At 36.4% G+C, this 285234-nt stretch overlaps 11 protein-coding genes, 2 long non-coding RNA genes and 1 pseudogene across 18 annotated transcripts; 7 read left to right on the top strand and 7 right to left on the bottom strand.

Moving 5' to 3' along the window:
• Positions 1-6512: 6512 nt before the first annotated feature.
• LOC138332042 (myb-binding protein 1A-like) lies at positions 6513-39833 on the top strand. Its single transcript, XM_069279981.1, has 21 exons — positions 6513-6586; positions 7150-7206; positions 7750-7863; positions 8597-8666; positions 9550-9692; positions 9827-9965; positions 10331-10467; positions 11246-11379; positions 17673-17730; positions 19249-19362; positions 19689-19764; positions 20426-20478; positions 21835-21936; positions 25451-25536; positions 26519-26570; positions 26980-27051; positions 27405-27449; positions 28587-28652; positions 31528-31626; positions 35437-35564; positions 36126-39833. The coding sequence occupies exons 3-21, from the start codon at positions 7774-7776 to the stop codon at positions 36385-36387; spliced, it is 1926 nt and encodes a 641-aa protein (XP_069136082.1). The 5' UTR covers positions 6513-6586; positions 7150-7206; positions 7750-7773; the 3' UTR covers positions 36388-39833.
• A 2306-nt stretch (positions 39834-42139) lies between these two features.
• On the bottom strand, positions 42140-113158 carry LOC138330691 (putative neural-cadherin 2). Its single transcript, XM_069278232.1, has 32 exons — positions 111618-113158; positions 104499-104681; positions 101950-102190; positions 100990-101230; positions 100258-100366; positions 99171-99276; positions 95301-95578; positions 94536-94813; positions 93705-94166; positions 92874-93233; positions 92168-92381; positions 82736-82857; positions 82372-82539; positions 81890-82211; positions 81037-81488; positions 74887-75125; positions 74455-74600; positions 72829-73080; positions 66523-66726; positions 65741-65855; positions 64728-65160; positions 63989-64251; positions 63446-63794; positions 59427-59642; positions 58551-58728; positions 57040-57218; positions 55388-55688; positions 53588-53777; positions 52830-53062; positions 46215-46352; positions 44719-44826; positions 42140-44240 (listed from the first exon to the last, which is right to left on the bottom strand). The coding sequence occupies exons 1-32, from the start codon at positions 112705-112707 to the stop codon at positions 43984-43986; spliced, it is 8427 nt and encodes a 2808-aa protein (XP_069134333.1). The 5' UTR covers positions 112708-113158; the 3' UTR covers positions 42140-43983.
• A 7924-nt stretch (positions 113159-121082) lies between these two features.
• Positions 121083-125266, top strand: LOC138332040 (uncharacterized). Its single transcript, XM_069279979.1, has 2 exons — positions 121083-121324; positions 123100-125266. Exons 1-2 carry the CDS (start codon positions 121291-121293, stop codon positions 124743-124745), a joined length of 1680 nt encoding a protein of 559 aa, XP_069136080.1. The 5' UTR covers positions 121083-121290; the 3' UTR covers positions 124746-125266.
• Positions 125267-125477: 211 nt separating this feature from the next.
• Positions 125478-131264, top strand: LOC138332041 (uncharacterized). The gene is made up of 2 exons (XM_069279980.1): positions 125478-125593; positions 126363-131264. The coding sequence occupies exon 2, from the start codon at positions 126398-126400 to the stop codon at positions 127997-127999; it is 1602 nt and encodes a 533-aa protein (XP_069136081.1). The 5' UTR covers positions 125478-125593; positions 126363-126397; the 3' UTR covers positions 128000-131264.
• Positions 131265-132342: 1078 nt separating this feature from the next.
• LOC138332039 (serine-rich adhesin for platelets-like) lies at positions 132343-156860 on the bottom strand. 2 transcript variants are annotated; one of them, XM_069279977.1, is made up of 13 exons: positions 156520-156860; positions 151025-151062; positions 147938-147990; positions 146845-147712; positions 144604-144701; positions 143683-143767; positions 142773-143521; positions 140891-141412; positions 140239-140355; positions 135948-136085; positions 133922-133982; positions 133632-133668; positions 132343-133430 (listed from the first exon to the last, which is right to left on the bottom strand). In XM_069279977.1, the coding sequence occupies exons 1-13, from the start codon at positions 156801-156803 to the stop codon at positions 133217-133219; spliced, it is 3264 nt and encodes a 1087-aa protein (XP_069136078.1). In that variant the 5' UTR covers positions 156804-156860; the 3' UTR covers positions 132343-133216. The 2 variants fall into 2 exon arrangements, 1 of the variants encoding a protein (XP_069136078.1); XR_011209761.1 differs by having other exon boundaries at positions 133407-133430; positions 135901-136085.
• Positions 156861-159204: 2344 nt separating this feature from the next.
• LOC138332038 (uncharacterized) lies at positions 159205-161321 on the bottom strand. Its single transcript, XR_011209760.1, has 2 exons — positions 161168-161321; positions 159205-159944 (listed from the first exon to the last, which is right to left on the bottom strand). It is a non-coding gene; the product is annotated as an uncharacterized lncRNA (long non-coding RNA).
• Positions 161322-162645: 1324 nt separating this feature from the next.
• LOC138332037 (calcium-binding protein P-like) lies at positions 162646-173187 on the bottom strand. Its single transcript, XM_069279976.1, has 4 exons — positions 172935-173187; positions 165692-165857; positions 164750-164898; positions 162646-164432 (listed from the first exon to the last, which is right to left on the bottom strand). The coding sequence occupies exons 1-4, from the start codon at positions 173020-173022 to the stop codon at positions 163333-163335; spliced, it is 1503 nt and encodes a 500-aa protein (XP_069136077.1). The 5' UTR covers positions 173023-173187; the 3' UTR covers positions 162646-163332.
• A 12167-nt stretch (positions 173188-185354) lies between these two features.
• LOC138330690 (uncharacterized) lies at positions 185355-190907 on the top strand. The gene is made up of 5 exons (XM_069278231.1): positions 185355-185480; positions 187334-187480; positions 189661-189954; positions 190107-190377; positions 190765-190907. Exons 1-5 carry the CDS (start codon positions 185355-185357, stop codon positions 190905-190907), a joined length of 981 nt encoding a protein of 326 aa, XP_069134332.1.
• A 793-nt stretch (positions 190908-191700) lies between these two features.
• LOC138332036 (uncharacterized) lies at positions 191701-200794 on the bottom strand. 2 transcript variants are annotated; one of them, XR_011209759.1, is made up of 5 exons: positions 200406-200794; positions 198599-198853; positions 197747-197854; positions 194471-197276; positions 191701-192135 (listed from the first exon to the last, which is right to left on the bottom strand). XR_011209759.1 is itself a non-coding variant. In XM_069279975.1 (4 exons), the coding sequence occupies exons 1-4, from the start codon at positions 200416-200418 to the stop codon at positions 194524-194526; spliced, it is 3129 nt and encodes a 1042-aa protein (XP_069136076.1). In that variant the 5' UTR covers positions 200419-200793; the 3' UTR covers positions 193497-194523. The 2 variants fall into 2 exon arrangements, 1 of the variants encoding a protein (XP_069136076.1); XM_069279975.1 differs by lacking the exon at positions 191701-192135 and having other exon boundaries at positions 193497-197276; positions 200406-200793.
• Positions 200795-202118: 1324 nt separating this feature from the next.
• On the top strand, positions 202119-214293 carry LOC138332035 (uncharacterized; annotated as a pseudogene).
• On the top strand, positions 212043-222309 carry LOC138332034 (uncharacterized). 4 transcript variants are annotated; one of them, XM_069279973.1, is made up of 7 exons: positions 212043-212616; positions 215647-215800; positions 216451-216669; positions 217271-217555; positions 217831-218460; positions 218663-218827; positions 219777-222309. In XM_069279973.1, the coding sequence occupies exons 2-7, from the start codon at positions 215662-215664 to the stop codon at positions 220043-220045; spliced, it is 1707 nt and encodes a 568-aa protein (XP_069136074.1). In that variant the 5' UTR covers positions 212043-212616; positions 215647-215661; the 3' UTR covers positions 220046-222309. The 4 variants fall into 4 exon arrangements, with proteins under 4 accessions (XP_069136074.1, XP_069136075.1, XP_069136071.1 ...); XM_069279974.1 differs by having other exon boundaries at positions 212046-212616; positions 215647-215806; positions 217831-218445; XM_069279970.1 differs by having other exon boundaries at positions 212057-212616; positions 215647-215806.
• Positions 222310-226882: 4573 nt separating this feature from the next.
• Positions 226883-238512, bottom strand: LOC138332032 (uncharacterized). The gene is made up of 6 exons (XM_069279969.1): positions 238069-238512; positions 234862-235008; positions 234181-234307; positions 231734-231892; positions 230208-230401; positions 226883-227086 (listed from the first exon to the last, which is right to left on the bottom strand). Exons 1-6 carry the CDS (start codon positions 238479-238481, stop codon positions 227083-227085), a joined length of 1044 nt encoding a protein of 347 aa, XP_069136070.1. The 5' UTR covers positions 238482-238512; the 3' UTR covers positions 226883-227082.
• Positions 238513-250009: 11497 nt separating this feature from the next.
• Positions 250010-271407, bottom strand: LOC138332033 (uncharacterized). Its single transcript, XR_011209758.1, has 3 exons — positions 271074-271407; positions 254536-254568; positions 250010-253944 (listed from the first exon to the last, which is right to left on the bottom strand). It is a non-coding gene; the product is annotated as an uncharacterized lncRNA (long non-coding RNA).
• Positions 257448-283150, top strand: LOC138332031 (organic cation transporter protein-like). Its single transcript, XM_069279968.1, has 11 exons — positions 257448-257576; positions 266461-266608; positions 267155-267380; positions 269880-269983; positions 270122-270276; positions 271661-271829; positions 276326-276535; positions 276922-277148; positions 278281-278462; positions 279452-279603; positions 279889-283150. Exons 2-11 carry the CDS (start codon positions 266463-266465, stop codon positions 279974-279976), a joined length of 1659 nt encoding a protein of 552 aa, XP_069136069.1. The 5' UTR covers positions 257448-257576; positions 266461-266462; the 3' UTR covers positions 279977-283150.
• Positions 283151-285234: the final 2084 nt, after the last annotated feature.

Raw genomic sequence — 285234 nt, 5'->3', positions numbered from 1 at the left:
GTATTATCTTAACAGTCTCCTCGTCTACAGAACAGGTAATGTATTATCTTAACAATCTCCTTGTGTACAGGTAATGTATTATCTTAACATTCTGCTTGTGTACAGGTAATGTATTATCTTAACAGTCTCCTCGTCTACAGAACAGGTAATGTATTATCTTAACAGTCTCCTCGTCTACAGAACAGGTAATGTATTATCTTAACAGTCTCCTCGTCTACAGAACAGGTAATGTATTATCTTAACAGTCTCCTCGTCTACAGAACAGGTAATGTATTATCTTAACAGTCTCCTCGTCTACAGAACAGGTAATGTATTATCTTAACAGTCTCCTCGTCTACAGAACAGGTAATGTATTATCTTAACAGTCTCCTCGTCTACAGAACAGGTAATGTATTATCTTAACATTCTGCTTGTGTACAGGTAATGTATTATCTTAACAGTTTGCTTGTCTACAGGTAATGTATTATCTTAACAGTCTCCTCGTGTTACAGAACAGGTAATGTATTATCTTAACAGTCTCCTCATCTACACAGGAACAGGTAATGTATTATCTTAACAGTCTCCTCGTCTACAGAACAGATAATGTATTATCTTAGCAATCTCCTCATATACAGAACAGGTAATGTATTATCTTAACATCTGCTTGTGTACAGGTATGTATTATCTTAACAGTCTCCTCGTCTACAGAACAGGTAATGTATTATCTTAACAGTCTCCTCGTCTACAGAACAGGTAATGTATTATCTTAACAGTCTCCTCGTCTACAGAACAGGTAATGTATTATCTTAACAGTCTCCTCGTCTACAGAACAGGTAATGTATTATCTTAACAGTCTGCTTTTGTGTACAGAACAGGTAATGTATTATCTTAACAGTCTCCTCGTCTACAGAACAGGTAATGTATTATCTTAACAGTCTCCTTGTACAGTAACAGGTAATGTATTATCTTAACAGTCTCCTCGTCTACAGAACAGGTAATGTATTATCTTAACAGTCTGCTTGTGTACAGGTAATGTATTATCTTAACAGTCTCTTTGTCTACAGAACAGGTTATGTATTATCTTAACAGTCTCCTTATGTACAGGTAATGTATGTTATTATTAAACAGTCTGCTTGTGTACAGGTAATGTATTATCTTAACAGTCTGCTTGTGTACAGGTAATGTATTATCTTAACAGTCTGCTTGTCTACAGAACAGTAATGTATTATCTTAACAGTCTCACAGTGTACAGTAACAAAGTAATGTATTATCTAACATTCGTGTACAGTAATGTAATTACAGTGCTGTACAGTACATGTATACACTAAACAGTGTACATGCAGTGTACAGTAACAGGTATTTAAACAGTGTACAGTAACAGTGTACAGTACACATGTATCTAAGTGTATACATAGCAACATGTACATAGCAACAGTGTACAGTACAACATGTACAGTAGCAACAGTGTACAGTACAGTAACAGTGTACAGTAGCAACAGTGTACAGTAGCAACAACGTGTACAGTAGCAACAGTGTACAGTAGCAACAGTGTACAGTAGCAACAGTGTACAGTAGCAACAGTGTACAGTAGCAACAACAGTGTACAGTAGCAACAGTGTACAGTAGAACAGTGTACAGTAAACGTGTACAGTAGCAACAGTGTACATAGTAACAGTGACATTACAGTGTACAGTAGCAACAGTGTACAGTAGCAACAGTGTACAGTAGCAACAGTGTACAGTAGCAACAGTGTACAGTAGCAACAGTGTACAGTAGCAACAGTGTACAGTAGCAACAGTGTACAGTAGCAACAGTGTACAGTAGCAACAGTGTACAGTACAACAGTGTACAGTAGCAACAGTGTACACAGTAGCAACAGTGTACAGTAGCAACAGTGTACAGTAGCAGTGTACAGTAGTCAACAGTGTACAGTAGCAACAGTGTACAGTACAACAGTGTACATACAAGTGTACAGTAGCAACAGTGTACAGTAGCAACAGTGTACAGTAGCAACAGTGTACAGTAGCAACAGTGTACAGTAGCAACAGTGTACAGTAGCAACAGTGTACAGTAGCAACAGTGTACAGTAGCAACAGTGTACAGTAGCAACAGTGTACAGTAGCAACAGTGTACACTTACAACAGTGTACAGTAGCAACAGTGTACAGTAGCAACAGTGTACAGTAGCAACAGTGTACAGTAGCAACAGTGTACAGTAGCAACAGTGTACAGTAGCAACAGTGTACAGTAGCAACAGTGTACAGTAGCAACAGTGTACACTTACAACAGTGTACAGTAGCAACAGTGTCAGTGTACAGTAACAGTGTACAGTAGCAACAGTGTACAGTAGCAACAGTGTACAGTAGCAATAGTGAACAGTAGCAACAGTGTACAGTAGCAACAGTGTACACTTACAACAGTGTACAGTAGCAACAGTGTACACTAGTAACAGTGTACAGTAGCAACAGTGTACAGTAGCAACAGTGTACAGTAGCAACAGTGTACAGTAACAACAGTGTACAGTAGCAACAGTGTACAGTAGCAACAGTGTACAGTAGCAACAGTGTACAGTAGTAACAAACAGTGTACAGTAGCAACAGTGACATACAACAGTGTACAGTAGCAACAGTGTACAACAGTGTACAGTAGCAACAGTGTACAGTAAACAGTGTACAGTAGCAACAGTGTACAGTAGCAACAGTGTACAGTAGCAACACAGTGTACAGTAGTAAACAGTGTACAGTAGCAACATGTACAGTAGCAACAGTGTACAGTAGCAACAGTGTACAGTAGCAACAGTGTACAGTAGCAACAGTGTACAGTAGCAACAGTGTACAGTAGCAACAGTGTACACTTACAACAGTGTACAGTAGCAACAGTGTACAGTAGCAACAGTGTACAGTAGCAACAGTGTACAGTAGCAACAGTGTACAGTAGCAACAGTGTACAGTAGCAACAGTGTACAGTAGCAACAGTGTACAGTAGCAACAGTGTACAGTAGCAACAGTGTACAGTAGCAACAGTGTATACAGTAACAGTGTACAGTAAACAGTGTACAGTAAACAGTGTACAGTAGCAACAGTGTACAGTAGCAACAGTGTAGCAAAACAGTGTACAGTAGCAACAGTGTATAGTAGCAACAGTGTACAGTAGCAACAGTGTACAGTAGCAACAGTGTACACTTACAACAGTGTACAGTAGCAACAGTGTACAGTAGCAACAGTGTACAGTAGCAACAGTGAACATTACACAACAGTGTACAGTAGCAACAGTGTACAGTAGCAACAGTGTACAGTAGCAACAGTGTACAGTAGCAACAGTGTACAGTAGCAACAGTGTACAGTAGCAACAGTGTAACAGTAAAACAGTGTACAGTAGCAACAGTGTACAGTAGCAACAGTGTACAGTAGCAACAGTGTACAGTAGCAACAGTGTACAGTTACAACAGTGTACAGTAGCAACAGTGTACAGTAGCAACAGTGTACAGTAGCAACAGTGTACAGTAGCAACAGTGTACAGTAGCAACAGTGTACAGTAGCAACAGTGTACAGTAGCAACAGTGTACAGTAGCAACAGTGTACAGTAACAGTGTACAGTAGCAACAGTGTACAGTAGCAACAGTGTACAGTAGCAACAGTGTACAGTAGCAACAGTGTACAGTAGCAACAGTGTACAGTAGCAACAGTGTACAGTAGTAACAGTGTACAGTAACAGTGTACAGTAGCAACAGTGTACAGTAGCAACAGTGTACAGTAGCAACAGTGTACAGTAGCAACAGTGTACAGTAACAGTGTACAGTAGCAACAGTGTACAGTAGCAACAGTGAACAGTTACAACAGTGAACAGTAGCAACAGTGTACAGTAGCAACAGTGTACAGTAGTAACAGTGTACAGTAATAGTGTACAGTAGCAACAGTGTACAGTAGCAACAGTGTATAGTAACAGTGTACAGTAGCAACAGTGTACAGTAGCAACAGTGTACAGTAGCAACAGTGTACAGTAGCAACAGTGTACAGTAGCAACAGTGTACAGTAGCAACAGTGTACAGTAGCAACAGTGTACAGTAGCAACAGTGTACAGTAGCAACAGTGTACAGTAGCAACAGTGTACAGTAGTAACAGTGTACAGTAGCAACAGTGTACAGTAGCAACAGTGTACAGTAGTAACAGTGTACAGTAACAGTGTACAGTAGCAACAGTGTACAGTAGCAACAGTGTACAGTAGCAACAGTGTACAGTAGCAACAGTGTACAGTAACAGTGTACAGTAGCAACAGTGTACAGTAGCAACAGTGTACAGTAGCAACAGTGTACAGTAGCAACAGTGTACAGTAGCAACAGTGTACAGTAGCAACAGTGTACAGTAGCAACAGTGTACAGTAGCAACAGTGTACAGTAGCAACAGTGTACAGTAGCAACAGTGTACAGTAGCAACAGTGTACAGTAACAGTGTACAGTAGCAACAGTGTACAGTAGCAACAGTGTACAGTAGCAACAGTGTACAGTAGCAACAGTGTACAGTAGCAACAGTGTACAGTAGCAATAGTGTACAGTAGCAACAGTGTACAGTAGCAATAGTGTACAGTAGCAACAGTGTACAGTAGCAACAGTGTACACTTACCAACAGTGTACAGTAGCAACAGTGTAGACAGTAGCAACAGTGTACAGTAACAACAGTGTACAGTAAGCAGACAGTGTACAGTAGCAACAGTGTACAGTGTACAGTAACTGTGTACAGTAGCAAAGTGTACAGAGTCAATACAGTGACAATGCAACAGTATATTGGTTTTACTGTGTTACAGTAGCAAGTCCAAGTGTTCAGCCCTCGGTGGTGATAGCCTACAGCAACAGTGCTACAGTAGAAAATCTGTACAGTGCAGTTGTACAGCAGCAACAGTGTACAGTAAACCAATAGTCTATCAATCTTGTTATTATACTATGCAGTTCAGGAACAGAACAAACCTTTGAAAAAAGATGTTTTACTTTGGAAACTGTTCATCTGTGGGAAGAAACTGTACAGAGATTATTAGAATTCAATTACTGTAGCTGGTGCCCCAACAGACGATCAGAAGGTATTAACGGCCTCGGTCAGATTAGCTTATCATTTCTCTATTTTCTTTACATGATAGTCTTCTTCAGTTTATGCTGTATGTAAGTTGACAGTCACAAGGGATAGGTGGTCAGATATTATTGAAAAAAGTTACAAGTGGTCACTACAGATATGCATAGTTTTTTCTTCTGTAGGGTGCCCAACACACGATCAGAAAAGTTAACAATATTTCATTTTCTACATGGTTGTTTTACCATGGTCAATATCATTTGGCGCTGGTCAATTACATGGTAGTTTTACTATGGTCAATTACATGGTAGCTCAATTACAAAGTCAATAAATGGTCAATAACAATGTAGTTTTACCATAGTCAATTACATGGTAGTTTTACCATGGTCAATTACATGGTAGCTTTACAAAAGTCAATAACATTGTAGTTTTACCATAGTCAATTACATGGTAGTTTTACCATGGTCAATAACATTGTAGTTTTACCATAGTCAATTACATGGTAGTTTTACCATGGTCAATAACATTGTAGTTTTACCATAGTCAATAACATGGTAGGTTTACCATGGTCAATTACATGGTAGTTTTACCATGGTCAATAACATTGTAGTTTTACCATAGTCAATTACATGGTAGTTTTACCATGGTCAATAACATTGTAGTTTTACCATAGTCAATAACATGGTAGTTTTACCATAGTCAATAACATGGTAGTTTTACCATAGTCAATTACATGGTAGTTTTACCATGGTCAATAACATTGTAGTTTTACCATAGTCAATTACATGGTAGTTTTACCATGGTCAATAACATTGTAGTTTTACCATAGTCAATAACATGGTAGTTTTACCATGGTCAATAACATGGTAGTTTTACCATAGTCAATAACATTGTAGTTTTACAATAGTCAATAACATGTAGTATCATGGTAATAACACCATAGTCAATAACATGGTAGTTTTATAGTCAATAACATGGAAGTTTTACCATAGTCAATAACATTGTAGTTTTACAATAGTCAATTACATGGTAGTTTTACAATAGTCAATAACATGGTAGTTTTACCATAGTCACTCAATATCATGGTAGTTTTACCATAGTCAATAACATGGTAGTTTTATAACATGGTAGTTTTTACCATAGTCAATAACATGGAAGTTTTACCATAGTCAATAACATTGTAGTTTTACAATAGTCAATTACATGGTAGTTTTACAATAGTCAATAACATGGTAGTTTTTACCATAGTCACTCAATATCATGGTAGTTTTACCATAGTCAATAACATGGTAGTTTTATAACATGGTAGTTTTTACCATAGTCAATAACATTGTAGTTTTACAATAGTCAATAACATGGTAGTTTTACCATATAGTCAATAACATGGTAGTTTTACCATATAGTCAACGACTTGTAGTTTTTACCATAGTCTATTGAGGAAAAAATGCATGGCATGATGTATTCAATTTCATGATATTAAGTTTAACTTTACAGACTCTAATACAATGTGATAAAGCTTCTATCAGCCTGGTTACAGAGCAAAAGGGTAATGTAAGTATTTAAACCTGGAAATTGAGTATTCAATGTACTTTGAGAGTTACTCTTAGCAGTTTTGCAGTAATAACTGATATAGAAGTCAGATACATACTCTATGACAAAATAATCTGTATACAGTAAAAAGGTCATCTCCAAGTTGATTTGAGCCTGTCAAGACTTGAGTTGAAGAAAAGTCAGTGTCAATGATATCAAATGTTTTAGTGTACAGTTTGACTGGAATTAGCAAAAAATTTCAATTTCATTGGTGTCTCCAAGCAATATGAGATCCAGAAAAAGAGGTACAACACCAGAGGTACAACACCAGGGTTTTGAGACACCAAACGACTTGGATAAAGCACAATTAACCATCAATCACTTTTACCTTCTGGTGTTTGTAATGTCACAAAATCACATCAAAATATGACGTCACAATCATCAGAAGATGTAACTAATCAACGGTAAATATTACTTACTGGTACGTCATTTTGGTACCTTGCAACAGATCTATTTCTCTTGTATTGAGTAAAGACGAAGTGATTTTCTGAACCTGTAAGATTAACTGATAAATGTTGTTACAGGGGTGGAGTGACAAATGGAACAAGGTGTTGGAGACAGTGGAATCAGTTAAAACCAAGGTAAGAGTCATATAGTCAACACAAAACTCTGCGGTAGGGGAGGTAACTGTTGTCAGATTTACATCATTAGGTCATCTTACTACTTGAAGGTCATTATCACTGTGTGCTGTCGGTAAACTTTTCACATTTTTAACTTCTTCCCAAGTTCCACCTGAGAGAATGAACTGGAACTTATCTGAAATGATCCTGATATGATTTCAGACCAAATGTTGTTATTTTTGGAGTTGATCCACTATCCATGATGACCACCACAGTCGCCATTTTGAAAACACATTTTTAACTTTTTCTCAAGTTCTGCCTTTGCGATTTAGCTGAAACTTACCATTAATGATCCTGATTTGTCCCTACCAAGTGTTGTTTTTTTTGGGGTTGTTCTCAAATTTAAGATGGATACCATGACACCATGATATCTTCAATGTACATCTTAAAGCCCTGGGGCCTGTTGAAATTGAAATTTGAATATTGAAGTTTTATATGTTGTAATACCACTGAAATGAACGTCTTCATGATCATATCAGAATTGTTTTTATTATTTTTATACAGCACCTGTCCACTGACTCAGATAAGATGTCGACCAGTCATGCCTTCCTCTTAATTCTATTCTATAACTTCACCCAGTTACTGGTCGACCCAGCCACAGCCATCAACCATTTAGAGGTAAGTTTACTGACCTGACCACCAATCATTTAGAGGTAAGTTTACTGACCCGGCCACCAATCATTTAGAGGTAAGTTTACTGACCCGACCACCAATCATTTAGAGGTAAGTTTACTGACCCGACCACCAATCATTTAGAGGTAAGTTTACTGACCCGGCCACCAACCATTTAGAGGTAAGTTTACTGACCCGACCACCAAACCATTTAGAGGTAAGTTTACTGACCCAACCACCAACCATTTAGAGGTAAGTTTACTGACCCGACCACCAACCATTTAGAGGTAAGTTTACTGACCCGGCCACAGCCACCAACCATTTAGAGGTAAGTTTACTAACCCGGCCACAGCCACCAACCATTTAGAGGTAAGTTTACTGACCCGACCACCAATCTTTTAGAGGTAAGTTTACTGACCCAGTTATTGGTTGACCAGGTCACTGATGTAAGTAATTTCCAATTGCAGAACATTAATCCCACTATATTGTTAATGAATACCTTCAGTAGATCCTCAAACTTAGACATATTCATAATGTCCTCCCTCTATAACTACCACATACTTAGGTCAGAGAAGTATTCAGTTTATTGGTTAATAATAGGTAGTGGTATTGATCTCATTGTTTATCATGTGATTGGAAACCTTTTCTCTTCATTACGAAATTTTTCATTTAAAGCAATTAAGTTTAGATGTAATAGCTTATGTTATCAAACATTATAATACAATTTTGATATATGCAGGATGTATACGGATGTCTGAATAATGCCTTCAAGTCAAAAAGAAAATCAGTTTCTAAGAAATCTGCTGATGGTAAGATGATGTCTATTACTATTGTATGTTCTGATTATTTGATTGTCATGACTCTATTGGGATATTGTAGCTATACTAAATCTGACCCAGCCACAGAAGGGAAGGTAACTTCGCGATTGGAAACATTTCCCAGTATATAGAAAGGAGGGGTATCACTTTGGGCTGTTTTACGGCCACTCAGTAATAAGCAAAATATTTTGCATGAAGATACATAAGGGTCAGCTGCTTATTATATGCTTTTCAGAATATCTTAATTTTTCTGCGCTCATAGTAATTTCAGAGGTCAATTATTAAAGGGTAAAAAATTCACATTTTCATTGCTTAAGTCCTAGTTAAATATTAGAAAAGAGATAACAGTTTTTGCAGGTCTTGCATGTTAATATTGAGTTTGTGAAGTTCAGTTCAGAAAAATGATGGAAAATTCAAAAAGTTAAGGGGAGGTAACTCTTTGATGGAATCTATTATAAGTAAAGGGGGATAACTCATTGATGGAATCTATTATAAGTAAGGGTAGGTAACTCATTGATGAAATCTATTATAAGTAAGGGTAGATAACTCATTGATGGAATCTGTTATAAGTAAGGGGAGGTAACTCGTTGATGGAATCTATTATAAGTAAAGGTAGGTAACTCATTGATGGAATGTATTATAATTAAGGGGAGGTAACTCATTGATGGAATCTATAATAATTAAGGGGAGGTAATTCATTGATGGAATTTATTATAATTAAGGGGAGGTAACTCGTTGATGGAATCAATCATATGTAAGAGTAAGTAACCTTTCATTTGGAGTATTACAATCTGAAAGGGAGATAATTCAGTAATAACATTAACAATATAACCCGAGTGTACACAGTGATGTACTACCAGCTTTGTTTATTTAGAGCCTGATTGGATAGACGTCATGACAGAGATACTGATCAGTATGATGTCACAGGGGTCAGTGATGGCCAGGACGATAGCCACAGACGCTTACATGGCCTTAGCTGACCACATAACACCAGCCTCGATCCAGCTCATCATAGATGTAAGTCTACCGCTGGGAATCGTGTTTATAAATGTAATTAGGATAAGTACATAAATGATACAAGCTAAATAGGAACCAGTTATAATATGTTCAAAAGGAATAAGTGAATAACACTTCCATTGCCATTTGACTAGGTTCTGATGGGAGATAACAAAGACAATGATAACCCTGTCAGCTTTGAGGATCAGGAGGACGAGGACATGGACGGTGTGGAGGACGGAGTGGAGGACGGTGTGGAGGACGATGTGAAGGATGGTGTGGAGGACGGGGAGGGTACGGCCTTATTATAACATCAAGTTCAGCATGAAATATTTTAATTCAATTATAAGAAAAGATTTCTAGCATACTGCTATGAGATTTATTTGTGTCATAGCTTCATGATCAAATATGCTGTTTTCAGTATTGAATTTGATAATTTTGATCTCCTTGCAAAAATTGATCTGTTTCTCAATGAAAAAACCAGAGCTTGTTCTAAAAATCAAAAAGATATGAATGTAAATCTTGCTGTCTCAATGAACGTTTTTTTACCAGTTTGATGGAGACTATCATTAGTTCTATAAGACAGTGACATAATAACATTACCTGGAAGTGCTATAATTGTAGTGTTTACTGTATATATAAATACTTGACCTTTGTAGGAGAGCCAGAGTCTGGGGAGGAATCTGAGCCTAGTGAGTCAGAGTCAGAGGAGGAGGGGGATGTTGACGAAGGATTCCGTCAGAAATTGAGGTCTGCTCTGGGACCTGCTGCTGATGTAGAGGGAAGCAACTCTGAGGTTTGTTACAAGGAGACACTGTGGACGGGTGAATTGTGCCTATTTGATAAGTGTGCTAAGCTGTGTGATCATATGTATTCTACAGATACATGGTTTAAAGTTAATTTAAGCATTGAACTGCATTCAGATGGTAATTATGGGAGGATAATACATTGTACATGGTTTAAAGTTCATTAAAGCATTGAACTGCATTATGGTAATTATGGGAGGATAATACATTTTGCATGGTTTAAAGTTCATTGAAATATTGAACTTCATTCAGATGGTAATTATGGGAGGATAATACATTGTACATGGTTTAAAGTTCATTAAAGTATTGAACTTCATTCAGTTGGTAATTATGGGAGGATAATACATTGTACATGGTTTAAAGTTCATTTAACCATTTTGAACTGCATTCAGATGGTTATTAAGGGAGGATAATACATTTTACATGGTTTAAAGTTCATTAAAGTATTGAACTTCATTCAGATGGTAATTATGGGAGGATAATACATTTTACATGGTTTAAAGTTCATTAAACTATTGAACTTCATTCAGATGGTAATTATGGGAGCATAATACATTGTACATGGTTTAAAGTTCATTTAAGCATTTTGAACTGCATTCAGATGGTAATTAAGGGAGGATAATACATTTTACATGGTATAAAGTTCATTAAAGTATTGAACTTCATTCAGATGGTAATTGTCGGAGGATGAATGCCAATTGGACAACAGCAAATTCAATGAATTCTGGAGCATCTTATTAATGTTGACGTTATTTACTGATTGAACAGGAAGATGAAGACTTGAGTGACAGTGAAATGTTTAAACTAGACAGTCTGATCGCAGCAGTCTTTAAAAGTATGAGACAAGGAAAAGCTAAGGAGTCATCAGAAAACAAGAAACAGATGTTGACTTTCAAAATACGGTAATCCTTTCTTATTTTCTTATTTATTCTCATTTGTTTCGATCAAGTATTACACAGATTTACAGGATATATCACTAGCCCTATGTGACCTATTCTAATCGCCTTTTGTCCGTAAACAATTTCCATCGTTCGTCTTTTGTCCGTAAACAATTTACACTTTCGACTTCTTCTCCAAAACTGCTGAATCAATTTCAATGAAATTTTGCACAAACCTTCTAAGGCATAAGGCCAATCAAAATTGTGAATTACATGGTCCCCACCCCCCAGGGGGCTGTGGGAGGGGCCAAAAGGGGAAAACTGAGTAAAATTTCAAAAATCTTCCTCTCTACTTACAGATGTGGTAGAATCAAATACTCTTAATAGATAGAAAGGTCAAAAGGTCCTTTACAAGAATTGTGAATTATATGACCCTGGGGTCTCACGTTTCCCCTTGGGGAAGGGGTCAAGTTTACTATAGTTTATATAGGGAAAACACATTTATTAGCATTTTTTGCTCAATTTTCATTGGAAACGAGTCAAACTTGGTTAGAATTATTAGCCTGAGATAGCATTTTAATATCATATCCACATTGGTCCAGGCCGACCCCCTGGGGGCAGAAGGACGGGGCTAAAAAAGGGTCAAATAGGCTAAAACTTTAAAAGTCTTCTTCTGAAATTCTGGAAATGGTAGAATCAAATACTTTTTATAAATAGAAAGGTCTTAAGGTCCTTTACAAAAATTGTGAATTATATGACCCTGGGGTCTCATGTTTCCCCCTCAGGAGGGGGTCAAGTTTACTTTAGTTTATATAGGAAAAACATATTTGTGAACATTATTTGCCCAATTTTCGTAGGAAATTAGTCAAACTTGATTAAAATTATTAGCCTAAGATATAGCATTTTAACATCCATATCCGTCCTCGAAGACCCCCTGGGGGACCAGAGGGGCAGGACCAAACAAGGTCAAAATGATTAAAATTTCAAAAAATACCTCTAAGTTCACAGGTTTGATGGAAGCAAATACTCTTCATAGTCTAAAAAGTCAAATTTATAAATCACTGACAAACTTCAAGGCCCAGCATTTAGTGTTTATATGTCTTTAATTTGTTTCATTATTTGTTTCATTATATATTCTAACTCAGGTGACCGTTAAGGCCCATGGGCCTCTTGTTACACTCTAGGGGGTCGTTGGTATTCTCATTTCTCCACCTCTTGTTTTTAGCCCACCATCTGATGATGGTGGGCTATTCAAATTGCCCTGCGTCCGTGGTCCGTCGTCCGTCGTCCACCGTCCGTCGTCTGTCCGTAAACAATGCTTGTTATCACTATTTCTTAAAAACTACTGCAAGGATTTTGTTCAAACTTCACATGGAGGTTACCCTTGGTCTCTAGTTGTGCCATACAGATTTTGAGGCTGATCGGAAAAACAAGATGGCCGCCAGGCAGCCATCTTTGATTTTGGCAGTTGAAGTTTGTTATCGATATTTCTTGAGAACTACTGAAGGGATTTTGTTCAAACTTCACATGAAGGTTACCCTTGGTCCCTAGTTGTGCCATACAGATTTTGAGGCTGATCGGAAAAACAAGATGGCCGCCAGGCAGCCATCTTTGATTTTGGCAGTTGAAATTTGTTATCAATATTTCTTGAGAACTACTGAAGGGATTTTGTTCAAACTTCACATGGAGGTTACCCTTGGTCCCTAGTTGTGTCATACAGATTTTGAGGCTGATCGGAAAAAACAAGATGGCCGCCAGGCAGCCATCTTTGATTTTGGCAGTTGAAATTTGTTATCGATATTTCTTGAGAACTACTGAAGGGATTTTGTTCAAACTTCACATGGAGGTTACCCTTGGTCTCTAGTTGTGCCATACAGATTTTGAGGCTGATAGGAAAATCAAGATGGCCGCCAGACGGCCATCTTGGATTTTGAAAGTTAAGGTTTGTTATCGCTATTTCTCAGATAGTACTGAAGGGATCTGTCTCAAATTTCATATGTAGGTTACCCTAGGGACCAAGTTGTGCATATTGCATTTTGGGACCGATTGGTCAACAAGATGGCCGCCAGGCAGCCATCTTGGATTTCGTTATTCAAAGTTTGTTATCGCTATTTCTCAGAAAGTACTGAAGGGATCTGTCTCAAAATTCATATGTAGGTTCCCCTAGGGCCCTTGTTGTGCATATTGCAATTTCGGACCGATCGGTCAACAAGATGGCCGCCATGCAGCCATCATGGATTTTGATATCTAAAGTTTGTTATCGCTATTTCTCAGAAAGTACTGAATGGATCTTTCTCAAATTTCACATGTAGGTTACCCTAGGGTCCTAGTTGTGCATATTGTGATTTAGGACCGATTGATCAACAAGATGGCCACCAAGGAGTCATCTTGGATTTTGATAGTTGAAGTTTGTTACCGCTATATCTCAAAAGGTACTGAAGCGACCTGTCTCAAATTTTACATGTAGTATGTTTGAAAAAGTTTAAAAAGTAGAGAAAATCTTTCATCTTTCCTTTGTCAGATATAGATCATTCTTTGGTGGGCGCCAAGATTCCTCTGGGATCTCTTGTTCACTCTAGGGGGTTGTTGGTATTCTCATTTCTCCACCTCGTGTTTTACACTCTAGGGGGTTGTTGGTATTCTCATTTCTGCACTTCTGGTTTTTACACTCTAGTGGGTTGTTGGTATTCTCATTTCTGCACCTCTGGTTTTTACACTCTAGGGGGTTGTTGGTATTCTCATTTCTCCACCTCTGGTTTTTACACTCTAGGGAGTTGTTGGTATTCTCATTTCTCCACCTCTGGTTTTTACACTCTAGGGGGTTGTTGGTATTCTCATTTCTCCACCTCAGGTTTTACACTCTAGGGGGTTGTTGGTATTCTCATTTCTCCACCTCTGATTTTACACTCTAGGAGCTAGGTTGTTGGTATTCTCATTTCTCCACCTCTGGTTTTACACTCTAGGGGGTTGTTGGTATTCTCATTTCTCCAACTGAAGTACTGAAGGGATCTAGATGTAGTATATGTTTGAAAAAGTTTAAAAAGTAGAGAAAAGATCCATCTTTCCATTGTCAGACATAGATCATTCTTTGGTGGGCGCCAAGATTCCTCTGGGATCTCTTGTTACACTTTAGGGGGTTGTTGGTATTCTCATTTCTCCATCTCTGGTTACCGGTATACACTCTAGTGGGTTGTTGGTATTCTCATTTCTCCAACTTGTGTTTTACACTCTAGGGGGTTGTTGGTATTCTCATTTCTCCACCTCGTGTTTTACACTCTAGGGGGTTGTTGGTATTCTCATTTCTCCACCTCTGGTTTTACACTCTAGGGGGTTGTTGGTATTCTCATTTCTCCACCTCTGGTTTTACACTCTAGGGGGTTGTTGGTATTCTCATTTCTCCACCTCTGGTTTTACACTCTAGGGGGTTGTTGGTATTCTCATTTCTCCACCTCTGGTTTTTACACTCTAGGGGGTTGTTGGTATCCCATTTCTCCACCTCAGGTTTTAAAACTCTCGGGGGTTGTTGGTATTCTCATTTCTCCACCTCTGGTTTTACACTCTAGGGGTGTTGGTATTCTCATTTCTCCATTGGTTTTTACTCTTAGGGGTTGTTTCATTTCTCCACCTCTGGTTTTAACACTCTAGGGGGTTGTTGGTATTCTCATTTCTCCACCTCTGGTTTTACACTCTAGGGGGTTGTTGGTATTCTCATTTCTCCAACTCGTGTTTTACACTCTAGGGGGTTGTTGGTTTTCTCATTTCTCCACCATTGTTTTTTACACTCTAGGGGGTTGTTGGTATTCTCATTTCTCCACCTCTGGTTTTTACACTCTAGGGGGTTGTTGGTATTCTCATTTCTCCACCTCTGGTTTTTACACTCTAGGGGGTTGTTGGTTTTCTCATTTCTCCACCATTGGTTTTTACACTCTAAGGGGTTGTTGGTATTCTCATTTCTCCAACTCGTGTTTTACACTCTAAGGGGTTGTTGGTATTCTCATTTCTCCAACTCGTGTTTTACACTCTAGGGGGTTGTTGGTATTCTCATTTCTCCACCTCTGGTTTTTACACTCTAGGGGGTTGTTGGTATTCTCATTTCTCCACCTCTGGTTTTACACTCTAGGGGGTTGTTGGTATTCTCATTTCTCCACCTCTGGTTTTACACTCTAGGGGGTTGTTGGTATTCTCATTTCTCCACCTCTGGTTTTTACACTCTAAGGGGTTGTTGGTATTCCCATTTCTCCAACTCGTGTTTTACACTCTAGGGGGTTGTTGGTTTTCTCATTTCTCCACCTCGTGTTTTACACTCTAGGGGGTTGTTGGTATTCTCATTTCTCCACCTTGTGTTTTACACTCAAGGGGGTTGTTGGTATTCTCATTTCTCCACCTCTGGTTTTCACACTCCAGAGGGTTGTTTTTTTGGCCGAGTGGCCATGATGTTCTGATACTTGGGGTGTCTTTGGGCAACAACTTTTTTCCTATCCGAAGGTAGAACGTAAACATGTTCTCATGAATTCTCGTCTACACAACATAAACATAACCTTAAAACAAATATGGTGATGGCCGGAGTAGGGAGCTTGGAAATATTAGCACTTTATCAATTTATAAATGATCTTCTTAACATTGGAGATGAAACCAAAACGGAGACATCACTTTATATATATATTACAATCCTGAAAAAAGCCTCACACCTTTTAATATTAAACATTTATTGTTTAAAATAAAATTTAGATTCAATAAAATAGATTTCACTCAATCATTTAATGTAATTAGGGCCCCGCATCGAGATGCGGGTGCCCTATAGTAATCAGGTTGTCCGTCTGTCTGTCCGTCCGTCCGTCTGTCCGTTTTTTTTCTTTTGCACATTAATGATGGAAGGGAGTGGAGTATTTTCCCCATATTTTACATGATGATTCCCCATCCATCCTAGATCTGCTTGGTAATTTTTCAGGCTGAAATTAAATTAAAAAATCGGCCATCTTGGATTTTAACATTTAAAAAAATCACAATGTTGTTGCTCTTAACTGATAAACATTTTGTTATAACATTATGATGCAAAGTTGTTCAGAATTAAACAAGGAGTTGACTGTCCAAAGGTAAGGTCATGGGCCAAGGTTACTAAGTCGAAGGTCAAGGTCAAATTTATTTGAGTTAATTGTATGCTCTTAATATAATGTTAGCTTGGAATCAGGATTCAAGTTAAATACTTGGAAGACTTTTTCCAGAGAATTATAATAATGTACCATCATCGGTTTCCCAATTAATGTTGACATTAATTATTTATTAGCAACATATAGCTAACACGGAAGAATTCGTTGTCAAAATACTACTTTTCCACTTAAGCACGTCAGACACATAGCGGGGCCCTTTCTGACGTGTCAGTGTTCTAGTTTGATCAGTCAATATGTTTATGCCTAATACATAGTGACACTTGTGCCAGCCAAAGTTTCTCGCATTTCAAAACAAGTGCATGTATTATAATGTTACATCAGTTTAAAGAAATAATTGGAAATTTGTCAATAAACAGCATTTTACGACATATTTGTACTTAAGAATATATAAATTCACATTTGCATGTGGCAACCAGTGTTTGTCAGAAGGCGCATTATGGCATGACGCATTGTTGCTCTTCGCTTGGCGCATTATCGTTCTTCACTTGAGGCACTGTCGTTTTTCGCTTAGTGCTATGTTGCATGCGACAGTGTGACATGGCTGAAATCAGCCACCATAATGTTCGGTTTGACGCCCACACTAATTACTATTGTACAGTTTCGCTCCTTTCCGGTTGCATACAAATTCTCCCAGGTACACACGATAGCTATGCAATGATCGTGCATTCTAAGTAAAACAGGTAAATTTACGGATTCTACATTGAACAATAAACGCTATTCACAACCAATCAAATCCAACCAAATTAATTACGATAATATTACTCTAATTATAGATTTACAAAACTCATAAAAAAAATTAAATAATGCTCCCCTTCAAATATATATACGTATATCTATACGTATACGTATACTGCTTATTGTAAATAGCCCTAATGGGATGTTAAACAACACATATGTTTAACACTGTAACATTTTACAATTATGCGTAAAAGGATTTTAGAGGAATCGTTACTGAACTAATGCTGACCAAAGGTTACATTGTCTTTAGTAAGGTTCTACTTAACTAAGAATAAAAATACTTTACCCGAAATTATAATTGAGAAAGAATTTAGCATATATATATTATAAGAATAGGTAAATGTAATAGAAAAGATAGAAAACATATTTAATAGACATTAGTTGTACTAAATATTGATTTGATTTCTACAGGCTACTGGATTTACTGATAGTTCTAGCCAAGGAAAAGATGTCAGCTGACATTGTTATGGTGAGTTGAGGAATTATTTAGATATTTACTGTAAACACACATATTTAGGTGATTGTATTATATCTACAGAAGTACTCCACTTAAAATCTGACTGTACTAAATGTATATAGTCATTGTTGTGACTGAGTGAGATTACCATTTCACTAAACCTAGCTGTTCAGGATCAGTTTTATACTGGAATGCACTAAAGTGGATATGTTTACAGTGTGTACTTATGTTATCATCAGTCTTTTAACGATGTGATGGAAATGAACACAAGTAGTTATAAAATACTGGTGGTATAGGTAAAGAATCAAAGCTGTTTAAGGATATATTAGCATAGTTGTGTACTGGTTGATATGTACAATGTTATAATGGGTCTTATACTCCATTGTACCTCCAAAATGTTCCTGTGTCTTTGACTGAATATCAATGTCACAGGAACTTAGTAACCTTTTGTTATATTTGTGACAGGAACTTCGTAAACTTTTTTGTTATATTTGTGTCCCACAGTAGCTTAGTAAACTTTTGTTGTATTTGTGTCCCACAGTAGCTTAGTAAACTTTTGTTGTATTTGTGTCCCACAGGAACTTAGTAAACTTTTGTTATATTTGTGTCCCACAGTAGCTTAGTAAACTTTTGTTGTATTTGTGTCCCACAGTAGCTTAGTAAACTTTTGTTGTATTTGTGTCCCACAGTAGCTTAGTAAACTTTTGTTTTATTTGTGTCCCACAGGAACTTAGTAAACTTTTGTTGTATTTGTGTCCCACAGTAGCTTAGTAAACTTTTGTTGTATTTGTGTCCCACAGTAGCTTAGTAAACTTTTGTTGTATTTGTGTCCCACAGTAGCTTAGTAAACTTTTGTTTATTTGTGTCCCACAGGAACTTAGTAAATTTTTGTTGTATTTGTGTTCCCACAGTAGCTTAGTAAACTTTTGTTGTATTTGTGTCCCACAGTAGCTTAGTAAACTTTTGTTGTATTTGTGTCCCACAGGAACTTAGTAAACTTTTGTTATATTTGTGACAGGAATTTAGTAAACTTTTGTTATATTTGTGTCCCACAGTAGCTTAGTAAATTTTTGTTGTATTTGTGTCCCACAGTAGCTTAGTAAACTTTTGTTGTATTTGTGTCCCACAGGAACTTAGTAAACTTTTGTTGTATATTTGTGACAGGAACTTAGTAAACTTTTGTTATATTTGTGTCCCACAGTAGCTTAGTAAACTTTTGTTGTATTTGTGTCCCACAGTAGCTTAGTAAACTTTTGTTGTATTTGTGTCCCACAGTAGCTTAGTAAACTTTTGTTGTATTTGTGTCCCACAGGAACTTAGTAAACTTTTGTTATATTTGTGACAGGAACTTAGTAAACTTTTGTTATATTTGTGTCCCACAGTAGCTTAGTAAATTTTTGTTGTATTTGTGTCCCACAGTAGCTTAGTAAACTTTTGTTGTATTTGTGTCCCACAGTAGCTGAGTAAACTTTTGTTATATTTGTGTCCCACAGTAGCTGAGTAAACTTTTGTTGTATTTGTGTCCCACAGGAACTTAATCTACCTTTACTTGCACTGATGTTGAATGGGGAGAAGAGGAGAGAAGAACATGCTCTCGGACAGCACGCTCAGAAACTGTCTCAAATCATGTACAGACAAGGAAAGGTTTGGCATCTAAAATATTCATCGTCAAACTCTTCTAGAAATAGGTTCTTCTACTTACAGCAAAAAAAATAATTTGTTTCATCTATACACAACTCTTTATCTTGTGCTGTTTTCTTCTGAGTCTAATTGCTAAGCACTTTAATTTTAGGTAAATTCCAGCAACTTCTAATTTGACTCAAATTGTCAGAAAATAACATTTGATCAAAACACCTTTCTAGTTTAAATCTAAATGGGCAGTTAGAAAAAAAAATAGATATTTTGATGCATGCCATGGATATACTGTCTACAGAAATGTTAAGATGTTGAAATGTTTGTTTGTTATCTAGGAGATACATGCAGTTAATCTTGACAAGGAAGTGTACACTGACCGTATCATGGACATAATACATTTCTCCTCACGACGTAAGAGGACTTTGATTACCTCTCTAATAACTGTAAATTTATCTGTTCATTGTAATCATACTTTATCTTCTATCTGAATTAACTAAATTGAATTGACAAATGATGATAAGTTAACCTAACAAAACACATAGAAAATTACATTTGGATCTGCGTCCAGTGCCAACCACTAGATAACAGAAGAAAAAAAAGAACTATGTATGTACAAGTATCAAATTATTGAATTGAACTATGTATGTACAAGTATCATATTATTGAATTGAACTATGTATGTATAAGTATCATATTATTGAATTGAACTATGTATGTACATGTATCATATTATTGAATTGAACTATGTATGTACATGTATCATATTATTGAATTGAACTATGTATGTACATGTATCATAATATTGAATCAAACTTTGTATATACAAGTATTATAGTAGTAAATCGAACTATGTCAGGTGAACAAGTTCTGGTGATATCTTTATCTCTTCTGTAGTTTATTATTATGTAAAATATGGCATTGTTCAATAATAGTTACCATGGAAATGTACCATAGGAAAATTTGGTTGACATGTTATCATAACAGACAGTAATAGTAAGATGGTGGTTTACAATTCTAGTTCTCTGTCATTTATTGTCATTAATTACATATTAACTGAATTCTATATCCACAGCCTTGATGAGTCAGTCCCTTGTCAGCTCAGTATCGGATGCCTGTCTACTTGTGGTAAGTACTGGTTTCTGTAGTCTCATGTCTGTACATCAGCTTTTCACCTTTGTATGTTACGGATTTATATACCCTTGAGAGTCTGTACTTCAACATCAGCTATTTTTTACCTTTGTACATAACAGAGGTATCCACCCTTGAGAGTCTGTACTTCAACATGAGCTATTTTACTGAAATTTGAGTTGACTTAACATAGCATACTTGTAGTAAGTATTGAGATCTGTACTTCATTTTCTTGTTCATTTATTTCATTATAACATATTTACTTGTATCAATTATCACAGTGATAAAGCAGTCCTTGTAGAGTTATCTATCCTGGTGTCTACATGGTAGTAGTACGGTCTCTGTAGAGTCTGTACTTCACAGCTATTTCACCTTTGTGTGTAACGGAGTTATCTACCTTGAGAGTCTGTACTTCAACATGAGCTATTTTACTTTTGTATGCAACAGAGTTATCACCCTTGAGAGTCTGTACTTCAACATGAGCTATTTTACTTGTATGTAACAGAGTTATCTACCCTGAGAGTCTGTACTTCAACATGAGCTATTTTACCTTTGTATGTAACAGAGTTATCCGCCCTTGAGAGTCTGTACTTCAACATGAGCTATTTTACCTTTGTATGTAACAGAGTTATCTACCCTTGAGAGTCTGTACTTCAACATGAGCTATTTTACCTTTGTATGTAACAGAGTTATCTATCCTGAGAGTCTGTACTTCAACATGAGCTATTTTACCTTTGTATGTAACAGAGTTATCTACCCTTGAGAGTCTGTACTTCAACATGAGCTATTTTACCTTTGTATGTAACAGAGTTATATATCTACCCTTGAGAGTCTGTACTTCAACATGAGCTATTTTACCTTTTGATGTAACAGAGTTATCTACTCTTGAGTGTAGATCTTAGTTGGTTCATTAATCAGTTTGTGTGTAAAAAATTAGTTTGTAAGAGCAAGACATTACGCTCATAATCACTTGGCATTACAATTATATCCTACCGACAAGAGTAGAATACTCCCAACATTCAAAATTTGAATATCTATATAAGAAGTTTATATTTTATAGAAAATTGAGAAGTGGACCTGCCCATGTACATTGAATTGTTTGGACTTCCTCGAGTAAAACTTTCCATAAACTTCATAATTGTATTGGAAATTATTTGACAGGCATTTTTTAGTATACTTGATTTAGGTAGAGAGGTGCAAGTTACAACATAGGAAATGTGCTTCAAACTGATTTATGGCCTCACAGTCGTATAAACATGTACCCACAAAATAGTTTGAAAGCCCTAAACCATAAAAAAATCCTCATCCTTTTATACTGTTTGACTATAATCTGATATGTTTAAAACCTTCCAGATCCGTTTGTATATGAACATGAGTGCTGGTGATGTAGGTCCTTCTCCTGTGAGGACACGTTCACATAAAGGAGCCAGGAAAGACATGGCCAACACCACCAAGGTATAAGATTTTATTATATACATACAAAACGTACTTTTATTTCAAGGAACAAATATTTGCAATCATGTCATTGATTATTATATGAAAAATATTATCCCCTAATTGAAATGCTGACAATACTGCATACAACTGAGGATCATGGATAGTCTCATTATCTGTTATACCTCCTCACATTGCATATTCCTGGGTTATTGAAGGTCAAAGGTTAACTTTGGTATTGAAGGTCAAAGGTTAACTTTGGTATTGAAGATCACAGGTTAAGGTTTGTAATTGGAGATAAATTTTGTTTATTGCCACAATAAATATGTATATTTATCATACAATCTGTCTGACATCCAGTTACCTCACCCAAGTAATATTGTTGCATGTCATGTGTGTAATAAAAGGTTGGGGTCACAGTGGTCAAGTGGTTACTGTCGTGTCGGTCTTACTGTTGACGATGACAGTGATGTACTCACCGCGCAACCTGCGCAATACCTATTGCATACCGGGTTACAATAAAATGCTAAAGGCGAGTTGATTGGTTGGTGGGGGTAGCTTATATCGTGTGATATGTGTGACCCACTTGTGATAGATCTATCCTGAACTCATCAGGTATTACCGTATTCATTAGAACTGCAGGATGTGTCCATGCTTTTTACCCGAGTTTTTACAAGAGACGCTTCTTCAGAGAAGTGCAATTGTTGTGGAATGAAGTTCATAGCTCTTGCAATCAATGCGATAACGCATGAGCTGCTGTCCGTGTTTCAGCCGGGAGAGACTAGATAACTTTTCATGTCAACGATAGCATATAGCCTAATTCACGGTAGAGAATGTTCGTCGAGAATAATGTAATGGCTGCCGTGAGGCCCGCCTCGCGGTAAGTTTACCTCTGTATCTTTATCAATCAACTTCTTAATTATCAATGCCGTCTAAAGTACTTTTAATTCACTTCAGATTTATCGGCTGTTAATGGCTTTCTTACAGATCGGCTGTTTTTAGCTCACCTGGCCCAAAGGGCCGGTGAGCTTATGTCATGGCGCGTCATCCGTCGTCCGTCCGTCTGTCCGTCAACATTTCCTTAAAATCGCTACTAGTCATAGAGTTCTGCATGGATTGTAACCAAATTTGGCCACAAACATCCTTGGGGGAAGAGGAACAGAACTTGTATAAATTTTGGCTCTGACCCCCCGGGGGCGGGAGGGGCAGGGCCCAATAGGGGAAATAGAGGTAAATCCTATAAATCGCTACTAGTCCTAGAGTTCTGCATGGAATGTAACCAAATTTGGCCACAAACATCCTTGGGGAAAGGAGAACAGAACTTGTATAAATTTTGACTCTGACCCCCTGGGGGCAGGAGGGGCGGGGCCAAATAGGGGAAATAGAGGTAAATACTATGAATCGCTACTAGTCATAGAGTTCTGCATGGATGGTAACCAAATTTGGCCACAAACATCCTTGGGGGAAGGAGAATAGAACATGTAAACATTTTGGCTCTGACCCCCTTGGGGCAGGAGGGGCGGGGCCCAATAGGGGAAATAGAGGTAAATCCTATGAATCGCTACTAGTCATAGAGTTCTGCATGGATTGTGACCAAATTTGGCCACAAACATCCTTGGAGGAAGGGGAACAGAACCTTTATAAATTTTGGCTCTGAACCCCTGGGGGCAGGAGGGGCGGGGCCCAATAAGGGAAATAGAGGTAAATCCTATAAATCGCTACTAGTCATAGAGTTCTGCATGGATTGTAACCAAATTTGGCCACAAACATCCTTGGGGGAAGGGGAACAGAACTTGTATAAATTTTGGCTCTGACCCCCTGGGGGCAGGAGGGGCAGGGCCCAATAGGGGAAATAGAGGTAAATCCTATAAATCACTACTAGTCCTAGAGTATTGCATGGAATGTAACCAAATTTGGCCACAAACATTATAAATTTTGCCCCTTGGGGCAGAGGGCGGCCAAGGGGAACAGAAATCTTGTATAAATTTGGCTCGATCTCGACCCCCGGGGGCGGAGGGCGGGCCATAGGGGAAATAGAGGTAAATCCTATAAATCGCTACTAGTCCTAGAGTTCTGCATGGATGTAACCAAATTTGGCCACAAACATCCTTGGGGGAAGGGGAACAGAACTTGTATAAATTTTGGCTCTGATCCCCTGGGGGCAGGAGGGGCGGGGCCCAATAGGGGAAATAGAGGTAAATCCTATAAATCGCTACTTGTTATAGAGTTCTGCATGGATTGTAACCAAATTTGGCCACAAACATCCTTGGGGGAAGGAGAACAGAACTTGTATAAATTTTGGCTTTGACCCCCTGGGGGCAGGAGGTGTGGGCCCAATAGGGGATTTAGAGGTAAATATTAAAATTCCTTCAGAAAAGAAACAATGAACCTGTATTCAGAACATTACTTGGCATTACAAACCAGGTGAGCGATACAGGCCCTCTGGGCCTCTTGTTTCAAACATTCAAGGACAAACATCGTACGCTTGTAGATCTAACGTTGTTATCGTTAGGACTTCTGCGTGGAAATGCAGCAAATTGTTTCGAAATTCTCAAATAGCCGTTTGAACCGTTTGCGCCGTATGAACATTCCTCTCCAATAAACAGGTCATTATTTTATGACTGTTTATTCTATAAACTGTAAGACTTCGTTGGTAATTTTGCTTGGGTTCCGATGAACAGATGACTGGGTCAAATGTCCCCCGTACAGTCACATTCTTTACAATCTTGTGACAACCTCTTCTCGTAACATCAGTTTTATTTTACTAATCTCATGAAAAGATAATCTTTTATAATGAAGATCAAGTATTTCACAACGAAGTTTATCATCCGTCAGTACCCCGTTAATTAGCATAAGATCTTCCACACACTGTTTTCTTATCAGGCGCAGCCATATCGCCTTTCAAACTCTAGAACATTGTCAGATAAACTCCGCCCACTCGTTTTATTGCCTGACGTCTGGTAGGCTATGTAAACTCTGCCCCTCCAAACGATTTACAGAACCACTTGACCAGTTGATAATACTGTCGCTCAACATACTGAGGTATTACATCATTTATTTTTACAACGGTTAGACCGACACGACAGTAAGCTAACCCGACACATTACCACAGGCCCTCCACCCCTGGGTTGTGAGGTCAAATCCGGCTCGGATAATATGCCATCCCTCGACAATACTATAAGACTATAGTGCCCCCCAAAAGATGGCAATAATATGTAACTATAACCTAGAGTTGGAGATTCCTTGCGACAGTGGTAAACAATAATGTGATATTATTATTCAAAGACTTAAAGGCAAAATAGCTGCCTCTGCTGGACATCTCGGGTAATTTGTCTCAAAGTTTTAATTTTTACTCACCAAGGCTCACAAAAATAGAATTTTCTTAAACTTGTTTCAGAAATCACATGGAGTAATTATTACAAGCACTCCTTAGATCCTACATTTATATATCAGTAATTGTCTATGTTAATGGTATGGTAGCTGATTACCAGATATAAAACAACCTTTAACCTGTCATTTCTGTATCCATTTTCAGACGAGACATGATGAAGTGCTGGAGATAATCACCACCAATCTAAACCATTGTCTTCATGGGAGGTCAATAAAGGATAAGGATGACCGGTAAGGACAGAAATCTGTCAAAAACAGGAGCAGACGAATTACTGTCAACCTGTCATATGTGACCTTCCAAGGGAGGCAGTAGAAAAGGTCACATATGACAGGTGGTCTCTTAATCCTGGTTCAATAAAAATGACACATTATGGAAGTTAAAATTTATTTATTGATATAAAATGCAAAACACTACATAATCCGCAGCACATCTTAAATTAAAAAATATAGATGTAGATATAACTACATATAGAATTATGTATTTAAAAGCATTCAAATAAATTAAGACAATAAATACATCATTAATAAGAAATCTAGTATTTTTCTTCAGTTGCAAAAATTACTTACTTTACACCATTACCACCAGTGAAAAGTTTGAGCTTCTTATTTTACTTCAAGATTAAAATATTGAAAATAATTAATTTATTCTTCAAAAAAAATCTACAGCACCATGCCCTATATGGAATGAAGTAATGTTTGTGCATGTACCAAAAGCAAAATAAATCATTATGTCTCCCAATGGACGTAAGGGAACATATTGTTTTTGCTCAGGTTCTTCTTCTTCTTATTTTAGTTATGATTATTCTTATTTCTTCCACTTTCTTCTGCCGGAATTGTTTACGACACTTTTCTCAGAAACTACTAGGCCCGCCGATTATCATGAAACTTTGTAGACATACTCCATAGGGTGTATGATGGTGCATAAAGGCTTTTTTTATCTGGACTGGAAGTCCAAGATGGTCGCCAGGGCAAACTTCCCGTTTTCAGGTTTCGGTCTCTGATCTCAATGAAAATTGGTCTATAGGGGTTTTAAGGGATGGCAAAAAACATGCATGGGTATCTCAGCACTGGACCATCTTGAAATTACCATTAAAAAGCTTTTGATTGACTGTTTTAACTTTTATGTATAGGTGGTTTTTTTATCAAATTTGATAAAAATTAACAGACAAATATATCAGCCTGTTATTTTTATCTTTATCGTTTCTGTTTACAGAGACATACATTTGAATCCTTCACTGTTCCTGAATATGTTCACAAAATATCCTGTAAGTATTTTTGTCAAATTGTGAAGAATTTGGAGTAATTTCCTCAAAATTAATATGAAAGTTTTGAGAGTGCCCGCTAATAATTCTTATATGATTATATAATAATATTACTAATGTTTGTGATTAATATACAAGTACCAACATGTTGATGACCAGTAACTTCATCATGTAGACCATGAGTTATGGACCCTTTTTGCCTTTAAATTGTCTTGATGGTTTTAAAACATGTCATTAATTCTGATTTTGTATTACAATTCAGAATATGACTTGATGAACATTGTAAAGTGTAAACATAAGTACATAATACAGAAATATCTTTACAACTATGACAATGAAAATATGGCAAAAACCTTGTTTTATATCGATGTTATAGAGGCTAAGCAAGTGAGAATGTGATTTGTATGTGTAGGTGCTGTTCTGGGACGTAACCAGTTCTCTGGTCAAAGTGTACGAGGAGAGCGGTGTCAAGGTATACAATAAGGTAAGTTAAGGTCAAAGGTCATACCACAGGTTAAAGGTCAATCATTCAAACAGTCGTATTATTAATGAATATTTAGACAGAAGATTAAGTAAAAAATTGACACAATATTTCTTATAAGGTGATTTTTTTCAGTTTCGCAGGATATAGCTATGGAAGCAAAAGTATGATCAGTAAGAAACAAATGAAAAACGGATGGATTATAATATTATATATACGTTATAGAGTTAAAACTTATAAAATTAAATGTTATTGGTGTTAAGTTAAAATCACGAAAGCTCTGACATGTGTAAATAATTGATTATATACAGTCTACTCATGCATAAGCAGCTAATTAATGTCTGTACTCCTTTCAGACCCAGGCTGGGGCTATGCTGGTAAACATGCTGAATAAAGATGTGGTAGGTATCTGTTATAGCTAATCTTTCTATTATATATGTTGCGCAGTGGTAGAAGGAATATGTTTGGCTGGGTGATTGGGTGCCCTAGATTGTGAGTTTGAGGCCAGGATAGGGCACGAGTCAATAAATTGTCATTTTTTTTTAGCTCACCTGGCCTGAAGCGCCGATAAGCTTAAAACGCTACTAGTCATAGATTTCTGCATGGATTCTAACCAAATTTGGCCAGAAACATCCTTGGGGAAAGGGGAAGAGAGCTTGAATAAATTTTGGCTCTGACCCCCCCGGGGGCAGGAGGGATGGGGCCCAATAGGGGAAATAGAGGTAGATCCTTTAAATCGCTACTAATCATGGAGTTTTGCATGGATTCTGACCAAATTTGGCCAGAAACATCCTGGGGGCAGACCATATATATTTTCATATTTAACAGACCATACCATGAATATCACAAGACTTAGTATAATACACTATTGTTATGTTAAAAGCACTCGCATTACATGAATACCCCTCATTGGTTGAACAGATCCCATGGCCCTGACCGTGCCAATATATATATATATATTTCATTTTTCTAATTTAAATCAAAATTATCTATATACATGTACAACAGGCATGTTTGACCATGTCATAAAGGTAACAGGAGACAAGTGTACTTATTACACCATTATGCACACCATTATGATGGTGTAAGTACTTGAAGTTAGGGGGGGGGGGTATACTGGAATCAGGTAGTCTGTCCAGTTGGGGGGGGTTTATACTGGAATCGGGTAGTCTGTCCAGTTGGGGGGGTGTGTGGTATACTTGAATCGGGTAGTCTGTCCATCTATTTGTCTGTCTGTCTGTAGACATAACGTTGTCCGGCAAACACCTCCTAAACTACTGGACAGATTTTGATACATTTTGGTAAACAGAACCCTGACATAAAGAGGAGTTGAGTAAACTTATTAGTCGTCCATTCTGGCAAGAGTTCTAGAGTCATCTCATTTACCTTTGAAATTTCCCAATGGAGTTCTAGTCCTTGACTTAGAAGAGTCTAAATGTGTCTTTCGGGTGAATGAGTTAATATACAAGACTATATATTGCTGGTATTGTAATGTAGTTCAGTTGATGACCTACAACACTTGTTACTTTCTGGTTAAGGTAGAGAAGATTGGTGAAGAAGTGTGGACAGACTTTGCTTCATCAACATTCACCACTCTCACAAAGGTATGTATACAATTATACACAGTGGAACCTCTCCAAACCGATCATGGTCGGTGCATAGAATTTCGGCCGGTTTAGAGAGGGTTTGGTTTGGAGTTGTGAACCGAATATCGATCATTACGATCCGGATTTAATTGACCGGAAGATGTTTTCTACACTATGCTATAACCATATACATGTGCCTACAGGCCTAGTGTTCGGTGTAACTGATCGTTATTATTGTTAATGTGAATGTTGTCACAAAAAAAAAAGAAGTTTTTTATTAAAAGGAATGGTTAAAAAACAATCTTGACTTTGTTACTGCTTATAAACCGCTTATGAACGTAGTTAGCTGCGTGAATATTCCAGGGAATGTTCTTGTCTGCACTGACCTACATACGGCCGATCGCTTCCGGTTGAGGAGCCCATAAAGTCCATGCCAGTCATTTTATGATTTTGCCATTTTCTAAAACAATACATGGCTTCGGCTTCTTCATACGGAGAATGTGCGTTATCCGACAGCAGAATAAATAACCCATGTGAGGCCTCTCTTAATTCAATACGAAACTTTCTCTTTACTAGCTCTGCTTTTTTTCATACAGTAAACAAACTGCGTGGTAGGCCTACAGTTCAAAGCTTCAATTTGTTTAATATTTAAACAATAGACATAAAATAATTACACCACCATCTCAGGTATAATTACCGTGCACAGTACATAAATATAGCCTTCACACCTGTATACACGCCCATGGACACGGCATGCCACAACTATGGACACGTGTGTATTTCACGGTCGGTTGATCCGACCTCAAGCTATCGATGTCGCTCAGGTAAGGGCGGTTTTCAGAAGTGTTTTTTAGTTATATTCAACTATTCTGACCCGAAGGGTCAGGATGACCTATAGTCATCATGCTTCGTCCGTCGTCGTGCGCCGTGCGCCGTCCGCCGTGCGCCGTGCGCCGTCCGTAAACTTTTCACATTTCAATCTTCTTCTCAAGTTTGACCAGTGGGATTGATCTGAAACTTACATGAAATGATCCTGACATGGTCCCGACAAAGTGTTGTTATTTATCGGGTCGATCCGAAATCCAAGATGGCCGCCACAGCCGCCATCTTGAAAACACATTTTGAACTTCTTCTCAAGTTCTACCAGTGCGATTTGGCTGAAACTTGCATGAAATGATCCTGACATGGTCCCGACAAAGTGTTGTTATTTTTTGGGTCGATCCGAAATCCAAGATGGCCGCCACAGCCGCCATCTTGAAAACACATTTTGAACTTCTTCTCAAGTTCTACAAGTGCGATTTGGCTGAAACTTGCATAAAAATGATCCTGACATGATCACGACAAAGTGTTGTTATTTTGCGGGTCGATCCGAAATCCAAGATGGCCGCCACAGCCGCCATCTTGAAAACACATTTTGAACTTCTTCTCAAGTTCTACCGGTGCGATTTGGCTGAAACTTGCATGAAATGATCCTGACATAGTCCCGACAAAGTGTTGTTATTTTTCGGGTCGATCCAAAATCCAAGATGGCCGCCACAGCCGCCATCTTGAAAACACATTTTGAACTTCTTCTCAAGTTCTACTAGTGCGATTTGGCTGAAACTTGCATGAAATGATCCTGACATGGTCCCGACAAAGTGTTGTTATTTTTCGGGTCGATCCGAAATCCAAGATGGCCGCCACAGCCGCCATCTTGAAAACACATTTTGAACTTCTTCTCAAGTTCTACCGGTGCGATTTGGCTGAAACTTGCATGAAATGATCCTGACATGGTCCCGACAAAGTGTTGTTATTTTTCGGGTTGATCCGAAATCCAAGATGGCCGCCACAGCCGCCATCTTGAAAACACATTTTGAACTTCTTCTCAAGTTCTACTTGTGCGATTTGGCTTAAACTTGCATGAAATGATCCTGACATGGTTCCGACAAAGTGTTGTTATTTTTCGGGTCGATCCGAAATCCAAGATGGCCGCCACAGCCGCCATCTTGAAAACACATTTTGAACTTCTTCTCAAGTTCTACCGGTGCGATTTGGCTGAGACTTGCATGAAATGATCCTGACATGGTCCCGACAAAGTGTTGTTATTTTTCGGGTCGATCCGAAATCCAAGATGGCCGCCACAGCCACCATCTTGAAAACACATTTTGAACTTCTTCTCAAGTTCTACAAGTGCTATTTGGCTGAAACTTGCATGAAATGATCCTGACATGGTCCCGACAAAGTGTTGTTATTTTTCGGGTTGATCCGAAATCCAAGATGGCCGCCACAGCTGCCATCTTGAAAACACATTTTGAACTTCTTCTCAAGTTCTACCGGTTCGATTTGGCTGAAACTTGCATGAAAGGAGCCTGACATGGTCCCAACAAAGTGTTGTTACATCTCTGGTTGATCCCCAATCGAAGATGGCAACCATGACACTATATCTAATTAATTTCCTATATGATTATTGCCAAGGTACTCAGATGACCGTTAAGGCCCATGGGCCTCTTGTTTTATTCAACTATTCCAATCTCCAAATCGGTCCGGTATTCGGAATTGGGAGGGATCGCTTTTTGGAAGTTTTAATAACTATTGATAAAGAGGAATTCATTCCGTACATCACATCCGTGTTTGGTTTCAAGAGGTGATCGGTTTTGAGAAGGATCGGTTTCGGGAAGTTACACTGTACTGCCAACCACATATTAAAAAATATTACCACAAATGTATCGGTGCAATCATCAGAAGGATATAAGGCTTTCAAAGATTGTTTTATTTTTAATAGAATTTGTAGTCAGAAAACAAAAAAGTAATTTGAACATTTTAGTACTTCATCTATGTAATAAGGTTATTTACAAATTAATTGTTGCTTCCCTGTATTTCCATTAATTTTTTTCTATCTGTTTTTTTTTTCCAGGTCATACGTGGTACAACAAAGGAGAATTACTTTGAGAAGCTGATGCACAACATCTTACAAATCCTCATCAAGATCTCTTCTCTGGCCGGGCCAGCTCAGGTCAGTATCATTATAATTATACAAATCCTCATCAAGATCTCGTCACTGGCCGGGCCAGCTCAGGTCAGTATCATTATAATTATACAAATCCTCATCAAGATCTCGTCACTGGCTGGGCCAGCTCAGGTCAGCTCAGGTCAGTATCATTATAATTATACAAATCCTCATCAAAATCTCGTCACTGGCCGGGCAGTCAGGTCAGCTCAGGTCAGTATCATTATAATTATACAAATCCTCATCAAGATCTTGTCACTGGCCGGGCCAGCTCAGGTCAGTATCATTATAATTATACAAATCCTCATCAAGATCTCGTCACTGGCCGGGCCAGCTCAGGTCAGTATCATTATAATTATACAAATCCTCATCAAGATCTTGTCACTGGCCAGGCAGTCAGTTCAGCTCAGGTCAGTATCATTATAATTATACAAATCCTCATCAAGATCTCGTCACTGGCCGGGCAGTCAGGTCAGCTCAGGTCAGTATCATCATAATTATACAAATCCTCATCAAGATCTTGTCACTGACCGGGCCAGCTCAGGTCAGTATCATTATAATTATACAAATCCTCATCAAGATCTTGTCACTGGCCGGGCCAGCTCAGGTCAGTATCATTATAATTATACAAATCCTCATCAAGATCTTGTCACTGGCCGGGCCAGCTCAGGTCAGTATCATTATCAAATAGCAAATACTCTTTAAAGATGGAAAGGTCTTTAAGTGTATTATAAAAAAATGTAAGTTATATGACCCTGGGTTCTCACATTTCCCTCTGGGGAGGGAGTCAAGTTTACTTTAGTTTATATAGAAAAACACATTTGTATTTGCTCAATTTTTATAAGAAATGAGTCAAACTTGATTAGAATTATTAGCCTGATATATAGCATTTTAATATCCATATCGGTCCTGGCTGAACCCCTGGAGGACCAGAGGGGCGAGGTTAAAGGGTCGAAATGACTAAAAAAAAATTTAAAATCAGCTTCTGAGTTCACAGGTTTGAGTGAAGCAAATACTCTTCATAGATTAAAAAGTCAAATTTATAAAATCGCTGACCAAATTCAAGGGCCAGTATATAATGTTTATATGTCTTTGTTTCATTCTATATCCGAACTCAGGTGACCGTTAAGGCCATGGGCCACTTTGTCATATTTTATATTCCCCTCAATCTTGAAAATTGCCTTCACTCTATCATACCTATCATTATTGTGTGTAATAGATAAGTTAACTGACATGTTTCCAAGGACCTTCATATTGATGTCGCAAGGGTGACACTTAGGTAGCACTTTGTCGACGGTGTCGGCATCAAGGAAAAGGATTTTGGTTGATAACTTTTTAAGTATTTATTGTCCGATTTCAACTAAATTTGGTACATATGTATATTGCTTTATATCAATGTGATCTCAAATGAGTATGATAATGGTCAAAATCTGTCAATATTTACAAGAGTTACTAGACTTTGTAATAGTCAAAACAAAAATCCATGGTTTCCACTCGATAACTTTAATATTTATTGTCCAATTTCAACCAAATTGGTGTATTGCTATATATTAATAAGATCTCAGATAGGTTCGATTCTGGTCAAAATCTGTCAATATTTGCAAGATTTACGAGACTTAAAAATCATCAAAACAGATAAATCCATGGTTTTCACTTTATAACTTTAGTATTTATTATCCCATTTCACAGGACTTGATAACTTCATCTAGTTATTAACAATATTTTCAACTGTAAATAAATAGTTTTTAGGGCGAGCGTACTCACACTATTATTTTCCTTGTCGGGTGTGGAGTCTGTGTACATCCGTAATGCGCAGATTCCAACTGCACACACGATACTGGAAGTCAGTGTCTTATACTGTTTAGTTAATAGATTTCACGTGATTTAGGGACACCAACCTTTCAAAAACATGTACTAAGATATACTTGTCAGTGATAATCTACTATAAATTAATAACAATGACATTATACTGTGCTAAACACATTTGCTTTGTGTAATTCAAACTTTAAGCGATGTATCATACAAACTTTTGCATCAGTCACAATATTCTAAGCATCGATCAGATTGACTTTGGAAACTTCCTGAACAATACAATGCAAATCAGGTTTATATAGTCATTAAAAGAAAGTGACGAAACGGATAACTTTTAGTACCGGCCACATTTACCGCTTTATTTAGGAGATTTTTATTTAATTTATTTCACATCATCCTAGGTCCCAGGTTACGTACATATGTAGTTGTACCGCTTACTAAACCCTGTGACCACCAACCGCATTTGCTGCAGTTCTAATACATATTTATAAAATTACACAGCCTTGCGTAAGAGAAACAGAATAAAATATCAGTCTGAGTGTCTGAGCTCTACATCTAATGTACCCCAGAAAGCCTTCAAGCATGGCACAGGTAAGTCACCACGTGCACAGAGACTGGACAGTATTCTAGTGGACGACTATTTTGAACAGTGAAACAGTTTATCATATCAATATCAATTTGATCAAAAACACACTTCTATGTTACAAAGAACACACATGACAAAGTTCAAAGTAATATCACATTTAAAGTTCTGATGAAGTAAAGGAAAGTATTTATTGTAATGCACCAAGGGCGTAAACTATCTCCTTACAATAGTGCCAGGGATAATGAGCGAAAGTGCTAAGTACACCTGGGCCGTTTTTGTTTATTCGAAACAGTATAAATCTTGACAGACCTGCAGTTTTTTATACGGGCCTATGAGGGCTTTTTCAAAGCTTGTCTAAAAACTATATAAAATCACTAGGTCCGTCTTAAATTCATAAACGAACAACTAGGTCCAACAGGTTAAACCTTATAATCGAAAACCGCCCTGTTGCCGAGGATGATTTCATACAGGAAATTAAGGTTAGGAAGTAGTTAGCGAGCACTTAATGTCTAACAGACATATTTCTAGTTTGTGATGTTTAAAACTGCTGTGCAGGCAACACATTCACTTCCGTGGAATTCTTGTCTTATCAATACAAGCTGTGCACACTTTGCCAGGTAATTGAAGTTGTGTGTCTTAAAAAACAGCAAAGTGATTATTCAGACATACTTTCATTTTCGAGTAAAAAAATATTGAGGACATGCAATCATTGAAATGCATTAATCTTAAAGGGTTAAGTCATTTTGTTATAATTTAAGAAATCAGTTATTTTGTCTCAGATGCAACATCCACCTGTTTATTTTTCCTACTTTTGTTTACAGGGTTGTGTGTTGTCTGACCCAGTAATATCATACCTGTTTATTTTTCCTATTTTTGTTTACAGGGTTGTGTGTTGTCTGAGGAGACCAGTAAAATCACACCTGTTTATTTTTCCTACTTTTATTTACTGGAATGTGTGTTGTCTAAGGAGACCCAGTAAAATCACACCTGTTTATTTTTCCTACTTCTATTTACAGGGATGTGTGTTGTCTAAGGAGACCCAGTAAAATCACACCTGTTTATTTTTCCTATTTTTGTTTACAGGGTTGTGTGTTGTCTACGGAGACCCAGTAAAATCACACCTGTTTATTTTTCCTACTTTTATTTACTGGAATGTGTGTTGTCTAAGGAGACCCAGTAAAATCACACCTGTTTATTTTTCCTACTTTTATTTACTGGAATGTGTGTTGTCTAAGGAGACCCAGTAAAATCACACCTATTTATTTTTCCTACTTTTATTTACTGGAATGTGTGTTGTCTAAGGAGACCCAGTAAAATCACACCTATTTATTTTTCCTACTTTTATTTACTGGAATGTGTGTTGTCTACGGAGACCCAGTAAAATCACACCTGTTTATTTTTCCTACTTCTATTTACAGGGATGTGTGTTGTCTAAGGAGACCCAGTCCCATCTAACAGAGTTACTACCACGATGCAGCAAGGATAACCGCCGCTTGGTCCGTACGTTACTGAGGAAGTCGAATCCTGAGTTTGAAAAAGAACAAAGGTATAGATTTACTGTTATGTATTAACGTATTACAGAGTTATCTACCCTTGTTGATAGGTATTGATTGTGACATAAGGTGTCCGTGAGTATAATGTCCTATTTTTATAGAAAAATACCAGTGATGGTGTCACAACGGTTACCCATACGCAAGGGAGTTAACTCTGTAATATGCAAAGATAGAATATAATTTAAAATTGTACATGGTCATTAAAGACCAGCCACTTCTTTAAATGTATCATTTTGTCTAAGAGCAGATATCGAGCTCCCCTACCTGTAAGGAACCTATGCTATCCATAACTTACGCTCTCCTGTCTGTAGGGAACCTATGCTAATAGTTATCTGTACCTTACATTTCCAATTCAAATTGAAATTACAAATCTGATATTTGTGACTTATTTTTGTGGCTGTAAACAGAAATTTACAGATTGTTCTTTTTCTTGAAAAGTTTGAATCTTAAAACTTTGCATCAATTATTTTGAATTCATGCATTGGTAATAAGCGTGATAAAAAAGATTGACTGAAATATGAAATTTGTGCTTATATGACTATATATTTTTGCAGCGAAAAGACAAAAGAGGGAAAGAAAATGAAGAGAAAAATGAAGGATGCCAAAGGAGTATCTTCCTCTAATGTCGGTGAAATAAACAGCAATGATGGAAGTTCTCCACTGAAAGTCAAGAAAATGAACGGAGAGGATTCGCCAGTTAAAGGCAGGAAAATGAACGGAGAGGATTCCCCAGTAAAAGGCAAGAAAGCAAAGAAAAAGAAAGGAAAAGATATGAAATCACAGAAAGACTCCAACACAATGGATGTGACTAGCTGATCGGGAAATTTGTGATGTCTTAAATTCTAAACACAAATCTCTGGACAGGAAGAAGGGTGATATTGTGAGAGTTATGACCTTGATGTAGGGTTGTGACCTTGATGGTAATAAATTGATGGAAAGTCATAGTCTTGGTGCTAGTGACCTTGGTAAAAAGTTGTAATCATGGTGAAAAATCATGACCTCGGTGCATGTGATGACCTTGATGGATAACCATGACCTTGTTTGAATTTCTTAGAAACGGAAAGAAATTGCTTCAGAATTATTGTGTGTATGATGTCCAAACATCTTGATGATTTCTGAAGAAGGAAATTCTAAATTTCTAATATAGAGAAATAAATACTGATTACATGTACTAACTGTCTTGTTGGGAGGTTGTGGTTGGGCTTTAGGATTTTAAAATTAGAACGGATGACTTCTGTGGGAAGATGTGTACAGTTTGTAAGATTATATTGTAAAGTGAAGGAGAGTATGTGAAGTTTGTTGTGAGGAGATGTACTGGTACATTGTTATAAACTGTGAGAGTAAAGGTTTATACTGGTAGATTCTAACTTTGACATGTGATGTTATAGATTATTTTAATAGCAGATCTATTTTAGAATTGTGACAGATTTTTTACACTCCTTATTTCAGTCTATAGTCAGTTTACTAACAGAACCCTTATATCATTCAACGTTAAGTGTATACATTGAATCTTTCTGTAAAGAAGTTCTCAGTTTTGAAGTGTTGACCCGGTGTCCTAGAAAATTTTGATCCCCATAGAATACTTACCCGGATGAGGGTTAATATTTAATGTGGGGGTCAAAATTTTATAAGACACCGGGATCTGCTTGTCTAATGCCTTGTTACTTAGTGTGTGTTGGTACACAGAATAGTGTATGTTACCTTTTAAGTATGTTTTATTCTTAGAGACTCCTTCGATAAGTAATATTTGTTCAGTTATGTGTAAACAAAGATGTACAATGCCATATGATATGTGTTTTCATTGTGAATCCTGTCATAACAAATTTATGTAATTGTATAAACAAGACATCCTAAAGTGTAAGTCTGCTATTTCTTGGTTTTTTTTAGCCTACCATCATCAGATGGTGGGCTATTCAAATTGCCTTCCTCCCCTCCTTTCGCCCGTTAACAATGTTACCGCTATTTCTCAGAAAGGACTGAAGGGATCTGTCTCAAATTTCACACGCAGGTTCCCTTAGGGCCCTAGTTGTGCATAATGCATTTTGGGACCGATCGGTGAACAAGATGGCCGACAGGTTGCCATCTTCAATTTTGATTGTTGAAGTTTGTTACCGCTATTTCTTAGAGAATACTGAAGGGATCTGTCTCAAATTTCACTAGACTGCTAAACCTGCCTATATTATTCGGCTTTTTTATTTTTTATTGTTTTGCCTAATATATAGTCAGCTCGCGGTACCTCTTAAAATTGTGAAATCGTAGGACAGATTTGGCCTACGCTACGTAAGCGGCATATTTCTAATATATCATCCATGCAATGCCGGGAAAACGTACACATACCTATAAATTGGGATCTTATTTACTCCACTGCCTCCATGTTACATCCCATTTATGAAATTAAACAACTCTGCACAATGAAATACTTCCGAGACCCTTCTATTTCACATATTTGTAATGGCCGCTGTATACACATTAAGTAGAGCAAATGGCAGCCAATCAACGTCGCTTCCGGTTTTATTTTTAAAAAACCCCGTGTAAATGAGAGATAAACAAAATTCTAGCAAGTTAGAGTTTCTATAGTGAAATTATGGTCGACATACGCGACATGTTGTCAAATATTCAAATTTAACAGGACTTGCTGGTACCGCATCACATCGCGATATTCACGTTGCCTATACATGTAGCATATACATGGTAGCATTTTGTTTATCTCTCAACTACACATTTTTTTTTTTTAAATAAAAAAGTAAATAATTGTAAAACAATTAACAAACACAAGATCTTGTATTAAAAATTGTGATTTTTATTATTCAAAATAAGAATATGAAACTCTACTCCCCATAGATTATATAGGGTAAAATATGAAATCTGTGACTTTTTCTGAGACACTAGCATATGCATGATATAATTTAATAAATGAGAGAATCATTCTAAATACTATTAATATGAAGTAGACACAAAAGAAAAAAAAAGATGATTCAATTGGATTTGTTAAAATATAATAAACCGGTAAAATTGTAAATAATTTGATTTCAAGATACAATAAAGTTTGTGTAATACCAAAGCACCTCACTCTAGCAGCTTTTAAGTACAATAACACAGTGATGATGCTCAGAATTAATGGCCGACGTAATTCAAAAAAAGAAATTAAATTCATAGTTCATATACAGTATACAGTTATATATGTGTATTCCCAAATATCACAGTGCAATCTGGTATTCTAGGTATAAAATATATACATGTACATTTGTACATAAAAAGAGCTAACTTAAGGAAGGCAAGAACATCAAACTGATCAAAAAACTCCTTTCTGGGCTGAATCCATCAGAAAATATCTTCGAAAGAATTTTTGTTTGAGTTAATTTTCAATTTCAAATTGTATTTAGGCAAGTTTTGAATATTTTTAATGATATGTAAATGTGGCAAGACCAAAAATGATTTATTTGAAGATTATTAAAAAAAATGTTGCGAATAACGATATCTATTTACACTCAAAATATTTTAAAAGCTAAATATGATTTGTATGGGTTCACATAGGTGATTGTTTTACAATTCAATGGCTTTGTCATTATTTCTCAAAACATTTAATTATCAGAATGAAATAGCTATTTCTCACTGGTATAGAAACCATACAAAAACTAATACATAAAAATGTCAAAACAATCTATTTTCAATTTGTTCAATAAGAGAAAAAGCTTAAGTGATGCACACATACACACACACACATACATATAACAGGATTCACTGCCTTAGTAAAATCCATCTGAACCACACAAACAATTTGTGTAGAATGTTCACAACCATAGAATGAGTGATCTAAGTGTAACTAGATTAGCAGAGCCTACTCTAGCACACTTGGGCAGTGTTAGCTTTTGGAATGATTCTCTATAACAATGAGATTATATATCTCCTGGCTGATGTAGTATGCAGCCTCAGTTTCCTCTGACCTCAACATAAAGGCTGTTTTATATCAAAGTTTTACCTGATGCAACAGTTTGATAAAAAAAACAAACTTTGGCAGTTTCTGAGATTACATTTCTCTCTGGTAAGTTTTATGTCAGAGAAGTAAATTACATACGTGTAAATGTTTTTCCATTAAAAGAACAGGCCACGATTTCATGAAACAAACTTAAGTAAAAAATTGTTACACAAGTTACATATTACATGAAATGACTTAAGTCATTGCTATTTGTTTCGAGAAATTGAAGCGGATCCCACTTGATTGATAATATTAATGAGAGATCCATATAAGACAAACATCTGTCCAACAAAATGCAATGTATAGACATTTTGACACAAAGAAACTCTTGTCTGTTGTGAAGTCAGAGAAAACTTTAGCTATTGTACGATAAACTGGTCTAGTTTTCTTGAAACAAACTTTAAACCGAACTTAATTGAAAACTTTTGACATAAGTTAACAAGAAACCTTTGACCTAATTAAGTCAGCGTTTTTTTGTTTTAAGAATTTGTGACCAGATATTAAATACATGGTTTGACACACACACATTGTATAGTTACTATACTTATCCTATTTCCTTATAGCATATGACTAGGTTGTGATTCCAGCTGGCTTAAGCAGCAGGTGAATTATTTATTGGGATTATGATTTTAAGAAAATATAAGATATATTTACCTGTCATGGGCTTTATGCGTAGTACACTCCATTATTTTTCAAATATACACAGCACTTCTTCTTTTTTTACTATAAATTATATACAAAATTTTATATAAATCTACTTATCAAGCTTTCAACCCTTTAGACTAGTCCAAAGACCAACCACCTTTTCCCACACAGATGGAAGTACAAATGTACTCATGGCTCTGACCATACTCATTGGATGATTTGATCTGACCATGTAGGAAATCAAGGAATACTTTAGTAGTTTCTGTTGTAGTTTATGTGACCTTCTCTGTATAGAAAACCACTTCTTTATATTTGAAGCCTAATAAGCTAAACGCTCTTTGGTTTTACATATCACAACAACCTGTCTATAGCATAAAAATGATTGGAATTTTTACAATGTGCAAAAAGGGCCTGTATCGCTCACCTGGTTTGTAATGCCAATTAATGTTCTGAATATAAGTTCATTGTTTCTTTTCTGAAGAAATTTGGATATTTACCTCTAATTCCCCTATTGGGCCCCACTCTTTCTCCTCCAGGGGGGTCAAAGCCAAAATTTATATGAATCTGTTAACCCCAAGGATGTATCTGGCCAAATTTGGTTACAATCCATGCAGAACTCTAAGACAAGTAGAATTTTTAGGATTTACCTCTATTTCCCCTATTGGGCCCCGCCCTTCCTGCCCCTGGGGGGGTCAATGCCAAAATTTATACAAGTTCTGTTCCCCTTCCCCCAAGGATGTTTCTGGCCAAATTTGGTTACAATCCATGCAGAACTCTAGGACAAGTAGCAATTTATAGGATTTACCTCTATTTCCCCAATTGGGCCCCATCCCTCCTGCCCATGGGGGGTCAGAGCCAAAATTTATACAAGTTCTGTTCCCCTTCCCCCAAGGATGTTTCTGGCCAAATTTGGTTACAATCCATGCAGAACTCTAGGACAAGTAGCGATTTATAGGATTTACCTCTATTACCCCTATTGGGCCCCGCCCCTCCTGCCCCCTGGGGGTCAGAGCCAAAATTTATACAAGTTCTGTTCCCCTTCCCCCAAGGATGTTTCTGGCCAAATTTGGTTACAATCCATGCAGAACTCTAGGACAAGTAGCGATTTATAGGATTTACCTCTATTACCCCTATTGGGCCCCGCCCCTCCTGCCCCCTGGGGGTCAGAGCCAAAATTTATACAAGTTCTGTTCCCCTTCCCCCAAGGATGTTTCTGGCCAAATTTGGTTACAATCCATGCAGAACTCTAGGACAAGTAGCGATTTATAGGATTTACCTCTATTACCCCTATTGGGCCCCGCCCCTCCTGCCCCCTGGGGGTCAGAGCCAAAATTTATACAAGTTCTGTTCCCCTTCCCCCAAGGCTGTTTGTGGCCAAATTTGGTTACAATCCATGCAGAACTCTAGGACAAGTAGCGATTTATAGGATTTACCTCTATTTCCCCTATTGGGCCCCGCTCCTCCTGCCCCCAGGGGGTCAGAGCCAAAATTTATACAAGTTCTGTTCCCCTTCCCCCAAGGATGTTTCTGGCCAAATTTGGTTACAATCCATGCAGAACTCTAGGACAAGTAGCGATTTATAGGATTTACCTCTATTACCCCTATTGGGCCCCGCCTCTCCTGCCCCCTGGGGGTCAGAGCCAAAATTTATACAAGTTCTGTTCCCCTTCCCCCAAGGATGTGTCTGGCCAAATTTGGTTACAATCCATGCAGAACTCTATGACTAGTAGCGATTTAAAGGAAATGTTGACGGACGGACGACGGACGGACGGACGACGGACGGACGGACGGACGGACGGACGGACGGACGGACGGACGGACGGACGGACGGACACGACGGACGCGGACGCCGCGACATGACATAAGCTCACCGGCCCTTCAGGCCAGGTGAGCTAAAAATGATTGGAATTTTTACAATGTGCAAAAATTAGATAGTCTTCCCAAAGGAATAGACAAATCTTGACAACGTTTACTGACAAAGTGGAAGTCAGTCACTAAGTTATATGACCTTGTATGTATACTTGTATTAGTATTACATAAATAAGAATTGGTAAACAATGGACCATTCACGGCTTTATCACCAGACCGGTTTATTTATTTATGGAATGGAAATAACTGAACCAACCGACTGACATGTTTTCCGATCAACCTTGACTCCCATGGCCAATGTAATTAACATTATCAAGGTGAAATATTACATCAAGTTAATTAACTGTAATATCTACATAAATGAGCATGCCTTGGTTAAGGTATATGCCACTTGTCTAAACTGCACAGTCTATTTACTTATTCACCCCTGATATTTCATAATGGACTTTTCTAAACTTTTGATTTAGAAGAGCCTAAATGTGTCTTCAAGGGTGAATGAAGGTCTAGAAATCTTCAAAGATGATCTACACAGTAGGTTATGCCACACAATAAAAAGTATAATAATGAAAGTCCCATTTTGTGTTAACTCGTGAGATAAAGATTAAACCAGAGCTCTTCCATATAAAATATACATATTGTTTGTAGTTATGACACAAAGGCAGTTATTTGTGATATCCGAGATAGCCTCTAAATGAGTGTATTAGGATGTGGTCTCGGAGGACAATGTTAGGATGTTTGGCATTTTAGAGGTGTTCAGATTTTCTCACCTTTTCTGATTTGAAATGGTACATGATTGAGTAGCTGTTGATTATTTTTACTATATGATAAAGACATTATACGAAAATGGACTTTGTCACACAATGTTAATGAAAGGTAAAGATTCCCAACCTGTCAAACAACATAATCTAGTACTTAACATACAGGGAGTAAAATCACAACCAACCTTCCTAATACATTTATATAAAAATTATTTATACATTTTATATTATGGAATGCTGGAAATCATGAAGTCACTGTGATGATTTTAATGATAAGATTAATGAAAATGTTTTGATCAGGAATGAAATATGAGAAAGAAAAAATAAAACATGATATGTTCATCATCAAAAATAATTCATTTCTTCATTTGCATATTAGTTCCTTATTAAAATGATTTATATATAAAAATGTTACAGTTAGCTGTGTAACATACTTATAGTTCTACATACAGAACTTATAGGTCTATACTACACACCTCCTGTATTTCTACACTGATCTGATATCCTCGCGGATTTGGGATTATAATCCCTTGGTGATCACATTTCAACACATCTAATCAGATAACTTATCTGGATTCCTTTTAAGGTAACTTATCTGGATGCCCTTTAAGGTAACATCCCACCCTCCATTTTGGAGGAGAATAAACTTGGCGGGCATCTGCTACTGTCTCTTGCGCTAAGTGTCACTTGAAAATTTTTTACACATATACATGTACAACAACTGTCACACAACTTCCTCTGATTGATAGTCAACCAGTCACATGACTTTCTCTGACTGACAGCCAACCAATCACACAACTTCCTCTGATTGATAGCCAACCAATCACACAACTTCCTCTGATAGCCAACAAATCACATGGCTTTCTTTGACTGATAGCTAACCAATCACATCTCAGTATGGTAACTTCCTCCAATTGATAGCCATCCAAGAGCAGAATTAGACCTGCTTGATGACCCAATAAACACATGTTGATATAATCATTATTTCGGTAACTGTGAAATGGATTTGAATGGAATTCTTCATGTTACATCATTGGCCATTAGAAAAAAATCATTATTTTTGGCACAACAGATGAAAAATACCGCAGTTTGTTTAGTCTTGTAATAGTACTATCTGTCTTCTGCCATAAAAATCTAGAGAACAATCCTTCAAGATTTCACAGTTTAATCGGAGTCTTCATACTGGTTGTACATGTCTGCCAATTTAGCGAACTTAGGTCCCCAGTTGTTGAGGTAATCGTAATCCTGGTCCCCACCACTTGAGGATGTGTTGAGAGAACTCAGAGAACCAGCTGAGCTACCACCACCCTCGTAGTTCAGTTCCATCAATGTGTCGTACGGAGGAGCTCCCGGGTCTTCGTCAGCATCACCCAGTCGATCTCCAATGAACTCTCCGATTCCAGGGCCATGGGGAGGTCCAGCTGTAACAGACAATCACTTTGTTGAGGCAAGAAAATATATACTTCAGATCGGCTGTAACAGACAATCATTTGTGGAACAAGACAGATCGGCTGTACAGACAATTTTGTGGAGGCAAGAAAATATATACTTCAGATCGGCTGTAACAGACAATCACTTTGTGGATGAAGAAAATATCTTGTAACAGACAATCATTTGTGGAAAAAATTGTTTCCTCTTTGAGGAAATTGTTTCCCTTTTGCTGATGATCACAGTAGCTTTATTACTTCTATACCTCTATATCAAAACTAAATAGGATGGACAGAAAGGCAGATGGAAATTTATCTACTGCTACAATTTATCTCAAATCTTTTGATATTGACTCTATGATTGTGTAGAATAACTGTGCATTACAAATAGCAGGTCCTTCATTCTCCATATGGAAAATTTAATCATGCGATTATTACAGATTATTTAGTTAAAGGTTAGATATAGACTTACATTTCACAGGTCTCTCGTTCTCCATGTTCATTAGCGGTTTATCCACCCTTGACATGTCCATAGGTTTACGGAGTCTGTTCAGGTCGTATCCTTCATGGTCCTCCTCACCTATATAGATGTAAAACAATGCCATCATATTTTATGATTATCATTCCTTATATTACAATATATGTACAAACACCCCCTCCCCCTTTCACACCTCTATGTAAACATTTATCTACACACTCCACATCCCCCTTCCAACAACCCCCTCCCACCCTCACAATCAGAATGCACTTAACAACTGCTTTATATCATATAGATTGATACAGTTGTTTTCTTTTATCTAATAAATGGTGACTCTTCTCTTACATATAATACACATCAATAAATATTCACAATATATACAACTTGCTTTAAGCCACAATCTTCTCACGTCTCTGCCCCAAACCCTAATCCTAATTTAGATGTGCATGCTCCCTTCTCCTTGTAAGCCACAATGTTCTCCTTACATCTCAACCCTCTGATCCTAATTTAGACTTATCTGCCCCTCCTTAAATCCCAACCCTCTGATCCTAATTTAGACTTACCTGTCCCTCCTTAAATCCCAACCCTCTGATCCTAATTTACCCCTCCTTAAATCCCAACCCTCTGATCCTAATTTAGACTTACCTGTCCCTCCTTAAATCCTTACCCTCTGATCCTAATTTAGACTTACCTGTCCCTCCTTACATCCCAACCCTCTGATCCTAATTTAGACTTACCTGCCCCTCCTTAAATCCCAACCCTCTGATCCTAATTTAGACTTACCTGCTTCTCCTTAAATCCCTACCCTCTGATCCTAATTTAGACTTACCTGCCCCTCCTTAAATCCCTACCCTCTGATCCTAATTTAGACTTACCTGCCCCTCCTTAAATCCCAACCCTCTGATCCTAATTTAGACTTACCTGTCCCTCCTTATATCCCTACCCTCTGATCCTAATTTAGACTTTCCTGTCCCTTCTTAAATCCCTACCCTCTGATCCTGATTTAGACTTACCTACCCCTTCTTATATCTCTGCCCTGTAATCCTAATTTAGACTTACCTGCCCCCTAATCCTAAGTTAGACTAACCTGCCCCCTAATCCTAATATAGAATTACATACTCCTCTTTACATCCCTACCCCTTAATCCTAATTTAGATTTACCTGCCCCCTAATTCTAATCTAGACTTACCTGCCCCTCTTAACATCCCTGCCCCTATTCGTAATTCAGACTTACCTGCCCCTCCTTATATCCCTGCACCCTAATCCTAATTTAGACTAACTGCCCTCTTTATATCCCTGCCCCCTAATCATAATTTAGACTTACATACCCTCCTTATATCCCTGCCCCTATTCCTAATTTAGACTTACCTGCCCCTTCTTACATCTGTCCCCTAATCATGATTTAGACTTACTTGCCCCTCCCCTAATCCTATTTCAGACTTACCTGCCCTTTCTTACAACTCTGCCCTCTATTCCTAATTTAGACTTACCTGCCCCTTCCTCATCGTAAGCCACGATGTTTTCTCTGATCTCATAGTCTTCTTTCTCATCCTCCACAAGGTTAGTCATGTCATCTTTACCAGAACATCGTCTGAACAGGAGTATGACAAGGAACGCGATGATGAGGACTACAACAGAGAATGACTTCTATTATACTTCAATCTACATTTATAAACAAATTAATGAGAACCTAGAACACTTTGTACTTGTTTAATGAGAACCTAGAACACTTTGTACTTGTTTAATGAGAACCTAGAACACTTTGTACTTGTTTAATGAGAACCTAGAACACTTTGTACTTGTTTAATGAGAACCTAGAACACTTTGTACTTGTTTAATGAGAACCTAGAACACTTTGGACTTGTTTAATGAGAACCTAGAACACTTTGTACTTGTTTAATGAGAACCTAGAACACTTTGTACTTGTTTAATGAGAACCTAGAACACTTTGTACTTGTTTAATGAGAATCCTAGAACACTTTGTACTTGTTTAATGAGAAAAGACCTTTTGAAACTTTTACTTGTTTAATGAGAACTAGAACACTTTACTTGTTAATGAGAACCTAGAACACTTTGTACTTGTTTAATGATGAGAACCTAGAACACTTGTACTTGTTTAATGAGAACCTAGAACACTTTGTACTTGTTTAATGAGAACCTAGAACACTTTGTACTTGTTTAATGAGAACCTAGAACACTTTATACTTGTTTAATGAGAACCTAGAACACTTTGTACTTGTTTAATGAGAACCTAGAACACTTTGTACTTGTTTAATGAGAACCTAGAACACTTTGTACCTATTTAATGAGAACCTAGAACACTTTGTACTTGTTTAATGAGAACCTAGAACACTTTGTACTTGTTTAATGAGAACCTAGAACACTTTGTACTTGTTTAATGAGAACCTAGAACACTTTGTACTTGTTTAATGAGAACCTAGAACACTTTGTACTTGTTTAATGAGAACCTAGAACACTTTGTACCTATTTAATGAGAACCTAGAACACTTGGTACTTGTTTAATGAGAACCTAGAACACTTTGTACTTGTTTAATGAGAACCTAGAACACTTGGTACCTGTTTAATGAGAACCTAGAACACTTGGTACCTATTTAATGAGAACCTAGAACACTTTGTACTTGTTTAATGAGAACCTAGAACACTTTGTACTTGTTTAATGAGAACCTAGAACACTTTGTACCTATTTAATGAGAACCTAGAACACTTTGTACTTGTTTAATGAGAACCTAGAACACTTTGTACTTGTTTAATGAGAACCTAGAACACTTTGTACTTGTTTAATGAGAACCAAGAACACTTTGTACCTATTTAATGAGAACCTAGAACACTTTGTACTTGTTTAATGAGAACCTAGAACACTTTGTACCTATTTAATGAGAACCTAGAACACTTTGTACTTGTTTAATGAGAACCTAGAACACTTGGTACTTGTTTAATGAGAACCTAGAACACTTTGTACCTATTTAATGAGAACCTAGAACACTTTGTACTTGTTTAATGAGAACCTAGAACACTTTGTACCTGTTTAATGAGAACCTAGAACACTTTGTACTTGTTTAATGAGAACCTAGAACACTTTGTACTTGTTTAATGAGAACCTAGAACACTTTGTACTTGTTTAATGAGAACCTAGAACACTTTGTACTTGTTTAATGAGAACCTAGAACACTTTGTACTTGTTTAATGAGAACCTAGAACACTTTGTACTTGTTTAATGAGAACCTAGAACACTTTGTACTTGTTTAATGAGAACCTAGAACACTTTGTACTTGTTTAATGAGAACCTAGAACACTTTGTACCTGTTTAATGAGAACCTAGAACACTTTATACTTGTTTAATGAGAATCTAGAACACTTGGTACTTGTTTAATGAGAAACTAGAACACTTTGTACTTGTTTAATGAGAACCTAGAACACTTTGTACTTGTTTAATGAGAACCTAGAACACTTTGTACTTGTTTAATGAGAACCTAGAACACTTTGTACTTGTTTAATGAGAACCTAGAACACTTTGTACTTGTTTAATGAGAACCTAGAACACTTTGTACTTGTTTAATGAGAACCTAGAACACTTTGTACTTGTTAATGAGAACCTAGAACACTTTGTACTTGTTTAATGAGAACCTAGAACACTTTGTACTTGTTTAATGAGAACCTAGAACACTTTGTACTTGTTTAATGAGAACCTAGAACACTTTGTACTTGTTTAATGAGAACCTAGAACACTTTGTACTTGTTTAATGAGAACCTAGAACACTTTGTACTTGTTTAATGAGAACCTAGAACACTTTGTACTTGTTTAATGAGAACCTAGAACACTTTGTACCTATTTAATGAGAACCTAGAACACTTTGTACTTGTTTAATGAGAACCTAGAACACTTTGTACTTGTTTAATGAGAACCTAGAACACTTTGTACTTGTTTAATAACTATTTAATGAGAACCTAGAACACTTTGTACTTGTTATTTAATGAGAACCTAGAACACTTTGTACTTGTTTAATGAGAACCTAGAACACTTTGTACTTGTTTAATGAGAACCTAGAACACTTTGTACTTGTTTAATGAGAACACTAGAACACTTTGTACTTGTTTAATGAGAACCTAGAACACTTGTACTTGTTTAATGAGAACCTAGAACACTTTGTACTTGTTTAATGAGAACCTAGAACACTTTGTACTTGTTTAATGAGAACCTAGAACACTTTGTACTTGTTTAATGAGAACCTAGAACACTTTGTACTTGTTTAATGAGAACCTAGAACACTTTGTACACTGTTTAATGATTTTGAAATGAGAACCTAGAACACTTTGTACTTGTTTAATGAGAACCTAGAACACTTTGTACTTGTTTAATGAGAACCTAAACTTTGTAGAATGAGAACCTAGAACACTTTGTACTATTTTAATGAGAACCTAGAACACTTTGTACTTGTTTAATGAGAACCTAGAACACTTTGTACTTGTTTAATGAGAACCTAGAACACTTTGTACTTGTTTAATGAGAACCTAGAACACTTTGTACTTGTTTAATGAGAACCTAGAACACTTTGTACTTATTTTATGAGAACCTAGAACACTTTGTACTTGTTTAATGAGAACCTAGAACACTTTGTACTTGTTTAATGAGAACCTAGAACACTTTGTACTTGTTTAATGAGAACCTAGAACACTTTGTACTTGTTTAATGAGAACCTAGAACACTTTGTACTTGTTTAATGAGAACCAAGAACACTTTGTACCTATTTAATGAGAACCTAGAACACTTTGTACTTGTTTAATGAGAACCTAGAACACTTTGTACTTGTTTAATGAGAACCTAGAACACTTGGTACCTATTTAATGAGAACCTAGAACACTTTGTACTTGTTTAATGAGAATATAGAACACTTTGTACTATTTAATGAGAACCTAGAACACTTTGTACTTGTTTAATGAGAACCTAGAACACTTGTACTGTTTAATGAGAACCTAGAACACTTTGTACTTATTTAATGAGAACCTAGAACACTTTGTACTTGTTTAATGAGAAACCTAGAACACTTTGTACTTGTTTAATGAGAACCTAGAACACTTTGTACTTGTTTAATGAGAACCTAGAACACTTTGTACTTGTTTTAATGAGAACCTAGAACACTTTTACTTGTTTAATGAGAACCTAGAACACTTTGTACTTGTTTAATGAGAACCTAGAACACTTTGTACTTGTTTAATGAGAACCTAGAACACTTTGTACTTGTTTAATGAGAACCTAGAACACTTTGTACTTGTTTAATGAGAACCTAGAACACTTTGTTACTTGTTTAATGAGAACCTAGAACACTTTGTACTTGTTTAATGAGAACCTAGAACACTTTGTACTTGTTTAATGAGAACCTAGAACACTTTGTACTTGTTTAATGAGAACCTAGAACACTTTGTACTTGTTTAATGAGAACCTAGAACACTTTGTACTTGTTTAATGAGAACCTAGAACACTTTATACTTGTTTAATGAGAACCTAGAACACTTTGTACTTGTTTAATGAGAACCTAGAACACTTTGTACTTGTTTAATGAGAACCTAGAACACTTTGTACTTGTTTAATGAGAAACACTTTAGAACACTTTGTACTTGTTTAATGAGAACCTAGAACACTTTGTACTTGTTTAATGAGAACCTAGAACACTTTGTACTTGTTTAATGAGAAACTAGAACACTTTGTACTTGTTTAATGAGAACACTTTGTACCTATTTAATGAGAACCTAGAACACTTTGTACTTGTTTAATGAGAACCTAGAACACTTTGTACCTATTTAATGAGAACCTAGAACACTTTGTACTTGTTTAATGAGAACCTAGAACACTTTGTACTTGTTTAATGAGAACCTAGAAACACTTGGTACCTATTTAATGAGAACCTAGAACACTTTGTACTTGTTTAATGAGAACTAGAACACTTGTTTAATGAGAACCTAGAACACTTTGTACTTGTTTAATGAGAACCTAGAACACTTTGTACTTGTTTAATGAGAACCTAGAACACTTTGAACACTTTGTAACCTAGAACACTTTAATACTTGAGAATGAGAAAACCTAGAACACTTTGTACTTGTTTAATGAGAACCTAGAACACTTTGTACTTGTTTAATGAGAACCTAGAACACTTTATACTTGTTTAATGAGAACCTAGAACACTTGGTACCTGTTTAATGAGAACCTAGAACACTTGGTACTTGTTTAATGAGAACCTAGAACACTTTGTACTTGTTTAATGAGAACCTAGAACACTTTGTACTTGTTTAATGAGAACCTAGAACACTTTGTACTTGTTTAATGAGAACCTAGAACACTTTGTACTTGTTTAATGAGAACCTAGAACACTTTGTACTTGTTTAATGAGAACCTAGAACACTTTGTACTTGTTTAATGAGAACCTAGAACACTTTGTACTTGTTTAATGAGAACCTAGAACACTTTGTACTTGTTTAATGAGAACCTAGAACACTTTGTACTTGTTTAATGAGAACCTAGAACACTTTGTACTTGTTTAATGAGAACCTAGAACACTTTATACTTGTTTAAATGAGGAACCTAGAACACTTTGTACCTATTTAATGAGAACCTAGAACACTTTGTACTTGTTTAATGAGAACCTAGAACACTTTGTACTTATTTAATGAGAACCTAGAACACTTTGTACTTGTTTAATGAGAACCTATAGAACACTTTGTACTACTATTTAATGAGAACCTAGAACACTTGGTACTTGTTTAATGAGAACCTAGAACACTTTGTACTTTGTTTATATGAGAACCTAGAACACTTTGTACTTGTTTAATGAGAACCTAGAACACTTTGGTACCTGTATTAATGAGAACCTAGAACACTTTGGACTTGTTTAATGAGAACCTAGAACACTTTGGACTTGTTTAATGAGAACCTAGAACACTTTGTACTTGTTTAATGAGAACCTAGAACACTTTGTACTTGTTTAATGAGAACCTAGAACACTTTGTACTTGTTTAATGAGAACCTAGAACACTTTGTACTTGTTTAATGAGAACCTAGAACACTTTGTACTTGTTTAATGAGAACCTAGAACACTTTGTACTTGTTTAATGAGAACCTAGAACACTTTGTACTTGTTTTTATGAGAACCTAGAACACTTTGTACTTGTTTAATGAGAACCTAGAACACTTTGTACTTGTTTAATGAGAACCTAGAACACTTTGTTACTTGTTTAATGAGAACCTAGAACACTTTGTACTTGTTTATGAGAACCTAGAACACTTTGTACTTGTTTAATGAGAACCTAGAACACTTTGTACTTGTTTAATGAGAACCTAGAACACTTTGTACTTGTTTTAATGAGAACCTAGAACACACTTTTGTACTTGTTTAGTGAGAAAACATAGAACACTTTATAACTTGTTAAATGAGAACATAGAACACTTTATACTTGTTAAATGAGAACCTAGAAACACTTTATACTTGTTTAATGAGAACCAAGAACACTTCATTCTTGTTTGAGAACCTTAGAACATTTTGTACTTGTTTAATGAGAACCTAGAACACTTTGTACTTGTTTTAATGAGAACCTAGAACACTTTGGTACTTGTCTAATGAGAACCTTGAACACTTTGTACTATTTAATGAGAACCTAGAACACTTTGTACTTGTTTAATGAGAACCTAGAACACTTTGTACTTGTTTAATGAGAACCTAGAACACTTTGTACCTATTTAATGAGAACCTAGAACACTTTGTACTTGTTTAATGAGAACCTAGAACACTTTGTACTTGTTTAATGAGAACCTAGAACACTTTGTACCTATTTAATGAGAACCTAGAACACTTTGTACTTGTTTAATTAGAAACTATAACCATCATGGCTATAATTTTTACGATCAGTCCAATGTTGACTGTAAGAATTATCTATAACAGATCTTACCTATAACCGTCATTGCTATAATTCCTACATTCAGACCAATGTTGGCTGTCAGAATTATCTATAACAGATCTTCCCTATAACCATCATGGCTATTATTTTTTACGATTAGTCCAATGTTGGCTGTAAGAATTATCTATAACAGATCTTACCTATAACCACTGCAGCTATAATTCCTACGATCAGTCCAATGTTGGCTCCAGCTACATCTGGTTCCTCAATAATAGCCAGCTGGTTACATCGTGTGCCCTTCCATCCCGGCGGACAGTCACATATGAAGGTTCCGTTTCCATTCCTACAGGTTGCTGTGCCCAAACATGGACTGTCTAAACAGTAGTTGATGTCCACACAGGTGTTCCCTACCTCAACTTTACCTAACGGGCACCTGTAAGAAAGGTGGCAGGACAATAAATATCACATCTGTAATTAAGGTGGAAGGATAATAAATATCATACCTGTAATTAAGATGGGAGGACAATCAATATCACACCTGTAATTAAGGTGGGGGACAATAAAATCACATCTGTAATAAAGGTGGGAGGACAATAAATCACACTTGTAATAAAGGTGGGAGGATAATAAATATCACACCTGTAATTAAGGTGGGAGGATAATAAATATCACACCTGTAATTAAGGTGGGAGGATAATAAATCACACCTGTAATAAAGGTGGGAGGACAATACATATCACATCTGTAATTATAGGTGAGAAAACAATAAAATCACACCTGTAATAAAGGTGGGAGGATAATACATATCACACCTGTAGTTAAGGTGGGAGGATGATAAATATCACACCTGAAGTCAATTTTATAGTGCAGTTTCAGTAAACAGACAGCAGTACAGATCTCCTAGAGACATTGTGGGAGGTTTAATTGGGGTAGTGTAATTAGAGAGCTGTATACTTACACACAAGCGTAAGCCTCCCAGAGCCCTTTACACACATAGGTGGAGGGACACGATATTCCCACACAGTCGTTTCGAACACAATTATTTTGAATAGCTGTGCGCCTAGCTAACTTAACATCATTGTTATTGTTAGATTCGTCTGTAGTCATCGGGAACCATGCTGTCTCCAGTCGGACGTCATTGTAACAAGCTGTAATACAACATTATTTACATTATCAATTCCTTTTTTCTACAGAACATTTTTTCTTTTTTAACAATTGGTAATTAATCTTTTAAAGGTAAAAGTATTAAAGTGAAATATTTCCAGAAATTCTACAGCTCTTTTAAAGATTCTATACATACAGGGGCTAGAATGCACCAATAGATTTTCAGATATACTAGATATCTCCATAGTGACCTTTAGATATCACTATATTGACCTTTAGATATCACCATATTTACCTTAGTCATAATTATTACAATATTGACCTAAGGTTTAGATATCTTCATACATACTTAAGGTTTAGATATCATCATACATACTTAAGGTTTAGATATCATCATACATACTTAAGGTTTAGATATCATCATACATACTTAAGGTTTAGATATCACCATACATACTTAAGGTTTAGATATCACCATACATACTTAAGGTTTAGATATCATCATACATACTTGGTTTAGATATCACAATTTAATCTTTAGATATCACTATATTGACCTTTAAATATCACCATATTGACTTTTGGATATCACCATATTAACCTTTAGATATCACCATATTGACCTAAGGTTAAGATAAACATCATAATGACTTTTAGATATCACCATTTAACCATTAGACATCACTATATTGACCTTTAGATATCACCATACAGACTTTAGGTTTAGATATCTCCATATTGACCTAAGATTTACATACCACCATACAAACTTAAGTTTAGATATAATCATACAGACTTAAGGTTTACATATCACTATATTGACCTTTAGATATCACCATATTTGACCTTTAGATATCACCATATCGACTTAAGGTTCAAAATATCATAATATTGATGTTTAAAGATATCACCATACAGACTTAAGGTTTAGATATATTGACCATATCACCATATTGACCTTTAGATATCACCATATCTTAACCTTTTATATTGATGTTAAGATATCACCATATTGACTTAAGGTTTAGATATCACTTTATTGACCTTTAGATATCACCATATTGACCTTTAGATATCACCATATCGACTCAAGATTCATCATCATATTGAGCTTTAGATACTGACTTAAGGTTTAGATATCACCATATAAATATTCACCATATTGACCTTTATAGATATCACCATATTATCCTTTAGATATCACCATATTAACCTTTAGATATCACCATATCAACCTAAGGTTTAGATTCACCATATTGACCATTTAGATATCTCATATAGACCCTAAGGTTAAGATATCATCATATTGACCTTTAGATATCTCATATAGACCTAAGGTTAAGATATCATCATATTGACCTTTATCGATATAGACCTAAGGTTAGATATCATCATATTGACTTTAGATATCGACCTAAGGTTAAGATATCATCATATTGACTTTTAGATATCGTCATAAAGACCTAAGGTTAAGATATCATCATATTGACTTTTAGATATCGTCATATAGACCTAAGGTTAAGATATCATCATTTTGACCTAAAGTTAAGATATCACCATTTTAGCCTTAGGTTTAAAATATCGCCATAGTGGTTTTGATATCACCATATTGACCTTAGGTTGAGATAACATCATATTGACCTATCATACTCACAGCTGTTAAAGTCTTTGCCCTCAAACACTCCAGTTGTGGCGGTATTATCTGCATATCTGACTTCCGCTCCAGCATAAATCTGTCGTGGTAGTAGTGTTATCTCCCCCTGACTGTTTGTGGACCCGTGGGTGGTGACATAGTAGGGTCCCTCACCACCATCCATAGTCATTATAATGGTCTTACTGACTCGTTTAATGTTAATGGTATGCCACTGTCCGTCACTCGCGGCGACGCCGGGCATGGGCAGTAGCCCTTCATCTCCTCCAAGGTTATAGACAAGCATCAGAATATTACTCATGATCTGGAAAAAGACGGCAATCAAACTAAATAATATAAAAATGGTTGTGGCTTGTATCGCTCACCTGGTTTTTGTTAGTAATTATCACAAGACTCTGACAATTAAAAACATAAGCAAAATTGACTCCCAAAGTTTAATTTTGAATCACAACCATACAATAATGCTATTGATACCATACAAATATGCTATCCAATAAATAGGTTCAGAGACAAAGTAATTTATATGAAAAATAGTAGCCTAATTGACCTTTTTGACCTCGCATCTATTGCCGTCTAAGGCCCCGGGGGTCAGCCCTATCATTTGTACAATTTCAAATCCCAACCCTATAAGGATGCTACCATTGCATTATAAGTGCTCTTCCATTCTTAGTTGCAGAGAAGAAGTTGTTTATATGGAAATAGCTAAATTGACCCCTTTTGACCCCACCCTTCAGGCCCCCGGGGGGTCAGCCCCATCATTTGCAAAATTTTGAATCCAAACCCTATAAGGATGTAACCATTGCATTATGAGCGTAATCCCATGTTAAGTTGCAGAGAAAAAGTCATTTATATGGAAATTGACCACTTTTGACCCCACCCCTCAGGCCCCCGGGGGTCAGCCCTATCATTTGCACAATTTTGAATCCCCACCCTATAAGGATGCTACCATTGCATTATGGGTGCTATACCATGCTTAGTTTCAGAGAAGAAGTCGTTTATATGGAAATAGCCAAATTGGCCCCTTTTGACCCCGCCCCTCAGGCCCCCGGGGGGTCAGCCCCATCATTTGTACAATTTTGAATCCCCACCCTATAAGGATGCTACCATTGCATTATGGGTGCTATCCCATGCTTGGTTTCAGAGAAGAAGTCGTTTATATGGAAATAGCCAAATTGACCCCTTTTGACCCCGCCCCTCAGGCCCCCGGGGGGGTCAGCCCCATCATTTGTACAATTTTGAATCCCCACCCTATAAGGATGCTACCATTGCATTATGGGTGCTATCCCATGCTTGGTTTCAGAGAAGAAGTCGTTTATATGGAAATAGCCAAATTGACCCCTTTTGGCCCCGCCCCTCAGGCCCCCGGGGGGTCAGCCCCATCATTTGTACAATTTTCAGTTAGTAGCCCATAAGGATGCTGCCAGTCAAATTTTGTTGAAATCCGACCAGCGGTTATGGAGAAGAAGTCGATTGTTGACGGACGACGGAAGACGGACGCCGGACGCTGCGGTATCCCATAAGCTCACCTCGGTCCTTCAAACTAAATAATATAAAAATGGTTGTGGCTTCAATTCACACAAAAATCAACCTTGATCATCATGGTTACGCCCCAATTTGAAATAGCTATACATTAGACACCATTTGTAGGGTCTCACCTCTAATCTCATAAATCTGTCTGTATCTGAAGACGACAGGTGGAATACCACTCCTTCCTGGTCCCGCGACCGATACCTCAACTGTAGTTCTGTTTCCATCACCGTCAGACCATTGGCAAAGCTGTCCACCAGTCTCCATTCCATAAAACTATTGGTACCAAAATCCACAACAGTTGTACCTGAAATATTACAATCAATTGTTTATACATTCAACTCTCACTGATACATTACAGTAAATCTACCGTATATGTAGAGACAGATAACCAATTGTTGGAATTTGTTAAAAATTATTCAGCAGCCTCCACTTGATGTAAGAATCTGAGAATAGATGGTGATGAGTATATTCACATACTATGTGTACAATCCTCACATACTATGTGTACAACCCTCACATACTATGTGTACAATCCTCACATACTATGTGTACAACCCTCACATACTATGTGTACAACCCTCACATACTATGTGTACAACCCTCACATACTATGTGTACAACCCTCACATACTATGTGTACAACCCTCACATACTATGTGTACAACCCTCACATACTATGTGTACAACCCTCACATACTATGTGTACAACCCTCACATACTATGTTACAACCCTCACATACTATGTTACACCCTCACATACTATGTGTACAACCCCTCACATACTATGTGTACAACCCTCACATACTATGTGTACAACCCTCACATACTATGTGTACAACCCTCACATACTATGTGTACAACCCTCACATACTATGTGTACAACCCTCACATACTATGTGTACAACCCTCACATACTATGTGTACAACCCTCACATACTATGTGTAAAACCCTCACATACTATGTGTACAACCCTCACATACTATGTGTACAGCCCTCACATACTATGTGTACATCCCTCACATACTATGTGTACAACCCTCATATACTATGTGTACAACCCAGATTCACCACTAATGCCCATCAGGCATCTCCTTCCAACCAAAATTAGACTTTATACTAAAGTTCCTGTGTGCATTAATTTCGCTAACACAAGTTTAACTATCTGTATTTATTGCTATATTTTGACAGTTCCATTACTTTATGTGACCATCACTTTGATTGCTGTACAAATGATGCCATGCCTTCTGATGTTATTTTCTGGCAATGCTAAAAATTGAGAGTGGACAACCTCGAGTGACTATATATATACAGTATATAAAAAATAAAACTCAACAACCTTCCTCTAGTACTTTTGCCATTTCATAATGGCTCTTCAGGAATATGAATATAGGTCTTTGAGTTTTATTTTTTATATAAGGTCGGTTTTTTATATAAGGTCGTTGAGTTTTATTTTTTATGTAAGGTCGTTGAGTTTTATTTTTTATATAAGGTCAGTTTTTTATATAAGGTCGTTGAGTTTTATTTTTTATATAAGGTCAGTTTTTTATATAAGGTCGTTGAGTTTTATTTTTTATATAAGGTTGTGATATATATACTCTATATATATTATAGTGAATGGACAACAGCATGACTTACTTGTGTCACAGTTGCTGCCACGGTAACCAGGATCACAGACACATTTGGTAGTCTTGGTGGAAATATCAGTGATCACACATTCTCCATTGTCACCACACTTGTTCTGACAGGCTTGGTCCTCCTCAGAGCAAGTGTCCTTGACCCCGTCATACACATCCCCAGTATGAAGGTCATACAGCTGTTCAAGGTCATATAACAACAGATTACCACACAGGTAGATATTACTTACCTAAAACTATTCAATCTGGATTTCCTGCTTTTCATGTATATATGGGTAGGTGTGACTTTAAGGAAATTAATGATAATGCTCTTATGTAAACTTAATTCTCATTTTATATTTCAGTTTTTATTTTTATTTTTATTTAACTCTTTTTATCTTTACAACATACAATGTACCACTAGAGGTATCATTTTACATGCATATAAGAAAATTGGAGTGTACAAGTAAACAAAGGTTCAAATCCATTATTTCCCTGGGATAACATGCAGTATAACCTCTCTAACTCAAACCCTGATTAGTCGAACTGATGGCATGGTCATGTAACTAAACCCCGGATATCTTGAATACCTATTCGTCAAATACCCCTTATTCTTCGAACAGAAATATATCCCTGTTTCATCAAATAGATAGTATTAAACCATATATTTGTCTAACATGTGTTCGGCCATTGAGAAATTTTCAAACGCTCATTTTATGTAATTCCAATTTGATATTGCTATAAAAAAACACTTTTATATAAATTCAAAATTCTGAAAATCATGGCAATAAAAATGTCATTGACAAGCATTGTTTGTCATAGTTTGAGACCAGACATGATGACTGTCGATGATCATCAATATTTCACCAACATGGTTACAAAACTCATAGTTACATACCTCTCCTTTGTGGCGTAGGTTCTTCATACAGCCACTGAACTTAGCAGCGGTGACTCCTGCGGGAGTATTTATGGTGGACGGTGAGAGGCCTCCGAGCTGTAGGGGGGTGTTAACATTGAGATACATGTGTGTACTCTTAGTATAGCCCGAAACCTCGCAGCTACTCCTGTTCCCTCCCACGACCGACTTACAGTAGTCCAGGGTCAGAACGATCATCTACAAACATGTATCAATTATACTAACATTTAGTAAGGTGAATTTCACAACAGGATGATTATATATACAAACATGTATCAGTATTAGCATCAATTTTAATTTCTCAATAGTTCTATAACCTTCTTATCATTATATCCATGAAAGTCACATACATAAGAAGGTATACTATTCTATGACATGAAATATTCATTGAGTAGCTGATTTTCAAACCATGAATGATACCACCACTGAAATAAAGTGGAAGCTCAGAACCAATATGGAAGAAATGATATTTGTATTAATATGGGAGTAGTTCATGTCCACATGATACCTATGTTTCTATGGGTGATTGATTAGTTCATGTCCACATGATACCTATGTTTCTATGGGTGATTGATTAGTTCATGTCCACATGATACCTATGTTTCTATGGGTGATTGATTAGTTCATGTCCACATGATACCTATGTTTCTATGGGTGATTGATTAGTTCATGTCCACATGATACCTATGTTTCTATGGGTGATTGATTAGTTCATGTCCACATGATACCTATGTTTCTATGGGTGATTGATTAGTTCATGTCCACATGATACCTATGTTTCTATGGGTGATTGACATGTCTACATGATGTTTTCTATGGGTGATTGATTAGTTCATGTCTACATGATACCTATGTTTCTATGGTGATTGATTAGTTCATGTCCACATGATACCTATGTTTCTATGGGTGATTGATTAGTTCATGTCCACATGATACCTATGTTTCTATGGGTGATTGATTAGTTCATGTCCACATGATACCTATGTTTCTATGGGTGATTGATTAGTTCATGTCCACATGATACCTATGTTTCTATGGGTGATTGATTAGTTCATGTCCACATGATACCTATGTTTCTATTGGTGATTGATTAGTTCATGTCCACATGATACCTATGTTTCTATGGGTGATTGATTAGTTCATGTCCACATGATACCTATGTTTCTATGGGTGATTGATTAGTTCATGTCCACATGATACCTATGTTTCTATGGGTGATTGATTAGTTCATGTCCACATGATACCTATGTTTCTATGGGTGATTGATTAGTTCATGTCCACATGATACCTATGTTTCTATTGGGTGATTGATTAGTTCATGTCCACATGATACCTATGTTTCTATGGGTGATTGATTAGTTCATGTCCACATGATACCTATGTTTCTATGGGTGATTGATTAGTTCATGTCCACATGATACCTATGTTTCTATGGGTGATTGATTAGTTCATGTCCACATGATACCTATGTTTCTATGGGTGATTGGTTAGTTCATGTCCACATGATACCTATGTTTCTATGGGTGATTGATTAGTTCATGTCCACATGATACCTATGTTTCTATGGGTGATTGATTAGTTCATGTCCACATGATACCTATGTTTCTATGGGTGATTGATTAGTTCATGTCCACATGATACCTATGTTTCTATGGGTGATTGATTAGTTCATGTCCACATGATACCTATGTTTCTATGGGTGATTGATTAGTTCATGTCCACATGATACCTATGTTTCTATGGGTGATTGATTAGTTCATGTCCACATGATACCTATGTTTCTATGGGTGATTGATTAGTTCATGTCCACATGATACCTATGTTTCTATGGGTGATTGATTAGTTCATGTCCACATGATACCTATGTTTCTATGGGTGATTGATTAGTTCATGTCCACATGATACCTATGTTTCTATGGGTGATTGATTAGTTCATGTCCACATGATACCTATGTTTCTATGGGTGATTGATTAGTTCATGTCCACATGATACCTATGTTTCTATGGGTGATTGGTTAGTTCATGTCCACATGATACCTATGTTTCTATGGGTGATTGATTAGTTCATGTCCACATGATACCTATGTTTCTATGGGTGATTGGTTAGTTCATGTCCACATGATACCTATGTTTCTATGGGTGATTGATTAGTTCATGTCCACATGATACCTATGTTTCTATGGGTGATTGATTAGTTCATGTCCACATGATACCTATGTTTCTATGGGTGATTGATTAGTTCATGTCCACATGATACCTATGTTTCTATGGGTGATTGATTAGTTTGTCCACATGTCCACATGATTACCTATATTTTCTATGGGTGATTGATTAGTTCATGTCCACATGATACCCATGTTTCTATGGGTGATTGGTTAGTTCATGTCCACATGATACCCATGTTTCTATGGGTGATGGATTAGTTCATGTCCACATGATACCTATGTTTCTAAGGGTGATTGATTAGTTCATGTCCACAGGATACCTATGTTTCTATGGGTGATTGGTTAGTTCATGTCCACATGATACCTATGTTTCTAAGGGTGATTGATTAGTTCATGTCCACATGATACCTATGTTTCTATGGGTGATTGATTAGTTCATGTCCACATGATACCTATGTTTCTATGGGTGATTGATTAGTTCATGTCCACATGATACCTATGTTTCTAAGGGTGATTGATTAGTTCATGTCCACATGATACCTATGTTTCTATGGGTGATTGATTAGTTCATGTCCACATGATACCTATGTTTCTAAGGGTGATTGATTAGTTCATGTCCACATGATACCTATGTTTCTATGGGTGATTGATTAGTTCATGTCCACATGATACCTATGTTTCTATGGGTGATTGATTAGTTCATGTCCACATGATACCTATGTTTCTAAGGGTGATTGATTAGTTCATGTCCACATGATACCTATGTTTCTAAGGGTGATTGATTAGTTCATGTCCACATGATACCTATGTTTCTATGGGTGATTGATTAGTTCATGTCCACATGATACCTATGTTTCTATGGGTGATTGATTAGTTCATGTCCACATGATACCTATGTTTCTATGGGTGATTGATTAGTTCATGTCCACATGATACCTATGTTTCTATGGGTGATTGATTAGTTCATGTCCACATGATACCTATGTTTCTATGGGTGATTGATTAGTTCATGTCCACATGATACCTATGTTTCTATGGGTGATTGATTAGTTCATGTCCACATGATACCTATGTTTCTATGGGTGATTGATTAGTTCATGTCCACATGATACCTATGTTTCTATGGGTGATTGATTAGTTCATGTCCACATGATACCTATGTTTCTATGGGTGATTGATTAGTTCATGTCCACATGATACCTATGTTTCTATGGGTGATTGATTAGTTCATGTCCACATGATACCTATGTTTCTATGGGTGATTGATTAGTTCATGTCCACATGATACCTATGTTTCTATGGGTGATTGATTAGTTCATGTCCACATGATACCTATGTTTCTATGGGTGATTGATGATATCCTGCACTATCGTCATGTGGTACATGAATTAGTCCCATTACACACAGATGTGTTGTACCTTAGATAAATTAAATGCTAGTTACTACTATTATATCAGTTAAGGATTAACTTCTTACTTTGTTTAGTTTATGAGATGATAAACTCAATGGAGCACGAGGTAAATTGCATAAATGCGAAGCGTTTATGTGCATTTTACTGACAGCTCCATTGGGTTTATTATCTCATAAACTAAACAAAGTAAGAGGTTAATCCTGCAGATGTGTTATTTGTAAACATTGACACATGATTTTGTGGTATGTCAAAGGAAATCCTTGAATGTCTACATGTATCCATACGCACTGAATCAGGTCAGGTTATGCATTCAAGTTATTGGGAAATAAACAGATCTGCTCCAACTTAGTTTATCAATACAGAAACAGTGGTAATTGTAAATATGATGTGGTACCTTAGGTATATAAATAAGATAAAGTTACTACCTTGCCATCCTTCCTGATGTTGATATGATGCCACTTTCCATCGCTGAGTTTGATGGCTTTGAGGGACAAGGTCAAGGCCCCAGTGCCAAGGTCAACAGTGAGTTCGGGGTACCCCCCACGGAGCTGGAGAACCACATAGTCTGTAGGATCTGTATAAGTCGCTGGGTTGGTGAGGTTTAGAGGTCCATTATAGAAAATCAGTCCATTTTCCCTGGCTGTTATAAATTCGATATTGGTCTCCCACTTCAAACACTGCTCCAGGGGCTTAAATAGGGCATAGCCTGTGCCATCAAATCCTTTTTTGGTGTTCTGGCAACGTGGGCCATCGAAGGAATCTTTACACAAACACCTAAGACACAAATAAAGATCTTTTTACAGTCAATAATATTCACATGATAATAGCTTATACATCTGGAAAACAAATAGAGGTGCCTTCAATGATTAATGACATATAAAAAAAGTTAGTCAAACTTTTAATGAGTGTTTGATTTATACCCAAAGCCTACATTGCAGTATTAGAGGAACAACAGAAGAACAACATACGAGAGAAGTCCATAGTCGTCTTTGACACATTGGCCGTCGTTGAAGCAGTAGTCTGGTGTACATTCCCTCTGACTGACTGGGACGCGACATCCACACTGTGCCACGACCCCGGATATGACACCCACTTTTGTGTCTGTACCAGCGTTGATCACGTTCGGGGCGTTCTCCACGACGAGTTTGTCCCAGCATCCTCCTTCACATGACTCCTTCAGACACTCAGACACTCCGATAGTTTCTATTGTACCTCCAGAGGCAGTTTGAAACTGTGATGGATGGAAAGTACAAATTATCCAAACTGATTTGATAATGTTAATAGCCGTACACTATACAATTATTTATCATCAAGTATTCAGCATTATGATAGATATATCATTCTTGTATCCTTAAAACTGGCATAAAAACACTCCATTCTTTAATTATTTTTATAAATTAATTATTAAAAACAAATACTTCAATGCTACGCTGCTAAATATTAATTCAAAATAAAAGATGGATAATATATCTAATCCTAAATAGATATCATGTGAACAGAGTGATTTAACACCCCAGCTAAATGTAGAAATCCCCTCCCCATTTGAGGTCCGTATTAAAGGGATTTCGAGATACATAAACAACGTAAGTGAAGTACAATAACTGTTGATTAGTTCCAGTCCCATTTGCCAGTGATTATAACAGTAAATCATACTCTACCTACGTTGTTTTGGTCTATCAAGTATTCGAGTCTTGCGAACTGACATACCTCCCCTTTGTTAGCAGTGACGATGCCGTTGAGTCTAGCACTGGTGTAGTACGGTGACCCGTGGGCCGCAAAGCGCACCTCCAACAGTTTATTCTGCTCATCCCCTTTGTCTAATATTGTCAGTATCTGTACGTTACTGACTGGTTTTCCAAGTTTATCTGCCATCTTTTGTCGGAATTTATCATAATGACTTTCACCGTCAGATCCAGTCTTAATAAATTCTGCAGCAGTGGTGCCCCCTATCCTGACTGAGCCAGCTTTGTATGGAGCCTCCTCATCCAGCTCCTCAAGTTTTACCGTCACAGTGGTCGTGGATGTGACCGACCGAAGATTCCCATTGATATTCACTGCTGAGTCTACTACCCTTACTTTGAAATCAAATTCACCGTACGGAACATTTCGTAGTATCTCTATACTGCCATTGGTTTTCACACTGTAAAATAAGCAGATTTTATCTTGATTTATAAAGCATACTTAAACATCAATTTATTCATAAACTTTTTCAACTTTATTTATTAAATACTAGCTAGCAATGATTATTGAGTGGCAGGCATTAGAGGGCACTATATATTTAATCACAAGACAATACTGCGATGCAATAAAATGTCTTAACTCTTAACCCAGAGATACTGGCACTAGTAGCATGTGTGTAGCCAATCAGAATTCAGTATTCAATTCAATCTTTTATATCAGAAGATGCCTAATGCGGGTTATCTGCTGATGAAGGCTATCTGCCAATGTAGGTAATTGGACGATGCAGGCTATATGTGGAAACTAATACCAAATTTGAAAAAAAAATCATTGAAAATGCCTGATTTTGTTTCCCGCGGACTATACCGAACAAAAGTTGAATTTAACACATTTCACAATACATGTATAGCAATGTTCGGCCATCAGGAAAAGTATATATCATGGTTATTTCCCCTTGGCTACTCTCCACAACTCGTTTTATTCTGTTCTACATCTAGAATATAACTACAGATTAAGTAGACCATGTTAAACACGCTATTTACCTGACATATGAGTTGGTGTAATCAGATAGTTTTTCAAATGTTTTCGTAGCTTGGTCCTCGTCTCCATCCAGGTCATTAAAGCCTACGCGTCCTATCACCACATTCTCCAAGATACCTATGGATATTCAAAACATTATTGAACATTCAAAGCAGAGGGACAGTTTGAATGTTATTGTGTGGGAACATTTGTAAAGCCAAATGTTATGTATGACATTAAATACATGTAGTTACTAGATAAGGGAGATAACTCCTATAGCTATATTATCAATACATCCTATAAAGTTCATATCATTAATTTAGGTTAAAGAATTTTCCAGAATATTATCATGTATAAACAAATATGTTTGTAAACATGTTGATTATAAGTAGGGATCTAGAATGATCTATTTCCAGAAAGTTCTGTGTGTTTATTTGTTTACTGTTTTTAGTTAGATATTTCTAGAAGTAGAAGGTTCTCCAATATTCTTGAATTAGGGTTTAGCTATATATAAATTATCGTATTACTCTTGTACCACCACCGATTACTTTAGATATTCTAAACCATCTCTGTATAATATTGTATATATAAATAAATTGTGTTTTGAATTTAGCTGCTGGTTTCTCATTTCTATTATTCTTGGTCGTAACACAAAGTAAAGTGATAGTTATGCAGGTTGGGATACCCATTGTCATGTCATGATTGTCAGCGGGACATCAATTTCAATTTCATCTCTAATGACATATCAATCAAGCCTATGATCAAAGGCAGATAACTCTGTAATATACAAAGACAAAATACTAACCATTATAGTTGTAAGCAAAGAGGGATTGCTTAGCATCAGTATTGATGTTGTCGTTTTCGCCCTCAATTAGGATGGTGAGGGTACTGGTGGCCGATACACTCTCTCTGTCCTTAATCACAACATCCACAAGGTATCGGCTCGCTACTTCACGGTCAAGCGACGTCAGAGAGCTCACCGATAACCCCTGTCCACCTAGGGAGCTCGCTGAAAAAAGCATATTTATAAGATAAAAATCTACAACACTTTTGTGCCTTTAATAATTTCCATACTTCCATCACGTATCAGTCAATTTTTATCCTTGATTAGACAGTAAAAGATAAAGTTTGCGGTTATACATATGGTCAAAATGTCACCCAATGTTTAGTAAATGTGAGTTAAGGGAAATAAGAGCATATAACTAACCACCATTGCAATGGTTTGTAGGCCCATGAGCATATCTAACCACCATTGCAATGGTTTGTAGGCCAATGAGCATATCTAACCACCATTGCAATGGTTTGTAGGCCCATGAGCATATCTAACCACCATTGCAATGGTTTGTAGGCCAATGAGCATATCTAACCACCATTGCAATGGTTTGTAGGCCCATGAGCATATCTAACCACCATTGCAATGGTTTGTAGGCCCATGAGCATATCTAACCACCATTGCAATGGTTTGTAGGCCCATGAGCATAACTAACCACCATTGCAATGGTTTGTAGGCCCATGAGCATATCTAACCACCATTGCAATGGTTTGTAGGCCCATGAGCATATCTAACCACCATTGCAATGGTTTGTAGGCCCATGAGCATATCTAACCACCATTGCAATGGTTTGTAGGCCCATGAGCATATCTAACCACCATTGCAATGGTTTGTAGGCCCATGAGCATATCTTTACCACCATTGCAATGGCTTGTAGGCCCATGAGCATATCTAACCACCATTGCAATGGTTTGTAGGCCATGAGCATATCTAACCACCATTGCAATGGTTTGTAGGCCCATGAGCATATCTAACCACCATTGCAATGGTTTGTAGGCCCATGAGCATATCTAACCACCATTGCAATGGTTTGTAGGCCCATGAGCATATCTAACCACCATTGCAATGGTTTGTAGGCCCATGGAGCATAAACTAACCACCATTGCAATGGTTTGTAGGCCCATCTGTATATCTAACCACCATTGCAATGGTTTGTAGGCCTATACGCAAGTACTAGCATTTTGTTTATCTAACCACCAACTTGCAATGGTTTATGTAGGCCCATGAAACACATGGCTTTGTTTACATTTTGACGTAACATTACGTGTATATTGCTGTTTTTTCATAGAATTTGGGGAAAATGTAAACAATACATATATGTTTTATATTTATATATGATACAAACATTTTTTAAATGAACATTTGTATAAAGAAACGGGAAAAAATATCCCGACCGGGGCGACTTGCAGCGCTTTCATTTTTGTTAAAAATGATGGATGTCAAATGTTAAACATTACCTCTGTGCCTGTGTCCTACGATCGAGTCTTTGGGGTTGACGGGGCGTGAGACCCTCTGACAGAGCCAGGTCAGTTATAAACATATTCTCTTGTCTTTGTTCTTTGAGAATTTAATCATGTGTATTATAAAACATGCACCGCTAGTAATCCACGAGTGTTGACAGTCACACGTCACCACAAATACAATGTATCCATCGAACACAAGTGAAGTTGTTCCATCTATAGATGGCGATGGATCTAAGCGTAGATTATATAAATCACATGGCTTAGAAGGATGTAATATCGTCAAGTCAGACGACAATCTCAAAACAAATTTAGCTACTTGAACATCGGTGTTTTGAGACAACTTCGGAAAAAACTCCTGTGTGTAAGCGTGCGTCAGCCTCGACTCAGTCGCTGTACAATAATGGTCACTGAGAGTTCACACATGTGGCCGAGTACAAATACTTTATGTTATTACGCTTATATATTAACTTTTAGCAAAATTGAATACCTATTTAAAGTTTTAATATGATATAAATAAAAAATTATCTCTGAAATTTACTTTGTTTGTCATGTTTCTTTACACTAAAAATATTGATTTTTTTTCGTCGCAGGATGAATTAATTCTATCTATACGTGAAGAGTCATCATTCGCTGTTCAATTGAGTAAGCTCCTCCCACTTTTGACCGACTTTTATTGAATAATTACGTCACTATTCAAATGACGATTTTATTGCATAAAATATGAATAAAAAGTCTGTGAGTGTAAATATAGGGATTGGATTTCGTTTTTATGTTAACCATGCTTGTATGGAGCAATTCCTCTAAGAATATATTCAATATGGTTTGCTAACGCGCCCATAGAATATATTTCTTAGAGGAATTGCTCCATACATGGTTAACATAAAAAACGGAATCCAATCCCTATATCTAACCACCATTGCAATGGTTTGTAGGCCCATGAGCATATCTAACCACCATTGCAATGGTTTGTAGGCCCATGAGCATATCTATTGCAATGGTTTGTAGGTCCATGAGCATATCTAACCACCATTGCAATGGTTTGTAGGCCCATGAGCATATCTAACCACCATTGCAATGGTTTGTTAGGCCCATGAGCATATCTAACCACCATTGCAATGGTTTGTAGGCCCATGAGCATATCTAACCACCATTGCAATGGTTTGTAGGCCCATGAGCATATCTAACCACCATTGCAATGGTTTGTAGGTCCATGAGCATATCTAACCACCGTAGGCCCATGAGCATATCTAACCACCATTGCAATGGTTTGTAGGCCCATGAGCATATCTTACCACCATTGCAATGGTTTGTAGGCCCATGAGCATATCTAACCACCATTGCAATGGTTTGTAGGCCCATGAGCATATCTAACCACCATTGCAATGGTTTGTAGGCCCATGAGCATATCTAACCACCATTGCAATGGTTTGTAGGCCCATGAGCATATCTAACCACCATTGCAATGGTTTGTAGGCCCATGAGCATATCTAACCACCATTGCAATGGTTTGTAGGCCCATGAGCATATCTAACCACCATTGCAATGGTTTGTAGGCCCATGAGCATAACTAACCACCATTGCAATGGTTTTGTAGGCCCATGAGCATATCTAACCACCATTGCAATGGTTTGTATAGGCCCATGAGCATATCTAACACCATTGCAATGGTTTGTAGGCCAATGAGCATATCTAACCACCATTGCAATGGTTTGTAGGCCCATGAGCATATCTTAACCACCATTGCAATGGTTTGTAGGCCCATGAGCATATCTAACCACCATTGCAATGGTTTGTAGGCCCATGAGCATATCTAACCACCATTGCAATGGTTTTTAGGCCCATGAGCATAACTAACCACCATTGCAATGGTTTGTATAGGCCCATGAGCATATATCTAACCACCATTGCAATGGTTTGTAGGCCCATGAGCATATCTTAACCACCATTGCAATGGTTTGTAGGCCCATGAGCATATCTAACCACCATTGCAATGGTTTGTAGGCCCATGAGCATATCTAACCACCATTGCAATGGTTTGTAGGCCCAATGAGCATATCTAACCACCATTGCAATGGTTTGTAGGCCCATGAGCATATCTAACCACCATTGCAATGGTTTGTAGGCCCATGAGCATATCTAACCACCATTGCAATGGTTTGTAGTAGCCCATGAGCATATCTAACCACCATTGCAATGGTTTGTAGGCCATGAGCATATCTAACCACCATTGCAATGGTTTGTAGGCCCATGAGCATATCTAACCACCATTGCAATGGTTTGTAGGCCCATGAGCATATCTAACCACCATTGCAATGGTTTGTAGGCCCATGAGCATATCTAACCACCATTGCAATGGTTTGTAGGCCCATGAGCATATCTAACCACCATTGCAATGGTTTGTAGGCCCATGAGCATATCTAAAACCACCATTGCAATGGTTTGTAGGGCCCATGAGCATATCTTACCACCATTGCAATGGTTTGTAGGCCCATGATCATATCTAACCACCATTGCAATGGTTTGTAGGCCCATGAGCATATCTAACCACCATTGCAATGGTTTGTAGGCCCATGAGCATATCTAACCACCATTGCAATGGTTTGTAGGCCCATGAGCATATCTAACCACCATTGCAATGGTTTAGTAGGCCCATGAGCATATCTAACCACCATTGCAATGGTTTGTAGGCCCATGAGCATATCTAACCACCATTGCAATGGTTTGTAGGCCCATGAGCATAACTAACCACCATTGCAATGGTTTGTAGGCCCATGAGCATATCTAACCACCATTGCAATGGTTTGTAGGCCCATGAGCATAACTAACCACCATTGCAATGGTTTGTAGGCCCATGAGCATAACAAACCACCATTGCAATGGTTTGTATAGGCCCATGAGCATATCTAACAATTGCAATGGTTTGTAGGCCATAGCATAACTAACACCATTGCAATGGTTTGTAGGCCCATGAGCATATCTAACCACCATTGCAATGGTTGGTAGGCCATGAGCATATAACAACCACCATTGCAATGGTTTGTAGGCCCATGAGCATATCTAACCACCATTGCAATGGTTTGTAGGCCCATGAGCATATCTAACCACCATTGCAATGGTTTGTAGGCCCATGAGCATAACTAACCACCATTGCAATGGTTTGTAGGCCCATGAGCATATCTAACCACCATTGCAATGGTTTGTAGGCCCATGAGCATATCTAACCACCATTGCAATGGTTTGTAGGCCCATGAGCATATCTAACCACCATTGCAATGGTTTGTAGGCCCATGAGCATATCTAACCACCATTGCAATGGTTTGTAGGCCCATGAGCATATCTAACCACCATTGCAATGGTTTGTAGGCCCATGAGCATAACAAACCACCATTGCAATGGTTTGTATAGGCCCATGAGCATATCTAACCACCATTGCAATGGTTTGTAGGCCCATGAGCATATCTAACCACCATTGCAATGGTTTGTAGGCCCATGAGCATATCAAACCACCATTGCAATGGTTTGTATAGGCCCATGAGCATATCTAACCACCATTGCAATGGTTTGTAGGCCCATGAGCATATCTAACCACCATTGCAATGGTTTGTAGGCCCATGAGCATATCCCACCATTGCAATGGTTTGTAGGCCCATGAGCATATCTAACCACCATTGCAATGGTTTGTAGGCCCATGAGCATATCTAACCACCATTGCAATGGTTTGTAGGCCCATGAGCATATCTAACCACCATTGCAATGGTTTGTAGGCCCATGAGCATATCTTACCACCACCATTGCAATGGTTTGTAGGCCCATGAGCATATCTAACCAACCATTGCAATGGTTTGTAGGCCCATGAGCATATCTAACCACCATTGCAATGGTTTGTAGGCCCATGAGCATATCTAACCCACCATTGCAATGGTTTGTAGGCCCATGAGCATATCTAACCCCCATTGCAATGGTTTGTAGGCCCATGAGCATATCTAACCCCATTGCAATGGTTTGTAGGCCCATGAGCATATCTAACCACCATTGCAATGGTTTGTAGGCCCATGAGCATAACTAACCACCGTTGCAATGGTTTGTTGGCCCACACAGAATTTTCTATGAAAATGAGACAAGTGTCATTCATGATCTGATTATAAAGCAGAATGAACAGTCGGGTTGGATTTTATATCCCAAGCTAGCGTATTTGTTTAAAAAATTGTAACAAAGGGAGCACTCATTAAGGAACTAAAATGAAAGTTGTATACGAAAAATGTCTAAAAAAAGTCAGCCACATATTTACTTTACTTAAAAGGTATTTGTACTCATGACACATGAATTTGTCACAATATATATTGATATGCCTTCTTTCTGTTGAGACAGTCATTATATACATGTATACATGTACATACATATTGATAACTTGCTCAAGTTAAATAATACATATGCCATGACAAAATTTTATATGATTTGGGATACAATTCCAATGTTGTATGCAGCACACGGTTGTAAACAAATGTTTATTTCATAACTGATATAACTCCTTCAGAATAGAGGTCAGATGATTATGGGGGAGGGCTGCTAATTATGGTAAATACGATAGTAATGTTTGTCAGTGTTTGAGGCTAAGGGTATGAGGCTCTTAACCAAAAAATGTATCAAATCAGTCAAAAGATAACTAGTACAAAAACAAACTAAAACAATTAAGACAAAGTAAAATACTAGAAAAGAATACTGTTAAATTAATTTTAAGTATGATACGGCTTGATCTTACTTTTTTACAAGTATATATATCTTATGTACATACAAATTGTTCGCTAAGGCCCCTTACCTATAGATTTGATACTGAAGTCAAATTTGCCGCACACTGTAGGGAAGTTGGCGTCACATTTAACGGACTCAAAGCTAAATGGAGGGCCATTTTCTGGTAAGTCTGGATCAAAGGCATATAATGTGGTAAAGTCTGTTTGGGGTGGAAGGTTCTCCTTAATAGAAATCTGTGTCTCCCGTAGTCTGGGACCGTTGTCATTCACATCCCCAAGGAAGATAGTGAGGATAGTGGTGCCGGTCTGGGGCGGGGATCCTGGAAAACAGACGATCAATTATAGAATGTATCGGACACTTAGACATAATTAAAGAATGTATCAGACACTTAGATAGATGTAATTATAGAATGTATCGGACACTTAGATAAAATTATAGAATGTATCAGACACTTAGATGTAATTATAGAATGTATCAGACATTTGGATGAATGTAACCTAAGCATTATATTATAAACATATTTCACAATAAAATAACATGTGTACACCTTAAAAAGTATAAGACATAGACCATGTGACATATGTTACCTTCAATTTCCATGTCACGGTAAGGTAACATACACCCTTAAGTCTCCATGTCACAGTAAGGTAACATACACCCTTAAGTCTCCATGTCACAGTAAGGTAACATACACCCTAAGTCTCCATGTCACAGTAAGGTAACATACACCCTTAAGTCTCCATATCACAGTATGGTAAAATACACTCTTAAGTCTCCATGTCACAGTAAGGTAACATACACCCTTAAGTCTCCATGTCACAGTAAGGTAACATACACCCTTAAGTTTCCATGTCACAGTAAGGTAGTATATACCCAAAGGCTCCATGTCACAGTAAGGTAACATACACCCTTAAGTTTCCATGTCACAGTAAGGTAACATACACCCTTAAGTCTCCATGTCACAGTAAGGTAACATACACCCTTAAGTTTCCATGTCACAGTAAGGTAGTATATATTCAAAGTCTCCATGTCACAGTAAGGTAGTATATATCCAAAGTCTCCATGTCACAGTAAGGTAACATACACCCTTAAGTCTCCATGTCACAGTAAGGTAACATACACCCTCAAGTTTCCATGTCACAGTAAGGTAACATACACCCTTAAGTTTCCATGTCACAGTAAGGTAACATACACCCTTAAGTCTCCATGTCACAGTAAGGTAACATACACCCTTAAGTTTCCATGTCACAGTAAGGTAGTATATATTCAAAGTCTCCATGTCACAGTAAGGTAGTATATACCCAAAGTCTCCATGTCACAGTTAGGTAACATGCATCCTCATGCAAACCTGACAATGCAAGTTACAAAGTATATCTAGATCTGGTCAGATGTAAGTTGTTACACCTTGAATAGCAAGCGTTCTACTGATTGCATGTGTGTGTGGTTCACACAATAGGGATCGGCAGGCGTGTTGTATCCAAGCAAAGTTTAAACAAAATGGCGACTGCTCTTCCTTAGAAACGCAAGAGGTTGTCTCAGAAACGAATTTTGAAAAAAAAAAAAAAACTTTTTCATTTTTAACTTGCATTGACAGCTTTAAGTCTCTATGTCACAGTAAGGTAACATACTAAAAACATTAATATTAATCAATCAAAAATTACGATTAAGGTACTGAAAATTCATATGAACTTACCTAAATCTATAGCCAAGATAGTAAGATCAAAGCTGGGGACAGTTTCACGGTCCAATGGTTTCTGTATTTTAACTTGGCCTTCATTCTGAGCCAGATTTTCTATTTTGAAGTATTTGTTTGGATCAGATTCCAACAGAATAAAGAATCTGGAAATAAACAACAACTCATGTATAGGAGACATGATATGATGTCACACTTCATAATACTGTAAAAAAAGTCATTTTCACATGCAATAAAATTTCACGTATTTTACAGGAAATAAAAAATCACGAATATAAATTGCCTCAAAAATATTTCATATATCAAAAAGGTAAAGTAGAATCTGATAAGTCAAAATTACAAAAATAAATCACTATGAAAAGTCTCCAAATTTTGAGGCAGATTTTGAGATAATTGTTATGTTTATAAATGAAAACATTGAAATGGTCTTACTCGAATATCTTGTTGTCGCCCGAGTCAATATCGGAGGCTGTGAAATTAGCGATAACTGTGTTTACCGCTGTACTTTCAGAGAAATTGCCGTCCTGTAGTAAATGGATGTCAGAGAAAACTGGAGCATTGTCGTTAACATCCTCCACGGTGACTTGGACATAACACACATCCGTGTTGACACCATCTGAGACGGTGACCGACACATTAAAAAAAATCTCTCCAACATCATAATCAGGTTTCTGAAATCATTGAGAAAAAAACAATTAAATCAGGAACACAGCGTGTGACGCTGCAAAAATATTAATCGTTTTATATTACATTTAGTGATGATAACACTCATCTCCATACACCTGTAAAGGAAAGAGATATAGTAATTGTGGTCCAATTGTAGAATAGTGATCAGATAACTTATTCCAATAAACACTCTAGTGTAGTGATCAGATAACTCTATTCCAATAAACACCCTAGTATAGTGATCAGATAACTCTATTCCAATAAACACCCTAGTATAGTGATCAGATAACTCTATTCCAATAAACACCCTAGTATAGTGATCAGATAACTCTATTCCAATAAACACCCTAGTATAGTGATCAGATAACTCTATTCCAATAAACACCCTAGTATAGTGATAACTCTATTCCAATAAACACCCTAGTATAGTGATCAGATAACTCTATTCCAATAAACACCCTAGTATAGTGATCAGATAACTCTATTCCAATAAACACCCTAGTATAGTGATCAGATAACTCTATTCCAATAAACACCCTAGTATAGTGATCAGATAACTCTATTCCAATAAACACCCTAGTATAGTGATCAGATAACTCTATTCCAATAAACACCCTAGTATAGTGATCAGATAACTCTATTCCAATAAACACCCTAGTATAGTGATCAGATAACTCTATTCCAATAAACACTCAATAGTATAGTGATCAGATAACACTATTCCAATAAACACCCTAGTATAGTGATCAGATAACTCTATTCCAATAAACACCCTAGTATAGTGATCAGATAACTCTATTCCAATATAACACTCTAGTATAGTGATCAGATAACTCTATTCCAATAAACACCATAGTATAGTGATCAGATAACTCTATTCCAATAAACACCATAGTATAGTGATCAGATAACTCTATTCCAATAAACACCCCTAGTATTGGATCAGATAACTAGTATAGTGATCAGATAACTCTATTCCAATAAAACACCCTAGTATAGTGATCAGATAACTCTATTCCAATAAACACCCTAGTATAGTGATCAGATAACTCTATTCCAATAAACACCCTAGTATAGTGATCAGATAACTCTATTCCAATAAACACCCTAGTATAGTGATCAGATAACTCTATTCCAATAAACACCCTAGTATAGTGATCAGATAACTCTATTCCAATAAACACACTCTAGTATAGTGATCAGATAACTCTATTCCAATAAACACCCTAGTATAGTGATCAGATAACTCTATTCCAATAAACACCCTAGTATAGTGATCAGATAACTCTATTCCAATAAACACCCTAGTATAGTGATCAGATAACTCTATTCCAATAAACACCCTAGTAAAGTGATCAGATAACTCTATTCCAATAAACACCCTAGTATAGTGATCAGATAACTCTATTCCATAAACACCCTAGTAAAGTGATCAGATAACTCTATTCCAATAAACACCCTAGTATAGTGATCAGATAACTCTATTCCAATAAACACCCTAGTATAGTGATCAGATAACTCTATTCCAATAAACACCCTAGTATAGTGATCAGATAACTCTATTCCAATAAACACCCTAGTATAGTGATCAGATAACTCTATTCCAATAAACACCCTAGTATAGTGATCAGATAACTCTATTCCAATAAACACCCTAGTATAGTGATCAGATAACTCTATTCCAATAAACACCCTAGTATAGTGATCAGATAACTCTATTCCAATAAACACCCTAGTATAGTGATCAGATAACTCTATTCCAATAAACACCCTAGTATAGTGATCAGATAACTCTATTCCAATAAACACCCTAGTATAGTGATCAGATAACTCTATTCCAATAAACACCCTAGTATAGTGATCAGATAACTCTATTCCAATAAACACCCTAGTATAGTGATCAGATAACTCTATTCCAATAAACACCCTAGTATAGTGATCAGATAACTCTATTCCAATAAACACCCTAGTATAGTGATCAGATAACTCTATTCTAATAAACACAATAGTAGAGTGATCAGATAACTCTATTCCAATAAACACCCTAGTGTAGTGATCAGATAACTCTATTCCAATAAACACCCTAGTATAGTGATCAGATAACTCTATTCCAATAAACACCCTAGTATAGTGATCAGATAACTCTATTCCAATAAACACCCTAGTTATAGTGATCAGATAACTCTATTCCAATAAACACCCTAGTATAGTGATCAGATAACTCTATTCCAATAAACACCCTAGTATAGTGATCAGATAACTCTATTCCAATAAACACCCTAGTATAGTGATCAGATAACTCTATTCCAATAAAATGACCCTAGTTATAGTGATCAGATAACTCTATTCCAATAAACACCCTAGTATAGTGATCAGATAACTCTATTCCAATAAACACCCTAGTATAGTGATCAGATAACTCTATTCCAATAAACACCCTAGTATAGTGATCAGATAACTCTATTCCAATAAACACCCTAGTATAGTGATCAGATAACTCTATTCCAATAAACACCCTAGTATAGTGATCAGATAACTCTATTCCAATAAACACCCTAGTATAGTGATCAGATAACTCTATTCCAATAAACACCCTAGTATAGTGATCAGATAACTCTATTCCAATAAACACCCTAGTAAGTGATCAGATAACTCTATGATCAATAAAACACCTAGTTAGTGATCAATAACTCAATTCCAAGTAACATAGTATAGTGATCAGATAACTCTATTCCAATAAACACCCTAGTATAGTGATCAGATAACTCTATTCCAATAAACACCCTAGTATAGTGATCAGATAACTCTATTCCAATAAACACCCTAGTATAGTGATCAGATAACTCTATTCCAATAAACACCCTAGTATAGTGATCAGATAACTCTATTCCAATAAACACCCTAGTATAGTGATCAGATAACTCTATTCCAATAAAACACCCTAGTATAGTGATCAGATAACTCTATTCCAATAAACACCCTAGTATAGTGATCAGATAACTCTATTCCAATAAACACCCTAGTATAGTGATCAGATAACTCTATTCCAATAAACACCCTAGTATAGTGATCAGATAACTCTATTCCAATAAACACTCTAGTATAGTGATCAGATAACTCTATTCCAATAAACACCCTAGTATAGTGATCAGATAACTCTATTCCAATAAACACCCTAGTATAGTGATCAGATAACTCTATTCCAATAAACACCCTAGTATAGTGATCAGATAACTCTATTCCAATAAACACCCTAGTATAGTGATCAGATAACTCTATTCCAATAAACACCCTAGTATAGTGATCAGATAACTCTATTCCAATAAACACCCTAGTATAGTGATCAGATAACTCTATTCCAATAAACACCCTAGTATAGTGATCAGATAACTCTATTCCAATAAACACCCTAGTATAGTGATCAGATAACTCTATTCCAATAAACACCCTAGTATAGTGATCAGATAACTCTATTCCAATAAACACCCATAGTATAGTGATCAGATAACTCTATTCCAATAAACACCCTAGTATAGTGATCAGATAACTCTATTCCAATAAACACCCTAGTATAGTGATCAGATAACTCTATTCCAATAAACACCCTAGTATAGTGATCAGATAACTCTATTCCAATAAACACCCTAGTATAGTGATCAGATAACTCTATTCCAATAAACACCCTAGTATAGTGATCAGATAACTCTATTCCAATAAACACCCTAGTATAGTGATCAGATAACTCTATTCCAATAAACACCCTAGTATAGTGATCAGATAACTCTATTCCAATAAACACCCTAGTATAGTGATCAGATAACTCTATTCCAATAAACACCCTAGTATAGTGATCAGATAACTCTATTCCAATAAACACCCTAGTATAGTGATCAGATAACTCTATTCCAATAAACACAATAGTATAGTGATCAGATAACTCTATTCCAATAAACACCCTAGTATAGTGATCAGATAACTCTATTCCAATAAACACCCTAGTATAGTGATCAGATAACTCTATTCCAATAAACACCCTAGTATAGTGATCAGATAACTCTATTCCAATAAACACCCTAGTATAGTGATCAGATAACTCTATTCCAATAAACACAATAGTATAGTGATCAGATAACTCTATTCCAATAAACACCCTAGTATAGTGATCAGATAACTCTATTCCAATAAACACCCTAGTATAGTGATCAGATAACTCTATTCCAATAAACACCCTAGTATAGTGATCAGATAACTCTATTCCAATAAACACCCTAGTATAGTGATCAGATAACTCTATTCCAATAAACACCCTAGTATAGTGATCAGATAACTCTATTCCAATAAACACCCTAGTATAGTGATCAGATAACTCTATTCCAATAAACACCCTAGTATAGTGATCAGATAACTCTATTCCAATAAACACCCTAGTATAGTGATCAGATAACTCTATTCCAATAAACACCCTAGTATAGTGATCAGATAACTCTATTCCAATAAACACCCTAGTATAGTGATCAGATAACTCTATTCCAATAAACACCCTAGTATAGTGATCAGATAACTCTATTCCAATAAACACCCTAGTATAGTGATCAGATAACTCTATTCCAATAAACACCCTAGTATAGTGATCAGATAACTCTATTCCAATAAACACCCTAGTAAAGTGATCAGATAACTCTATTCCAATAAACACCCTAGTATAGTGATCAGATAACTCTATTCCAATAAACACCCTAGTATAGTGATCAGATAACTCTATTCCAATAAACACCTAGTATAGTGATCAGATAACTCTATTCCAATAAACACCCTAGTATAGTGATCAGATAACTCTATTCCAATAAACACCCTAGTATAGTGATCAGATAACTCTATTCCAATAAACACCCTAGTATAGTGATCAGATAACTCTATTCCAATAAACACCCTAGTATAGTGATCAGATAACTCTATTCCAATAAACACTCTAGTATAGTGATCAGATAACTCTATTCCAATAAACACCCTAGTATAGTGATCAGATAACTCTATTCCAATAAACACCCTAGTATAGTGATCAGATAACTCTATTCCAATAAACACCCTAGTAAAGTGATCAGATAACTCTATTCCAATAAACACCCTAGTATAGTGATCAGATAACTCTATTCCAATAAACACCCTAGTATAGTGATCAGATAACTCTATTCCAATAAACACCCTAGTATAGTGATCAGATAACTCTATTCCAATAAACACCCTAGTATAGTGATCAGATAACTCTATTCCAATAAACACCCTAGTATAGTGATCAGATAACTCTATTCCAATAAACACCCTAGTATAGTGATCAGATAACTCTATTCCAATAAACACCCTAGTATAGTGATCAGATAACTCTATTCCAATAAACACAATAGTATAGTGATCAGATAACTCTAACTATTCCAATAAACACCCTAGTATAGTGATCAGATAACTCTATTCCAATAAACACCCTAGTATAGTGATCAGATAACTCTATTCCAATAAACACCCTAGAATAGTGATCAGATAACTCTTTTCCAATAAACACAATAGGGGAACAAGACTTTTTCAAGATGGGTGTGTGATGTTTATAATAGAATCCAAACTTTCATACTCCGAAGTCTGTCAGGAGACTGCATCAAATGTAAATATACAATGTCATGTGTTGTTGTCTTTTGAGAACCAATTCTGAATTGATTACCGTATTTTCTGGACAATAAGCTGCACCTGTGTATAAGTAAACTTGAATCACTTCATAATGTTGATAGCTGACATTGAGATGGTAAGTTTTGTGACTTGAAAAAAATTGGAAAAATAATTGCAAAATCAGATGGACGAAGAGTGTGTATATTAGAGACGAGGTATTTATTGAAAAAAAAAAGTTACATATACAATTATCATACTTACATTATGAACTACGAGGTAAGCCACACTGTCGATCTGCTCTGTGGCAAAATGGACGAAATCTGTGACAGAGACTTTGTACGACAGAACATCAGAGACATCAGGGTCGTAGGCATGGACAGCAGTAATGGCGCCTCCCTGAGACTCTGGTATGGTGACGGCCTGTAGACTGTCGTTACAGCGAGGACTGTTGTCATTGATGTCAATCACATAGATGGTAGCTGTTCCAGTCGTAGTTCGGGATGTAGCACCAGTGGCACCATCTTGAGCCGTTAGTGGAACTTCAAAATAGGCATTCTGCTCGCGGTCAATACGTGCATTGGTTTTAATCTGTCCTAAGTTTCTGTTGGGGATTACAAACACTGCAGGGTCAGATGTGGCGACCAAGGCATAGGCAACCTCACCGTTAGGTCCTGAGTCAATATCAATGGCAATAACTGTCATCACATCCGTCCCTGAAACATTATCATTTATTCTTAATTATCATAAACAATAGCAAACCATCAGTAGAGCTAACATAGTTCTGAGAAAAACAAAAAATCCTGGTTATCTTAGTAAAGAGTATCCCCCCTCTTTTTAGGCATCAATTTCACTTACCTCTAATTAAATGCAGACAGAAAATTAGAAAACTTTATTCATTTCTTTAGCAAAATTACTTTTGGCTCACTTTTTGTAATGGTTTTATGAAAGCCTAGCCCAAATTGAATTCTATTAGGTGATCCCTTATTCGGGTGCTTATTGGGTGGAATACAATTATAGTACTTTTAGTCTGCTGACTCTCTTACTACATTGCATATATATGACAAAGGCCTTTAATCAGACTTTTAAAAGGTAAGATGATGGTACAGAGATTTACCTGAGGGAAGCTCTTCTCTCACACTGCCCTGTAGTGTGCTATTGTCAAATTCAGGGCTGTTGTCGTTCATGTCCCTCGGGTTGATTTCCACAGTGGCGTAACTAGTCAATTGGAGACTGGACGAGGGTTCGTCCACTGCACTGACAATAAACGCTATCGTTGGCTGACTCTCCCGGTCCAGTATTCCCTTAACTGTAAGATTTCCTGTTATGGGGTCAAGTTCAAACGTGCTGCTGATGGACGTGTCGCCTGGAGCAGTTAATATACTGTACCTGATGTTTGTCTGAGACACTCGACCGGTGTCAGCGTCTGTAGCCATCACCTAGAATGATAAACATTGTATACAATAAACAAATTTCGGTTATTTGTCTGTGTTACCATGGATACCTAGATGAATAATATAATATTGAATACAGCTACAACACAAAGCTTTGTTTATAAACTGAACCTACATATGTATATTGTTACATTGTGTTTCTTACCTGTCCAAGCCAGAAGGGATTGTTGCGGTAGTCGCCCTCGTTAATGTTACTGAAAGTGTATTTGGACTGTGAGAAGGTGGGTGGGTTGTCATTAACATCCAGAACTGTTATATTCACATTTGTCTGTGCTGTGTACTTCCCATCAAAAACTTTGGCAATACAATTATACTGGAAGACAAAAAGAGAGAAAACATTTAAGAAAATAGCAGGTATTTTCACAATAAACAGTAGAGCAATAGTACAATGGTGTATTTAACATAATATATATAAAACCTCCTACACTAAGTTCATCAGTTAGTACTTTTTAACTGAGTTTTTCTTGCTATGTAATTGATAACGATCAATTTGTTATGATATAACTTACACTCTGTGTTGTCTCGTAGTCAAGCTTTCCGGACACATAGATCACACCACTTGTCCAGTTCACAGCAAACGGAATAACGCCAATAGAAATGCTGCAATCCATGGTAAATCGAAACACATGACCTGCAACATTAAAATAATACAGAAATGTTAGCATGGTAAAACGTAACATGTGACCTGTTATACAACATTTTAATAATACGGAAATGTTACCATGGTAAAACGTAACATGTGACCTGTTGTACAACATGACAAAAATATAAAGATGTAAGCATGGTAAAACGCAACACATGACCTGTTGTACAACATTATAATAATACAGAAATGTTACCATGGTAAAACGTAACACATGACCTGTTGTACAACATTATAATAATACAGAAATGTTACCATGGTAAAACGTAACACATGACCTGTTGTACAACATTATAATAATACAGAAATGTTACCATGGTAAAACGCAACACATGACCTGTTGTACAACATTATAATAATACAGAAATGTTACCATGGTAAAACGTAACACATGACCTGTTGTACATCATTATAATAATACAGAAATGTTACCATGGTAAAACGCAACACATGACCTGTTGTACAACATGACAATAATACAGAAATGTTAGCATGGTAAAATGCAACACATGTGAACTGTTGTACAACATGACAATAATACGGAAATGTTACCATGGTAAAACGTAACATGTGACCTGTTGTACAACATGATAATAATACAGAAATGTTACCATGGTAAAACGTAACATGTGACCTGTTGTACAACATGACAATAATACAGAAATGTTACCATGGTAAAACGTAACACATGACCTGTTGTACAACATGACAATAATACAGAAATGTTACCATGGTAAAACGTAACACATGACCTGTTGTACAACATGACAATAATACAGAGATGTTACCATGGTAAAACGCAACACATGACCTGTTGTACAACATTATAATAATACAGAAATGTTACCATGGTAAAACGCAACACATGACCTGTTGTACAACATTATAATAATACAGAAATGTTACCATGGTAAAATGTAACACATGACCTGTTGTACAACATGAAATTAATAATACAGAGATGTTACCATGGTAAAACGTAACACATGACCTGTTGTACAACATTATAATAATACAGAGATGTTACCATGGTAAAACGTAACATGTGACCTGTTGTACAACATTATAATAATACAGAAATGTTAGCATGGTAAAACGTAACACATGACCTGTTGTACAACATGACAATAATACGGAAATGTTACCATGGTAAAACGTAACATGTGACCTGTTGTACAACATGACAATAATACAGAAATGTTACCATGGTAAAACGTAACACATGACCTGTTGTACAACATGACAATAATACAGAAATGTTACCATGGTAAAATGTAACACATGACCTGTTGTACAACATGACAATAATACAGAAATGTTACCATGGTAAAACGTAACACATGACCTGTTGTACAACATGACAATAATACAGAAATGTTACCATGGTAAAATGTAACACATGACCTGTTGTACAACATGATAATAATACAGAAATGTTACCATGGTAAAACGTAACACATGACCTGTTGTACAACATTATAATAATACAGAAATGTTACCATGGTAAAACGTAACACATGACCTGTTGTACAACATTATAATAATACAGAAATGTTACCATGGTAAAATGTAACACATGACCTGTTGTACAACATGACAATAATACAGAAATGTTAGCATGGTAAAATGTAACACATGACCTGTTGTACAACATGACAATAATACAGAAATGTTAGCATGGTAAAACGTAACATGTGACCTGTTGTACAACATGACAATAATACAGAAATGTTACCATGGTAAAACGTAACACATGACCTGTTGTACAACATTATAATAATACAGAAATGTTACCATGGTAAAACGTAACATGTGACCTGTTGTACAACATGACAATAATACAGAAATGTTACCATGGTAAAACGTAACACATGACCTGTTGTACAACATTATAATAATACAGAAATGTTACCATGGTAAAACGTAACACATGACCTGTTGTACAACATGACAATAATACAGAAATGTTACCATGGTAAAATGTAAAATGTAACATGGTATGACCTGTTGTACATCATTATGGTAAAACGTAACACATGATAATACAGAAATAATGTTACCATGGTAAAACGTAACACATGACCTATTGTACGACATGACAATAATACAGACGGAAAATGTTACCATGGTAAAAACGTAACATGTGACCTGTTGTACAACATGGACAATAATACAGAAATGTTACCATGGTAAAACGTAACAAGAATGACCTGTTTGTACACAACATTATAACAATTACAGAACATGTTTACCATGGTAAAACGTAACACCATGACCTGTTGTACAACACATTATAATAATACAGAAATGTTACCATCGGTAAAACGTAACATGTGACCTGTTGTACAACATTATAATAATACAGAAATGTTTACCATGGTTATTAAAATACGTAATAACAATGACCTGTTGTACAACATGACGAATAATACAGAGATGTTACCATGGTTAAATAACGCAATACATGACACTGTTGTACAAAATTATAATAATTACAGAAATTGTTACCATGGTAAAATGTATAACACAATGACTCTGTTGTACAAACTTGAAATTAATAATACAGAGATGTTACCATGATGTAAAACGTAAGACATGACCTGTTGTACAACATTATTAAATAATACAGAAATGTTACCATGGTAAACCGTAACATGTGACCTGTTGTAACAACAATTATAATAATATACAGAAATGTTACCATGGTAAAAACGTAATATGTGACCTGTTGTACAACATTATAATAAGACAGAAATGATACCATGGTTTAAAACGTATATCACATGACCTGTCTTGTAACAACATGACAATAATACAGAATATGTTACCATGGTAAAATGTAACACATGACCTGTTGTACAAACATGACAATAATACAGAAATGGTTACCATGGTAAAATGTAACACATGTGACCTGAGTTGTACAACATGACAATAATAATTAGAAATGTTACCATGGTAAAATGTAACACATTGACTCTGTTGTACGACATGACAATAATACAGAAATGTTACCATGGGTAAAACGTAACAACATGACCTATTGTACGACATGACAATAATACAGAAATGTTACCATGGTAATAACGTAACACATGAACCTATTGTACGGACATGACAATGAATACAGAGAAACTAAGTAATAAAGAGACAATCACATACCCCGTAAGCTATCATGACATTACTAGTCACATGCTTACGAAGACTTTAGTAGCAATGATATTGCACTTCATTTAAGTAATTTCTACAAATTGTTTTTATATATTCGACCATAGACGGAGGTACTACAAACCTGAATCGTACATTCAGTGGCGGTGGTGAGCAGTCCACCTACAGAGGTAAGAATCTGTACGTCCTCTGGTACACTGAATGCATTACTGTTGAAGTATGATGATATCGTCGGAGCATTGTTCCTTGTGCTCCACTTTATCTGTTTCATTTACTGTTGGCAGTGGCTGGTATCAATAATGTTTTCATTTAAAGAATTCTCAAAAAACTATACAAAGGTCATTACAAAGATATGGAGAATAAACAAGAAAAACTTCTCTATATAAGTTGGCAATAGAGAGGTCAGATAATTGAAAGAAAGGAAAGGGGAAGTAGTGTGGAGGGAGTTCTCAGAAGATGGGTAAGAAAGGGAGTGGAAGAGAGTGGAGGGAGCGTCAGGATTGGATAAAGGGGAAGGGAAAGAGTTGTGGGTGGGGAGTCAGAGATGGGAGAAGATGGCGAGAAGGAGAGAAAGTGGAAGGAGGGTCAGATGTATGGGTTAAGAGGGGAAGGGAAAGAGAGTGGAGGGAGGTCAGAGTTGGAAAAGGGGATGGGAATGAAAAGTGGAGGGGAGGTCAGTGATTCTTTAAATAGGGGAAGGGAAGAGATGGAGGGAGTCATGTTCCAAAGGTCAGCAAAAAATACTATAAATGGAAAAGGGGAAGTTGAAAGAAAGTGGAGGGAGGTTGCTACAGAGATTGGATGGCTGAAGAGAGGCCTGTAATAAAATATCAAATTGAATTAAAGGTTAATACCAGGGAGAGAAGGAAAGGGGTTATAAAGTAAAGTGAAAGGGAGGTCAGAGAAAAAAGGAGGAAGGGAAGATGGAACTCTGCAACAAACTGAGTGGGAAATGTGGACAGAAATGGGGAGGTCAGTTGGGAAGACCTGGATAACCTGATAGCACTTTAAACAGTTTAGGGTTATAATAGATCAAATGGACATACTTATTGATTACAGGAAAATCTAAAATGGTTAGAGGGGAAAGGACAAGATAAAGGTGGAGGTTAAATAAGGAATAGGGAATGAAATAAGATGAAGTTAAGAGATACAAGAGTTTCAGCTGGTTATAAGGAAAGTACATAAACAAGTGGAGGGATACTTAATGGAGGTTGGTTAAGAGATGTTATATAGGGAAGAATATTAATACTTTGAATTAGAGGGACATTAGTTTGAGACATGACTGAACATTAGAGGGATATAGAGATGGGAAGAGGGGAAATAAAGTGGAGGGAGGTTGGAGGTTGGAAGAGAGGAATAGGGAAGAAATAGAGAGGTGTAGACATAAGTTAAGTCATGTTACAGGGGAAAGGCCAGATAAATTAAGCAAAAACTGATATCAACTTAGTAGAAATGTTATAGGAAGGTATCATTAGGAGTAAGTAGACTTAATACAGTCATGTTACAGGAAAGGCCAAGGAAAGTAAATATGGAGGGAGGTTGGACTTAACTTAATAGGGATTAGGGCATGAAATATAGATGGGAAGTTTAAAGATTGGATGTAGGAAGGTAGAAGCCTGTTTATAAACCAAATGTACATTTTAGGTTGACTTACGTGTATATTATAAACATTTGAGGGAGAGGATATATAACCTGATGTGAAAAGAAATAAAAATCATGTTAAAGTTGATCAACCAGATGAGGAAGATTGAAAAGGAAAAAAGCCTTTGTGGAAAATTGAATTTCAGGTTGAAGTAATAAGAAAATGTTGAGAAGAAATTAGAGGGAAGTTAATAATAATGTTCTGGAAGGCCAGAATAAAAGCATTTAATTAGTTTAAGATGAGGAAGGTACTGTAATACAGTATGAAAACCCCAGGTTATAGGCCAGATAAATGTACATTATATTAAAATAATAATATTTACAGAATATTAACCTGATGTGTGTAGACTTAATACAGTCATGTTACAGCCAGGTTATAAGGCCAGATAAACATACATACTATTGAAATATTAACCTGATGTGTAGACTTAATACAGTCATGTTACAGCCAGGTTATAAGGCCAGATAAACATACATACTATTGAATATAAACCTGATGTGTAGACTTAATACAGTCATGTTACAGCCAGGTTATAAGGCCAGATAAATGTACATAACTATTGAATATTACCTGATGTGTAGACTTAATATAGTCATGTTACAGCCAGGTTATAAGGCCAGATAAACGCACATACTATTGAATATCAACCTGATGTGTAGACTTAATACAGTCATGTTACAGCCGGGTTATAAGGCCAGATAAATGTACATACTATTGAATATCAACCTGATGTGAAGACTTAATACAGTCATGTTACAGCCGGTTATAAGGCCAGATAAATGTACATACTATTGAATATTAACCTGATGTGTAGACTTAACACAGTAATGTTACAGCCGGGTTATAAGGCCAGATAAATGTACATACTATTGAATATTAACCTGATGTGTAGACTTAATACAGTCATGTTACAGCCAGGTTATAAGGCCAGATAAACATTTACATACTATTGAATATAAACCTGATGTGTAGACTTAATACAGTCATATGTTACAGCCAGGTTATAAAGCCAGATAAACGCACATACTATTGAATATCAACCTGATGTGTAGACTTAATACAGTCATGTTACAGCCGGGTTATAAGGCCAGATAAATGTACATACTATTGAATATTAACCTGATGTGTAGACTTAGTTACAGCCAGGTTATAAGGCCAGATAAACATTTACATACTATTGAATATCAACCTGATGTGTAGACTTAATACAGTCATGTTACAGCCGGGTTATAAGGCCAGATAAATGTACATACTATTGAATATCAACCTGATGTGTAGACTTAATACAGTCATGTTACAGCCGGGTTATAAGGCCAGATAAATGTACATACTATTGAATATCAACCTGATGTGTAGACTTAATACAGTCATGTTACAGCCAGGTTATAAGGCCAGATAAATGTACATACTATTGAATATTAACCTGATGTGTAGACTTAGTTACAGCCAGGTTATAATGCCAGATAAACATTTACATACTATTGAATATCAACCTGATGTGTAGACTTAATACAGTCATGTTACAGCCAGGTTATAAGGCCAGATAAATGTACATACTATTGAATATTAACCTGATTTGTAGACTTAATACAGTCATGTTACAGCCAGGTTATAAGGCCAGATAAATGTACATACTATTGAATATCAACCTGATGTGTAGATTTAATACAGTCATGTTACAGCTGGGTTATAAGGCCAGATAAATGTACATATAATTGAATATCAACCTGATGTGTAGACTTAATACAGTAATGTTACAGCTGGGTTATAAGGCCAGATAAACATATACATACTATTGAATATTAACCTGATGATGTGTAGACTTTACAGTCATGTTACAGCTGGGTTATAAGGCCAGATAAACATATACATACTATTGAATATTAACCTGATGTGTAGACTTAATACAGTAATGTTACAGCTGGGTTATAAGGCCAGATAAATGTACATACTATTGAATATCAACCTGATGTGTAGACTTAATACAGTCATGTTACAGCCAGGTTATAAGGCCAGATAAACGTACATACTATTGAATATTAACCTGATGTGTAGACTTAGTTACAGCCAGGTTATAATGCCAGATAAACATATACATACTATTGAATATCAACCTGATGTGTAGACTTAATACAGTCATGTTACAGCCAGGTTATAAGGCCAGATAAACGCACATACTATTGAATATCAACCTGATGTGTAGACTTAATACAGTCATGTTACAGCCAGGTTATAAGGCCAGATAAATGTACATACTATTGAATATCAACCTGATGTGTAGACTTAATACAGTCATGTTACAGCTGGGTTATAAGGCCAGATAAATGTACATACTATTGAATATCAACCTGATGTGTAGACTTAATACAGTCATGTTACAGCCAGGTTATAAAGCCAGATAAACGCACATACTATTGAATATTAACCTGATGTGTAGACTTAATACAGTCATGTTACAGCCGGGTTATAATTATAAGGCCAGATAAACATATACATACTATTGAATATCAACCTGATGTGTAGACTTAAAACAGTCATGTTACAGCCAGGTTATAAGGCCAGATAAATGTACATACTATTGAATATCAACCTGATGTGTAGACTTAATACAGTCATGTTACAGCCAGGTTATAAGGCCAGATAAACAAATACATACTATTGAATATCAACCTGATGTGTAGACTTAATACAGTCATGTTACAGCCAGGTTATAAGGCCAGATAAACGTACATACTATTGAATATCAACCTGATGTGTAGACTTAATACAGTCATGTTACAGCCAGGTTAAAAGGCCAGATATAGACTGTGAATAGACCAATACAGTCATGTTACAGCCAGGTTATAAGGCCAGATAAATGTACATACTATTGAATATCAACCTGATGTGTAGACTTAATACAGTCATGTTACAGCCGGGTTATAAGGCCAGATAAATGTACATACTATTGAATATTAACCTGATGTGTAGACTTAATATAGTCATGTTACAGCCGGGTTATATGGCCAGATAAACGTACATACTATTGAATATCAACCTGATGTGTAGACTTAATACAGTCATGTTACAGCCAGGTTATAAGGCCAGATAAATGTACATACTATTGAATATCAACCTGATGTGTAGACTTAATACAGTCATGTTACAGCCGGGTTATAAGGCCAGATAAATGTACATACTATTGAATATTAACCTGATGTGTAGACTTAATATAGTCATGTTACAGCCGGGTTATAAAGCCAGATAAATGTACATACTATTGAATATCAACCTGATGTGTAGACTTAATACAGTCATGTTACAGCCAGGTTATAAGGCCAGATAAATGTACATACTATTGAATATCAACCTGATGTGTAGACTTAATACAGTCATGTTACAGCCGGGTTATAAGGCCAGATAAATGTACATACTATTGAATATTAACCTGATGTGTAGACTTAATACAGTCATGTTACAGCCAGGTTATAAGGCCAGATAAATGTACATACTATTGAATATCAACCTGATGTGTAGACTTAATACAGTCATGTTACAGCCAGGTTATAAGGCCAGATAAATGTACATACTATTGAATATCAACCTGATGTGTAGACTTAATACAGTCATGTTACAGCCAGGTTATAAGGCCAGATAAACGTACATATACTATTGAATATCAACCTGATGTGTAGACTTAATACAGTCATGTTACAGCCAGGTTATAAGGCCAGATAAACGCACATACTATTGAATATCAACCTGATGTGTAGACTTAATACAGTCATGTTACAGCCAGGTTATAAGGCCAGATAAACAAATACATACTATTGAATATCAACCTGATGTGTAGACTTAATACAGTCATGTTACAGCCAGGTTATAAGGCCAGATAAATGTACATACTATTGAATATCAACCTGATGTGTAGACTTAATACAGTCATGTTACAGCCAGGTTATAAGGCCAGATAAATGTACATACTATTGAATATCAACCTGATGTGTAGACTTAATACAGTCATGTTACAGCCAGGTTATAAGGCCAGATAAATGTACATACTATTGAATATCAACCTGATGTGTAGACTTAATACAGTCATGTTACAGCCAGGTTATAAGGCCAGATAAACAAATACATACTATTGAATATCAACCTGATGTGTAGACTTAATACAGTCATGTTACAGCCAGGTTATAAGGCCAGATAAATGTACATACTATTGAATATCAACCTGATGTGTAGACTTAATACAGTCATGTTACAGCCAGGTTATAAGGCCAGATAAATGTACATACTATTGAATATCAACCTGATGTGTAGACTTAATACAGTCATGTTACAGCCAGGTTATAAGGCCAGATAAATGTACATACTATTGAATATCAACCTGATGTGCAGACTTAATACAGTCATGTTACAGCCGGGTTATAAACGTACATACAATTGAATATTTGAATTGATGTATAACATGATTTACTATTGAATTACATGATGAAGTAAATGTACGTACATTTCTAAACGCCGGAGTGAAGTCCTCGTCTATGGCCACCACAGAGCCGACAGATTCCGGAGCAGGTAGGCCCTCCAGTACATCTAGTTTGATGTTGTAGTTGTCAGCACTGATGTATGGTTCTCCGAGGTACGTAGGGATCTGCATATTGGCGTCCGTATTTTGGATATTTATCAAAACATATGTATTTTGTGGCTCAGATTGTTCATTCTGTGGAAATCAAAAATACACTTCAGGTGGTTATCTTTAATTTGGAGCAAAAGGGGTCCGAAATCGAAATTTTGACCCTTTCTTGTGAACATGTATTACAAGAATATGAACAGGGTTTAAATATTATTTGATGAGTTACAGATTTCATTGTACGATGTAATAATTTTTAAAACATCAGTTTTTATAAATATATGCATGTATCTATGCATGATGTCATATATTAACAATATGACGTTCGATGGTTGTCTCGGTAGACAGAAATGTGAAATCCGAGGCTGATTCCGCCACTCATATATAGAAATGAATGTTTTGTCTACATTTACATAAATCCTTTATAATAGTTATGTGATAAATAATATCTATGTAATATGTAGTTTATTAAAATCATTGAATAATTTGATACGCCACAAGCCATTAGGCGAGTAACATACAAATTTTTAATAAATTTCATATCACACCTCCACACATGTAAGATCGTCTATATACACTTACGGAGGCTCTGAGAACAAGCTGTAACGTTGGATACAGTTCGTACTGTACCCTTTCCTTGTTGATCACGATATCAAATCCACCGTTCGTGTTGGCAGCAGAATCTCGAATCCCAAACAAATTATTATCATTATTAACAATCTGCAGACTGACGGCTGGTTGTTGGGCGTTGGATGTGACAGTGATGCTTCCTATGACTGTTCCGATGTCTGCGACCTCGTTCATCGTGAAGGTGTACTGTGACTGAGAGGTACTTGGTGGTTCGTAGTCAGACTGTAACGTCATGGTGATGGTGGCAGTACTGGAACGCTGACTTGGACTACCATTGTCTCGAGCCGTCACTACCAGTTGTATCTTGGAAGTCTAGAATACATAAAATAGCATACCATGATAAAATTTAATATAAACTTTATTTATTTTACATTGATTGAGAAACAAGTTATACAACTTATATAAATCACTCTCGATGGCCCAGATGTAAGCGCGCAAGGGGTCTTCATGTCGGAGGAAACCGGAGTGCCCGTGGAAAACCCACGTGATCGGGCAGGTGACCCCTGACCTTTTCACATCCGTGCCGTGGAATCGAACCCCGGTCGGCTAGGTGAAAGGCGAGCGGCTTAACCACTACACCACCTGATCACCCTTACCATACCATTACAACACATACCCACACAAAAAGGTAACACATACCACCAACCCTCAGATTATAATCCCTGATTTGCCAATTCGTGCCTAAAAGCTAAAGATCAGTTTTTAGATTTTGGAAATAAAATCAAATATTCTTAATATCATAATCTCCTCAACAAGACCGTGGATAGCAGCATATCTACTTACAGCGGTGCTGAGACTCTGGGCAATCGTTATTACACCATTTGAATTGTCGTTAATAGCAAAATAATTGCCAGGATTCTCAGTTAACTCGTAGGTTAATCGTGCATTTTCTCCGATGTCTGCATCTGTTGCTAAGACAACAATCCCCACAGTTCCCACACTGGAGCCTGTATACAATGTCTGGGAGTAGGCGGAGGAGGTAAATCTAGGCGTGTTGTCATTAGTATCAACAAGCTCCACGACAAAGGTACACAGATCACTAAGGGGCGGGTCTCCACGATCGGTCGCCATGACAGTGATTGATATAGGACCATAGAACTCCTCCCTGTTCATAACCTGGGTAGTAGTGATGTCTCCAGTCTTCTTATCAATGGTGAAATAGCGGGAGGAGTTGAAGTTTCTATCAGGACGTAGACTGTACACGAGTTCACTCTTATCTCCTCGACTCGTATCGTTAGCAGTTGTCTGAAAAGTAGGAATCATTCAATAGTGTTAGCAGCTATAGACTGAATGGAAATAAATGATATATTCTCTGTAATAGGATTACAGACATTCATCAGGGAATACTTAAGTAACCTTGACAACGCAAACAATTAATATCTAAACCATTAAAAACGTTTCAGAGTGTGGACATTATAAATATATTTTATCAACATCAAATATAAATAAAAGATGGATTTAATTCAAATGCTGGGAGTGTTCAGGTGGCAGTCCCATCTCCGAAACTGTCCAAAGCAAAAAATGGCTGACTAACCTTAAATTGTTACTCATTCATTTATAGATATTGTTTACTGAATGAAGATGTTGAGGTTAATTCTACACTTATCTACCTACCGTAACAACATGAGTTCCAGCACTTTGTTCTTCTAACAACTGAGGTTTGTAGTTACAGTTGAAGCGTGGTTTACGATTGACAGCATCTACGATGTACACGGTCACTGGAGCCGTGGCCGTTTTTAGTGGGATAGACTTGTCGTTACAGCATCCATTGTCGTCCACGGCCAGAACCTCAAAGTTATACTCATTCACGTTGTCAGGAATTACATTAGCTGTAGTTTTCAGCGTGATGATACCGGTGTGCGGATTGATATCAAAGATGGAATGATTTCCAGCTAAAACAGTCAAATAAAACACCACTAAAGATTACCAAGCTCACTATGGGTGCCATCACATTTAACCCTGAATTCTTTGTAAATTTCTTAAGTACGGTATAATAACTCATAAAACGTTAGGGATTGGATTTCATTTTTATGTTAATCATCCTTATATGGAGCAATTCCTCTAAGAATATATTCTATGGGGCATATTAGCGCCCAATATTGATGTATATCAAAATGTAAACAAAGCCATGTGTTTCTTAAAAAGTAGCCCCCATACAGTACATTGCATAAAACATTTTCATGTGCAAGTTCAAAGTTCAATGTTACCATGCAGTTGTGTATAGTGAACAAGCCTAGTAAGTGTAAATATATAAGCATGACTCCTCTTGTACCAGGTTTAACTGTAATGAGTGTCTTCATCGAAAGTTTCATAAAAACAAAGCCCCTGAATTAACTTAAAATACACACTCCTAAAATCACAGAGAAATAGAAAGTTTACCTCCAAATCGATATGATATGCCATCACCGTCTGGATCATACGCTGTCATATCAAGGACAAGTTTGTTATCAATACTTGCACCTGGTGCGTCAGCATCGTCCAGAACTTTCATTGACATAGATGAGTCTACAAACACTGGTGGGTAAGTGTTGACATTCTCTATTTCTACAATGACAGACAAAGAACTGGTCTTTCTGGTAGCCAGGATGCCACCATCGTCCACAGCCAACAAGGTGAATTTCAACATGTGGTTGGGAGTGTTCTCATAATCAAGGCGTCTGTAAAAAAAAATTCACATCTCAACCGTCACATTCTCATAATCAAGGTGTCTGTAACAAAAATCACATCTCAACAGTCACATTCTCATAATCAAGGTGTCTGTACTGTAAAAAAATCACATCTCAACAGTCACATTCTCATAAGCAAGGTGTCTGTAACAAAAATCACATCTCAACAGTCACATTCTCATAATCAAGGTGTCTGTAACAAAAAATCACATCTCAACAGTCACATTCTCATAATCAAGGTGTCTGTACTGTAAAAAAATCACATCTCAACAGTCACATTCTCATAATCAAGGTGTCTGTACTGTAAAAAAATCACATCTCAACAGTCACATTCTCATAATCAAGGTGTCTGTACTGTAAAAAAATCACATCTCAACAGTCACATTCTCATAATCAAGGTGTCTGTACTGTAAAAAAATCACATCTCAACAGTCACATTCCATAATCAAGGTGTCTGTACTGTAAAAAAATCACATCTCAATGCAACAGTCACATTCTCATAATCAAGGTGTCTGTACTGTAAAAAAAATCACATCTCAACAGTCACATTCTCATAAGCAAGGTGTCTGTACTGTTAAAAAAATCACATCTCAACAGTCACATTCTCATAATCAAGGTGTCTGTAACAAAAATCACATCTCAACAGTCACATTCTCATAAGCAAGGTGTCTGTACTGTAAAAAAATCACATCTCAACAGTCACATTCTCATAAGCAAGGTGTCTGTACTGTAAAAAAATCACATCTCAACAGTCACATTCTCATAAGCAAGGTGTCTGTACTGTAAAAAAATCACATCTCAACAGTCACATTCTCATAATCAAGGTGTCTGTACTGTAAAAAAAATCACATCTCAACAGTCACATTCTCATAAGCAAGGTGTCTGTACTGTAAAAAAAATCACATCTCAACAGTCACATTCCATAATCAAGGTGTCTGTACTGTAAAAAAAATCACATCTCAACAGTCACATTCTCATAATCAAGGTGTCTGTAACAAAAATCACATCTCAACAGTCACATTCTCATAAGCAAGGTGTCTGTACTGTAAAAAAATCACATCTCAACAGTCACATTCTCATAATCAAGGTGTCTGTACTGTAAAAAAATCACATCTCAACAGTCACATTCTCATAAGCAAGGTGTCTGTACTGTAAAAAAATCACATCTCAACAGTCACATTCCATAATCAAGGTGTCTGTACTGTAAAAAAAATCACATCTCAACAGTCACATTCTCATAATCAAGGTGTCTGTAACAAAAATCACATCTCAACAGTCACATTCTCATAATCAAGGTGTCTGTACTGTAAAAAAATCACATCTCAACAGTCACATTCTCATAAGCAAGGTGTCTGTACTGTAAAAAAATCACATCTCAACAGTCACATTCTCATAATCAAGGTGTCTGTACTGTAAAAAAAATCACATCTCAACAGTCACATTCTCATAATCAAGGTGTCTGTAACAAAAATCACATCTCAACAGTCACATTCTCATAATCAAGGTGTCTGTACTGTAAAAAAATCACATCTCAACAGTCACATTCTCATAAGCAAGGTGTCTGTACTGTAAAAAAATCACATCTCAACAGTCACATTCCATAATCAAGGTGTCTGTAACAAAAATCACATCTCAACAGTCACATTCTCATAATCAAGGTGTCTGTACTGTAAAAAAAATCACATCTCAACAGTCACATTCTCATAATCAAGGTGTCTGTACTGTAAAAAAATCACATCTCAACAGTCACATTCTCATAATCAAGGTGTCTGTACTGTAAAAAAATCACATCTCAACAGTCACATTCCATAATCAAGGTGTCTGTAACAAAAATCACATCTCAACAGTCACATTCTCATAATCAAGGTGTCTGTACTGTAAAAAAATCACATCTCAACAGTCACATTCTCATAATCAAGGTGTCTGTACTGTAAAAAAATCACATCTCAACAGTCACATTCTCATAATCAAGGTGTCTGTACTGTAAAAAAATCACATCTCAACAGTCACATTCTCATAATCAAGGTGTCTGTAACAAAAATCACATCTCAACAGTCACATTCTCATAATCAAGGTGTCTGTAACAAAAATCACATCTCAACAGTCACATTCTCATAATCAAGGTGTCTGTACTGTAAAAAAATCACATCTCAACAGTCACATTCTCATAATCAAGGTGTCTGTACTGTAAAAAAATCACATCTCAACAGTCACATTCTCATAATCAAGGTGTCTGTACTGTAAAAAAATCACATCTCAACAGTCACATTCTCATAAGCAAGGTGTCTGTACTGTAAAAAAATCACATCTCAACAGTCACATTCCATAATCAAGTCGTCTGAGACTTGGATCTTGGCGCCCACCAAAGAATGATCTATGTCTAATAAATGAAAGAGGGATCTTTTCTCTGCATTTCAAACTTTTACTGCATATTATTACATATAAAATTTGAGAAAGATCCTTTTGAGTACTTTCTGAGATATATTATAGTAATAAACTTCAATTATCAAAATCCAAGATGGCTACCTGTCGGCAATCTTTATGATAGATCAGTCCCAAAATGCAATATGCACAACTAGACTCCTAGGGGAACCTACATGTGAAATTTGAGAAGGATCCTTTCAGTAATTTCTGAGAAATAGCTGTAACAAACTTCAACTATCAAAATACAAGATGGCGGCCTGTCGGCCATCTTCTTCAACGATCAGTACCTTAATGAAATATGCAAAGCTAGGGCACAAGGGGAACCTGCATATGAAATTTTAGAAGGATCTCTTCAATACTTTCTGTGTAATAGCAGGAACAAAATGTCTAATTCCAAGATGATGGCCTGTCTGCTATTTGTAGACCGAACGGTCCAAAAATGTAATATGCACAATAAGGGCCCTTGGCGAATTGGAGACGGGTGAACATTTCTTTGTGAGAAATATTGGTAACAAACTTCAATTGTCAAAATCATGACGGCGTCCTGTCAGGCATCTGTACACTGATCAGTACCAAAATGCAATATGCTTAACCAGGGACCTATGGAAACCTGCACATGAAATTTGAGGCTAATCCCTTCAATACTTTCTGAGAAATATAGTGGTAACAAGCTTAAAGTATCAAAATCCAAGATGGGGGTCTGTCGGCCATCTCATTCACCAATTGGTACTAAAATGCAATTTCCATAACCAGGGACTTAGGGGACCATGTGCATAAAATTTGAGACAGCTTCCTTCAGTACTTCTTGAGAAATAGCGGTAACAAGAATTGTTAACAGACGGAAGGACGGACGGACGGATGGACAGAAGTTCATATCTCAACAGTCACTTCCTCATTATCAAGTCATCTGTTAAAAAGTTCACATCTCAACAGTCAAATTCTTGTAATCAAGTCGTCTGTAAAGATTACACATATTTCAACACTTAGTATTATATTCCTCAGTCTCTTAAGTATTTTTCAGGAAAGATCTATGCAACAAATTTATTTTAGAATAACTGATCTGAGTATCATATGGAAGAATATCTTATCAATGGTGTGATTGGACCCCAGAGGAGGTGGTGAAAGCTTCCCTAGAAAAAAACACAGGAATGGTACTCACTGTTTAATCTTGATACTGGCTGCATTATTTACACTCTGAACTTCAAACCAGTCATCCACAAGATCGTACGTGATTGTTGAGCTTGTGTCTTTGTCGGTAGCACTTACTGAAAAATGTTACACATTCAATATTGTTAACAATAAATATGAAAAACAGAGCATGGTGTTTTAAATGGTGAAAATTATAAACCTGATGTTTTTACCTTCAGTCTATTGACACTAATATGTTAATGAAATAAGCTGTAAAATCATTAGAAATCCACAATTAAACATCATGTAGGCCTTTAAATTTGGGTAACATTGCTAGTTAAAATAAAAATTTTAAATATTATTTTCCAATACAATATTATAAAACATACCAATATTCAATGAATATTATTATATTATGAAAAATTCCATGACTTTGGGTAATGCATAACATACATTGTATCAGCAGAGAAAGCTCCTTGACTTGTAAGTATAGAAATAAATTTAGTCACATAACATCAAAGTGATATTATTTGTTACATGTACTGATCCATCAGAGTTATCTGCCCTTATAGGCAGATCTATAGTGTGAGAAGTAAAAATATAACCAAATGTATAAAACTGTTTCTGAAAGTGGATACAGTATTAAGCTTTTAATTTCTTCATAGAAATCAAGAGTGATCTTCCTTTGTGGACAGGTTTGAAATATATCATCTCACTTTGGGGACAGATAGAAATTATCTCCCCTTGTGGACAGATAGAAATCATCTCCCCTTGTGGACAAATAGAAATTATCTCCCCTTGTGGACAGATAGAAATTTTACCCCCTTGTGGACAGATAGAAATTATCTCCCCTTGAGGACAAATAGAGATTATCTCCCCTTGTGGACAGAGATTATCTCCCCTTGTGGACAGATAGAGATTTTCTTCCCTTGTAGCCTACTAGAGAATATCTCCCCTTGTGGACTGATAGCAATTATCTCCACTTGTGGACAGATTGAAATTATCTCAATTTGTGGACAGATAGAAATTATCTCCCTTTGTGGACAGATAGAGATTATCTCCCCTTGTGGTCAAGTTATTAGTCCCCTCAAACACATCAGAAATCTGCTTTATCTTACTTGTCATGGCTGTGTCACCGACATTCAGAGACTCCTTAACCACAAAGAAAGCAGGCGACAAAGGGAAAACTGGATCAAACTCATTTATATCTGTGATTTTTACCGTCAGCTGTCAAGGAGAAACAAAGAGTCATGGAAAATAAGGAGTTACACATTATAAAAATACCAGGTACATTGTTGTCAAATTTTAATAGATGTACATCACCTCTCAAAATGCATGATTATCTGTCTTAGCTACAGCATCTATCTGCCTACCTTCTACAGCTATTGACATCTTCTACAGTTATATAAGTATCTGCCTAGCAACTATTAGTATCTGCATAAACTCTACAGCTTCAATTATCTGCCTTACTTCTACACTTAAACGTTTCTGTTTAACTTTTACACCTATAGGTATCTGCATAACTTCTACACTTAAACGTATCTGCCTAACTTCTACAGCTATAAGTATCTGCCTAACTTCATCTGTCTAACTTCTACAGCTTAAGTATTTGCATGTCTAAAACTTCTACACTTATAAAAATCTGCCGTACTTCTACAACTTTAAGTATATCTGTCTAACTACAGCTATGAATATCTATCTGCCTAACTACAGCTATGGATATCTATCTGCCTAACTACAGCTATGAATATCTATCTGCCTAACTACGGCTATGAATATCTATCTGCCTAACTACAGCTATGAATATCTATCTGCCTAATTGTTAAAGTATCTTTGATCTCTATACTTACACTAACAGTACTGGAGAGTTTTGAGGCGCTGTCTGTCGCCTGAAGAAGTAGATTATATTGGGCCTTATCCTCATGATTGTAGTTCCTTAGTGTCAACAGCTTTTTCCTGTCCTGTGAAATATCAAACTGTTCACTGGGACGTAGAGTCAGGGGGTTGATGATGGAGTAAGCTGTCGTCCCATTCTGGAAGTTGACTGTTTGAAGCTCAACAGTATTGGAATCAGAGTTCTGGAAATCAAACCTGAAAATACAGAGAGATAATTGAGAGATAATTAATCTGATTGGTAAGTATATCGCCATCCTCAATATTCAAGGAGTTACTATCACTGTCGTTATATCCACCCATTCCTCGATATTCCAGGTGTTACTATCACTGTCGTTATATATTGTGGTCTGTGGTAAACAATAATTCTGTGTCTTCTTAATATTCATGAACATATATATTGCCAACTAGCAGACACTAAGCACAGGGACCTGGCACAAATTCCCTACCAACAATATATATTATATTTTAGTACCGTTTTCGACCTAATAAGTGCCTATGGTGTTTAAAAAATTGACAAAATGAGAAGGTGTTAATATGACAAAATTACTGCAAATCTATACCGTTTTTTGTAGTTTTGGTCTTTATCTATGTCTGGGAAATTGAAATCAAGACCTCAAAAAGGGGAAGGAGCGCTTAATGGGACATGGTCGCTAATTGGGTCAAATACGATATGTTGGTTGGACAGCCGTGCTAGGTCCCTATGCTAGACACAGGACTAAGACATCAAACCTTCCTTTATCATAATGGTCTTCAATCTCTGATAAACTGTACACCTCAGTTGAAATTAATCTTCTGTTCTATCATCCTTTGTTTAGGCATTGAACCCACCTCAAGGTCTATTTAAAAACTTCAAAAGATAGAACAGCAGAATAGTTCTGACTATGTACACCTCTCTGGCCTAAGAGGAAACTTACGATTGGCCTGGTTGGGCATTTTCTGGGATATGTCCGTAGTACTCCGCGAGATAAAATTGTGGAGAGCGATATTTGGTTGTTATGGAGACTGTCTCCCTGGTGCTGACCTGTTCCGTATTACCAGGATTGACGCTTGTGTCTTTACAGTAAACTGTTATAACCTCGTCATAATCCTGTGTTAGCACGGCCTTGGTCATAACCTCTCCCGTCAACTCAGCAACCTCAAACTTAGAACTTGTTCCTGCAACATCAATACTAATTCAACAACCTAAAACTTAGTACTTATTCCTGCAACATCAATAATAATTCAACAACCTCAAACTTAGTACTTATTCCTGCAACATCAATAATAATTCAACAACCTCAAACTTAGAACTTGTTCCTATAACATCAATAATAATTCAACAACCTCAAACTTAGAACTTGTTTCTGTAACATCAATAATAATTCAACAACCTCAGACTTAGAACTTGTGCCTGTAACATCAATAATAATTCAACAACCTCAAACTTAGTACTTATTCCTGCAACATCAATAATAATTCAACACCTCAAACTTAGAACTTATTCCTGCAACATCAATGATAATTCAACAACCTCAAACTTAGTACTTATTCCTGCAACATCAATAATAATTCAACAACCTCAGACTTAGAACTTATTCCTGCAACATCAATGATAATTCAACATCCTCAAAACCTCAGACTTAGAACTTGTTCCTGTAACATCAATAATAATTCAACAACCTCAAACTTAGAACTTGTTCCTGTAACATCAATAATAATTCAACATCCTCAAAACCTCAGACTTAGAACTTGTTTCTGTAACATCAATAATAATTCAAAAACCTCAAACTTAGATCTTGTTCCTGTTACATCAATAATAATTCAACAACCTCAAACTTAGTACTTATTCCTGCAACATCAATAATAATTCAACAACCTCAAACTTAGAACTTGTTCCTGTAACATCAATAATAATTCAACAACCTCAAACTTAGAACTTGTTTCTGTAACATCAATAATAATTCAACAACCTCAGACTTAGAACTTGTTCCTGCAACATCAATAATAATTAAACAACCTCAAACTTAGAACTTGTGCCTGTAACATCAATAATAATTCAACAACCTCAGACTTAGAACTTGTTCCTGCAACATCAATAATAATTCAACAACCTCAAACTTAGAACTTGTGCCTGTAACATCAATAATAATTCAACAACCTCAGACTTAGAACTTGTTCCTGTAACATCAATAATAATTCAACAACCTCAAACTTAGAACTTGTGCCTGTAACATCAATAATAATTCAACAACCTCAAACTTAGAACTTATTCTTGTAACATCAATAATAATTCAACAACCTCAAACTTAGAACTTATTCCTGCAACATCAATAATAATTCAACAACCTCAAACTTAGATCTTGTTCCTGTAACATCAATAATTATTCAACAACCTCAAACTTAGATCTTGTTCCTGTAACATCAATAATAATTCAACAACCTCAAACTTAGAACTTATTCTTGTAACATCAATAATGATTCAACAACCTCAAACTTATAATTTGTTCCTGCAACATCAATAATAATTCTTAAACCTCTAACTTTGAACGTTTTCTCATAAAAACAAGAGATGTTGGAGAACAGCAAAGCTCGTCTATTCAGAAGAAGTTGATGTTCAAGTATTTACGATTTAAACATGGAAATATGACAAATTAACAGACTAAAAAAAACCTAAAGGGCCCCAAATTGATTGTATTATCACGTTCAGCATCCATACACATTAGGAAAATAAAATCATAAACATTTATGATGACTTAAGCTTAAACAATAGACAAAATAGAAACTTGCTCAAAAACTTTTACATGGAAATATGACAAATTAACAGACTCAAAAAAACCTAAAGGGCCCGAAATTGGTTGTATTATCACGTTCAGCATCCATACACATTAGGAAAATAAAATCATAAACATTTATGATGACTTAAGCTTAAACAATTGACGAAATAGAAACTTGCTCAAAAACTTTAACGGGAAATGGGACGCCAACGCTGACGCTGACGCCGACGCCGGGGTGACAACATTAGCTCCCCCTATTCTTCGAATAGGCGAGCAAATAATTACATGTAGACAATTTGGAACTAGTGACATCAGAACATAACTATATTCATCTCAAAATTCAACTGGTTCAAAGTATTCACATCAAAATGTGGAAGGGAAGCCAAACGGGTGCAGCCGTAAGACCTTCCACTTCCGGTGTTCAATGACAATGGAATTTCTAAGAAACGACGAACGAACAAGAATACGGTAACGGAACTGCAATTAAAACACAAAACAGATAAATGAATGGAATGTTAATAAATCGGTAAAGAAATTAGATTCTGGAAAATGTATGAAATTATCTGTACATTGTTATCATAATCACATGTTACAATCAAGGCCGAGAATAGGTAGGCCTATCACGCTAAATAAACTAGCTATCTGGTATCAATCACACAAAAACAACGGGAGACAGAAACGGAAAATCAATAGAAGAAAACATAGCATACCTTCTAAATAGAACCCTAGAGTGCTGCCCGGGTCCTGGTCTAGGGCCGTCAGTGTATAGAACACTGTCCCCACGGGGGCCCAGGCGTTCACCGTGGCCAACATTGGGCGGGGGACGTTGGTGAATTTCGGGATTTCGTCATTGATGTTTAGAACGGTCAAAGTCAAGGTGTGCTCATATTCCGCTGAAAAAAATGTTAGAAAAGTTTCATAAATATTCACGTTAATTTAAAGTTTTAATTTTAAAGCATACAAGATCCGTTAGTGGAATCAACCAAGGCATAAATTATAATCGCATCGGCCATATTTGTCTGTTCTTGCTAATGTATACGATATTTTCTGTTTCCGTTAATGCTGTAATACATGTGATACAGCCACAAACATAAAGATGTGTATGTATATCTATAAAAGCCTGTGGTTCAATATTTGGAAACTCGTTCATGCATATCTAGACATATCGATTATAAATTGTCCAACGATTATAGTTACGATGGCTTCCCATTCAATTTTATTTGGTCCATATGAATATGTCATACAGCTATTAATTGCTTTATGTCGGAGTCAGACGTAAGAGTTAGAGGAAACTCGGGCTTTTTTTTTAACTCAGTGTGATAAACAGTCTAATAAGTAACACCTGACAGTTTGCCGACAAGTTGTGTCAGATCTGAGTTGATTAACGCGGTGTTACGGATGGCGTACAACACACATTAATTATTGATAGACAAAATGATCGATTTGTCATGTTTATATCTGTGAAAATCACTGCCTCTGTATAGCAATGGAGTAGCAAACGACTAAAGTTGTGATTCTTACTCAGGGACCTGGGTAATGGGATCCCTGGGATCAGGGACATATATCAATGTATATTATAGTATCAAGGATAGCGTATACATAGGCCTATATACTGTTGGTAAAAAATGGTGTCAGGTCCCTGTAATTCTTTACGCCTCGCCCTTTTTATTTTAACAGCTATTGGCATTTCTGAAATTTACACAATAAAATCAGTGCAGTGAAACTTACTGTATGGATAAAATACGTAAAATGTTGATAAAAATGACCATTTATTGAAAGATCCACAAACCAAGAAGTGAAGAGATATAAATTCTGAAACTAAGACATATTTAGCTCAGTAGTACAGAGGCGTTTGGCTCTATAGATACTTTTCTCCATATATGACCGTTCATCATGATTATGTATACGTATCAGTTTCATGAACATTCCTTAACTTATAAGGAATCCCTTAACTTAAAATTCTCCATAGGAAAGCATTACAGATTGTAAGGAAGGCTCCTTAACTTAAGATTTCTCTTTAACTTTTATAACGCTTTACTGTGGGAAAATTTAAGTTAAGGAATTCCTAAAGTTAAGGAATGTTCATGAAACTAGGCCAAAATACAGTGACACAGCTAAGTATTACATATATAGAGAGAGAAAAATGTCTAAAGAGCCAGACGCCTGTGTTTAGACTAAAATAACATGCGTGCATCTCATATAGATAGATACTGTGTACGCCTGTCGGCAAATTTTAAGAGCTCGATGCTATAGAGCCATGGACACATATGGCAGGTATCTATTTCAGAATATAGGTTAATATTTCACATACTTCGTACAATACAGTTATTTGTGTCTTACTTCCACTTTGTTTGCTGTGTAAACGTGTTTTAAATAATAAATTAGAATATTGGTTTTTGCACTGTCTATATGTAGTGTACCTCTGGGATAACCCGTATATATCTAGGGATACTTTATATGGATTACACATTGAATATTTATAATGTCTAATTTTGTTTGTTGGATGCGTCTATGTAGGTATAGTTTTAATATCTAATGGGAAACCAGATAGAGCGCTTTATTTGTCTCTGTACTGTCCTTATCAGTCCACGTATATACAAAATAATGTGTATAATATAAATCTGTTCAACATTTACAACGTCTAAAATTGACTTGCCACCTCCCCCCCCCCCCCCCCCCCCCGTGTTACTGTTACAGCAATCCCCCCCCCCCCCCCTTAAGGCTGACGTGGAGAACGCTTATACAATATTTATTGCTTTATGTGGTATTGTACCGCGGTTCGGAGGTCTAGAACTTGTAAACCTTACAGTCTTTGTATTTTATTTTCCCACGGACGGTTTTATTTGTGGACAACATTTAAAACGGTACATACATTCAACATCGACAGATGTAAAGTTGTAAATGAAGTAAGCGACATTGTGTAATATATAGTGCATATACCTGTAGGCGGAGAATGTGTGGAATTCCCACAGGGCTAAAATGACGTCATTCTTGATAAGCGATAACATAATTAATTACAGTAATATATTTCTAGATCATCAGTTACTTATCTACGTTTTTTTAGATAAATATGAATATATCAAAAACAAATAAATCGGTCCGACAAAGGCGGTGGTTCTGAATTGTATTGATTTAATGTTTAAACTGGATAGAGAAGATGAGCTGATAGGTTGTCAATTGTCTTATACGTTATAAAATCAATATTTACTCTGAATAGTGAACTTTCTCGAAGTATTTACTTAGCGCAACTAAACTAATTGCAAACTATTTGTGTCATCATACAGTCGTTAATACCGATGAGAAAATTAAAGATGTTATAGTCTTGCATAAAACTGTATTGTTTGGTTACCAAACGCCCAGTGGTCAGACAAAACGACAATAGGTGGAGTAAATAAGCAGTTAAACGGTAGCTTCCTTAAACAAATATTTCCTTACATTATATGTTTTTCTAGTTGTAGTTACTCGTATAAAACTGTGTGAGAGACATAAATAGCAATGTGTAAAGAATGTTATATATTATAAGGAATTCTTCAGTCCTGGGAATTATCGACATTGATCACTGAAAGAATAGCGACATTCCACTATTACACTGATCCTATTATTATATTGTAAGTCAATTAGCCCGAGTGGTTGGACCGGTATATATCTGTGTATACACGATCACATAAGCATTATATATATGTACACCTACGATTAACTCCCATGATTTAGTACTTTAATGATTCACTTATAGTTTTAATCTATACAGGCTAAATTAAAGAGTTAAATTGCGCGATGAAATACTATATGTACGTCTTAATTTTGTGGGTAAAATGTATATGATATAGATATATATCCTGTCCAGTCTAGTGATTATCCAAATGCCCTAAACAATTGTATCTTCTCACATGTAACTTGTACCTTGTTTCAGGTATATATGAGTAGGCCCCCCCCCCCCCTCCCTTCTTTCCCGTACACACTGTCTACAATCTTCAATCAGAAGACGCCGGAAATGTAGCTGTTTGCTTTCTCTAGGTAGGTTGTGTCCTCGAGCCTATACAGATTACTTTAATGGCCGTCTGACTGGACGTCAGGATACCACTCGTGACCTTGGGTACCGCGATTCACCTCTCAGGTAATACTCAGTCACCTGTTGATCCGTTATCGTGTCAGAGAAAGATTCAAACATGTGGTCTATTGGCCTCGAGTACTCTCAACGGTTGTATAACATATGTATAGAACTGGTTTATAACGATGTATCATGTAAATACTTGCATTTGTCAAGCAATAAAATAATAAAACGCCGGCACAGCAGACACTGCTTCAGTTGAAACAAGTTTTGGGTGCCAAACTACCTTTAAGAAACAATACGTATATAAATACTGCAACGGTAGAGTACCGAGGCTACAGCCGGAACTTCATTAGTATTTTATAATTATCAAGTAAGTTATCGAAATTCGTGACTTCTATCTGAAACATCACTAATTAACTACCAGATAATTATATAAAGCCGCTAGAACCGATATTATATTTCCCGCAAAACAGGTATTTCAACACTCTAGCCTGCCATTCGATGTCCAAATGTTGTCTTTTTTAGACGAAATGCTTGCGTAGTGAGATAGCTTCTATACATTTACGTGTTTATGCTTCAGTCAATTTGATGTAAAACTATAGTAATCTGGTATTGACTACACTAATGCACCATAGTTATAAAGACAATAGCATATATCCTCGATAAAGTGTTAAATTAGTATCGGTATTTCAAGCTAATATGTTATTACCGGCAGTAATTAGCATTCTGGACACCTTATGATATCGAAATTACATGTATTTCACAATCTACGTGATGAAAAGAAGGTTGGTAATAAAACATGCCAGTATGCGCATCAGTTATAATCTCTGGCCTCCGTTGGCTTTCAAGGTTTCAAATTGACTATTTCGGGTTACACAACGTGTATGTTATGGCTATCTCTAGTTACACAATCTAACGCTGTTTTTACGAACTGTCAGCTAATTATATATAATGAAACGAAAACATGTCACATATTACCGGCTGTGGATATAGTAAATACAGTGATTTACGGAATTCGCCTACGAGTCTTAGAGTCATCATTTTCCTTTGGGACTCACCAAAATTTAGAGAACCCTTTATTTGTTTTTTTTTAACTGGGATTCACCAAAATTTAGAGAGCCCTGTCCCCTATTTGTTATTGTACTGGGACTCACCAAAATTTGGAATTAAGTCTTCTGGACTCGCCTAAAAAAATCCACATAAATTCGCTACTAGGTATAGCTAATAGCCCCTCTCCCCTTATATAATAATACGCACTGTTCCCCCTCCCTAACCGGCTGTTTTACACAATGAAGCTCCCCCGTGATGTAAATTCCCCGACATGAACAGGTATATGTCTACCTGACGGCTGTACAAACACTACAACATGTACAACAGACGATACTGGATTAGAGTTCCCTAATTACCGGTGTTATTGGAACCAGTCCCATCATCAGCATTCTATATAGGTAATGCTACATTTGATATTGGTATTAAGACTGACCTTTGAAGTGTTTATTTTCATATACCCACACAAATAATGCGATGATATCCTAAACCTATCATCAGCCTTTACATGTCCAATGTACATATTTTAATATCCTAAACCTATCATCAGCCTTTACATGTACAATGTACATATTTTAATATCCTAAACCTATCATCAGCCTTTACATGTACAATGTACATATTTTAATATCCTAAACCTATCATCAGCCTTTACATGTCCAATGTACATATTTTAATATCCTAAACCTATCATCAGCCTTTACATGTACAATGTACATACTTTCTTTATTGTGTGTGGTTTTTTTCTCGTTTTTTTCCCCCAAAATTAACTTTTCAGGATTGTACCTGTTGACAATTCAATAACACTAAGCATGTCAGTTACCATTGTGTTCTTGATTATGATATATATATGGTGCCTATGTGTACCTGTATATGTTACCTTTATGTACCTGTATTTGTTACGTATATGTATCTGTATATGTTACCTATGTGTATCTGTGTAGGTTGCCTATGTGTATATGTTACCTTTATGTACCTGTATATGTTACCTTTGTGTACCTGTATATGTTACCTTTGTGTACCTGTATATGTTACCTTTGTGTATCTGTATATGTTACCTTTGTGTACCTGTATATGTTACCTTTGTGTACCTTTATATGTTGCCTATGTGTACCTGTATATGTTACCTTTGTGTACCTGTATATGTTACCTTTGTGTATCTGTATATGTTACCTTTTTGTACCTGTATATGTTACCTTTGTGTACCTTTATATGTTGCCTTTTTGTACCTGTATATGTTACCTTTGTGTACCTGTATATGTTACCTATGTGTACCTGTATATGTTACCTATGTGTACCTGTATATGTTACCTTTGTGTACCTGTATATGTTACCTTTGTGTACCTTTATATGTTGCCTATGTGTACCTTTATATGTTGCCTATGTGTACCTTTATATGTTGCCTTTGTGTACCTGTATATGTTACCTATGTGTATCTCACTATTTGTGTAGGTTGCCTATGTGTTCCTGTATATGTTGCCTATGTGTACCTTTATATGTTGCCTATGTGTACCTGTATATATTACCTTTGTGTACCTGTATATGTTACCTTTGTGTACCTTTATATGTTGCCTATGTGTACTGTATATGTTACCTTTTGTACCTGTATATGTTACCTTTGTGTACCTGTATATGTTACCTTTGTGTACCTGTATATGTTACCTTTGTGTACCTGTATATGTTCCTTTGTGTACCTGTATATTTCCTTGTGTACTGTATATGTTACCTTTGTGTACCTGTATATGTTGCCTATGTGTACCTGTATATATTACCTTTGTGTACCTGTATATGTTACCTTTGTGTACCTTTATATGTTGCCTATGTGTACCTGTATATGTTACCTTTGTGTACCTGTATATGTTACCTTTGTGTACCTGTATATGTTACCTTTGTGTACCTTTATATGTTGCCTATGTGTACCTGATATATTACCTTTGTGTACCTGTATATATGTTACCTTTGTGTACCTGTATATGTTACCTTTGTGTACCTGTATATGTTACCTTTGTGTACCTGTATATGTTACCTTTGTGTACCTGTATATGTTACCTTTGTGTACCTGTATATGTTACCTTTGTGTACCTGTATATGTTACCTTTGTGTACCTGTATATGTTACCTATGTGTACCTGTATATGTTACCTTTGTGTACCTGTTGTGTACCTGTATATGTTCCTTGTGTACCTTTGTGTACCTGTATATGTTCCTATGTGTACCTGTATATGTTGCCTATGTGTACCTGTATATGTTGCCTATGTGTACCTGTATATATTACCTTTGTGTACCTGTATATGTTACCACATGTGTAGCTAACCATGGTGTCGAGACAAGGGTAACAGAGGTTATATAGTAACATGTATACATTAAATAATGTACATAAAGTAATGAACGATTCTAAGTTCCTTTTGTACAATGAAAATGTATTTACATAATGTCACTCGTTGTAGTTTGAGTACATGTATGTTTAACTTGTGTACCTGTGTATGTTACCATTGTGTATCTGTATATGTTACCATTGTGTATCTGTATATGTTACCTTTTTGTACCTGTATATGGTTTCCTTGAGAATTGTGTAACTGTAGATGTAACCCTTGTGTAGATGTATATGTTACTCTTGTGTAATTGTATGCGTTACCTTATGCACATGTACATGATGCCAGGGTCTGTTTCATGATTTTGGGCCTATTCTGCACGTACACCACATGTGGTGCCTGTAACTGCACTCTAATTACCTGTTGCACCACTTCCGGTTGTTTCGTAGACTTCCACTGTAATGTCTTTAGGGCCGTTATCGTAATCCAACACCTGACCCGGCTTCAGATAAACTTGTCCATTTGTGTTCACTTCCACCATATCCGGTACCGCTTGCTTAAGCTGGAATGTGGTTCCGGAACCTTGTCGAGTGAAGTTGTATAGAAATCCTGTGGTACCTTCGTTGACGCTTGCAGTGACCGCAGCAGTTTTCACCTGTCGTCGTTGTCTGTGGTGAGGTTCGGCCAGCCTGGCGGTCAGTGCACCAGTCATTGTTTCGTGCTGTTCAAAGGTGACAGTTAAATCATGGTCTTGTGTCCTTAGGTCATTATAACTTTTTATAACTGATTTGTCGCGCGTGCCGGACATGTCGGGTCTGACGGCAGACACCTTGCCCTGTCCATTACGGATTTCTATACGGAGGTCAGTAAATAAGACAGTGTTGTCCGAAGTGACCATTCTACAGATCAAGTAGTAAACACGACATTCTGGAGCAGAGCTGGACAGGTGTAAATACAACCTTCCATTCGTGTCTTTTTGAAATTCAAACTGATCCGCCGCTTCTGTGCTTCCGATCAGAGAGTACGAGGGAGATAATGCTTCAAAATTCTCAAATAGATCATTAATGTCCTTTCCGAAAACCTCCGTGGATACTGAAATGTCCAGATATCCATGGAGTTCCCTATTTCCATGTTGGAAAGTAACGAAACGTGATGGAGCTTTAATTGAAATAATGAGACTGGAGATTTGGGGTATATCTCCACATGGTTGACATTCTGTTGTGGACGATAATCGTGTTATATATACCGCCAATGCTTCATTCTCATACTTTTTCACAGACCGTTTTAAAATCAAATCACCGGATTCCGTTAAGGAAAATAGACGGATCTCATTTCCTGGAGTGTTCAATAACACATCCTTTCCCGTACAACCGAGTTTCGTTATTTTGAAACCTGCTGGGGTATCGCTGGGGATTTCAACCTCCAAAACAAGGGCGGATACTCCGGTAAAAAGAATCGTGAAAGTACTAACGTATAGTATACACAAAGTTACCTGTATGGCGGTCGCCATCTTGGAATTCCTTAAAGGTGAACCAATCGAATTTTTTAAAAATTGTATACAAACACACACCTTCAAACTTTAGATAATTAATCCACACAACGAAAACTTAATGTACACAGATCACACAATTCTACATTTTCAAATTTAAATCCATCGAAACACACGAAATGTCGGTTTTGTTTGTGCTATGGCTAGCCCACGCCTTGAGTTGATAACGTACAGTTGTTGACTTCAGGGCTTATGGCGGAAATGTGAGCTGTATTGATATATTCCAGGTATGCACTCCGGCGCGTCACTGCTCAGGTAAGAGAGATCGGCCCTATTTTTTGATGACTAATAACTCGATCATATATATTATTTCACCTTCTCCTTAGTCTAATCCGGGTATTAAGATTGTTAAAGTTTAAAATTCCGTTCCGGCGCACACACTAGCGGTATATGACAGGGCTCACATACATGTATATGTGTATGTACCATGAAAGGTGTGAGTAGGGTAGCGGACGTAATCTATTTATAGAAATGCCATGAATACTAAAAAGCCTGAGGACGCATGCCTAAATGATCGATCCGGGTGAACAGTTACCGAAATTCTTGATGACTAATACAGGTGAATCAAAAGGAAAGGAGCGTACCTGTAGATCTGTACCTGTAGATTTGTACCTGTGTAGACACTTGAGGTTACAGGTGTGCGCATAAGTTTGTTATTGTTATTTAAATATCGGAGACAGATAAGACACAGCTGGATCCTGGCCGTGTACACCGCTATATATGTCCTTATTTTACCAATACACACTATATAAACCCTAATGTAGATGTCGACTTAGTAATAAAACTATCATGGTGGGGGTGTACTGCTAATCAGGTAATGGTGTCTCGGTATATATACAGTGGGTCACCGGGCACATGTCATCCTTCAACAACAATATACATATATATGTACAAATACGTTATATAATGATCCCATGTACTTTTATGTATTTAAATATAATCTCGTGTATTCACGGGATTATGAAACGGTCAGCTCAGCAGTTATTTGAATAAAATGCCATGCCATATTTACTTTGCACCGTACAGTCTACTTCTTATTTAAAACATGCATTTTGATATTTCATAAATATTTTTTTTTATTATGCAATAATTGCCAAACTAGTGATGTCATGTCGGAAACATAACAATGTATCTGCTATTACCGCTAAAATCGCTATGCATTATTCTCAATATCTTTTGGGTTTATGAAGTCATAGACAAAAAATGGAAGGACATTTTCATAGACGCGAAGCAGCATCTATAAAAAAAATGTCCATCCGTAATTCTGTCTATGACTTCATAAACCGAAAATATATCGAGAATTATTCTTATAATTTAGTTTAGATAGCTCAATCAGATACTAATTATGCATATGTTTGCAAACTTTTGTGAGAATCCGTTTCGCGGATTCACACAGTTTGCAAACAAAATTTCTTTCATTCTCTTATGAAATAAAAAAAATACATATCAATACTTATATTCAATTTTTCGGATTACTTCATAGCATAAAATACGTTTAAACGTAGGATTCCATTGATTTTCCATTGGATTATTTTTATAAATCAATACGCAACGTCGACTTCTCTCTTGTGACGTCATGATTACGTCGGATTTTCACGCCATTCTCGGATTTTTTTGCATAGTATATGAAGAAAAAGAATCTGCCAATCCGAGAGTTGGATTCAGTATGAAAGAAATATAATAATTATTGTCCAGTAATGTTATCTAATTTCGAGTTTTCATTAATATTCAGCTTATACAGACAGATTTTAAAGATGCTCCACCGCTGACAAATGGTATTTTTTCACTATCGAAAACAGGAGCAGACAATGTAGTATTTTTCTTCAGTTACAAAAGTTACTTACTTTACACCATTACCACCATTGAAAAGTTTGAGCTTCTGATTTTACTTCAAGTTAAAGATATGAAAAATAATTAATTGCATCCCGAAAAAATTTCTAGTCACTATATCCTATATGGTCTGGAGAACAGATTGCGCATGCACCAAAGGTAAAATAAACTATTTCATATTATTTTTGTGTTAATTAGACATATATATTCATGATCAAACACCAATTATTGTTCAACTGATGGGTATCATTTATGCTTTGTCGGCGGTGGAACATCTTTAATGGTACTACACGGAAGTATTAATGGCTCATGCGGCGCAGAAATCAACCCTTGGAATTTGGATAGGCCATGCCAATAGCCGCAGCGCACATCCGAGAACCAGTTTAGATATATATATATATAGCAATATCAATAACCTAAATAATCTAAATCTATATTCATGTTTGTCTTTTTTTTTCAAATGTATTTATGTTTCAGTGTAAAATGGTTTCTGTGTTTTTATCGGGGAGTTCCCGGTAAACACACATCTTTAAACATTTCCTATAGACCATTACCTACTAAGTCTGGTCTGGGAAACTCCGACCGTTTTGGTGATAGAGGGAATGATTAACCACATTTAGTCGCCTCTTATAATCATGTACAGAGAAAGATATTAACTTAAAGGCTTTAGTCGCCTCCAATAATCAATTGAGAATAGATATTACATATCCCAAAATTTGGTCGCCTTTGATAATCATTCGCCAAGAATAGATATTTCTCCAAATTTAGTCACTTCGTATTATCAAGAACCCCAGTTTTAGTCGCCTTCTATAATAAGTCGAGAAAAGATATTATTCCAAATTTAGTGTCCTCCAATAATAAACATAGAAAAACTATTACCCCAAATTTATTCGCCTTTTATTACCATCCGAGAAAAGATATTACCCAAAATTTATTCGCCTCTTTCAATCAACCGAGAGAAAAATAATACCCCAAATTCAGTCGCCTCTTATTAATATTATCAACCGATCAAATATATTACCCCGAATTTAGTCGCCTCTTTCAATCAACCAAGAAAAGATGATGCAACATATTTAGTCGCCTTTTTCAATCAACCGAGAAACGATATTACCCCTTTAGCCGATTCCTATAAATTATATCTATAACAGCCAACATCGTACCTACAAATGCACTAGAGTAGCATGCTGCGAACTCTCGTCATGTTTTATTATCTTGTAAAGTATTCTCTGCTATCAGGTATGAACAGGTAAGAGGGGACCTTATCAGTACCGCAAACAACATATCTTACATACCGACTTGGCATCAGTTGTTGTGATAAGGATATAGATACACACTGTTATAAAACAATCAGTGAACACTTTCGTCGACGTGCTCTCTCTGTAACATGAGTGAGTTTACAGTTCTATCATACAAGTAACCAAGGCCTGTGTTAGTGTAAAATGTTGAATCCGTAGTGATAGAAATCTTCGAACAAATAGACACGTCATGACTCTTTGTGTTTAAAGGTTAGTTGTAGACAATTGTTTATATCCATATTTTTTCAGAAATATGTATTATTTACAAACAATCGCTTTGCGATAAATATCTTATAAAATTAATTATGCATGTCTAAATAAATTCCTTTATTTGCTTAAGATGAGAAGGGGAAAAACGGAGAAAAACAAAGATCCGCATTTAAAGTATAAAACTTCACTTTAGTAAAGTATTTTTTATAATTTGTCATTTGGGACGTAATTCATTAATTTATTGCAGACATCAGATTTAAAACCGCAATTTATGTCTACATAAATCAGCTCGGGTTGTTAAACATGATTCACAAATAGAAACTCTCATGTTAACTTCAACCGGAAGTGACGTAATCCTTTGAAATGCTGATCTCATTTGTAAAAGTAAAACTTGTATGCTGACTCACCTGTAAACTGATTAATGACAGAGCAAACACCTGTACAACGATAAGAACTCTCCCCTACTTACAATGTTATCTAGTGGCGTTATATTTATTTAATTTTCGCCTTTTGTAATACACAATGGAACTAGTATCAAGCGCAATAACAGACGAGTTGTCGCCCCTGACTGACAACAAAATAAAAAAAAAACTGTCCGTATACCTTGCTGGTCTGTTGCTCTAGCCTGAAGCTAAAATGCGACTTTATCTCTATAAGCTGTTTGCTGTGTTACGTTGCAGCCAAGAGTATAGCAGACCCTCCGTCTCTAGTCTACAGGAAACAAGGTTTATTTGATTACTTTATTCTACAGCACTATGTAAATCATGCAACTGAATATTTTCTAACATGCATGAAGTTTGACTGACGTATAGTGTTACCTTACCGACGTCTGCTATCGAAGAAACAGCAGGACAAATATAGTGCTATCCCACTGAAGTGCCGATGATACAGTAAGGCTCGTTTGTACTACACATCATGCTGATATCTAACTGATACAGTAAGGCTCGTTTGTACTACACATCATGCTGATATCTAACTGATACAGTAAGGCTCGTTTGTACTACACATCATGCTGATATCTAACTGATACAGTAAGGCTCGTTTGTACTACACATCATGCTGATATCTAACTGATACAGTAAGGCTCGTTTGTACTACACATCATGCTGATATCTAACTGATACAGTAAGGCTCGTTTGTACTACACATCATGCTGATATCTAACTGATACAGTAAGGCTCGTTTGTACTACACATCATGCTGATATCTAACTGATACAGTAAGGCTCGTTTGTACTACACATCATGCTGATATCTAACTGATACAGTAAGGCTCGTTTGTACTACACATCATGCTGATATCTAACTGATACAGTAAGGCTCGTTTGTACTACACATCATGCTGATATCTAACTGATACAGTAAGGCTCGTTTGTACTACACATCATGCTGATATCTAACTGATACAGTAAGGCTCGTTTGTACTACACATCATGCTGATATCTAACTGATACAGTAAGGCTCGTTTGTACTACACATCATGCTGATATCTAACTGATACAGTAAGGCTCGTTTGTACTACACATCATGCTGATATCTAACTGATACAGTAAGGCTCGTTTGTACTACACATCATGCTGATATCTAACTGATACAGTAAGGCTCGTTTGTACTACACATCATGCTGATATCTAACTGATACAGTAAGGCTCGTTTGTACTACACATCATGCTGATATCTAACTGATACAGTAAGGCTCGTTTGTACTACACATCATGCTGATATCTAACTGATACAGTAAGGCTCGTTTGTACTACACATCATGCTGATATCTAACTGATACAGTAAGGCTCGTTTGTACTACACATCATGCTGATATCTAACTGATACAGTAAGGCTCGTTTGTACTACACATCATGCTGATATCTAACTGATACAGTAAGGCTCGTTTGTACTACACATCATGCTGATATCTAACTGATACAGTAAGGCTCGTTTGTACTACACATCATGCTGATATCTAACTGATACAGTAAGGCTCGTTTGTACTACACATCATGCTGATATCTAACTGATACAGTAAGGCTCGTTTGTACTACACATCATGCTGATATCTAACTGATACAGTAAGGCTGTTTGTACTACACATCATGCTGATATCTAACTGATACAGTAAGGCTCGTTTGTACTACACATCATGCTGATATCTAACTGATACAGTAAGGCTCGTTTGTACTACACATCATGCTGATATCTGTACTACACATCATGCTGATATCTAACTGATACAGTAAGGCTCGTTTGTACTACACATCATGCTGATATCTAACTGATACAGTAAGGCTCGTTTGTACTACACATCATGCTGATATCTAACTGATACAGTAAGGCTCGTTTGTACTACACATCATGCTGATATCTAACTGATACAGTAAGGCTCGTTTGTACTACACATCATGCTGATATCTAACTGATACAGTAAGGCTCGTTTGTACTACACATCATGCTGATATCTAACTGATACAGTAAGGCTCGTTTGTACTACACATCATGCTGATATCTAACTGATACAGTAAGGCTCGTTTGTACTACACATCATGCTGATATCTAACTGATACAGTAAGGCTCGTTTGTACTACACATCATGCTGATATCTAACTGATACAGTAAGGCTCGTTTGTACTACACATCATGCTGATATCTAACTGATACAGTAAGGCTCGTTTGTACTACACATCATGCTGATATCTAACTGATACAGTAAGGCTCGTTTGTACTACACATCATGCTGATATCTAACTGATACAGTAAGGCTCGTTTGTACTACACATCATGCTATATACTAACTGATACAGTAAGGCTCGTTTGTACTACACATCATGCTGATATCTAACTGATACAGTAAGGCTCGTTTGTACTACACATCATGCTGATATCTAACTGATACAGTAAGGCTCGTTTGTACTACACATCATGCTGATATCTAACTGATACAGTAAGGCTCGTTTGTACTACACATCATGCTGATATCTAACTGATACAGTAAGGCTCGTTTGTACTACACATCATGCTGATATCTAACTGATACAGTAAGGCTCGTTTGTACTACACATCATGCTGATATCTAACTGATACAGTAAGGCTCGTTTGTACTACACATCATGCTGATATCTAACTGATACAGTAAGGCTCGTTTGTACTACACATCATGCTGATATCTAACTGATACAGTAAGGCTCGTTTGTACTACACATCATGCTGATATCTAACTGATACAGTAAGGCTCGTTTGTACTACACATCATGCTGATATCTAACTGATACAGTAAGGCTCGTTTGTACTACACATCATGCTGATATCTAACTGATACAGTAAGGCTCGTTTGTACTACACATCATGCTGATATCTAACTGATACAGTAAGGCTCGTTTGTACTACACATCATGCTGATATCTAACTGATACAGTAAGGCTCGTTTGTACTACACATCATGCTGATATCTAACTGATACAGTAAGGCTCGTTTGTACTACACATCATGCTGATATCTAACTGATACAGTAAGGCTCGTTTGTACTACACATCATGCTGATATCTAACTGATACAGTAAGGCTCGTTTGTACTACACATCATGCTGATATCTAACTGATACAGTAAGGCTCGTTTGTACTACACATCATGCTGATATCTAACTGATACAGTAAGGCTCGTTTGTACTACACATCATGCTGATATCTAACTGATACAGTAAGGCTCGTTTGTACTACACATCATGCTGATATCTAACTGATACAGTAAGGCTCGTTACTACACATCATGCTGATATCTAACTGATACAGTAAGGCTCGTTTGTACTACACATCATGCTGATATCTAACTGATACAGTAAGGCTCGTTTGTACTACACATCATGCTGATATCTAACTGATACAGTAAGGCTCGTTTGTACTACACATCATGCTGATATCTAACTGATACAGTAAGGCTCGTTTGTACTACACATCATGCTGATATCTAACTGATACAGTAAGGCTCGTTTGTACTACACATCATGCTGATATCTAACTGATACAGTAAGGCTCGTTTGTACTACACATCATGCTGATATCTAACTGACGCTGATGTAAAGCATGAAGCAGCTGGTCACAGCAGTTTGACCGCGGCAGATTATTTTATGGTGAAACCTAACTGAAATTGACGGCCAAAACTAGAAAAACATAAACCGACCGCCAAAAATAACAGGACACTTTACTCGAACTAACTAAAATGGACTGCAAAAACTAGAAGGGCACCTCGATCGGTCATTTTATAGTGAAATCTAAATGAAATGAACTGTTAAACACCAGCAAGGCGCCCCACGCAGTCACTTTATAGTGAAATCTAAATAAAACTAAGGAGTTGCCGTACTACGTTTACTGTCGAAGTATACCAAAAACACTTAATATCTGGTCGCCTAAAAGTGATAACTTAATAAAGAATTCTCCATTTAAAGATTTTAAGGAAGGGTTCTTCTTAACTTAAGATATTTCCAGCTTCTATTATGATTTCCTATGAGGAATTTTAAGTAATGAATGATCTTGAAACTGTGCCCAGGTCACATTAAAGTATTACTGCTGTCAAGGAAATATCGTACCGGATACCGCACAGCAGTCATGATCATATTATACAGTTCGCAGACGAACTCTCGCCTACAACCAGCAGTAGTGACTACCATAGACATTAGTTTATCCCGCCTCAGAAAAGAATCTTGTATTCCTATTGGTTAAAATGACGTCACGTGATATCCAATATATAGTCGTACAGCGGCAGAGTCCAGAACCCTCTTCACAAAATGAGGACAGAAGTCGTAACGTCCACATTAATATAAGGGCGGAGAAAAGAGTATAAATCATTTTTTTAAAAAAGAAGCATATAAGAAGCATTTTATTAATATAGTAAATATACAAAACTAGTTATTTTTTGTACATATCTTTCGGTTAGACTGTACGCTATTAGTCATGACAACTTTTGAATAGATGTTGTAACAGATAGCAGGAAGAACATGGTACGAGACCCTGTTAATACATTATCATGATACTGTTTTGTAGATTTGTTATTAGATTGCCAACCTTTGGTGTCAATATGTGTTTCCTTATTGAACAATAAGACAGCTAGAACATGTATTGAATAGAATAAAATAATTGCGACCTTATCTACTCAAAATATTAGGAAGATTTCTGGGATTCGACTGCCTGTGGAAATCTGAATCTGATCAGTGAGAATATCTGTCGATGGTTTATGAAGTTTCGAACAACGACATACCTGGTAAGTTATAATTTATTTTTCTATTTTTTACCCCCGTTTTGAAATAACGCTTGGATTTGGAAGGGGTTATGGTAGCATTTTGTCTTACCCATAGCCGTCTCGTCGCGTCCCGTTCCGATAAGGCGAAGGTATGAATACAGTGCGGATATTTCCTACTGTTTTGAATTTATCTATCAAGGAATTTACAACCGTTACTCGTTAAAAGAACTTCCGAATATGTCCGACACTCCCTAGAAGCAGGTCTCAGAGGGTAACAGAAGCATCTGTTTTTGAGGTGGTGATGAGGATCGTTTAGTGGAAGAAGTTGGTGTAGAGGGGTCGCTAAAGAACATTCCTTGTGTGGAGGGATAGTGAAAGGAACCGGGTGTGGGGTGGGAGACGGACAGGGTGGGGATTGGTAGCTAGTGAAAGACGATTGCTTGGTATTTTATTCAGTTGACTACTATGACCCCTTGCGATAGTTTCCACAATTATGCTATTCTATGCCTTGAGATCACGCTGTTACTAAGCTTCTTGAACAATTAAAGGTAGGTTTCGCCAAACCAAATAAATATTTTTTTGTGAAATTCGATAAGCGGAAGAAAAGATGAAAAAACATATTAAAATATCTCAATTTAATTTCTTTATGTGTTTGAGATTGAACAAATGTGTCTTGAATCCAAAATTGAAGGAAATCCTTGATTTATTACGGTGTCCGTCAGACAAAATAATATGCAAATGAAGCTGCGATGGATTGTGTTGTCGAAGTTTGGCGCATGCTTATTGTCACGCACTAAAAGTAAACAAAATGGTTGAACGAAAGTGTGCGAGATGAAAAAAATATATCTGAATCGGCAACAAAGTGGAGGAAATTATAATGGATTCGGTAGCACCCTAGGATATATATAGGGAATTGAATTCAGAGATGGCATGTAGCAATAGAAGAAACAGAAGCCACATCTCAAGCGGAACTTGCCGGGATCTGTTGGGACTCGTGTAACGGCATTGCACGTGGTGAGTTAAATTTCAACACATATGCCAGCGCACAAACAACCGCAGACTAACTACATGTATATTTGGTGTACAAAGTTAGCGAGCGTATGTAAGTAACATGGAGTGTTTTAGATTATATGATATGTATAAACAGTCCCTCGCACTTCGATTTGTTGTTGTTTTTTAACTAAACATGCCGTGGCAAGACTGTCACTTCTATTTGACATTTTGTTGCACGCTTCCGTTTGTTGCTGCGGCCTCGTTTTGGAAAAAATACGTCATGTTCTATGTAAAGCTTGGCTTCGCTCTATTTTTAGAGGAGTATTTTCCTGGTCAAGCTAGACAACTGACCACCCATATCGTTCGCTGTATGCATTGAAAATGATCTGAAGATTATATCTATGTATAGGATAAATTTCAATTTCGTAGTCTTTATATTTCATTGGGCGAAACCTACCTTTAAGAACTTTACAAAAATGAACCCTACATGTAAGTTATCGATGTCGCCAGACAAGGAACCCTACCTTACTCGATGGATAAACTTAGATATGTTTCTGTTCACGTGATCTTTAACATTAACATTTGGTATTTTTACCAATGGGAAATGTACTGTAATATAATTCATTAGTTGTAACCGGTGACTAATCATCCGACAGACGTTTCCCGCCATTTGATTACTCTGTCTTGGCGACCTAAAAACGGAACGCTTAGGGCTTGTTTAGCACTTAAAAATTAAACAAAAATGCATGTACATGTACATTGTAAAACAAATGTGGGTAACGTAAATTTGTATAACACTCCAGATCCACCAAACACGACGGAACGCAAGGTTTGCAGCCGAATCAGTAACAAGATGGCCTTATCCCAGATACTAAAAGCAATATTCGTAATGCCATTTACGGCGGGGAATTCTAGAACCGCTCAGCGCCGACCCCTAGACTTGGACGGTACGACTTCCACTGCCGTCCTCCGGATGTTCTTTTTCTGTCTGATCTTGCTGCTAGTGAAGACTACAACAGATGCAGAACACCCACTGATAAACTTTGTTGGTATGCAGATTTGCTTGAGTGTCATCGTATTCCTCGGATTGTTGTCCTGCCTTATCGCTCTCATCATCATCAAAGTCAAAGGATTCCACTCGATCATGGTACGGCGGTCTGATGTAAAGTCTTCGCGCCTTCAGATGACCGTTCTGTGGGCGTTTGGGATGTTATCTCTCACTTTCATTTTCCTAAAAAGCGGCCATATCATACAGTGTATCTACAACCAGGGTCGGGATATCACAGGCGACGTTCCAGTGATGGAATGTGTATATTATGGACTCATATTTGTGTTGCTGCCTATTCAGATGCTAACCTTGACCTATCTGACGCCGTACAGATTTCGGAATTTCTTAGGGATTCAGTATATGATACAGCTAGTTCTGGCGTCCAACCTTACAATGTGGGTTTACGGTTTACTGCAACATGATATGAACTATTCTCAGGTGGATTTCGGAAATGAAACGTGGCATACCAACTGCACTAACATGACATTTACACACATGCTAAATGTTTCCGACCAAATTCTCTCGCCCATATTTTTGGAATATTCCATGTTAGCAATAACGATGACGCAGAATTTGTCAGTGAAGTGGAAAACCTGGAGCAATGATCGGGAGAATCACGACGAAAATGAGAGGGCAGAGATGGTAACTGAATTGTTAAATCCTGACGAAGTCGGCGAACAAGATGTTTCCCAAAATGAAGACACCGCGTTGTTGCCCACTACTAACGTTAGCAGAATGCGGAGACAGTCTGTTGGGTTTTATGCCAGTCTGATGTTTTCCGCACTGGTAGGTGTCAGTATATTCATAGGATATGTTGTTCGAGTCACAGGTCACGTCCAAATCACCATGAATTGGCTGCCATTGTTGGAACTCGTCTTTTCAATAACAATGACAGTATGTACGTTTGCCGTGTATTATTTTCTAGCGAGAGACACACATCCTCCTACCATGTCCAAGTCTATATCAGGAGGTGACTATGTCTTTATCATCTCTTCCCTAGGGAGTTTGACTGGAAGATTACTTCGATTACTAGTATCACTTAAACTTGCGAACACCAACCGATTACTCATGTCTTCGCGCGTGGTATTCTGCGGTCTCTGTTATTTGCAGACCGTACTTATTCTTCACGCTAGCCGCTGCAGCCCTAAACACAACCCTCGGAGCATGTCGCTAGGTGGCGCTCTCCTACTGATGGCGCTGTACAACTGCGGGTTCTGGATTGTAGAAAGCTTTATAATGGGCAACTATCCTGTTTTGGAGGAGACAGAAAAACGCATGCTTGGTCAAGGAATGTTTGATTTCAGAAACAATGTCTGTCATCCCTTGGAAGTCTTCTTTAGATTCGCGTCAGCACTGGAATTCTATGAACTGTATAGGAAATTCGGGAGACGTAAAGATTAGACGCAGATTCAGCTTGTTTTTACTAAGATCCAGTGAACACTTATATACATGTAACAATTATATCGCATTGAGAACAAAACAGCTGACATTTTAATACTTTACTTACATGTCCATGTTTCGGGGAAATGTAATTAAACGTTATGCGTTGTATCAGTTTTTTAATACAAGTATTTAAAAGACAGCATAACCGGAAACCCAAACCATCTGGAGTTGCTATTTACAAAATACAAGAGGATAATACCGAAGAGATCGTGTTTTATTTCAAGTTCAACATAAATGATCAATCAACCTGATCATAAAATGTTTGTTATAAGGATACATGTAGCACATATGTGGGTAAAATTACCGGACTACGGTACATATTCTGATTAACTCAACAAGTCGAGCCCGTAAAAATACTATTACTGAACACTGCCTTGCACGGTACAATAATTAAACTTTCGATTTTCTGAAGAAAAAAGTCGCATATAAGACTTGTTTTAGTCAAATGATATTCAACATTACACTTTAATAAAGCAGAAAAATGTCTATAAGAATGAAACGTTACAAGTTACATGTTGTCTTTGAGATATGATTAATTCAATAAATTATGAGTTAGTCAAAATTCCAAATATCTTTTCATTACATGTTTCATATATACAATCTATCAATAAGGAAATTAAACACGTATATGTGCGATTATAATCTAAAAAGCACACATTATTTGAATACTCCACGGTGACCTTGTCGTTTGCTTACCTACAAGGAAGATTTTGAAACTCTCGCAAACGCAGATAAATATTGGTCCTTCCTATACTTTGTGCACACCCGTTGCTGGTACCAGAAATATAAACACCAAGGAGTTGAAGGTAAGCTGGTATTTATGTTTTGTGATTTTCTGGATTGTATTATGTGCTAATGGGTCTGTCATTGAAGAACACACCAGGAATTAATGTTCAAACATACCTGTCAACTTTCAGGAATGCAACGCGGGAGAATGCGCGTGAGCGAAATTTTCGACAATCTAACTGATGCGCTACGCGTCGCTAATCATTATTACTTGTGATATTTTATCATAAACCCTGTTTATCTTAGAAAAATATCATAGAATGCAAATATTTCAATAAAAAATGAATAAGTTAATTTATTTTTATATCCTGTTAGTTAAAATCTTGTATATTAATCACGAGAAGAAGGAGGAGAAAAGGTACTGGTGATATATTCATGTTGCGACTGCAAAATATTGAAACAATTGGATCCATGTGGCGAAGTAAATTCATCAGAAAATATGTTTCGTCTGTACCGGTACTTTTCTACTTTCACTTTCAATCTCCTTCTGAATCATCATCGCCGATACATAATGAAAATACAGAGGATTCCCGATAGCAAATCCAAATATATAGGCATAACAAAGAACACAGAGGATTACCAACAAACCTAGATATAAAGGCACGCGGTTTGGAATGGTACTTGAAATATAATTAGCGACGTAATTAGATAACTTACCATGCATTTTATGATTGCCTTCAAGTTATATTTCATCAATTTAAAAAGTGTAGGTAGAAAAGACAGAAATTGATAACAGGCATATTCGCTTTGAGGTATTGTTCATCATGTAATGTACTGTATTATCTTCAGATCAGACAATAACGACAACAAAATAGAACACCAAAATGGCATGGTCAAACGTACTCAAAGCTGCTATAGTACTGCCATTTACGGCAGGGAATTCGAGGACTGCTCTGCGCCGATCCCCAGACTTGGACGGTACGACTTCCACTGCCGTCCTCCGGATGTTCTTTTTCTGTCTGATCTTGCTGCTAGTGAAGACTACAACAGATGCAGAACACCCACTGATAAACTTGGTTGGTATGCAGATTTGCTTGAGTGTCATCGTATTCCTCGGATTGTTGTCCTGCCTTATCGCTCTCATCATCATCAAAGTCAAAGGATTCCACTCGATCATGGTACGGCGGTCTGATGTAACGTCTTTTCGTCTCCAGATGACCGTTCTGTGGGCGTTTGGGATGTTATCTCTCACATTCATATTCCTAAAAAGCGGCCATATCATACAGTGTATCTACAACCAGGGTCGGGATATCACAGGCGACGTTCCAGTGATGGAATGTGTTTATTACGGACTCATATTTGTGTTGCTACCTGTTCAGATGCTAACCTTGACCTATCTGACGCCGTATAGATTTCGGAAGTTCTTACGGATCCAGTATATGATACAGTTAGTTCTGGCGTCCAACCTTACAATGTGGGTTTACGGTTTACTGCAACATGACGGGAACTACTCACAAGGAAATGTTAGGAATGGAACTTGGCACACTAACTGCATAAATTTAACATTTACACACATGCTTAATGTTTCACACCAAATTCTTTCGCCAATATTTTTGGAGTATTCCATGTTAGCAATAACAATGACGCAAAATTTATCGATGAAGTGGGAAACGTTGAAGAATGAAAGAGAGAGTGAAGAATGTGTAGAACCTGATAGGTCAACAAGGGTTATTGAAATGGTAAATCCAGAGGAATCCGATGACCAAATTATTTCCCACAAAGAAAACACTCCATTATTGCGAGGTGATTTGAATGAGACGAAGCGGAGACAGTCTGTTGGGTTTTATGTCAGTCTGATGTTCTCCGCACTGGTAGGTGTTAGTATATTCATAGGATATATCGTTCGAGTCACAGGTCACGTCCAAGTCACCATGGACTGGGTACTTTGCTTGGAACTTTTATTTTCAATGATGATGGCGATATGCACATTTGCCATATATTATTTTCTGGCGAGAGACACGCATCCTCCGATAAAGTCCAAAACACTCTCCGGTGGCGAATATGTGTTTATTATATCGTCAATTGGATCGCAAACTGGAAGTCTTCTCCGAATGCTGGCGTCTCTGAAAATGGAGCATCCTAGCAGTTTACTTTTGTGTTCGCGCGTGATATTTTGTGTCCTGTGTTACCTGCAAACCGTGCTTGTCCTACACGCCAGCCGCTGCACCCCTAATCACAGTCACAGGAACAGATCGTTAAGGGGAGCTCTCATACTCATGGCGCTGTACAACTGTGGGATCTGGATTGTTGAGAGCTTTATAATAGGTAGGCTTCCTGATTTGGCCAAGGCCGAGGAGCATATCCTGGGCCAGGACATGTTCTATCTAAGCTACCACATCTGCCATCCCTTGGATGTTTTCTTCAGATTCGCCTCAGCACTGGAATGCTATGAACTGTATAAGGAATTTGGGACACGAAATCTGTAGAGGCTGTTCCGGTTTCATTTATTTTTGTTTCTGTAATCCAATAGGTTTTTATAGAGCCTACGAATGACATAAAAATGGTTTTATAGCAACGTGCACAGCCTGTGTTATAGCACAACATGATCTTACAGAGCTTATTTATTCACGTTTTGTTTCATTATATATTACACATGTTACCTTGCCATATAATATTTTGTATATACATGCATGTGACCAGTAGTTGGATTTGTTGTTCTGGGCGGAATATCCATTAATCCATTACAATGTTATAGTTTATATACTGCTGTGACGTCAGGATTCGAAAATGGAGACAAAATAGCTGCCACTGGAAGTTTAGCAATGAATTTTGACATTGATATACTTCGAAATGTAGGTATTTGGAAATAATCATGTGATGAAGACTTACCTATCTTTAAATATTACTCTCTTGGACCCGTTAAAATTAAGAGCATGTTTTTACATACTGTTTAATAAAAAAAAAATGATCGAATATCAATCTATGGATACCTCCAATATCATTTATTTAAAGGAAACCATTCATTTACTGAAAAGACGTAACTGGAAAATAAATTTTATGACAAAAACGCTGAAATTATATGGTATCGGTTTAATGTGACTTCAGAAAAATAAGAAGGCAAACTAATTCCAAGCTATCACAAAGTTATAAACACTGCTTGACTTCATAAATTTACACTTTATAGTTATGTACATGTATATTCATACAGTGAAAACTTCCCAGGGCAGTAATGTGACAACCAATACCTACCGCAAGGGAGATAAATATAGAAAAGGTAAAGACGAACGACATTTTGAGTAAAGCAAAGAAAGGACACTGGTACTGAAGGTATCTCACTTCCTCCCCATGAGAGAAAAGGTTTATCGTTTAGTTCTTAAAAGTACTTTAACATGTGTACACAAACACCTACAATTCACAAGAATTAGAAATGTTTGTTGGGCTCCAAAGAGATTAATACCATCGGGTTTATATATGAGCTACATCATTACCTTATTTCCGGGAATTATTCCCCACTCTAATTTTCAATTCGTCAACATTGATGTACCGGATCATTATATGTTTAAGTTGAAATATTTAATCTAGATGTTTAGTATAGTTCGTAAATTTGTAATTGTAAATGCATTTCTTTTGTTGATCGATAAGTACTGTATAGTTGTTAAACTTCGCGGATTTAAAATTACGCGATTTTCTGTTTTGTTATTGTCGCGGGGGTTATTTTCGCGCATTATCTTAGTAGCCTTTGGAAGCGTTATTTAAACGACAGACTATAATATTAAACAATGACATTGATAAACTTCGCGAGGTATTAAACATCGCGAATTAGGATGGTTTCGCGAATATAATGAAATCAAAACGTCCGCGAACATTAGCAATTATACAGTTTGCATCGGTATCATATTCGTGATAAGGAAGTATTAGAATAATCTCAGATATTGTTTTTTTATTATCAATTCATGATTCATCAAAGAGATACTTAGTATTAAGAAGAATTCTCAATCAGTGAATTGACGTTATCTTTATGACCAAATTTTTAGATAAGCCGCTTAACAAAACGTTAAAACACAACGCCTAAGGTATAAGGTTTTAGAAATAAGTGGTGCTACAGGGAAGTATAGAAATAATTAAGGAAGTACAGTTTTATTATATAATAAAGGATACTTAAGCTATGCACAATCCAACGACATTGTTTATATCATGGTTAAATAGTTTCAGGCACTATACGGATATCTGCATGAGGTCAGAAAATAAAACGTTCATAATCAGTCAGTAGGACTACAAGGTTATATGTATGGGAAGTCTGTTTAATTTGTATTTTTAAGATTACACCAGGAAGAAATAACACTATAAAACAAGGAAACAAGAATTACGCGTAATTATAAGTATCACCTATACCGCATTGTTGATTTATTACATAACTATAATGAATTATTTAAAAACATCTGGAAGTAAAACAAAATGAAGGAAATGTGAAATGAAGCATAATTATGTCTTACAACATCTGAATCCCACAACCTGAAGGAATTCTGCAACAATTAGGTGTGTTGAGGTGGTAATGATCGCCTTTAGCTATACTCCAAGATTGCTTAGGATAATACTTTTCTTTTTGAGAAGGAGAGCGAAGTATAGTTAAGAATCACTAAGTTTCAAAGCCTCTAAATCCCACACCCTGATATGAACAATTAGGTGTGTCGAGGTAATAATGATGTCCTTTAGCTATTATTAATGTTTGGTTAGTATATGGTTTATAGGTAATAAGAAACAGAGCTAAATGTAAAACTTTAAAGTCAAATCTACTAAATAGTTTAGCATCCCTAAGTTTCACAGCCTCTGCATCCAATGGCCTGAAATGAATCCTGCAAAAATAAGGCGTGTTGAGGTAATACTGATGTCCTTTAGCTATGTTTAAAGTTTGGTTAGGAGTGGACTTTTTGAGAAACAGAGCTAAACGCAAAACTTTAAAGTGAAATGTTGACGACAACGCCGCCGGGCGGCGGAAAGAAATATCGTCGCGGGCGGTACAAAAACATTCTAAAATTACAAATAGCATGCTTCATGATGTCCATGGTGTCCTTCTGTGATGATGTAAGGACCTATAAAAAGTCTACGCTAGTAAACATTGTATGTACATGTATATCATTTTGATACTCGCAAGGAATATATACAAGGACACAGATCTATGCGTTTTATATAGTTTGTTCGGTGACTTCTTTTTCTATGTATCAAATGCTTTTTCAATGTTTGCAGTGATTGGCCTGTTGTTCTATAGAACTATGATAGTTACACTCCCCCACAGAAGTGTGCAGATATTTGTCGACTATACGTGTACTACCGCTTAACCTCACTGGAAATACACACTCTTTTTTCGGTCGAAATAGTCGATAGATGCCAGACAATACATTGAAAACGATAGTATCATTTAAAATTTACCGTCTTTTTACTAGGTATTTTATTTTTTTAATTTCTTTATTTTGTATGTTTTCGGTATTTACGTATTTTTTCCTTTTAAGATTTTGTTTTAGATTTCATGTATATGTAGGGTATCAGCCAATGGCGAAAGAGAGAAGTAAATAATTGTATTGTCGTGTTTGGTTGGCGTATTGGTGTAGCCTTAAACAAGAATCTTAGTTAAGATATTTCAAATGAGCCCAACCATTGTTTATACATGTTCTTGCCGTTACGACTGTTGGATTGAGTAAGTAATTGATAATCATATTTATGTTATGAAATCATACTGTTCCATTGTTTTTCCATATTTGCTAATAAATAAATATGTTCAATTTTATAACTGTCCCAATCTGATTAAGACAACATTACTATTTTCTGCCATAATAAAGACAATGGTGGGCTAACTGTAGAGTTTGAAACACATGAACCATTCCGGCGCAGTGACAAAGAGATGATGGGCAAACTGTAGAATTGGAAACACATGAACCATTCCGGCGCAGTGACAAAGAGATGATGGGCATACTGTAGAATTGGAAACACATGAACCACTCCGGCGCAGTGACAAAGAGATGATGGGCAAACTGTAGAATTGGAAACACATGAACCATTCCGGCGCAGTGACAAAGAGATGATGGGCATACTGTAGAATTGGAAACACATGAACCACTCCGGCGCAGTGACAAAGAGATGATGGGCAAACTGTAGAATTGGAAACACATGAACCATTCCGGCGCAGTGACAAAGAGATGATGGGCATACTGTAGAATTGGAAACACATGAACCACTCCGGCGCAGTGACAAAGAGATGATGGGCAAACTGTAGAATTGGAAACACATTAACCATTCCGGCGCAGTGACAAAGAGATGATGGGCAAACTGTAGAATTGGAAACACATGAACCACTCCGGCGCAGTGACAAAGAGATGATGGGCAAACTGTAGAATTGGAAACACATTAACCATTCCGGCGCAGTGACAAAGAGATGATGGGCAAACTGTAGAATTGGAAACACATGAACCACTCCGGCGCAGTGACAAAGAGATGATGGGCAAACTGTAGAATTGGAAACACATGAACCACTCCGGCGCAGTGACAAAGAGATGATGGGCAAACTGTAGAATTGGAAACACATTAACCATTCCGGCGCAGTGACAAAGAGATGATGGGCAAACTGTAGAATTGGAAACACATGAACCACTCCGGCGCAGTGACAAAGAGATGATGGGCAAACTGTAGAATTGGAAACACATGAACCATTCCGGCGCAGTGACAAAGAGATGATGGGCAAACTGTAGAATTGGAAACACATGAACCACTCCGGCGCAGTGACAAAGAGATGATGGGCAAACTGTAGAATTGGAAACACATTAACCATTCCGGCGCAGTGACAAAGAGATGATGGGCAAACTGTAGAATTGGAAACACATGAACCACTCCGGCGCTTGTAGAACTTAAGACACCATAGTCATTCGGCTATCGCCACTTCCATTGTAATTTTTGTGGTTGAGATATAAATTAAAAAGAAATGAAGACTGGTGGGGACATTACGGTCAAAACTAAAGCATATAGGCCTTTGTAATAACACAATGTCCAAATACGTTCATCTAAAATATCTACACTTTCGAAAAATCAATATTGCTACTGTGAAATATTGGAGACTATTATGAAAAGTCGAATACATGTTTATTTTTTAAAAAATCAACATGATTATATGAACATAGGAAATGAACTATTAAAATGATAACTAATAAGTAGAAATGACAGATATACATCAATAAAAAACCCAAACGTTTTACTCTGCATACATTCTGAGCTGTATGACTTAATGCCTACGAATGTAAACGGACGCATTTCCGTGAAAATAACTCATTATCAAACACAAAAACGAGGCTGTCATCAGACCTGAGCCGATTACTTTACTAGGTCCTCGTTAGACAACTTTATGTAATTCTATCGACACAGTACAAAGGATCATGATTTTATGATAAAAAATGTCATAGCCAGTGAAGAATATTAGCATCATTATAAATAATATTCTTCGAAATGGTTTTGTTTCAAACAGTCATGGTGCACAAAAAGCAGGAAACACTTTCCTAACATTACATTCCTTTATCCGCTGATAAATGTTCTCAGAAACTTCATAAAACGATCGGAGACTTGGTGAAAGTAATCCAAATATTTACGACTTACCCTAGAATTTCCCAAATAACACGGGGCAATGCTGACGTCACCACAAAGGAGACTTCACCAACGAGACTTTACCAACGATCTATTTCCTCTTGCATACCGATTGGTATTCTAACACTGCTGAAGTCAACACTCCAGAAGTTTTCTGGTAGATCTGAAGATGGCACTATTTCACTGTCGGGTATTATTTTCACTGTACAGTTCCAGAGGAGGGTTTCCAAATCGAGTGCTGTCTGAGTGTTTGTAACAGATTTATTTTCCTTCACAACATCCTCACTGGGAGACCTTTTATTGAATACAATTACAAACGTTGTATTTTAACACGACATTACATATTACAAAGAATATAACGCATTCTCGTATTAAACAAAAATTCTCAAATGATAGAGTAACAAACTCGTTTAAGGTTTAGACTATTAGACATTTCCAGCCATTCAGTCGTCTGTGCATTGTAATAAAAAGGACAGGTTGTAAAATTTAAGTTACCTTTTTAGCAACGGTTCGTCAATAGTGTAGGTCAAATCTGTATAAAGAAGCAAAACAGAAAATTAGCGGAATGAGAACTTGATTTGTAATTCACGAGAACGTACTGGATTTCGGTTTATCATCATTTCAGATGATTATGATAAATAACCTCTATGAATTCTAAATACATTTCAAAGGCTAGAAATTATACCAGTTCATTGCTGAAGGCAAAACAAGTAATTTCAAACTCTAAAACACTTTAGAATTTAATAGTCATTTTGGTTTTGACTTGATCGTCTGTGACTACATACCGATTGCCGGCTTGTAAGAGGGGTCGACGTACGATAGCAGTGGCCTTCCTTGGTAGAAAACCTTGACAGAGAAAAAATGGCGAAAATATCAATGTATTTACATTGGACATTTTTTTTTCGCTTTATTAACGGAGAATGCAGCGAAAATGTAATCATTAATATAGATACAATTTACACCACAGGAATGCCACTGAATATGGTCATAAATAATATAAAACACACAAATATTCGCCAATTCTTAATACCTTTTTATGACTGTGTGAGATACAATTTACATCCAAATGTAAATCATTAGCACACTTCTAAACAAGAGGCCCAGAGGGCCTTTATCGTTCACCTGTTTATTTGGGTTTTTTGTGAGTAATTCTGTAATTTAGTAATTAGTGATTCAAAAATCACAAAATTAAATTGACCCCACGATTTGCTTAATTTTGAATCCCAGTCATATAATGATGCTATAGATACCATACGAATATGTTATCCAATACATAGTTTCAGAGAGGAAGTAATTTAGATGAAAATAGAAACCTAATTAACATTTTTGGCCCCGCACCTAAGGCCCCAAAAGGTCATTTTTACAATTTTGAATCCCCACCCTAAAAGGATGCTACCATTGCATTATGAGTGCTATCCCATACTTAGATGCTCATATGGTAACAGCCAAATTGATCCCTTTTGACCCCACCCCTCTGCCTACGGGGGTCAGCCCCATCATTTGTACTATTTTGAATCCTCACCCTCTAAGGATGTTATTATTGAATTATGAGTGCTCTCCCATGCTTAGTTGCAGAGAAGAAGTTGTTTAAATGAAAATAGCCAAATTGACCCCTTTTGACCCTGCCCGTCAGGCCCCCAGGGGGTCAGCCAAATCATTTGTACAATTTTGAATCCCCATCTTATAAGGATGCTACCATTGCATTATGAGTGATATCCCATGCTTACTTTCAGAGAAGAAGTCTTTTATATGGAAATAGCCAAATTGACCCCTTTTGGCCCCGCCCCTCAGGCCCCTGGGGGTTAGCCCCATCATTTGTACAATTTTCAGTCAGTAACGCATAAGGATGCTACCAGTCGAATTTTGTTGAATTCCGACCAGCGGTTATGGAGAAGAAGTCGATTGTTGACGGACAACGGACGCCGGACGACTGACGCCGGACGCCGGACGACGGACGTCGCGGTATCTCATAAGCTCACCTGGTCACCTCGGTCCTTCGGACCAGGTGAGCTAATAAATTACATCCATATTTGTCGTTTTATTTCATAATTTCAGCACCATGGTAAATAACCAACATTCGATTTACTAAATTTTTAATACTATTTATGGGAAGTCATAACAAGTAAATTTGAAAACCAAGCTGAAAATATTTGTAAATGTTTTATCAAATAGGTCGTTTTAAAAATTGATCAATTATTTTGCTGCTAAGCTAATATTAGATTTACCAAATTAGTTATTTCTATCAAACAACCAGCATACGAAGTTAACTAATGTAAAGTATACAGTATGTACATCTTGTAATTGCTATATACATCAGACAACGTATATATTTTAAATGTCTTTCTTGAGCAATAAAAATAAAGTATTGATTATTATGAAGTCGCTATTAAGTTCATATTGAACTGGCACAATAAAAAGAACGGTGTTCAAAATAAGTAACACTTTATCGATAGATAATTGTACAGTGTACCTTCAAATTACTTAGAGATGAAATTTATTCGCGACATATTATCATTTTAACATCGACCGTATGTATTTTAACGGTAGTTTTATTTACCTCTTTTCGCACTGCTCATAAAGCGTTAATTTATGTACAGTGTTCATTGGCACTGCCCATAAAGCGTTAATTTATGTACATTGCTAATTGGTGAACCATCGAATTGCGCTAATGTATGTCCGCACTTATAAATCATGATTTACAATTTTCCGCATTTGCGCTAAAATAAGAACGTTTATAGTATAAATAGAAATGATGTCAAATTACTTTAATTTAATGCAGTTATATAGGGTTATGATTTACACGTCTTGTACCTCCCTGTAGCCTCGCCTCTTCTTCACCAGAACTCCGTCATTGACAGCCGACACCCACTGGGCCGGGGTTTTAAACACCTCCCCTCCTGGGCCTCTGATCAAACCGGAGTCCATCAAACTTCCCACAAATCGTCCATTCTTTATAAACACAGTAAAGACAATCGTTAATTTACTCTATATTAAGGATTCAGAACAATCCACACACATCCGTTGATGCCTCCAGCATTCCTACCATTTTCTTTAAATCTTTGTATATTCTCACTTCTCAGTGATCAGCTACTTACTTAAACTATTCAGCATTCTGTATTAATTTCTAACAATGCTCTTTACTATGTGTGAGGGTACAAAAGAATATGCTAGTGGTAAAAGAACATTAATTAATGTTGATTTTTTTTTTATTTTGCGAAAATGGCATGTATAGGTCGACATCAGATAATGTATCTATCTCAGTATACAAAGTGTATGGACGGAAGTGGATAAACTTCAGACTATAGAGTATCGAAGCGAGAGGAAGAGAAGATGGCGTGGAAAACAAGTTGGTAAAACATCGATATTGCTAATATTCGAAATGACCGATGTATGTTATTACGTTTCTTGGCATAAATATAGATATTCTAGTGAAAATAATCCAATTTAATCACTCTACATTACAAAAAAATGTAGCGTAAATCTCAAAGAAATGATGCTTGGATGCTTTGTTTTTAGTTAGATTGTCATAAAGTCAAATTATTTATTTAATTCGAATACTACTTGTGTGATAGTTACATGGAATAGCATTGATTATTTTCAGAAGGCGTCAGTTTATCTTGAAATGTTGGCCTCAAAATATTGGTTTGTATCGTTGCTTGCTACTCAAATGTATAGTCGTTGCAATTTTCGAAGAAAAAAATACTGCATTGCCAATGGCTTTCGGAAAAATGAAATTCGTGTTACAATTTTAAGTATGTCTGTCTTAATGTTATGTTTTCAGCACTAAACATCAAAATGGTTGAAAGTAACACTAGAATCTACGAGGAAGAAATAAAGCTTGACATTAAGAAAGAAACAAAGAAACGTCAAATCAATGCAAGAAATTATAATGATTCCGCTGAAATACAGCATAGATTAAAATTATCATCCTAATGATAACCACACAAAAACTTAAGAAATTAGGAACTACTAATCTGAAGCATTGTACAGTATTATAATATACAGGATCAAATCCAGTAATAGTTTTACATGCCTTGCGCGTACGTATGCTGACTGAGAAGACAGGATGATAAAAAGATATAAAAAAAACCTCTTTGCTAAAGTACTACCATAATAATGGTAAACAGATGTGCTTTTGATTGAAGCCATCTTTAGTGATCTTAGCTACTGAAGTCGTTAAAATCAACTCAAACCACATTTTAATCTGGCACATGTATCATTTACGCGTCCACAACCGGCACAACCACTAAAATGACGCTACCTTATGGCTATCTTTGGTAAGTATCACTTTTATTCCGCTTTCAGTATATAAGTATATGACCAGTATGTCAACATAATTTCTCTGAAACAATAAATGGCATCACGTTCACAAACCTATTACATACCAATCGATACAGACGTACAATTGGCTTTTTGTTTGCGTTTATAAGGACATGTTTGACCCTACGTAACATGAAATTTAAGATGTCCTTTTTTGTGTCTTCAGCAGATCGCCCCGGGAATTTAACAATATTTTTGTCCATACGGTTGAAATTGCTTCTTTGCCCCATTAGGTACTTACAAGTAATTTACTTTCACGTGTGATTATATTCCATGTACTTAGTACTTTGCGGGTGATTGAATAGAAGTCGTGAAAATTAATCGTTGCAAAAATGCTTAAACCCTATATTAACAATAGCATCAAATGAGTTTAAAACGCGAAATTGAATCGCCGTGAAATAACTTAAACAGGGAAACATGGAACAATTTTTAAAAAAATGAACCATCATTTCCGGCATAAGAAACAGGAAGTGGAGTACGTTTTGTTCTGTATTCAAGACTAATGACTGTCCCCTGAAAATGTAGATTACACCTAAAAACCACAACGTGATCAGTTTATTGCTCATTTGATGCGTTTACGCCAATTATTTGTAAATGTCCATATCCGCTGTCAAATTAAGTTGACAAAAAGTTAAAATTGACAGTGTATTTGATAATTTTGTTAAATCAACTTGTTTACTATGTTAGTTTTACAGCCTTTTTATAATGAATATTTTCCTATACATCACAAGCGACTATACACTGTCCTAGCAAGCAACTTTACAGCACCATTTTCAACACAAACAAGTGACTATACAGTTTTAACTGATAATAAGACAACTCTAAAGTACGCTTGTGGAAGAGATATTGTGTTCATTGGCATATATTTACACTTTTATTGTTTCGTCACTATATGAATCAACCAACTTACGAAAACAAACATTTGCCATTGAAAACACTGTGAATACACTATGAATACAACAATTCTCGTACATCGATCAAGTGATTTCAAACATCATTGTTTTATATCAATAAAAATAGTCCTCCACAATAATATACTGTATAATCTTTAATGTGTATTTTCTTGATATAGAATCAACTAAGGTTTACTGTAATAAGTCAATCAAATCTTATTTTAGTAATTATTTGTTTATCGTTTGTCATTTGCAAAAAAATGGTCGACCAGAAGGCAGAAGCTTGAAAACGCGACGCTGTGGAATGACTTTGTCAACCAGCTGTTCCATTAATCTCGTTTCTCATCGTATATGGGCGTTATAATTTTAATAATAATGTAATAACCTTTCAATAATTTCTATTTTCATAAATATTTCTTATGTAAATATATGGATTGAACGTATTTTTCTAATTTTCATAGCGCCTATGAATAGCAGAAGTTATCTACATATCTTCCGAAAGGAGCGCTATCGCCGGATATGTATAAACTAGTGATAGGTATATATATATTAGGGCTACCGTATATATTGCAATCAAGAGTCAATGATATATTTTCTTATTTATAAAATATAATTAAAACGTCTGTCATTATATTTGTTTTCGACATGTTGTTACAGGAAAATGTCGTCAATGTTTGTAACACAACGTGTATAATGTTCAAATGATTCAAACATTTGCATGACGTTGAATATAAACAATATGACATTAGGCTAGTTTCTGAAATATTATCAAGCTGATTCGCTCCATCAATCAACAATACCGGAATATCTAATTCTCTAAACACATTTAAGGCCCGGTGAATACATGGCTGCAGGGATTTTGCTAGCTTTTTCAGGCTTCATCGTCCGCCGCCATTTTCGATTTCCTACACGTGTCAAAACAACACTGCAAGCCGGTCAGCCCTTTGAAGTTTAATCACGATCGTAAGCTTATTTTGCCAGGACAATTGTACGTAAATTTGTTCATCATTTAGGTTCAAAAGTGTAAATATTTGCAGACACTATCATGTTTAGTTATTGCATTATTAGGTTACGATCGTCTGTAACAGCGTTTTCACAAACAGACTCGTATTTTTTTAAAACAAGAACACATTTGAACATTTTATTACTCAACAACATGTTCAAATCGATGTAAAACTACATAACATAGCACTGTGTGTTTGTATAATGTAATGGGTGTTTTATTATGGAATATATACAAAATAGACAACACATATGTTAAGGTCAAAATATTGCAATATCACAATACAGTTGTTGTGTATCGCAATATATCGTGGTACGCTTCTGCCGTAGGCGGCAGCCCTAATATATATATAATCAAGAGTCAATGAGATTTATAAAACATATATAACGACATGTTGTTACAGGAACAAATCATGTATAACGACATGTTGTTACAGGAACATATCATGTATAACGACATGTTACAGGAACAAATCATGTAGAACGACATGTTGTTACAGGAACAAATCATGCAGAACGACATGTTGTTACAGGAACAAATCATGTAGAACGACATGTTGTTACAGGAACAAATCATGTAGAACGACATGTTGTTACAGGAACAAATCATGTATAACGACATGTTACAGGAACAAATCATGTAGAACGACATGTTGTTACAGGAACAAATCATGTATAACGACATGTTGTTACAGGAATAAATCATGTATAACGACATGTTACAGGAACAAATCAGTAATGGTTGACAGTAGGTTAGATTTTTTACAAGTTTTAATTCATGATTGGAATATTATACAGATGCATACGTTACCTTTGATTCTGCGTCATTATGTTAGAGATATCACACATTTTAAATCATTGTTTGAATATTTTGATATATACCTCACCTTTGACTCTGTGACAAGACAATCCTTAGCAGATACGAGGATACCACGATCTATGAGGGTTGTCAGTGATGGATATTTCGTCTGAACTTGAGACTTTAAAGGCTCTTCTGATTCCTCCTGATAAACAATACGGCTTCTATAGATTTACTGGACACATGAACTACATTTAACTGTAAAACTATGCATTCCTCTCGCGATTTCAATTTAAAGTCATATTCACGAAAATTAAGTTTCCCAGATTTAAAATAGAATGAATCTACCTTTGAATTTAATGGTGCGAAAACTGTGCAATATATTAATTCGGGGAGAAAAACGTTCAGGAATTTACCTCGAGAAAATAAATCGTACACGAAAGGAAGTTGGTTTATAATATACATATACCGTTAATATAAACAACTGTGCCAAACCAAAGGAAGATTCCTGATGTGATATACGCAAAGTAAGTTAAGAGAATATTGCTATGAAATGTCTCAAATATATACATTCCCATGCAATGAATTGTATATTTGAAATGTTCCGGAAATCACAGGCCACAAAATATTATATACAACTGGACAGAGGTTTTCTTTAGAACTAGGATTGTGCAAATATGTTATATTTTTGGGGATGATCTCTATCGCTGTAAAAACACCATGCCGACAGCTACACTAACCTGGATCACTGTCGTCGTCTGTGTTCCATCATTCTGTTCGGTGTGAAACTCATTCTGGGGTACGTAGACTGGTATATCGCACTCAGTCGCCGTCTGTTGTCTTTGACTTTCGGCCAAAAGTCGTCTCTGCTGGATCCTTCTGCTGATTTCCGTCGATTTGACAGGGAACACATCACTACATGACGCGGTACTCGGCGAAATGTTATCTACATAAGTTGGATTTTGTACAGTTGGAGATTTGAACAATGGACCATTTGATGGAATCCGTTGGTGGGAAGTCAGTGGAGGACTTAACATCATTGGCGATGGGGCGACATGTGGTCTTACTGCCGTCGGTGGGATGAAGGTAGGTTTTGGTTTTGTATGTGTCGGCTTTGTGACCGGAGCTAAAGCACGGATCATTACACCGGGAATAGCAACAGGTTTGAGAGACACATCATTTAACTTCGTATTTGCCGTTGCATACTGTTTTCCAGTCATAACCTGGGACGGCGTCTTTGATGTTTTCTTGACAACGAGTTCCTGAATCAAAAAATCCAAACAGAAAATATACAAGGTCGTTGTCGTGTTATCCCTGGGTATGTTAAGTATCACATTGCCTTACATTAGAATATGTCAGACCAAACCTACACAAATGAACACAGAGCGCCTTTCTTAGCTTAAGTATATCTACCATAGAATTATTGAATACATTTAAGCATTGATGTCACTATTTTTTTTAATTTTATCGGGGTATGAAAAAAAAAATTGTTTGCAAACTGTGTGAATCCGTGTAGCGGATTCTCACAAAAGTTTGCAAACATTTTTTTTTCATAACCCGATAAAATTAAAAAATAGTGACATCAATACTTATAATTAATTTTATACTCCATTTGATGAAATGTGTGTATGTAACATCATAGTGGTTTTTCAAGGGATTTTTTTTTCCGAATCAATACGCAACGTCAATGTCTCTATAGTGACGTCACGATAACGTCGGGGTTTCGCGCCATTCTCGGATTTTTTTTTCATAGTGGTATCCAAAATAAATATTGGCCAATCAGAAAGCCAGATTTGGTATGAAAACAAAGAAAAATTAATTATTACTCTTTTAATCTTCTATTTTTGATCTTACCTTATTAATATATATAGAGGATCTTGCATGAATGGGTTTGTGATATGAAATTTATCAAACGAGTTTAATAATTTGATAAAAGTTCATGGCATATTAAAGTATTTAACAAGTTTGGTAAAATTTATATCATATAGTCACGAGTGTGAAATTCTGTTTATCACATATCTTTTATCAATTACGATGTAAGTAAAGTAATTCGTCTCCAAATAGAAAGGTAGGAATACGGCTTGGGACGTTCTTTTGTCAACTGAGACAAATATACGACGTCATATACATTGTATAGTATTATAGATAATAATGTCAAAACTACCATAACGTCATAAAAGTGTTATTACACATGTGCCATATGATAAGTATGACATAGCCGTACGAAAAGTTATGTGATAAAAACGTTTCTGCTATAACATGTCACCGTAGTAGATATGAAAGAGTATCATTACAGCAAATATTTTTGTAGCATTACTACCCTGTGTGTCCAAACCATCTTGATTGAGAGCAGAATACACTTATACTGGTGATCTGGGGCTCAGAGTAGAGTCTTTAGGCCTTACTATTTGGGTAGAGACCTGTTTAACACCTTTACTGGACTGTGAAAAGTGATCACGACCTTTACCAAAACAAGTATTTGTTTGTGTCTGATTTAACAATGTTACAGACACTCCATTTTTACTGGTATTTGAGTATATTTCTTTCACGTGTACTACACCTAGAGGCAGCGCGGTAGACCGATCCACTACATGACTATTTGGTTGTGATAAGAGTACATACCTTCTCTGAGTACGTCCCAGAAGGTTCCGGTCCTGTCCGATTGACTACTTGACCAGACCCTGCGATGGCACGGCTAATGTGCTGTCCCTGGTCCAACTTATTCCCTGAACTGGCGGTTAGTTCTTTGTCATGAGCATTACACGGGTTCAAATTAGATTTTTTCAGAGACAATACACATTCAAGGGGTCCAACACTGGAACATCCCTGTTCAAAATTCTCAGTACTGGTCTTATCAATCAAATGATTATTGTTGAAGGTTTGTGGTAACGTTCCTGCCTTGGTGATATCCTTCTTTTCTCTTTGTGTAGTATTGCAGCCAAGCAGCAAACTTTGTGAGAAAGATTCGGTGGTGTGGTGAGACGACAAAGTGGACTGCGTGTCAGGCATTCCTGTTCCAGTTCGCTCTAGTGCAATGGTTAGTTGACTTGATCCGGTAGTCTGACTTTCCTGGTGATTTGTTTTATTAGTCACAATCGCTGTTGTCGTCTCACACCCTAAATTGCCATTTAAATGTTCAAAATTCTTTAACTTGGAGCTTAGCATTTTTTGTCTTTGGACAAGTTTAATCAGCTGTTTTTGACGCTTTCCAAGTTGCTCTATTTCGTCTTTGTATCGCAACCTGTTTTGTTTTGTTTTAGATTTTGCGCGAACATCAGCTGTAAGACGCTGTCTCTGAGATTTGTGTTGATCGCTGAGCTTGCGCAATAGCAATTGTAATGTCCCAATATGTAGTTTCAGTTTTTCAGCGTCTAAAACATGAGAAAGAAATTAAAATTATTCGATAATTATTTTAATTACTCAATCATCTATCATAAACAACGATTTTATATAATTTATAATTTATCACTACCATATTTTAAACAGGAATGGCCTGAATTGATACTGTACAGTATTTAGGTCAGGAACGTACCCGCAAGTTGTGGTTTCCTCAGTTGTTTGTCGACATATTCCTGCTGTTTCACGATCTTCCGAAATATTGCCTCTTCTTGGTCTTGCTATCAACACAGGAATTATGAAATCGACAAGACAATTATAATTTTTATTGATAATATTCAAAATAGGTATATATATAACGCATCATTTAAACAAAGCAACACACTGTGAATCCTTGCAGAACAGCATCTATCAAGCATACAGTCGGGAAAAGACATTTCTCCCATACTTCACAGGGATATCCCGTGGTTGCTAGGGAAAAAGATATCTCTATCTTACACAGGGGAGTGTAAGACAGCTCATACGCGCTAGACAATAACGTGACGTCAGGACGCGGCGTAACTGTGGCGCGCATTGTATATGACATCATAACGACGTTCCTGATAATGGCGCGATGAAAAAGCTGGAAACCAAGTGGAATTTCATCATTTTTTCTACTAAGTATGGGAGAAAAAGAATCAAACATGGGTCTGTGAAGTGGACAGGGATATCTCAACCCTCGTGAAAGATTTTGAACGTCAACCCTCGGCAAGCCTCGGATTGACCGGCCAAAACCTGTCACTCGAGTTGAGATATCCCTGTCCACTTCACAGACCCATGTAAGATTCTAATAGTCTGAAAATTTATTGGAAGGGATATACAATCTCAATGACCTTTTTATAGTACAACGAAGTTAACCTCTCAACACGACATGGGACGTTGAAGCATGGGCAATGTATATAACTCATAGACCTTTTATTTTTTATTTATCTATACAAAACACCCTAACATTGTACCAAACTATTGGGAAAAAGAGACAACTTGACATGTGTTAAATGATATCACTACATCATTTATTAAACCTTACTTATTTCGCATCAAATAAATAAGAAGTAAAGATCAAACTTGAAATGCTTACCTCGTCCCTGACTTGGTTGGTTATGTATGGTGATACGGTCGACTGACTTTCATGTGTTTCTTTTTGTGATGCAAATGTGTGTTTCTGCTCTCCATCGCCTTAAGAAATGTAGGTAAAAGGTAAATCTTTCAAAGAAACTCTGAACTTTTAAAATATAAGAATATAATACTGAACTTATGTAAGTAGCACTGTTCGTTCTTTTTTTCGTAGACTGGGGTACAATTAATATAGAAACCTGCACGTTACCAGGGTGAACAAAAATATGTTTAGAAATCAATTAAAATGCTAACATCATTTTTTTTCCATTAAATTCTAACGCTGTTTCCTGTTATTCTTTCCTGTCTGCCAAATTGAAGCGATTCATATTTATATGACTTGATTAAAAACTCGTTGATCAATAGCCAATGTTATTATACCTTTGCTTCCTTTTCATAATATAAAGAGTAGAGAATAGAAATGCTATTCAAATCCAATCGCAATCCAGTCGTTTAAAACCGCTATTTGCCGGGTAAATAGTCATTCGAACTATTTACCTGAAAATGAGCTATTTACCTGCATTCAAGTTTTCGCGGACTTTTGCTTAATCATGAATTTGATTGGATAACGCATTTGGAGTACTTCATTCGGAACCTCTCTGACTGTATCTCATTTCCAACGAAAAAACACAAAGCGCTTAGGTGATCTAGATTTGGCGCTGCAGACGACAACTTGTTTTACACCATGGCCTCCAGGTTCGACAACCTAGACGAGGAATCTCTCGAAAAATTCTTGACCGATAGGGACAGTGGAAATACACAGCAAGTTGTTAAAACAGCAGCTAATATTTTAAAGGACTTCGTACGAGAAAAATCACTGGGCATTATCGATGATATGGAATGTGGAACAAGTGAAAATATGAACGGGTTATATGTTATAGCATTTTTCTCAACGGTATAATAAAACACTTATTGAATGAGTTTATTCGGGAAATAACACTTTTATTGTCCCCCTTGACACAACTATTTCCCTCGGCTTCGCCTCGGGAAATAGTTTATGTCTCAGGGGACAATAAAAGTGCTATTTCCCTCATAACCATTCAATAACTGTATAATACCATCTTTCAACAAGCTGGTGTTTCTTTGGTGAATTGATAATATTTGCCTGTGTGAATCTTTTGGGTCCGTTGGAGTTTCCTTGGTGACGTGGTAATATTTACCTGTGTGAATCATTTGGATCCGTTGGTGTTTCCTTGGCGACGTGGTTATATTTACCTGTGTGAATCTTTTGGATCCGTTGGTGTTTCCTTGGTGACGTTGTAATATTTACCTGTGTGAATCTTTTGGATCCGTTGGTATTTCCTTGGTGACGTGGTAATATTTACCTGTGTGAGCCATTTTCAATCCGCTAGTGTTTCCTTGGTGACGTTGTAATATTTACCTGTGTGAATCATTTGGATCCATTGGTGTTTCCATGGTGACGTGGTAATATTTACCTGTGTGAATCATTTGGATCCGTTGGTGTTTCCATGGTGACGTGGTAATATTTACCTGTGTGAATCTTTTTGGTCCGTTGGTGTTTCCATGGTGACGTGGTAATATTTACCTGTGTGAATCATTTGGATCCGTTGTTGTTTCCTCGGTGACGTGGTAATATTTACCTGTGTGAATCATTTGGATCCGTTGGTGTTTCCATGGTGACGTGGTAATATTTACCTGTGTGAATCATTTGGATCCATTGGTGCTTCCTCGGTGACGTGGTAATATTTACCTGTGTGAATCATTTTGATCCGTTGGTGTTTCCTCGGTGACGTGGTAATATTTACCTGTGTGAATCATTTGGATCCATTGGTGTTTCCATGGTGACGTGGTAATATTTACCTGTGTGAATCTTTTGGATCCATTGGTGTTTCCATGGTGACGTGGTAATATTTACCTGTGTGAATAATTTTGATCCGTTGGTGTTTCCTCGGTGACGTGGTAATATTTACCTGTGTGAATCATTTGGATCCGTTGGTGTTTCCATGGTGACGTGGTAATATTTACCTGTGTGAATCTTTTGGATCCGTTGGTGTTTCCTTGGTGACGTGGTAATATTTACCTGTGTGAATCATTTGGATCCGTTGGTGTTTCCTCGGTGACGTGGTAATATTTACCTGTGTGAATCATTTTGATCCGTTGGTGTTTCCTCGGTGACGTGGTAATATTTACCTGTGTGAATCATTTGGATCCGTTGGTGTTTCCATGAGGACGTGGTAATATTTACCTGTGTGAATCTTTTGGATCCGTTGGTATTTCCTTGGTGACTCCCAAGACGAGGATTGATCTTCATCTGAATCCAGTTTCCTGTCTGTAACCTGAACCCTGGATGTTCCTCTTGCTGTTTTCCTATTGTTGGACATTCTCTCCAGATCAGTATTCCTAGAGTTGTGGTAACTACTTTGGGACGATATTGTCCCAGGAACATCTGAACCCTGACTACTATTACTTCTAAGTGTTCTGCCTGACTTAGCACCGGAACTTTGACTGTGACTACTTCCTTTTCCATGGATTTCTCCAGAGCTCTGAGTACCACAAAATGGCGATTTGCTTTTTGAATAGTTTTGTAAATTTACGTTCGGTATATGAACAGGTTCATCTTCCTTAGTTATTAAAATTGATACGGCATCTGACTGAGCAGATTTTCTTGTTAGACAATCACGTTCTCTCGAGCTCTGACTGCTACAACTATCAGATCCTTTTCCCGTTTGACTACTGTCATCCTTCGAGCTCCAACTTACACAACGAGGGAAGTCTTTTGTGTTGCCGGAACTGCCAAGGTCCGTTGTTTCGCTTCTTTTGATACTGCTTCCCCGACTCCTAGTGTCGTCATTTGAGGAAATACCTTGGGAATCTGACGATCCAGAAGCATGCTGCAAATCTTTTTTTGCTGCCTGGATAAGTAATGTTTCATTCTGTAGGTCAGAACTCTGAGTGTCATCGAACAAAAGTTGGGTCGCTTGACTTTCTGATATGTTTTTAGAACTGTCGATATGAGAACCACAGTTTAGCCCCATATTTCGGAGAAGTGACTCGGAGAGTACGGACTCCTGATCAGAGTGTTCAACATCTGAAAGACCACGGACATCCTGCAACTAGATTAGTGAATTAAATGTAAATGCGCGAAGAACAAAAATGGATTAATTCTTACATAACATGATGAACGTCAAAATGACTAAAACCAGCGGAAAAACACTAATCACGCCCATCAATATCATCAATGTTATTTACCAAAAGTACTTGTATGTCCGTGTAAATATATGAAAGAAATATCCTGTACAATTGAAGAAAGTAAGCAGATAAAAAGTTTACAACTTTACCTTGTAATGCTGAGTTGTTGATTGCGATGGCAGTACCGGTGATAATGTATCATCTGTGAAGTACAATGATGTGAGAATGGAGACTCATACTCTCGGAATATCCATAGGTTAACAAGAATGGAGACTCATACTCTCGTAATATCCATAGGTTAACAAGAATGGAAACTCGTACTCTCGGAATATCCATAAGTTAACAAGAATGGAAACTCGTACTCTCGGAATATCCATGGGTTAACAAGAATGGAAACTCATACTCTCGGAATATCCATAAGTTAACAAGAATGGAGACCCATACTCACGATATATCATTAGGTTAACAAGAATGGAAACTAAAACTCTCGGAATATCCATAGGTTAACAAGAATGGAAACTCATACTCTCGGAATATCCATAGGTTAACAAGAATGGAGACTCATACTCTCGTAATATCCATAAGTTAACAAGAATGGAGACTCGTACTCTCGGAATATCCATAGGTTAACAAGAATGCAGACTCATACTCACGGAATATCATTAGGTTAACAAGAATGGAGACTCATACTCTCGGATTATCCATAGGTTAACAAGAATGGAGACCCATACTCGCGGAATATACATAGGTTAACAAGAATGGAGACTCTTACTCTCGGAATATACATAGGTTAACAAGAATGGAGACTCGTACTCTCGGAATATCCATAGGTTAACAAGAATGGAGACTCATACTCTCGGAATATCATTAGGTTAACAAGAATGGAGACTCATACTCTCGGAATATCCATAGGTTAACATAAATGGAGACTCATACTCTCGGAATATCCATAGGTTAACAAGAATGGAGACTCATACTCTCGAAATATCCATAGGTTAACAAGAATGCAGACTCATACTCTCGGAATATCCATAGGTTAACAAGAATGCAGACTCATACTCTCGGAATATCCATATGTTAACAAAAATGGAAACTCATACTCTCGGAATATCCATAGGTGAACAAGAATGGAGACTCATACTCACGGAATATCATTAGGTTAACAAGAATGGAGACTCATACTCTCGGATTATCCATAGGTTAACAAGAATGGAAACTCATACTCTCGGAATATCCATAGGTTAACAAGAATGGAGACTCATACTCTCGGAATATCAATAGGTTAACAAGAATGGAGACCCATACTCGCGGAATATCCATAGGTTAGCAAGAATGGAGACCCATACTCGCGGAATATCCATAGGTAAGCAAGAATGGAGACTCGTACTCTCCGAATATAATTAGGTTAACAAGAATGGAGACCCATACTCTCGGAATATCCATAGGTTAACAAAAATGGAGACTCATACTCTCGGAATATCCATAGGTTAACAAGAATGGAGACTCATACTCTCGGAATATCCATAGGTTAACAAGAATGATGACTCATACACTCAGAATATCCATAGATTAACAAGAATGGAAACTCTTACTCTCGGAATATCTATAGGTTAACAAGAATGGAGACTCATACTCTCGGAATATCAATAGGTTAACAAGAATGGAGACCCATACTCGCGGAATATCCATAGGTTAGCAAGAATGGAGACTCATACTCTCGGAATATCCATAGGTTAACAAGAATGGAGACCCATACTCGCGGAATATCCATAGGTTAACAAGAATGGAGACCCATACACTCGGAATATCCATAGGTTAACAAGAATGGAGACTCATACTCTCGGAATATCATTAGGTTAACAAGAATGCAGACTCATACTCTCGGAATATCCATAGGTTAACAAGAATGCAGACTCATACTCTCGGAATATCCATAGGTTAACAAGAATGGAGACTCATACTCTCGGAATATCCATAGGTTAACAAGAATGCAGACTCATACTCTCGGAATATCCATATGTTAACAAAAATGGAAACTCATACTCTCGGAATATCCATAGGTTAACAAGAATGGAGACTCATACTCACGGAATATCATTAGGTTAACAAGAATGGAGACTCATACTCTCGGATTATTTATAGGTTAACAAAAATGGAAACTCATACTCTCGGAATATCCATAGGTTAACAAGAATGGAGACTCATACTCTCGTTATATCAATAGGTTAACAAGAATGGAGACCCATACTCGCGGAATATCCATAGGTTAACAAGAATGGAGACCCATACTCGCGGAATATCCATAGGTTAACAAGAATGGAGACCCATACTCGCGGAATATCCATAGGTAAGCAAGAATGGAGACTCGTACTCTCCTAATATAATTAGGTTAACAAGAATGGAGACCCATACTCTCGGAATATCCATAGGTTAACAAAAAATGGAGACTCATATTCTCGGAATATCCATAGGTTAACAAGAATGGAGACTCATACTCTCGGATTATCCATAGGTTAACAAAATGGAGACTCATACTCTCGGAATATCCATAGGTTAACAAAAATTGAGACTCATACTCTCGGAATATCCATAGGTTAACAAGAATGGAGACTCATACTCTCGGAATATCCATAGGTTAACAAGAATGGAGACTCATACACTCGGAATATCCATAGGTTAACAAGAATGGAGACTCATACTCTCGGAATATCATTAGGTTAACAAGAATGGAGACTCATACTCTCGGAATATCAATAGGTTAACAAGAATGGAGACCCATTCTCGCGGAATATCCATAGGTTAACAAGAATGGAGACTCATACTCTCGGAATATCCATAGGTTAACAAGAATGGAAACTCTTACTCTCGGAATATCCATAGGTTAAAAAAACAAAGGACGTTAACTGTACTCTCGGAATTTCCATAAGTTAACAAAGGACTTTAGCTGGAAAACCATGATTTATTTGACCTAACAAATTACAACATTTTTACAATATAATATTAATATATACAGTTGCCATGGATGCGTGAGTGTATAACATTAAAATCAGTGGAAAATATAAGCTGATGATTGGTATAGACATTTCCTCTGTGTTCAATGAAACCGTCCCTGTTTACTAAATACCATTATATAACATAATACAAATAACTACATGTACACCCCTGAATTCTTATAATTCCATTTCGATTGGTTGTTACTACATTAGATATTACAGTAAGATCTAGGTACAGTTTACCTGTTTCTTCCCTCGGTAACATCTTCCTACAGTTCAACCTAAACCAAAATACATTACATGATGAAGCAAACACAATGCATTTAAACTGGGTTTTAAATTTATTTAGTATTTATTAAAACTATATACGCGATGAGCCTTACGTACTAAGGATTACATATCAACGAATATAATATTATTGTTCAAGATAAAATTTTGAAATGGAAATAATTACAAACTATCGCACATAACGAACAGTTTGAAAGCATCATAGCAAAAATATCCACGTATACAGTATTAGAACTGTAACCGATATGTATGGTCTATTATTCGTGCATGATATTGCCATTTTACTTCAAGTTCTCAACAGTACACATAAAATCTAATCAATGTTACTTTTTTACGAGTTTAAGGATCTGCTCTCGTGAGGTTTCAGTCTCGTTTCAACATTAATCATTATCAAGAGTTTTTTTATGATTTTCAAAAACAAATTGTCTCAATTTGTAGCAAGTTGCTTGTAGAATATTTCAACACAAATTTCAAAAAATGATCAATTTGGCGGCCATTTTGAAAAGGTGCATTTTATACACTTTGTAGAGAGGTGAAATTTCACACTTTTTTTACTTTAATTTTTACATAACTCGCCGGTGCTACAACATTTTTACTTTTTAGCTATATCAAGTTATTTTGCACTGAATCTTCGTATGATTCACCGAGATGAAAGCGAAACGCATATATGGTTGGACCTATATTGTTTTTTTGTTTTTGTTTTTTTTTTTTTACATTTTAGTGAAGATAAAGTGATTTGAATTTAAAATAAAATGCTGAAAAACATCCAATTTTTTATTGGAACAAATTAACAAGCATACTGACCCCCTAGTTTAAAAAAGATCAACTTATTTCGTTTGAACTGCGAAATTTTAGAAAAAGTTAGTCATCGGATTCTGCCAAAATTGTAAAAAACAAGGTACGTGTATTTTCATCTTCAAAATTTACGGGGAATGGTAACATATACAGCTGTTCTGAGCAAAAGTAAATGATGATTTTGTGGTATTATTATTTCCTTAAATAAAACATTGGTTTTGTCAATTTTGCGAATATGCATACTTATCAGCCAACTAATTTGTAAATGATTGCTTTAGGTTTAGATGACGGCGCATGCGTGGCTTCCAGGTAATATTCACTTGCTGTTGTCCTCATTCTCTGCCCGTATTTCCAAATTCAAATTGCACCTTACCCATCACAACTGTCCCCCTATCTCTCTCATAGCCCCCCTTACCCAGTCCGCTACTTATCTCGTCCCTCCGCTATTCCTATTGCCCTGTTGCAATATTTTTTTCTGCCCTACCCGATCTATTCCCATCTCGCCATCTTACCAAACCAACTTCCGGTTTCCCTTCGTACCAACTTCAGCTGATTCTGCCCCAGCCTCTTATACTAAATCCCCACACAATTCAGACAAACACCGTACACAATACACATTATGAAACTCACTTCTTTGCTGTTTTCATTAGCTCTTCTAGCCTTTTGGCTCACAAACAACACACCAAGCAGTATCACAAGACAACTCGCCCCCAATCGTCCACAAACAAACATACATCGACATTGCTTAGCACTATGCCCCACACTTCTCACACGTCTAAAACACAAAACAATAAAACCCAGTAGTAATTATCTTTTCATCCTTCTTCTCTCCATTGCTTCTGATACTGAATTAAACCCTAGTCCGAGGACTCCCAGATAACCCTGTGGCACATGCTCGAATGCAGTGACATGGAAATCAAATGCAGTGTGTTGCGACACCCGCAACGTTTGGTACCATGTTGACTGCCAAGGGGTAAATAAATCCCAACTCAAGCACTTGGATCACAGTAGTGTAACCTGGGATTGCCTAAACTGTGGTCTTCCAAATTTCTCCTCCACACTCTTTGATACATCCCCAACTGACATCTCAAACAAATGTTCACACCTACATGACACAAGCACCCTCTCCAGTAGTGATGAACCTAAAAGTCCCGGTCCTCCCAAAGCATCCTCCTCACCAAAAAAACAAACCACTCCGCCCAACACAACCAACAGATTCATCAAACCCACTAGGATAGCTACCATTAATTTCCAATCCATCTCCAATAAAAAACCTGAACTGGAACACCTGCTTCACACACTCAAACCGGACATAGTAATAGGTACAGAAACATGGCTCAACAATAACATCCCATCCCACGAATATTTCCCATCACACTCTTACACAGCATACAGGAAAGACAGAACTCCAAACAAAAAAGGACAAAGCCACGGTGGAGTTCTGATAGCAGTAACAAATGCATACCACTCAGAACATGCAAAAGAACTCGACACAGACAACGAATCTATATATATATCAACATCAACATGACAAATTCACATAACCTAACAGCAGGCGCATACTACAGACCCCCCTCAGATAAAGGAAAATCAATCGAACACCTCGAAGACTCCATAAATAGAATAGGCCAAAACAATAACACAATTACATACATCAGTGGAGACTTCAACCTACCCCATATAGACTGGCACACCAACACCACCATTCCAAGCACACCACAACCTAAGCTACACCAACACCTACTTAACATCATCAATGACAAGTCTCTCACTCAAACGACAGCTTCCCCACTTGTGGCGAACACATATTAGACCTTACACTAACCAATAGGCCATCCATCATCAACAAACAAGAAATATTAACACCACTAGGAAAATCAGACCACGACATAGTTTACACCGAAATTGACGTCCGACTAAAAAAGATCAGAAGACCACCTAGAGACATCCTCATCTACAATAAAGCCAACTGGGACAACATAAAGACTGACCTTGAACAATTAAATAGACAACTGGACGAACGATCTAACGGCAACATAGAGGAGATCTGGCACTCCTTCAAAACAACACTAAACAAATCCATAGACAAAAACATACCCACCAAGCACATCACACACAAATCCAAACTCCCTTGGATAACCCGCCCCATTCGCCAACTCATAAACAAATCCAAACGCTTACACAAACAGTATAAATCCAAACCAGAAATCAAACATAAATATAAAGCAACAAAATCAGAACTACAAAAACAAACCAGAAAAGCATACCTCAACTACTTAAAAAAATGATAACAGACATACCAATAGACGAACCTCGATCCTCACACCCAAACAAAAATCACAATCCCAAAAAAACTTTTCTCGTACATAAAAACAACTAAGAAAGAAAACTCTGACATCACAGCCCTACGGAAAGACGGACAGCTGTTAACGGACACAACTAACAAAGCCAACATCTTAAACCAACCATTCCAGTCTGCTTTCACACAAGAACAGAATACAACCATACCTGAATACAACCATACCTGACAAAGGAACTTCACCACACCCAATTATGCCAGACATCCACATAACACAACAGGGCATACACAAACTACTGAACAATATAAACCCGCATAAAGCAACTGGCCCCGACAACATTCATGGCAGAATATTGAAAGAACTCAAAGACATCACAGCTCCAATCCTTACAAAGATATTTACATGCTCACTCACCACAGGAACACTTCCCCACGACTGGAAACACGCAAATGTCAATCCCATTTACAAAAAAGGCGACAAATACAATCCCGCAAACTACAGACCTATATCACTCACATGCATCACATGCAAATTAATGGAACATATAATCACCAGCGCCACCATGTCTCATCTGGAAAACAACAACATAGTTTACGACAAACAATACTGCTTTAGACCTTTCAGATCGTGCGAAACCCAACTGGCCACGTTCATACACGACCTCACACAAAACCACAACAACAACACGCAGACAGACATCATAATTATGGACTTTGCAAAAGCCTTTGACAAAAAAACACACAAACGCCTTCAGTACAAACTCAAATACTACGGCATCACAGGTAACACACATGCATGGATAACAGATTTTCTTTCACATCGCACCCAGACAGTAATACTTGAGGGCAAACACTCACACAAAATACCAGTAACATCCGGAGTCCCTCAAGGAACCTGTCTGGGCCCCATACTTTTCTTAATATATATCAACGACCTACATGAATACATGAAACACAGCACCCTAGACTTTTCGCAGACGGTAGTATCATTTACAAGACCATACACAAACAAGAAGACACACAGAAACTACAACACGACCTTGACAATGCAGGGCAATGGGAACACGACTGGCTAATGCAATTTCACCCCGACAAGTGCAACGTCATCTCCACTACCACCAAACGCAACAAAATCCACCACAACTACACTCTCCATATATATATATATATAACCACTCACTTGAACACGTCAAACACAGTAAATACTTAGGCCTCACACTACAAAACAACCTCCAATGGGACAAACACATTAACAACATCACCGCAAATGCAAACAGAACACTAGGTTTCCTAAAACGAAACCTCACAATCAATTCACCACACATTATAAAGAACACGCATATAAAGCACTTGTTAGACCCGAACTTGAGTACTGCTCCTCTATCTGGGACCCACACAATACTGGCCAAAATACAACAAATAGAAAAAACTCAACGCAGAGCAGCTAGATATGTATACAACAGATATCATAACACTTCTTCAGTCTCAGAAATGTTATACACACTCCAATGGCCAACACTACAAACACGCCGTCTACAATCACGACTCATCCTCCTATATAAAATCACACACCATCTCGTTGCCATCAACCCAGAACAATACCTAACACCTGTAGACACCCGCACTAGACACACACATCCCTATGCATACAGACACATCGCAGCCACAAAGGATACATTTAAGTACTCCTTTTTCCTACACACCATCACATACTGGAATCTCCTCCCTGTGGCAACAGTACAAAACACTACACTGGAGGGCTTCAAGGCAAACATAAACAACGTAGCCCTTGAAGCCCCCACTCACAAATAAACACCTCAGTTTTATCATGTTTTTAACCTATCTACTTTTATCTATTCCAGCACCAGAAGAGAAAAAAAAATGCACTGTATATAACCCCTTCCCCCACGCCACTGAGCCGATCACCTCACCTAAAATCGTCAATATTGACGGATGGTGATAAACCAAAGAAGGTTGTCGTGTGTATGCTCTAAACTGAAATTCCGAATAAATCGCAATTTACCTCAAATACATGTATTCAGTTTTGATTTATAATAGCGCAAAATCAAAAACACCACCATATCATTTCATTACATTTTAACTTTGGAATCAATTCCTTTTTCCAAAAATCTATATTACAAAAGAAGTTTGTAATCAGAAATTTTTGACTTTTCACCAGAGCAGATCCTTAAGCAAAGGCATGTGATTGGTATTTACTCAAATATATATGGATTACGTCAGTACATACACTAACTGTTTGATGATAACTTTTGTATGTCCACAAGTGAAAGGCGAGACAAAAGAGAAGAGCATTTGCTCCGAATATCTTACAGCCCCAATGTTTACACCCACTTACATCGGTAGATCGAAGACTGATCTGTCATCATTGTCATCGCTGTTCCGTGTTGTGTTGGTTACTATGGATGCTGTGTCATCACATACCTCTGTAACCATGGGAACTGTGTCCATACATACATTCGTTGTCATGGATACTTTGGTTTTCAATTCATCCGTTACCATGGACAATGGTTTATCACGCATCTGCGTTGATATTCCGTCGTAAAAATCATTGGAAACTACGGCTCTGTCGTCACATTCTCTCGTAACCATGGATACATCATCGTCACACACGTCCCCCATCGCTGGAGTTTAGTGTTACATCTATTTATGTATTCACTAAAGGTTCACGTAGCAATGAGGTCAATAGAACAAAAGAGAAAGAAAAAGATGCACGTGAATAAAATTTACATCGCATCACACTCATGTTACTGTTTACATCTTAATTCCAAAAATTATTTTTTGTAATAAAATTATATTTTTAATATTTCTCATAATAGTATACGTATAATGACACCCTTATATCCCTAAGGAATAACGGTGTAAATCTCCAATAGTCCGAAAGCCCGTTAGTCCGAAAACGAGTAAACATATATCTTTTCGATGGTTTTTGATAAGTACCTTTTTCAGCATTACTTTAAAGATTTTAAATTGCCAATTTCTGTGGACGGCAAGTTATTTTATGATCAAAATTACATAAAAATTATATTTAAACAAGCAAATTCGTGGAATTTATATCCCCCGTTTTCGTTAATCAAAGGCCCATTACTCCGCCAAATAGGATTCTATGAAAATTCCAATCGAACCTGGTCAATGCCCCGAGACATTTAACCATGTTACCATGTTTCGAGAAAATCCGGTAATATTTATGAAAGTTATTCAACGAAAACAGACGCAAATAGCGTTTTTCCTTAATCAAAGGGCCATAACTCAGCTAAATAGGGTCCAATCAAAATTCCGGTCACAGGGCCATGTATAGTCTCTATGAAAAAATAGCCAGAAATACATATGTTTATTTTTATGTATTTCTGGCTATTTTTTCATATAGAGACTATACATGGCCCTGTGTTCCGATCAAAGTTCGCAAAAGCCCTGAGACCTTTAACCATGTTATCAAGCTTCGAGAAAAGATAATTTCACTTTAATTTGCTATATGATACAGTATGTATCGTCACTAGGTATCCAGAAACATTGGAAAACAGACAGATTTCAACTGGTCGGATACTGTGGTGTTATCATTCCGATAATCAGAGAAAATGTAAAACGGGATTGCAGTCAAAGTGTACATACAGTTTAATTATAATCTTTTCAAGATAATGCTCATTTTCAATTTTTAAAATTCGTTACATTTTTTTCTTTTTGTCATTTTCCGTGTCAAATCTAGAGTCATATAGACTACTATATCTTAAGTCTTTGTGACTGTCTCATTTCGAATACTGTTCGCATATTAATCCCAGTTTTAATGCATTAGCGGTTTAAGAGATATCAGTCACTGTATAAAATATCTATGCGATATATAATTATTTTGATGTACTCGAAATATCAAATTATATTTGTTTTTAGCTGTTTTCTCTCGGGACATTCTTCATTCAAAACTGTGACATTTAAACTGGTAAAGGTAAATAAAAAGTGCTTCTAAATACTCATTGAAGTGCTGCTTGGTAAACAAATAATGAAATAAATTGAAACAAGGGAAGGTTATAGAGATATTAATACGCGTAGATCGATAAAATACATTTTTTTGCAAATAGTAGGCCTACTAGGCTATCAGTGTCTTCGGGTTGTCGACCACTACAGATGACTGTTATATTTCCATTTCCCTGTTGTAGCATATCTTTGATGTCTTTTTCTGATAATGTCGGGATAGGTCCAATGCATATTTTCTCGGGTTGTCTTGTAAATATCGGGATAAGTTATTTACACATACCATTACGATATCTTCACGTTAGTAAGGTTACACAGCTCAACTTACCACTGTCTTGAACTCTTGATAAACTTTGCTTTTGTTACATCCGGAAGTGACTAATATTCGAAATGTTTACCGGTGACAACTTTTCGAATTTCAACATGCATTTTAAATACGAGTAACCTCCCTTTATCCTACATATCAAATCAAGACTATACATATACCTCTATATTCAATATTCATGTCTTGTTTTTAGGTATTTGTAGTAAAGGTAGTCTTGTATTGTCCAGTTCTTATTAATAAGTATTGTTAAATCGATTTCGTATTGCATCGTATTCGTAAAGTCCAGTATCTTGTATTGTATCTTCGGTCATTTGTTTATCAATGTAGATGTCCAAAAGTTAAGTTAGTTATTCGGTTTTTGGCGCCCTTTCCGGTAATTGAAGCTATATATATAGTAGCGTATTCCTACGATTGACCACGAGACGGTCACACCTATTTTAAAGCACTCCTGCACGTTAAGGACAATAATGTAATATACACATACGTATCCGTAAGGAACTTGAAGTCACACTACGAATGTCACTGTCGACTTTGTGCCACGCATATCTATTTATCAACGTTCGTTATATTGAATAAATGGAAAATCCCAACTACCATAGAATGGCTTGCGTTAATTAAAGGCAACGTGAGAACCCATCTACTACACATACATAAAATGCATATACAATGACATCAAAATGACAACAGTGATGTGACGTCATCGATTTTGAGAAAAAGACAAAAACAAACACACTGTCTATAATTATTGTTTATTTATCAATATAAAAATAAAGCGTATACATATTCTAACGACAGATTTGATACTGAGCAATGTTACGGTATACATAATATACATATAAGACTATGGTTTATCTACAGGGTATGATAGGAACACAGATTATATCATGACGACGACGATGATGATGATGATGATGATGATGATGGTGACGATGATGATGATGATGATGATGATGATGGTGTGATGATGATGATGATAAACAGAATTATATGACGTAAAAGCTTGCAGGCCTTTTGGAATTGACAATGGCACAGATAAAAAGTTTAGCAATGAATAAAGAAAAAGCAGTAGTTCTGATCCAAGGCTACTTTTAATAGACTATCTTAATGGTAGTGAAAGGACAGTATGAGTTTCACTTGTTGCCAATTTCACAGGACACAGCTGTTAGTCACCAGAGCATGAGTAGCAATCACTCATTATGATATCATTATGATTGTGACGTCACAATTATCTGACGTCTTTGATAACAATGACAACTTTATTCATGATAAGAACACAATAACTTTATAAAAAGGTTAAACTCACTAAAGCTTGTGTCTTTTGTAACTTTTGAACGTATGGAACAAATTCCATATCCAACAATCACTCGATGTGAAACCTTTGTATATACAGCTTTTAAAAGTCCCAACAGTACAGTATGATAGTTCCCAAGTGGACAGTATGATAGCTCCTAACTGGACAGTATGATAGCTCCCAACTGGACAGTATGATATAGCTCCCAACTGGACAGTATGATAGCTCCCAACTGGACAGTATGATAGCTCCAACTGACAGTATGATAGCTCACGGACAGTATGATAGCTCCCAACTGGACAGTATGATAGCTCCCAACTGGACAGTATGATAGCTCCCAACTGGACAGTATGATAGCTCCCAACAGGACAGTATGATAGCTCCCAACTGGACAGTATGATAGCTCCCAACTGGACAGTATGATAGCTCCCAACTGGACAGTATGATAGCTCCCAACTGGACAGTATGATAGCTCCCAACTGGACAGTATGATAGCTCCCAACTGGACAGTATGATAGCTCCCAACTGGACAGTATGATAGCTCCCAACTGGACAGTATGATAGCTCCCAACTGGACAGTATGATAGCTCCCAACTGGACAGTATGATAGCTCCCAACTGGACAGTATGATAGCTCCCAACTGGACAGTATGATAGCTCCCAACTGGACAGTATGATAGCTCCCAACTGGACAGTATGATAGCTCCCAACTGGACAGTATGATAGCTCCCAACTGGACAGTATGATAGCTCCCAACTGGACAGTATGATAGCTCCAACTGGACAGTATGATAGCTCCCAACTGGACAGTATGATAGCTCCCAACTGGACAGTATGATAGCTCCAACTGGACAGTATGATAGCTCCCAACTGGACAGTATGATAGCTCCAACTGGACAGTATGATAGCTCCCAACTGGACAGTATGATAGCCACGGACAGTAGCTCCCAACTGGACAGTATGATAGCTCCAACTGGACAGTATGATAGCTCCCAACTGGACAGTATGATAGCTCCCAACTGGACAGTATGATAGCTCCAACTGGACAGTATGATAGCTCCCAACTGGACAGTATGATAGCTCCCAACTGGACAGTATGATAGCTCCAACTGGACAGTATGATAGCTCCCAACTGGACAGTATGATAGCTCCAACTGGACAGTATGATAGCTCCCAACTGGACAGTATGATAGCTCCCAACTGGACAGTATGATAGCTCCCAACTGGACAGTATGATAGCTCCCAACTAGGACACAGTATGATAGCTCCAACTGGACAGTATGATAGCTCCAACTGGACAGTATGATAGCTCCCAACTGGACAGTATGATAGCTCCCAACTGGACAGTATGATAGCTCCCAACTGGACAGTATGATAGCTCCCAACTGGACAGTATGATAGCTCCCAACATGGACAGTATGATAGCTCCCAACAGGACAGTATGATAGCTCCCAACTGGACAGTATGATAGCTCCCAACTGGACAGTATGATAGCTCCCAACTGGACAGTATGATAGCTCCCAACTGGACAGTATGATAGCTCCCAACTGGACAGTATGATAGCTCCCATAGCTCGGACAGTATGATAGCTCCCAACTGGACAGTATGATAGCTCCCAACTGGACAGTATGATAGCTCCCAACAACAGGACAATAATGATAGCTCCCAACGGACAGTATGATAGCTCCCAACTGGACAGTATGATAGCTCCAACTGGACATATGATAGCTCCCAACTGGACAGTATGATAGCTCCCAACTGGACAGTATGATAGCTCCCAACTGGACAGTATGATAGCTCCCAACTGGACAGTATGATAGCTCCCAACTGGACAGTATGATAGCTCCAACTGGACAGTATGATAGCTCCAACTGGACAGTATGATAGCTCCAACTGGACAGTATGATAGCTCCAACTGGACAGTATGATAGCTCCAACTGGACAGTATGATAGCTCCCAACTGGACAGTATGATAGCTCCCAACTGGACAGTATGATAGCTCCCAACTGGACAGTATGATAGCTCCCAACTGGACAGTATGATAGCTCCCAACTGGACAGTATGATAGCTCCCAACAGGACAGTATGATAGCTCCCAACTGGACAGTATGATAGCTCCCAACTGGACAGTATGATAGCTCCCAACTGGACAGTATGATAGCTCCCAACTGGACAGTATGATAGCTCCCAACTGGACAGTATGATAGCTCCCAACTGGACAGTATGATAGCTCCCAACTGGACAGTATGATAGCTCCCAACTGGACAGTATGATAGCTCCCAACTGGACAGTATGATAGCTCCCAACTGGACAGTATGATAGCTCCAACTGGACAGTATGATAGCTCCCAACTGGACAGTATGATAGCTCCCAACTGGACAGTATGATAGCTCCCAACTGGACAGTATGATAGCTCCCAACTGGACAGTATGATAGCTCCAACTGGACAGTATGATAGCTCCCAACTGGACAGTATGATAGCTCCAAACTGGACAGTATGGTTAATGGATTTTGTCCACGTCCTGTCGATGGATTTTGTCCACTTTCTGTCGATGGATTTTGTCCACGTTCTGTCGATGGATTTTGTCCACGTTCTGTCGATGGATTTTGTCCACTTTCTGTCGATGGATTTTGTCCACTTTCTGTTAATGGATTTTGTCCACTTTCTGTCGATGGATTTTGTCCACTTTCTGTCGATGGATTTTGTCTACGTTCTGTCGATGGATTTTGTCCACTTTCTGTTGATGGATTTTGTCCACTTTCTGTCGATGGATTTTGTCCACTTTCTGTCGATGGATTTTGTCTACGTTCTGTCGATGGATTTTGTCCACTTTCTGTTGATGGATTTTGTCCACTTTCTGTTAATGGATTTTGTCCATTTTCTGTCGATGGATTTTGTCCACGTTCTGTCGATGGATTTTGTCCACTTTCTGTTGATGGATTTTGTCCACTTTCTGTTTGTCCACTTTCTGTTGATGGATTTTGTCCACTTTCTGTTATTGGTTTTTTCCACTTTCTGTTGATGGATTTTGTCCACTTTGACATTAGTTTCCAATAACGTAAACCTCCTAATTAAAACTGTTGGAATGTTCATCAATGTTCTCAGTGGCATGTTACTTACTTCTTATTTAACAGGGAAGGCTATCATTTCGGTATAGTACAAAGCCGAAAATATAGTACATAGTGGTATTGGAGAAATGATATAAGTGGATATTTCCGGAAAGCTCAAGAGATGCTCATCTAAAAGATTAAGGCCTGGCGATATCTGGAAATAATACGTAAGGTTCATAACCCCAATCGCGACATACAATCTGGAGAAATTGGGACAGTATTAATAGTAAATAACAGAGACTCTGGTAAATTTTTTTATGTTTATAAGGATGAACACACTAGCTTAGGTGTTGATGATCAACACACCATCTTCCTCCTTGATTCTCTGGGACCGCCATGATTGGTGAAGTGTCACTGAACACTCCCGGATATATAAGTGAGGGGACTTGTGGCCGAACAAGTAACCTCTGTCGGGGATCGTATGAAACAGAAATGCTCACGTTGTTGATTTGTAACACCACATATCATATCTGTGACTGTCTCGATCCACCAGGGGTCCCTAAATTGACTCCAAGGTTGTCCTTAGGCTTTTTATAATCGCCATGTCTGATAGGCGTGTCTTTGTACTCGGGACGCTGGGTAGGGGCGCCCCTTCCCGGGGTGGAACTGTAAGGAGGATAACCCGGATCGCCCCTGCCATCAGGAGGATAAGAGGGACGTGGTTCCCTCTTGTATGGGTTGTCGTTGGTTACATTTTGATATGCTGCTTGTCTGTCTGCCGGATATGACGTACTTCTGTCCGGTGGTTGAGGCGGATATGACGCATCTCTATTTGACGACTTTTGCAAGTCTTGCTGATATGTGTTATTTCTGCTTGAGTGACTGGATGGCTGCGAGCTATATTTGTTAGATGGAAGAGGTATCTGTCTATCAGACTGATATTTATCTCTACTTGACTGAATATGTCCATCTGGCGGATGTGACGTTCTACTTTCACTGACATATTGACGAGAATGACCTTGTGGCCCTAGCCTTGAATCTGATGGAAGTCTATCTTTATGCCCACTGTCTCTCGGCCTGCCGTATTTATCACTTTGGTTTGTATTTTGAGGAGCTGTGTACGGGTGTTCATCATGTCTTTTACCCAATGCCTGGTATTGCTTATCACTAGGCAGGTATCTCTTTTTAGGATCGTATCCTTGCCCCCCTCCAGTTGGAGAGAGGTGTTGGTAGTTTGTATTAGGTGAGTTATCCAATCTGCGGGTATCTAACTCCAGGACTGGAGCGGACGGCGTGGCAACAGAACCTTGGTCAGTTTGGGGCGAACCAAATTGTCCATATTTGGGTGGCGGATTTCCCTTAATTGGCTCATCACGTGGTGGAGTGTGGTTTCTCTCTGGTCCTCTAGGTCCAGAGTGGCCAGGTTTGGGAGGTTTAGACAGTTGCTCCTCATGCATGGGTGTTTCGGTAGTCTTCGGGGCACGACGTCTGGACCTTGGATAGTTCCCTTGGTCGTCTCTGAAGGCTCGATTTTCTGTACCTCCGTTTGGCACTGGAATGGTGGAAGGTCCATCAGTAGTCTGCCCGTCCTGTGCAGTCGGAGGTTTTGGGCGCCGACGACGGCCTGTTAAAGGAACAAAACATAATGCAGTAGTTAATCAGTAAACAATCACTACTGGTTAGACATGGCATTTCAAACATTATGTATTTGTTGAGAGTTTTATGGTTTTGATAGAAAAAACGAGTTTATCATTACTTGAAAAAGACAACAGTAGTTACGTGGTAAAAACACTTTTGATTAGACACAGTATTTCACACACAAAGTATTTGTTACAGGTGTTTATGGTTTTATTGAGAAAATGATTTTATGACAGAAAGACCGCCTTCAGGACAAAGCAATGTTAACTGAATTTATCTATGTGCATTAATATGATAACTTACGAGTTGACATCCGGTATAGACGGTACATTGCCCGTCCCACAGGGTCCTTGTCCCGTCTCCATCGTCCGTATACGTACACAAATATCACAAAAATGATGACGAGCCCAATCAGAACGCCCAGTACAATCCCGGTCACGGCACCGCTTCCTCTGTAACCAAAGAGAGCAGTTGTTAGAAACAGATGTGGGGTACAGTAAAACACGTTCATAACAAGCTCTATGGTCAGATGTGGAGTATTTATGTATCTTTAGAATGATATCTTCATAGTTTATCTCACTGGTAGGATCTCATTGCAAGGTTTTTGAACAAAAAATGGTTTGGTTCCCTGTACTAAGACCTTCGATTTTTATAAAAGCGATGTAATTACGGCGTTGCTGTAATGCGATTGATTGGCAAAGTAAATCTGAATACATAATCACATGGGAAATACTGGGAGTCACTAACAATCTACAACGCAGGGCATTTGAAATTCTCCAAAATGAAATATATACATGTATTAATAAGTCGTAAACAAAATATCAACTTAATATAAGCGTTTTTGAAATGTCAATAACAGTACTGTAGACGGTTTATTCATTAGGATATAGAACATAGTATGTATAATTTTACGGCTGTGGTATTTGTCTCTCTGAGGATCAAAATGAACAGAGATGAAGAGGTGATTCTATCACGCTAGCCCCAAAGCACACAGTAGAATTAAAGAGGAATACACTGTCTATGTTTTGATATCGAAGCAAAATTCAGAAGAACAATTTTAATTTCAGTTCAAATTCAAAATAAGCAAAATAATATTTCTATACGAAAATAAAGCAGGAAAATCTTATATACAATATACAAATATCTTGAAGAATGGCTAAACCCGATCTGATCTCATTAGCTTTTGAAATGAGACAATCTGAATAATGCATTTCAGCAATTTTCCTTGGAAACGTGTAAACTTACAGATGTCCTGCGGCGTCCCGGAATGTGGAGTCACACTGGTCACAGCAGTAAATATTGGGGTAGTGGCCACAGCACGCGATATCACATGTCTGGTCCACATAACTCGGTACTTCCGCACTCAGGTTATAGTACAGACGGATCACACACACCGACTCCACCCCCGGGCCTGTCAACAGGCATAAAACACATCAATATAAACACTCCGACTCCACCCCCGGGCCTGTCAACATGTATAAGTAAAACACACATAAATATATACATTCCAACTCCACCCCTGGGCCTGTCAACATGTATAACACACATAAATATATGTACTCCGACTCCACCCCGGGCCTGTCAACATACATAAAACACATCAATAACAACACTCCGACTCCATTTCCGGCCCTGACAACATGTACATGTATAACACACATAAATACATACACTCCGACTCCACCCCCGGGCCTGTCAACATACATGTACATAGAACACATGAATATAAACACTCCGATTTCACCCCGGGACATGTCAACATATATAACACATTAATATATATAATTTACTATATAAACTTTAAATCAGTTTAAAAACTTCGCCTACATTCCCGTGCATGTCAACATACATTCGCCTCATCGATACAAGTTTATTTTAGACCCAAAATTTTTCCGTATTAGCAGAAACACATATATATAGACATAGCGCACAATGTTCGGTCACTCTTACGTCACGCCGGAATTTCGTTGGAAAAAGCGTTGAACATTAAAAAATAATATAAGCGCAATAATATTTATTTTTTAATTGAAAAACAGAAAGACTATATTTATTCAATTACTGGAGGACTTTTATCAAAATGTCTGCAACATTTTTTTTCTATTGATGTGTTTTTGTTGAGAAAATGACGTTTTTTTGGCGCGACAGATGTAACACCCATCTGTATGTGGTTTCAGTTAAAGTGTCTCTGTGGTCATAGTGAACAGCACATGGCGATAAAATTTGACACAGAGATTCCCCGAAAACGCATAATCATGACGTCATTTCGTTATAATGAACTGTGACGTCATACTTCAAAATGGTGGACTTTGTTTGTAGACTTGCCGATCGACAGATCCGAAGAGAAAAAATAAAAAAAGTGAAAAACCACAAATACACACAGTACAAAACGGTACTAATTCATGACATAGATACATGAATTGTTAATATAAAAATACATTTTTCTTCTACTTTAATACCATGTAAGAAAATATAGACTGCGGCGTCGTTCTACTTTTTTATCGAACAAAACCTTTGTCTTGCAGAAATGACACAAAATGAAATTTTTAGATTGACATAATTAAAGTCACGACGTTGAAAAATGACTTTATATTAGGAATTATGATTTCTATTCAGAAAAAAATACGTTTTTGCTCAAATGTACCTCTGCGAAATCTCTACTGAAAATTCAAAAATGTATTCGAAAAATTGCGTTTTTTCTTTGTCTTGCAGGTTTGCCGAATGTCGGAAATGACGTCAATTGCGCTCGTCATGTTATAAAATAATGACGTCTTTTACATTCAATGACATTCAATTACATAAAAGTGACCGAACATTGTGCGCGACGTCATAGAGATTAGAAACTCCTTCTTTGTCTTTGTTGACAGGCAGGTCCCTTATAGGCATTTTGCCTTGGCTAACTTCTTTTAAGTGTATGCTTTTAAACATGATATATTTGGAGCAACACAAAGTTTAAACATTATATCATGGTTTGATGTGAGTAGTTTTCCTGATTGATGTTATTTAATATGATTTTTGAAAGCACAAAAATAAGCAATTTTACCTGTTTTTTCGAAAATCAGGCATTCAAAACCGAAAGTGCGTTTTGTTTTATTTATAAATAAGTAAAAATATATTTTTTTTCTATCCAAAATCGTCCTCAAACCATCTGAAAATTACTGAACTTTGACAACATATCAAAGTTATTCTTTTATATTCAACTATTTAAGAGTTATCTAAAAACCTCTAAGCACATACAGAGGTACATCTGCCGATCGTAAAATTGGAGGAGTTGGCGATCTCTATGTATATTAGGGCTGGGTATTGGAAGGTCTAAAACGATACAATACGTATTGACAATACACTGAAACAATACACGATACGTATTGACGATATACAGGACCTCTTTTTTCAAATTCAGTTGAACATTGTGTTTTGAATATTGTGACAATAAAAGACAATTTTGATAAATATTCTATAACCTGGCAAAAACCTACCAAACATTTGATTTGGTTCACCATCTGTGTTGATTAATTTCTGTCAATTTGTATTCTTAGTCTTGAAACAACATTTCTAATCCATCTAGGTGACATAGATGCTTTAAACACTTCCTTTTGATTGAAATGCTCTTACTTGAATGATATTTTAGAATAAATTTTGTTTGAATTTCCTCTTTCTATAATGAAAAAAGTAGGTTGGGTTGTTAAAACGATACAGCGATATACAGCATGTTTGCGTATCGATATTCGATACGCTTTTGAAAACCGATACGTATCGGTATATCGATATATTGATCCAGCCCTAATGTATATATGATTCTGGTATTAGGTCACTAACAAGCTGTGCAACTAGTAATCTTGGATACCACGTGACGTCATTTTAACCAATAGGAATACACGATTCTTGTCTGAGGCGGGATAAAGTGGTTGATTTGGTAAGATTGTTGGTGATTTGGGACGATAGTTGATGATTTGGTAAGACCGTTGGTGATTTGGGACGATAGTTGATGATTTGGTAAGATTGTTGGTGATTTGGGACGATAGTTGATGATTTGGTAAGACAGTTGGTGATTTGGGACGATAGTTGATGATTTGGTAAGATTGTTAGTGATTTGATATGACAGATGATGATTTGGTAAGATTGTTAGTGATTTGATAAGAGAGTCGCTGATTTGGTAAGACAGTTGGTGATTTGGGACGATAGTTGATGATATGGTAAAACAGTTGGTGATTTGGGACGATAGTTGATGATTTGGTAAGATAGTTTGTGATTTGATATGACAGATGATGATTTGGTAACACAGTTGATGATTAAGGAAGATAGTTGATGATTTGATAAGACAGTTGATGATTTTGCAAAATAGTTAAATAGGTATCTGTATGTATAGGTATGTATGTATCTGTATGTAGAGGTCTATATGTATCTGTATGTAGAGGTCTATATGTATCTGTATGTAGAGGTATGTATGTATCTGTATGTAGAGGTCTATATGTATCTGTATGTATAGGTATGTATGTATCTGTATGTAGAGGTAAGTATGTATCTGTATGTAGAGGTCTATATGTATCTGTATGCAGAGGTATGTATGTATCTGTATGTAGAGGTATATAAGTATCTGTATGTAGAGGTATGTATGTATCTGTATGTAGAGGTATGTATGTATCTGTATGTAGAAGTCTGTATGTATCTGTATGTAGAGGTATGTATGTATCTGTATGTAAAAGTCTATATGTATCTGTATGTAGAGGTATGTATGTATCTGTATGTAGAGGTCTACATGTATCTGTATGTATAGGTATGTATTTATCTGTATGTAGAGGTAAGTATGTATCTGTATGTAGAGGTCTATATGTATCTGTATGCAGAGGTATGTATGTATCTGTATGTAGAGGTATATAAGTATCTGTATGTAGAGGTATGTATGTATCTGTATGTAGAGGTCTATATGTATCTGTATGTAGAAGTCTGTATGTATCTGTATGTAGAGGTATGTATGTATCTGTATGTAAAAGTCTATATGTATCTGTATGTAGAGGTCTATATGTATCTGTATGTAGAGGTCTATATGTATCTGTATGTAGAGGTATGTATGTATCTGTATGTATCTATATGTAGTTGTATGTATGTATCTGTATGTAGAGGTATGTATGTATCTGTATGTAGAGGTCTATATGTATCTGTATGTAGAGGTCTATATGTATCTGTATGTAGAGGTCTATATGTATCTGTATGTAGAGGTATGTATGTATCTGTATGTAGAGGTATGTATGTATCTGTATGTAGAGAGGTATGTATCTGTATGTAGAGGTATGTATGTATCTGTATGTAGAGGTCTATATGTATCTGTATGTAGAGGTATGTATGTATCTGTATGTAGAGGTATGTATGTATCTGTATGTAGAGGTCTATATGTATCTGTATGTAGAGGTCTATATGTATCTGTATGTAGAGGTCTGTATGTATCTGTATGTAGAGATCTATATGTATCTGTATGTAGATGTCTTTATGTATCTGTATGTAGAGGTCTATATGTATCTGTATGTAGAGGTCTGTATGTATCTGTATGTAGAGGTATGTATGTATCTGTATGTAGAGGTCTATATGTATCTGTATGTAGAGGTCTATATATATATCTGTATGTAGATGTCTATATGTATCTGTATGTAGATGTTATATGTATCTGTATGTAGATGTCTATATGTACATGTATGTAGAGGTATGCATGTATCTGTATGTAGAGATACGTAGGTATCTGTATGTAGAGGTCTATATGTATCTGTATGAAGAGGTCTATATGTATCTATGTATAGGTATGTATGTATCTGTATGTATAGGTATGTATGTATCTGTATGTAGAGGTATATATGTATCTGTATGTAGATGTCTATATGTATCTGTATGTAGAGGTCTATATGTATCTGTATGTAGAGGTCTATATGTATCTGTATGTAGAGGTCTATATGTATCTGTATGTAGAGTCTATATGTATCTGTATGTAGAGGTCTTATATGTATCTGTATGTAGAGGTCTATATGTATCTGTATGTAGAGGTCTATATGTATCTGTATGTAGAGGTCTATATGTATTGTATCTGTATGTAGAGGTCTATAGTAAATGTATAGAGGTATGTATACTGTATGTAGAGGTATGTAGAGTTATTGTATCTGTATGTAGAGGTCTATATGTATCTGTATGTATGTATGTATCTGTATGTAAAAGTCTATATGTATCTGTATGTATGTATGTAGAGGTTCTATATGTATCTGTATGTAGAGGTCTATATGTATCGTATGTATTATTATGTATGTAGAGTTATATGTATGTATCTGTATGTAGAGGTCTGTATGTATCTGTATGTAGAGGTATATATGTATCTGTATGTAGAGGTCTATATGTATCTGTATGTAGAGGTCTGTATGTATCTGTATGTAGAGGTATGTATATGTATCTGTATGTAGAGGTTATTGTATCTGTATGTAGAGTCTATATTGTTCTTTGTATGTAGTAGGTTTATGTATCTGTATGAAGTCTATATGTATCTGTATGTAGAGTATGTATCTGTATGTAGAGTTCTATCTATGTATCTGTATGTAGAGGTCTATATGTATCGTATCGTTATGTATGTATTATCTGTATGTAGAGGTATGTATGTATCTGTATGTAGAGGTCTATATGTATCGTTATGTATGTATCTATATGTATAGGTATGTATGTATCTGTATGTAGAGGTATGTATGTATCTGTATGTAGAGGTCTATATGTATCTGTATGTAGAGGTATATATGTATCTGTATGTAGAGGTATGTATGTATGTATCTATATATGTATAGGTATGTATGTATCTGTATGTAGAGGTCTATATGTATCTGTATGTAGAGGTCTATATGTATCTGTATGTAGAGGTCTATATGTATCTGTATGTAGAGGTCTATATGTATCTGTATGTAGAGGTCTATATGTATCTGTATGTAGAGGTCTATATGTATCTGTATGTAGAGTTCTATATGTATCTGTATGTAGAGGTATATGTATCTATCTGTATGTAGAGGTCTATATGTATCTGTATGTAGAGGTATATATGTATCTGTATGTAGAGGTATGTATGTATCTGTATGTAGAGGTCTATATGTATCTGTATGTAGAGGTCTATATATGTATATGTATGTAGAGGTCTATATGTATATGTATGTAAGATATGTATATGTGAGTCTAATGTATTGTATGTAGAGGTCTAATGTATCTGTATGTAGAGGTATGTATGTATCTGTATGTAGAGGTATGTATGTATCTGTATGTAGAGTCATAAGGTCTATATGTTTATGTATGTAGAGGTCTATATGTATCTGTATGTAGAGGTATGTATGTATCTGTATGTAGAGGTATGTATGTATCTGTATGTATAGGTCTATATGTATCTGTATGTAGAGGTCTACATGTATATGTATGTAGAGGTATATATGTCAAACCCCCGCCGGAGGCGTACAGCAAAAGGATAATCAATACATATCGGACCAGTAACTGACATTTATATTGTTATCGATCCTTCTCGCTGATTGACATCCCACAGGAATTAGTAATTCCTCTGACTTATCAATAAATTAATGTAGGTTATTAAAACCTATAGACCCTGGACTGGAAATAAGCAATGTCCACAACGTTTTTGTCCACATACCGAACACAGTAAACCGTTTAGAAGCACAGTTACCTGTACTACGACCATCATTGTTTTGTGTGCCCAGACGTACAACAGATGTACAACAGCTGGTAAACACAATAGACAAAAAGTTATATCGTACAATACAACATGGATGTTTGTAAACCGAGACCTGATAGCTATTTGGTTTGTTTATCTTTTTTATTGGGGGGGGGGGGGGGGGGGTTCAAGTGTTATGCATGTATTTGCACATTTTAAGATTGTTCTTTAATGGAAATAGAAGCATCCAATCAGTGAAATCAATAAATCTGATTTTAATTTTGTCTGAATAGATCAGTGATATCACAAATGTGCTTTCTGGACTATTGTTATCAACATATAAACTATCGGGATAATGCAGTATCTTTTCTTTCGGTAAAGAAATAATGTATATATCTACACACAGTACACAGACAATCATAACATATACCCGACTATACCATGTCCCTTTGTTGGACTAGCAAAGATTGATCCATTTTCTTTTTTTCTACCCAATAAGGTCCATATATCCTTTGGTATTTAGAGTATTCGACATGATAAGGTAACACGATTACACATACATTGTGACAAAGGTGAAACCCAGTCAGTACTAAGGGTATTTACTCTCACATAACACCGTCTCAATGTACATGTGTGGCTGTAGTCACTATAGTCATAGCTTTCACAATATCGAAATTGTATACAATATCGTCCACAAGAACACTTAATATTGTGTTATATCACATTTTCATCTATATAAAACCTACGTGAGATATCCGTACAGACGGGGAATAGTCTTAAGGCTCACGTGTACCTACATAGAGAGATGTAAATACAAACCCCAGGACAGACTGACCAACACCTGTAGAGCCAACACAGGTAAACATCCACGTAATGTCCGTCCAGGTACATCTGTTTGTCGGTCCATTCGTCCAACGGTCTGTTCCTGTTATAAGGATCCACTTTCTGCCTCCATTACGGCTACCCCAGGTATTTCCACATAGATAACAACACTACACGTACAGGTAGTGGCGCTGATAACCACAGGCGTGGAGCGTGTGTGTGGAATAGTATAACTCCAACAGGATGTGTATACACAGGTGTACCATCGTGTCACAGGTGTGTTGCGTCTAGTTTCATACGTGTGTAGCACATATGTGTCATTTTAATGTCGCACATTTACAGTGTATATGTGTCTAATCCTATATGCTGTTTGCATTCGGAATAAAATGAATTGAATAGTCACAGGTAAGACGACGGTGTCACAGGCGTGTCGCACTTATGTGTCATTTATGTGACGCACCTATGTGTCAAAGGTGTGTCTCTCGTGTATAATAGATGTGTCGAGTTATAGACAAAAAAATGTAGTAAACAGAAAAATACCCATAACACCGTCATATCAAGAATTTGAAGCCTATTCCATTTTTTTAAAGTGAATAGTCGGGCAAAGAAAACAAGTCTAAATGCTTTCATTGGCCTTCCAAAAGTTCTCACATATTAATACGACGGTCAAGTTCTGCTTACATTTCCCAGTTCTGACCATTGAAATAAATAAAAGTTGAAGCATTGAAAGCGAGGCTGCGTGGAAATGTAACCACCGATATAGGCTGCCGGGAGGACGTTTTAGGATTCCTATACTTAAAATTAATTTCTTCGTACGCAGACAGATTTTGACGAGAGATATTCTATTTCGATTTCATAAGAAATTATACTGGATACATTCACACCATTTTACCGACTTTAGCCATCCTTGCCCGACTGTTCACTTTAATATTGAAGAGTTATCTGCCCATGCGGGTAGGTATTGAATGCGGCATCAAGGGATGAGGAGTGTAACGCCATATTTTTTTCAGAGAAAACGACGTAACAATCACTCGCACGAGGAATAACTCTGTAATATGCAAATATAGAATAAAAAACACGTACTCTCTGCATGTCGTAAAATGGCCCATACACTTCTTTTAGTAAATATTAGAAGATTACAAATAGGAGATTGGGAAATTAAGATACTCCCTCCCGCGAGTTGTCATCTTTGTAGTGAATTGACATTAATAGCTCAATGTGTGCTGTCGCTTCATCATGTTAACATTGTTGTCTGCTTTCAGTATGATGTCCGGAACTCCGTATCCGGTTTCCGGGTTTTACTGTTAGAATAAATCAGTTCGACGGAACCAGTTTATGGGAACCCAAGATACATGTATTACAACTGGCGACGAGGCTGATAACCAATTAGGGAGAATATGCGAGTTCGTGGAGGGGAAAGAAGATTTCAGTTGTTACATCGAATGTCTCGAGCAATTTTTTGCAGCCAATGACATTGCCGATGATAAATTCAATTCAACTTTATTGCTTCCTTACATCCATACAAAAGTATGGTGGCATATTTCTGCCATCGATTTGCCGACTTACGACTTAATAATGTCGACATCGTTAAGGCATTAAGTCGACATTATATCGGAAGATGTCGACATAAACAGAAGAATATGTCGACTTACCACATGTACATGCCCACATAATGATTCCAAGATATTTATGTAGACAGTCGGTAACTCGGCGATTAACGTGTTTATGCTCGGGTGTGACACCGACTTGTCAGTTATTGATGTCGACATCTAAACTAAAAATCAAAGGCAACCCTTTCATAGAGCACTGTGTATATGCAGCAAAAGCCATACAGCAGAGATCGAAGTTGATTTTGTTAATTCAAGTTTTTATTTGATTTCAAAATTAAAAAAAAAAATGTGATCCTGCACATCCCGGCCATGAAACTGTAGCCTGCGTGTACGTAGCTGTTAGCCCGAGCTAAGGAAGTATACAACGAATTATTAATATATATAACCGTGGGTTGAAAATTCGTTTCAAAGCTGTGTGTGTGTGTTTTGTTGATTGGCATTCGTACCAAGTCCATGTAGTACATACCGTACTATACTATATTAAAAGAATGAATGAAAAAAAAATCAAAAAAAAAAATAAAAAAAAAAGATTTTTTTTATGTTGTATTTTCTTGTGAATCCCGAAAAATACCAGTTATGTAATTTAAAAACCATAAAGGTCACAGTACAGGTACACAATACACATTAGGAAACCAGCTTTACTTGTTAGCTTGGCCTGTCCATATATATATACATAAATATTTACATCCCTCGATACACTTATATAAAGGCACAACGAATTTTTGTTACGGTCTTAATGGTCAGATTCAACCTTTGGGCTAAAATCCTCCAGGGACGCGGTTTTAAACTCCCAACTCTCGATACATCTGCATCTATTTTTCGTAGTAAAAACATGCGTTCTTTGTAGTAAAAAAAGTCACGTGCTTATACCTCATTCATGCCATTGGCCGGAATATACAATTGTATTATGGGTAACTAGTGATCACGTGATTTTGTGTTTACTTCCAAATATGGTGATAGTTTGCTTGCCATTTCTTCGGAGAAATTGATTTATTTGAAAATAATTAGACTCCAAAATGTTATTAATATTGCATGCATATCCTTTTGACTTGCACATATGCACTGTTTTACTATAAATAATGAACTGAAATGAGTTGTAAAACTGTCATTTTTACGTTTTGTAAATAAATGATATAATACGAATTAACCAATTCAATAGGTCTAACCGTCTAATCTAAAATCAGCGAAGATCGGCTACTCCCGGCTAAATTCGTAGAATTTTAAATTTATATTTATATATTTTATTACCAGCTTTAGGGTTCAGAACATATACATATAACACAGAGAAAATAAGGCCAAATTATGTATAAATACCAGGTCAGAGAAATCACTCTATTTGGAAGTAAACACACACTCATGTGATCACTAGTTACCCACTAAACAATTCCATATTTATTTCGGCCAATGGCATGAATGAGGTATAATCACGTGACTTGTTTTACTACGTTTTACTACAAAGAACGAGTGTTTTGTACCATTATTGGGAAAATCCCCCGCGGATCGTGGTTTCATTTCCACCATTTGAAATTGTTAGCAATACTATCATATCATAGTTTATTTTCCATATTATTTCCAAACAAATACAGCTTCCACATAGCCCACTTATCTTTTGGGAATCTAATACATGTACATGTACATACATGTATGTACACATATACTAAGAAACACGGGCTTATGTGCTATACAGTTGGTAGTACGACTAAAGGTTACAGTGGCAATCACGGAAGTAATCGTTGTTTGATACAGGTAGACACGGACGTGCTCGAGGGGTTTAGACTACAGATTTAGACACGGAGTGCACGTTGGTTTACTCTTCAGGGTAGACACGGTGCGTGCAGAAACACGGGCTTATGTGCTTACATGTAATAAAGATTGATTTATATTCATTAAGTATATGTCTATTTAATTTTATATCAGTAGTTTCCATTTCTTATCTTAAATTGTCTATATTACGTTTTTCAAAAGTAAATGTTTTTACGGGTAAATTGCATTAAATATATATATATATATATATATATATCATACATCAAGCATTTTCACAAGTCAAAAACAACTTTGAATTACAGCAAAAACCAGTCCTAATGTGCTTTTGAGACACTTTTTCTTTTATAATAAGCTATCAGCTATATGCAGTAATACAATCATATACCGGGTAATACATAGCTTAAACAGAAAGATTTGGTGCCTATCAATCAGTTGTCTAGCGATACCCTTGTAGATCGTCTTTCATTAAGATATATACACTTTTATAATATTTGTCTTGCTATTTTAAGTTAATAAAAGTATTGTACGTAAAAATAGCTTAATTACATATTCTTTATTAAAATCTGAACGTCTTTAAAAGATCATGCAGAATTAAATCCACTTCAAACTATATGACGTCCTCCACTAATTGGTGGCTAGTCTACCTACAAGTACCCAATTCAGCTTGTTTTGATTCTTAATTACCGGTACACACAATAAGTTTATGATCCCAACCCCGCAAGTTATCTTGATCGTATATTGCGTCATGGTTCAATAATTATAACTTGTCAAACATACAGGTAAGCCACAGTATCCAGCTATACAGGTGCCTCAAGGTGACCATCGATAGATGGCCAGAGGGCAGAATCGTTACCTTCTGTGTTTGCACGGCTTTATGAGAATGGGGGCAGTATCTTTATATAATAATGGATTTTAGAATTGTTTCTATGGAAGTTTGTTAAGACAAACAAATATACTTTACCGTTTAAAAATCATACAGGTTCATGAGTTTGAAACACATAAGTACCATTCTTATTAGATACATGTACATGCTTGTTGTAGAGCCTGGGTAAACATGTACACCGGTTCCCGGGGGGGGGGGGGGGGTAGATTGGGATGATATGATCGAGGTATGAGGTAAAAACTAGCTGGCAAAACATATAGAAAGTGACGCTGAATACACCTCAATTATTGTCATGACAGGCAGTCGTGAAGTGGAGCTGACGGTAGCTGTACAATGCGTAAATCATGCATGTCTGTCACAACCTTGAATTTACCAATAATACATGTGTATATTATAATCAAAATTAATGTAGATTAGGTACTTATTCAACATTGTAATATGGTATTTTATATACATTGTCATGATAATCAGGTTTCTGATATATGTAAAAAGCCAGTGTAAAAAAATAAATTAATGAAAAGATATTGGATGAAATATGATATTCCAATAATCTTGAAATAAATGTTTTAGTAAACTATATATATACACTTGGTATTTAGATTATTTTTAATTTTAATATATAAAGCTTCATTAACAAATAAATTAAAATGCACTACCAGTTAAAACACATATCCCTATTGACTAGCATTGTTGTATAACTGTACGTATTTATGTGATGAGTACAATGTATGTATGTAGAGAGGCTGCCACCTAAGTACAGCATGCTATAAATGGACCTCCTGGGGTTGGGATAAGGTACTACCGGTACACGTATACAGGTGTTGTTAGTCTGTGATACACTTGACTGAACATATTGAAGGGTGCCCAAAGAAGGCCCAGGCCCCTGGCCCCACTCTGACCAATGTTAGGTAATTTAGATTATCATACCCGTGTTGATGGTTGATGGAACAGTATGAAGTCCAAGTGACCATAGCAACTGCAGTCCTAGCCTAGGGGTCTACAATGCCCGATAATAAATTTTTTGCTTTCTTAAGCCAGTGCTTACTGGTTCCTCAATCGGTTGAGTGTAATAAAGTGTAATTTCTAATGCCGAGTTTTAACGTCTCATGAACGATTTCTCATTTATCCAATGCTTTGCAACGCGCCAGGTTCCATGTAGCAAATGTATACGTATTATACAAACTATTTCGCGCACCTTGCCGTTTAGAAAGCTATATTCCATACATACATAGTTAAACATTTTATGAAGAATTTAATTTGTTTATGTTTATATGTCCTTGCTTTTATTATGCCCATCAATATATTCTTTTTAATCAAAATAATTTGCCGATCAAAATATCTCTTTGGCGACGATTTGCTTATACTAAAAATCTTACTCCACGCAAGGTTCATCACTTTATGCGTCTGAAAAAGAATTTCATCTTTAAATTACTTATCACTAGCTAGGAAAAATAGTTTTTACTGGGAACTATCCATTGATGAGACATAACCAGTATGTGGTTTTTACCGTACGCAGTTAATTTGCAACGCAGTTAATTTGCTTTCATAAATTCTATAATTAACGTCCTTATTTATAAATTAAATTGTACGATAATAATATATATTGATACATTTTACTTTATATGTATCTATTCAAATAAACATTACAGTACGAATGATTTCCAGAATTAACGCTTACATGGCAGCTTCTGATCGCAATAACTATTTCTGGTCAAAGTCCAATTGGGAATCAATACACATTTTCTCATATTTCAATTTATGTGGTCTGGATGTAGTGGGACATTTTACCTGGACACGATGTCCACCTGAAGTGGACACCGTGTTCACACGTAGTGCAGTACCTGTAGTCTAAATCTTGCTGCACTCGATAGTGTTCCGTAGTACGTGCAAAATGTATCGTAGTTCACACCGTGTGCATTTTGTTTGTCAGAGCTTTGGTACTACATTCATAGATAACTCAGAAAGGTCTCAAGGCCTCTCATAGATTGAAAGGTCTCAACCAATATAGTTTATATATTAGGGAAACACATTTATGAGCATTATTTGCTCAATTTTCATAGGAAACAGATGTAATGGAATCAAATACTCTTCATATATTAAAAGGTTAAATGGATATCATCACTGGCTGATTTCATGGGCCTGATAGGCCAATATATGGTGCTTATATACAGTGCATGCATTTGTTTTATTCTGTATCCGAACTCGGGTGACCAATCAGAAAAAAAAACCATGGCTGACAGGTGGCTATGTGTTTTGTTATTCCTGCTATATAGACTTCATTTTTAGTTTTCCCATGTTATAAAACATTTCCAAGAGGAAAGAAAAAGGTAAAGAATTACAGAAATAGAGAAAAGATCCATCTTTTATTGGCATGATTTACATCAGTCAGTAGTGGGTACCAAGTTCATTAAACTTTTTAAATGTGCAACTGCAGGGGCGTAGGAAGAAAAGGGTCCTCCTGCACATTTTTCGTACTTCATTTTAGAAAATTTTGTCGCTTTTCCTAAAAGTTCAAGCACGTAATGTTCAAACCTTTAATAATAAAAATTCAATACACATGAACTAGACTAAAAATGTCCATCAAGGGATTCTACTATTTCAAAAATGTTTCTTAAAATATTAAATTGTTTATATGTCTAAGCAAGACAATTAAATCAATTCATTATTTTTTGTAGTTAAACAACAATGTGCTGATGGTGTGAAGTCGTATGTTCAGATCGAGCAGGGTTGCATAATGATATGACGACATTCACAATTATAATTTCTAAATGCAGGTAAATGTAAATCGAAAAATTACCACGTTAAGAACCGATTAAAATCCTCAAAATACACCGTAAAAGTCATCTTGGCCATTCCAAATCGTAATATTTTTCGCGTGGGAGACCCCTGGACCCCAGAACACCAAAGTCTCGCGCATTCGGCGCTCGCAAAATCATCAAAATCGTAATTTTTTTTCCGGTGGAGATCCCCGGAGCCCCAAAACACCAAAGTCTCGCGCATTCAGCGCTCGCAAAATCATCAAAATCGTAATATTTTTTCCGGGTGAGACCCCCGGACCCCCCAAACACCAAAATCTCGCGCATTCGGCGTTCGCAAAATCATCAAAATACATCGTAAAAATTATCTCAGCCATTCTTATTCGTAATATTTTTCCGGGAGAGACCCCCGGACCTCCAAACACCAAAATATCGACCCTTCGACGCTCGCACGCCATTTTGCATATTCATTAATTTCCTGTTAGCGTCGCCACTGATATGGATGTGTACAAGGATTATATGTAATGATTTATGTGAAAAAGTATAGAAAGTATATATGGTTGTGTGTTGAATTAATCTCCTCCTGTGTGACCTATTGCAATTGTCTTTTGGCCGGCATCATCCAGTGTCTGTTGTAAACAATTTACAATCTTCTTAATAACCAAGAACCTCATACATGGACATGTTATTGGGCCAAAGGGGATGAAGGTATACAAAATTTGTTCAAAACAATGATCTTGACCTAAGTGCCAAGTCACAGGGCTGAGACATATTTATTTGTTTGTTTTTTAAGCAAAACATTATTTATAACTGTGCATATCGGAATTCAGGTGACTGTTAGACATATATATCCTTATTGCCTTCTGTTCATTCTCAACTCTCATCCATTTGTAAACAATTCAAATTTTAATAAACTTCTTCTCCACAACACGTTTTTTTTTATTTTACAGCAAGTACAAAAACAACAACAATCAAATTACAATCATGAATATTTTGTATTGCTATTAATTTTTTGGCAAATTTTCAGCAAAACAAACATGTTTCAAATTAAATTAATACACATATTTGATTAATATATTTGATCTGCATTCATTATTGAATTTAAAAAAAAAATGAAAAAAAAAAACTTTATATCATAGCAAAGGTACATGGTTTGTCATTTTAATCAAGGGAGATAAATCCGTTTTGAAGGATTTTCCACAAAGTGGAAAAGTTAAGATTAACTCACTTTCCGTGCATTATTCAACCAAAATTTAGACTGGTACATTTCCTGGTCAACATCAATTATAATTTCAACACAAATTTATTAGATAATGTTTCAAGTATTTGTCGAGTATATACATGTACATGAACTTTGACATCTGCCATGGCACAACATGTAATCTTCAATTTATCAATGTTTCACAATCAAAGTCTACTCTAAGCCTTCTGTTTCAAATGGTGGAAATGAAATCACGATCCGCGGGGGATTTTCCAAATAATGGTACAAAACACGCGTTCTTTGTAGTCAAACGTAGTAAAACAAGTCACGTGATTACACCTCATTCATGCCATTGGCCGAAATAAATATGGAATTGTATTAGTGGGTAACTAGTGATCACATGAGTGTGTGTTAACTTCCAAATAGAGTGATTTCTCTGACCTGGTATTTATACATAATTAGGCCTTTTGAAGAAGATCTTATTTTCTCTGTGTTATATGTATGTATATGTTCTGAACCCTAAAGCAGGTAATAATATATATAAATATAAATTTAGAATTCTACGAATTTAGCCGGGAGTAGCCGATCTTCGCTGATCCTAGATTAGACGGTTAGACCTGTTGAATTGGTCAATTCGCATTATATCATTTATTTACAAAACGTGGAAATGACAGTTTTATAACTCATTTCAGTTCATTATTTATAGTAAAATAATACATATGTGAGTCAAAATGATATGCATGCAATATTAATAACATTTTGGGGTCTAAATATTTTAAAATAAATCAATTTCTCCGAAGAAATGGCAAGCAAACTATCACCATATATGGAAGTAAACACACAATCACGTGATCACTAGTTACCCATAATACAATTGTATATTCCGGCCAATGGCATGAATGAGGTATAAGCACGTGACTTTTTTTTTACTATGTTTTTACTACAAAAAAATAGATGCAGATATATCCCGAGTTTGGAGTTAAAACCGCGTCCCGCGGGAGGATTTTTAGACCAAAGGTTGAATCTGGACATTAAGACCGTAACAAAAAATCGTTGTGCCTTTATTTAAAGATGCTCCACCGCCGACAGAGCATAAATGGTATTCATTATTTGAGCAATAATTGGTGTTTAATCGTGTAGATATGTCTAATTAACGCAAAAAATAATATAAAATAAATTATTTTACCTTTGATGCATGCCCATAGTGCCAGGGAATTTTTTTCGGGATGCAATTAGTTATTTTTGATATTTTAAACTTGAAATAAAATTAGAAGCTCAAACTTTTCAACGATGGTAATGGTGTAAAGTAAGTAACTTTTGTAACTGAAGAAAAAGACTAAATCGTCTGCTGCTGTTTTTGATAGTGAATAAATATAATTTGTCAGCGGTTGTGCCTTTATATAAGTGTATCGAGGGATGTAAATATTTATGTATACATGCATATATGGACAGGGCAAGCTAACAAGTAAAGCTGATTTCCAAATGGGTATTGTGTATCTGTACTGTGACCTTTTTTGGCTTTTAAATTACGTAACTGGTATTTTTCGTGATTCGCAAAAAAATGAAATCTTGAAAAAATCATTGTAATATAGTATAGTACGGTATGTACCACATGGACTTGGTACGAATGCTAATCCACAAAGCATACACACAGCTTTTAAACGAATTTTCAACCCATGGTTATATATATTAATAAATGATTATGGCCAAGAGGATGGAAATTCGTTGTACAAAGCATTGTCCTTTTGCACTCTAACTTCCTCAGCTCGGACTAACAGCTATATGTGTACGTACACGCAGGCTACAATCTAGTTAAAATTAGAACTTCTATGTCGCTCTCCGTACCGTCCGACGGTACGGAGAGCGGCGGACGGTACGGAGAGCGACATAGAAGTTCTAATTTTAATTAGATTGACGCAGGCTACAGCTGCATGGCCGGGATGTGCAGGATCACAATTTTAATTTTGAAATAAAACTTTTCTGAATTAACAAAATCAACGTCGAACTCTGCTGTATGGTGCCTTGCTGCATATACACAGTGCCCTATGAAAGGGTGGCCTTTGAATTCCACTTTCAAGACCAGATGTCGACATCTTTTAGTTTAGATGTCGACATCAATAAATATGGTGGCATATTTCTGCCATCGAGTTAGTTTAGGTCGACTTAGGGTAACTCAACTTTGACCAGATAGTTATGTCGGCAAGTCGAGTTATAAGATGACTTTTTGATATAGTTACGTTGACCAGTCGAGTTATAACATGACTTGTTGAGATATATAAGTCCACATATTCATATTGGAAAGTCGAGTTACACTATCGCGACTGACTATCGTGGATCTCGTCGTAATAAGGTAAGTCAATTTTCCAGGATGTATGGTGTAAGTCGACTTGCCGACATAAATATCTCAACAAGTCATGATATAACTCGACAGGTCGACAAAATTATCTCGGCAAAGTTACGTTACATAACTCGACCTAAAATAACACGATGGCAGAAATATGCCACCATACAAAAGGGATCGATAGCAAAACATACATGTACATAATACACAGTAGACCAAAACACAAACTTATAAATATTTATCAAGCCAGCTTTCCTCAGTTCAAATGACTTTTTAACAAAAAGGCCTAAATTCCTGCAGAAGTTTTAGATCATTAGAAGACAAGAGTCGTATCAAATTTTCAAAATCTGTTAAATGGTGGTCATATTTATGACTATTGAAGACAATTGTTTTCACTGTAGAGTTAACGGAACACTAAAAAATGAAGTGGGTTTCATCCTCAATTTCTTTACAAAATTTGCCTAACCGCAGAGAACGGAGAATCTTTTTACCGTACCTGCTTCGATTTCTAAACTGTGGTTGCTAATTCGCAGTTTTGCGAGCAATTTTCTTAATTCAAAATCATTAATAGAAGGATATGTTTCTTCCTTATAGTTTTGTTTGAATTTACTACATAATTTATTTTTACTGTTATTATCTGAACTATTTATCTTAGTTGTAAAAATGGCTTTGACTACACCTTGTATCGATTTCTTGAATAATAGTTTCAGATTACGTTTGAACGTCCTACTAGGATTGGTATTTTCAAAGTTATAAGAAATCTTATTTTCCTTTATGATATTAGAAACATAGGACACCAAGAATACGTTCCATTTGCATGTATTTTTTTACTGACAGCCAGTGCTTCTTTCACCAGGACGTTGATGTCTTTTTGGTGAGATCCTTCTTAAATAGCATAAAGCTAGTGCATTTATGATACAATCTAAAGTAAACTGTCCTAATTCAGCCGTGGAAGCTATATTAATCAATGCATACTTTCCAACACCCAAAGCCATTTTGCAAAATTTCAAATTAATTTGCTCGAATGGTGTTTTATCAGCTAAGGAAAATGGGTCAAACAATGCCTTATTAGAGCAAGCTCTTTTACTAGCATTTGCTATCTTGCTATTATAATCAAGATACCAAATTTCAGAGTTATACGTCAAAACTGGTCTGACTAGGGATTAGCCATATGGGTATATCAGTTATTCCGTTAAAGTGAACAGTCGGGCAAGGATGGCTAAAGTCGATAAAAATGGTGTGAATGTATCCAGTATAATTTCTGATGAAATAGAAAAATAAAATCTCTCGCCAAAATCTGTCTGCGTACGAAGAAATTAATTTAAAGTATAGGAATCCTAAAACGTCCTCCCGGCTGACTATGTCTGTGGTTACATTTACACGCAGCCTCGCTTTCAATGCTTTCAACTTTCCTTTACTTTAATGGTCAGAACTGGGAAACGTAAGCAGAACTTGACCGTCGTATTAATATGTGAGAACTTTTGGAAGGCCAATGAACGCATTTAGCCTGGTTTTCTTTACCCGACTATTCACTTTAAGGTATTGTTTAATTGAGAATAAAACCTTCAAACGTGTTGCTGTGTTTCTAGCCGTGGTAGGGTCTGGCACATACGCGTTATTGAGAAACATTCTGACCCCAGACCTCCCTAGTACGAAGTCCTATGATAAAATAAAGACTGCATTGTCAGGAGATTTCGCACAAAACCCCTCGTAACAGCTAAACGGTTTAAGTTTCACAGTAGGAAACAGCAAGTGGGGGAATCCGTGTCTGATTATGTTGTGAGTCTTAAGAAGTTAGCCAAAGACTGTGACTTTCAAGATTTTCTGAATCAAGCCTTACGTGATAGACTGGTTTGTAAATAATGAGTGAGGTAGTCCAAAAGAAACTGTTGGCCGAAAAAGATTTCGATCTTGCCAAGGCAACCGAGATAGCGTTAGCCGTAGAGATGGCAACCAAAAAGACAGAGGAGATGGGAAAGCCTGTATCGGTAATACTCCCTTCACACTGGATGAAGACCGCGCTACGACCTAGAAATTCATTTAGAACGTGGCAGGCCGTCATTGCGCGGAACAGAGCGTGGACGAGCGGGATTGTGCTACGACTATTTTGAACATGCTAAAAATTTACGTAGCGAGGTCATTGTGTTAAAGGGTCGTAGTGACATCGTATCAAGGTCGTAGGCGGAGCGTAGTGGCAGCAGGTGCGGCGTAGTAGAAACGTAGGACTCACTTGGCTTGGGCGTCAAAACTATGATGCAACACTCCCTACGCTGTTCTAGCGTTTGAACTACGATCGCTTTACGCTTGCAATACGACGGCTACGTCCTAACTACGATATCACTAAGTCTTAGCTACGCGCGTATTACGCAAAGTCCCGCTCTTACTACGATCAGGAGGACCATGGTACGTTCTCACGACGAGGTCCCACGACCGTTTTACGTTGTCATTACAGTCACATTAAAACAATAATTATCAGAGGGAAAAAGAGAGGTGGTCGAGGCAAGGGTTTTACGGAAACGGCCACAGTACATCCTGCAGCCAATGACCAACTCAGAGGAAGCTAAAATGCAGCCCCCATCAGCAGAAATCCATGGCCTGAGCAAGACAGCCCTCCGTTTTCTCATACTTCTTCCCCTTCTCTGCAGCAATTTATAAGGATATTGCTATCTTTACTTGAAATATACATTACTGACCTTGCAATAGCGCAAGGTGCATCAAAGTTTAATTTCCTTCTTAAGGTGTTTCCTCCTTAAAAGCAAGAATAAAATTGAGAGATAAGGCTAAAAAACATCGTATTATACATATATATGTATATAGTAAACGTCGGTCAGTCTTGAGAAAGTCGTGGACATAACGTAGCGCAATCGTGATACTCATGGAAGCAGCGGAATACTGTACTAGCGTGATGCAATCTTCTAGAGCGTAACAGCATCCGGTCCTAGTCGTAAAATTTCGTACAGGCAGCATGGTTTGTCGTGGTATAATCGAACTGAGAACGCACCGTTGACGTAAAGAATGTGGCACAAAGCATTTTTTTTTGTGCGCAGTATGAGCGTATCAGTGTCGTTATAACAGTCACACTGAAGATGATTTTCATAAAGTTTCAAGTTCTTGCTACGATCTTAATGGTCGTGAGGCCGTGGAAAGCGTAGTAGAGTCTTCATCCAGTGTAAAGGGGCCTTAACCCAGTCGGTCAATTATGTAAACCGTAAGTCTAATCAGAGTCGTAAGGGAAAATCTGTGAAACTAGGTCAAGGTAAAAAGTCTATAAAGCCGGACAATGCAAATTTGTGTTTTCGGTGTGGAGGAAAGCATGCACAGTCAGACTGTAAGTTTATCAAAGACAAGTGCTATTCTTGTCATCAGATTGGACATATTTGGAAAAAATGTCCAAACAAAAGGTCCAAAGGTCATGTAGGTGCTGAAAATAAGTACGTCGAAGTCGAGGAATGTGACAGGGACAATGACGAAGAAGATGGATTCTTATTCGGACTATATTCATAACTGGTTCGGACAATTCAGGATACAAGGTAAATCTAAAGCTGGACGGTAATCCAGTTAAGTTGGAGATCGATACGGGTTCGGCAGTAACCGTGTGCGCGAAGAATGCGTACAACCGGTACTTTTCTCATTTGCCATTGCAAAAACAGACCGTGACGCTTAGAGACTATGGTGAAGGACGCGTACCATTACTTGGTGAGATATATCGGTTCCGGTGAACTATGGTAGTCAGAATTATGTGATACCATTACGTGTTGTTTGTGGCGATCGATCGTCATTGCTAGGTAGAAACTGGCTTAACCAAGTGAAGTTAGACTGGCCAAGTATCTTTGCCTTGAAGTTTTATCCGAAATCCGATGGTGTGAAATCCGAAGTCGACAAGCTACTTGCGAAGCATCATAAACTGTTGGAAAAAGGTCTAGGGATCATAACCGAGTTCAAAGCGGAGGTGCAGGTCAAAGATGGTGCGCAGGCGGTATTTTGTAAGGTAAGACCTGTGCCTTTTTCATTGAAGGAACCCGTCGAGAAAGAATTTTAACGACTACAGAGCGAAGGAGCTTTATCGAGAGTCGAGCGAAGCGATTGGCCGACCCCGATAGTTGTCGTGTAAAAATCGGACAAATCGATACGCCTCTGTGGAGATTTCAAAGTGACGGTGAATAGGTGTCTGGACGAACAGCAATATCCACTACCAAATTTGGAAGGGATGTTTGCTCAACTAGCCGTTGGACAAAACTTCACAAAGTTGGATCTATCGCAGGCATATCAGCGATGGAGCCTGGACGAACAATCAAAGCAATACTTGACAATCGTTCTGTTGCGATATCACAAATTAGCCTTTAGTGTGACATCAAATCTAACCATCTTCCAGTCAGTTATGGATCAAATTCTACAGGGAATAACGCATGTAATGTGTCGTATCGACGATTTTTTTTTATTTATAGATCAATTTCGTATCGATTTTTTTTTTCATTTTTTTTTATTCAATAGACATATAAATAACATTAATATTGCCATCAAATATGTCAGGTAAGGGGAGACAACTCTAATATAAAAAATCGATAGAAGGGAGACTACTCTGTATCACCTATTCTGACATTCTGTTTCAAATTGATATAAATGCTTTCTTACTTTTAATAAATTCAGTGGTACACATATTATGTAATGTTATTTGTTTATATGTACTTTCTTCTTTTTTTTTAACATTTTTAAATTTAACTTCTAATCAATCCATATTATTAGTTTTAAGGATTATGAAAAACTCTCACATATACTTGAGTGACAAAAGAGTTATTATAAATATATGTAGTTCTTAAGTCACAGTTTTCGTAATAAACTTAGGTATTTTGAAACTATCAATTCCTTTTTCTTATTTTGTTTAATTTTTATGGATAATGACAGATTATCTTTAAGTAATTCTTTTAAAATTTGAAATGCTGATTTAGAAGAAGTTAATTTGTTTTGGTAATTTTTTATATTCCTGATCTTCCATATAACCCATTTAGTTGAAATTATGACTGTGTTAGATATCGGATTTTTCAATAAATTATCAGTGCAGTCACCGAGCATCATTTTCTCCTCATCAATATTCCATGTCATGTTTACAGTTTCAAAATTTTCATTATTGTAAAGATTAGCATGTATTATGTCTAACAATTGTGTTGTGAATAAACAGTTAAAAAACAAACGGGTTAAAGTCTCATTTTCAGTTCTACACATATGATATAGTCCATCGGATCTTTCATTAGACTTAGTTTGTTTTCTGTATATATTACCCTATGTATACTTTTCCATTGAAATTCTTTTTTATTTGTAATTGCATAGTCTTTTTTATTTGTAATTTGCATAGTCGGTATTTCCAAAAAATTCCAAACATTTATCCAATCTATTTCCTTCTGAAATTGAGTATTCCATTTAATTTCTGCTTATAAGGATATAATATAAGATTTGATTATTAGTGTTTTCCCTTTAAAAGTGAGATTTCTTGTTTTCCATACTTGTAGACAATATTCTTAATCTTCTGAATTTTTTCTTTCCATATATTATCATTATTTATCACATGTCCATGAAAGACGCCTAATGTTTTTACAGCAGTTTCTTTACTTTATATTATACAGGCAGAGCCACTAGCATGTGCTATCAGATCTGATAGCACATGCTAGTGGCTCTGCCTGTATAATATAAAGTAATGGTGCTGTTGGGCAGCCTTGACGGGTTGATCTTGAGATTTCAAAATAGGCCGATGTATAGCCATTTGTCTGTATACATGTTTTTGAGTTTATCAAGAGCATGTATATCCAATTATTTCAAAATTTGAATTCATGGAAACATTTCGAAACCCACCCCCACTCAATTCTGTCAAAAGCTTATTGTTGGTCTAAAAATATTATCGATCCTTCTTGATGTTCTCTTTCACAATATTCTATTACGACGATATCTTGATAACCGCTCCGACCGATCGTGAACAAATAGACAAACGTCTGTTCATGCAAGATTCTGTGGTTTATATGGGCCATAGGGTTGACAGTGATGGAATTCACATTACCGAAGCTAAAGTCGAAGCAATTAAGAAAGCACCAAGTCCAACGAATGTTACCGAACTGAAATCGTTTCTCGGGCCTTTGAACTATTATGATCAGTATCTTCCAACTCTCGACTACGCTACAGCCATTACATGAGCTGTTGAGACAAGACAAACCATGGAACTGGACATCGGATTGTGAAAAAGCGTTCAAAGCATGTAAGTTTCAGTTGTCCGATGAGCGTGTTCTAGTACATCACGACATCAATAAGGCTTTGGGATTGGTTTGTGACGCGTCTGCCAACAGGGTAGGAGCTGTGATCTCCCATATCAGCGAAACCGGTGAGGAACGACCGATAGCCTATGCATCGAGGACACTTTCGAAGAGTGAAAAGAACTACGCCAAAATTGAAAAAGAGGCACCCGCGTTAGTGTTCGGAGTCAGGAAATTTTACAAGTACCTCTATGGCCGTAGGTTTACGTTAGTGACGGATCGCAAACCGTTGACAACGTTTCTTGATCCAAAAACGGTGTTCCAAAGTTAGCTGCAGCTCCCATGCAGAGGTGAGCTCTCATCTTATCTGCGTATCAGTACGATATTGTATACCGGAAATCCGAGGATCATGCGAATACTGATGCCTTATCGCGCTTGCCACTCAAGTCTGATGAGAAATCTGAAGAATTTGACATCTATCATTTCACACTTCTGGACGACTTGCCGATTACGTCTGATGATATAGCGACAGAGACGCGACGCGACTCTGTCCTCTCGAAAGTACTTGACTACATTCTTAGGGGATGGCCGAATTATACATCAGATAGCGATCTACAACCGAACTTCCGACGCAAAGACGAACTGTCGAGTGAGCAAGGATGCGCGTTGTGGGGTTTGCGTGTTGTCATACCGTCAACTTATCGCGAGGGTTTTCTGTCAGGTCTTAATGACCAGCATCTCGGAATGAGTCGTATGAAATCGCTAGGCCGGAGTTATCTGTGATGGCCTAATCTGGACAAGGACATTGAGAGCATGGTGAAAGCCTGTAGTACTTGTCAGGCTACCCGAAACATGTCTCCGGTATCCTCATTCCTGGTCATGGCCTACACGTGTGTGGCAACGTCTACATATAGAAAAACAAGCAAATTATTTTGGTCGTTATTGATAGTCATTCAAAGTGGATCGAGGTGACTCACATGACGTAGTAGAACGATTGAGATTCTGCGTTCACTGTTTAGTTCGTATGGTCTACCAGAGGAGATTGTCTCCGACAATGGACCACAATTCACATCAAGTGAATTTGAACTGTTCCTTAGCAAAACCGGAGTGAAGCATACGCTCGTTGCACCGTACCATCCCGCTTCAATGGAGCTGCCGAACGATCGGTACAGATACTAAAGCGAGCGCTCGAGAAGCAAGTTTTTGAAGGGAATAGTCAGCTTTCTATTCAGCATAGACTAAGTAATTTCTTGCTGAAGTATCGATCCACGCCGCATTCGGTAACTGGAATATCGCCCGCTTAATTGTTTCTTAAGCGACAAATTCGAACCCAGTTATCAATGCTGAAACCAGATCTGGGACGGCGTGTGGCAGGTAAGCAAGCCGAATAGAAGCGCCACCATGACAAAGGACGTGTCAAAGCTCGAACATTCTCGCCTAAGAAGACTGTACGTGTTAGGAATTTCCGTGGTGGTCATGAGAAATGGATTCCGGGCAAGATTATGAAGCAATTAGGTCCTCTAACGTACCTCGTGCGAGTCGGACCAAACATTCGTTACGCACATGTCGATCACATCTTAGCATCGGGGAAGAACTGTTCAGTGAGGAAGTGCCTGTGACAAAAGATATTCCATTTTTGTTACCAGAGACAATCGCTAGACCTCCGAAACTAGTGGTTTCTGTAAATGTAAAGGAACCACCAGCGATACCCTCTCCGGCAACAGTAACACACGATGACAATAGTCCAAAAGGAGCTCTGCCTGCTCCCACCACCAGTCCTATGCCTATTGTAAGCCCGTCAACTGCCAGTCCAATGCCTGCAGTACGCCGCAATCCACCATGGACGCGCAAGGCACCATCAAGACTTGATCTGAGAACTGTTGATTGTACTATATAATATGAACTGTGTTTAAAGTGTTTTTCAAACTGTTTTGATAAAAAGTTAAATTTGGAAAAAAAAATGGAGATCAAGTAGGTCTTTTGAGGATAATTCTTTATTGGCAATGGAAGTTGATTTGTTCAGCAATTTGCAAAATGACTAACGATTCATACTATGCTCTGAGTCAGGAACATTAACGTTAAAAGGGGAAGGAGTGTAGTGTATTGACATTAATAGTTCAATGTGTGCTGTCGCTACATCATGTTAACGTTGATGTCCGCTTTTAGTATGACGTCCGAAACTCCTTATCCGGTTTCCGGGTTTTACTGTTAGAATAAATCAGTTGTTAGATCACCGCCATTTGCATTAGTTGTGATTTGAGTGTCGACGGAACCCTGGATATTACAATCTTTGTTAGCCAAAAGACTCCGATACTCCTACTACGGTGGTTCGATTTAGTAAATGTCGCTCTGTCGCATTTCCGGGTCCAAATTTCACACTGTGTCATTCCAAGAGTAACAGTCCGCCCTGAAAAGAGCGATAATGTGATAACGTTAAAAGAAGATCTACAAGCGCCATGCGACAAATGCGATATTGTCATGATGCACTGCCACTCTTTGCACGGACATGGCCGAAACCAGTCACTATAGCCGATTGGTTTTAATAAAAGAGGTAGGTGTATCGTAATCCTTTTGCTATCAAAGATGGCGAATTGTCTTCGAGGTTTCGAGAGATAGTGAGTGTACAGGTCTACATTTGATTACGTAAGCTAGAGGGAATGATCGAGTGGAGGATTATCCACCCTAGTGTGAGACAAAAGGTCCAGGAGTTCGAGTTCCCGAGGAAGCCGGGTTGTTACTGCTCAAAATCCTAATACAACTGTAGCGGGGTTTGACAATAGATGAAATATTACATTTTCATTGCCACTACACATTACCTAGATATTGTTAAAAAAAAACATTGTGTGATAATTTTCAGTAGGGACATTGCCAGTTCTTTATACGGTTTATTCATCTACTGTAATTGTGTAGTCGGTTTCTATGCCAATACATTAGAAGAGGTTAGAACCCATTATTTCCCGCCAAATCATCAGCTGTTCCATCACATAGTATTCTTCTTTATGCGGACGTGTAAGTTTTATTTTCATACTATTTTATATCTAGTTACCTTTTATAACGAGAATAGTTAAAATATAAGCATTGTTTTTCTTATATTTAATGGTTCGCTAACGCGCATCATGATACATGTAGATATGCTTGAACACATAATGTATGATGCAACCCAATGCATGTCACACATATGACAACCAACGCTTAAAAAATGTCAGTATTATAGTTTTGTGAAGTACCATTTACAATATATGAATGACCTTGGCCTACTTTCGGAATATCATAGAACCAAATGTGTTAGGGCCTTTCATCACTCGCTTTAAAAACAAGACCAGTACCATTACAAGAGATATTGCATGCTAACTTTCCATGCTTGTTTAAGTTGTTTTCTATCGGACCCGAAATGCGATTGGCACTCCAAGGGCTCAGAGGATACAGAGGCGATATCTACGTGTGAAATTTCTGAGAGACCTGATTACTTTCCGAGAAAGAGCTCATAACTCAAAAACAGGTGTCAAAATCAAACATGGGCGCTTGTCTGCTAATTCGCTTTTTGATAGATCCTAAAATGAAAGTTGTCAAATTTAAAGACGACAGCTATTTGGCCATATGTTTTTATGAAAAGTGCGATAGGCAAAGCTAGCGTCCAAGAGATACATACAAATGAACCCTCGGTGAGTTTGTTTGGAATGTTAAGAATTGTTTATTGATGGCGGATCACTGAGGTTTAGAATGTGATTTACCATCTATTGATAGTAGAATATTTATAAGACATTCAGGTTAAAAATTATAAAATTTTATTCTATCAAATTGTAAATAAACATGTACAACATAGTAAAAATAAAGACATGGACTATGATTGTGTTGGAATTCCTGGCTTCGATTTCTCGAAACAAAAGTGCGGAAACTTAATTTGTTTCTCCTGAAATAACTGACGTGAAAAACGTTATTTTCTTACTTACTTGTTCCGAGAAATCGAGGCCAGGCCATTATGGCACATCATTCATTGAACTTGTTTAAATAACACAGTAGTGTCTCTGTGTAGTATAAATATGTATATTATAAGACTCTTTCATAAGTAGATATGAAGAATAGGGATATTCTACCCGAGGGTCACAAAATGTTGGTAAACCCGAGGCTTGCCGTGGGTTTTACAACATTTTGTGATCCAGAGGGTAGAATATCCCTATCCTTCATATCAACGTATGAAAGAGTATTTTTCTCTCATACCTCGACGTTTAATTGCAATTTTACTACTATAATTTTCCGCCATTTTGAAATAAATTCGAAGAAAAACGCGACTGCACGTCAATTCTCCATACATGAAAATATACGTGATACATTCAACGCAAATAGCGTTGTTTGTATCTTTTAAAGTAAATCCAGCCTACTTTCTGAAAAAAATGTTAAAATTGCACCACGAAGCTTTATTGCATGGGTAGCCATGCAATACAGCCTCAGGCGACATGAGTGTGAATAAAATTGTCAGTTTTTGACTTAAGTTTGTTTCGAGAAATCGGGGCCAGCAAACATTTAACTTTCAGAGTGTAAGAAGTGAACTGCGAAGCTGAGAAGATACCCCAACCATCTCCTCCTGGCTGTCAAGATAGAGGTGGTGGGATGATATAAAAAACGTGGCCTCGTACTAGAGATGTGCATCTGAATCACATTGAGGAGGTATATAGATGAACACAAAATTACACCCCCCCAAAAAAAAAAAAATGTATTGGTTTCAGCAACATTATAATACTAACATTAATCTGTTTTGTATCTGCTTACAACTATATCCGCTTCTCGAATTGTATGATTACATATTCATAGTCTTCGTGCATTGAGTTAAGATATTTGTTTGAAGACTATGGCCCCGGAGGAATCTTTTGATTCGGGTTTTCCTGGTTGACCAGTTCGGCACCAGATCATCCGGCGTCTTGTTTTCATTATCGGTGCTCTCGGTGTTGGCACCGTAATTTATCAATAGACGCACGCAGTTTGAACGACACCACTTACAGGCGTAGTGTAGGGGACACCAACCTCGTTCGTCAATACAGTGTATGTCGATATTGCAGTCTAAAAGATATCTTGCACAGTCATCGTTTCCGTGCTGACAGGCATAGTGAATGGGTTGCTTCCCTTTGTCGTCTACGGCGGTTATGGACGCTCCCTTATCGACCAATGTCTTGACGATATTTACTTTGCCCTTTCCACAGGCGTAATGAATAGGTTGCTTCCCTTGGTGCCCCTTTTGGTTCACGTCAATGCCGTGGTCTACAAGGGCCTGGAGACACTTGAGGTTCCCGCTCTCACAAGCATAGAATACAGGCGGATGTCCAAAGTCGTCTGTGATGTTTGGGTTAGCCCCCTTTGATAAAAGTAACATCACACAATCTACTCGTCGATCTCGTGCCCAACTGCAAGCATAGTGCAGCGCTGTTTTACCGTAACTGTCCACGGCGTTTACATCGCTCACAACATTCAGGAGAAGTTCCACACATCGATAGGAATCTCGCCCGTCCAGTTCCGACCTATAGCCCTTACAGACGCTGTGTAAAGGTAAACACATAGTGGCGTCCACACTGTCTGGATCGGCACCGTGCATCAGGAGGATCGACACGTTCTCAGGCATGTTCGCCCTACATGCAAAATGAAGAGGAGTTGCGCCCATGCTATCAGGGGCATTTATATCCGATTCGTCGTCCATAAGGTGTTGGATGAGGTCCGTATTAGTCGCTGTGGCTGCGTAGTGTAGTACTGTTTTATCGCCACAATCAGTAACATTCCGTCTGATTCCAGACTGTTGAAGAAATAGAACGCACTCCAGACTCCCAGCCATACCGGCGTAATGGATGGCCTGTTTGCCGGTATTGTCTGTCGCTAACAAAGACGCTCTATTGTTATATAGTTCCTTCATTATGTCAAGACGGCCGAACTCACTAGCATAATGAATTGCTTGTTTCCCGGTGTGGTCTTGCAAACCCACGTCTGCCCCATAACGGAGCAACAGTTTCACCATATCGAGGCTGCCTTTTTTGCACGCAATATGAAGACACCGATCAGACAATGCCCCACACGCGAAGTTTACCTTTGCGCCGTGGCCCAGTAGAACCTGAACTACATCCAAGTGTATTAGACGTACAGCCTCGATCACACAACTGTCTGGTATATCAAGACGTGAAGTATCATCAACATTATTGTTGTCTTTTAACAGTTTTTGTTTCTCAAGCAGAACTTTTACTAGAGACACTATACCCTTTTGGCAAGCCAAGAATAGAACGGTTTCTCGAAACTGGCTTTTTGTTTCAGAATCCTTCGACTCGACACTTGTTAACAAATCCATGGCCGCGTTTGGAGAAAGCTTCTTGATCCGATCGACAAAAGCCGTCTGCATACCCAGGTCTCGGATACTAGGATTGATGAACATAGCCCGGATTATACCACGTGACGCATCTGTGATCCACCTAGCGGCCAATACATGATATTTGGATTTCTTCAAAACAATGACGTCAAGGCAATTTGGACAAAAGCCAGGAATGTTTTCTGTTCGAACTCTTTTCTCTATAAAACACGACGACGCCACACGGATAATTTCATTAGGGTACTTCGTACCAAATATCAAACAAATGGTGTCAAAAATGGTGTCGTGAATAAACCTAAATTCATCGTCTTCATCCTCTACATAAACGCCAAGCATTTCGTCGATAGAAGCCTCCACTTTTACGCCCTCAGATTCTTGAATGCCATAAACCCTCAGGATTGTTTGAATCTTTGCCTTCAGTTCGGGTTCATCAGACGAAGAGAATGGATCAAAGACAGACCGCGGGAGCCTACCGTCAAACATCATTATCAGTACTAGTCCACAGAATGCATGAACATCGTTAGAGGCCAAAAGCTGTAGCTGACTGTGCAATACTGAAAGTGTCTGATCTAAATACACGTCTAACTCCTGCATGCTTTTATCATTACTGAACATTTTGCAGAGAAGAGGAAAGCCTGGAATGTATTGTTTTCCTTTTGTCCTACTTAACTGTATCGGAAAAAGACCGTGGTCTTGGCAGTAGTTTGCCACGATCCTGTTTTTCTCGATCATGTTAAGGCGATATTGCTCTCCGGAAAGGTCGATGATATTCTCGCGATAGCATGGACATTTGTACAACATTGACTGACATTTCATGTAAACATGCTTCCGTGATGTTATCAGAAGTTTGCATTTGTCAAGTCTAATGAGACTTTCGATTTTATCATGGAGTCGCGTCCACGTTTCAAGCAATCTGACGTTTATTGTCGGGGTTCCAAAAGCATCGTCTACGAAATACACGATTCTTTTGTCGTCGTCATAGATACGTTCAATGAGACCCGGGTCAGATAACACCAGGACTGTGAACCCTTCCTCCTGGCAACGATTCAGTATGCTGACAGCGATGGCTGACTTGCCATCTCCTGGATTTCCCATCAGAGTCACCGTTCCTTTGGAGGAAAGAAGATCGTGTGCTGCATGTGCAGCCCGTGTTCTGACGAATTGTCTTTTATCTTTACTCTGGAACTCGAGATATCTCCGAGTCTGATCTGTAAATAGGAAACATATACATTGTATTTTTAAAGTATTTTAATGAGGTTGTTTACTCATAGTATTACATACAAGAGGAAAGGACTATTATGATTTGGGTCCAACGCCCCCTCCCAAATCCATCGTTGTTTTAAACAAATTGTTCAGGAATTAAGTAATTGTATTTCAAATATTCATTACATCCCCTATTCAACTTTAATGGAAGTTTTTTTTCTCTCTATTTTTGCAGCTTTAGTTGAAAGGGTATCATCCAAAAAGGACATGCTGCAGCTACCATTGAATTTTGCCTACCGCACAATTTAACAAAATCTAGGTGTCTTTTGTAGTACTAGGCAGAGAACATGTAATATACCTTTAAAACACAAACAACAGCTCCCATGAAAGAAACGAGTGTAACATATGAAATCTAACCAATATAAATGAGCGTAATATATTTAATTCAATCAAGATCTAAAACGTTTTAACGTACCCAAGTACATCTGCATGTCGCCCTGTACCTGACCAAATCGGACTTGTCTTATCGTCGAGTTAAAATGGTTAAAACATGCATCTTCAGTGAACTCTTGGTGTTCCGGTTCTATTGGAAAAAAACCTTTCAATCAACATTTTTTTAAAACATTAAATATGCTCCAGCGCCGACAGAGCATAAATGATATTCATTATTTGAACAATAATTGGTGTTTAATCGTGAATATACATGCCAAATTAACACAAAAAATAAAATGAAATAATTAATTTCGCCTTCGGTGCATGCGCAATCAGTACCTCATTCCATATAGAATATAGTGCTACGCAGTTTTTTCGGGATGCAATTAATTATTTTTCATATTTTTAACTTGAAGTAAAATTAGAAGCTCAAACTTTTCAATGGTGGTAATGGTGTAAAGTAAGTAACTTTTATAACTGAAGAAAAATACTAAATCGTCTGCTCCTGTTTTTGACAGTGAATAAATACCATTTGTCAGCGGTGGAGCATCTTTATGGATACATCCAGCGTTAGATATCGCTTTTGTTCTTATAGCATATTGATATGATTTATGACAAAGCAATTTAACATGTACATGGAATAAAAATCATAAAGCATGGAGATAAATAATAGATATCTATTGTACAAGTAATGACGTTGTAATCTTCTTTTTATCTGATTATCAAACCGCATAAACCAGTGCAAATAAAGAGACGATGCATTTCAGCGTTACACACTATTTAAAAACTTCTCTACATTAAACTCGCGTCATGCAAGCTGATTGCATTAAATCATAAAACATTCAGAATTGAAAGCTATCATTACTAAATCTAAAGGTAAATGACTGCAGATTACCGTTGAAGTCGGCGTTGATTTTCTGCACCAGGTCGTACCGGTCTACACCAGCTAAGGACCGTGTGAGTTGGGGGATTGGATCAACCCGACACTGCAGGGCAGTCTCGTGCCACTTTGTCAGCATACAGGCGATACATTGTTGGATGTTGTAAGGGAACGCTGATTGGAGATGGTCAAGCTGAGAGTTACTAAAGCCCAGCTCGTAACCAAGGAGGCACCACTCTTTACCAATCTCTATTGACAACTGGCCAAGGTCTATGGAAATCAGAACAAGAACAATATATGGTTAATAAACTTTGCATTTTTAAAGGCATTATGATATTGCCTCTGGTAAGTATCGCATATTGAATCATTTTTATGTGAAGTTATAAATACGAATTATTACATCGGGTCAAAGACTAATGAGTTATTAGTCATTTCACAAAATCATCTGGTTACCATGGGACCCATTCCTTTTAGGACAACAAAGTTTTTCTTACACATACACACATGGCCTCTATCATGGCCTCTATGCGTGTTCAGGACTTGTCAGGAGTGAGGACACAAGATTTGGAATTGTGGACAGACAGACACGATTCCAGAGTTTAGACTGATTATTAGGCTATTTTATTACTTTTGCATTCTGCACTATTTGTACTTTTAACATGTGACAATCATAAAAAACATCATGTAAATTTAGATAAAACATGATTTGAACATATCCGTTCCTATCAAAGAGTATGCTTCAATATATGTTTATGTTTTGGAGAAGCGGTGTGTCTTGATACTCGGAGATTAATTATAAACATTGGTGTAAGATTCCATTGATTTTCCGGTGGATTATTTCTTAAATCAATACGCAACGTCAATGTTTCTATTGTTACGCCAAGATAACGTCGGGTTTCCGCGCCATTCTCGGATTTTATATTCAGAGTGATATGAAAAGTAATCGGCAAATCAGAAAGCCAAATTTAGTAAGAAAACGAATAGAAATTAATTATATTTCCATTAAAAAAACATTAAAACATATCTTAAGATAACCCTTACCACTTTAATCCCGACAACAATTCACTCATCTGTGTGGGCATTTTGTCTTTGTGGCAATTTCTATGATATTATTAATATGGAGACTGTAGGATTGCAATTATTTGACAGGTTACTAAGTGGAACTCTAGCTTAGGCATTTAAAGGTTAGTTAAGTTTTAGAAGTAATTATCAAAAAGAATGGATAGCAATTGTGCATATTTGATATGGAGTAAACACTGCTATTCATCATTATAACTCATTCAACAAAGATTTTGGTGTGGTTTTTTTTCCAGGAAAACAATGAGAGTAGGTTGCATGTGTATAGTATAGACACAAGGGGTTGAACTGTGACACGACTTCTCAACTCTCGACCCGAATGATATGATTTGTTGTCAAATGGTCGGTAGGTCAGGAATTCACTAGTCCCTATGGCCACAACCAAAGGGATCTTTGTTATGTTTATTAGTTAATCACTGGGATGCATAATTGTTACATAAATGCTCGTATAGTCAATACTTTTGTGTAAAATTGAAGTGTATCACAAATCCACATCGTATATAGATACATTGTACATTAAGGACTAGAGAACTCTCAAGTAGCCAGGATGATATTGGATATCAGTAAAACGCTATTGACATATATAGCTTTCACAGATATTCTATTTCAATATGCGGGGGACATGACTATATATACACACAAGCAAGTCACACATATACATGTACGTGAACACAATAAACGAATTTGTGTCAATGTCCTATCTATACGCTGTCTAATGGCTACACATATACACACATATACTTACATTTATCGTTCATACTTGAACGCAGGTGGTCCCTCGGGGGTGAATGTCATCACACATGTCGGCTAGGCATTATGACATGTCTGGGTAGTCCATATTCGGGTAGAATCTCGGCACATGTACACAAAGAATATCACTCACTTGGTTATAACAGGGTTAGACCGACACGTACACGCTCAGACCGGGATATATTCTGACGCGGAAGTACAGCCAATTACATCCTGTTTTCCCCGAATCATCAGGCCACTCTGCCGTATCAATGTGGAGAACTCCTTCGTGTCAATGTGGGGAATTCTTGCATGTCAATGTGGGGAACTCTACCGAGTCACCTACGTACGATATACCTAGACTAGCAATGACCTGTGAAATTATAAACTTTGAACATAGAAGGTCAACTGTCACATTCACTTAATACTCCATAGTCTTTGAAGCATGACGCGAAATCCATCTCTCGCATATCTTTATTTGGCCAAAACAAAGTTCATTTAGAGTGTCTATTAAATCATCTGTTATACATTGTTACATTTTTGCATCCGCTCGCACAATTATGCGTTATTGTCATTAAATAGAACACCCTCGATACTATTGTTAGTGGTAGTGATAGTTACCCCTGGAGTATCGAGGATGCAAATAGAAGTACAGCATTGAAACAGCAATATAGTATTCGTTGAGTGATATATTTCTATTGATACAGACTGACAGACAAGTCTTAATTTAACGAAGTGTCATCAATCTTTACAATAAAAATAAATATCTTCAATGAAATTCGTTTTTTTTTTATAAAATTGAGCTTAAATATTACATTCATGTATAATGATAAAGAGTCATACAAGCTTACCTTCATTAAACACTTATGACCCAGGTCTTAGATGCAAATACGCGATAGAAGATATAAAACTAATTTATCAAATATAGTAATTTGCAAATTCATCTTACCAAAATATATCAAACTGGTTTTTTCCCACACGTACATGTACTTACTCAGCATGCTGTGTTATGTTTCTTATGTTTTTTCTGACAGAAATGTAATGTATATGTCATGTCAAGTTTATATTGATGTCCCATGTATTTGTAAATGTGTTAAAAATGAAAAAAAAAAAAAAAAAAAAAAACAATAAAAAAATAATAAAAGGATGATAATTTGGAAACACTTCCCAAGATGAATCTTCAGTGGATAACAATTTTATCCAGGATATATTTAAAACATCAATATGGGATTCAACATCCCAAATAAATAGACCACCTTCCAATTTATCACCAGTCACTACACTACGTTTAACACGCTCTGGTCCATGGTTCCAAATAAATCAGTAAATTTTGCTTTAAATTTCCTAAATTTGATCGCTTCTTATATATTGAACACTTGCTAAATACGTTATTTGTGGTATCAATAAACAATGCACCACAACAGATTTTCCTATCATGGACACATTTCATCCCCCCCCCCCAATTTTTATTTAGAGAATCAATACTTGTTATTTTGTCTGCCCAATTAAGATTAGAACAAACCTTTAAGTTTGTACCTACTTTACCCAGTCAATACCCATGAAGGTACTAATTTTATGTTTATTTATTTAATCTTTCCCAAACTGTTTAATAATATCTAATGCTCTATTGATGTCCCTATACTTCAGAAATAATGTAGTGTCGTCGGCTAGTTGAGAGATTATTATTTTCCTATTTCGTGTTTTGATACCACTAATGTTTGCATAAGTTTTCATTTTCTGGACAAGTGCTTCCGTTGCTAGGACGAACATGAGGGCGGAACTCTATTTTGTTTCAGAAACTTGGTTCCCCGAATTCTGTACGATGATTAGGACGACGACGGCGGCGGCAAACAAACGACGACCACCTGTATACAGATTATCATTTACATTGTAAGTAATCGATTGTTCAGGAAGTGACAATACGTGTGGTAAGCTAATATTTTTGCGACTCTACAAAATTATCAAACTCGTTTTACATACACAGTTTAAAAATTAAAAGCAGTTTAATTAAGTTACATATAAGGTATTAACTTCAAAGGAAAATATCGAGAATAAAGCGAAAGTCAGAAAGTTCAATAGATACATATCCCTATATAGCAGAGTGTAGAAAACGAAAACCTACATTCAACAATGAAATCGGATAGAGTGGTGTTGTCTATGTCTCCTAAGTGGTTGTAGGTTCGTAACATGAACATTGTGTCTAGAATACTACTTGCATGATCATTTTCTGTCCAAGAAAAAATGTGATGACAATATAAGAAAAAAATGCTTACAGCAATTACCATAATCCATTTTCTCAAAGGAAAAAAACAATAGAATATCGAAGTCCTACTTAAAAAAAACATTTGAAGAACATTATGATTTAATTTTTGTTTATGTTATTTTTTCAACTTTTTATAATGATTATGCAATAATGGGTAATTACATTGAGAACCGACTAATTCCTCGATTTTTATTTTTTTTAATTTTTTTTTTATGGTTAGTTATTACCTTTCGGTATGATGATTGGCGTTTCATTTTCGTAGCTGGGAAACTGTAAAGAAACATTTCAATTCTATAAACATGTGTTTACATACCATAAGTTGTTTCGTGCCTTATCAGTCAATAGTTAAAAATCTTTTCCCAATGTGTTGGGACCAACTAGATGAACTGTTTCCCGATGACAAGGGAAAAAGTTTATAGGGTTTGTCCCAACACTAAGGGGAAAGAGATTTGATTGTTGACTGATATAGCATGAAACAACTGTTTTGTTGCCTCAACTGAAATCTTATAATTAGCACAGCTTCTCGCGAGAAAGACATTCGCCAAAAGAATATTTGGGCCCAGCGCGCAGGTGTTAATGACGTCAACAAAAGTGCATGTAAAAGTTCCTCGCAGTTCCTTAACAGTCAAACTATTGACCGGTCAATAGTTTCCGGGAATTTGTAATCATTTTCATACCTATCGACCTAAATTGATAGGAATATATGACTTTAAGTCTTTAATCTACTACAGTTTAAAACCACAATCATATTTGTATGTTTATTTTTTTACAGTTCTTATGGTGTTGTAGGTCATGGGAAGAATAGTCTCAGGCTAGTGATACAGATAAAGTATTGACTCTTCGAACTATACTTTAATGTTGTGATTGACAACATTTAACAACATGACACTAGGAATTGTTTTGTACTATCCATCAGGTAGCACTCCCAAAGTTTTAGATAACCTTTTCGCTTATCATATTGTTACCACTAGGAGTCGAATAAGTACATACAATGTTTCTAAGACACATCATTCTGTGGTTATTGTTAATATGTACCAATTGTGAAGGCAATCATGACAAGAGAATACTCCTAAGTGACCCTGACTACGTCCAGCAATAGATGACCAACTTACAGAGTGAACTAGAAACCCTTCAGGCTACGGTACTGTCCCAAACTGCTGATCTACAAACCCTAAAGACTACTGTCCAGACACAGCATGACACAATACAGGCACAAACCGGAAAGATATCATCACTGGAACAAAACCTGGCGAATAGAGGTAAATTGTATTGTTGTGTTTTTGTCTAGTCGTTATCATATTTAACGTATTTTGTATTTCAATGGGGTTCTGAGAATATATGAACATAATTATCTTAATTTAGGACATATACACTAATTAGTCTAAAAACATTGGAGGGTTATAAATTCACGTGAATTTATCACGTGAGTTTCTTATGAAAAATTCATCACGTGCAAGGTATTGTTACGAAAATAGGTATTTTTGGATACTACTTCCGTACTTCCTTAAAAAATAGATTTATGACATAATCCGCCTGATATCCAGTGATTTCGCAAATGTAATATTTTTGCATATGTCACTAGTGTAATATAACCTGTAGCGATTTTCATTGGTAGCCAAGGCTCGCAAAAATAAAAAATAAAAAACCTTCTTATAGACTCGTTTCATAAAAACTCATATGAAATGATCACTCCTATAAGATCCTATATACATTTGTATATCAAGTCAAAGGATTATTGGGTAACTGATCCACTAATATATTCATATACCCATTGAAAACACTAATACTTTAGTTTGAATATAAACGTTATATTAAATAATAGAAACACACTACATACTTTGTCATATTCGTCATGGAAAGCATTCCCAAAAATACATGTTTGTATATCGTCATGGAAAGCATTCCCAAAATACATGTTTGTCATATTCGTCATGAAAGCATTCCCAAAAATACATGTTTGTCATATTCGTCATGGAAAGCATTCCCAAAAATACATGTTTGTCATATTCGTCATGGAAAGCATTCCCAAAAAATACATGTTTGTCATATTCGTCATGGAAAGCATTCCCAAAAATACATGTTTGTCATATTCGTCATGGAAAGCATTCCCAAAAATACATGTTTGTCATATTCGTCATGGAAAGCATTCCCAAAAATACATGTTTGTCATATTCGTCATGGAAAGCATTCCCAAAAATACATGTTTGTAATATTCGTCATGGAAAGCATTCCCAAAAATACATGTTTGTCATATTCGTCATGGAAAGCATTCCCAAAAATACATGTTTGTCATATTCGTCATGGAAAGCATTCCCAAAAATACATGTTTGTCATATTCGTCATGGAAAGCATTCCCAAAAATACATGTTTGTAATATTCGTCATGGAAAGCATTCCCAAAAATTCATGTTTGTAATATTCGTCATGGAAAGCATTCCCAAAAATTCATGTTTGTAATATTCGTCATGGAAAGCATTCCCAAAAATACATGTTTGTAATTGTTAATTGTAAAGATAATGAAACTATAGAAAATTCAGCGTGTGAGGGCAAACTTGTAAACGGCAGTGCTTCATTTGAATGGAAAAAACCCGATATATTTCTATTGTTGATTTATCTATATCCCTATATTTGGTATTATGATTCTTCTTTGAATCCTGTACCACAGACCACGGAGGAGCTGTATTTGTCCGCTGGGTAAGGACCGACTGTCCGGCCAACTTGACTGAGCTCGTGTATTCTGGTAAGCATAAAAAAGTTTTTTTCCTCGGAATCAATTCACAAATTTGTGGAATTCTAAACTTTTGTATACCTGATAGCAATCCGACAAGTTTTATGAAGGATTTCGACTGTGCTCCATAAATGAATATGTTCGTTGCCAACGGAGGTCATACCATCGAATACACAGTAACGAAGACCAAACTTTATATTTACATCCTTGTTTTTGTTTTTGTCGTGGGTGCTAGACTAAAAACTGGGTATACGGTATTGTATACGCAATTAGACTTTATAAAGCCAAAACAGACAAGATGAATTTCAATTTCATAAACCACACAGTGTAGATTTTGGCAGTATACAAATGTACCTATACTAGTAATTTTTCTGCATAATGTGCATTTTCTGTAAATCATTGCTATTTTCTTTTACGACTCACCAATACAATTCAATATTCTGTTTTATTCTGACACAGGCTATACTGGCGGATCTTTTTGGACTCGGAGCTGCAGCAGAGTATGTTTGTTTGCCCAGATACCCGATATGGGGACCGTATGCAGATTTACCAGACGATGACCATTCAGGAAGGATGTACGGCGCAGAATATGAGTCAGAAAATGTGGCATCACCATTCGGACGACACTCAAAAAACGAAGAGGTGCCCTGTGCGGTCTGTAGGCCTAAATCCTTTGGCTCCTCTGTAATGATACCGGCGAGGACGACCTGTTACAGCGGCTGGACGAAGGCGTATAGCGGGTCACTGGGGTCGGGTAAATACGATCACGAATCTGCTACACAGTACATATGTGTAGATAAAGACGCACAAATTTTAGACGGAGGAGCTGACTTTGTGACCGACGATGATGGCAGGTTGATATACGCCGTAAAAGCAAAGTGTGGCTCGCTTCGATGTCCTCCATACATACAGAATAAGTATCTATATTGTGTGGTATGCATGAAATAAATATACCATGACGGTAATTTGCGGAAAAAAATTGATTACTTTTTTATAATTCAATCTCACGAGTAATTGAACAAGATATATCAGTTATTACATGCTTGTTTGCCTTCATTGATGAAGTGTTTCTTTGCTTGCCCAACTAATACGTCGATTCCGGGATACAAGGAACTCTTTTGTGAAGGAGGTAGAAAACGTGGTTTGATCATGTGACCGCAAAAAATTTAGGGCACATTTTCCGTCATGGTGGTGACAATTATAGGCAGAGAATACCAATGTCCGAGTAAAGGTCATTGTCGGTTATACTTGCTCGATAAAGGAACTAAGATCAACTGTTATGTTTTGTGTTTCTTGTTTGTTATTGATTTTTGGAAAAAGTACCTAGGTGAGTGAGACTTCAGATACCGTTGATTTCCAACTGCTAGACGACAACTCCATTTGATGTCGTAACTTACATGTCATTCCTTGTGAAGTGTCTAAATTCAATATTCTTGCATGTTTAGATTATATTTGGTACATTATGTTTTGATAGGTAATGTTACGTGTTCTGTCATAATATGTAATTTTCAAGCGTTGTACAATCATTACATATGCCGCCATTTCGTTTCAAATGTGCCTTAAATAAAGTCACGTGATGATTAAAGTCACATGATCAAACTGACTGAAGGTTGTATTCCGGAAACGGCGTATTGCAAATAACTTTGTCTCCTTAACATTTGTAATAATCCTCGCTATATATTATTTTATCACATAATCCGCCTGATATCAAGTTATTTCGCCCGTGTAATATTTTTGCGTTTGACACTTGTGTAATATGACCTACAGCGATTTTCACTGGCTTGAAATGCATTGTGACGTAAGACAGAAACAACAAATGACGTCAGGAAAAACGAGGTGACGTCAGGATTACGAGGACGGCGGGACAAAATGGCGGCCTCCGCTGTTTTTCCGGAATACATTTGAAGTGAAGTTCTTTGTTCTTTTAGGTATTTGTTATTACGTGATCAAAAGTATCTTAAATATGTGTCCATCTCATTTGAGAATTTATGAAACCCATCTCGAAGTTGTAATTTCTTGCTCACTAAGACTCGCAAAAATAAAAACTTCTTAGACTCCTTTCATTAAATTCCATATGAAACGAACACTCATGTAAGATTCTTTTTATATACGTCCAATGTGTGTTCATTATATAGTATGGGAGGAAGGAAGTAATTCTCACCGTGTGGACAAAAAAATTGTCATTTTTTTCGAGGCGATCTGCCCCTTTATCAAGACATACAAAACGAACACGATTACATAATAGGATACGAACAGTAATGCGGGACAAAGTAGACAAATATTTAACTATACAGCACGATGGAGCGCAATTTACCCTTCGGCAAGTGGCAGCCGAAGGCCGGATCTACCAAAATGTATCCATGCTGTTCGGCAGAACGCTAAAATATGAGCGATGACTGGAAAGCGTGCCACATGTGACGTCAAATGTGTGGCGAAATTTATATATAGTGCTCATTGGTATAGGATGCATTTAGTCACCTATCTCCTCCGTGTGTGCAAAGAAGCAATGTCCTAAATTTAGTCGCCTTTTGCCGGGCAGCATAGGTAAAGGATCAAAAACGCGTAGAACAGAACGTGAAAAATGCTGGAAGTAGGGATAATAAATTGAAAAGCGAGTGATCAATTGATGTCAATTAGTATATTTAACGTTCGTTAATGCCTTTGGGACAGCATGTCTGTAAATAGGTAATCCAGAATCTCTCTCTCTCGATCGACGCTTGGTTTCTGTCCAGTAGGGACAGTGCTCAATTGCAATCACCTGCATGTCTTTCCAACTATGGCTGGGTAAGTTGAAATGTCTGACAACCGGATAGTCAGGTTGGTTCTGTTTGATACACCAGCGGTGATTGTTGATTCTGACGTTGAGTGGACCACCGGTTTCCTCAACGTATTGCATTGTGCATTTCCTACACGAGAGGAGGTAGATGACATTGCTGGATTTGCACGTCAGGTTCTGTCGGATATTGTATGCTCTTTGTCCACACGGTTGGAATTACTTCCTTGTCCCATATTCACCATTTGAAGTAATTCGTATCCAACAGACTTACGTTTGATTGAATCCCGTGTCATCTGGAAAATCCTGTTGATATTACTTCTTTGACCCTCATTATATAGTATATACAATATATTCAATAATTTAAAACCGATAAACGTGGATGTATTTGATATTGCATTCCTGACTTAGACTCTTAGTGTTTCATTGCTGGTCCAAACATATCTAAGTGTACTTTTCATTTATTGTATTACAAAATTATGACGAAAAATTGAATAAATGATATCAATGAGTAAAATTGAGTCTTCTAGAATGCCCTACTTCTCAACACGATACATACCTATAGCATCCGCCTGTTCTCGGAAACACAGAGAAAGTTAAACTAATCGAACTCATGTTCTATTCCAGATCGCCCTAGAAAACACCACTACAAAGTCACTTTTAGATGTTTGTCTTTAACTGAACAATATTTTCTTATTTTCTCTGAAATCATGAAGATATGTGCGATTTAAACACAGGTTAATAGTGTTCAATAATCAATTACCAGGGGAAATATCGTTTTATTATCGTTATAAATAAATTGTAATTTAACAATTGAAAAGTTGATTTAAAGTCAAACCTGTCTATTAAGACGACCTACGTGACAAAGAATAAATAGTATTTAAACTCAAGTGGTTTTGTTATGTAAGGAATATATTTTTATTTTGTTGAGGTTATGAGGGTATGATGATAAAGGAGCACGTGTTAATTATGTAACCCCGGCGAAAACTTACACGTGCTCCATTATCATTATACCCTCATAACCTCAAATGTACACGGGCTCCATTATCATTATACCCTCATAACCTCAACATAATCAAAATATACTCCTTATATTTATACAAGTGTAGTTTTTCATGCAAATTAATATTATATATTCTCGCGACAGTTGCATATTTTTTTATTTACCCATATTTTTTACTCTCCCGTCATCGTCAACGAATTCGATTGAACAGCTGATTGGAATCGAGACATTCATATGTCCCTACCAAAAGTGGGGTCCCCACGTTGTTACTATTCCCGTAACAATATAATCGTCGCACGTGTTGCACTATCATTATACGCTGATAATGATGATACTAGAAAGCATGGTTATTGAGTCCATATCAGTGCAAACTGTAAATATATATGTATAAGTTGAGTTTTTTTTTGCAATTTGTCATTTGTAAACACAGAAAAGTTATCGTATTAAACAGGTGTCGTTATACAGTGGTGGTCGCTTAGGCAGATTTACTGTACACCATTGTATTGAGTATCCATTATTTCATATGTACCATGTAATATGTCATCATTCATTATCCGGTATCCTCACATTTATCTATTACAAACCACAGAAAGCTTTAATTTATTTATTTCCTCGTGTAAGTAATAGATATATGTGTAACGACAAAGTATTAAAACTATGACACCAATCCTATAGGTACATTTTACTGAAAGGTTTGGTCATCAAGGAGATGTACACGATATATTTGCTAAAAAATCTACTTAATTATAGTTGATACACCAAAGAAATTTCCAGATAAATATATTTTTAGATCTTATTATTAGGAATTGTTGTTTGGCCATTCAGCCATGCATTACACATAGAAACATACACATGCGCATTGTAACCATCGCCATTTTGAAACGCCATATAACATCCGGATTACGTTGGAGGATCTAAACTACATATTTAAGATATAAAAAGGGTTTTTTATATCTTAAATCTGTATTTGAGTGATCGTCTACTTAAAAGTTAAATAATGAATATATGTTTCTGAATCAACACTTCCTTCTGTGTCTTGTAAAAGGATAATAACGAAATTTCAACCACCTGCTAGTGAGCGGGATTAATTGTTTCTAAAAGGTAAGGTCACTAATATACAAGTTACAGTAACTGTTATGTTTTATGAAATAATGATGCAATGTAGATGTATATTTGATATTCTTAATCCGGTATATGAAACCAACGTTGATAGATTCATGGCTATATCAAGCGATAAACACAGGGAACTGTTCAATAAAAATGGATTTCGCCATACATATTTCGTATTTGGTGTATGAACTGCTGAACATACTTACCAGTCATGTCTTTTAATCAGAAAATACGAGATTTGAAAACTTATTTAAAGAATCGAATTGAGTTTATATTTTTTCAAATCCATTTTCAATGAATTACCCCCGCCCATCCACTGTAGCCACAACAATCACATACCGTCGAGTACACATGCTTTCATGATTTGTGTCTAAATGATGCGGACATTATTTCTAAGGTAAGATATAGATGAAATAAATATATATTACCCCCAAATATCAGTCCATGATATTACCCGTTAATATCATGAATAAATCTTAAATGTTGACTAATATTCCCACCCCGTTTATCATTGTCTCAGTATACCTGACATAGCAGTCCATTCGTTACACAAAGGGATACCCTTACATTCCTTATATACATACAGTGTATCGGCGAAATTACCACATTTTGAAGTATAAAGGTATAAATATCAGCATATGGATAATCTACATCTATTCAATATTGCCAATTAGGTTATCAAATTTATGTGACAATTGCAGATACATTTAAAACTACTTTTCATTCTAGAGTTCGGGACGCGGAGGAAATCAATATAGGCCTATAACTAGTAAGACCACTGTGACGTGGATTCGCAGAAAAATAGTGAAAGTGAAAGTGAAAAGTGACAAAATTTTGATTCGATCACAGCAAACCATAATCCTTCAGTAAACGTTAGAGTTTTCATACAACCATTCAGCATTTTCACGTTATGAATTTTGAAACTGATTTTTTTTAAAGAAAGGGTTATTCATAGGAAATTTATATGTCATTATACATGGCATATTAGTGCAAGTCACAGTCAAAGTGTTTAAACGTATCATTTTATGGTTGGAATCTCATTCAATACATTTTCATATTCGTATGCTTATAAATATTCCTAATTCACGTAAAACCGATGTCAGGGTATTCCAAAACCTTCCTTCACGCGTAAACTCAATGATAAATGCAATGTTGAAAATATAATTTTACCCCCGCAGGTAATGTTGGGAATGTCCCATTTTATTTCATTTTAACATGTGCAGGTAAAGCATTTCTCTCGTTAGTCTTAAACGTTACCCATGATTAAAGAATATTTTTGTAAAATGATGAGATTTCCTCAATTTTTTATTTGATCTTTTTTTCATTGACCTACTGCTGAAGTATAGTAGTTTCTAATAACTTGGTAATATGAAATTTTGGAATAATCTAGTCCAGTTTAGTTTTTCACCAAACCCGCGTTATTTCTACAATGCTTATATACATGTGCTTCAATATGCATTATCGTAAACCTCATGTTTCTAATTCATCTACGTCTCTTACAGCTTATCAAGTTTATCATCCTATAGATGCGCATGCTAAAATAATATTTCCCCATGTTTATCATTTTAATCTGTTGTATAGCCACATATTGGATCCTATTTTCGGTGTTATCAATGCGTTTATGATGAGTATTTTCGTTATTACTGATCTTTTCAAATTTTTCTGTGGTAATTATTGAGTTAATACTTTCTAATTGGAAAATATCTTTTTATGTATCAGTTAATTATTTATCATTTAAAACCAAATATGGCGATTGAAAACTATTCTGCTCAAAATGATTCAGCTTCACACTACATGTACATGACCATAGTCGTAAAATCGGTAGTAATATTTTAAAAACTCTTTCTTCACCATTTAACATCATACTACATGAGTATATGATGTTGGGCAAAAGCGAAAGTTCCTTTTTTAGAAATAGGGTATAGTAGCCGTGTGATTATACATGTACATGTATATGTAACATTGGCTATTACTAACATAGAGTAACTAAACACATTACGTGTGGTAATTCATAATACACCAGAAAAGACATACAGTCATACTGTGATAGAAAATATATCTATAGGACCATATTGTTAATATTCTTACGTAATGTAGTTTTGGCAACGGAGGCGTGTTTGCCCATGCGCAGTGAATTGACAATGTAACTACCGCCATCTTGAAAAGCGCCACATTCTACACAGATTGACATTGGAGATCTCAAATACACATTTAAGATATAAATGACGGTTATATCTTAAATCTGTATTTGGGGATCACTTGGGAATATTGGAATGAGGGGTCTATCCCTCACAATTTCTCCGGTCAAACTCATACATTAGGAATTCAAATTAGGACTTTTACTCTTCAAGGTAAGGGCACTCCTTCATATCCTTAAGAGATTTGAGTAAGCATAAAATTTTTATTTCAATCATCACGTGTGGATACATACATATCTATATAGATGGATACGTGTATCTTTGTAAATAATTATACATGTATGAAGGCAACTATATTACGTCTGTCTATATATTAAGGAGTATGTGTCTATGCTTGTGAAAATCGCACCTCTTGTGATATAAATGTATATGCGTCGACAATTAGTTGGTTCCTGGTACCATTTACATGCATCGACATTCATAAAAAAAATGCGAAACCTATTGTAAACATGCTTGTTAATACAATCATTGTGTCAATATCGATCGAATGTGTTGGGAGTAGACATTGGCCATAATTAGGACTTTGATCATGTGTTCTCAGAAACGCGACGAAAGTGAAACTAAATTAGGCTGTTGTTATCAAAAACACATTACATACTTATTTGAAAGGTTTATTAATCTTAATACATATACATGTACATTACTTTGTAACCATTATCATCCTTTTTGTGTAATGTATAGTTATTTTTTTTATATTTTTATTTAATATCAAGACTAGGCTCATTACTTTGTAACCTTTATCATCCTTTTTGTCATCTCAGCCAATCAGAAGCAACGTCACAAACGGCGACGCCATTTTTTCCTTTATGGGCTGATAAAGTAAATTTTTAAGCCAATGAAAATGCTCGTAATAAGCAAAATAGAATTATATCATAATGTTGTGTAGCATATTAGTAACAAGGATGACTCCTTGCTAGTACAATGTAGTAATACTATCAATGTTTTAGTGTTCATTTACAGCTGTCTCTTATTCAAACAAGGAATATTTATACTTTGAATAGCTTATTTTTTCAAGTGACGTGGAACTGTATTTTCTCGTTTTTATCAAAATGTTTGGAAGACATAACGTACACATAATTCGTTTAGCATATTTTTAAGGTTCATTATCATACTTTCTTTCTCACAACCAGCAATCATTCTTCATTGGAACATTGTTATTTCAGTTTGGAATATTGATGATTCATTACCTATGTAATCATGTGATAGACTTACTTCAGACGTTAACAAGATAAAATCGTCGATAAACGGATCCTTTTAATATCGTCTGTACGACAAAATCAACCCAGAAAGTTTGATTTTCATGTGATTGTTAATGCCATCAAGAGAAATATCAACAAGTCTCCCTCACAGTGCTGACACTCTGTCAATTTTGTCAAGGAATTGACTTATTATGGTAGCATATCACTTGACAGCAATATGGACTATAGTCGGAGATAAGTTGAACACATTTTCATTTGGTCATAACAGCCGAGCATCATATCCTCTTTTACAGTTACTTCAGATAAGTAGATGATGATACAAATTTCTTTTACAATGCGAAAATTAGGAAAGGGGAGATAGAATAATTGTTATTTTGATACACACCAGCGAGAAAAAAGAGCAGCTATGGTAGCACCATCTCGTATTGCACACAAATATTACCATTTTTATCTTTAGTTTGACGTATCATGCAATTTGGATTTCTAGTAATCGATATTATACTCATATTTACTCATTTTCGATGACAGCAAACTGATGTGGAAAGAAAAAAAAGGTCTGTTGGTGGATTTTGTTTGTCAAAAGGGCAAACCACTATATGAGTAGAGGAAAGAAGAAAGGAAACCAACCCTCTATAATAAGATTTCAAGAAAACTCGACGAGACCACTTTCCCACGGCGATAATCATCCGTGCCTGTCAAATAGACTGTAATATCATCAAATCTTAGATGACTCCGTGCTGTATCAAGAACGACAAAATCAGAGCCGATGATTTTGTGTTTCTTCCGAATCTCAGCAGACAGTGGTATCCAGTTAACCCAACAGCCTGATGGACTCGAAAGACCAGAAATCGGATGTCAGGACAGGATGACAAAGCTTTTGGTGAATGTCATGATATGTCTCAGAATATTCACCTGGGTCAAGGCAACTTGTATATAACGTATCAAAGACGAAGAAAATCTAAAGCAATGGTTGAACATCACATAAGACCCGAGAAAATTGCAGTCCTGATTCAGTTGCATGCAAGCAATTCCGGCTTGGTTGTTAATTCACATCAAATGCCGGACGGATGGTACAACTATATGAATACGTTATCGTATTTGTATTCACACGGTACCTATGTTATAATGTAAAAGACTTACTTCAGGCGTTAACAAGATAAAATTATCGATGAGAGGATCCTATTGACATCTTCTTTGAAACACTGCAGAAAGTTTGATTTCCATGTGATCGTTAAGGTGAACAGGGAAATGTTCTCCACACACAAATTAATGGTAGCCAGTACAATGTTGTACTGTGTAAGAGGAGCGAGAAAATGCACGACCAGACAGGGGTTCCCACTCGGGACCTCCGAACGTTAGCCGGATGCTCTACCGATTGAGCTACGTGATCGGATCCAGAACCGTAACACACAATTCCATAATGATTTTGGGAAAAAGGTAAATGAATTTGAATCGTCTCACTTTCCCCGGAGAAAAATACAGTTGTTTGACACAGTTATGTCTTAACCTCAATTCTGATTGTCCGAGTTTTCATTTTCCAATACGGGGGTTTCGAGCAACCAAACCAATGTGGGTAAAGTACTATTTACCATAGATTAGTCCCGGATTCTGATGACTGTGACGCGACAAAAGTCATATCAAAATATGACGTCACAATCATCAGATGTTTGGACTTGTCGACGGTAAATTGTACTTTCCCAACGTCGTTTTTATATCTCGAAATCGTATGATTATGAAAATGACACATTATTGAAGACCGTTTTTATACATATATCTAATTCAATACACCTAATCGCTCTGATATCATGCATCTACTTCTGCTAATGAAAGCACATGCAATGTATCAGAATTCAGTGGAAAAGCTTATGAACGGGTTTCATTTATCAACAATTTACCGGTATTTGGAAAATGTTTTGCATTAATATAACCATAATATGAAACTGTATTGCTTATGTATAAAACATGACTTATTCTAACTTTTAAGGTAAACGAAACCAAAATGGAAATAACACATTCCAAATCGACTGATTCTCATATCGAGGACAATCCCATAACACCATCTTGGAGATTCAACGTCTTCCTGGACAAAATCGGTCAAAGTATCACTAATGACGAGATATCAAGGATGAAATCGTATTGTACGGGTAATTATACAAATTCTGAGTTAGATTTGATGAATGCATGTCCTGAATAGTAGCCTGCTTATTGAGTAAGTAGACGTTTAACATGGACTTTTGTGTAGAAATATTCGTTGTTTTTGTGGCTGGCATGGAACCACAAATATGAAAACAACACTTCGAGATTTTTAAACATGTATCCCAGAGTATTTGTTCCTATCCACGAAATGATTCATGCTCTAAGCCTCAAAAATATTACCCATAGATAGTTCCTATTATACAGAATGTAAATTTAAAGAACCGAAGTATATACTTCACTATTTCCTCAAGACCGCTTATGCAGAAACTACAGAAAATAAAATATTCTGGATTTACCATTATGGCTTTGAAATAAAAACCTTTCAACGAATAGTGTTACGGATTCGACATATATTTCCGATGTCTCGAAATACTCTATAGTTCGGAGGATGGATATCGCCCTAATTGCATAAAAATGATCCGCAAAGTATTGAGAAACGGTTGTCTTTGGTAGCCCGATCGTGAAAATTTACAACCGATAAAATCAAATTTCTGGTTTCTTTTTAAAATCTTGAAAATTTTGACCCATGCAAATAATACGAATGATCAATGGCAATTATTGTAATGTAAATATTGAAGTATAATTCTTTCAGATGGACAAATTGGCAGGAAAGCATTAAACAAAGCAGAAACAGCCACAGCATTCTTCCAGTTATTACGTGACATGGATCACCTCAACACGAATAACATTCTTTTACTACAAGCAATGCTTTGGCATATTGGCAGAAAGGACCTTCATCAGGAAATGGTGGAATTTGCACGGGAGTGCCGGAAAGTTCCATTGCATTTCTTCTCGCCAAAAGAACAACCTGGTAGGATATAAGCATGTCATATTATATAATTTTGAAAACCATTTCTTATTTGACAACATTTCATAAAATGTTTTGGTTTGTGTGTGTGCCTTACCTCAGGAATAATATTTTGATTTTAAAGCTGATAATTATGAGATGTTATAATTATACCTGTTGTCCCTATTGCATGATTGTAAAAGGCGACTAAATTTAGGATATATTATCTTTTCTCTTCTTCCTAACTAACTTTGTTCTTTCCCACATCTCCCTTGTCACCACCTCAATTTTGGCCTTATGTTGAGCGCTCGCCCTTGTGAGGTAGGCTCTGGCTTTTATCCCCTGACCGAGACATAGCAAATTCTATAAAAGTGGTAGTTTTAGACCTACTTTGCGCTCAGCATACAAATGTGTATGTACTTCACACTCGCTGCACACCACGTATATGGGAGGCTGTTTTTACATCACCCTGGCTGTTAATAGGACGTTAATCAAGCAAGCAAATAATTATGAAACTTTGCAAAATTTCACATCATTATATAACTTTATACTTTGAAAATAAATGACATCGGCGCTTGTGAAATTAAAAAGTATAGATAAAATATGAATGGTCATTCTATTACAGTGAATGGATACAAACACGTAAAATTCCATGTTAGAGGTCATGAAGTAAGCAGACAAAAGATGGAAACTATTCGAATGACCGTTGCAGAACTGTTGTGTGTTAAAATCACCGATGTCTTTTTTGTTGGCCATATTCCCTCAAACAGCAGCGTGCTCATCTTCATGGTACCTGCGTTGGCTGCCGACGTACTACATACTATGACAGTGGAGGACAAGGATATCTTTACGACAATGAAAATTGATACCATAATGCTAGATGGCATAACCATACATACATGTATAGAAGGTAAGCGGAACAAAGTAGAAAATCAAGACCTAAGTTAAGCCTACCAGTTATGCTTTTCATTAAGCATTCCCATGAGGTATTATCCTTTCAACCTATTTCAGAAAGTTATACATTTGGTGTTAGAGTTTATGATTCACAAAAACACGATGCCAATATTGACGAAATAACAAAATTTTAATTGACGCCAATGACATTATGGAATATTTCAATATATCTTAGTTATTAGGACAAAAAATATTAATAACGCTGTTTGATGTAGTTCATCATTGTTACAGAAGCACAATTTCAAGTGTCAACTTCAACTATCGACACGGAGACAGAACAATCCGCTAAACTCCTGCAAGAAAGAGACAAACTTAGATCGACATTGGATAGGTTACAGGAGTGTCTAGTTGATCGTTCGGAGGAACTTCGAAAAGCAAAGGAAAGTGAAGATTTCTTGCGTAGGAGTAAAGACCAAGCCGTCATTACATGTTTGACACTACTATACAGCCACCGTCCAGCCACACGCATTATCGATACCTTGGTGAGTAAGAGTGCCCTGGTGTACTTCAAACACTGTCTGCAACAGTTCCAGGCAAAGTTTCCGACGGAAATGGACACCATCAACATACTGTTGGAAGCTAAGGAGCTAGTGGCGTGCAAGACCGAGAGAGAACTTTGGAAAAAACATGAAGAGAACCTAAAACTCATGATTACACTGGGAAGGAACGAGCTTGAAATGCAACAAAGCTTGCTAGAGGCAAACACTCAAGGATTGAATCACAACTCCCGGTTGGCGATGGGCGGAGCGGTATTCCAGAGGACGACTATTGAAATCGGGTACAGTGTCGCAGGATTGACAACTCCAGCACTTGGCCTTCCAGCAGTTGGCCTGCCAACCAAGCAAGGTCTGGAAAGAGAAGGTACTGGAGGCGTTCAATACACCAAACAGTATATGTCTATTGTTTCTCTGTTATAAAGAATTTATACACTAGTAATCAATGAAAATAAGTTCTTATCTTATTCTAAAATAAATACAACAAATTAAATACTTAAAGGATTTAATATAAAAAAATGAATTTAATTTCGTCAATTAAAATTAACCATCCGTTCATTTTATTACAGAAACACGGGCAATGACTAGCATATCAAAGATGATCGGTATAGAACACCGCAGAAAAATACTGCATCATCTACAGATCGGGAAACGTAAGCGAAAATCCTTGGAACACGCAACAGGTGACTTTTTCATGAGACTATACAATCTGGCGCCACGCAGTGAACCACCACGTAAGTGTTACTATGATGATATCAAAATAATCTTAATATTTGCTTTAAACAATTTGATGTAATTTTTCGGGTCAGTCGAAAATCAAAGATAGTTGCCACATAAGTCATTATAAAAAAACCATGAAATCTTCCCTCCCGTTCAATAGTGTGATTGAGCTGACAGGGGCAGCCAATGAATTAAGTGTTGATATATTTCAGTCGAAAAAAATATCAAGGCAGCAACGGTGGCAATTTTGTAAGATGATTAATCATACAGTTACATTTTTCTCGAACAAGGCATATTTCAAGGTTATTATCAAATTCTATCAGTAGAATTGAGCAGAAACTTGCTTGAAATGATCGTCCTTTCCAAATGTTGTTATTATTCGGGATGGTAAAAAACGCCACAGCCGCCATCTTGTAAAGCATATGTTTAAGTTTTCCAGTTCTATTTGTGTGATTAAATTGACAGTTGATAGAGATATGAAGAAGGAGCAGCTCATAAAATGTTAATTTCGGCCTCCTAAAATGTTACGGCAGCATGATGTAACACGATTGCGCCATCGCAATGTTCCAGTTTAGGACTCGTTTCAAACATCATATCAAGTCCGTCCATGATGAAGGAGCTAAATCTTGCCTGGATGGAAATGGTGATGGTCCTGGCAGATTTATTCTGAAATGTCCGAATTCGAACATGACCACCACTGCCACCATCTTAAAAACATAATTTGATTGTCTTCTTTAAGTTTCATCCTCTATGTTTAGCTCTAACTATTTCCCAAAAGGCCTTCCTTGTATTCAATTTAGTACCAACTATACTTCCTTTCAATGTTGCATTGTAGTCAAATGATAGTTAAGGTCGTTATACTATTGGACATCTTTTATCTTTTAAGCTTATTTAATTGTAAATAATAAATCATCAAAATGAAACAAAATTAATTCAGACTGGTATTTCTTTATATATTTTCAGTGATCTTCGCACTTCAGACAGTACGCTTACTGGGTAACCAGGATCTAGAAGCAAAGGTCATTGAAGTAATAGAAGATTTCAAGAGAGCTTTGGGTCAAATACGAGCAATTCCACCTGGAGCTATGTACGCACCGCAGGTTATGTTTACAGAAGGAAAACATACCCGACGTATGGCGCCAGACGCCATGAGGCGTTTACATGATGACCCCAAACAACCCCAGGAATGCATCACTAGGCTGCAAGATTTAGCAAACGTAGTGCAAACGTAGGATACTGATAATAAACTTTCTTGGAGAAGGACACCTTTCGGTAAAAGATCGATAAACCTACCACTGGGTTCTCCGGATATTGAGTGTTTATGTCGGTTGTATCATTGAATCATGTTACAAAAATCAATAATGACACTGCGTAGTTTACAAGTACTTATTTGCGGTTTTTGCAATTTTGTTTTAACTAAATTTTAAATTAGATTTTTTAAATACTATATTTTTGTGTGATTGAGTAAAGAATTCTATTTCTCAAAAACAATTAAGCACTGATGTTACTATTTTTAAACTTCATCGGGGTATGAAAGATATTTTGTTTGCAAATTCTGTGAATCCGCGCAGCGCATTCTCACTAAAGCGTGCAAACAAAATTTATTTCATACACCTATGAAGTTAAAAAATAGTTATATCAATGCCTATATTTAATTTTTCAGACAACTTGATAATATACAATACTTTTAAACGAACGATTCCATTGATTTTCCGGTGGATTATTTTTTACTTAATCCATACGCAACGTCGACGTCTCTATATTGTGACGTCGAGTTTCGCGCCATTCTCGGGTTTTTTTTCTTCATAGTATATGAAAAAAAAATCTGCCAATCAGAAAGTCGGATTTAGTATGAAAACAAATAAAAGATAATTATTTTCGTGTAAACGGCAAGGTTTTGGATAGAAACGATAATTTAATGAGCACAGGAGATATGTCAGGAGAGATATCGATGGCAAATATGGGACGATAATTATAAGGTTTTAGTTATAGTTAATGAGGTATACCATACATGTATTTAAGCAATGATGTCACTATTTTTTAACTTCATCGGGGTATGAAAGAAATTTTGTTTGCAAACTGTAAATGCGGATTCTCACAAAAGTTTGCAAACAAACTTTATTTGCAGACCACCTGATGATATAAAATATGTTTCCATTGATTTTCCAATGGATTATTTTTTTCTAAATCAATACGCAACATCGATGACTCTATTGTGACGTCATGAAAACGTCGGGTTTCCGCACCATTCTAAGATTTTTTCTTCATAGTATTCCGTCTTTGCATATTACAGAGTTAACTCATTGCGGGTAGGTATCGATTGTTACGTCATTATTTTGTGAGCGCAATTCACGTCGTTTTCTCCGAAACGTATAATGTTACGCTCGCAAACACATGACGTCACAATCAATACCTACCCGCAAGTGCAGATAACTCCGTAATATGCAAATTCGGAATATGAAGAAATAGTATCAGCCAATCGGAAAGTCGGATTTAGTATGAAAACAAATAAAAATTAATTACAAGTAATTAATCTAAAATAGCTCAGCAATACTTCCGAGAGAATTAATAAAATCTGAAATCTGAAAATCTGAGAGGAATGTATTGAAAGCATGTTATGACTAAACTGAGAACGTAATGTAGCTGTACCCGGGCGATAGCTATAGTATGGCATCACGAGCGAAAATGTAGATGGAAATAAAGGGAAACTGTACGTGTATATTAATTAATCTAAAATAGCTCATCAATACTTCGAGAGGAATATACTGGCAGCATATTATGACTAAATATTTGTACCCAGTAGCTATAGTATGGGATCATGAGCGAAAATAAAGGGATACAGTACGATTTAAAGTAATTAATCTAAGATAGCTCATCATTACTTTGAGAGGAAAGTATTGAATGCATGGTATGTCTAAACTGAGAACGTTATATACAATTGTTGTTATACTCCCGGTAGCATTATTGTGTGGGATTATGAGCGAGAATGTATCATTTTTTGTTGAGTTCAAATGAGGAGAATCCTAGTTCATAGGGTAGAGATCTAGTCATTAGTCGTTGGGCCAAAAGCATTCAAGAGTTACTACAGAAAGCAAACGTGTGATAGTAAAAGTGACACTGAGAGTTTGACTGAAGGTCTACAATGTTTTATCACGTAATATGTTTACAGTCGAAGAAGGATTTTACACCTATATTCGTCAGAGAATGTTTAACGAGTCACTTTACATAGAATTTAATCTGGTATCCATTTACAATACCAATTTATTTACTACTATTAGCTTTACATGTATTTACTATTAACTCTTTTAAGTGGAGCAAACTATCAATAGTTCATGATTACATGATTATATGAAAGACATTTAAATTGTATTGTGTGTTTTGTGTATGAAACATAGTTAAATCACTAATTCGCAATATATCCTGGCATTGCGAAAAATTATTAATAGAAACATGATTATAAAATTACAATTTGAATAAATAATATGAGAGTCTTAAATACGTTTTCTTTCTTATCGAGATTTACCGATCAGAAATAAATTCAATAGATTCATAGGATTCCAGATTCCACAACTGAAATGGAATTTGTTACATAAGGTACATTGTACACTATATTCCTTGGTATATAAATGTTAAAGTTATATGTGCCGTAACGGGGTGAAATTTTTGACCCGTTATTTTGTCTTCAGTAATCTATTGAAAAACATCAGGTTTGATGAATACAGCAGTGAAAAACATTCAAATGGACAGACAAACATGTATGAGGCCTTATAAAGATTAGTTACAACTTAAAAATTATTCACTATAAAATTCTTGATTTCATGCCTTATGTAGTTTATATGAAAACATACCTGCAGAAATGACATCATAATTACTAACAATAGTCCCAATTGAGGGGCTTAACGGTCTTCTGACTACCTGGCAATACCCGTATAAGAAATCAATTAGATATGGTGTCATGTATAGTAGCCATCTTCGATTTGGGATCAACCAGAGATGTAACAACACTTTGTCAAGATCATATCAGGATCATTCTAGGCAAGTTTCAGCCAAATCGCACTGGTAGAACTTGAGAAGTTCAAAATGTGTTTTCGGACGAATAACAACACTTTGTTTGGACAATGTCAGTATCATTTCAGGCAAGTTCCAGCAAAATTGCACTGGTAGAACTTGAGAATGAGTTCAAAATATGCTTTCAAGATGGCAGGTGTGGTTACCATCTTGTATTTCAGATGGACATAAGATATAACAACACTTGGTCGGGACCATGTCGGGATCATTTCATGCAACTGTCAGCTAAATTACACTGGTAGAACTTAAGAAGAAATTCAAAATTCAAGATTTTAGAATACATGTATTTGACTACTGTGACCTTGAAAGGAGGTCAAAGTCATTCATTTTAACAACTTTGGTAACCCTTCATCCCAGCATGCTACAGGCCAAATATCAGTACCCTGTAACTTTTCGTTAATTACATGTAGAAGAAGTCGTTCAAATAATTAAGCCTATTTGACCCCTGTGACCTTGAAAGTAAGTTAAGTTCATGCATTTTCACAACTTTGGTAGCACTTTGTTCCAGCATGTTACAGATTGAATATGAATACTCTGGGCTTTATGGTTATTGAGAAGAAGTCGTTCAAAGATGCTAGCCTATTTGACCCCTTTGACCTTGAAAGTAGGCCAAGGTCATTAATTTTCACAACTTTTGTAGCCTTTTATGCCAGCATACCACAGGCCAAATATGAGTACCCTGGACCTTTCAGTTAGTTAGAAGAAGTCGTTCGTTCAAAGATTTAGCCTATTTGACCACTGTGAACTTGAAGTAGGTCAAGGTCATTCATTTTCACATCTTTTGTAACCCTTTATCCCAGAATGCTACAGGCCAAATATAAGTACTCTGGGTCCTAACGGTTAATGAGAAGAAGTTGTTCAAAGATTTTAGCCTAAAGATAGCGCGAAACGCAAAACGCAAACGAAATGTTAAACGAAAACGAACGAAAACGCAAACGAAAAACGAAAAACGAAACGAAAAACGAAGAGCTTAAAACGAAAAACGCGTTTCGTCAAGCGCTAAACGAAAAACGAAAAACGCAAACGAAAAACGAAAAACGTAAACGAAGTGAAAGCGTGACCGGAAGGACAGAATTCAATTATAAATGTCGATCGGGACTCCTGTAGCTTATAGTGATCCGGATTCTGAAAGCGATGTCTATAATTATTATAACGTTCGCAATTTTGATTTAGTACGAGTTATCATTATGAAAAATATATCTTGTCTTAGAAAATATGTAATTGTTTTTTAATGTTATAAATATATAACCAATACGTATGTGATTACGTATATATATTCAAGCATTAATACATTTTTAACTTATAAAGGGAGATTTTAAAAATAATTATAAAACATGCATGTGTACAAATAGTCTTCAATCAATGCTATTTTCTATAAGTCTGCTCTGAATTCGTCACACATACTGTGTTATAGAAATTATCAGTTTCAGAAAAGAAAACACTTCAGAAGAATTTCTTGTTTTAGTGTAGGTATATATTGTGTACATGTACGTTTGACTACTGCAAGTATAAACCCTAGGTCTAGCGGTTAGGTTGTTATGTATTACATGTATATATATGACTCCAGAGGAGGTCCTCGTACCCGTTATATAGATATCAATGTGGATACTCACCTGTAGCATTTACCTGACCCAGTTGGGGGTCTTATATTTGCTTTATAATTCACGGACCAACACAACACCCTACCCCACCCCATCCCCACTCCCCTCTTGATTTACCTGCTGTCATTTATACCATTTGTTATTTGGCAGCGGCATATTTTGATTTTTTGTCAACTTGTATTACACCTAGTCAAGTGCAGTCACCCACGAACAATAGCTCACTGATAGCCTCAGACGCGCACGGCCCCTCACATGTTTGTGTAGCTTATAGACTTCTATGTATAATACGTGACCCCGTGCATGTACATGTACCAAATCATACAACAAAAACAACAATATTGTGTTATTCTAGTAATTACAGAAAACCAGCTCTATGATGATTTTATTCCTCGTATGTTTTTGTTACATCAGGATACCAATTAAAATACAACGATCAATCATATCAATGACGAATATGTGTAAATACAGAAATACACATGTACAGTTAAATGTATCAACTGTCAGTTCGTGTTGGACGATTATGTATATATAAACGTAAATTATGATTTATTATCTATTGACTTCGGTACGTTCTTAATTTTACATAGAATATGTAAAAAAAATATTCGTTTTAAATACTGTATTAAGCGATTGGTGATATATTATTAAATGTGTTATTTTATTACTAGAAAAAAATGTGATCCAATGCTAACAGTGATGAGTCGGATATAAGTTGTTAAAATGTATGCACCAGTGATCAGTTATTATGACCAGCAGTACGGCGTCCTGTGGTGTGAGTTCACACCTGTCTGTAATCCTTCAGTCCACTTTAATTTTATCGAGCCCCGCGGGTGTTACAAGTGTATATTGTACTTGTCCCCCTGTAGCACATACACCTGTATAGCTAGTACTATATAAGTCCTTGCAGAAAGGTATACAAATGATCCTTACTATCAAACAATGTGTGTAGTTATATGTACCAAATGTAGTTAATGTCTAGAAACAAAAGGATTTTTTAAAATTTTATTTGTGTATATTTGCTACATTGTCTAGAACACGTAAATTTATCGGCCTACACCGTCAATTGACTCAACATTTAGTTTTAGCCAACACATGCGCAGTCAACTATTCCTAATCAAATATCAATGAACAACATCCGGTAAAGGAATTGGAACGCAAACGCACGCAAACTTAAACGAATGAAAGCCCAAACGAATCAAAACGCAAACGAACTCGAATCAAAACGCAAACGAACGAAAACGCGAAACGCAAACGAAAAACGCTCGACGAAACAAAACGCAAACGAAACTAAACGAAAGAAACGCAAACGAATCTAGAACGCGTTTGAGGGAATGTTAGACGCATTAAGTACTGTACCACAGGCCAAATATGAGTACCCTGGACCTTTCAGTTAGTTAGAGAAGTCGTTCGTTCAAAGATTTAGCCTATTTGACCACTGTGAACTTGAAGTAGGTCAAGGTCATTCATTTTCACATCTTTTGTAACCCTTTATCCCAGAATGCTACAGGCCAAATATAAGTACTCTGGGTCTAACGGTTAATGAGAAGAAGTGGTTCAAAGATTTTAGCCTAATTCAACCCTGTTACCCAGCATGCTACAGGCCAAATAGGAGTTCTTTGTTCCTTATTGTTAATGAGAAGAATTTGTTTGAATGAAAAGTTTACGCACTGTGCACAGCGGACGGCGAACGGGTCAGATGACCAAAAAACGCTGTTTTAAAATATGAAATGAAATTGTAAACAAAACCTTGTCATCAGGGTCTGACCATATGTTCTCATTTCTCTGCACTGTCGATGTAAATATAACTTTTGGCAGTACTGCCAAAAATCATTTTGATCTCTTATCTATACTGTCTTGTAAAATCAAAACCGATGCATTCTAAGTATTGTTATTATCACATCTCTGGCCCGTCCAGCCATGTCATACGGCCATGTCATAAAGATTGTAAGACACGTGTGTAATAACACTATTATGACATCACATTATTGTCTGATCAGTAGACGGGAAAGTCATATCTGAGCTGGATTTCAACTGTTTTACATACTAAGAGATGAAATTTTAAGTTTTACTTAATATATTTCTTTCAATAAAACTTATGTGATAAATAGAATCTTACACTCGCGACTATGTGATATGAAATTTATCAAACTCGTTAAAATAATTTGATATGCCACTCGCCTATAGGCTCGTGGCATATCAAATTATTGAACTGGTTTGATAAATTTCATATCACATAGCCACTCATGTAAGATCATCTATTTCTCAAATTATAATTTAGCTCTTCTTGATTCTTGTGTATAAAAATTACGGCACATACAATTATGAAATCAATAAACAAAACAGAGATAGTCAATCAGAAATCCGACACAAAGTTAGTCACAACAACACTTTTAACAATAGTTCAGTAAAATATTTTTATTTCTAGATAAATAATTCTGCCTTTAACATACCTTAAGTATACGTATATATCTGTAAATAAATGTGTGTCTCCATAAATATACATATATCTCCGTAGATATACGTATATCTCATTGGTACAAAAGAGGGAGAGAGGACGTATATAGGCATGCTGTCTGTTGCCCAGTTCCCATTGTTTTTTATCATCTGAAAAAAAAATCTGAACTGAAATAGATAAAAAAAAATCTGAACTGAAATAGATAACATAAAGAGTTTGTTGTTAGAATTAATCGTAATAAAATATACATATATCCTCTTTTTGAGATATTTTACACAAACTATTTCCTCTTTTAGAGAAAGTTTACACAAACTATTTCCTCTTTTAGAGAAATTTTACACAAACTATTTCCTCTTTTAGAGAAATTTTACACAAACTATTTCCTCTTTTAGAGAAAGTTTACACAAACTATTTCCTCTTTTAGAGAAATTTTATACAAACTAATTCCTCTTTTAGAGAAAGTTTACACAAACTATTTCCCTTTTTAGACAAATTTTATACAAACTATTTCCTCTTTTAGAGAAATTTTACACAAACTTTTTCCTCTTTTAGAGAAATTTTACATAAACTATTTCCTCTTTTAGAGAAATTCTACACAAATTTTACACAAACTTTGGGACAAAAGTAATTGAATACAATGCAAACACAAATTACTGTATAAATATTTACATGTAGCTTTCAAAAGCATCCTTTAAAGTGCTTTTCTCTTGTTAACGGACACTTATGACCAGTGTTTATCATGGTATGAAAACATGATAAGTTACAAGTGACAAATTGACAATGATATGAAATGTGACTGTGGCTCGGGGAAGATAACTCAACAAAAATCAAGCATGTCAAAGCTATATTCCAGAATAAAAATCATTAAATATTTTTTTACTTTGAACATACAGCTCATTTTGCAATTTTTCAGATTTTAGCAGTAGTATAATTTTCAGAGAAAAGTGGACAGGGATATCTCAACCCTCGTGAAAGATTTTGGCCAGTCAACCCGAGGCTTGCCAAGGGTTGACGACCAAAATCTTTCACGAGGGTTGAGATATCCCGGTCAACTTCACAGACCCATGTTTGATTCTTTTTCTCTTATACTTAGTAGAAAAAGGATGAAATTTCACTTGGTTTCCTGCTTTTTCATAGGGCCATTATCGCAGGAACGTTGTTATGCGTCAAAATTGATGACGTCATTTACAATGTGCGCCGCAGTTACGCCGCATGTATTGATGACATCACGTTATTGTCTAGCGCGTGTGAGCTGTCTTACACCCCCCCTGTGTAAGATAGAGATATCTTTTCCCTAGCAACCACAGGATATTCCTGTCAAGTAAGGAAGAAAAATGTATCTATATTTCTGACACAAAACTAAGGTGGATGGCATTATTTACATGGATTTGTTTTACTGCAAGAACTTTTTGGGGATTACATATATTCGATCATGTGGTTCTATGAATAATGATTTTATCACTGTTGGTTATTTTCTGTCAAAAGTAACAAAAACACGTTTAAGCTTTTCTTAATAAAAAAAAAAAAAAAAAATCACTAGCAAGAGTGAAATGGATATCATATACAACAACCAAATACACTACATGATAGTTTTGAGGAACTATTGCATTATTTTTATCAACGTATTTACAATACTTTCCCACCAAATGTATTTCGTATTTTGTCACCGACAAATAATAGTGAAATGAAAAATTAAACAGATGTGTAAATCAACACATCAGGTTATTGCTATGAAAATAGCCATGTACAGTCAGTGGCCATAATACAGTATGCAATTGAACATTTTGTTATATATATTCTTAGTGATTTTATATTTTTTGTTGTTATTCCTAGTGATTTTATTTTTTTGTTGTTATTCCTAACGTCATTTTGCAATCAATCCTAATACCATTTGATGTACATGTACTGACTAAGAACTATTTTTTATATAGCATCACATCATGGATAGATATTTATAAAATCCTTGTTAGCATCCTAGCTCATTATATAAAATATGTTGTCCATCCCAAATGATGTTTTCACATGCAAATATGGTATGAACAATCCATCACAAGGATAGAAGGAGGATTAGGTTATTTTAAGCTAAAATTAAGAAATTTGCCCTTTTGGGGCCCCACCATTCAGCCCCTAGGGGTCGCCACCAAGCTCAACATTATATCTAATATGATTGTCCTTCATCAATAATGTTTTCACACCAAATTATGGATGAAATCCATCCAAGGATGAAGGAGGAGTTGGATTTTAAAGCTTTAAATAAGAAATTCACCCACCCTTTTTGGGGCCCACCCCTCAGCACCCTAGGGTCCACACCTATCTCAAATATATATAAATATTGAATGTCCTTTACTAATGATGTTTCACACATAAATATGGATGAAATCCCATCCAAGGATGAAGGAGGAGTTTCAATGGCCCGCCCTCATGACCCTAGTCTTTTTAAAAATATGATTGTCTTCCCAGACATGTAATGAAGGAGGAGTAGGATTTTAAAGCTGTTATATGGCCCCATTTTTAAAGATGGAAATGGTGATATCACAAATGTTGTTTGGATATGCATTTTGGACATGCATTTTAATTGCTCACAACATATAGCAACGGAAAAACTTTTTCATTATTTCAAATGAAGCGCTAGGTAACTAGATGTGAAAAGTATTAAGAAGATTCCACGATACTACCACAATTATTACCACAACAAAAGACTATGAGAAGCTTCTCATAAACTTATTTTTACTTTGATGTCAACTAATCTATATTTCATAAAACAAAAATAACCACAGTAAATAACTTAAAGTAACTTCTATAATAGAAGATACTAATGAATTACAATACAACGTCTTTGGTAAATTACAAAATGCCAATGATGAATAACAAAAATGTAAAATACAAATTAAAGCTTACAAGAAACACATAGTAGCATAATTTAGGGATGAAAAAAGTAATAATTATGCCAAAAACAGGTCTGCAAATTATACCTCTTATAATCTCAAAAATCTGTCAAGGTCATTTCTTTTCGGAAACTTTGTCAGGCCTCATCAAAGGAATCTATCAGGGAAATATCATGACTCTGGGTTTCTAGATTAATGAGAATGAGTCTTAAATGGAACTTGACACCGGACAACATATAGAAGGACGAAGGACACCACACCATGACATAAGTTCACTTGGCCCTTCAGGCCAGGCGAGCTAAAAATAAGATTAGGACTGTTTGGGTGACATTATAAGAAGCTGGTAAATTTATCCTCCCTGGAAATAACAGTTATTAACACCTACTTAAAGAGTTTGTAGGCATCAGACTGTACGAAGCCAAGTAGGGCAAAAATATCCAAAATTTCATCCCGCTCCTCAGCAATCAAAAAGTCGTATGGTTTAGAGAAGTAAATAGTAGCCCGATCGCCTTCAAGACTTTTTGAAGTTTTAATCCTGTCAAAGTGATCTTCTTTGATATCAAGAAAGGTAAAAATTATCTGAAATGGAAAAAGAAACTCTTAGGTACACAAATGACATACATGTACTATGGAATGTTATTGAGGTCAAAATTCAAATATTGCAATTCATTCGTTCAGTTATAACTGAAAAAACATTATTTGTTTCATTGTAGTTCAATATTCTCAATTCAAATATTGGAATTATGTTATTGCAATAGCGGAAATGTGAATTGCTATATTGCAGTTCTATATTTGATAAAATATACATTCAAACTTCCAGTTTGCTGACGTCTTTCAATACTTGCACCAAAACTTCAACCAGTAAGCTAATGCTGAGACCACAGTGATTCCATTAGCTTCCTCTCTTTCCAAGAAGCAAGCTTACAAGAGCTGTTTGAGAACAGCAAAGCTCGCTTATAATTTTGTTTAATTCAGGTTCCTTGTAATTTACCAGTATTATAAAATATAGCAATCTCATTACATAAATGAACTTTTCAGCCTATTGGGCATCTTGGAATTCTAAAAATTCATCATTTTCCCCTTTTAATTGATGGTCCATATACCCATCACAACAATTACAATTCTAAATCATAGCAGAAATCAACATCTGTTGTGACAGATAAAAGTTACTGTATTACTCATACTCATAGCAACAATTCTAATCCAAAATGATTCTAGATATCAATGTCAGTTGTGACAGATAACAGTATTACAACACTAGCACCAAAACCTTAACCTGGCTATTTCAGCCCAATGGGCCTCATGAAATTCTCAAAATCCAGCATTTTGCTCCTTAAATGACTGTTCACACTCATAGCAACAATTATAATCCAAGATGATTCTAGAAATCAATGTCAGTTGTGACAGATAACAGTATTGCACCAAAACTTTAACCTGGCTATTTCAGCCCATTGGGCTCTCTTGAAATTGTCAAAATCCAGCATCTGACTCCTTTACATGCTTGTTCACACCCATAGCAAGAATTCTTATCCAAAATGATTGTAGAAATCAATGTCAGTTGTGACAGATAACAGTCTTACAACACTTAGACCAAAACCTTAAACTGGGATTTTCAACGCTGATGCAGACGCCGACGCATAAGTGATTCCATAAGCCCCAGGCCCCTCTCTTTGAGAGGCGAGCTAAAAAGGGGCATGAGTCTATGAAAATCAAGAGGGCAATCTGAGGAAAACTGCTTCTGAATCAGTAATTTATTAAATCTACTTGACACAATATTCCAGACAGACAGACGATCAGACAGACGGACTTACCCCCCCCCCAGAAGATTGCAGGGTATAACAACAGGACAGGACCATCAAAGGATGTGAAAGTGTGCTTTTGATCTGATTAATCTAACATCATAATATTTACCTTTGTTTTCAAACAGATGCTTCCAAGTACTTGATGAGTAAATATTGAATTTGGGATTTCTGCTAAAAGTTGACCACCATGTTGACCTAACACTTTGGAGTCCTGTGCACTTGTTGTAAATGGCTTTTCTTCGCATAATGAAAAACCTATCTGCTTGACCTGAAAAAAAAGATTTCATTCATGATTACAAAATCTAATTGTAACAAAAGGCCCATTTATGGGCCATAACAGTCATGTGACTTTAAAAACCCTAGGACTGCTGTAGTATTTATACTCAGTAGCAATAGTGCATGTGGTATTCCAAACAAAAAATTTGAACCTTTATGAGAAATAGCGAATCCTCAAATGTCCAAAATTCAAAATGGCCACTAGTCGGCCATCTTGTTATCCGTTTTGTTTAAAAATAAAACATGCACAACTGTATAGGGACCAAGGGGAACTTATATATAAGATCTGAATTAAGAAGATCCATCAACAATTTCCCGAGAAAAAGAAATAATAATAAAGCTTCAAATTTCAAAATTCATAATGGGCCATCTTGTTTTCCAATCATGCAGTCTCACAAAATGGAACATGCATTACAGGAGACCAAAGGGAAACTACATACGCAATTTGAGAAAGATACTTCAAGAACTTTCTGTGAAATAACAAGGATTGCTTACAGACAGACGAAAGGGTGACTTGAATAAGATATTATTTTTTTCAAATAACAAATTGTGTGTGTTATGTTCACGTATCTAATGGATTTCCTTACATGAACTCAGACATTTTCCCCTTATTTTAAGGAGATTCACATAAAAATATTTGACAAAAATATCAATAAACACTTCAATAACCAAGAGGTCCAGTGTCATATTTGGCCAGTAGAATGCTATGATAAATATATACAAAGTTTGTTCTAGGAATGACATTGACCTCCGTACTTTCAATGTCAAAGGGGTCGAATTTGTTAAAATCTTAAAATAATTTCTCAACAATAAGGGGCCCATGATCACTGTGTTTGATTAATATCTTGCTGGTAAAAGGACTTCTCAATAACAAAAAAGCCCAGGATTATAATATTGGACAAGTAGAATGCTAGGATAATGAGCTTGTTCATATACCTGTAAGGTCACATATACATTGGTCCAACATGTTAAAATCTTTGACTTTGATAGGTTTGTGTAAAATAATGACTTAAAGTGACCTTTAAGATCACAGGGATAAGATCTGTAAAAACTCTTTTACATGAAATCAATATTTTGTGTACTATATAAACAGCTCAAGTGACCTTTAATATATTCATATGAACAAACCTGATAGTCCTCCATCTATTTATGCTAATTACCAAATATGCCCCTTGGGCCTTTTTGTCGTTGTGAAGTGCATGTGGTTTAAATATTTTTACATACAGTCAAACCTGTCTAATGAAACATCCCACACAAGTGATCATGTGATCTTGGAAAGAGAAATGATGAGATTGGTATAACACCATAATTATTCTGTACTACATTCCTATGTAAAATGGACATCATACTATTAAAAGCATGGTTATATTTACTCTATTTTTCATTAAGTGGGAAATCAGAGAAAGATATTTAATAAACAAGAATTACACGTATGATCACATACACTGCCTTCCAAAAGTTCTGTTAAACATGCAGTTTTACAAATATACCGGTACATAAAGTACAGAAATATGTAAACCATGTTATATACATGTATGCATCAGTATATATCATTTATCAACTTATTTTCTTCTCATTGTTTTTTCGAAAGTTTTCTCAGAGTAAATTGTATGGATGGTGTGATTTAATACACAGAGAGACACACAGACAGGTTTGACGTTATATGACCCCTGTGACCTTGAATGTGACTCACTGTCATATTTTTTCCTTGGAAAGTCACATAAGACTGGTTTGACTGTATGTATTACATTGTAGAATCAACTGGATAATAGTGAAATTTGTATGACGAATTGCAATACTAGATTTATAATATTGCAATACATGTACATGTATATCAGTATACGACTAATAAAGGCAATAACTACCGTATTCGCCGTAATTAGCGCCCAGGGTGCTTAAATAATTGGAACAAAAGGGGGGGGGGGGGGGGGGGGGGGGGGGGGGGGTGCTGATTGATAAACCAAAACATAAGTTGTGTACTCATAGTACAATAATCTATAACAGTAAATATGCATATGTCTTTTATCATTTAAGACACATAATCATTTTGTGATTCACATGTAAAAGATTTGCAAGTTCATGTGATATGGGATACAATGCTGATGTTAGAGGCATCACATGTTGTAAAACAATGTCAAATCTATGGAATTGGGACGTTTATACAACTTCAACTTTTCTCCAGAAAGGATCAGAAGGGGCGCTTATATGAGGAGGGGCGCTAATTACAGTAAATATGGAACCACTTTTATTACGTCTTTTTTTTTTTTTTTTTTTTTTTACCTCTGATGACATCACCATTGTTACCACTTCAATAGAAGATCCATAATTAAAGAAGAGGACATCTGGAACACTGGAAACCTCTGTATCATGGACTTGGAATTTTCTTTCAGCGCTCAAGTCACCTGGCCTGCATGTGCAAAGATATATCTGAAAAAATGTGTTTGCATCAAGAATTTTCCCTAGCTAAAGAGACAAAAACAATTTCAGCACCAATTAATACAAGAGGCCATGAGTGGGTGTATCACTCACCTGGACATTGCTGGATATAGGGAATCAGATTTATATTTCTACAGAAAAAGGAAATTGCAAAAAATTGGTAAAAAGCTTCACCAATTTCAAACCGAAAACACCAGTGAAACTGGAGAAGAAGTTTACGAAAATGTGATTTTCAAGATGGCGTCCATCTTAGATTTCGGCCAAGCTGAAAAATAACAATACTTAGCAAGAAATCTCTCAGGATCTTCCTTAAAATGTTGTGTGTTTGAACAATTTGAATATCCATAATATTCCAATTAAAAGGTAAAAACAGATTTTCATCAATATCTGGTTAGAAAATTCATGGATGACCGATGACAGATGATGCCCCAGATAGCAATGGGTCATTTTGAGCTAATTATAGATGTACCTATGAAACACTGAACTGAATATGATTTTCATCATAACCAATAAAATTTTACTTACTCAGGATCCATCAGAAACATTCTGGCGAACTTCATGAAAAGTTGAGTAAACTGACATTTTCTTTTTTTCTCTAAAATACTGTCATCCAGAAATCTCAGAAAGAACTTGAAGAAATCACGTATCCCAAAACAGCAAGCTTCAAATAACCTGAAAAATAACAACACTTAATTGGTTATGGACATCTCATGGTCATTTCAGACAAGTTTGAGCTGAATCCCACTGGTGGAAATTGAGAAGTTTAAAATATGTGTTCAGGAAAACCATGATTTTGCAATCTTGTTACAAAATGGACGCCATGACTGCCATGTCAAAGTTTTTTACAAAGCCGCAAAAATAACAACACTTTATTGACATCTGATGGCAATCATGGCAGCTATCTTGGATGTTGAAAATTTAAAAAAGGTGTTGTTCTAGAAAATTGTGATTGCGCAATTACTTTACAAAATGGACACCGCGGGGCTGCCATATTGCAAGTTTTTATGGGGCTGAAAACCTTTTTGCTGGCTTCACTTTCAAACAATTTTTTAACACAATCGCATCAATCCGATAAAAATAACAAACTTGGTCAGGTCCATCTCAGGATCATTTTTAGCAAGTGTGAGCTGAATCCCACAGTAGGAATTTGAGAAGTTCAAAATAGGTGTTGTTTAAGAAAACCACGATTACACTATCAAGTTACAAAATGGCAGTGGTGACTGTGCATGCCATGTCAAAGATTTTAAGAGGCTAAAATATAACAACACTTTGTCAGCTTCCCTTCCTTAATATCCCCACCAAATTTCAGCTCAATTACGCAAGTGGAAATGGAGAAGTTTGAAATGGAGAAGTTTGAAATGTGTTTTTCAAGATAGCGGCAACCTTGGATTTCAGACCGACATGGAAAAAATAACAAAACTTGGTCAGGACCATCTCAGGATCATTTCCGGCAAGTTTCAGTCAGACTCCAACTAATGGAACTTGAGAAGTTTGGAATGTGAAAAGTTTATGCATGGCACATGACGACAGATGAAGCACAATGACTATAGGTGACCACGACCCATCCGTTCAGATGACCTAAAACGTAATAACAATGTTTTCCAATCAGTCTAAATACAGATCATGTACATAAAGGGACTGAGGAGAACTCACATTTCAGAAAGTTCCATCAAACATCTAATTCCTGAGAAATAGCGACAATGACTTTAAGTTTTCAAAATTCAAAATAGCCTGTTTGCCAGCTTGTTTTCCAATCAGACGCAAACTAGGAAACAGCATGGTACAAGCCAAATATCAGGACTTTGGGATTCTTGGTTATTGAGAAGAAGTTGTGTTAATATTTAATCCTACTTTTATTTGAGACTTCGAATGTAGGTCAAGGTCATTCATTTCAACAAACTTGGTAGCCCTTCACTCCAGGATGCTACAGGCCCGATATCAGCTAGGACTCTGCATGAGCCTCTCGGTTAAAAGCTGTATAAATTTTTAATCTATTTGACCCCTTGACCTTAAATGAAGGTCAATGTCATATCATTTGAACAAAATTGGTAGCTCTTGAAGTTGTTTAAATGGAAAAGTTGATACCAGATGGACGGGCTGGCCATCCGTCCAGACAGAAGACAGACGCTGCACCACAGCATGCATAAGCTCTTCATTTGTACTTCGGGCAGGCATGCTAGCTAATAAGGAAATATTTCTTTTCTCACCAAGTAGATGTTATGTCCAAATATATCCAGTGTAGATATTTGCATGAAGATCCTAGTAGTAGTGTAGTGTATGTTTTATTTCAAAGTACTTATGTTAACGAATCATTCTACAATTACAAATGTACAAGCGGACTTGAATAATTTTAAATGAATAAATATTATTTTATAATTTACCTTTCTAATCACGAGTATTGAATAAATGTTGACTATAAAAATACATCAAATTTTGTTTTGGTAGATCTGGCCTTCGGCAGCCACTTGCAGAAAGGTTAGTTGCGCTGTTAAATATTTGTCTTCTTTCATTGTCCCGTTTTATTGTTCATGTCATATTATGTAATCGTGTTCGTTGTGTGTGTCTTGATAAAGGGGCAGATCGCCTTGAAAATCTTGCAATTTTTTTCCCACGCGGTTTGAATACGCCTATTCCGGGATACAATGAACTCTTCTGGGTAGGAGGTAGAAAACATTGATTTAGTCATGTGACCGCGAAATTTTTAGGGCACTTTTTTCCGTCATGGCTGTGACACTTATAGGCAGAGAATATCAATGTCTGGGTAAAGGTTATAGTCGGTAATACTTGCTCGGGAATGGAACTAAGATAAACTGTTATGTTTTATATTTCTTATTTGTTATTTATTTTTTGAAAAATGCACCCAGGTAAGTTATAAAAAATATGTGAGTGAGACGTCAGTTACCGTTGTTTTCCAACTGCTAGGCGACAGCTCCATTTGATGCCGTAATTTACATGTCATTTCCTTATTAAGTGTCCAAATTCAATTTTCGTGCATATTTAGATTAAATTTAATACAATTTGTTCTGATAATTAATGTTAAATGTTCTGTCATGGTATGTAATTTTCCACCCGTGTACAATCATTACATATGTAACAGGAGAGGAGAAAGTGTAGCGGCCAGACCGGGATCGATTCAAATCCGGGACCTTCCAAACACTAGCCGATCGCGAGTGCTCTACCGACTGAGCTACCTGGTCACCGATGATCGACCCAGTCCAATCCCGCTACACTCCTCCCTCCTTTCTCGTAGTCTTCGCCCTCAAAGACATACGAGACCCTTTCAAACACCACCACCGTGGGTTATTTAGTTGGGCGCCAATTCTGTAACAGGAGAGGAGAAAATGTAGCGGCCAGACCGGGATTCGAACCCGGGACCCTCCAAACACTAGCCGAGTTGCTCTACCGACTGAGCTACCTGGTCACTGATGATCGACCCAGTCCAATCCCGCTACACATATGCCGCCATTTTGTTTCAAATATGTCCTAAATTAAGTCATGTGGTGATGAAAGTCACATGACTAAACTGACTGAATGTTGTATCCCGGAATCGGCGTATTACTTCTTTGTCCCATAAATAACAACAAAGAAACAGACATTATCACATGTCCCATCGGACAGGTGTTTTAATGTTTTCACTTGTCCGTCAGCAATTTAGTCTGATACTGGGCAAGCTGACAAGCCTGAACTATACCGGACAAGACCCCTTCCTCGACTTCCTGCTAACTTACTTACACCATCTCATTGTCAACAACTTCAGCTGTGCCTTCCTGCAGTTCTTGTCGCCTTGATTTCCCCATTTCTTTTACAGTTTTATTAAATTTCTCAATATCTGAAAGAACTCCGCGATAACCTGTAATAATATCTAATCTGAACGCAAGCTCTTCCTCCATATCAACGGAGAGTGTCAACAACTTCTTAACAAGCCCTCTGATGTAATTTACGAAATCGGTGGAAGATTTAGCATTACGTATATTCCGAAGCTTTTTCAACTGATCCATAAAGAAAGAAATGTCGGTCGTTTTGTCGTCATAAAATATTGCAAGCGATTCAAGGGTCTCTCTTGTCCAACTAGACACAGATTTTGGAAGAGTTTTCGATTTCTTGCTACAGCTGGGAGTGAACGAACCCTCTGCTTCTGCCGCCATATTGTTTACAGTTAAAGTTACGTCCCTTGAGACGGACAGGATCGGGAAGAAACGGGCGGGATCGGGCAGGATTCGGCAGAATCGGGCAGAATCGGGCAGGATCAGAGTACAAAATAGTCGTTAAAATGATAAGTGCAGATATCAAAAGTAATATGACTGAAGGCAAAGCCTTAAAGGGCGCAGCCAGATGTTTTAAAATGAATCATATACATGTACATGGCACAGGAAGAGCGAAGCTCTACATGTTTATTTTATTATCTGACCGAAGGTGAGGATGGCCTAATATTGTCATCGTGTTTCGTCCGTCGTCGTGCGCCGTCCGCCGTCCGCCGTCCGCCGTGCGCCGTGCGTCGTGCGTAAGACTATTTATACAAAAGCCTACTCCTCCTTCATCCTTTGATGGATTTCATCCATATTTGGTTTGAAGCATCATTAGGGAAGGACAAACATATTTTTAGCCCACCATCATCAGATGGTGGGCTATTCAAATCGCCTTTCGTCCGTGGTCCGTCCGTCCGTTCGTCCGTCCTTCCGTCCGTCCGTTAACAATTCTTGTTACCGCTAATTCTCAGAAAGTGCTGAAGGGATCTTTCTCAAATTTCATATGAAGGTTTCCCTAGGACTCTAGTTGTGCATATTGCATTTTGGGACCGATCGGTCAACAAGATGGCCGACAGGCGGCCATCTTGGATTTTGATAGTTAAAGTTTGTTACCGCTATTTCTCAAAAAGTGCTGAAGGGATCTTTCTCAAATTTCATATATAGGTTCCCCTAGGGCCCTAGTTGTGCATATTGCATTTTGGGACTGATCGGTCAACAAGATGGCCGACAGGCGGCCATCTTGGATTTTGATAGTTAAAGTTTGTTACCGCTATTTCTCAAAAAGTACTGAAGGGATCGTTTACAAATTTCATATGAAGGTTCCCCAAGGACCCTAGTTGTGCATATTGCATTTTGGGACTGATCGGTCAACAAGATGGCCGACAGGCAGCCATCTTGGATTTTGATAGTTAAAGTTTGTTACCGCTATTTCTCAAAAAGTACTGAAGGTATCGTTTACAAATTTCATATGAAGGTTCCCCAAGGACCCTAGTTGTGCATATTGCATTTTGGGACTGATCGGTCAACAAGATGGCCGACAGGCAGCCATCTTGGATTTTGATAGTTAAAGTTTGTTACCGCTATTTCTCAAAAAGTACTGCAGGGATCTTTCTCAAATTTCATATATAGGTTCCCCTAGTGCCCTAGTTGTGCATATTGCATTTTGGGACCGATCGGTCAACAAGATGGCCGACAGGCGGCCATCTTGGATTTTGATAGTTAAAGTTTGTTACCGCTATTTCTCAGAAAGTACTAAAGGGATCTTTCTCAAATTTCATATGTAGGTTCCCCTAGGACCCTTGTTGTGCATATTGCATTTTGGGACCGATCGGTCAACAAGAGATGGCCGACAGGTGGCCATCTTGGATTTTGATAGTTAAAGTTTGTTACCGCTATTTCTCAAAAAGTACTGAAGGGATCTGTATCAAATTTCATATACAGATTCCCCTAGGACCCTAGTTGTGCATATTACATTTTGGGACCGATCGGTGAACAAGATGGCCGACAGGTGGCCATCTTGGATTTTGACAGTTAAAGTTTGTTACCGCTATTACTCAAAAAGTACTGCAGGGATCTTTCTCAAATTTCATATATAAGGTTCCCCTAGGGCCCTAGTTGTGCATATTGCATTTTGGGACCGATCAGTCAACAAGATGGCCGACAGGCGGCCATCTTGAATTTTGATAGTTAAAGTTTGTTACCGCTATTACTCAAAAAGTACTGAAGGGATCTTTCTCAAATTTCATATATAGGTTTCCCTAGGGCCCTAGTTGTGCATATTGCATTTTGGAACCGATCAGTCAACAAGATGGCTTGGATTTTGATAGTTAAAGTTTGTTACCGCTTTTTCTCAAAAAGTACTGAAGGTATCGTTTACAAATTTCATATGAAGGTTCCCCAAGGACCCTAGTTGTGCATATTGTTAATTGGGACCGATCGGTAAACAAGATGGCCGACCGACGGCCATATTGGATTTTGATTGTTAAAGTTTGTTACCGCTATTTCTCAGAAAGTACTGGAGGGATCTTTCTAAAATTTTTATGTGTAGGTTCCCCTTGTACCCTAGTTGTGCATAGTACCTTTTAGGACTGATGCATAATGCCTTTCGGGACTGATCGGTAAACAAGATGGACAACCGGCCGCCATCTTAGATTTCATTGTTGAAGTTTGTTACCACTATTTCTTAGAAAGTACTATAGCGATCTGTCTCAAATTTTATATGTCATGTATTTTGAAAAAGTTTGAAAAGCAGGGAAAAGATCCCTCTTTCCATTGTCAGACATAGATCTTTCTTTGGTGGGCGCCAAGATCCCTCTGGGATCTCTTGTATATAAATGAGCCTGGTCCGACCCCTAGGGGCTGAGGGGTGGGGCACCAAAATGGCAAATTTTCTTATTTTAAGCTTTAAAATCCTACTCCTCCTTCATCCTTGGATGGATTTCATCCATATTTGGTGTGAAACTTCATTGGGGAAGGACAATCATATTTCATATAAATGAGCTTGGTCCGACCCCTAGGGTCAGAGGGGCAGGGCCTCAAAAGGGGAAATTTTCTTAATTTTAGCTTTAAAATCCTACTCCTCCTTCATCCTTGGATGGATTTCATCCATATTTGGTGTGAAAACTTTATTTGGGAAGGACAATCATATTTCATAAAAATGAGCTTGGTCCGACCCCTAGGGTCAGAGGGGCAGGGCCTCAAAAGGGGAAATTTTCTTTATTTTAGCTTTAAAATCCTACTCCTCCTTCATCCTTGGATGGATTTCATCCATATTTGGTGTGAAACTTCATTGGGGAAGGACAATCATATTTCATATAAATGAGCTTGGTCCGACCCCTAGGGTCAGAGGGGCAGGGCCTCAAAAGGGGAAATTTTCTTAATTTTAGCTTTAAAATCCTACTCCTCCTTCATCCTTGGATGGATTTCATCCATATTTGGTGTGAAACTTCATTAGGGAAGAACAATCATATTTTATATAAATGAGCCTGGTCCGACCCCTAGGGTCAGAGGGGCGGGACCACAAAAGGGCAAATTTTCTTAATTTTAGCTTTAAAATCCTACTCCTCCTTCATCCTTAGATGGATTTCATCCATATTTGGTTTGAAACATTATTGGGGAAGGACAATCATATTTTATATAAATGAGCCTGGTCCGACCCCTAGGGGGCTGAGGGGTGGGGCCCCAAAAGGGCAAATTTTCTTATTTTAGCTTTAAAATCCTACTCCTCCTTCATCCTTGGATGGATTTCATCCATATTTAGTGTGAAACATCATTAGGTAAGGACATTCATATTTTATATGTTTGAGATAGGTGTGATCCCTAGGTAGAGGGGTGGGGCCCCAAAAGGGCGAATTTTCTTATTTTAAGCTTTAAAATCCTACTCCTCCTTCATCCTTGGATGGATTTCATCCATATTTGGTGTGAAACATTATTGATGAAGGACAATCATATTTTATATAAATGAGCCTGGTCCGACCCCTAGGGTCAGAGGGGCGGGGCCCCAAAAGGGCAAATTTTCTTAATTTTAGCTTTAAAATCCTACTCCTCCTTCATCCTTGGATGGATTTCATCCATATTTGGTATGAAACATCATTGGGGAAGGATAATCATATTTTATATAAATGAGCATAGTCCGACCCCTAGGGGCTTAAGGTTGGGGCCCCAAAAGGGCAAATTTTCTTATTTTAGCTTTAAAATCCTACTCCTCCTTCATCCTTGGATGGATTTCATCCATATTTAGTGTGAAACATCATTAGGTAAGGACATTCATATTTTATATATTTGAGATAGGTGTGACCCCTAGGGGCTGAGGGGTGGGGCCCCAAAAGGGCGACTTTTCTTATTTTAAGCTTTAAAATCCTACTCCTCCTTCAACCTTGGATGGATTTCATCCATATTTGTTGTGAAACATTATTGATGAAGGACAATCATATTTTATATAAAATGAGCTTGGTCCGACCCCTAGGGGCTGAATGGTGGGGCCTCAAAAGGGCAAATTTTCTTAATTTTAGCTTTAAAAACCTACTCCTACTTCATCCTTGGATGGATTTCATCCATATTTGGTGTGAAACATCATTTGGAATTGATAATCATATTTTATTTAAATGAGCCTGGTCCGACCCCTAGGGGTTGAGGGGTAGGGCCCCAAAAAGGCAAATTTTCTTAATTTTAGCTTTAAAATCCTACTTCTCCTTCATCCTTGGATGGATTTCATCCATATTTGGTGTGAAACATTATTTGGGACGGACAATCATATTTTATATAAATGAGCGTGGTCCAACCCCTAGGGGCTGAGGGGTGGGGCCCCCAAAGGGCAAATTTTTCTTAATTTTAGCTTTAAAATCCTACTCCTCCTTCATCCTTGGATGGATTTCATCTATATTTAGTGTAAAACACATTATTGGGGAAGGATAATCATATTTGATGGAAAATGAGCCTGGTCCGACCCCTAGGGGCTGAGAGGTGGGGCCCCAAATGGGGAAATTTTCTTAATTTTAGCTTTAAAATCCTACTCCTCCTTCATCCTTGGATGGATTTCATCTATATTTAGTGTAAAACATTATTGGGGAAGGATAATCATATTTGATGTAAATGAGCGTGGTCCAACCCCTAGGGGCTGAGGGGTGGGGCCCCAAATCGGGAAATTTTCTTAATTTTAGCTTTAAAGTCCTACTCTCTCCTCCATCCTTGGATGAATTTTATCCATATTTGGTGTGAAGCATCATTGGGGAAACACAATTATATTTTATATAAATGAGTCTGGTCTGAACCCTAGGAACTGAGGGGTGGGGCCCCAAAAGGGCAAATTTTCTTAATTTTAGCTGGCTCACTTCCTGTTTTAAGGTTTCAGTCTCCGATCTCAATAAAAATTGGTCTATAGGGGTTTTAATTGATGCCGAACAACATGCAAACATTTTCGTAAAGATTTTGGTATTCCAAGATGGCCACTGGCCCACTTCCTGTTTTAAGGTTTCAGTCTCCGATCTCAATGAAAATTGGTCTATAGGGGTTTTAATTGATGCTGAACAACATGCAAACATTTTCGTAAAGATTTTGGTATTCCAAGATGGTCGCTGGCCAACTTCCTGTTTTAAGGTTTCAGTCTCCGATCTCAATGAAAATTGGTCTATAGGGGTTTTAATTGATGCCGAACAACATGCAAACATTTTCGTAAAGATTTTGGTATTCCAAGATGGCCGCTGGCCCACTTCCTGTTTTAAGGTTTCAGTCTCCGATCTCAATGAAAATTGGTCTATAGTGGTTTTAATTGATTCAGAAGGGGGAACTTTAGGTAAGGACAATCATATTTTATAAAGGACCGAGGTAAGACCCATGGGGATAGTATGACCGAGGTCCAAAATGGGAGCTTTGCTGAAATGGCTTTAAAATCTGACTCCTCCTTATATTAATCCTTGAATGGGTTTCGACCATATTTGGATGAAGGGCTACCAAGTTTGTTCAACAAATGACATTTACCTTTTTCAGAAACTTACATATTCAACTAAGGAGTTCCTTGTATTGTTTATATTAATCGTTAACCAATACTTTATACTGTGACTTTGTTGTTTTGTGCCATGAGTCAGATGACCGTTAAGGCCCATGGGCCTCTTGTTTTATTTTCTATTTCATGTAGAAGAAATAATTTAGAAATAAAAGGACATGATGTAATAATTGTCTAGCATAAATTCAAAGAAATGATTTCAAAGATTCGGATTTCTCTGTGTCCATTCAAGGCCTGGAGTGCCGTGTATGCGAATCCTATGATTTCGCGCCATTTGTTGACGTTATGTGACGTCATGATGTCTGGTGCTCATCCTCGCCATGGTGGATATTTTGACTGCATTCTATAGCTTTCAATTTTCAAAGTGGTTATTAAGAGCGCAGCTCTCTGCGCGGCCGAAGGAAATAAATCCAGTTGAATATTTCTTTCTGACCCGTATATGACGACTGCTAGACAATAATATTGGAGAATAGCATTTACTAAAAATTAATGATCGGATTACAAGTTAAAACGGTTTTAATATCATTCTGAGATTATAATCCTAACAATATTTACATTTTTTAAAAGTAGCTGCGCTCGTCTGAGGCTTTGCCTTAAAATCATATTATTATTATTAAAAAAAATGTTTAATTACCCCTGGTATACTGGTATACATTTGCATTAGTTAAATATATATATATACTGGGGAGAGCAGTACCAGAGCAACGCACAACCTTCCCAAAATGGCGGCCGCAAACTGAAGCTGTCAGTGTGTTAGGATTGAATTTTGAAGATAGTGTTGTTTCTTATATTTTCGTGTATCCGTTACCTTAGAAGTGCTTCACACTGCTGCGCCCTTAATATGAATTTAAGGCAATGCTTTAGAAGAGCGCAGCTACTTATAAAAAATGTAAATATAGTTAGGACTATAACCTCAGAATGAGATTAAAACTGTTAACTTATAGTCCGATCATTGATTTTTAGTAAATGCTATTCTTCAATATTTGTGTCTAGCAGTCGTCATATACAGGTCAGAAAGAAATATTCAACTGGATTATTTCAATTTTTTTTTCGATCTTGTTTCTCTCCAATGCGGAAAACTTGGCAACATGCCATGTATCAAAAATGCGCGGGAATACACCAAACTTCCTGACGTCACGGCTGACGGTGCCGTGCGCTTGACAACACAGAGACAGTATATCATTTTGACCAGTACATTTATTGTGTCGTTCTTATCCTTGTGTAGTTATCTAAAACTACTTACAGTAATTTCAAAGTGTATGCTGGTGATATGTTTTGCCTACAGAGGAAATTTAAAATCTCGTCGTGCTGATAACGAGAATAAAAACATGGTTGCCTGCATGGAGGCTCGAGACTTTTCCCGCGGGACACGATTTCAAAGTCCAAGGGGTACTGGAATGTATTGGATTCTAAATGCTGACACACGTGTTATGGTTAGTAGAGCTTCGCTCTTATAAGAGAAAAATATTCAAAACAGTTAATATGACTATGATCTTGATAAATAACTGTGAAACATATAGATATTTTCACACAATCCACTTAATACTAATGGCAATACGCCGATTCCGGGATACAACATTCAGTCAGTTTAGTCATGTGACTTTCATCACCGCGTGACTTAATATAGGGCATATTTGAAACAAAATGGCGGCATCTGTGTAGCGGGATTGGACTGGGTCGGTCATCGGTGACCAGGTAGCTCAGTCGGTAGAGCACTCGGCTAGTGTTCGGAGGGTCCCGGGTTCGAATCCCGGTCTGGCCGCTACATTTTCTCCTCTCCTGTTACAGAATTGGCGCCCAACTAAATAACCCACGGTGGTGGTGTTTGAAAGGGTCTCTTATGTCTTTGAGGGCGAAGACTACGAGAAAGGAGGGAGGAGTGTAGCGGGATTGGACTGGGTCGATCATCGGTGACCAGGTAGCTCAGTCGGTAGAGCACTCGCGATCGGCTAGTGTTCGGAAGGTCCCGGATTTGAATCGATCCCGGTCTGGCCGCTACACTTTCTCCTATCCTGATACATATGTAATGATTGTACACGGGTGGAAAATTACATACCATGACAGAACATTTAACATTAATTATCAGAACAAATTGTATTAAATTTAATCTAAATATGCACGAAAATTGAATTTGGACACTTAATAAGGAAATGACATGTAAATTACGGCATCAAATGGAGCTGTCGCCTAGCAGCAGTTGGAAAACAACGGTAGCTGACGTCTCACTCATATATATTTTAAAACTTACCTGGGTGCATTTTTCAAAAAATAAATAACAAATAAGAAACACAAAACATAACAGTTTATCTTAGTTCCGTTCCCGAGCAAGTATTACCGACTATGACCTTTACCAAGACATTGATATTCTCTGCCTATAAGTGTCACAGCCATGACGGAAAAAAGTGCCGGAATCGGCGTATTACGCTCACACTATGTAGCACGGTGGGAAATCACGTGGTCTGTAGTTGGTGTGTTACACGAATCAAAATGGCGGCCGCCAGCAGTTTTGCCAGAAAAGGAGGTTAGTCACTGAAAATACCCTTTGTATCGGCATTTTATAGTGACGAGCATATGCTATACATAAACATAGACAAACCGAAACCTTAGTTTTGTTGCAACGCTCTGTACTTTTCTGTAACATTCTGACCAAAGTTTTGAATCGGAGCGATTTTGCTCGTAGTAGAATTGGTAGTATACACGAACATACACTTTTCGTACGTTTTCTGTGTTTAGACGGGCCATTCGCTGTAAATGTGATATTGTCTAAATGTTGTAGTCCTTATTCGATTGCTCATGTAACCTGTCTGGCAGAAAATATCATGTTCAGTGTTAATTCTTTGCTTTTGTAAAAGGATGAGTAAACACCATGATACCGTTTTGGACTGATGAGCTGACACGAACAGCTACATACATGTATTTCCGTCAGTTTGACTAATCTGGCAAACATTGATAGTGTGTGTTCAAGTATGTAAGATTAAATTGTACCAGTTAGAAATAAGATTAGTACACTTATTTAATTGATTAAACTTGAACACATAACTTTGGATGGTGAGAGGATTATATACCCATTTGAAGTTCCGCAAGTGACCGGAAGTGGACGTCGTTTGCAACTTCAGTCAAAATGACAAATATGTACGTTGCTTTTTTACGACAAATATGCCATACAAAACAACAGGAATCTGTAAAATATGCCGGTTTACATCATGTTGATCTCCAGTGACTGCAGTCCAACGGAATTTAATCACTGTCGTTCGTAAATGTATTGATTAATTACTTTTACTTTTTAGAGTGTTGAATTTAGCAAATTACTGATGAATTTCTTAATTGTCTTTGAAATATTGAAAGGGACCCCTGGTGTTATTCCACATATATGTGTTTGACTATTCAGCTTCGGAATTTTTAGTGAGAAATTTTTAAGTCTTATAGCTGAAGGAAACAGTCATGACATTGGGTCTTTCCTTAATTCACAATCTTTATTTCTTTATGCAAAATGACGAGAATAGTTCCCTTTGTGATAACCGTAATTCTAATATACCCCCCCCCCCCAAAAAAAAAAAAAAAAAAAAAAAAAAAAAAAAACAACTAGACACGGTGCTCACAAGCGTTCCCATGTTCCAAATAAAGACGTTCCCTACAAGTTTCGCGAATTTGAAATACACTGTATGGTCTAGCCCATATTTCCTTTTAAAAACCATTTTACAAATTTTGTATATTATCTGGCCTTTTAATACAGCATATAAACATATAACGATATGATACAAAAAATCACTACGGAACAAAATTATATGTTTTGGAGTATATGACATATATATATGTATATGAATACACTGTGCACAATATTTACATTAATATAATCATAACGTGGTTTTTTCAGTTGTATTAGGCTATAATGAAATTGTATAACATGACATGTATTATGATTTGCTGTCATTGGATTCTTAATTTTATATATAACTTTACTTAGACGAGATAAAGGAAATAACTTTTCTGTAATATTACAGAATGGTAATCCATTTTAACAGTTATCAAAATAGTTAGAAATAATTATTACACAAATCTTACGTTATTGCATGATGCCACAATTGCATTGTTATTCCGTGCCCTTGATGAATAGTCTCAATGCTTCGGATTCATAATTTCATTTGGTTCAAACTTGTGATATAATCCCTTCCATCAAAATAAAATCATTTGAAATTAATTAGCAATGTGTCCACTTAAGAAATTCATGTAACTGGTTTATATCAGTTTAAGTACATTTATTTATCTCAGGTATCACAATTCCTCTAAACGTCTTCTATAAGATCAGTATCCGTCAGGGCAGACGAGTTTGCACAGTTAATACCCTTGAAGTCGGTGCATACACTTGATCAGTCCAGACCATTCTTTCTACTCGAGCAATGTTTGCTTTCACAATTTGTTTTACAACTGCATCTAATGACCTCCAGTAGCTGTTCTGGTCAGGTGGTAGAATGGATTTGATAGGTGCAAGTCTTCCCTGCGTGAAAAACCAGCCCCAATTGAAAGGATCCACGTCGTTTCCGTGCCATGACTGACATTGGTGGTAAACTCTCATGCTGTGATATCTTGCTGCATCTGAAGTTGGTGGTAGAGACTGGACTTGAACACTGCTGCTGACTAACCCTGTACTAACTTTGTTTGTAAACTTCCTATAGCTAGTGTTTCCCACAGCCCCGATTAGCATGGCGCCGCGCCGTGCCCTTTTTACCTGACGCCATGCCCCTATGACATAACGCCGTGCCCTGTTTGTCCCCAGTACACTTCTACTAAACTACCAAAATACCAGGTAGTGGCTTGATAATTAAGTAAACAAAAGAAGTGTGACCACTCCCTGACCCCCTGACCAACACCCCAGTGGCCCTAATTAGCAGCCTTGGGCTATTTCCACCTTGGCTTGTGGTGTCACTTTCAGGTCTGTGTATTACGTAAGCTGAAGTCAAGCAGCCGATCGGCAGCCTAGAAAACAATCAGCTGGCCTTTCAATAAGTTTTATGACTACAGCTAGTGAGCATTACTTCAAAAACAAATACTGCTTACAACTGTAAATGATTTACTCACGTTTTTAATGTTAAATAGGCCTATCTATATCGGATGGATGTCACAAGATTTGCAATCGTAATGGCCGCCATTTTGGGTGTATTGTAATAGTAGATCCGGAGGTATTGAATTTCAGGATTTTACTAATATTCACGTTTTTAAAAATGAAAACGGTATTATTTTTTTTTTAGAATTTCGGTGTGAATTTATTTTTTAGAAAAGATATCTTAATAATAATAAAATTATTAATAGCAAAGTAATTAAAATAAATCAAATTAAAAAGAAATCAACTTTTTTCTCTATCAGATTAAATTGAAATATTTTGCATACTACTCTAACACTTATCTGTATTTTCTTAATTTAGTGCTTGTAAATTTAGAACATTATTTTAATCAATTGTCCATTATTATGAAACATGTTATCTTATTCAAATCAATACAGTATTTTTAATATTTAAATAAAGATATATATTAAAATAAAGGTAATTGGATTGAAATAAAGGAATACATTTTTAATTTTCCCATTCTTTTAATTAATATAAATGAAATTTAGATCTTTATTGTGAATCAATTATATATAGTCATGATCATATGATCTGCAGATTACAATTTTCAAAATCATTTTTTTCACTCAAATTAATTAAATAGATGTCCTGATATTACTTAGCAACTCAGAGAGTTTAAAGCATTTAAATGATATTAAGTTGAACCAGAATTGAAAAACAACAAGACAGTTTTAAAGATTTCCCCTTGTATTGGAAGTTGTCGATATAACCTTTGTGCCCCTCTGATGGTTATTTATCGCGGTCAAGGTGCCCTTTTCAAAACCCAGCACCATGCCCTTTTTTTTCCTGTGGGAAACACTATATAGCGCAGGTTATCCAGACTTTCATCACAGACTCCACCATACAGATACACCAGAATAAACTCTCCCATTTTAACAACTTCATCGATTGTTGATATCTCTGACATTAGTCTAGACGCTTGCTCTCTCATTGTTTGACTTGATACAAGTTTCTTGAGTGCTTGTCCTTTCCCAATTTCAAATAGACTGGAAGTAGTATCACATCCAGAGCAGAATATTATGACTCACCAAGTACAGCGACTGTATTTCGTAAATCCCAAATCTTCATTGCCTTTCCCCCTGCCTTTCTACAATCTGACCGAAAACAGACGTTGTTTGTTACATGTTGATCAAAGTAATAACAATATGTCTGTGTCCTCGCCGATAACTTCAACGTTTAGCAACTGTGCACAATTTAATGCAGTCTTGATGATCAGCAGATCAGCATCAGCAAGGGCGTTAATGATAGTACATCCGATTCCTGTAATTTAGTACCAAGATAGTAGATAAACGCTTGCTTGTTGTCCAAGTTCGCCAAAAATAGCTAAATTTTTGCCCTGCAAGGCGTAGTTCCTGTGAAATCGATCTTTGTTGACGATTTACATTTCCCACGTCTTATATGGGCTACATCTTTCGTTGAAGGTCCATTGTCGTAGCCATCGAAAACGATAACTGGCTTCCTGTATCTTCTGATTACGTAAGTGATGTACATATTGCATATCGAATCAAATGATTCTCCTATCTTCCATGGAATCCTGTGCGAGAAAGAATCGCCATCAAGAATATTGAAGATATCGTCAGGTGTTCTCTCAACACCGCAATCACCTAGACCCCATATACTGCCTTCTGTGCCTGTCTGAGAAGTCCCGAATGATCGAACAGGGATGGAGGATGAATTGATAATTCAGATCTGAAAAGGTCTGCTGGATCGTCAACTAGAGTGCGGGATGCAACTGTAAGCCTTTGAAATAAAAGTTGAGGTTCGACGTTGACTGCTTCTCCGTCAACTGACACCTGACTGTTGGTGCTCATTGTTCGCAGCAGAGTTCGCTTGAAAGAATACTCTAGGAAAGACTGCTCAGCCATCGATTTAATTATCTTTTCACCGATCTTTAGCGTTGTCTTGGTTCACATTACTTTCAGCAATTTGACCTGTCTCAATGTTTTTGAGAGATGGGTTGTCATCTCTGAAAGGATTCCTCTCGTCCAAATACTCAATAATGGTTTTGATGTCTTTGTGATCCCTTACCTTTCTACTGGGAGTGTTATCTTTGTGCTGATCACTTGTAATGTACCCGACTTCCATCACCTGCTGCATTGCATTGTTGATATCCGCATGGTATGGCATAGACAAAAGCCATTGTACCGTCGGTACCTCTTCAAGGCCACGACCTCTTGTAAGCCCGTCAGATGTTTTCAAACTTAACATTAGCTCTTGCTCTATGATGAGGTCAGTGGACAAGCCTCCCCAATACTTGTCAGTCCGCCTGATGACGTGGTGACCGGAGACGAAATCGCTATATACATCAGGATTGGTTTCTTTCATGTCTTTAATCTCGGAGATATAAGCAGACTTGATGTACAGGTTATGACCGGCAGCAGCTAGATAAGGATGCATGTCCTGGATACAGATGCAATTCCCAAGATCCTGTTCGTTCTGCAGCGATGTAGTTGCGCAATAACTGTACCAATTTTGAGTACTGGATCCAAATTGAAGCTGTGCGCTTAGTTGCCATGAGGTTCTTAATTTCATCAGTTACTTGATGAAGTATCCGGTCAACTTTTTCATTCTGTATCAGGGTAGCTAACGATATATCACCATTATGAGCTGTTCAAACAAGAATGATGTTTCTTTGAGGACTGTATTTTTATGATCTTCCTGTCCATCATCCTTGTTCTCTTTGTCTTCACTCTCATCTTCACCTTGAAGCGATATTGCAAAAATCTCACATGCAAGCATTGCTTGCAGTGTCTTATCAACTAGCATATGTCCTCTGACAGCTCTTGCTACAGCCTTTCCAGATAGCATCCAAACAGCAGTATTTGGAGCGTACACCCTTTCCGAAACCTCTTGAAGTCCGGAGCCATCCATGAAGTTCCAAATTGCGCCGAAATAGCTCATCTCCAAATGAAATCCTACCAGTCTTAGCACCATAGATTTGAAATCGCTGTCTTCGTTGTCGTTAGAAATGATTGTGAACGCTTTCCAGTATAATGGCTGATCAAATGTGATAATTGGTGTCCTGTTATGCTGACAAGCTAGTTTTGAAGGGTACTGAAGCGTAGAATAGACACAAGTCATGTCGCTAGGGTTGAGATCTATCATGGGTAGATATGTTACATTTGATTTTCCCTGATAACGTCCTTTCATAACCCTATGTATAAGTACTGACCAACTAGGCATAGGCGATTTTTATGGCCTTAGTATTCCTGTCAACTGGTAAATCTTTTCTAGTGGATTCTCCTTATCTGTGATCTTTCCAAGCATGGGATATCGCATAGAAGATATGATATTGGTGAGTTGCCGATAATGAAAGAGGTCGATTTTCCCGAGGTTTCTCAAGTCATCTGAAGTGACAGTCATCCGATGGATAGGAACGCTTGTGTAGCTACCTGGTGTAACACTGGCTGTGATTCCCATGCCGTGGAAAGTATCGTGTCCATCGTTATCTGCAACAAACTGTAAACTTGTGTGCTGCTGAAGACCGAGCAATGTATCACTTTGAGCGAGAGCGGAACTAGACGCAAATCGACTGACCTCATTATATGATGCAAAGAAATCCCAAGGCATAACAAACATCTAACAAAAATCTGGACCCGAAGTGATGGTTAAGCTGAACACCAAGGCCGATCTGTAGAGGTGGGAGGAGTCCGCGCGGACGCACAGCCTGCATTATGGCCTGACCAATGGATGAAATTTTCAAGTCCGAATCTTTCCCGCTGAAGAGAATCTTGAGGAATCTTTGCAGACTCTCAGTGACATATTCCAAGTTTTTCTCTCGCGATGATATACATGTATCAGATGAGTCTGGATAAAATTCTTTTGAAATAGATAACGACTTTATTTCATTCTTGATCAATTTAGCAGCTGCTTCTATCACGGCTTGCTTTTCTAGATCAGAGTTGTTTCTGGGAGTCTGATAGAATCTCTTAAGATAGAGTTTGCTGTTCTTCTGAGTGTAATGAGGTCGAATTTTCCAGTCATATCTGAAACAATTATACCTTCCTTGAAATGATCCATCAGCATCTTTTTCATATATAGTGGACTGTACGCATTTTCTCCACATATTTCAACCATTTTAGCTACAAGATCAGAAACGGTCAGTTGATCGTCTTCATTTTCCTGTAAATAGTCTACAACCTCTAGAAAATGTTTGGATATGATGCTTGGTCGTCCAGCTTTGCCCTTTTCCTTCTTTGGTCGCCCGGCTTTGGGCTTCCGAATCGATTTGTTCGAAAACTGACACTGCATGGGTTATGGTATAGTACATCAGCTGCTACCAAATCATTGACGGATTCCAGGCGCCCACGAACTTCTGCAGCACATTCATCATCTCACTGTTCGCACTTCAACAAAACTTCAGACTGCAAATTTGAGGTACGTACAGGATACACATCTATATCTCTCTTCTTACCGTTGACTTTTGCTTGTCTTGTACAAAATAAGCAATGATCAGAAAAGCTGAATAGCCCATGGGAACGCAGCGATGGTGTTTTGTCTTTATTCTCAATAATTGTCTTAGATGGATCAGCATGGCTACTCTTAATCAATACAGGGTTGGTATATGTTTTTCTGCAATTAATATGAACAGAGTCACCGGCTTTGGAAGTTATATTATCCCCACGCAGAATACTGGCCTCGTTAATGCCATCGCTGCCTTTTATCTTTATCCTTACAGCCTCAGTATGGTCATTGACTGTTGATGACATATGATACAGCTGACTACACATTCCACTCTCCTCCTGAAAAAAATAATTCCATTGCTTGGGGTCTTGTTGTTTTACAAACGAAAAAATAATATTGCTAAGACTATTGGACAATTGAAAACAAACAGTTAAACGAAAACTAAAACAAATCAGGAAGTACCAAGACAGTCTTTATGGTAGGCCATCATGATGTAACTGAAAGAAAACGAAAAAACCACAAAAGTTAACTAAAGTTCAATAAAAATGAATAAACTAAATTATGAAAACATAAAATAAACGATGTAGAAATGTATAATTATCAATATAATTCAAATTTATTGTTTTTTAGGGTCAGGTTTTTTTGGCTGATAATTAAATATCAAACCCTTTAATTCTCTTTAATGATAAACACGATATTCAGTGTTATACTAGTATCCGTCCGTTTGTTTCGTCTATTTGATTACAATTTCAATTGGAGTTATACATTCAAACCTTTGTACATTATAATGTATGTATACGTGTGTGTATATATATATATATATATATATTATACAAATCCATCGGCATTAGTACATAACGTTCTATATTTTTATTACACTATCTTCAAACGAAAAATCTAAATATGTGTAAAACGTTAGCAATACTCACAGATATGTCAGACGAGAATGTGTAAGACACAACCTGCAAAACGATATGTTGTCAAATATCAAAATATTTTCATACTGACAAATCGGTATTCAAAATCAACTAGAGTCTACTAACTGTATTAAAATCATAATGTGGTCGTCAAATTATTTGTTGTCTACAGTTTATTCATGGTTTTTTCTAACTAGGCTTGTGATGTTTTCTTCAGGTAGATATATCTAGTTAATAACAGAAAAGTAGACAAGAGTTAACATTTTTAAAATATAAATATAATGCTGGATTTTGTTGATAGTGATTTTTAAGACTTTAAATAGCATTGCTTTACAACCCTGCACGCCTAATTTTATAATACACAAAGGTTCTTCAAAATGTGTTGCTAAAAAACTTGAGCGGCTGAGGTATATTTTTCGGCGAAATCGTTCAAAGTTTGAAGAAAGCATGAAACTTTGCATATGGCTTCTTTGGAACATAAGGTTTCAGGAAAAAAATGGACCCCAAAAAATCATGGTCCCTAACTTTAATTTAAACGGCCATCTTGGAATTCAAAATGGCTATCATGTTGAAATTAAAATAAGAATCAATTTTTAATGTATAAAACACTACACAAATATAAGTACTCTCATTATATTTGCTAAAAGTCAGCTTATCCATTTAAATGCATTATACATAAAGATATAGCTCGCAAAGTTGGCGGCCATGTTGAAATACGAAATGGCGGTCCTTCTGTTTAGCTGGTATAGAACGTGAGTTATGGGTCACAGAAGGTGGTTTTTGGCGGCCATTTTGAAAACCAATATGTCGACCGCTAGGGGCCATGATTTTTTGGGGTCCATTTTTTTCCTGAAACCTTATGTCCCAAATAAGCCATATGCAAAGTTTCATGCTTTCTTCAAACTTTGAACGATTTTCATGCTTAGCCGCTCCACTATTACGTTTGTGCCATAAACAGCCATTACAGTGTATAACTACTGTACGTCTAATGGTAATGTTCGCGGGTCGGCGTGCATCTATTATAAATGTATATATGTGTGTACGGATTTGTGCATTTGATTTCAAATAAACTAATAAATTATTCACCTCGTATTAAATGGGAAGTACAAAAATCACTAAGAGATGAATGAGGTGTGTAGATCGGTTAGAAACACGAAAAATATTGCGTACCGCCACGACAGTGTCATAGACGACAATATTCAGTGCCGCCGGGCTTCCATACTTTTAAAAACTAGGCGGCGGCTGCTTCCGTTTTCTATTCGTTATTTCTACGAATGAATACACACACATTTTGAATTAAGATTACTTAAATTAGGACTAACTATCATTTTTATAGAGTCAAGCATGAGTGTTTATGGCAAGAAAGCCGATTACCGTAGTCATTCGTGCTCCGTGTCTCGTAGCAAATCGCTCGTTTTCGTTGTATGAATGTAAAATAAAATAAAATATATATTACACAACATTTTTAGTTTAGAATGGATAAATTAAGATAAATTTACTTATCTATGAGACAGAGGAAATTACTATTAACGTTAGAAATATCCGGGTATGCATACCGTTCGTAGCTATAAACATATCGTAGTTATCTCCCTTGTGTTGTACGGCTACCTATACACGCCATACATGTACAGCTACCGCTCCAATATGACGATTTTCAATCGCTTATTAGGAAACTATCCACAATATAGATTTTTGTAGATTTTTAGTATTTTGTTCACTTGTCGTAGTACTGCATGATATATTTCTTATCTATTCTGTTGCAATTAGTTTGAGGTAAAATATATTTTGACTGGACTATAAGGGTTCAAAAGATTTCGCTCGGTATTTTCATCAGACCCAATTTGGCGGAGTTGTGGCTCTTTAAATTCGATTAACGAAAACGACATTTTTGTCCGTTTCCGTTCAATACTGCAGTATCTCTCTCAAATATTACCGGATTTTCTCGAAACTTGGTAACATGGTTAAATGTCTTAAGGCCATGACCAAGTTCGATTGGCACTTTCATAGGACCCTATTTGGTGGGGTTATGGACCTTTGATTAATGATTTGGTTTGATTAGTTTAACGTCCTATTAACAGCCAGGGTCATTTAAGGACGTGTCAGGTTTGTTGGTGGAGGAAAGCCGGAGTACCCGGAGAAAAACCACCGACCAGCGGTCAGTACCTGACAACTGCCCCACATAGGATTCGAACTCGCGACCCAGAGGTGGAGGGCATGTGGTTATATGTCGGTACATCTTAACCACTTGATTAATGAAATCGTGGGATATTAATTCCACGAATTTGCTTGTTTATTTTGATGCTGCCATAGGCGATCAACTATCCTTCACTTGTCACGACAATATTCAGAAAAGAAATCGGTTAAACACCATATGTCGGACTATGTGATATTGCACGTTCTTTAAAGGGGCAATTCACTCAGGCTAATTCTTTTACATAACCAAGAAGAAAAATATGGCATAAATGTATTGTTCTACATTTCTTATGAAACATATAACATAAAATATTGACAAATTCCACGTCATTGTTTAGTATTTTAATTGATATCATTGTAATTACAAATCGTTGATCAATACGATTAAGCAGGTACAGTATGTACTCTGTACCCATACCCGAGCCAAAGTCACGCACTTTAAACAAATGAACTGCATAACCACTGAGGAGGTAATAAAATGATTTTTAGGCAAGACAAGTCACCCTATAAGGTAAACCACTACTGTCAGAGCAATTTGAGCAGTTCTACACACTTAAATGTTCTCTTAGAATGAATTGTCCCTTTAATGACCCTGTCTGTTTTATAGGACATAAATAAACAAACATATTATTGGGTGGTTGTATGATGTTGCACATCTTTTAATGACCCTTGCTATTTGTAGGCCAGAACACACAAAAAAACAAACATACACCATATCGACAGGTTGTATGATGCAGCACGTCTTTAAATGACACTGGTTGTTGATTGGCTGACAATGTTGTCCCCTTGTGGTATAAACAGTGGTTCAACAACTAACTGATATCTTGACAGATTTCATTGCATTGCACTGTGGGAGCTAGGTAAGCGTCAGATTTGATTACATTTCGTTCACATTATGACTTCATATTAGCTATCAGATTATCCTTACACAAATGCATGTAGTGGGAACCGAGGCAGTATAGCACTTTCAAGACAATTTAAAATAAATTCAATTCCATTATCATTTTAATGCAAATAACATAAGGATTACATACGAAATCTACATATATCAAAAAGATTACATACGAAATCTACATATATCAAAAAGATTACATACGAAATCTACATATATCAAAAAGATTACATACGAAATCTACATATAACATAAGAATTACATACGAAATCTACATATAACATAAGGATTGCATACGAAATCTACATATGGTATCACATTATATTTGTACAAGATGGGGAGGGACTGGGGGTAATGTTTTGTTTTTACACAATCCTTTAGCCTCACGTCTTTCTGAGTGAAGTATATTTTCATCAATAAAATCGTGTTTTTATACCTTGCAATTTGTATTGCCTTTGTACCTATATGAGAAAACATGCGAATCACATTGTTAATTCATCAAATTGTTTATCCTCTTATTAAGACGTAACACGTTTGGTGTAGTACTTTGGCCATTTGATGTTTAGTAGAAGTCACAAGGTTTTTTTATCTAAAGATCTAGGTATGCAGAAGTATTTAACTTTGTACTTTGTTCTTGATTAAAATGCATTGGAAGATATTAGAGAGAAAAAAGAGGGCTGTCAAGATGGACCCTCTGGTGACCATGACAAAAAGGTGGGTTTTTTTAAGTTTAAAGATACCTAGGGTTCATCATGATATATAACATGGAATTAAGGTCGTAAGGTCATGTCACAGTCCCTTTCGAAACATAAAGAGATAAATAAGAAGGTAATAATGTACTTGTTTGATCCAATTTTAGTGAAACCAAATCAAATTGATTTTGATAGTCATGCTTTGATATATAGAAAAATAAAACAATGTGCGAGAAATAAGTCAACGTGCATTGTGCGAAAGAATTGTGGTTGTAATGGCCGTGGAGTACCTAGTACTAACATGGGGTTGTTTAAAGTTCAAAGCACATTGGTGTATCCAATAACATGTTACCAGTTTTTCTTGATAATATTTCGATAAATCCATTTAAAAACTCCAGTTAACCTTTCTTCTATAGGATCGATGTCTATAATAGCTGTGCATTGATGTTATGAATGTATTCATACGCATTCAGTCGATCTGTTATCACGATATTTTAGTAGAAGAAAGGATTTGAAAAACTAAGAAGAGAGATTAGGTTTTACTGAAACATTTGAATTTCGCATATTATTCTTAAGTTAACTTTGCCAATGATATCGCATTGCTTATCACTTAAAGAATATGTATGTAAAACCATGTATTTTACCTACATTGAGTCTTTTATGCACCAAAGGGCTTCCAGCAATCATTCTGAATTGTATTAAAAAAGCTACAAAGCCAGCCAATAAAACTAGACCCCTTTCACCGATCTCTCCTCACTGTTTGATAATAGTCCTGTATTGTGTTCGTATTGATTGGAAAATACGATCTAGAATGAACAAAGTCAGACTAATAATAGCTCGTAATAATAGATAAAGGGATAGAATATTTCGTGAAGTATAGAGAGAGGGAATAAAAACAGTACACATGTAGTGACGTGTCTGTCACAATAGCTTCATTGATGTCATTCAACTCTCATGCCATCAAAAAGTCGTTATAGTTCTTGTTGTCAATATGGAATTTATTCAACAATCACTCTTCAGTTATGTTTTAAACCGTTACATTGTACATTTGAAAACTCTTTGCGCTATGGGGAATTTGGCAGTTTTGTTAAATATATTTGTACTTTGAAAGTTTAAGAAAATGTATTTCTATAATCTAGGTGGCTAACAAACTTACAAAAAGGCCATTACCACATACATACATATATATGTAAGTGTTTCATTTCACGATGTGTATGTGTAAACATTTCTTGACGTTGTTATTTTTGCGATTTGTATGTATAAAAATTTCGTGACGTTGTTATTTTCGCGATATGTAGGTACATGTATAAACATTTCTTACATTGTTACTTTTGCGATTTGTATGTGTACACATTTCATGACGTTGTTATTTTCGCGATTTGTATGTGTAAACATTTCGTGACGTTGTTATTTTTGCGATTTGTATGTGTAAACATTTCGTGACAATGTTATTTTTTGCGATTTTTATGTGTAAACATTTCGTGACATTGTTATTTTCGCGATTTGTATGTGTAAACATTTCGTGACGTTGTTATTTTTGCGATTTGTATGTGTAAACATTTCGCGATGTTGTTATTTCGTGACGTTGTTATTTTAGCGATTTATATGTGTAAACATTTCGTGACGTTGTTATTTTTTGCGATTTTTATGTGTAAACATTTCGTGACATTGTTATTTTCGCGATATGTATGTGTAAACATTTCGTGACGTTGTTATTTTCGCGATTTGTATGTGTAAACATTTCGTGACGTTGTTATTTTTGCGATTTGTATGTGTAAACATTTCGTGACGTTGTTATTTCGTGACGTTGTTATTTTAGCTATTTGTATGTGTAAACATTTCGTGACGTTGTTATTTTCGCGATTTAGATGTGTAAACATTTCGCGATTTGTATGTGTAAACATTTCGTGACGTTGTAATTTTCGCGATTTTTATGTGCAAAAAATTCGTGACGTTGTTATTTTCGCGATTTGTTTGTGTAAACATTTCGTGACGTTGTTCGCGATAAAAACGACAGTTAACCTTTACAACATAGTTTTATATAGACACAAAATATTACGCGAGGGGGGTTGTAAATGTCAATGTTTACGGTATTAGACATAACACTAATGAAACGAAAATGTTTGATATTAAACATAGACCTAAGAGTTTTGAACTCATGTGAAAGTGGATCCAACTGCCTATCTCTTTTGTTCAACTCCCGGGTAATAATTAATATCTTAGGTTTTAGACGTGGACCCAAGTGCAAAGATATAATACGAGCGATAGGTTATATTAACCGATGACCATTATATCTGAGAGAAATTAGCTTCCAGAATCAACAGAGTACACAGATTCGTATCACAATAACATAATTATAGTTAGTATATAAGTAATATATTCAAATATTCCATTTGAAAGAGTAATGTAGTTACCATTTTATAATCACCTTGAGCAGATAAATGACAATGCGGAGGACATTTTTGTAACATTTCTTTCATGTGTATTTTAATTGTCACAATACTTTCACGTGATATTCACGTGTAGCTCTTTAAATTTTAATGTACCAACACTGATAAATGTACCGAAATGGCCGTGCATTCCAAGCATCTATAATTGTGCATAAATGATTCTCAATTCTCAAATCTTAATTGATTTTATTGCTAATTCTATAGGATTCTTTACGACCGTTACTATGTACTTTGTACTTTTGATATGACAACTTTAGCTAGTGCACTAAAGAAATAAATCCATTTACCTTATCTTAAAACCCTATAGGATTGTTGATACGAACTTTCTGATCGGTATAAGACGTTATGCCTCAGACATTATAACCTTAAGCAATAAATAACCAGTTATTTCTGAGCCAGTATATTCCTTAACCAGTAATTCCTTCTTCAGACATTATGAATTTGAGGTATACAATAAATAACGATATATATCAGAACATATTGACATATACCTTTGTACCTTTCTAACACCCAGCCGAAAACATGTTAACCCTAATTCTTTATGGCAATATCAACTTGTTTTTCCTTTTCATATTTTACCCGCCATTCTCACCAAGGACGTTATCAACTAACCAGTAAAACAAACAAATTATCAACATTTTTTGACGAGAATGTGAAGTAATAAAAATGTATTCGTACAATTAGAACAACTAAGCGAAAAAGGAAATTAAAGCAATTGTTATCTTTTTATTCAGTTAATTATTCTATTTAATTTTATTTTTGAATTATTATTATCATTATTATTTTATTTTGGAGCGGGGTTGGGGAGGAAGGTCTGTCCGGTCGAAACTTGAGGTAAACCAATTTTAGTGAACAAAATGAAAAAACAATATGAAAGAAATGTTTCTCATGACCACCGCGTGATAGTCACGTGTTTTCGTTCAGCTCACCGCCTATTGTGACAGTCGTCACATTATTAACATAGACCAATCACACTGCCGACAACGTGAATGATAGATAATTTATGGTTTACTAAATTTGTGGTACACCTCTAGTATAAAATTAAACACTAATCCGGAAGTCACTTGAGTATCAACACACTACTGCAAGTTCTGTTTGAGAAGCGACTCCTGAAATGCAACCTTGCATTTATAACAAAATATGTCGGCCAATGTGAAGGTGATATTGAAATGTGTGCTCAGATAATTAATATGGAATTATATCAACTTTATGTGATCTCACTGCAAATAAATTATTATATAGAAATGTGTCTTATATGACAGGGTCTGGCATTCATAGCCGTCGTGTGCTTGGCGTGGACGTCGTAAAATGCCATCTTACTTTTACAGGCTAATAAAATGTTCACTTAGATGGTTCTTTTTTGAAAGCACACACTTACCGGAACAGAATGTTTGTTCTCAGTTTATTTTATCATATATATTTGTTTATAATAGTCTTTGTTGAAGGATCTTATAATGGCTGTTTGACGTAGAATAAAATGGAGTAAGTTTGTGTTTAAAATTAAGATAAATATCTGTGACAGGGAAATACAATGTTAATTACATGATTTTACAACAGGTTTTTCAGGCATTGTTGAAATCATACTAACATCGACTAATCACAAATATTTCTCCAAAAAATGTCAAATCACTGACAAAAAAATGTGGAATGTATGTTAACACCACATCTTGTGATCAATTCAATATGTCATGTACTGACTACAGTTTGGTGGGCTTTTCTCTGCGTTCTTCGGTCAAACCCCTAGTTTAATTCTATTAGAAGATATTCATACATGGAATTCTTAAGATAATTTTTTATGCTTTTGGTACCTTTGAGCGATACACATTCCATTAAAAAATATTTGTTGTTGACAATACAGCTATTACAGCTTATCAAGGTCATCGTCCAGTAAATATAAATAGATATTTACACATGTATAATATTACCAATATGATACGATACACAACAAACAGATAATGTTACACTGCGTCATCAATGTTGTTTACGAGCCGACGCTTTCTGACCTTAAAAGATGTAAATAAGCACAATGTGTAACTCAAACATTCCAAAACGTATGTAGACCTAAATGTCGTATTATATCACAAAAAATCGCTTTCATATGCGTTTATTCAAGTTTCAATGTATGAACGCTTTGTATTGAAGATAGCTTTACGTTGTGAGACTACGTTTATACTGTACCGTATTGTCATAAAATGAGTGATGGATAACTTAGCTGCTGGATTCTTCACCCCTGAATACAAACAAAAATAGTTCTTATCCATGTGTTTTTACAGCGGTTTTAATTTCGCGTAATTCACGGATTCACTCCAATTTCCGAATTTAATATCGCATATTTTCAAAAAGCATAATTCTATGTGTCAGTCTTATGAGGCCTCTATATGACACCTTCAAAAACTATAAAAAATAGGTACAAATAGTAAATCGTGAAGCAAACCCCGAAATTTAACAACTATACGGTACGACATATCCTAGACAAAAAAGTAAACTAAACGAAGAAAATAGAAATATGTATTGCTTTATATTGGTGTCCTTTGTGTCACGTTAACTATTGTCACAAAGGAATAATAATGGCGATCTGAGACTTGTTGTTAATGTCATTTATCTATGACTACTCTAAATGCCTATTTTTCATAAATAACCTAAACATGTCATTGATTCACACCAAATAAATTAGATCGAAGACAAAAATTGTACATGAACAAGAATGATGATATCGAATAAAAAAAAATATATCATATAATGTTGATTATTTCTTTATTAATTGAAGTAGATTAAGATAAATTTGATTAATTACGAATATCAGATGCAGGTGTTCTACCTTTATCCTAAGTCCCATATATAGTTAAGTTTATTCTTGTGTATCAATACACGGGCAGATAAATCACAGATCATGTACGTCTTCTTCGTTGAACTACAGTGTAATTACTACATACACACTTATATATTTGGCATGAGGTACATAACGTGTGGTTGTAAAAGAATTTCACACATTGTGTGTATAAGCTTAAAGTATCTAGTTTAATATTGTACGAAATCCATAGACAAATTGTTAAACTTTACTATGCGTTTCATGTATTATTTTACCATTCACATTCTTTTAAACGCCCATAGAAACACCGCATTTATTTTCTTTTAGTTATACAAATGTACAAAATTATCATTCGCATCAAAATTACCTTGGCTGTCGATTGACCGTAAGACAAAAATAAAAAAGCAAAAAATAAAAAAGCAAAAAAAAAAAAAATAATAATAATAAACATAATTGATGAAAAGAGATGATAGTGATTAGCTCAGCAAGGACATGGAAATTTAAAAATAATCTAACATATTTACATTCACTTACCACTTCTACTATATAAACTAACTAAGGAAAAGTATATTAGGGTTATAACTGACAACCAAATGTTGGCATGGTAACGTCAACTGATCACCGTCAAAATGGCTGTTTCATCTTGTGGATTAAATCGTCATTGATGATTTAAACAATATTAATGCAGATATTCCCAAAATAAGTGAATAATGTAAATGTAAGTATTGAACTACATTCCCATGAAATCTTTGGTCTAGATATATAACGCAATGTGTTAGGACTCCCATTTATTACCAAGAGAGTATCCATAGAAATTATGTATAATACCTTGATTTTATATCTAACAAAAACTCTACAAGACGTGCGTGGTTCAGCGACCGTGGTGGGTCTTATTGTGATAGTGGAAACCAAATGAGATGGTACTATCTGATGGCATCATGAGCAGAGTCATATATATAACTCAGTGCACGTGTGCATCATGAGCAGAGTCATATATATAACTCAGTGCACGTGTGCATCATGAGCAGAGTCATATATATAACTCAGTGCACGTGTGCGGTGCAGTACTAAGGGGGTGACATCTGCTATTATCTTTATAGACTCTAGTTAAACATTTAACTTTCGTCAAAGAGGTAAACATTTTATATATAAAGAGGCAAAGTGGTTCCAATATAGACATTATGAAAAATAAAATAGTAAAACTAGATTATCAATTTAGTTGACTTTTACAATGATATAAGTGAAAGTGCGTAGTCAAATAACTGGTTAACACAGCGTGTAGTAGACTCCCAAGACAACGCATTTCGTTAGCATTTCGTTAGGTTAAATATGTATGAGTTATCAAAAATCTTTTGATGGTGATGAATAGAAATGTAAGAATGAATTTGAGAAGTTTAACAATTTCACCTGAACTAAAGTCAATGGGTCAACTGTAACAGGATCGGGGGTATCCAATCGTTAAAGATGCTCCACCGCTGACAAATGGTATTTTTCCACTATCTAAAACAGGAGCAGATGATTTAGTATTTTTCTTCAGTTACAAAAGTTACTTACTTTACACTATTACCAACATTGAAAAGTTTGGGCTTCTTATTTTAGTTCAAATTAAAAGTATGAAAAATAATTAATTGCATCCCGAAAAAAATCCGTGGCACTATATCCTATATGGAATGAAGTACTGATTGCACATGCACCTAAGGCAAAATAAATTATTTTATATTATTTTTTGTGTTTAATAGACATATATATAAATAATTAAACACCAATTATTGTTCAAATGATGAATATCATTTATGCTCTGTCAGTGTTGGGGCATCTTTTAGAAAAACAAGGTTTCTGGTTCAGTGCATTAGATATAGAATTACAAATTGATGTTTGATGTCATACTGCATTGCATTGTTATTTGGGGATATTTTAATAAACAAATTATAATTCTGCCATAAATAAGGATGTACATAATTCCATCAAACTATTATCAAACTAAGGTCAATGTTTATATCGAATATTGAAATAATCGATATTCATTATGATTGCGTATGCATTGTCATTGACGAGTCCGAGGAGTACCGAATGGTTCTGACGTACTTATGATATCCAAAGTGTATAACTTTGAAGTCATGACATCGGTATATATCTTTAAGTACCATTTATATAACATTTCAACTATGATTTAATGGTTTACTACAACTCTATAGTCTTTACAGGATGGCAGGTTTTGTTGAAGCATTTTGATGCACATCATCTGGGTTGTAGGCGATGCAATCCACGATACTCCAGGGGTTCCGATCAATTACGATCTCTACACCCCTGGACTATCTCATAGTAAAACTGAAGCCAGCCCAGAGGAAAAAATCTGAACAAATCACTGGCCTGCAAATATATCCTTTGAAGACTACAGAGTGAGCGACGCCGAACTTCAAAGCCACATAGCCACCACAATGTACCGTTATACGACTCTTTTAATGTACATCAAAGGACTAAATTACCTGTTCTGTTCTGTTGCCTCCAGTTTTACTATGAGATAATCCAGGGGTGTAGAGATCGTAAGTGATTGGAACCCCTGGAGTACCGAGGATGAGGCGATGCTGAACACAACCATAGGAGAAGCCTTGCTTCCTTTTACATCATGAAAGTCCGATGTTCTTACCTCGGCCTTTAAAATACAGTTTAATTTTTATATAATCTGCATTAGTTATATTCCATAGTAATGACAAACTCTTCCTAATATGGTAATTTTTCAATATGTATTGCATTGAAATATATTATGTTACTCACAAAAAATGTTTATACACTTTTTGAATTGTTTATTCTACCATTGTCGTTAAATAAAACATATTCTATTCAAAATGAAATAAATAAAATGTAGATTATATTTTATCTTTTGACCGTTGACTTGATCAGCAATGTCAAATCTAGAGGACATCTTAAAGAAGATCGGGGAGTTCGGAAGGTATCAGATATTTCTGTTCCTCCTGATGTGTTTGCCATCTATCAGCAATGGCTGTTACATGATGGCGCTAGTTCTGCTGGCCTACACCCCGAAACACAGGTACGTATTTAATAAAAGATACCAATAATATCAACCGCATTACCCTAGTCAATCAATCGGTAACAACAATTAGTAGCTTACATTTGAGATTATCGACATCTCCCGATAACTAATTTTGGAAATCTATGGATCATATCAGGAACTTTAATACTGGTCTGTATTATCATACCCGGAACATTCTTACCGGTATTTGTATCATTGACACCGGCTGCTCCTACACTTCAACCTACGTATTGTACCATCCAACTGTTGTCGCCGCTGTTTAGCTTCTTAACATTTAGTATCTTACTAATACTTGAATAAGTTATTCTCATGAACTCGAGTCATTTGGTTTGAGTTGGTTTTGGTAAATTTTTTAACATTTAAATTATAATATTTTGTTTCAACAGTGTAAATCGTATGCACGAAACCGAACCTTTTGAATCATTTAGGTTATAAAGGTTACGCTTTCTCAATTTTGTACTGGAAAGCAAAATGCAGATCAATAACTCGTTTCACACTTCGTTAGATTTTATTTATTTATTCATTTACTGTTTATTTTCCCAGGTGTAAGATCCCCGGCTATGACAATGATACATGGACTGTCCAGGGAGACTATCATTCCAGCCTCATCAACACCACAATTCCCGCCTCGGACGACTCATTCTTTAAATACGACAGGTGTCACATTTACACACAAACCGGAACCGGAAACACGTCATCGGTATCAATGGAAAAATGTTCGAGTTGGGTATATGACCATGATACCTTTGATGAGACCATAGTAACACAGGTGATTTATATTCTTTAATTGTCCATATTTAATTTTTTATTAATGATCCATGTATAAAATATCAAAATTAAACTTCCCATATTTCTTTTCGGACTAATTTACGTACAACATGAACGTGGTACCCGCGTTACTATTGTTTCTATTGATAATTTAATGACGCTAAAAGATGATACCGCGCGTTAAAGTCATTTCAGCGGGAAGATTACAAAAAGTTACGTCCCACACCACTGGAGATACTAGTCCAATCTCTCCCAGGGTGCAAAGCGGTCCCCACAATTTCACCTCTGTAAACGGCCCAGCGAATTTTCAAGATTTTTGAAAAACGTATTTCGGAAACATACTACATTCTTTAATACATATTGTAAGTTTCCTTTTGTATCCTTTCCTATAAACGACTGTCAGTTCTGACATAATACAGTTTGATCATTCAATATCAAACCAAACAATAATGGATTCTTTTGCGGATACACTATAGATTTACTTGTAAGTAAATAGTCACTCGAGGTCAACAGACGGTTAGTTCGTGAGCGTTGACGGAGAGGTGAATGTGCAATCAATCCCAGGGTTCATTGTGGTTTCCAGATTCATTGAAATTGTGGGTACTGCTATGAACCCTGGGAGATATTGATGCATAAACATCTTTGGGTATTATGTGATAGATGAATGACATGTAGTCTCAACGCTATCACTTTCTTTCATATCTGAATATTTTTCTCCATTTATAACGCGGGTTACGCAGATTTCTTTAAACCTCAACTACAAAAAAATCTAGTAAAATCTGCATAAAGACGTGACTTCACATACGGAAAATTCACATACATGCTATCCTATACTCGCAGTTTGAGATCAATAAATAGATTGTCTCATTGTTCCGTAAATGAAGGTAATCCAGTAGACTTGTTTACGTGTATACAATTTAATTCTTTTTTTCTTTTAATGTATATGGCCAATTATCTTATCACTAAGTAACCCTTGAGCTCCTTTTCCACTCGTTCCACGAATCAGTGTATTTATACTGCAGTAAGTCAATAAATCGTGCATGTTTACCCTACACTATATATCAAAGAGAGAGAGAGATAAAATGAAGGAGAAGAATTGTTTTAAATCTCTTTTTTTATTTTTTAAACTTTTAATGTAGTGAATAGCAGTTTATCTAGCGAGAAGTGAAATGGAGAGAGAGGGTGGATAAAAATAAATTTGAAAGAGAGAGGAGGAATAACATTAACAATAATTCTTCAATGTTAATAGTCATGAGTATTTGCTATCAGATTGTTAAACTGGATACAAGACCCTAGTACATGTATGTGTTACGGGGCAAAGTGCAAATGGTAATACACACCTTTTAGTCTTTTGTAAGGTGCGGGCATGGTATCACCTACCTGAGGATATGCTAAGCAATGTATTCATTGTTTAACAATAAATCTAACGATGTTATCACTGACAGTGAAGTAATTTGAAATAATCTTGACATGCTCTATATTACAATCTTCCAAAATCTATCTGTGGTAACGACCGCATTGATCTTAATGGCCATGTAAAGCATTTTGGTTAAAATTAAACTATGGGGTATAGGTAATTTTATAACTCAATCTATTAATATGCTGGCAGTGGAAGGGTAATACGACCTTACAACACAATACTCAGTAAATAGGGTTATATCTACACAAATTATAGTGGGAATGTTTTTCAATATTGCATCATTCGACTTTGGACATCTTAATGCTTTCCTTCCCAATATCTGCAGTTTAACTTTTGGGTTTTATTTCGTTTTGTTTTCTAGAATAATGTCCAACCTCAGTCTTTGATGAGAGATTAGAAATATTTATCTGATTAGGGGAACCCAGACATTAAGCGACAACAATCAAAATGTCAGTTGTTGACAAGTATTTATTTCAATCTGCCACCATCACTGGTCCGTCAAATATGCATGGAAACTTATGACGTCATCAACAACGTTAACGACGCATATAATGGCGATATTATGTAATTCATTAGTTCTGAGGATTGTATTCTAAAAGTCAACCATGAAAAACCTTCAAATTGCAAGACTTATTGGTATAACTCCGTTTCTTTAGACAGTAATTCAACTAAAATAAAATAAAATATTAGCATGGTCAGGAGGTGTGCAAGCTACGTGCACGCACCCTTATTGTTCGAAAACGTTAACTAACATGACCAGCATTTTATGGCTTCTGATTGGTCAAAATTTGAATATTGCCTGATTCTAGTGAATTGCGTGTTAGGGGAACGCCATTGTTGCAATGGTATTGAAATAAAGAATTCTTATTGGTCAAAAATCACATATTGTCTGATTTCAACGAAATTAAGCATGTTGAGATTTGACGAATACAATTGCACCGTTCTGTTTGGTCAAAATTCAGATTGCAGCCGATTTTAGAATACTGGTATACATGGATTAGGGAAGCCGAACACAATGATAAACTGCAGGAAATGCAATTAACACTTGTTTGCTATATAAAGTAATGATATCCTTTACAGGGGGACCTTGTGTGTTCAGACGAAATGAAGCCGGCGCATGCTCAGATGGTATATTACTGTGGTGTCCTGGTGGGCGATCTGTTTTTTGGCATGTTATCAGATAGGTTTGTGTTTTCAAAATTTTCTGTCTTTCTTCCAAAACATTCGTTTTAAGTCGACATTTTGAAACCGATTTTATTTTACTTTACTTAAAATCTTACATTGGCTTAAGTTTTATGTTAATACTATCTTTTCCTATTCAGTATTGGTAGAAGAAGGACGATATTGATTTGTTCAATAATTCTGCTGATTTCATCCGTATCGACTGCCTTCGCCCCGGAATTCTACAGTTTAACTGTCCTGGAATTCCTGGTGGGCGCATCCAACCATGGCCTCTTTATCCTCGTCTGTGTTATGGGTGAGATAACACAATCAACATTACGCCATTACAGAGTTCAAAATCAATAAAATCTTGTTATTGCTTAGCGTCGTATTATGACATTTCCCAATATAATTAATTAATTAGAAAGAAACATTTTCAAATATATTAAATGAAAATAACTTCATATTACAATTTTAAGAAAATGATGTTTTCGAAGACAAATTGCGTTTGTAAAACTGCTAATGTATCGGAGCTTATCAGGTTTTAGTGCTCTAACGTAGATGTATACATTTGTATGGGGACACAATAGTTTCAGATTTAGTCCTTCTAAAAGCTGAAAATTAAATTTTAAAAGGATACATTCGAGATTAAAAAAAATGATAAAGTTTGTTTTGTAATTCGTTTCTGAGATAATCCCTTGCGTTTCTAAGGACGGGCAATCGCCATTTTGTTTTAACTCAGCTTGGATACAACACCGGGTACCGACCCCTATATAAAGCGCGTGAACCACACACACACGTGCAATCAGTCGAACGCTTGCTGTTCAAGGTGTAACAACTAACACCTGGCCGGCTCTAGATCTACTGTATAATATACCAAAGACGTATTTACGTGTAACGCGAGGCCGTGCCATAAATTGTTAGTACGTTCAATGTTTTCTCAAATAAAGTTTCAAAGAACCATATATAGATCTATACAGTTGAATAAAAAGTATTGAATTAATTCATACCATCTTTCCACGTGCGAGATCGATTTTGATTATTACATAAAAGAACGCGGAAATTCTAATTGCAGATAATATTGTCAAACTAAAAAATAAACACTGAACTCACCTGACAAGGTTTCATTAAGTAAAATTGTCAGCTAGATCCCAAAATATGTCAATTACGAGCTAATAAAACACTACAATATACACTAGATATTACACGTATAAGAACACTTGTGTCTTCGGTAGTTAATATATGGAAGAGAACGTCACTTGTTCGGTACAAGTGGTCACATGCACGTGACCAGTCGAGTACATCGGGTACGACAGTATACATGTACGTGGATATAAGTGGACGAATTATTAGTAGGATTTATATTCATTTGTGTGGAAAATTCATTTTGTGAAACATCTAAATGACAGCTTCGAGGAGTTGACATAAACCCAGTCCTACACAGATTTACAGGTAAAGGCTTTGTTTAACTGCTAGATGTATATGTTCATGACTGAGCGCACGTGTGTCGATTCACGCGCTTTATATAGGGGTCGGTACCCGGTGTTGTATTCAAGCAGAGATTAAACAAAATGGCGATTGCACGTCCTTAGAAACCCAAGTGGTTGTTTCAGAAACGAATTTTGTATTGTGTACGGAAGATTTATATTATATTTACTTGAATGTTGATTTCACGTACTAATCTGTTGTTTTTTCCACAGGGATTGAGCTGACAGGTCCTAGAAAGCGGATGTGGGCTGGAGTACTGATCCACTTCTTCTTTCCTATTGGACTTATGTATCTAACCGGGGCAGGGTTTATCCTGAGGAACTGGAAGACCATACAGCTAGTGGTGGCTGTTCCGTGTGCAGTACACATTTGTTTGTACTGGTAAGTCTACACGTGGCCTAGATAAACACATATATACGTAGCAATGTGTATGCTTTATACATGATTAACACACAATTAAGGCGCGCGTATCAACATTGCAGTAGTTGAATTACTTTTCCTGACATTCCAATCGGATTACATTGACCTTTGTTATTATGATAGAAAGAAATCTTCCGATTGGATAATGTTCTGTTGAGTATGGGATCCTGTTATTTAATTTGATATCCAATTTGCAATCAGATAAAATTGAAATAAAATTTTAACGTATTTAAATATCAAAATTTGAATTTTCAGATATTTTTCTGCAATGGAATACTTTATTTTGTTGAATGCAATCCCCATGCTTCTTTTCATTTCAGAATATTTCATTGGCAGGATTATGATAAAGAAAATGTAAATTTGGCAATATGCTACATGCCAATACATGTCTTCTCTCTCCCGAGTCCTTGATTTGTCACCAGATTTCACTGCTGCAATTGTTGTGGCTCGTTTGTACTTATGTTCTGGGTTAATTCAAAACACTTGATTAATCAGCAGCATAATGAATCAGTATGATATCGTCCAGGTCAACATGTACAAAAAATATTTATATAACCAAAATAAAGTTATAAACCCTGCCTTGCTCCCAATTTATAGGATATCAGATTGATATGTTGATTATTTTATTGATCAATTGCAATTTCATGAAGTTCAATTGTATCATTTCAGGAAAAATCCATTAAAAGGTAAAATATATTCGCGTAAAATATCAAAATAAAATAACTTCATAAAGATGTGAAAGATTTTATTTATATTAAAATGACATTCACCAAAACATCACATTTTCTAGCGTAGATAGATAATATGAAATCTTATGTTTAATTCTGAATTACGAAATACCAAAAAGAAGGTTAAAATAGAGGAAATCAGATAAAAATAAAAACCAAACAAATTATAAAATGTGTAAGTTAATACTTCAAAAGAGAAATAAAATTAACGTTTTTGTCGGTATTAGGTAAAAATTCGATGGAGATCAGTTTACGCATTTTGTCAAATGTTTTGAATTAAATTCAAATAATCTGCTTAGAGTTTGTATTGGATCGAGTCTGAAGGTTACTGAATACACCAAATTGCAATTCATTTTTTTATTACAATGCAAACATTTTATTCTAAATTGATTTGTTTACAAATACCAAAAACGGTATTCCATACCATTATCACAATTCACTAACTTTCAGATTATTTTTTTTTCATATTAAATGTATCATTTTAAACTCATAGAATGTTTTGAAAAAATATTGAAAATATATTGAATAAAATTTAAATTAGAAAATTGGAAATACTCTTTTGGTGTAAAAAATATTACAAAAATATTTAAGTACCTGCTTGTGAAAAAAACTAAAACAGAAACAAATCAGATTATTTACTAATGTAACAAAACTAAAGACTTCTATGGGTTTAGACTGTAATAAAGCAATGTTGTCCAAAAGATAATTCCCGAACCAATTTTATTTTTCAAAAGGTCATTATTTTCAGACGGTAGATAGTTGAGGGTTATTCAATGATTATCTTCTTAAATCTTGGCGATGTGTGTCTATGAATTGAGCTGAAATATTTCCGGACGCTGGGCAAGTTCTCCGGGAGAGCTACCCACGCTCAGGTGGATTTAGCTAATTACCATCAGGTAACGATAACCACAAGGTAATTGGTTTACAGGTAAGATAAGTTATAACGCAACAGGTACTGCTCGTTGGTAAGTATCATTTTGTACTGAGTAGACACCACAACCAGTGCTATTGTTTCGGTAATAACTGAAGTTATCATTTCCTATTACAACGACTGCATATTAATACCGATTTAAATGGCCTTCATATCTAAAGAAGGTGGAGGTGAATGTAATATTCTTTTTACACAACCAGTGAGTGTTTCAAGTGTTACATTTCGATGACTTGTACGATGTTTACACTGGCACTTGATATTTCGATGACTAGAACGATGTTTACACTGTCACGTGACATTTTGATGACTAGAACGATGTTTACACTGTCACGTGACATTTCGATGACTAGAACGATGTTTACACTTCCACTTGACATTTCGATGACTAGTACGATGTTTACACTGCCACTTTCATCAGGCAAATGACCAGGCAGCGTAAGTATAGAAATGTGTACGAGTTGACTTCGAAAGAAAAGTCGTTGTCAATTTCGGCACCGTCGCATAATACCCGGTCATACCTACGTGTGGTGATCTATGTGGCTACACGTCACGATTTAATATTGGCCATATGTATCCAGATATTTCTTTATCTGACGATTTAAGATATTCCTTTCCCTTTTATATTGGAGTTTTCCCGATCGATCACATGGTTTTCCTTCTCTGTGACATAGTATGTAAGATAGTAATTTGTTGATCTGGTACTCCGACTGCGTCCTTTCTTGACTGGGATTCCGCATCTTTCCAGTTTTCATTCAGGCGGACCCCAAAACGTCCTCTTCTTTCTCCCATATAGTGATGTCCGGAATATGGAAAATCTCCCTGTTTTCGAGTCGAAATCATAATAAACCATAGTGTAGACACATTTTTTGAGATAAAAATAGGTTTCTAGCCGATTTTGAGTTTTTCTGTATATATAATGCATCGCTGATTTTGCATCCAATGTTGTAGAAGCATTAGGCGATATATTTACATCAGGTGTTTTATCCTAATGATGTTCTAGGATGCTGCGGGTTGTGGGCGTTTTCAATGCTGTTGTTAAGCCGTGGCCACGGATTTTCCTCTCAATGCCTTAGTTGATATACCTGTGATGTTGACACTGTTTTTCATTGCCATAGTTATGTGGTTCTGCTTTTCAGGTTTGTCCTGCTATTCTTTGACTGATTACACAACTAATGAGAAAAGTGCGCACTTTCTTATGGAATGGATGGTGCGAATTGAAGTTTCTTCTGTAAGGGCCTTATATATATACACCAATACTCTACGGTATTCGCCTACTTCTTCCCTAAAAGGTGTTAAGGAAGGGTATGGTGTCGTAGGTTTCTTCTTCAGACTGGCATCGATGGTGTTAATAGGGGCAGTCAGCTTCTCTTGTAACCTTTCTTGATCCATGAACAGATTTGTCACAATAGGTGATGGCATATGAATCATTCACTGGTTGCATAACAAATACCATTGCATGAACCATAATTTTCCGATATGAACAAAATGTTTGGAAAAAGAAAAAAAATGAGGTCATACATTGATTAAACTTTTACCATATAGGGGTTCTGGTGTGAAGTCTTTTCATCTAGGATATGTGTTAATGTGACTTTTGTTTCAGATAGCCTTTGTAAAATATCGTTAATTAACCAACGCACCTGCTTCCCACACCATTTCATCAGTTTAACTAGACTTTCTCTAAAAAGCAAAACATGGAATGTATACTAATATAATTCATTCAGTTTAAAATCCTCTATCTTAAATGCTATTATGTTGATAGTCAAAATATGGCCACGGGAATTGGTTATTTTGCAATATTATGAAACAATGTATATTTAAAATAAGTTTTATCATATCAATATTCGTTTAATCTGATTCAGCATTGTTTTTCAGTAAGACGATCATTTGGACATTTCAACGTATAGGAATTAAATGCATACTATTTTTAATCCTTTTGGTCAGTAAAATTGAGAAACGCAAAACATTTTCTGCAACGGCATTAACTCTTAACGATTAATAATCCACTAGGATATACAAGTGTTTTAAAACCATTATAGTCATTACAAAGCCGTCATTACGTTGACGTAAAACATAAACAAAAGTGCGTCATAATCATTGAAACAAATGTAATTATCTAAACACATAAACAGACATGGACATACTAAAATTGTACACAATCTACTGGTACAGATCATGTTGTATATGTACTTTTGGTCATTGAGGTAGGATTTCCTCTTTCATTTTGAAATTAGATGTGCTTTTGTTCCGGGCAATAATCCAAAAATGAAAAACATTAAAGCACATAAATTAATGTCACTTCATTATGCTTACACAAATTACAAAAATCTTTTGTTAATTAATTAAAAATAAAAACGAAACCTAAAGATAAATAACATATTTAGCTGTGAAAATTCAAACCTCTCCTACATGGGAGGCCGTCCTTACATAACCCAAGCTATTGATAGCACAATAATCTAATTAATCTGTTCGGAAATTTGCATTAAATTATATTAAACAACATGTCACAATGTGTTAATTTGAAAGCGCGTGAATGTTAGATGTTTCTTTACGAACACACAAATCATTTAAAATCTTTATTTCACAATATTTGTCTTTACTTCATTCGCCCCGACACCTATACGCTTGTATGGATATTGTATTTGTTCAGGGAACTAATACCTTCGTATATGTAAATTAGTTTAACAAATAGTGTGTTAACATTATATGCCTTGATATTATAGATAATGTATCATTTTATGCCATAAAACACAAACTGGAGGCCCATAAAGTTGAATTGGTTATCGTTCTTTGCCTTGTAGGGTAATACCGGAATCTCCGAGATGGCTTATCAGTCAGGGACGTTACAAAGATGCGGAGACTATACTGAGGAAAGTTGCGGCAAGAAACAGGAAACCCTATCCCGAGAAAATTGATCTGAGCCGGGTGGAAAAAGTGAAACCGGGACGAGTCTGGCAGCTGTTTACATCAAAGACTTTAGCCTGGAGAACATGTATCATATTTCTGAATTGGTAAACCATCTCCTTTCATTTTTAGCATCAATTCAATAGAATATATTCTGTTATCACATATTACATTAATTATCTGCCTTTGCGGGTAGGTTCTGATCGTGACGTCATGGGTTTGCGAGTATAACGTCATACTTTTCGGAGAAAAAGACGTGAATTGCGCCCACAAAATAAATACGTCACAATGGATACTTAACCACAAAAGAGCTAACTCTGTAATACATGTAATTATACCCGGAACTCTCATAAATAAGGTATATTAATAGTGCCATATTTCTGTCACGATGACAGACAATTTTCATCATAGTATTGGTATTTTGACTTTGTTTTGTTTATATTCACCAGTATTATTAAACAAGTTTTATTAAATCGAAATTCTTTATTTCTAGGTTTTCAGTTTCGCAAATATTCTTTGGGAATACTATACATATGAGCAATCTTGGTGGGAACTTTTACCTAAAGTTTCTCCTGCTGGCGGTAGTAGAGTTGCCTGCAATCGCAGTCACAATAGGACTATTATCCAAATTTGGACGTAAAACTGTTCAAGCTTTCTTCATGATACTGAGCGGAGGATCGAACCTACTGACTATCTTTACTGTTCTGCTAGGAGGCGAAGGTATCAATTAATAAGGTTTTACTTCATCAAATCATTCATAAAATACTGAAATTCCACAATCAGATAGCAATATTATAATCTAAATTCTGTAATGTGTACATATAATTCAGAAAGTTTTATCTCACTTTTTGTCCAGCATGTACATCTACATCATGTGCACATTATTTTACTAATAGTCATTTTTTTTACTACCAATACGACTGCATGTACTTCTTTTTTATTACATTTTCGCAGAGAAAATATAAGGTTTTATAGTGACTTTAAATATTTTCTCTCGCTTTTGACCAATCGGAATGCAACATTGACAGGGAAAATATCATTTTTGTTTGTTACATCATTAGTTTGTGCACAAACCCACCATTATTATCCTCTATATCTCGTCATCCTCGTCCTCCTCTTCCTCCTCGTCCTCCTCCTCCATATTCTCGTCCTCCTCCCCTCCTCCTTCTTTTCCTTCCCTTTTCCCTTCCTCCTCCTCCCTCCTCCTCTCCCTCCTCCCCCTCCTCCTCCACCATCTCCTCCTTTTCCCCCTCCTCCTCTTTCTTCTCCTGTTCCCTTCCTACTCCTCCCTCCTCCTCCCTCCTTTTCCTCCTCCTCGTCCTCGTCCTCGTCCTCCTCCTCCTCCATCTACTCCTCCCCTCTTCCTTCTCTTCCTTCTCCTTTCCCTTCCTCCTCCTCCCTCCTCCTCCCTCCTCCTCCTTTGTCTCCTCCTCCTTCTCTTCATTCACCTGTTCCCTTCCTCCTCCTTCCTCCTTCTCCTTTTCCTACTCCTCTTCGTCCTCTTCTTCCTCCTCCTAGGTCTCCTCCTCCTTCTCTTCCTTCTCCTGTTCCTTTCCTCCTCCTCCCTCCATCTCCTTTTTACTCCTTCTCCTCCTCCTCCATCTCGTTCTCCTCCTTCTCCTCTTTCTTCTCCTCGTCCTCCTCCTCCTCATTCTCCTCTTCCTTCTCTTCTTCTTCTACTTCTACTTGTAATGCAACACTATTGTTACTATTACTTTCGTCTTATTCTGTTTCTACTACTACTTCCACTTCACTTCTACTACTACTACCATTATTACTACACCACTTCAAACTTTGTCCTCTTCTCTGTTTACGTTTTCTACTCCTCCTACAAAATTGTATTATCTTTCAGATTTCGAGGCGTTTACAATCGCTCTATGCTGTATAGGTAAGTTAGGATCCACTGGAGCGTTCGTTGTCATTTACATCTTCTCCAGTGAGCTGTTCCCGACAGTGGTACGTACAGGAGGGATGGGTGCCAGCTCATGTGTAGCACGAATAGGTGGAATGTCAGCTCCATATATAGCTAAACTGGTATGTAATGGTCAACACAGACAGCAGATACAAATGCAGTCATGTTATGATATTACGAATTGTCCTCGGTATTTCAGGGGTTACTATCACTGTCGTTATATCCACCACTATATAACGTATCAAATCTGAAGACTCTCTGTGGGAAACAGATGTAACATGTAGTTTGGTACTTTGATATTTATTAAAAGAATCGAATAATGGTACACTGTGGTTGACTGTGTGGCTTTTGAAGTTGGACGTAGCTCTCTCTGTAGTCTTCAAAGGAAATCATTGCAGGCATGTGCTTGGTTCAGATTGTTTCTCCTGAACTGCCTTCCGTATTGCTGTGACATACATGTATAGCCCAGAGGTGGATATGATGACAGTGTTTATAACCTCTGTAGCATTGCAGATAATTTGTAACATTATATCGGTAGGTGTATACTGTTTCCCCGCGTGTAGTTAGTATTGAGATTCAATTTAATTGTAAATACCATAGCATCACTTGTCCATCACCAGAGTCTTTCACAACAATTTTGACTTGAGACTCTTATTCATGAGCAAAATTGATAGTGGTAAAACATTTCTGATTATTTCCTGACATGATATGTATCGCAAAATTGTAGTAATTATGTTCACATATTAGTAGGCGACGCAAAACAGTTTTAAGATATCGGAGTTATCTCCCTTAGCATTATTGATCAAGTTTAAGTTTTCTAAGTTTTGCTACTCAAAATTATGCATGGGTAGTATCTGACATGACTGGAATATCAGTTTGAATGGAATCATTCTATTATTGTCTATAGTATACCCAGCTTTTTGTACTCTAGTAATACCAATACTTTTACAAAGTTAAGTTTATCATTTGCTTAATTGTTGCACTATCAAACGCACTGCAAAATATTTGGAATAGCTTGTGCTCACATATTTCATGTAATACAACACATATCTTTAAAACAATAAATAACATAGGAATTCAATAATGAGTGTGAGAATATTCTAATCCTCAGGGCACGTTGGTAGGCAGCCATTACGGACAGGCGCTCCCTCTGGTGATTTTCGGCTGTGTCAGTGTGACAGCTGGCATTTTCACGTTGTTTTTGCCGGAGACTGTCAACAAACGATTACCAGACACAATAGATGAAGGGGCAAGATTTGGAACGTATGTATATATCTTCTTATATTTTTTCAACAGTAAGTATGTAAATTGTTTAAGACCTTTCGTCATTCTATGAAGGCGTCATTTTTGAGTTTTTTTTCTTGTTATTGCTTTTAAACTGATTACTAGTAAACAACAACTGTCTGTAATTCATTGACAAAAGAACAGTGATATAATGAATGGTAGACTAGAAATGTTGGCCTTCATATCTCTTTTATAAGGATTTTAACATATTTTAATCATAATTATATAAGATCTATTTTAAGAGAGTAAATTGTTATTTTTCAGATCACGGGAAGATTTGAACGTTTGCGTATCTGCTGTTGACTTCTCTGATGATTCGGAGGAGACTAAATTCCCTCCCCCAGAGGACTAAACACTTCTTTGATGGGATGATGAAAGGTGCTAACAGTCATTCACAGCAACACCTTCGATTAGAATTGGTTCCAAATTGATGTGTTCCATGATCTTTTTCCTACGAAATTTGGACATGATATTCGACATGAATATTAGTTAGAATATTTTTCGTATATATGATGTATGTTACTCAGATTCATCTTCACTTGGTAGCTTGATCGAAAAACTGTGTACGTTACGTTCTCTTTCAAGTTTGACGTTATGCCAAAATACACCGGAATATTCAATGAATGACTACCCGTAAGAATGTACTTCTCTGTGTAAAAGTGTTAATGAGCTAATTAATTCTATATCGGCCCTGTTAACAGTTAGGCCGATGTATGTGACAAACGACCAGTATAACAGAACTTGCACATTATTGTTTTGCGCATACAGAAAAGGTGCATTCACTGTGATTTGAAATATAAGGGCATTCAGATTATTTTTGACTATTAAGTTTAAAACAAAATTAACGTATATCGTCAGTACAATGTATGAGAACATTTTTTTCAAAGCATTGCGAATAGAGATTCGAGAAATTAGAAGTAGTTTATGTGCATTATTCGGAATATATATAAAACATTGGTTTTGTACTAGAATATGATCTGCCTAGTGATTTTAGTAATCATTCCTGTTTCTAATTAACCATTTCAATTTCTAAGAAGAAGTACATCACCACAAAAATCAGACCATCTATCAATGAATGAAACTGAATTATACGCGATGTTGTGAACAGATCAATGGAAGAAACTTGATTTGATCGACTAAATCGATTATCTGATTTATATAAATGGTTGTCTAACACAAAAACGTATTTCTTTTCATGTTAAGATAACACTGTTATCTTCATCACAAGTAAATGACCAGTGTGGCGTGTTTACAATGAGGAGGTATGTTTGTACGAGATGGTCCATCGGCGCATCCGCAAAGAAAAGAATCTCCTGAAGGCGCAGGGATGTCTTCAGTGATTTTAATGAAAAAGGGAAATAATATCGATAGTATAATGTTATATTCCGAAGTTAATCCTTGTGGCTTTGTAATGAAAGAAAGTCATGCATGGTAACCCGTGAATACATATAAGCATTATGTCATGTCTTTCACAACGCGGTAATAACTCTAAATAAACACTTAAAGAACAATTTGATGTTACTGATTCGTTTTGATGTAATTAGCATTATGCTTTTGTTTGCTATCTTATGCGTAATCAATCAGAAACTTGAGACCATTAAGACATTCTTAATGCCAAATACGCATTTCCAATGCTAAACCTCATATGGTATATCGTTTTTTTTTTTTTTTTTTTTTTGGGGGGGGGTTTTTTTTTTTGTTTTTTATTATTCGAGTTTTTAGTTAAAGATGATCCACCGCCGACTGAGCATAAATGATAATTTAAACAATGATCGGTGTTTAATCGTGTATATATATATATATATATATCTTAATTACACAAAAAATTATTTTAGATATTTAGTTTGCTTTCGATGCATGCGCAATCAGTACTGCATTCCATATAGAACATAGCGCCACAGAATTTTTTTGGGATGCAATTTATCATTTTTAACATTTTTGTATTGAAGTAAAAATTAGAAGCTCAAATGTGTCAATGTAAGTTCTGTAACTGATGAAAAAAACTAAATCTTCATAGCATTCCATTTTCCTTACACATCATTGTATATAACCAAGAATACATGAAGAAAAATCCTATATTCATATCTAGAATATTTTATTTTCATATTTCAGCATTTATAACCAGCAAAACGTATCATAAACCCCGGAATGGAAATACTTCCGTGAAAAACGTTTTCTATAAGCTCTTCATTGTTCATTTTATGTGAGAGTTGATGAAATTGTCCTTAGGGGGTTTCCAATGTAAATCTTGGTGAACAAAAAATAATCGTTGAAGCTTAAGTCGTAAAACCGCATAAAAAGCGCAAACATAGGCTTGGTTTATCTTACCTAATATCATATTAAAAAAGATATCAAATATTAAAGACGTTTTTATATTCAAAGTCTGAAAGTGTCGTCGTACGTCAATGGCGAACGATTTATTGTCAACGGTGATTTATGTACTTAATAATAACTTAGGTGCTTAATAATGCGTAATGCATAACTTTGAAATGGTAATTTGCTTATTTTTGTTAAAAAAAATTGTTCTCTTACTGTATTAGTTTAAAGGGAAAATGTAAAGTACAAGTCAGATCAGAAGTTTTTTTTTCTTTCTAAATTTTTTTTCAGTTAAAAGCAATTACAGATAAATAAATATACAATCCTATTCAACATTCTTGCCTTATTTAATTTTCTCATAACTATATAATTAAATTATTTTGCTTAAACATTACATTGATACGGCAGTACAGAGGTGACACGAAAACAAAACTTTTTTAATGTAGGACAAAATTAATTAAATTTTTGTAGTGTGATTTTTTTTCTTTTACGTGCATAAGTATACGCAATACTTAAGAAATAAACAAAACAATGATCTCAGCTAATGATGCATTTCATCAGAATCGCAGCTGGCAGCTAAGCCATTTAATCCATGAAAAAAATCAAAGTAAGTAATAAATGCAAGTTATGTTGTCAATATCAGTATCTTTCATACATTTGCACATGAAATGATACAAACGCAAATGTCAAGCAATTAATGCGCAAAATCATACCTGGTATATCACATTACAAAAGATCCCTTGCAGTATATGAACGAGCTGTTTAGTAAGTATTGTCATTAAACGGAAAACAACATACACTTTCAAATAAGAAGGTTTATTCCATATAGAATTACATATACATCTTCTGCAGATATTCTCTTTAACCTTTCCGAAACGAGTTTTAATTTTTAAAATAGGAATGTAAAACAAGATCGATAATTTTGTAGAGTCGTAAAAGTTATTAACTTACCGTTACTTACCGTTAAACTACACATATCATCACCTTCTGAACAATTATATGAAGATAAATAAAACGTTAATTTTCATAACGCGGGTCGTCTTATGTTTCCCGCCGTCGTCCTAAATACCGCGTGGTAGTTGACTACCACTGCGCCGGCGTAATGACTCTCCACAGTTATCATATATTACGCAGGAAATCTTGCATATGTATGATGTTGTTACCTCAACTTAGGCCATCGGTATACATTTTCTGATGTTAGGAATATTTTTAAGAAACCTTTTAATTTGCCCCGGAAAGGTATTTGGCCTTTAAGTATGTTCATGTATTCAGTTCGTGCCTCATTCAATGTCACCGCATATTTTCACCTTTATAAATGAAAAATAAAATTGTTTATCGGTGTGTTCATGATTAGAAACCTTTCATTGGTTTATGAAAAAAAGTTTACAAAACGCTATACAAGAGTGCTAATATGACAATACCATTTATGGGGTTTAAAAATCTTAAAACACATTGCGATTTTCTTATATGTAAGATGGCTACCATGGAGCCCGTAGTAAAATTCGAACTGCACTGAAACAAGGACTACAGTGTAAAGACGCTATTTCATTATTCAGTTCACTATTCACATCACTTATAATTGCATGTAACATATTTTATCCTTATCCACTCATAATTTTCCTTACATGTCAAACATAGACTCCCCCTCCTCCCGTTATGGGGAAGATTGGATTAATTAAAACACCTAGAGGTCCTTTTTGCAATGGACGTTTGTAGCATTTGATATCAAATAAACAGACAGAAAAGATATGAGGGCATCTGACTAGTGTGTCATTCAATGTTCTTCCTTTAAGCATTGATGTCACTATTTTTCAATTTCATCTTGGTATATAAGAAATTTTGTTTATAAACTGTGTGAATCCGCATATCGGATTCTCACAAAAATTTACAAACAGAATTTATATCATAACCTGATGAAATTTATAAAAATAGTGACATCAATGGTTATAATGAATTTTCCAGACTACTTGGTGAAATAATAAAAAAAAAAAACATTTACACGTACAATTCCATTGATTTTTCCGAATCAATACGCAACGTCAATGTTTCTAATGTGACGTTACGATTACGTTGGGTTTTCGCACTATTCTCGGATTTTTTATTTCATTGTGGTATAATTAATTTTTCGTTGTTTTCATACCAAATCTTGCTTTCTGATTGGCCAATATTTTTTTGCATACCACTATGAAAAAAAAATCCGAGAATGGCGCGAAACCCCGACGTTATCGTATTGATTCGGAAAAAAGAATCCCTTGAAAAACCACTATAATGTTACTGATTATGAGTATTGATGTCACTATTTTTTTAATTTTATCGGGATATGGAAAAAAAATTGCAAACTTTTTTTTTCATACCCCGATGAAATTAAAGTTAATGCTTAAATGAAAAAAAAAATCGGCAAATAAGAAAGCCAGATTTAGTATGATTATGGAACACTAAAGCTGTCTCATATGGTTCAAACATACTATATGAATTTCTGTTTTCATTATATCATTGAAGCATAACATGTAATGTCGCTTTTTTATTACATGTATTATTGTTATTTTGTCGAGGCATGGAAAAAATGTTTCCAAACTGTGTGAATCTGCGTAGCGGATTCTCACAAAAGTTCGCAAACAAAATTATTACCACAACCCGAGTCTAGGATGCCCTTAAAACTTGAAAATAAGCCGATTTTAAAAATAAGCCGTACTCGAAAAAAAGCCTGTAAATAACTAACGTGAAAACAAACTTGAAAATAAAATAAGCCTAATTGAAGAATAAGCCATTTCTGGAAGCATGATTGTTTCAAACAACTGGCGAAAATGGCATAGTTGAATTCTATAAATGACGACCTTGGTTTCTTGACAATATAAGTTTATCGATAATCATTTAGATGCATTTGTTAAACCCCATTATTTTTCTGCTTCTTTTGTCTACCAGCTGTCTATAGTTGTGTAGGAATTATAGCTATAAAGAGCCATTAATTGATATACATATGCATTAGGGAAATAAAAAATGTACATACTGTATCCATTCTTATACATTGTACATGTATTTATGGTATAAATACAGTAGATCTTGTTAATATTAGGTATTACAACTTACTAAGCTAATTTCTAAACACCTCCCAATTCTCTAATTTAATCTGCGTAAAAATGTAAACACATGTCATAAAATGGCATTTAATCCCTTAAACAATAGATTGACCAGCGTAAAAATGTAAACAACCAAATGTTAACATGTCGTCATAAAATGGCATTTAATCCCCTAAACAATAGATTGACCAGCGTAAAAATGTAAACAACCAAAGGT

This window comes from Argopecten irradians, chromosome 9 (genome assembly GCF_041381155.1).
Source record: "Argopecten irradians isolate NY chromosome 9, Ai_NY, whole genome shotgun sequence".
Taxonomy (NCBI): Eukaryota; Metazoa; Mollusca; class Bivalvia; order Pectinida; family Pectinidae; genus Argopecten; species Argopecten irradians.
Note: the sequence above shows the minus strand (reverse complement) of the source record. Positions and strands in the feature narration are given on the sequence as shown.

Coding starts and splice junctions, on each gene's coding strand:
- LOC138332034 (XM_069279970.1), top strand. CDS start 215,662: ATGGAAATAACACATTCCAAATCGACTGATTCTCATATCGAGGACAAT. Junction 217,556..217,830: donor CATACATACATGTATAGAAG/GTAAGCGGAACA, acceptor TCATTGTTACAG/AAGCACAATTTCAAGTGTCA. Junction 218,461..218,662: donor GCAAGGTCTGGAAAGAGAAG/GTACTGGAGGCG, acceptor ATTTTATTACAG/AAACACGGGCAATGACTAGC.
- LOC138332031 (XM_069279968.1), top strand. CDS start 266,463: ATGTCAAATCTAGAGGACATCTTAAAGAAGATCGGGGAGTTCGGAAGG. Junction 278,463..279,451: donor CTCCATATATAGCTAAACTG/GTATGTAATGGT, acceptor TCTAATCCTCAG/GGCACGTTGGTAGGCAGCCA. Junction 279,604..279,888: donor GAAGGGGCAAGATTTGGAAC/GTATGTATATAT, acceptor GTTATTTTTCAG/ATCACGGGAAGATTTGAACG.
- LOC138332039 (XM_069279977.1), bottom strand. CDS start 156,803: ATGGGGGACGTGTGTGACGATGATGTATCCATGGTTACGAGAGAATGT. Junction 151,063..156,519: donor TCAGTCTTCGATCTACCGAT/GTAAGTGGGTGT, acceptor ATTTTGGTTTAG/GTTGAACTGTAGGAAGATGT. Junction 144,702..146,844: donor GATCCAAAAGATTCACACAG/GTAAATATTACC, acceptor ACATTTCTTAAG/GCGATGGAGAGCAGAAACAC.
- LOC138330690 (XM_069278231.1), top strand. CDS start 185,355: ATGAGTGAGGTAGTCCAAAAGAAACTGTTGGCCGAAAAAGATTTCGAT. Junction 185,481..187,333: donor AGATGGGAAAGCCTGTATCG/GTAATACTCCCT, acceptor TTTGCCTTGAAG/TTTTATCCGAAATCCGATGG. Junction 187,481..189,660: donor CGCAGGCGGTATTTTGTAAG/GTAAGACCTGTG, acceptor ACTACGCTACAG/CCATTACATGAGCTGTTGAG.
- LOC138332041 (XM_069279980.1), top strand. CDS start 126,398: ATGGCATGGTCAAACGTACTCAAAGCTGCTATAGTACTGCCATTTACG.
- LOC138332040 (XM_069279979.1), top strand. CDS start 121,291: ATGGTTTATGAAGTTTCGAACAACGACATACCTG. Junction 121,325..123,099: donor TTCGAACAACGACATACCTG/GTAAGTTATAAT, acceptor ATAACACTCCAG/ATCCACCAAACACGACGGAA.
- LOC138332036 (XM_069279975.1), bottom strand. Junction 197,855..198,598: donor AATCAACGCCGACTTCAACG/GTAATCTGCAGT, acceptor TTTTTCCAATAG/AACCGGAACACCAAGAGTTC. Junction 197,277..197,746: donor CGACATGCAGATGTACTTGG/GTACGTTAAAAC, acceptor TCCTATTTACAG/ATCAGACTCGGAGATATCTC.
- LOC138332032 (XM_069279969.1), bottom strand. CDS start 238,481: ATGGCGGCAGAAGCAGAGGGTTCGTTCACTCCCAGCTGTAGCAAGAAA. Junction 235,009..238,068: donor GTTGTTGACAATGAGATGGT/GTAAGTAAGTTA, acceptor GTTATTTTTCAG/GTTATTTGAAGCTTGCTGTT. Junction 230,402..231,733: donor GCATCTGTTTGAAAACAAAG/GTAAATATTATG, acceptor TTTCCATTTCAG/ATAATTTTTACCTTTCTTGA.
- LOC138330691 (XM_069278232.1), bottom strand. CDS start 112,707: ATGGCGACCGCCATACAGGTAACTTTGTGTATACTATACGTTAGTACT. Junction 95,579..99,170: donor GCCAGTATCAAGATTAAACA/GTGAGTACCATT, acceptor TTTTTTTTACAG/ACGCCTTGATTATGAGAACA. Junction 94,167..94,535: donor CTGGAACTCATGTTGTTACG/GTAGGTAGATAA, acceptor CCTACTTTTCAG/ACAACTGCTAACGATACGAG.
- LOC138332037 (XM_069279976.1), bottom strand. CDS start 173,022: ATGGACCGACAAACAGATGTACCTGGACGGACATTACGTGGATGTTTA. Junction 165,858..172,934: donor GTTGGTCAGTCTGTCCTGGG/GTTTGTATTTAC, acceptor GCCTGTTGACAG/GCCCGGGGGTGGAGTCGGTG. Junction 164,899..165,691: donor CGGGACGCCGCAGGACATCT/GTAAGTTTACAC, acceptor CTTTGGTTACAG/AGGAAGCGGTGCCGTGACCG.
- LOC138332042 (XM_069279981.1), top strand. CDS start 7,774: ATGTCGACCAGTCATGCCTTCCTCTTAATTCTATTCTATAACTTCACC. Junction 9,693..9,826: donor CGATCCAGCTCATCATAGAT/GTAAGTCTACCG, acceptor CCATTTGACTAG/GTTCTGATGGGAGATAACAA. Junction 19,363..19,688: donor TCATGTACAGACAAGGAAAG/GTTTGGCATCTA, acceptor TTTGTTATCTAG/GAGATACATGCAGTTAATCT.